Here is a 287727-nt window from a genome sequence, read left to right as displayed (position 1 = left end):
AAATATCAATGTGAATATCAAACGGGATTTCTTTGCTGTTCGATTTTCGTTTGACATTCATTTCTGGTTTACATATTGAATATAAAATGGATTTGCATATCAAACTGAATATCAAACAGGAGTTTAGTCTGTTCGATATTTGTTTGAAATTCGTTTCCGGGTCACATATTGAAGATATAATGGATTTGAATAGCAAAATTAATATCAAACAGGAGTGTAGTCTGTTTGAAATTCGTGTGACATTCCGGTTTATAATTTGAAAATAGAACGGATTTGAATATCAAACACAATATCACACTGGATTTTTTTTCTGTTCGATATTTGTTTGACATTGTTTTCAGGTTTATATATTGAATATAAAACGGATTTGAATATCAAACTGAATATGAAACAGGGGTTTGGTCTGTTTCATATTCGTTTAACATTCGTATCCGGTTTATATATAGAAAATAGAATGGATCTGAATATCAAACTGAATATCAGACAGGAGTTTGGTCTGTTCGATATTCGTTTGACATTCGTTTCCGCTTTATATATTGAATATAGAAAGTATTTGAATATCAAACTGAATATCAAACAGGATTTTTGTTCTGTTCGATATTCGTTTGACCTTCGTTTCCAGGATACATATTGAATATATAATGGATTTGAATATCAAACTGAATATCAAACAGGATTTGTTTGCTGTTTGATATTCGTTTGACATTCGTTTTCCGGTCATATATTGAATATAGAATGAATTTGAATATCAAAATGAATATCAAACAGGATTTTGTTGCTGTTCGATATTCGTGTGACATTCGTTTTCGGTTTATATATTGAATATAGAACGGATTTGAATATCAAACTGAATATCAAACAGGATTTTTGTTCTGTTCGATATTCGTTTGACCTTTGTTTCCAGGATACATATTGAATATAGAATGAATTTGAATATCAAAATGAATATCAAACAGGATTTTGTTGCTGTTCGATATTCGTGTGACATTCGTTTTCGGTTTATATATTGAATATAGAACGGATTTGAATATCAAACTGAATATCAAACTGGATTTTTTTTTCTGTTCGAGATTCTTTTGACATTCGTTTCTGGTTAACATATTGAATATAGAACGGATTTGAATATCAAACTGAAGACACGAGATCACAATTAATTTTCAAGTGGATTTCAATACACACAATTGAGCAGATTAAAAACATTTCATCGGCGCAAACTGAATAAAACTTCTCTGGCCTAAGGATAAGTACAAACAGGATTTTATATATAAATTGTAGCAAATTTTACTATCATTTTCTGAAATTAATACATATAACCCGGGGATAGGGTAAACATGACAAATGAACCGAGTCCTACATTTTAACCGTCTTCCACGGAACCAAATCACAATCAAATCACAGAATTGATTAATGAAAAAAATCTCATGTAATTTTAACCGGTTTTCTACCAATTAGAGGCAAAACTTCAGCAAATAAGTTTCCTGTAAAATATGAGAAAAATGTGGAAGGTACCTACTACCGAAGTTGGAACTATATATACAACGAAAACCAAGGGAGTAAATTGTGTTCTCGTACCTATTAGATCAGTAAATGTGCTCACTTTGAATAAAAACTATACTCATGTCAATATGCACCTTTTTTGACTTCAACTCAAAGTTTTATCATGATTATTTGAAAAATCTCTAAGTTATAGCAAATTTAGTATCAATGGTACATTGTATGACTCGCACGTCCAATGGTCGAAGGAAATAAGGCCCCTCTAAAATGTACATTTTTTTTAAATGCAAATTTTTTTGTGATTTTCTACATTGGTTGCATCATATTATGTGTATTTGATGCAATGAAGTTCAGTTTACTCAAGTTCCAGCTGCTTTAAGACCAAAAATTGGGGTTTTATACATGCGGCCATTGTCAATGCATTTTTAGACCATGTATAGGGGTACACATATGAAAACTCATTTTATGACGCTGACAATGACTTAAATCGATCAACTTCAAACATAAAGTGGTCTACTTATATCAAATGTACATTGAAAACAATAAGAAGTGGCTTCAAAGCTAAACCTGTCACTACAGATCAATTTAAACTAGACCTGTACAGAGCTTGTTCAAGTGCAATTGTGTCCAATACTCAAAGTTAGCCTTTATTTGGGTTTTGAATGCTAAAAAAACTGAAACAACTGTAAAATAATGTAAGGTTCTAAGTTTATCAGGTACATAAGCAGACAGTCAGCTGTATTTTTCCAGTTTTTCTACCAAAAAGAATCTTTTTTGAAACCTTACAGTATATGCGGTATTTATGAGACATCACAAGGTATATACATGTATTGACTTACACTAGATGCATGAATATCAATGGAATGAATATATGAGGTTTTGTTTACATTATTTATATTATTTACTAGCAAATACAAAAGATTCAGGCCAATAAAACACATATCTGTGATTTTATAGATCCTAAGACAAGGCTGTGAAACCCCCTGATTTTGCCGTATTTCATAATAATAATAATAATAAAATCTTCATTTCAAGAGGGTTACACAGTTAGTTTACAAGCTAATCTTCCCTGAGGCTCTCACACACAAAAACTATGTCTACAAAAAATTAAAAATAAACAACACAACACAAAAACATAAGCTGATTTGGCAGTTCCAAATCACTTTCAGACAATACAATATAGAACATTAAAAAAACAGTGTATGCAGCAACAATTTTCTCTTTTAAGATACTCTATTCAAAAGTGTTAAGGTACTTCTTTACATTGATTTTGAATGAGTTGCCAGTGGCTTGATTGTGTAAATGTTTAGGTAACTTATTCCACAAGACAGACCCAGAATATATGAATGAATGTCTGAAAAGTTCAGTTTTAATTTTTGGGATTATTAAATTTCCTTGTTCAGCATTTCTTAGTGAATAAGGTTTGTTTCTTGAAACATAGTTAAACTTTTCTGATAGGTAACTTGGTGCTTCCCCATGGAGAGATTTATAGATGAATAGGTATTTGTGATATTTAATCCTTGTTTCTACTTTCATGACTCCTATTTCGAACAAGGGTTCTGATGGAGAAAAATGTTCAGCATCTAGAATAAGGCGGATAGCCCGTTTTTGGAGTTTAAGAATTTTATCTAATCCTTCAGAGCCACAGCCACTCCATACAATACAACAGTAGTCAATAAGTGGACGAATGTACCCATTATAGAAAGTTGGTTTTTTTTTTTGGTTTCAATGTTCAGATATTTCTTAATCTTTGCTAGGAAATACAATCTTGATGAAATATTAGAGCATATATGACCAACATGACATTTCCAGCTTAGAGTATCATCAGTTTTTACATTGGTTAGGTTCATAAAAATTACACTAAATTGTCAGATTTCTGCCTAAACCTTGTTCATAAAGTTTGTTTTTTTGTTGATTTGATGTTCCTAGTGTAAAGTTAGACGAGAAAAACTCAAAGCTGTACAATATTTTCCCACACTAGTCATACTACAGTTGACTCTCGTTATCTCGAAATTGGAGGGACCAGGAGAAAAGTTCGACTCAACCGAAGTTCGACTTAACGAAATCAATGAAGTTCGAGCAGCAGAAAGGGGAGATAACCATTGACGAGAATGACAAAATAAGTACAACTGGATCCGGTTACATATTCTGTGTATACTGGGTTGTCGTAAATTATTTTTGTTATTGTTTGTACTTTGATGAATTCTTGTTTTTCTATGTTTCTATGTTGTTTGAATAATGTTGAATAAAATAGTTTTTTTATTGTCATAGTTATTTTTTTTCTAATGACGACTGAAAATTACGCTTTTTAAGTTCAAATTCAATGCGTAATTTTAAGTTGTCAGAAGAATATAAACTTGTTTCAAATGTGTTAAAGACTAAGATACTGCATAAAATAAAGATAATAAACGATTACAAAATTTATTACAATTTTAAATGATCAAGCACTATATGAACAATATCAATAACATTTGTGGATGAGAAAACAATTTCACAATTTAAAGTCACTACATAAAAGCACTATTCTGCAGACGTACTGGGTGTCATAAACTCTGAAATGTCACTTTGTTTTACACATAAACTTAGTAAATGTTCTTTCATTATGAAATTTGACACATCATTAAATTTCTTTGTTGCAACACTGGAGTTATTCAGAAATTCTAGTTGTGCGGTGATAATGTCTAATGCGGACATAACAGCGGCAACTGGTGGTCGTTTTGGTGCTGGTTCATCTTCTTCGTCGCTAGTGACTGATTCTGCGGCATTTCTAGATGAAATAATGTCTTCGATAATATCGTTGTCGGTCATCTGAGTTGATGTTGACACGTTGTCATCTACTGTTGCATAGGCGTCAAAGTTCACATCGGAGGAAAGGCCAATCCTGCGTAGTTGTGATAGTGGGATATCATCGTCGATTTCATAGATTTGATCTGGTGAATAATCTTTCAATATGTTTGCTAATTTTATTTTCCAATCATTAATTTCATCAGAATTTTCATCTACAGATTTTGATTCACCACAAACTTTCTTAAAGGTGATATTATGGCGTGACTTAAATCTCTCTAACCAACCTGATGAACATTCAAAGTCATTTTCTGAAATTCCCAAATTTGTAGCAAAACACCTAGCCTTTTCTCTTAATAAATCACCAGATATAGCAACATTTTGATTTCTTACAGTTTTAAACCATTTTAACAATGCTTCCTCAATTTCAGGAAATTTAGCAGTTCTACATTTTTTTCTCTGTGCACCCATCTCACCAGAAAGATATTTTGTTTTTATGTCTTCACTTTTTTTTAACCATGTCGAAAGAGTAGACATTGGAATGCCAAAATCAGCAGCAATTTGCTTTTTAGACTTACCACCACGTTCAACTGTCATAATTGCGTCATACTTGGTTTCATAAGACTTAGCATCTAACTTTCTTTTTATACCTTTACCTGCTACTGCCGAACCAGCTATCCCCCCGGGTTTTACCCCGGGTCCTTCACTGGTTTGATCAGCATTTGTAATATTGGCTATCCCCCCGAGACTAGGCCCGGGTCCTTCACCAAGATCACGTGTAACAGTATCATCAGAAGACATTCTGAAAGGCATACCAAAAGCCACATTGATACCATTTTTATATGAAATCTCATTAATTTTCTCAAATCAAGTAAAAACATTAAATCCTTTGCTTTCACAGAAACGCCGAAAATGTTCAAGATCCGCTTGGCCAATTGCTATTCATCCACAAGCGTATACGTTTGTTTAAAATTGTAATTAATAAAACATCAAGATTTTAATAACAACAATCTTATTTTAACGACCCATTGAGTTCGGATAATGGTAATTATTTTATACACACCCAAGCGTAGACATCTTGTCACAAACACAAATGCCGACAATGGTCTTTGATCATTAAATAAAAGAAATCTAATTGCATTAATAAAATATTTCATAGTTTTATTAATTATAGAAATACAGGTAACAAGTCATCAAATCAAAATCATCATCGAAAGGTGTAATAAACTAATTAATGGTGACACAGGGCCTCGACAGGTAAAATGATTTGACACTTTGACATGTAATTTACCCTAATTAGTTCGAGATAACCATTGACTTTTACAAGGAAATTCATTGAAGGGACTTAATTTTTACTTCGAGAAAACCGAAATTTCGACTCATCCAGTTTCGACTAAAAAGAAGTGAAATAATATAGACAAATAGGCATTTTTTTCCGGACTTCGACAAAATTTCGACTTAACCGAAATTTCGAGTCATCCGAGTTCGAGACAACGAGAGTCGACTGTATTTCATACCTAGCACCCTAGCAAAAGTACAATTTCAATGGAAAATACCAGATAGAAACCATATTTTTTATTTAAATTTCAGAAAAAGGAGAATAAAGGGCCAAAACCCCTTGTAAATTTAATCCTTGTCCTACATTTCTGCAGCAAATACAAAGCAATAATGTTTAGAACAGAAAAGAAAACAAATCATGAAGAAACACACTAAAATTAAAGGAACTATATTTGTATGCAACAAAAAAGTCAAGGGAAATTAATTATTATCTCATACCATCAGGTGGCTGATTTTCAAAATACTTTATTTAGCATGAAATTTTCGAACTAGAATGAATCGAAAAGGGTTTTTTTTATTATTTTTACCTTTTTCTACCTATTCTGTACATGCTTTCATGCTGTGGTAGTGTCTAAGTGCCTGATATTTTATAAAACATAGTATTTGGCTGTTAGTTTTGGAAAGGCACCCTTGATTTATACTAAAACTCAGTAGCATTTTTTCAATAAGTTACCATGGCTACTGGATTTTATAACAATAATCACTAAATTACTGATAAATGACTTGAACCTCCACACACCAAGGATTTTAAAATATGCACTTTTTTATGACAAAACACTAGAAATTTCTTTGCGGACTGCCTCAAAACAGTTTCATTTCAACAAAATTAAACCAAATTTCAGAAAAAATGACCATACTGTATTGCAGTACCTTATGGCAAGTTTTCAGGAACCCTACAAAATTGGATTTTCATCATAGAAACCACAATTACAATTGTTTGTGTAGGTTAAGGTGCACAGAGTAAGAAAAAGTAGTTTGTGTTAAGAAATTTAATTGTTTAGTGCAAAATAATTCTTAGAAACCAAATTTTCTGAAGTTTCATCATTTCAAATGTGACGTCATAGAAGATATTCTTGTATCTTCTTGCGATATGTGCTATTCTAACTTCTTTTAAGTAAAAAAAGTTAGTTCTTTAGCTTATGATAAATAAAATGGATACCCAAACCAAAGTTTTGCTGTGCAATTAAGTATTGCAATGCAGAAAAGAAAGTCAAAACAAGCCTTTTAGTACTTAGTCCTAAGTTTTGGTAAAACACTATGATTTTATATACTTTCATCCTCATATGTTATTTTTAGGGTATGAAAACCAATGATGAGATAAAAAGTCATCAAATAAATACTGTTTTCAGTGCCCAAAGTGTGAAAACAATCTGTGTCTTAATGCGTTTTCTCATTTTTGCCATGTTTACAGCCTTTTTCATTATATGAATGCATGTAGCAGAACACAAGACAGAATTATCCCCAATCTGGGGGAGCAGACCAAGTATTAGCAAGACAGAATTATCCCCAATCTGGGGGAGCAGACCAAGTATTAGCAAGGCAGAATTATTCCCAATCTGGGGGAGCAGACCAAGTATTAGCAAGGCAGAATTATTCCCAATCTGGGGGAGCAGACCAAGTATTAGCAAGGCAGAATTATTCCCAATCTGGGGGAGCAGACCAAGTATTAGCAAGGCAGAATTATTCCCAATCTGGGGGAGCAGACCAAGTATTAGCAAGGCAGAATTATTCCCAATCTGGGGGAGCAGACCAAGTATTAGCAAGGCAGAATTATTCCCAATCTGGGGGAGCAGACCAAGTATTAGCAAGGCAGAATTATCCCCAATCTGGGGGAGCAGACCAAGTATTACATTTGCTATAGAATCAATATCCTATGCTCAATTTTAATGAATCTGGTATTTTTAATTCCATACAAATATAGCTTTCCAAAAACACCAGACATACACCATTTAAAAAATCCCCTTCTCCTGAAGGCTAGTTTTCAGGAACCCTGCATCTGAAAAAATAGAATTTTAACCATAGAAACCACAATTTCTTGTGTAGGTTAAGGTGCGCAGAGTAAGACAATAAAGTTTGTGTTAAGAAATTTAATTATTTTGTGAAAATAAATCCTTAACAAACAAATTTTCTGAACTGCTATCATTTCCATCATTGTTGTATTAACGAATGTCAAACGAATATCGAACAGAAAAAAATCCTGTTTGATATTCAAATCCGTTCTATATTCAATATATAAACCGGAAACGAATGTCAAACGAATATCGAACAGAAAAAAAATCCTGTTTGATATTCATTTTGAAATTCAAATGCGTTCTATATTCAATATATAAACCGAAAACGAATGTCAAACAAATATCGAACAGAAAAAAATCCTGTTTGATATTCATTTTGAAATTCAAATGCGTTCTATATTCAATATATAAACCGAAAACGAATATAAAACAAATATCGAACAGAAAAAAATCCTATTTGATATTCAGTTTGATATTCAAATCCATTCTATATTCAATATATAAAGCGGAAACGAATGTCAAACGAATATCGAACAGAAAAAAAAAATCCTGTCTGATATTCATTTTGATATTCAAATCCATTCTGTATTCAATATATAAACCGGAGACGAATATCAAACGAATATCGAACAGAAAAAGATAACCGTTTGCTATTCATTTGATATTCATGTAGAGTTTATATTCTTAAAAGTAGCCAGAAATGAATATCAAACGGTAAAATTTTACCGTTTGATATTCAGTTTGATATTGAAAAGTTTGAATGTCGAATATCGAACATCGAATATGTAACGTACTTGATCTCGGTGAAATGTTAAAATGTTGGAATGGCCAGAAGACATCGATAATGCGAAGTGCAAATATATAAAAGTAATTTCGATAGTGGTTAACATCAATCGGCAGCAACAGTACATTTTATGTTCACAAAAGCGTACGGATATCTAAAATTTCAGCCCAACCATCATTTTTTTAGCTACTTTCTTGTAGTTTCCGTTGTTTCAGTCCAGGTTACTAATTAACTTTTGTTTCTACGTGTCTGTTGTTTTTCATATTCTTTGTGTCTATTTTGTAATCGTTTTTCCTGGATAATGTTCTAATCTTGATTTCTCTGACCATATAAGTGACTTCAAGATTTTAGAATAAAAATTATAACCAACGTGTTTTTTAGCACGAAACAGTGAGAAGCTATCTGCGGATTCTCAGCTCTTCTTTTTACGGCATAAGAAAGATATACAGTCTGTGAATAAATGTAAAGGGTATCCACGGTTAAAAGTAAAGTAGTCATCAAAAACTAGAACCAAACTAAATGCAAAGGATTATACAGACACTTCCAAGAAATCAGGTAAGACCTCATAGAACTAAAATGATTTACAATAAAATCAACCACACTGAAATTGTAAATAACATTTTTAAATGCGACTGGCTTTTTTCTTGTTTTTTTTTAAGTCTTGTGAAAACAAATTCACAACTTCCTTTCTTATGTTTACAATATCAAAGAATTTACAAAAACTTAAAGCATTACAAGATCCACTATTGAGGTAGACGTCTTTTGTTCTTCAAGATATCGAAAAATTCTGTTAAAAACGCTCAACCTTTCCACTGTTATTGTCGTCAAAATATAAACATAGCATTTTGGGTTTATTTTTATTTAAAAAAAACGACAATAGGTAAGCAAACATTTTCAATTAAGAAAATATTTTTAACACGCAAATATGACCAAGATGGGTGTTTTGCAAAACCAGAAGCTGCTAAATTTCCCGTGCATCTGCGTTCACCTTCATATTTTGTAAGGATATATGCTGCTTGATTTTATGTTAATTTATAATTCTGTGTTTTCGAACTTCGATTCCCTTCTGTAGTTTCAAGATTTTTCCTTGTACACTATGACATTGTCTTTTTATTGCACGAGCTGCCAGGAATGTATTTGAACTGGACAATTTGCCGGAATCGGTTTGCATGCTCTTCATGCCGTAACATGCTCCACTATTTCGTAACTTGATTTTTGCCTTCAGTTTCAGGACATGCCATTTGTCGACAAATGAAGGTCAAGCAATTTCATTTGGGTTACTATTCACTTACGTTTAGGTAAATGACAAATATTACAAATATTTTATTGATTGACCATTAATTTGAATATCAAAATATTTCATTGCCAACAAGGACAAGTTTGAATTTGAATGCGTTGTTTTAATACTATAAAAAATAATGCCCTTTTCGTCCTTTAGATAAGCGTATTTTTACGAAGGTTTTGCGTCAGTAAATTTGTGTTTAATTCGATATTCAATAGTCTTCTAAATTTCAAAGATGAGTTTCTTTATTTGATTAACTTTTAAATTGACAAAAAAAAAAATACGTTACTTTTAAGTTTAAGTCGTTACTATTTTTTTCAGTAAAGACTAAACAGAATCTGCAGTTATCATTTTTGCTCATATTGCATCATTTGTGAAATTATACAACTTTCAGTTACTATATCGGATCGTCCATTACCTTGTATTATTGTTTACCTTTCCACAGACATTTTATGTTAAATCGATTTTCATTGGTGCTTCGCACCCGGAGAAACAACCAATCCGAATTGGCTGGACGATATCCGCTAAATATGAATGAGTGGTGTCAGGGGTTTGAGGGAGCGAGGAAGGACTCAAAACTCTGACGTATGAGTTGTGATATGAAAACTCCATACGCAGGTGCTGAAGGGATGGAGCCACAGAGAAAAGGAAAGTTGACAATATGGAATAAAAAGTCATTGCGTTTGTTATATAATTTAGTCAATCAAAGTCGTAAAGTTTGGTCAGTAGTTTTCTTTTACCATCGATCTCTATAAGTAGGTCAAGCTATGAGGCTGACTTCGCAGTGTATGTAGTATCCTTCATCTCGCGTTTTTTGGGGTATATGCGATGTATAATAATCTCGAAACTAGGATTATTTAACGACAATACGTCATCTATATAGCGGAAACTGCGATCAAAGGATATGTCTAAACGATGTTCCTTCCTTTGGATCAGATCAGCTATAAAGCCAGCCTCATAAGAGTGAAGGAATATATCAACGAGTAGAGAAGCACACTTTGTTCCCATTGGAATGCCGACCGTTTGTTCAAAACTCATCCACCACACAGGACAAAGTATGTTGTCGATAAAATATGTGAATTCTCAGTATTTGTTTTCAAACAAACAGTGCATACTTACCCAGCTATTGCATTTTTCGGATTTTGTTTAACATGATATCTTCAACTTACTGGATGTTCGATCGTAGAATATAAAGAACCGAAACAGAAAACAGATGAACTGTTTCGAAAATATTGTTGCTTGTTTAAGACGAATGGGTCTCTACCAAGATCTTCAAATATTTGAAACATAACTTCCACAGTCAATAGACACCTATCAAAGGGAAATCAAGCGAACGTGAAATTAACATAATAGCAAGCACATTTTAAATGTGTAACCCGGTCTCCGCTAAACAAACTGGGAATATGGACCACGTGCACCGGTAGGGGAAGCATGCTCTACTTTTTCAGAAACATTCGCCGAATACCTCATAAAATATTTCCTCCGGTATAGACGAAAACTACGATAGAATGAAACAGTCGGTTCTCATGGTGCTGATGGATACGTCATAAAACGAGCCAAAGGTTTATGATGACGACTATTAAACCATTGTAGTGACGACCTCATTCTTGAAGTAATATAAACCTGTTCCAGAAGCTCAACTGCTTAAGATGTTTAGAACGTTACAAAAGTCTGCGTAACTTCGGCAAGCATAGGCATAACGTATGAGTGATACACGTATAAAAAGTGCAGATGTGGATGCTAAATGAGTGTTTCTACAAATGAAAAGAACGTTGACGATACCAAACGGTTTTCGTACTTTAATGTTACTACATGTAACATTAAATTCAAATCTTATAAATTTCATAAGATTTCATACATCCTGACCATGTCTTTGTATACAAGGATAAAGTTTGTTAAAATAAGATTAAAGTCTATTCAGATATCAGATATGTTTTTGATCGATAACCAAAGTGGGACAAAGTCACTTACAACATTAAAATTCAATAGGGCGTATGTAAAAGCGTCGTTCTAGAATGGCTTCAAATATTGTTTCTTTAATTTGCGGATTCAGTTTTCTTTTCTTACCCCCATGTTTACTCCAATGTTTTGGTGTTTTCTCATCGGATTATGTGAAATTTTCTTTCAATTTAGAGAACAGTAATACTAGTTTTAATTGCTTCCGAGGAGTACTAATTCAATCTCATGATTGTCCAGAAAATACTCCAAGTAAGTTTTTTTCTTCATATTCCATATACTACAGGCAGGTCCCTTCAACTATTGTTGACGTATTATTTTTTGCTGTTTCTCTTTTTTTGCGGATTTTATTTTAAATACCAATTTTGCGGATACTATTTTTGCGTTTGTCGGTTTACCGCGAAAGCAGCGAAAATTATTACATCGCGAAAACTTATACGACTACAGTATCTGAATCGGCCAAGTTATTAGAATTATCAGCAAGATAGTTAAATGCACTACACGTTTACATTTTGTGTTATACGCTTTGTTTTTCGGATAAAAGTAATTTTAAATTAAACGCAAAAAAAAAGTAAAAAGATTATTTCGTCTGTCGATTTGATCGACAAACTTAAGAACCTTAAAACATAGAATTTTGAATTTTTTGTTAAATTAATATCCTACTTTGGAGGCCGTTTAAAAATGCAAATTATATCTTTGTCGAAATACTACGTCAGAGGAAATAAACGAGAAAGTGTTCACAATGCCGACGGTATTTTGTTATATTTTTTCATTTTTCAAAGTTACCTCTCACCAGTGCAAATTTTTCCACCATACATTTCAGCGATAGATGGTACAATCATTGGAATTCATATTGCCTGTTGGGTTGTTATTTCAATAGCCACGACAGCTGTTTTTTACCTGTTCTTTATCCGTCCCTGCTGTCACGATGATGATGACGAGGAGGAACAATGCTGTGGATCATGTGGAATGTCAATTTCATTGTTCCTAGTACTCTACCCTTGTACTGGTATGTATAAATTTCACGGTTTCGACTAAAATGAGGTTTACGTGTCTCAAGGTAATGTTTATACTTATAGAGGTAACAAACCAAAAAGCACACACACAAAACAATTGTAATGAAAATTGATTTATTCAACAGGTCATAGTTTTCCTTTCCTCGTTTGTCTACCCCGGACTTGACTTTTATGAGCAACTCGGCAGGTGTTTCTAGAAAAGCAGTGGACGCTTACCCTACCGATGCACCTGGTCCATGCTCCCAGTTTTAAGTGGAGTCTGAGTTGCTCATTTGCTTTTGTTACTTTGTATGTATGATTCTAGTTACTTTATGTTCTTTTTTGTGTATGTTTGTTTTCCATGTCTGGTCTTTGTCCTTGGATTACATTCTTTTGATTACCGCTATAACCTTGGTTTCCTTGATTACTCTTTCATGTTGCAGAAAATGCATTCGTATAAACGGTCACTTTCGGTCTACTTATACCATACTTTTTATCACAACGGAAATCCTTTCTGAATTCAGATCTGTATTTTTTGAGAGTGTTCATTAGCTATTATGTCACAAAGGCCACCTGTAATATACTTTTTAAATGAAAGGGTTTAAGAAAATACTCTGATTTCTTATAATAAAAAAAGGAACAATACAGCATTTAAAGTTTATTGTGTTTTTATTTAACCCTAAGTGCTTAAGTGAAAAAAAGTTTTGGGCACAAATAAGCCTGCTTACTTAAATCGTCTTGTTTTTTTTTATGTTGCTACAAAATTGAAGTCATCACTACAAAAGTTTTATGGTCGTCATCATGAACTCGTGGATCGTTATGGTATATCAATCTGCACCATGAAAACTGATTTATTCAACGGTTCATAGTTTTCCTTTCCTCGTTTGTCTACCCCGGACTTGACTTTTATGAGCAACTCGGCGGGTGTTTCTAGAAAAGCAGAGGACGCTTACCCTACCGGTGCACCTGGTCCATGCTCCCAGTTTTAAGTGGAGTCTGAGTTGCTCATTTGCTTTTGTTACTTTGTATGTATGATTTTAGTTACTTTATGTTCTTTGTTGTGTATGTCTGTTTTCCATGTCTGGTCTTTGTCCTTGGATTGCATTCTTTCGATTATACAAATCGCAAACTTAAGAAATGTAATATTCAAAATAAAACATTAGGAAAATATCATTTTATTTTGAAAAAAGATACACAAATCAGACGTCTTTCATGGTATTTTAAAGGTCCTCTTGGCTTTGCCGGATGTATGGTGGCTGTTACTAATTACCCCAATAAGAATCTTGGACAAGGCTTTAACCTTTGTCTCACAGCTTCTCTTTATATCCTTTTTATGGTAGGTACAGTATGACAGCATATCAAATAAGATTTATTCTCAATAATTTGATCGTTTGTCTACTTATCGCACGGCAAGGTAATTGTGGTATATGATATAGTTATAATTACAACCCTTGATAAACTATCATTTTAACATAAGTATTGATAAAATCTAAAGAACTGCCTCGGCGGTGTAATGACTTGATATCATCTGCCTCCGGATTAAAACTGTTTCCGGTTGATATATCACACGCCCTATCCGTTATCGTATAGTCCGTCATGGCATCTTACTTTTCTTACGCAAATAAAAGAAATGTAGATGGCATCGGAACTGGCGACAACTCCAATTTATATAAAAAAAAATGAGAACAAACGTATATAATGCTGTAAGCCAGGAAGTGACACCAATATTCAGATAAAATTGGTGAGGAGCGATGATAATTTGAGAAGTTTTGAGGATATCACTGAGTTTGACGAAATTTTATATTATATATTCGTAATATTAATAATTAAATATTTAATTTCTTTGATTAAGTAGCCAGCGTCATTAACTCCCTCCGCTATTTAGGGTAATGGAATAGCTATATTGTCAAGACCTTAGCTTTTTATGCAAGTAATTATTTTATAACGAATAATCTATTTTTCTTATCTGACACAGCAATACAAATTGTGTTATCATACTGTTTATACAGTTATCTGCAGTTTAAATAATAAACAAGATAGCGATATTCTACATGTTGTTTCAATTGTTTATAATCAATATTTAATCTTAACTTAAAAAGCTCAACAAATACCACGCTCACAAAGATAAGCATAACAATCAACCCAGGCCTTTGTTGATAAAACACTTAGTTCATACTTGATTATGCATGTTATTACAGACCGTATTAGCTGTTTGTTTTTGTTGTTGTTGTGCAAAAGGTGACACTGAAAATCGAGAAGGCGAAACGGGTGGTATAGTCCGAATGAAAATATGGACAGCGTAGACACCTATGATGAAAATAGAGGTGGTGGCACCATAGCAATTCAACATGTTGAAGCACATCGTATGGCAATAACAGAAACCGGGGTTATTGTAGTTCAAAAATTACAAATGGCAAGAATATTTCATATCAGTTAACCGATTTAAACTACATTCGATACCTTACTTTTTACTAAGTATTTAATTAACATCAAGTAATTTACAATTTTTCCCCATGTGTATTGCACTTTTAATCGTAATCTTTCACTTTTACTTTTTACAGTTTAGAATCTTACCAGTGTGGTAATGTAGGTCAATGTTGACAATAATAATACTGAGTGATAAATATTCAAATCAAAATTTAGATTTTTAGTAGAAGGGCTTCATCGTGAGCGAGAATTCAATTTAATTACACTTAATAAAAACTATTTCGCATGATACTTTGTTTAATTCAAAAATATGACAGAGACCGTTGTCTTGAATTTCATTACCACCGATGTTTAGCTAAAATAAGGAAAATATATATATATATACATATGCTTGTAAACATAACATGGAGTGTATCTGATGAGTCAGCAGAGATCGTTGAATGATCATTTTTGAAAAAGAAATGATGATTCAAATATAAAAATCATTATTAATATATATATTTTTTAAACATATAAAAAGAAAATTGATTTTATTTTTTATTTTTATTGTTTGTCAGGACAATAGAAAAATGGACGACGTTATTCTTATAAATAAAGTATTGTAGTACGTTTTGATTGTCAGATATATTCAATATATTTTTGAGATAGTTTCAGTGTTCTTACCAATATATCCACATATAATTTGACCTAAACGTCTATGCTTGTTTCGATTTTTTTTCACTTTTTTTTTAAAATGTTTTAGGGAAAGCAGAAAAATATTTTAATTGAAGTATAACAAATGGAGAAGTTAATGTGTTATCTTTTCAATAAACTCTTCAAAACATTTCCTATTACTCGAAATAACATTTGGTCTCCCTGAAATTGCCATATTAGCAATTTTATCGTTAACACCAGGGGAAAAAGAGAATCAAAGACAGAGATATAAATATATTTCACGGTGACGTCTTTATATACTTTATGGATATTTATTTCCCCAAACCATGCACGTGTGTAGATATATTAGTATATGAAATATATATGCGCAGAGTACGCGATGACTAACAAATTTCAAATATTTGTCTGATTAATCGTCATTTAATTAATGTTGTACTAATAATTGACAAAGGTTTCGGTGACTAAAATTATATTGAAAGACCTTTCGTAAGTCTTTTAAATATAGCAGACTGTATTTTTTAAAATCAATCTACATGTACGGAATCTGTGTAAGAATTCATCTTGTCAATGAGTGTACTTTTACAAGAGTTATAACAATGACTATGATTATTGTCGCCATGATCTTTTATTGCTGACCATGCTAATGATGATGACGATGAAGGGTGAGAAGGAGAGAGGTTGATATAATAGAAGTCAGGAATTTCTGGTCTCTGCATGTCTTGTTTTTATCTTTAGTTTTATTTTTTTATGTTTCTCATGTATATAGGGGCAACTCAAGCTGCAATCTGCCCTGTGGTATGTGGGTTTCCTCGTCGTTCATTGAAGAACATTTAGTGGCCTTCGGCTGACCTTTTCATACCGGGATTGTTGTCTTTTTGACGTTTACACTATACCTATTCTCGGTGTTTTTGAGACTTTTGACGAATATCAATAAATACTCATTTACTGGTACTTGCATCATTACCATTTGTAGGAGATAAAAGTATAGAATGTACTGTATATTACAAAATAAAAGGAGATAACAGTAAATGACATTAAAATACCAAAGAAACTGCTGGATTTTCAATGTGGATTATCTCCTTAGAGCAGACAGATTGGACGGAATAATAACATTTCATCATATAAACCTCTAAAGCAAATTAATAACGAACAAAAATGCGTAGCAACTTTTTGGGGGTGTTTCACATATTACAGAATATGCATGGTTCTTACAAAGACTACCACTTAATTCGACCTTACAAAAACATTGTAAAGTAGATATAAAGAGAATAAATATGGTGAATATGTCGAAGAGGCAACGACTGCACCGGGATGAAAATGTTAGCTAAAGACCACCAATGGGTCTTTAAAGAACGACGAGGGAATCCTTACACTACTGGGTTAGTATAGTACAGAAACGAATGAAAAGGGTAGTGTAAAACTTGTCTTTGTTTATCATTGCACTTAAACAAAGTTTCAACACATAATAGTAATTTTATGATAAAAATTAAAAGAAGCGATACTATAACAAATAATCCAGAGAGAAAAAAAGAATGAGAAGAGAAGATTCCGAAGAGAAAACGTGAGAATATTGTTTGAAAATTATGGACGAATTTCTGAATTGAAACATTCTGAAGAAAAAAAACTTTTTTTATTTACACGTTAAGATCGCAAAAGTTGTATTTCAAAATAAGAGTAGATGTTATTTTGTATTAATTGTATGATTGATAATTTAATTTTTCACTTTGATTGATTGTTTTATAACCATAGCAATAAAAGACAAAGTATATAGCTTATAAATCGCTGCGAAAAGAATAACAAACAATAACAAACAAAGCAGACAAAACAAAACAATTTTTGTTTTATCGATAATTAAAAGTAGATAACTACCACAAACTTCCCTTGGATAAAGCATGTCTGTAATTTAACAAACTGTAAGTAAAGTGACGAATCAATGGATAGTATTTCCCAAGACAGGAACATACAGGCAAGTTTGGTCTTCTTATTAAAGTTAACTTCTGAATGCATACCTGCACATGAATAATTGATTCTTTGCTGTTCCCAAACTGAAGATCTACAATTTTGATTTCAACGATGATTTGCAGTCTTTAAGCCCGATTGCCTATCAATACAATATTGCTTGGTTGCAGTTATTGGTCGGAGTGTAGGATGGAATACCCATCTTACTACTATGTACAACTGTATTTTATATCTACCTAAAATCTTAAATATTAAAATTGATGTTAGGGGTTTTCAAAAAGCACTTATTTATACAATCTCTAGAATAAAAGGTTTCAACAGAAGTTAATATTGACATGACGAATAAACACATCGAATAAAATGTTAAAATCTTAAAAACAAACGAAAATTTTCATATTCAGTTTGATACTTTGATAGTTATTTGATGTAACATGTAGAACGCTTTTAAATTGGCAGAATGAATGACTACATGTACAACGAAGTTCAAAGATTTAGCGACACAGAATTAACAAAAAAACAGAAAAAATTATTTGTTTGTTTTATATTCCAAAAGACGAATGCTATATAAGCTCGGGAAATATTAAAAAGAGATGTTATGCACATTTGACCGTACTGTCGATATATTGAAGAAAGTTGGTAAAATAATTTGAAGATAAAATAATTTGAAGATATTGCAATAAGTCTTGTTTTTATATTTTCGGTATCGTTAAAATCCAAGACTCTCTCTAAAACAACGTTAGACGTTTTTAATTCGTGATATTACAACGAATAACCTGTGATCTAATTAGCTTTAGACATATAATTACAAAGAAAATAATACATTGAACAGATATACATAAATGTAAAGCATGTGTTATGTTACAACATAACCAATTTTACAGTGCTAAATAATTTATAAGTAAAAGGTTACCAGCAGGACTGAATTTCACATTTATAAGTTTTATAAATCTATATTTTTTATTTTCTAAAACAATACAATGTTTTCTTTATTCAAAACTTTTCCAAAATCTAATTATGCTACTACCATTTTACAAAAATGAGGTAACGACTCATTCCGTTCTGTCGCAAAGAAAAATATGCGTATGAATACTTTTTATCGCAAAAAGTCAAGTATTTATTGAATATCCTAAAAACATGTTAAAACATGCCTGGATAAATACATTAACTTATTAAGCCTTAATACGTAAGCTCAATGTGGACTTCTTCATAGTAGTCGCTCTTTACAAAAATAAATTTATGTGGTTAAACAAAAGCATGTCATTTTGATATATCTGGCGTATGAGTTTCCTACAGTCTTTCCAGGACCATATCTCTTAAGACACTAGTCCATTTAGATATCTGTATTTTTTAAATGATAACTAGCGTCATTCAAAGTCTTATGTGATATTTCAGCGTAATTACAGGTGTGTTTTTCGACATTAGTTTGGTATGGGTTCGGAAATAATATCAGCATGTTGCGGATTTTGTATTCTTTTTTACCACCATTATTTCTACAAGGTTATGGGGTTCTTACTTCTGATTTTCTTAAGCTCTCTTTAACTTTAAATGGAGATGACGATCGTAGAAATGTTTCATGTTACCGAGGAGTTCTTATCAAATCAAAAGAATTCCAGACGACACTCCAGGTAAGAATTATTAACTAGATTTCATGTTATACAATAGACTATCTTACCTCTGGTCAACCACAACTAATAAAAAGCTATGGTCTTTGCGAACACGAAGTCTTCGTAAAAGAATACTCAGTAAGTGCATTCATTGAATGGTGATCATCATGTTTATCATTTTTTTCTGTACTTTTGAACAGCAAGTAATAACTACACTGATTTCCTTGGACACCATAAATATCTGCGTAATAGACTCCTGAATCATAAATATAAGTAAAAGCGCCCAACATGATATAGTACTATTTTTTTTTTCAGATATCAGTCCTTGGTTAAAAAATTATTCAGTTTCTTCTAAAACAGTGAGTAATGATTGTTTTTGTTATTTGTTCTTTGACTACTGATTTACCGATTGTGACACTATAACATGCATGTGCTATTTAATCACCACCGGTATATGCACACCGCAATGGAAGAGGGAGTATTGGCGCGCTGCTGTAAAACCTCGTTTAAACTCTTGTACCAAGTCAGGACCATTGCGGTGTTAGCTACTCCGGTGGTATGATATCTTTTGTCAGATTTAATTTGTAATTGGCTTTGTTTATGGATTGAATTAGTGTTCGGTAATTTTGTTGTTACCCTTATTTTGGAAACATCCATTTATTTATTCCTGGTCTTTGTCCCTGGATTACATTCTTTTTATTACCGCTATAACCTTAGTTCCCTTGATTACTCTTTCATATAGATATGTGGCATAATGCTATGTAATTATACTAAAGAAACAACTACCGCTTTAACTAGTAATATAGTACATGTTTGATGAAGGGAATATTCTTCAAATATTTTTCACACAAGTGTTATTTGTGGTAATGTATTAGTGTGTAGTATTTATGTCGACACAAATATTAATGAATGATATTTTTCCTGATCGTGATTTAATTAATGCAAAAAAGCAAATGAATATCTTTACTTTGACAAATTTTGTAGCGCTAGATTCAACTGTTCTTGGACTTCAAATTACATGTGCCGTAATGTTACCAACAGCAACGTTGGCTGCTTTGTTTATTTTCTGTATTCTGCTATGCTGTGGAAATTGCAAAGACGTGAAACGCTGCAGATCATGCTGGATAACGTTAATGTTTTTCCTGATCCTATACCTATTAACTGGTATGTTAAACATATGCCTCGTCCGATCAGATTAAATGAACGTTTTACTGTAATCTTTGTTTACCCCCCTCCCCCCCCCGTTATCTTTATTTGAGAGTGTTAAAAAAAGGTCGACAAAGACTTTGTTTTTGAATTAAAAAGACATAACATTTCGGAGGTTCAAATCTGAGAAAATAGTTGAACAAGGCACCAAAAGGACCAGCGACAAGGAACTTGTCGCATAACACAAATCTGAAAAGTACAAGCTCCGTAAAAATTAATTGGAGGAATCTAACCAAGCCGGGGATTAATTCATGTGCCCTTTAAATGTCTGGGATTCCTTTTTTCTTGCAAGACAGCATGTTTCATAAATGAAAAAAAAATTACATGTCACATTGACGAACCAGTTACTCCACATTTGTAGTTCTGGTCGGAGTGACCAAAATAGAACACTTGACAGGTAACATATTTTGTCTGGGTTTTTTTGTAAGCCATCAAGCCCTGTTTAAAAATCTTTGAAATGTCCACAACCTACAACAAAGCATTAGGGCCGAGAGAAATAATCCATCGAACATACGCCGGAGCAGCTAGAACGCCATCACGCAAGACAGAACAGCGAGCAATAGGAAAACCAAAGCCGCTGCTTTTGACGTTATAGCCCAGATGAAAGCTTCAATATTTGTATTCCATCAATTTCAAAATAAATGTGACGGACGGTAGGAAGGAGACTTCAGTGTGTTTGCAGTGTCCTTCATTTCAAGCACTTAGAGCAGATGAGTTAAAGACAGTCAACAAATCTAGGATTAAAAAGAACATCAACTTTATTGCAAATAAAACAAATGTGAGAATGAACTTTTCATTTTGTAATGTGATGTTGGTAAAAAGAAGATCGATAGATGGAGACAGAATGCACAGTTGGTGCCTTACGGGATGTGTTCACCGAAGCACTAATTCAACTAATATTGATGCTCATCAAGTAACACAGTGTAAATCACAAGCATTGCATTATTTTTCACTAAAATTGGTTTGATAAAATGAAATTAATAATTCTGTTTGCTCGTTTTCTTTTATATTTAGTGATTTTCTATTAAATGCACTTCACTCACTCTTATGTCTTAGGGTTTATGAAAAGAACAGTACCATTAAAAAGTTCTTTTGAAAGTAACAGTCATTACCAATCTAACTAATGATGTCAATTAGCTAGCTGTTTTCTCATTATATATGCCTTAGAGATATTGAAATCTTCTCCTACTGATTTCTACATAATTCTGTAGAAAAACATAAGGCAAGGCATATTGAATCATTTTATTTTTTCAAATGCAAAAAGCTTATATGACAAATAACTTTTCAATTCGAGAAACCACAATATGTTTAAATACATCATTTTTGATTATTGATAATTTTTATGTTTTTATAAATATTGGAACTGTTATACAATAGATCGCTTAACACAAATAATACTTTAAAAATAGACTACACGATAAACCATTTGAATTTATGTAAAACAAAAAATAGTTCCTAAAAAAAATCTGATGGAACGAAACTGGGAAACACACTAAATATTAAAGTGGTAGAATCATCAAATTCCAATCATTATTCCAATCTTCATTGAAAGAAAAAAACACAACAGAACAGACCAATTATTTGAATGTCCATTAATGATACATTAATTATGCCCTTGTCACAAATAACGTATGGTGGATAATAAAAAAGAACAAATGATGTGAACAAATCCAACATAAGAACCTTTAGCTTACCTATAATAAAACTGCCTTGGTTGTCCACTACCTAATTCATAAACTTCTTTTTAATGTGATATTTTTCAGCAGTTTAAGGTCATGTTTAAGAGCCTTGTGCCAAATACTTGAAAAGTAACGTATTTCTGAAAGTAATATCAATTATGTGTGACGGCATATAATTCTAAGACTTGGAATTTAAGCAAATGCTCAGACTAATGTATTTGTTTTATTGTTTATTTTGTTTGGTTTTGTTTTCTGTAGTCGCTGGGACCAGGTTATGTTGATACAAAATGTACATACTTCTTGAAAGGGAAGAACTTCATAGTGCATTATACTATTTATTTCAAACTTACTATGAAATTCTAGAAGTACAATGATAATCTACCCTCAAGTCCTAACTATTCCAACTATTCCAACAGTCAAATAAATAAGTAGTAATCAAATTATTCTTAAGAGAGTGCTTAAATATATAGTCTTTAAATTTATTGTGATAATATGTACACAAATTGTCAGGATATTTGAGTGTTTTTTACGTAGATACACAAATCTTTAGTAAGTGAGAAATACTTTTTTTTAATTTGAACCTTGATAAATGGCTCAACCGTGATGTGCTGGGCCATGCTCCCAGTTTTAATGGAGTCAGTGTTCCTCATTTACTGTTGTTCCTTTTTGCTTGTTATTTTATGTTTTTGTTTTGTGTACCTATTTTCACTCTCTTGTCGTTATTCACGGAATACATTCTTTTGGTTTGATTGCCGTTCGAATCATGGTTCCCTTTATTTCCCGAGCCATCTTGGTTTTTACTTTTAGTCTTACATAAAAACTCCTCATACTTTAAGCAAGATGGTAAGAATGAAATTCAAAACAAAACACTAATGAATTGCTACATGAACAACGGATTATCAGCCAAAAGGAGTTAATGCACAATAGCAAATGAAATTGTTTACTTTGCAAAATTTTGTAGCGCTAGATTCTACCGTCCTTGGACTTCAAAAACATATTCCTGAGTGATATATACCAATAGCAACGATGGTTTGATTCTTTATTTTCTCTATTCTGCCATGCTTTGGAAATAACGCAGAAATCAATTGCTGCAGACCATGTTTGATGACATTCGTGTTTTTTTTTCCGATCCTCTACTCATTAACCAAAGTAATATATACATAATAATATATATAATATATAAGTAACAAAAGTAAACGAGCATATTGGACTCCACTAAAAAATATTGGGAGCATGGACCAGGTACAGAGGTAGGGTAAGTTTCCTGTGTTTTTCTAGAAACCCTTACCGAGTTGCTAATCAAAGTCCAGTACAGTGTAGACGAAAGTGAAAAGGAAAACTATGATACGTTGAACAAATCAGTTTTCATAGCGCAGATGGATACACCGTAACGATCCACGAGTTCATGATGACGACCATAAAACATGCTCCCAGTTTGAAGTGGAGTTGCTCATTTGCTTTTGTTACTTTATATGTATGATTTTAGTTACTTCATGTTCTTTGTTGTGTATGTCTGTTTTCCATGTCTGATCTTTGTCCCTGGATTACATTCTTTTGATTACCGCTATAACTTTGGTTCCCTTGATTACTCTTGAAAAAAAATCTTAGATCAAAATCTAAAATATATTTTTTAAACGCTTGTTGAAAAACGCGTACTGGACAAATACGTTGTCGATAAAAAAAATCCAGCCTTATGAAATATATATATATATATATATATATATATATATATATATATATATACGGGGCTGAAAAATTCCCAACGATGTTAGAACTTCGCAAATTTTTGGTCGTTCCCTCCGCGTGCCTCGAACTCGTACCGCTGTGACATCTATGACAACACCGCCTGCACTAAGTCCAGTGCCCTAGACCATTCGGCCAGCTAGGCTATATAAAAATATAGCTTTCGCTGGCCGGGTCATTCCTCCTCGTATGATTAATCTAGGGCTGTAACTTAGTACACGATGTATGGTAGTACGGGACAGTTCATCTAGGTGTTATTATGTAGGATAGAAGATCAAATTAATGATGCATGTCACATACTGATGCTGGCCGAGTGGTCTAGGGCGCTGGACTTAGTGCAGGCGGTGTTGCCATAGATGTCACAGCGGTACGAGTTCGAGTCCCGCGGAGGGAACGACCAAAAATTTGCTTCGCAAATTTGACAGTTCTAACATCGTTGGGAATTTTTCAGACCCTTCTATTAGTTTACGTTATCTTCTCACATTCTGAGACGTTGTATATATATATATATTGTATAACGTGTGTAGGGATTTGGAGTATTAAGAGTTGAAAAATAATAGGTTTAAATGCTACTGTATTCTGATAATACTCTTGAATTGAGGGTGTCCAGAAGATCTCTCAAATATTTCAGGATCCACATTTAATTGATACCACTACGGGAGTAATTGTCGTGGTAGGACTGGAGATCCTGTTTGACAGCTGTGAGTATAGAAGTTAATAGTTTTGACTGAGGTTTGGTGGTACTTTTGGTCAACATATTTAATACTAAATAAAGATTACGTAAAAGATTCATTAAATTTCATTCAGTGCTGTAGGAGGACGGGTAACAAAATGTCCACATATTTATAAAAGACAAAGTACATATCAATCATTGGTTGTAACGCATACAAAAATGTTATCATGAAAACACCAATGAAGAAAATTAAAGACAAAAAAGTTCATCCGTAGAGGTCATTTCCAGTAAATATTGAAGGTTTAACTTGTATTCAAGAAATCCAGTTTTAGCTAAAAATAATTATTGATAGAACTAATGTTACTTTAAATGAACGATCCGTTCTATTTCCATATCGTCCTAAACTAAGTTTCAGTATATGGACATCACCTGCGAGAAAAGGCATGATTTGAGATTTTTTTCTTTAATTCATTGAATGATATTCTTTTTTCTATTACATTTTTTCTTACGTTTAATATTTCAATGTTGAAATAACTAGATATTTTGGGCGCATATGTATAAAATGGTGTAACTTTCTTAAAATATTCCGTTCGTGATTCATGCATACCTTTTGACAAAGACTTTTGACTGGAAAGTTTAAGAATGTCAAACAGACATTACTTTCAAAATGAAAGTGTCAGTGAGAGAAAAGGATTAGCAGAAATTTATAGACCGCTTTGGATTTCACTATTTATTTTTATGTCAAGATACTAATGTTAAACTTTTGAGGGGAAAATATATTCTTTTTTACAACCAACGGCTTCCCTCTCAATATAAAATGAAAGGTTTGCTCTCCCTTTGTCATACTGAACTTTTAACTAATATTTCTCACTTTGTAAAAAAGGTATGCAAATTGTTGTAATTTTAATATCTGTATGTTTATATACTTAGTCTAGTTAATGAATTTTATTCTTTTGTTTACTCATGTAAATGAATTTTAATGATATATATTATGTCTCATGTTGCACATTTGTGTGTCTGATGACTTATCTAATTACACATTCGTAATTCGTAATATTCGGAATTCGGTATTAATTTCACTGAAAGAGAATCTACTAGAAAAAAATTTAATATATTTCAGATAATTAGGGATTGGAATTTTAGGATAAAACACTGTTTTCCCAGAATTTATATATGGGTAAAATCGGACCTTTCACTCACAAACCTGGCATAAAAAAGTCCTATATTATTTACATTCCTCAAACAAAATGGAATATTTTTTTTGCTTCAAAAAGTTGTAAAACCTTCAAGGATGGAATAATGGAGAATATTTTAATACTTTGATATTCCAACTGATGAAAATACATGTCAAAATCTTAAAAACTAAAGGACACTTTGATCAAGATAATAGTTACTGAATATCTAATATTCTTTTTAAAAGAGAAAGTTTTGTCCATCATGTTTTGCAATTTAAAGGCATATAATGCTTAAGTAAATTGGGATGACATATCCTTGGAATGTCTACATCGGGAAGCCATGCATGCATAACATAATTGTCACCTAAATACATACAATTCATATACAAATTCTTCAAGTTAAGATTCATATTTATTTAACCTACACTAACAGCATTTAATGGCATGGTCTGAAATTCAACAAGAGGGTAATTCATTGTTTAGTTTATATTTAATCTGATGTGGCCTGCATGTATTTGATAGACCATGTAAATAATCCCTACAATGTTCGTCTCCCTTGTAATACATGTATTTTGATGTATATTTTTTGACTGCTTCGTTTTATTGTAAACATGTATCCATTCTTGATTATTCTTGAAGATTTCATATTTTCCTAAAAACGTGGCTGCCTGGTAGCTAAAACTATTCTTACCATATCTTCTTGTCCTTGGTCTTGGGACATCAGCTGTGAGCTTATATCTAAAATTATACAAGTTTGGTTTAAAAAATAAAATATTGTGGAGAAACTGACGGCTGGATTTGTTTAGAATTTTGTATGTTTCTAATGCCATGGTTCTCAACCTCCTGATTTTTAAAGACGGTATAGCAGATTCAATTAAAAGGTTATCGTATGATGTGGTGTAATCGTCGAATATGAAACGAAGAGCTCTTTCTTGTATTTTCTCAATTTTTCTTGTGTTTTGTTCGGTACAGAAATGCCAAGTGAGAGGACAATAGCTAAGGTTCGAGAGAATGAATGAGTGATAAATGGTTAATTTTGATGTCTTGTTTAAGTGGTGTCCAATTCTTTTCAGTACATTTAGTTGTCTGGCTGCTTTTTTACATATATTGGTTATGTGTGTATTAAAATTAAGTTTATAATCTATGGTAACGCCTAGTAGTTTTACTTCATCATCACAGTTAATTTGTGTTCCATTTAGATTAAATACAATATTACCATTGTGAGTTTTAGTGCAAATAAATATTGCCTGAAACTTTTCAGGGTTTGCTTGCATTTCGTTTGTTGAGAACCATGACATTAGATTATTACTGTCTTCTTCTAGATATTTAATAACATTTGCCAAAATGGAGTCAGATTTAGAAAGAGTACTGTCGTCAGCATAATTATATAAGTCACAGTGGTTAACGAAAAGGAAGATATCATTTATAAATACGTTGAAAAGTACAGGGCCTAAAATGGAGCCTTGGGGGACGCCTTTAAAAATATTTAACACTTTACTTATATTTTGACCAACTTTGACACACTGCTTACGGTCTGAGAGGTAACTGTTCATCAGATATATAGCAGATTCACTGAGACCATAATGTCTGAGTTTAAGCAAGAGAAGATCATGGGATAAACAGTCAAAAGCCTTACTGAGGTCCATTAGTATGGCAGCAAGGTATCTATCACTATCCAGTGCTTTTTTCCAGTCCTCCAAGATGCGCAAAAGCGTTGACTGACAGCTATAGCCTGACCGAAAAGCTGCTAGATAGGGGTCGAAAAATTTCTGAAAATGTTCTGATAATTGACTTTCTATAGCTGTCTCAAAAATTTTAGATAAAACTGGGAGAACACTAACCGGTCTATAATTACCTTTTTCCAAAACACTGTTTTTTTTATGAATTGGTGCAACTTGTGCAATTTTAAGTTGATCTGGAAAAACTGAGTTGGACAGCGATAGATTTACAAGGTTTGTGAGAGGTTTTATAATTTCATGTTTAGAAAAATGTAAAATTTTAGGTGAGATACCATCTATACCTGTTGCCTTTTTGGCACTAATTTTGTTAATTCTTTTCAAAACAGATTTTTCAGTTACAGGTTCAAAAACAAGTTGATTAGATACAGATAGTTCACCATGCTTCTTATCTATAGCAACAATACTAGGATGGTTTTCATTTATTTCAGTGTTGTTATTAATACCTATATTTTTTGCTACATTTACAAAGTAGTTATTGAAGGTTTCACTCACTTCTTGCTGGTCGGTAATAATGTGACCATTCTCTTGTAAGACGGTATGTTTAGATGTTATACTGCCTTTGTTTGTAAAGGATAAACATGCTATCACAAGTATCCTTTGCGAAAACCTGATTGGTTCTCATTTAAAATTTGAAATTCCTCAGAAATGTTTGATAATCTATAATTTAAAATAGCTGTAAAACTTTTTCTAAACAGCTAATAAGCGTAATTGGTCGATAATTTTCTTGCCTGTTAGGTTCTTTGTTTTTAAAAATTGGTTTAATGATACCAACAGTCCAGTTTTCTAGAATACATCCAGAATCCAGTACAAGATTAAACAACTTAACATATATATCAATACAGTGTTCTAATGTGGATTTAATATATTCATTAAAATGTTTTTCATATCCACTGGCTTTATTGTTAAGTATTCGTTTTACTTTTCTTATCTCCGCTTCTGTTATATGTTGGTCAAGTTTTTCTCAAAACATTGCAAATGGCGGCACTCAACCGAAAACATGACATGGATGTCAATTTCAATATTCAAAGTATTTACAGGCTTCAGATAACAATATTCTTTCAAGATTGTTGTTTTGAATATACAATGCCAAAAAAAAATGGAATAAAGCAGATAACACCGTTTTGTACCTCAAAACGGCTCTATCTTTTGTCGAAGCGATGATAGTCGTGTTGTTTACGATTTGTACATGGAATTTACACTGTTGTAAAAACTGTCATCGCTGAGGTCGTAAAACGTTAATAACCAATCATAATGCACGAAAAAGGCATATGCTAATAAGATTGGAATTATTATCTTATATCAAGAACTTTGTATCGATTTACGCAGAACAAACCACGAATCGGTTTGTGTTATGTGTAACTTTATATAAGATAATATATTCAGATATTAGTTACATTCCTTATAATTTAACACTTTGGTAAAAAAATATCACTCAAATTTATAACAAAACACACACGCCACTTGACATGATTATTTCATTAATAAAAGTTGTCCTGTTAAAAGAGGCGTGATTTAAAGTTCGTGACCTTGCGTGTTCATCAGGTGAGAGAAAATTTTGTATTCAAGACAAAATAAAATGTCGGCATCTTTTCTAACAGAAAAAATGGTCATATTAAAGTATATGCTTTTAATATTCCAATATAAAACTGTGAGCAATGCTAATGAAATTGATACATCCACTCACCCTTTTGATAACATGCACCTTTTGACCTCCATATTGATTTGGATAAAATCAAACCTAGAGGCGATAAGAGCCTGAATCGCTCACCTTGGATAATGAGCCATAATCTTTATAAATAAATAAAAAAAAAAACATGTATTTTTTCTTGGATAAAAAGTTATCATGCTGCAAGCTTAAACCCCATGTCAGAATTTGGCTAAACACAATGGTCTTGAAGATATATGCATAAAACTGTTGTCTGACCCCTATGTCCTATTATTAGTAACAGTGGCCATGTTTTACGGCGTGTCAAAATCCCCGCATCACTTCTAGCCGAAATACTCTGAGGATCATTTATACCAAGTTAGGTTCTAATCAGTCCAAAAGTGTCAGAGGGAAGATTTTTTTAAGTAAAGATATCAAAATAGTCCCAAAAAGTTCAGCTGGAGGCTCTAGAGAGCCTGAATTACTCATCTGGTCAATAATAGTCATTTAGCCTTCTAAAGCTGGATTCTTGGCCCTATTCTCGTTTAATTAAAACATTGAACATTTTATCAGCTTACATTAAACATTATTTTGCTTTTGTTTTCTAATAAATATGCAAAAACTGATAAAAACCCTAATCAAAGACTGAAGTCTTCAAAGTCGCTTCCATCAAATACTCAATGCCACTGGTTTTGGCTTACTTCCAACCACCGAAATGGTACGAATGCTCTTAAATCGGGTGACTTCAGCTGAAATATTGGTTACCTTGAAATGATTGCGTACTCTTTCATAACCGTGATGACACGAATGTTTTCAATCATCCAGAACAAGATTAAACAACTGGCAATGGCTATATACAGATATCGGATCCTGATAATATATATGACCTTTATATAGTCAATTGTCACCAACGCCTGTGTTTGAATTGGAAACTTGGAAATATTACATAAATTCAAAACTAACCGATCATTTTATCTTTTAATGTAAACTTAAAACATGCATAGACATGCGTATGATATGTTTTGAAAGAGGTACGTTGTTGTGATCTTTGGGTCGCTTGTGATATTGGTCAGGGAAACAGTTTAGGAACCAGATTACGCAACTGGCAATGAGTAGTCATAGATATCGGGGCGTGTTAATGTGCACCCCTTGAGACGTTCACGTTTCCCATTTTAGCGTTCGTGCATCGTTTATCGTGCGTTTACATATCGTTTTGCATTCGTTTAAACGCACGATAGTAGCATTCGTTTAAACGCACGCTGGGATCTTTCTTTTAAACGCACGATGGGGTCGTTCGTTTAAACGCACGATAGAGGTGTTCGTTTATGTCTGTACTTTGATTATTTCCTTGATTTAATTGTTATTTTTATATTTTTTGCTATAATTTATTCATATAATTTCATTAATTTTATTTTCTATTTTTTTTTCTGTCGTCATTATATGTCAATATTATTATTTTTCGTCGTTCGTCTATAGTGCGTTTAAACGCACGCTGGGAGCGTTCATTTATCGTGCGTTTAAACGCACGCTGAGAGCGTTCGTTTATTGTGCGTTTGGTGAGCGTTTAGCGTGCGTTTGGTGAGCGTTTAGCGTGCGTTTGGGTATCATGCGTGCGGGAAACCTAAACGTTTCAAGGAGTGTATTGTCATGTATATAGTCTTGTAACGAGCCTGAATCAGAGACTGTGTAATGTTCAAAGTTAACCGAACACTTCATGTGAACTTCCCGTTCTCGTACAAACAAGAAACACCTAGAACACATGTGTATGATACTAAAGAGGTACATTTTTATCTCTTATGAAGCTAGAACTATGACGCAATGGCGGTACACGTGCAGCTTTACGTAGCGTATAACTACATTCTTATGCAAATCATATGCGAATATTAAGTACTGAAATTACGAATGCAAGATGTTGCTTACAATATTAGCCACTTAAAAAAATGACACTTTCAAGGGCTAGAACATATTTTTTCTGAAATTTGCACTAAAATGATATTGAAATACTGAACATTATGTCAATTTTCATTTATCATCAATGTGCTTTCCTTTTCTAAATAAAATACAAAAAAATGTAAAACAGAAAAAAAGAGCAATAACTCCAAAATCAGTAAATTTTCGCGGGAGATAAGTTTTCGAGCCAAAGAGACTAAGATATCTCAAATTTCTTCTATCTGTTATGGTCTTTGAGATATAAACAAAAATATATAGCGATACCCCTATATTCTATTTTAGTGACAGCAGAGAATCGTTGAAGTTTTCAACATATCATTCAGTCCAAAATGAACTTTTAAAATAAACTTCTCAATCACAGTAACATATAACTGAACTATCGTTATCGTGCACAAGAATCCTGTATATTTTAACCTTAAAGCAATCGCCATTTCTCAAGCTGATACTGTCATGGTTTTTTCACCCAATAATGTAAGAGTAGTTCATAGAACTTAATATTTTGAAGTAATATGCTGAGAACTACGTTTTGGATTGCAAGTGATGTTTTTTTTATATAATATAGAACAATTGAAAAATAGTTTTCATCTGTAATATCGAATTTGATGTTCGCAAAAGGTGCAAGGTAAAATGTGTAAACAAAACCACATGTCTGGAGAAAATCTACCCGTACATTGGGGAATAAAACCCTGCTAATCAGAACAGTTGAAATTAAAAATTTGGAAAGTTGGCTTTTTGTAGCAGTTAATGTCCAAATTGCAAAACATTTTCAAATTGGCCTTTATTTTGTAGCAAATTACAGTTTTAAAATATTACAAGTGAGGTTTTGATGTATGGCCAATTGTTAACATCAGTACAATCAATATGGTTGTGGTTAACTGAAAAAAATGCAACACAATGACACCTTATGTTCATAGATTTAAAAATTTTAGAAAATGTAAATGGATTTCTTAAACTGCAAAAAAAAATAGTATTAATAGTTTGCTGTCCTGTCATGTAATTCAGGACTGCCAAGCTAGAGCTTTGGCAAAAGTTTGGAAGATCAGAGACAAAAAAATATATATATCATAGGAAAATGCCACCTGATCAGCTCAATAATGTGGAAGTCGCATGCAGAATACAAGTGTAGTGTATGGTACAGAAGATAAGGAGAGATATCCAAATGTGGAGACTGACAAAATGACCGAAATTGAATGACTAAATTTACAGAGCCTTGATTGTAAATGAGCTCCCAGGCGCGTAGCTCCCCATACGCTAACACGCACGTGCGTGCACATAGGAGAAAAAATAGTCTTTTATCAATGTTTATTCTGTAACATTGCAATTCCATTCACCATATATGGCGCTAGATACTCAAATGCTCTGTAGCAGCTGCATCATCTAGCAAAGCTGTTGTCCCTGAGCCACCTTACCCAGTTATTTCAAGTCTTCAAGACTCGCAGTTTAAATTGACCGAGATTAAGATAAAATTACTAAAAACAGAATGGAAAGATGTGAACAATTTTGATTTCCCACCATGGTGGACTTCTTTAAATATTCACTGAGTTGATTTCCAATATAAAAGTAATTTAAAAATGTGTCATTTTAATGATGTTTTTTCCGCTTTGTACTAATGAGATATCTTTTTGTCTCGTCTGTCCGTCACACACATTTTGCTTCTCTGAAACGTCTAACAAACAAAATTGAATTGTATTTTTCAAAACGTGGTAAATCTAACACACACCAAGCTGGAGCTCTGAAAATCCAATACCCATGTGAATTACGGCCGCAGTCCAACAAATTAAACTAAAAAAGTAAATGACAAAAACATCCGTCTGTCTGTCTGTTTGTCCTAACCCGTCCGCATAACATTGTCCATCAACTATTCATTAATAAAGTAATAGATTGCTCGAATTTGTCTTGCTTTGTAAAGCGCCATACCAGAAATGGATCACATCACTTCAAATGTTATACCAGGCAATGGCAGATGTACTTCTACGAATAAATTCGCAAGATTCCACCAATAAAGCCATCATTTATAAGCTTTCAGAATTTAAGAAGGCTCAAGTTCAGAAAAATCGTCACGTTCCTATGAAAATAATTGAAACCTTGTTGCTTTGCGGAAAGCAAAACATTGCGATACGCGGACATACAACCGAGCTTAGTAATTTCATGGCCATCTTACATACTAAGTCATGCGGCGATGGTATTCTGACAGACCATTTAGAGGATAGTAGTAGTACGGCTAAGTACACATCATCTGATATCCAAAATTAACTTATTAACATTATTACAGATAAAATTCTCACATGGATAGTCGAAAGTTGCAACAAAAGTAAGTTTTTTACATTAATCGCAGATACATCTACCCGTGAACAGGTTTCAGTCTGTCTCCGCCACTTGGTAAGGGACGACATCGATCATAAAATATCGATCAAGAAAGATTTTCTTGACTTTTTAATGGCAAAGAGTACTAATGGTGAACATTTGGCCGAACTCTTGATCCAAACTCTTAACAATGCTGGTATGGATACTATGAAAATGAGAGCAGAGGGCTACGACAGCGCCGCGAACATGTCTGGAAAATTTAACGGGGATCAAGCTAGAATTCAGCAAACAGTTTCATGTGCTGTGTATGTCCTCTGTAAATCGCACTGCTTCAATCTGGCAATAGTCCACATTTGTAAAGATGCCTTAGTGAGACATGTTATGTCTATCGTTCAGAACATTGCATTAGCATTCCACTATTCTTCGAAGAAACTTCAATCATTTTACGAAGAACTGGATGTAGACGCCGTACAAAAAAACAACATGAACAAACGAACAAATTACGCACACTATGCGAAACACGTTGGACGAGTCGGGCCCACTTTATACTTTCAAGACATCATTCTCAGTGGACTTTCATGCACTGGAAAACCTACGAGGCCTAGGTGTTAAGGCAGGTCAATACTTGGCATTGATATAAAGGTTCGAATTTGTGATTGCTCTTGTTGTGTCGTAGCATATTTTGCAGAGCACCTTCTACTTTTCGAAATTTTTGCAAGGAGTAGAATGTGACTTGCTAGAGGCAACATAAGAGAGCAAAACCGTCATTGAGCTATTACGTGGAGAACATACGGATAACACAGGTTGGGACGCATTGTATCAGACAGCTCTGCATATGTCTGAACCGCTGGTCATATTTGAGGGTATGCCAAGGCGATGTGGACGGTAAACAAGGGCCAATCACCCTGCAAATACACCGAAACAGTACTGGAAAGTGTCCTTGTAACACTCATTTATCGATCATATGATCATGGAATTAGAGTCTCGTCATATCAAATCCGAAAATCGCTTTAACGATGCTCAATATCTTCTTCAACGATGTGTAAACAACCTTACAGCTGAGCAAATTATGAATTTTTCGAGACCTATCAAGTGGACCTTACTTGTGATTTAGATGAATTTAAGAAAGAGATCGCCCGTTGGCGTATGCGCCTGGTCAATAATGCCTCGGAACCAGATGCCCAATACACTTTATGAAACATTAGACACAGTTGATCCTGTCCTGTATACTTCCACTGAGACAATGTTTTGTATAATGCTTACAATGCCGGTAACAAGCGCTACAGTTGAAGGATCGTTTAGCGTACTTCGAAGACTGAAGACTTACATACGATCTACGATGAACAATAACAGTTTAGCAGCACTTGCGTTGATGCATATCCACTGCGAATTTCCAGTTAATTTAAACAGAGTGATGGAGAAGTTGATTTCTGCCGAGACACGGAGAACAGATTTTGGACACTTCTAAGAAACCAAGTAATGTATAAAAAATTAACAAAATTAGGGTATTTCTTATTAATCACGCTCAAACACTTCATTTGTACTTTGAGATACTCTTCTTCTTAGGGTCCTCAAGACTTTTAGAAACACCCTAAAGTAATCACATTTTCCGTCAATCTCACTGCCCATCGTATGATAACTCAAAAATAGAGAAATATCTTTTAAAAAAAAGGGTTATTCCAGCAGCAGTTTTTAGGTCCCAGGAAATGGCGAGAATGCAGGATTTTGCACCATTTACCCCCAGACCTCCTGCTGTAAGGCCACCTCTTTGAGGTGGGCCGGGTCGCTTCCAGACCCTTGCGTGCATAACATTTAAAGCCAGCTACGCTGGTTTTACAACTTGCAGAAAAAATAATTTTGTTTCATATGCTTTTAATATTCCAATATATAATAAATAATTATACACAATTTACAAAAGAAGAAATCATGACTTAGAAGTACATCATGTCAGAGACCAACAGAAGAGAAGTTGATATGCAGCACAAAATGTAAAAATATAGAAATTTTATATGAAATAAAATGAATCATTTGATATTGGTGAAGCTCATGAAAATGGTATGAAAGCTTAAACAAACCTAAAAGAAAGTTAAAAACAAACCAGAAAAAAACTGTGAGCAAAGACCACTTGAAGATACCCCTGCACAGCCCTCTCAGAAACAATATGGTCAAAATAGAAACAGTGGTCTAACAGGAAGTTGAAGACGCTGGAGTCTAATATTGAATCCCACAATATGACCTACCTATATAGAGCTTCTGTCAAGAAATAAAGTGACTGTATTCAATAGTTGCACAGAACACTGTAACAAATATTTTGTGAATGGATGGACACCATGATCAGTCAATACCTTCTGAAAAACAGGGTGTAAAATGGGAGGTTTAACCTTCTCAGGTAATTGAGTTTAATCCAAGAGAAGAATTAATTTCTAAACAAAATATGAAAAGAATGAAAAAGAAATGAACATAAATGCACCGTTACACTTAAACAAAACAAAAAAAACAACACTGAAACGAGTAGAACATTTGAGTAGAGGTACATACATTGTATAATTAACAAACTAATAATATTATCACAGATAAATGCCGAGACCACAAAGCATGACGAGAAAACAAGTGAAGAATAAACAGAAAATATTTTTATTAATACTATTTTGGCTTCTTAAGGTCAAAATTGATGAAACCAGAAAATTTTTATCCATGGTCTTGTTTTTTCTTTGTAAATTACAAGACAATCCTAACAAACTATCAACTTTGATCCCAATTTCTGAGGCAAAGGTAAGCTGTCTACTTTTAATTCTTTTTCAACAGACCGTGCTATAAACAGAATTTCTCGTCATGCTTTGGATGCCTGTAAACCACCATTTTAATCAGAGTAACAGAAAAAAAGTCACTGGATTAAAAAATAAAAAGCAAGGAAAACTAACTTTAACCTATCAAAAATTCAGGAGCTTATGATTACAAAGTCAGAATTATTTAATATTCATTTTTAAAACTGTGTAAAAAAATTTAGAATTATTCAAGCCAAAGTAATAATTAATAAAAACAAAAGCAGTCAACAAAACAATGAGAAATGATTCATGTGCTTTATATAGTTGTATCATTTAAATGGAAAAGTTTAATGTTTCTATAATTAAAATTTACTTCAAATGTAACCGATATAATTTGAAAAAAAAATGTGACTTTCCCTCCATTAATCTTCTATATCCATCAAATAGATTTATCAATGTCATTTTTCTCTTTGCTATATTCTTCTACAGTTCTATCATTATCTTCAATGCCTGGTAAACTGCCTTTAAAGGTACTGTGAGCAATTTCTTGTAATTCTTCAATTTGTTGTTGTTGATTGGTTTCTACCATTTCAAGTCTTTGTCTTAAAATTCTCAAATCACCTTGGTGTTTTCTTTCCTGAAAATAAACAATAAAATCTACCAAGTCAGATTACAACTAAAACAATGCTTCTGTGTACCATAGACGTACACAATGATCAACAGGTTTATGTTTTAATTTAAAAAATGTCTTATCATGCCCACCTTTTGATATTTTTCTTTAAGATTTGAAACAGTATTGGAAAAAAAGTACAAAATGATAAAGACCAGTACGCTGTACCACCCATCTTAAAACGATCAAGATATGAACAAATTTATTTTGAAGTCCTTTTTGTAATTTACATCTTTCTGCATTTTGATCACACTGACATGAGTAATTATCTAAAATTTTACCATATAGTAATGTCATAAGTAACTTGGAATGTGCCAAATAAACATAACGAAAATAGCCTATTAGTATTACTCTAATCTGGATAAAAACACTGATATTTTTCTGCAATTCGTAATTTCTTATTTTATCCAAATGACAATGGCACTTTACGTCTTAATTAGACATTCTTATCGAAATATTATAGGTGTAATGAAATGGTTAATACTTAACAGTTGTGCGATAGTACTTCAATACATAACCTCCTACAGACATCAGAACAATTGTTCATCTCTTACCAAAGTCGAATTACAAGAAAATATGCTTTCCTGATTCATTAATATATGTTCAGTGTGTGAATATAAGATTTTTTAAGAATTTCTGTCATTAAAAATTATTTCCAAAATTGACAGCCAAGTAAGTCAGGTAAGAAATTTCTAAGTAACATGTACCAGTAATATTGAATTGTCTTCTTTCACACATTGTACATGTTTGTCAAAGAGTTTGTCAAGCATCAAGCATAAAGCCAGTATAATAAGAGTTATTGGTTTTATACAGAATGCCAGATCATAATTTTACTCAAAGTCAAAAGTAACCTTCTTAATGGGAATCTCACTGGTCAATAAAGCAGCTGCTAAGAACTGAAGGATGAAGTTTGTCATATAGATTAGAAGCCTTCCTTAGAATGTAGACAAGGTAGGAACCATATGCAGAAAATAATAAACAAAGAAGTGAATATAAACTGTAGAAATAAACATGCTTGTTAAATTCAGTGAATACATCAACAGAAGCTGTCAGTAACAACATGGGATTTTTCTTGGACCTTTTAAACATATATATAAAAGATGCCTTATCTTTATATATGGTAAAACTTGCATGCTAAGATACTTTTTCTATCTTAGACTTATTTGATAAATCTAGTTTTTAAAACTAGAATCTTAGCTATAGATATTGTGTAAACAGTGTATACTCGTTGTACTGTTTTTGAACTTTTAATGATGCTAACATAAAATTGAATTACAAAGATTTCCTGACAGACATAGAATATCATATGACTTTTTTCATATCACATGCTACAACAACCCTCAGACATCCATATGAACAGGAGAGGTTTATATAGGTCTAAGTATTGTAATTGAATGTGAAATTGAAAAATCCATACTTTTCATATTCTGTGGATTTTATATTTCAACATGTGGCTAAATTTTAATGTAAATCATGTGATATCAATCACTTGACTTATGGATTTTTTTCAGGCCCATACATGTATTGATATCAGCTCACTGGGTTGTTGGTAAGCCTACAACACATATACAGAAGACCTGTATTTTCTCTAAACATATTATAAAAAATGGTGATAACTAGTTAAGAATCAACAATTTTTAAAAGCCAAACCTTACATCTGTTCAGTGACCGGTTTCATAAAAAATTTCAAATTGAGATTTTCCTCAATTGAAATTGAAGATTTGAGGAAATTCTCAACTTAAATTTATGAAACCCAGGGCTGGCATTATAATTCAGTTACAGAGCACATAATGAAGGATTCTGTTAACATCAGAAACTTGGTTGTTTTAAAATTAGTACAGTAGTTGAACCGATCCATGCAACAATTTGATGGATCAATGCCCATTGAGTGATTGATCGCTGACCAATGACCAGTGACTGATCTGATCGCAGTTTTGTTATGTAAAATGACGTAAGATCTGTTTTAAATAAAAGAAAAAAAAAATAAAAGCATAAATTGAGGTTTAAATCTATTACATTATACAAATATGTGTAAAATTGACAAAGAAAACAACAAAAACCGCAAATTACATTGACCACTCTGTGGTCATGTGATGCGATCACCAGTTAAATGGATCAGCTTGACGGATCGATGACTGGCTGGAAACTGATCGGTGATCGATGACCGATCACACTTTTTGTTGCACAGATCGGTTCAGATACTATATTAGTATATACTACATACATGTACAAGTCAAGAGATAATTTTCTAGGACCCTTGAAATGATTCGGATGTATAATCTACTATCAAGTTTCAGTTTATACTTTAAAAAAACAAAATTTGTTTGTTAAATCATGGATGTTAATACATAGGAAAAATATACATGTGCAACATGATGTTACTAATATAACATATATATAAAAGTCCAAGAAAAATCCAAATTCCTGAATAATTGTTTTAAACATATACACATACATTTCCTACCTTAGAAATAGTAAGTACTTATTTTTTCAACTACAAAAAGGATAATCAAATTAAGATTGGTCAGGTATATTTAATATACAATGTGACAACATCAGAAGATTATACTCTTTTGCTTTGTTTTTGCTCTGTTTCTATGTTTGCCAAAAAAACTCAGCCCCTACCAGTGCTTTTAACATAGTTCAGATCAATCAAAAAAGATTTATTCTGTTGAAAAACTGACTGTTCTACAAACAAAGCATAACAAGAAATTCAGTTTTGTTCAGAATTATCTCAGCTGGATTTTATGGAGTTAATAAATAACCATTTAGTGCAACTTTAATGGAATTATATGTACTTGGATTTCTAGTAATCAACAGTTGATGTGATATCATACATGTATCACCATTTCCTACCTCTGTTTTTATGTTACCTTAACTCCTAATGGATTATGTTTTGTGACTTTCTTTGTACTTAAAAAAAAATATGTTTGAATGAATTGATCACAATTCTTTAAGTTTAACATCCACAGCATTGGATCTATAAAGTTTTTATTGTGCATTTATTAAGTGGAATGATTTTACCTCTTCACTGTAACTATAATTAGGAAGGAATGTAGCATCTGTGGTCATATTGAAAGAGGTAAACATCATATCTCCAATTGGTACATTGTGAACGCCTCCACCAACCAAACACTTCCTAAATTCAGAGTGCCGCCTATGTAAATCTTTCCATTGCTTTTTTAATTTGTTGTAGTTTTCTTGAGGTACACATTTTCTGTAAAAGTAAGAAAACAGTAATATACATTTATGCATACTTGATGTGAGAAAAAATTGTAAACTAGCAGATAACCTCTTTTTTATTCTTGCATTGGAATTATTACTTGTGTATAACACGAAGAAGCTAACAAAAATTTAAGCTTTAATGAATTGAGCTTGTCCTGAATTTTTTAAGGAAAATTGAGAAAAACATGAAAGGTTTAAATCACAAGAGTTGTAGCTTACTCTAAAGCCTTCTTCTCAAGTTCTGACTGCTCATACTTGGCCTCTGTGAGTTGGAGTTTATCTTTTAAATTTTCAACTACATGATGGCTTTTTCCTCTCAACTGAAATTAATATGAAGGAATTAAAAAAAAAAAAGCATGAAAAAAAAACTCTCCCCGAAAAAAAGTAACTTTTACTGAAGTCAATTTAGTATTAAAAAAAGTTCAATCACACATTTTCACTTCCCTCTGAAAAATCAATAAGTCCATATGAAAGTTTGACCACTTATTGTTTTTACATTTATAATATTTTTACCCAAAATAAATGCACAGTACCTCTATATTAATTTTTAACACTTGTTTCGTCTTTGATATTAGACAAAAGAATAGCATTAAAATGACTTCCAATTATTTGACTTAAATACAATTACACCAAAGAGAATTTTTTTGACTTCTGTAAAAAGTTTTAAATAGGAAATGTCTTGATACTTGACAGATATATAGACTATTTACCTTTTTGTATAAAGTCAGAGCCTTCTGATATTTTTTCTGCACTTGATCTAACTTATCATGAAGTTCTCTCACCCTGTTATCCAACTCATTTTTTTCATCGTGATACGAGGACCGTTGTTGTGAGAGTATTATATCGTGATTGTCTTGTAACTTTTTTAGCTGGTCTTTAGCTAATCTTGTTTCTTCCTTTAACAATTCCACCTGATTTCTAAGTCTAATATTATCATCTGTCATATCATGTTCATTGTTCAGATATGAGCTAAGTTCATTTTCAAGTTTAGTAATTTTATTTTTCAAGTCTGAATTTTCAATTCTTTCTCTCTCCATTTGATCTGTTAATGAGTGTTGATGACTTACTTTTGATCTAAAAAATGAAGAAAAAAAATTATTGAAACACCAATGTACCTATTGTGATACTACTAATTATGTTAACTTTAATGGTTATTGAATTTCAGTAACTAAAGATTATTTTTTAATCCTTGTGGTATCACACTGATGTAATCAGAACTATGGTTGTAACAATTCATTGCAAAAGTCTGAGAGCACAACTGATTCACATGTTAAAAAATATCAAAATATTGGCAATTATGGCAGTTAAGTCAAATATGTTATACCTGAAGCTGATTTTAAAAATTCTGTAAGGACTAGAATCATGGGTAAAGATGGTCACAAGGCTAACTACAGGACAACTCAGACAATTAAAACTCAGGAGAACAACAACACTGAATTCATTAAGACTTATAAAATTCTTATCTGACATTTAAAGAACACCTTTCTCACATATGTATTAACATGTGACTACCAATACATGTAAACTCTTAATCAAATAAAAATAAGGATCCTTAATTTCATACAATCTTGATGGGAAAAAAAATTCTCAAAGAAAGTGGGTTACAATAAGGTTCTTATATTTTTTTCCAGTTTTATTGTATACCAATGACTTTATTCTAGTTTCACTTTCTCACTTTAGCACTATAACTTCTCTCTCAGCAACAGCTTTAGCTTCATTGGCAGCACTAATTCTGTCTTCCATCTTCTCTCTCTCCGCATGTCTGTGGGCTTCCTCATCTATTTTCCTTCGTTCTGTCTCTTGAAGTTTTGTTTCTAAAGCTAACCTGTTAGAAAATGTAGTGGTAAGTTGTTAATAGAAATTTAGCTACAGTACTTTCATCTTTTCCAAGAAAGTAAAATATCATATATCGTTCAGTTGTCAAGAAGATTTCAGAATATAACAAATGGGTGTTACAAGTATAATTTTTTTTTCTATTAAATAAAATCTATATAAATGCCAGATTAACCAAGTTATTATTTAATCATTATATTTCTTTTAACAAAAGATCTTGACTGTATGTAATCTTCATTAATCAGAGTTTAATTTGCTTAATCAGTTATTGAGCTGATAGAATAAGTTTTAAAAGACCTGGTATCATGTTTCAACCATGAACTTCATTCATATTTTTTAATTCAAAGGTTTATGATCTTACTTTTCATTTTCCAGTTTAGCATATTTTACAAACTCTTCTTCCCGAGTAGCTTGGACCCTCCTTACAGCTTCTCTTTCTTTCTCTTGTAAATTTCTTGATTGTTGTTCTGAGGTGTGCTTAGAAATTTCTATTTTAGTCTGTAAATCTGTAATAATAAAGACTTACTATTTACCCCTGACCAGAAAAAAAAACTTCTGAAAAGATAACTTTTGAATACTGATATACATAATAGAAAAATTTAACTTTATCTGTCATTTTGCTGGAAAGTTTTAAGGACTTAACAGATACTAATTCAAACTCAGAAAATATTTGGTTTTTTTTTAATATAAATATAAAAATGAACTGATACTGTAATGAAAGTCTTAAGGAACCAACTATAGTTGATATATGTAACTCTAACCTTGTTTTAGGGCTGCAACGATACACCTGAACCACAAATGATATGTATTGCGATATTGTAGACAAATGACGATATTATATTACATTACATATAGTGAACAAATACCCAGAAGGTGGTGGCTCAAGTTCCAAGTCAGTTTTAATTTTTTCAATTAAGGCCTCTTACGTAAATAAAATATAAATAACACAGTATGAGTTTCGCACACAAAGTAAAAACAAAGGTTATTTTTTTTTCAAATTTAATATTCAACATATCGATGTTAGAATAAATGATACAGCACATTTTTGTACATTCTCAAAAAAAAATTAATTTCGTCAGCATCTAAGCAGCCTCATTGTATCATGTATCGTATCGTTAGGCAAAACACCAGGATATATTGTGGTGTGGTATATCGTTGCGCTCTTACCTAATTTAAAGAATTAGTACACAAATCTCAATTACCAAGTACATAAGATAAATCAGGTTTCATTTTCTTTTTATCCTGAATCTCTCTTCAATTGAACTAATAAGTCTCATAAGAATTTTTTTCTTTCAAATTGAGAAAATCAAGAAAACTTAAATAAGAAGTAAATTTCTTACATGATAGTATATAGTTAATATATTTAATTTGAAAAATCATTATCATCTAAGTATATATTACCCTCAATAATATTAGCTAATTTATCCCTCTCTCTTTCAAGTTCTCCTCTTTGTTTTAGCATATCCATTTTTTGATTTGTAAGTTCAACTTTGCTTTTGTGTAAGGCTTCATCCACTTTATTTTTAAGAATGACATTGTCTTTTTCTAACTCATGTATTCTGCCAGTTAGTTTGTTGTGAGTATCACCAGTTCCTGCTAAATCCCTCTGTAGCTGTTCAACTTGTTTCCTTAATGATTCTCTTTCAGCCTACCAGCACATAGGAAATTAAAATTAGATTTCGAAATGAAAATTTCTTAAAACCCTCTTTTATCATTATTTCTTTCAATAAACGACTGATGTGATTATTTAAGGCTGGGCAACAGCAGGTCTCGTCAGAGAAACAGCAGTCATGGTAATTCACACTGGCAATTACTTGGAAGTACTAAAAATTTGCAGAAAAGTGGGAAATACTGGGGAAAATTTTGAATACAAAGAGAATGGATATAGTGAATATGTCAAAAAGACAACAGCTCAACAGGAATGAAAAATGAAGTACAATGAAAAGTTCAAATAACTTCAACTAAAATGGATTTAAATTTGTTGGTTTGTTATATTTTCATATATGAAATTTATACTGTACTAAATTCAAAAGATTAAAGTACTTTACTTCAACCCAAGCATGCTCACAGCCATACTGGTGAAAATTTTAGAATTCCCTTTGAAAAATATTTTTTTCCCTTTAACGACTTTAAAACAGAAACAAAGCCACTAAGTACAAGTTTATGTAAGAATCGGACAAATTGAAAAAATTAGAAACATGCATGCCAAAAACCCAACGATCTGACAATATAATTTCATTCAAGGATGCTTTTTCTATTTGAAAAGACCATTATTTGATCTCGGCATCACTGGATTTGCTCAGAAATTTTTCAATAGAATGTTAGAAAAATGAGGTATTCTACACAGTTGTCTGTCCTTGATATCATTTTTAGGGCATTTCAATGAAATTATAACTCAATTTACCAACATGATGTGGAAAATCTTCTTTGTTTTCCTTGATTCTGATGCTGCAAACAGTTCAATTAAACTTTCAAAATAGTGGGTTTTTTCAAACCAAGTTTCACCCACTACCTGATTCTTATAGAGACTCACACTTAAATAAGCATTGATACTACATCAACTCAATTTTAAGGAACGACTAATATGTCATTGAGAGAAAAAAAGAACTGTATTAAAGAATAAATAAGTAAGAACTGTGGTTTTGACATGTCTGTTGTGGTCTGGTTGTTTTTAAAATTAGTGACCCAATACACATTTTTTTTCTAAAAAATCAATATATCAAAAATGGTTTTATAATTTTAGTTTCAAGGTATGAATAATTTCAAATGAACATACCTCTAGAGATTTGATAGTTGCAGCATGTTCAGTGATCTGTTTTTGTTGAACTCTAGTCAAACTATCAGTTTCAAATCCTTGTTTTTCTCGGTGTGCTCTTATTTCTTCAAGTTCACCATTCAATGTTTTCAATTTCATATGAAGTTGGGCATTTTCCCTCTGCACAATTCTAACTCTCTCTGAATCATCACATGTCTCTTTCTTAATTTTTGCTATCGTTGCTTCTCTTTCTTTCCTTAAATTTGTAACCTAGACAAACAAAATAATAAAAACATTTTTTAAGAAATGTTTAAACTGTCTTTGGACAAAGAGTACTCTCCAACGTAAAATATGGAAGCAAACTATGTTGTAATGTTCCTGACAATATTGAATAAAAAAAACTAGAGCTCACAAAAATATCCCAATGCATTTGAATTTAAATCATGTTAACCCTTAGGTTGGATAATCTTCTGTTGCATTTCCCTGCTTTCAAGTACTTCTCTATCTAAGAATCAGGCAAAATGTGTATAAGGTGTGGCACATGAAGAGAAAAAACAGATTTTATTGCATAAACCAAGAATTTATACCTAATAACCTCCAGAAATAACCATCAAAGTGTTGGTAAAATTTCCCTTTTTAAGATATTAATAGGTCAAATTTAGTTGAAATGCACTATGGAAAAAATGGCAGGAAAATTTTCCCACACTTCTTCCTTAAATAAGCAGTCAAAAAATGTCTACATTGCAGATGCATCAGGATAATTTAAATAGCTTTTCAGTTGCTTTCTAGATGTATTGAATATATCTGAGGCAAAAAAGACCAAATTGAGATATATGATGTGCCAGCGTTGCCTGATTCTTACACAGAAAGGTACTAAATAACACATTGTATTCCTTAATATACATCTACATATGCTGACTATACTTCATATCAAATTTTATCGATATCTTTGAATGTTTTCAGGTTTCGTATTCAATTGTTGTTTACAGACATACTAGTTAATGAAAACTATATATTTGAGTTTCATTAAATGTAACAAGTGACAACTATTAAACATATTTTTCCTGTTTAAAAAATAATTAAAATTGCTTGAAAATAGAACTCTTATGTGATTACAGTAACAACTGAAATACTTTCTTTCCGTTCTACAGTTATCTTTTATACCTCTGCTTCCTGTTTCATTCTGCATTCTTCTAAGATTCTTTGACATTCTATCCTTTCATGTTCATATTCTGACTTCAGGAATGACAGTTCATATTTGAATTTGTTACAAGCTGTCCTTAATTCTTCTATTTCTTCCTCTTGTTTCATGTATCTTTCTTTGTACGTCTTTTCCACTTCCTCAACCACTTGCATGCGTATAATTTCAAGCCTCTGAGGTGTCACAACCTGGACAGAATTCAAATGAATGGATTAAATCATTTTGACCTTTGCATAGATATAATTCTGTTATTATATTGAACAAGAAAAAAAAACAGATCTAAAGAGTTCTTGTGTGTTAGTACCTATGAATTTAAAAACACCTGATGGAACCTACCCTATTGAACTACAAAAATGTATTTGCTTAACTATCATTATAGCATGGATATCCAGGACAGGTTCTTTTTTATTCTAATTGGAACCAGTCCCTGAACAGATTTAAAGAAATCAGACCTTCATCCTTCAAGTCCCCATCCTCAGTTAAATCACCAGTTGCATTCAAAAGAACAGTAGCACTTCGCATGCTGTAATTGTCAGTAAGCCCTTTCAACCATTTTCCTTTTTTTTTTCATTTGATTAAGTTATTGTGTAGTTAACTTTATTTTAAAACTTAACCATATGAATTTATGTACTTACATCTGTAAATATAATGCACCTGCTAGTTGACTAACACATTTATAAATAATAATATCTGTATATAGTAAATTACGTATGAATCAGAATGCAATGAGCAAAGCAGTAATGATTGCATCATAAAATCATGGTTCTTCTATGATATTAAAAAGTTATTAATTGTAGTTTCATTTAATTTTTTGGGTATCAATTTTCGTGGGTAGAGGAAAAAAAGACATTTTATTGGGTACTTGAATTTTTGGTTTGGGGGTCAATGATTTTTTTTCCTAAACTGACAGTTTCTGCTTTTCCAGTAAAACCATTGCCCAAGCAAAACCTTTTTTGCTGAATATTAAAACATATATTTTGTAAGCATTTAGTTTTCTGCAGTACATGTTCCACAACACTGACAATTGTGACAGAATTAATCTTAAATAATGAATGGAATTTACAATGTACATACACATGTATGACAATCCATAGTGAAATTATGACTCCCATTTTCATTTCCCTTTTCACAAGTAAATTTTAGTAACTAAAAGCCAAAATTCTTATGAAAGAAAGACTCAGATGCTAGGTCTAGCTTTAACAAAAATGGTAAAAACCTGAATTTATCAAATGACACTTTAACAACATCTATTTACTGTGGAGGGATAGAATCAGATGAGAATAACACGTCACTATAACTGACATTACACAAACTAGGGTAGCCCCAACTGGCCAAGGCTTATAAGCGCTAATAAACAATTGATTGTGGTTAAAAAAATTAAGGGTTGACAGGATGCCACCTACCTGATATGGTTTGTTCCACAATGACAAGTGTGCAATGCAGAAATTCATCCCAAGTTTTCCTGTCTGTATTTTTTTTTTATTCACAGAAAAAATTGTTTGTTGAATTTTAGATTTTGTGATTCCACACCAACCACAAAAATGACCAAAAAAAACCCTAATAATAATATTAAAACCACAATATACAAATCTTAAGCTAATGCTCAGTTAAATACCTTGCTTTTTGCCTCCTCTAATTCAGAATGTAGTTCTGCAAGTTCTTTTTTGCCTTGCTCATACATAGATTTGTACTTTTCCTGTACAATCCTACTCTCTTCAATTGTCTTTTTTATTTCATCTTCCAGTTTCCCATACTCATCTTGCAATCTTTAATTAGAAATGTTGACATAAATACAAATACATGTATGTACATAATGTATACAAAAGAGATAATTGCAAGTTTTCACTTCAATCTTTTTACTATTTTAAGTTAAACAAAATCTCGATGTTTGCTAAAAACTCGTTTAGCCATAAAAAAATATGTCTGTTTACACTTACAAAATGTACATTCTAAACAAAAATAAAGTAGGTACAATGTAGGTAGGCATTTTCATTTTATTTTTTCAGCACAAGTTTCACTATTACTTCACACTGTTCCTATGTATTTCATATTTATTGCAAAGCTATTAGGAACCACTGGCCATAAGTCCAGACTTGCTGTGAAATTTATTCTTTTTCAGTGCTATAATGCTGGTGAACATGGCCTGTAGGATTCTGACTTTTTGTTTAAGACTGATTAATTAAAACACTGGAATGACTGAGCTGAAATTTACCAATTTTTGTTTTAAATGGAAATTTCTTATTTTCTTTATTTTTACTTCCAGTATGCAGAGAAAAGGCTTGGGGTCAGGTGAAAAATAAGGTTGGATGGGTAACCATAAACAGACATGTATTTTTTTTGGCCTAATATATACTACTTTAGCAAGAGTCAGTAGGCTCCTATTAAAAGTACATGTATTTCTTGAGACCAAATAATGGTTGTTTTTAATTCACCTATGATGCTCTGTTTTCAGCTGCTCATAATTAGTTCTGTGCATTTGACTCCTCATTCTTTCATCTGCCAATAACTTCTGTAGTTCTGTTTCTGTTGCTATTTGTGGTAGCTGCTGGGCTAACCCAGGAAAGCTTCCAGACATTTTGTCAGGACTTTGAAGGAAGCTATTTCCAGTGGCCATATTGAAGCTGTAAGATAAATAAGATATAAAATGAATACTTAATCATACATACTTAATACATAATCATTCCTCTTCTTTAACAGGTAAACTGGTATTTCTGTAAAATAAAAACATTCTAAAGAATGCATTTACCTCGACATACATGTACAAATGCAGTTAAAACAAGTCAAGGGATCAAACCAATAGCATAAAACTGTATAGTACATTAGTAGAGAAGTACTGGAATTCATTATTTCTTTGATGGTGGCGTTCTTTATTTTAAACAGGGCCTAAATCTGTCTCCTACATACATTTAAAATGAGCTGTCTGCGACACCTCAATTAAAAAAGTAAGATTTTGAATGGGCTAAATTAAAACCCGATTTTAGTTTAACAAGGCCAACAAATAAAGCAGAAATTGGAAGTAAATGTAAAGTGTCATAGATAAATGGGGGAAGTGCGCACAAACAAAGAGAAGTTTTTGCTCAATTTCCATATAGTAATGATTAGGCCTATTCTTCCATATAGTAATGATTAGGCCTATTCATCTGTGTATGCATCCCTGTTTTGGCAAACACTCACCAATTTAAGAAAGATAAATCCAAAAGTACTGCTGCAGTATCAAACAATCAAATCTCTGCTCTTCTGGGTCCGAAAGAAATGAATATGAGTTATTAAATGTTTACACCAAACGTCAGAGTATGTACATGTACACAGTACAAGTTCAGACACATGCAGCCCGCTAAACCATATGTTGCTTTGCAAAAAGAATGGTTTTTAAACATGCAAATCAATGGATCATGACACTTTTATAAAGCTGTTTTGCAACTCACATATTGATGAGGCTTTAAGGGAAAGCTAATGAGAATTCTAAGGGTGTTCACATTTTTGAAACGCTGTTCGAACTTGACAACAAAAAATTTACGCTTGCGCAGGTGTATTTCCGGTATACAATACTAACGAAAACATGTTCGGGGACGACTTAAAATTCCGAAAAAGGGCTGATTGCATTAAAGATAATTAGTGGTGTTTCGACAAACCAATTACTTATTAATCATTTATAGATAATTTAATGGTTATCTTTTTATAAAGGTGTGAAAACACGCCAATAAGATATTATTGATTATTCCATAGACCTGTAATATAATTATTCTTAAACTCTAGGTCTAGTTTTTTTTTTTAATTAATTCTACGATAATGCGGTTTAAGATTTGTATTGTCGTCTTGCTAATCTAAAGGCATCAACACTAAATTTTATGAAATAAAAGAACTTTTTAAAACTACAGCCATCAAGACCAGGGTGTTTTAATATGACGCACATCTTTTATCATCATGTTCAAATTGAATATAATTATACTTTCTAAATTTTAATGTGAAAATAGACATTCTTATAAAGTACGATAGACGTCCGACTGACGCTCATGAATGCAGTGGTACATTCAAAGGCAATTTGATATAAATTGTGTTTGTTGTCGTTCTTTTTTTTATGTGGGCCTGTTACTATATACATGTATATACTTGTATATCTTTATTCCCATAAATCAATTGACATAGAGAACATAAAGGAAACAGCCGCCTCCCCCTACACACACACTTAAATAAATAAATAAACATATACACAACACAAAACAGATGGATATTTGGTTGACATCGAGTTCAAAAACTTGAATGTATTGCAATGATTCAAATAGTTTCATGGTAAAGTTTGTTTTGAAAAGAAGGAACACATCACCTAATTCCTGATTATAACGTTATACATAGTGTCTGTTTTCTCTTCTAATACTTTGCCTTCTATCAGTTTCAATAGGTAAAAATTGATATGTGGTTTTGAATCTGTAGAACTTTTTAACTTCGGAAAAGTTCAGAATATTAAAGAGTAATCAAGGGAACCAAGGTTATAGCGGTAGTCAAAAGAATGAAATCCAGGAACAAAGACCAGACATGGAAAACAGACATACACAACAAAGAACATAAAGTAACTAAAATCATACATATAAAGTAACAAAAGTGAATGAGCAACTCGGACTCCACTAAAAACTGAGAACATGGACCAGGTGCACCGGTAGGGTAAGCGTCCTCTGCTTTTCTAGAAACACCCGCCGAGTTGCTCATAAATAGTCAAGTCCGGGATAGACAAACGAGGGAAGGAAAACTATGACCCGTTGAATAAATCAGTTTTCATGGTGATGATGGATACACCGTGACGATCCACGAGTTCATGATGACGACCATAAAACTTCTGTAGTGATGACTTCAATCTTGTAGCAACATAACCCTGTTCCAGAAGCCTATTTGTTAGAGTTCTAGCGCGATACAAAAAGCCTGCGTAGTTTCGGCAAGCTCTGGCATAACGTATGAGTTGTGATATGAACACTCCATACGCAGGAGCCGAAGGGATGTTGCCACAGATGAAAGGAAAGTTGACAATTCTGAATGAAAAGTCATCACGTTTGTCGTAAAGTTTGGTCAATAGTTTTCCTTTACCATCGATTTCTAAGTGTAGGTCAAGATATGAGGCTGACTTCACAGTGTCTGTAGTATTCTTTATCTCAAGTTCTTTTGGGTAGATGCGTTGTATCAAATCCCCGAAATTAGGATTGTTTAAAGATCATATGTCATCTATATAGCGGAAACTGAGATTGAAGGATCTAGCCAAACGATATTCTTTCTTTCTGATCAGATCAGCTATAAAGTCAGCAAACTGAAAAGATAACGCTAGTGCGCTGTTTCAGGCATACACTTAGTGCGGACGTACATATTTCGATACATTTTTTGGCACGGGACATGAACCAAAAAAGAAACATTGTCACTCATATAAAACAGTAGAAAAAGAACCTAATAAAAAGGGATTGGGAAACTGCGTAAAGTTCTAAACAATCGTTGAACCAACTTCAGGGCAGATTTTTACTCTGTCACCAACACGCTAAAGCAATCAAGCAAACTAACAAATCTACTCCAATGTCAAGAAAACATGCAAATTTGGATTACACCGATAGAAAAAGAGCGGACATGGTGAAACGTAACAGATTCACCAGCGTATAACATAAATACAAAATAGTAAATACTTTCACAGATAATCAAACTGTCTCAAATAAGTGTAAATTCGCCTTCAGGTAAGCTCCGGAAGGCCCTGACAACAAAGTAACTAAATTTTGTTGGAAAGAATGTTCTTTAAAAACTATACTCCCATAAAAAAAAACTGGGTGGGCAATACCATTTTAACTAAGAACCTGAAAGTGCTAGTATATTTTTGTTTTGTAACGGTAAAAAAAATAGATGTTTGTGATATCGATACCCCTGGTACAAAAGCTTTTATGGAAGAAATTTATTGCGTTAATTAAAATCTGACACTTTATTTCAATACGAGCAAAAAGGACCAGTTGTGAAATATGAATACCATAAGAGGGTGCTACAGGAATATCACCATAAAGGGAAGTTAACAACAGGAAAATAAAAATCATCTCCTTGGTTATAAATTTCAGTTTGAAGGTTTCCATTTTCTCGTGTTATATATAAATCAAGGAAAGGTATACGATTATTATTATTGTTAGACTTAGTCAGCTTAAGTTCTTTTGGGCAGATTTTCGAAGTTAAGATTATTTACGGCCAAAATATCATCAAGGTATCTAAAGATATTTAATTCATGTAACAGATCATGTTTTGAAGGATCGTTAAAGAATTTAACCATGAAATGCGATTCAAAGCAATAGAGAAACAAATCGGCTATAAGAGGACATAGTACAATTGGTCCCTTATGGAACACCAATAACCTGTACATGTCCGTATAGAGTATTACTTATTGGAATAAATATATTATCAGTTAATATTTATCCCGTCTTCAATTACTGAAAAATGAATTGTAGCAGCTACAAGAAAGCAATTGAGAACCATATTTATTAAAGGATCATTTAATTAATTTTTACAATTTTTCTTTAATAAGTTTATGTGGCAACATTGTATAAAGGATAGAAAAGTCATAACTATCAACAGAATCATACTAATCTTGAAAGGTATGAAGTCGATCTAATACTTCAAATGAATTTTTAACACTGTAAAAATATTTTACATCGTTATTCCCATAGCATTTATTGCATTTTAATTAATAACAAAGTTTTTAATGATAGTTAAAGTAGAGATTAATAATTTAGAAATATTAGTAACAGAACATTTACTGGAAGTTAAAATAAAACGTAATTTGAACGGCTTTTTGTGAAGTTTTGGTATCCTGTATTAGGTCGGAAGGCTTGTTCCATTTCGCAGTAGCTGCATGTCAAATTTTGTATATTTATATACCATTATTAAAAACTTTGTTATAAATTATTCCCGTTTCGCTATAGTAAGATTTGGAGTGAACTAAGGTGAAATGGTTATTTCAATCATAATTAAATGTGAATTAGTTGGATTTCTGTCTAAGTACTTTTTATGAATGGCCTTTTTTATCATTTATTTCTGATTTTAATCACCTGTTTTTTTTATTTGATGGACACTATGAAAAATAATTGAAGGACTTAATTAAAAATGATATGATATGACTGACCACATTGTTAATACAAGCGGCCTATATAGTTACTCCACTATCTGTAGAATAAGTACTCGAGTAAGTTATTTCGTTACGAAGTACTAGGAATATGACTCATATTGGTTCAAGAGACAAAGTACATGTATTGGCGCAACACGTAAAACTGCTTTCCGGTAATAGTCTTTCAATAAAAAGAATGTGAAGTACATGTATGTTGCAAGTTTTGAAATATTAAGAAGTTAAATAACAATGTGGTGTCCACGAAAAAATGTCCATTTCATGTAATCCGAAATTCAACACAAATGATTTAAGATGTGTGTGTGTTTGGGGGGGGGTGTTACATTTGTAACAAAACAGATCAAGTCACTCATGACAAGTATAAAATTTAAATTATAACTATCCAGAGCGGTCATTTGAATTGGCGCCATTTGTTGTGTCTGTCCCAATATATAGGTTAATGTATTCAAAGGGCACATCCTACGATGCGGACGTGACCTATATATAGTGTATAAAACAAAGAATATGGTAAGTAAAAGAATGCAGACCGAGAGACTATTCATATCAGGGAATGTATATTAAGTCCATAATCATATAAAGCTTCCGGAATATCTACCATGATGCAAAGTATAATGCCAAACGAGTTACATATTCGGTATCATTGCTACCTTGTGTTAATGTTTTTTACGACCATTTACAACATTTACTCTTTGAATATCATATAAAATGTTGGATGAAATATTTTTAAAAATATTATTGATAAAGGAAACAAAATATTTTCTCTTTGTAATATGTATTTTTTCATTACATATTTTATTTTTTTCTATTTTTGAAATAAATATTTTATAACACATTAAAACAATAAAGATTGCACTGTACCAAAGAAGTTCGGCAGATTCAGACTTCCAATACATCGTTCAAACAAGAAAAGATATTAAAAAATATATTGTTCCATTTTGTTCAGCAACAGCAAATAACTCACTTGGGACTCCGCATTTAAATGCATAGAACATCGCTAGAATAAAGGCCGAGGCAGTAATCTATTCAATAAAACAGATACACCAAGGAAACCACACCGATACAGACCACAAATACATAACAGCTGAACTGCCTTCATTCTACAAATCCTATAAGACAGATGAAGAAATAAAGAATCATCTAGACTACCACACGTACAGACATTTAAATTGAAGGCCAATGGACACAGACACTTGCAATTGAAAGATTACTTGTAGTTGACGATGGCAAATACTTATACTTTCTACCACACGGAACCTTGCCAAACTTGTTCCTGCAGACCACAGAGGCTTTATTGCTCCCACTATCAAATATATAGCCCCACTTGTATATAACATACACAAAGATGATCATAGATTTTATGGTGTCTCGCAAATTAAATCGAATGTATCACTATTAACTGCTCCGCAATCACTTGACAAATGATGAATCTAATGAATAAACACATTAATAGTTCATGTTGAGGTATTTTTTCAGTGGTACGGGTAGCAATTCACTCCCGTTTTTTTTTACTTGGAAAAGTTCAAACATTTATTACTTGGGCTCATTTGGAACTTTAGGCACTATATTATTGCACCGTGTTACACAAAAGCTTGTTTAAACTACGGTATTCTGAAAAAAATACAATAACGGGTGATATAGATGACAGTCTGAAATTTCCTCTTTTATCTAATTTATAGTAATTGTCATCCCTAAAGGAAAATCTAAGCGCCTGAATTTATCAGATATGTTGGGTACATCATTATCTTAATTATGAATGCCTAAAATGAGTTTTACGATGTCAGTATGCTGTGAATGAGAATTCTGTTTGATATTGAGACCAGTTTTCAAAGTCTAGGGGTAATATTTTGAACATTTTTTGAAAATTTTTTCTTGAAAATTAGTTTTTTGTGGTTTATTTTTTTGGTTCAAAATTGAATTATCTATCGAATGAAACAAAATTTGAGACGTTTTAGTTGAGCAATAACTTGTAGAGTCGAATTTATATGACTTTTACGGAAAAACCGAAAATACCATTTTTTTTTTGCATTTTATTTTATAAATTCTTATTACGGAAATCGCCAAAATTCATCAAAAGAACCCCGGAATATATAATTGTGACAATACTAAATAGAAAATACCAAAATAAGCCATTTTTTTACTGAAGCATAAATACTCTAGGGGTTTTGACATGGGAAAATATGCCTATTGAGCGATTTTTCGGTGAGGTAGGGGTCCATTTTTTTTTCATTTCCCCCCGAAACCCTAAGAGTTACTGCTACTTTCCTGAAACCATTGTAAAGTTGAGACATTGGGCTACATAATGATACTTAAATGTGTTTAGTTTGTTTACACATGCTGTCCAAGAGTAATCAAGGGAACCAAGGTTATAGCGGTCATCAAAATAATGTAACCCAGTGACAAAGACCAGACATGGAAAACAGACATACACAACAAAGAACATGAAGTAACTAAAATCATTTACACAAAGTAACAAAAGCAAATGAGCAACTTGGACTCCACTAAAAACTAGGAGCAGGGACCAGGTGCACCGGTAGGGTAAGCGTCCTCTGCTTTTCTAGAAACACCCGCCGAGTTGCAAAGTAGTCGAAAGAGCAAAGGAAAACTATGACACGTTGAACAAATCAGTTTTCATAGCAGATGCATAGATACACCGTGACGATCCACGAGTTCATGATGACGACCATAAAACTTCTGTAGTGATGACTTCAATCTTGCAGCTTGCAATCAACATATGCTTTGACAGTACCATTCTGTTTAGGCATTGGGTGGTACATCATTATTCTCAACTTGGTCTTTTTAAACTTAGATATATTGAATACATCGAAGTATGAAGCAGTTATAGCTTAGATTTTTTGCCTGCTTGTAGGGGAAAAGTATGGAAAAACTTTCCTAACATTTTCCACGGTATATTTCAACTAAATTTGGCCTATCAATATCTTACTAAGGCAAACTTTACAAATCAACATTTTGATGGTTATTCCTCGAGGTTAAGAGGTATAAATATATGGCTAATTCAATAAAATCTCCGTGTTTTTTTCTTCATGTGTCACAACTTATTCAGTTTCGTCTGATTCTTAGAGGGAGAAGTAATCCGTGGGCTAGGAGGGACCATCGTGCACCCCACTCATCAACTTCATGGTGATGTTTAGGTACCTTTATATTTCCCATAACCGAATCAATTTGTCGCCAAATAATATTCTTTAATATACATAGCAGATGCATAGATACACCGTGACGATCCACGAGTTCATGATGACGACCATAAAACTTCTATAGTGATGACTTCAATCTTGTAGCAACATAACCCTGTTCTAGAAGCCTATTTGTTAGAATTCTTGCGCGATACAAAAAGTCTGCGTAGTTTCGGCAAGCTCTGGCATAATGTATGAGTTGTGATATGCACACTCCATACGCAGTTGCTGAAGGGATGTTGCCACAGATGTTATTCAATTCTGAATGAAAAGTCATCATCATAAAGTTTGGTCAATAGTTTTCATTTACCATCGATTTCTAAGTGTAGGTCAAGATATGAAGCTGACTTCACAGTGTCTGTAGTTTCCTTTATCTCAAGTACTTTTGGGTAGATGCGATGTATCAAATCCCCAAAATTACGATTGTTTAAAGATAATACTTCATCTATATAGCGGAAACTGAGATTAAAGAATCTAGCTAAACGGTATTCTTTCTTTCGGGCCATATCAGCTATAAAGCCTCATGAGAGAGAAAGGAATAGGTCAGCAAGTAGAGGAGCACAATTTGTTTCCATAGGAATGCTGTCCGTTTGTTGAAAAACGCGTCCACCACACTGGACAAATATGTTATCGATTAAAAATTCCAGCATTTTGTAAACATCATCTTCTGATTTGGAATTATTTCTTACAAAGTATGAAGAATCTCTACCAAAAACTACATATTTGTATTTAGGTGTACTATCTTTTTTGGAAAAACAACGATGTATTATGTTTTTAAGTCGGGATTTTAACTGAGTACTGAGTACGGGAATAGAAGTACAAAGTGTTGAAAAATCATAGGTTTTAATGCAATGATATTCTGATAATAGTCTCGAACTGATTGACTCCAAAAGATCTTTCGAATTTTTCGGGATCCGCATTGAATTAATACCACTACGGGAGTAATAAGTGTTGTGGTAGGACTGCAAACCCTCTTTGACAGCTGTGAGTATAGAAGTTAAAAGTTTTGAAAGAGGCTTGGTGGTACATTTTGCAGATCCAGCTATGCAACGTTGTTTGTATGGGTCTTGTGGAGTTTAGGAATCCAGTACATATACGGTAAATCACAATCATCGTCCTTGGTAGAGAGACCAAAGGAGGATAGCACAGATTTATGGTTTTCCACAATCTCTTCTTTGGAGAGTGTGGTAACAGTATAGGTCTTATCACTACTATTATTTTCTACGTCTATCTCTGATAATAAACATTGGATGTAAAACGTTTTGCGGACAAAAGCAATGTTGTTTCGGGCTTTGTCTGCTGGTACAACAACATATTTGTCATGTATAGTAGACAATGTTTTAGCTACATCGGGGTCTTTGAAAAGTATTGTAGCATTGGCACTCAGTGACCTATTTAAAACGTTCATTCGTTTCAAAATTAAAGATCTCATGGTCTTTATCCACTCTGATAGAGAATCAAACAACGTTGCATAGCTGGATCTGCAAAATGTACCACCAAGCCTCTTTCAAAACTTTTAACTTCTATACTCACAGCTGTCAAAGAGGGTCTGCAGTCCTACCATAACACTTATTACTCCCGTAGTGGTATTAATTCAATGCGGATCCCGAAAAATTCGAAAGATCTTTTGGAGTCAATCAGTTCGAGACTATTATCAGAATATCATTGCATTAAAACCTATGATTTTTCAACACTTTGTACTTCTATTCCCGTACTCAGTACTCAGTTAAAATCCCGACTTAAAAACATAATACATCGTTGTTTTTCCAAAAAAGATAGTACACCTAAATACAAATATGTAGTTTTTGGTAGAGATTCTTCATACTTTGTAAGAAATAATTCCAAATCAGAAGATGATGTTTACAAAATGCTGGAATTTTTAATCGATAACATATTTGTCCAGTGTGGTGGACGCGTTTTTCAACAAACGGACAGCATTCCTATGGAAACAAATTGTGCTCCTCTACTTGCTGACCTATTCCTTTCTCTCTCATGAGGCTTTATAGCTGATCTGGCCCGAAAGAAAGAATATCGTTTAGCTAGATTCTTTAATCTCAGTTTCCGCTATATAGATGAAGTATTATCTTTAAACAATCGTAATTTTGGGGATTTGATACATCGCATCTACCCAAAAGTACTTGAGATAAAGGAAACTACAGACACTGTGAAGTCAGCTTCATATCTTGACCTACACTTAGAAATCGATGGTAAAGGAAAACTATTGACCAAACTTTATGATGATGACTTTTCATTCAGAATTGAATAACATCTGTGGCAACATCCCTTCAGCAACTGCGTATGGAGTGTGCATATCACAACTCATACATTATGCCAGAGCTTGCCGAAACTACGCAGACTTTTTGTATCGAGCAAGAATTCTAACAAATAGGCTTCTAGAACAGGGTTATGTTGCTACAAGATTGAAGTCATCACTACAGAAGTTTTATGGTCGTCATCATGAACTCGTGGATCGTCACGGTGTATCTATGCATCTGCTATGTATATTAAAGAATATTGTTTGGCGACAAATTGATTCGGTTATGGGAAATATAAAGGTACCTAAACATCACCATGAAGTTGATGAGTGGGGGTGCACGATGGTCCCTCCTAGCCCACGGATTACTTCTCCCTCTAAGAATCAGACGAAACTGAATAAGTTGTGACACATGAAGAAAAAAACACGGAGATTTCATTGAATTAGCCATATATTTATACCTCTTAACCTCGAGGAATAACCATCAAAATGTTGATTTGTAAAGTTTGCCTTAGTAAGATATTGATAGGCCAAATTTAGTTGAAATATACCGTGGAAAATGTTAGGAAAGTTTTTCCATACTTTTCCCCTACAAGCAGGCAAAAAATCTAAGCTATAACTGCTTCATACTTCGATGTATTCAATATATCTAAGTTTAAAAAGACCAAGTTGAGAATAATGATGTACCACCCAATGCCTAAACAGAATGGTACTGTCAAAGCATATGTTGATTGCAAGCTGCAGATGACGGTCCAAGATTATGCAGACCAAGCATCATTTTGTATATTCTTATATGGAACCTGTTATTAATTAGGCAGTAATAATTTGTTTGAAAATCAATTGACTTTGTGCTATTCTTATTTCTGAAAGTGCTTCAATCTTATTTTTGTTAAAATTATATATTTTTTTATTTAATGTTATATGAAATAACTGCGATGTTGTTACAATAAAATGTATAACACAAATAGAGAAAATGTTTCATGAAGTTAAGAACATACTAATAAGAATAACAACACATCAGCAATTATTTTGTATCTATTCTTAAAAGAATTGTAACTTGAACACTAGACACTTTCAAAGAATAAAGTAAAAGGGGTGCAGGTACGTACACCTTCATTTAGCTTGATAAAACTTTGTCATAAACAACTGAAAAGGTCTAATATTAAAAGCAATACCAAATGATTCACATGTTTGAATATCTTTAATGGGCCACTTAATCCCCTGTCTTTATCGATTGATGTTTTAGTCACAGGGTGAAAAAAATTAAAATATTGGAGAAACGTGAATAAACCGAACCATAGGTCTAAGAATTGAACCAATCTAATAAAAAGTCGCATCGCTCTCAGTTTTCATCACGCGCGATTGTGCTTGAACCAACTTCATAAATTACAATTCTTTTCAACGTGAATTTTAAGACATCTGAACAAAAAATCTGCGATTAAAAGGTTTTAAAATCATAATGCATTTGTAATATTTTAAAGTTTTGAAATTCCCGCGTTTGTATATGGAATGAATCACATGACCTCATTTTTAGACCGGAAATGGATATGAAATCAGTCAAGATGGCGAATTTATTCTGTCAGAAATGTATTGGAATTTTGTAGTTTAGTTTTTGGTAAGATTGATGTACTGATAATCATAAATATATTATAAAACCCTCACCAAAATGAATAAAACCGGTTTAATGTTTTAGAAATTCGTTTATCAACATGAATACGCAATCAACATTCTTTTAACAGTCTTTTGGCCCCAATATTGCAATGCCAATAATAATATTTGTCAGACTTAACATAGGAGGCAGGAGCAGTGTTTAACCAATGACAAATTTAAGACTGTTGGAAACTAAGGCCATGCAAAGAAAATGGCTTGGTTCTCAGGCCACTTTAAAAAAAAATTAGCAGGAGATGGCTTTTTTTTTTGTTATCACAAGCAAATTTTTTTTTTTTTTTTTTTGAGAAATTGCATCAAATTAAACAATTCTGTCAACATACAGGGTATTGAAAAGTTAAATAAAATACTCTTTGACATTAAAACTTTACTGGAATATGAGATGTGGCAAGAAATAAAAGCCATATCTCTACCACCAGACAAACTTTCGGCCTCGTTCGGAGCGTACTCTTTACATTTCTGTCAAGCATGCAAATGATTCCATAACTAATTAAAAGTTGATTCTGGACTGGATATGAAAATTTCTAGAACGGATATAAAATTTCCGGATTTTACCACAATTAAAATTGCAGATGTGGGAGGGTTTACAGGAATGTGGTAGTGCCTGAGAATCTAACATATTTTTTTTTAGCCTTAAACAGTTCCAAAGAAACATAAGTTCATACCCTCAAATAGTATCAAAGCTCCTTTTCTTCAAAGGTCTGATCAAATCCTGTAGTCTGACTTTAATTGTTTTGTAGTGATGTCATGAAAGCAAATGAGTTGGAGAAAATTCATCTGTTTGAAACCTCATTTCCACAATCTTGTATTTTTTTTTTTACCTATACTGTATTAGATCATTATTTTTTTTTTTTTGCCTGAAGTCATTTTATCTGCTAACTAAAAACAGAGTATCAATAAAAATCTAATATCCTGTGAAAAAAAGAGAGTATATTTTATCAAAGTATTTCCGCCTTTTGAGACAACACAGAGTTATCACAATCTTCAATGTGTATGGTCAACCCAATCAGCAGCATGGCTACCACATAATTAGTAATTAATAATACATACAATGATGTTGTTAACATGTACATGAACCTAAACTCTGAGACTAATCATTTGGTTTAAGTAAAGGTGAACCTGTGCTGAAAAATATAAAATGTAAAAATGAAATTAAATGAAAATGTAGACCTACCATATTTGTTTTTGAAGAATGAACCTTGTAACCTTGAACAGACATATTTTTTTATTCTTGGTCTTCGCTCTCTTTTGGGGAGCATTCTAATATGTTGACTTCTAGAAGAACTCTGACCGACTTTAAATGCAAACTCAATAGTGCAAGTATTTTTTTCTTAATCACTTTTCTCAAGTGTAAATATTTACCAAGACATTTTAGATGCAAGCTAGATAATAAAATATTAGTTTTGTCTTTATTTACAGAATCTCGTGAGTCACATGGGCTCTTCTAATTGTAGGTTTCATGTTTCCTTTGTATGTTCTTATGGTTCATGTTTTTCAGCAATGGTTTAATAGGACTGAATTGTTTAAGTTTACAGGGTTTGGACTATAAAAATATAGATTTTTCAAAATTTCAGTCTCATTTAAATCATATGCAATATGTTTTTTTGAGTATTCCAGTTTAACACCACCTTGCTTGTCAAGCGTCATGAAGCATTTAAAAACTCTGCATTGTACTGTTGTAATCATGGTGAATACAGAATGTACTTTACATATAAATCAAGTGAATGGACAGTACTTGAAGGTGTTGAATTGCATGTACATACAGAATAGCAATTGTTTTGAGGTTTATGAAGAAAATATACATTTATTTATCATAGTGAGTCTGATAGGCAAGATGTTTAGTTCTAACAAAAGATTCAAAACTGGTATTATTCTGATTTTCAGCAACTTCACAGTCAATTTCTCATAATGTTGCCTTTAGAAATTGCCAATATTATCTAATATCACAGCAGTATCAGGCAGTAAGAACAATAGAAAGAAAAAAATGATAAAGATGCAGATAAATAAACATATCTTCCTATCAGTCACTTTAATAATTATGATTAATTACATTTTGTATACCCTGCTTTGTGACACAATATACAAATTCTCAATCAAATCTTTTTAATAAAAATCAACATGATGGTTTGGACTATTAACTACAGACAATATTTGATTATGGTATACATTGAGTAAAAAATTGGATTGTGGGTGTGTCTGTGATCTCTAGTTATTTGGGGGTTTTCCCCATGCCTAAAAATTTTAATTTGTACATACATGTATACTAAACATTTTGTTTGACAATATTATCTTTTTGAATTAATTCAGCAAAGCAGTAATTTATGTTTTAGAATTGATGTACGTTTGTGTAGGGTATACACATATATTTTAATAGGAAGGGTAAACATGTTCAGCAAAAAACTGTGTAAACCAAGCCCTGAATAATCCAGAAACCTGTTTAAACAAGAAGATTTTGAAAGTCCCTTTATATCAATTATAATATATTTTGAACCTTAGTAAACTGAATCTATTTGAATGTCCTAAAGGAGTTCGGTTTCACTTAACATTGTATATTAATATCATCATTAAATCTTTGCAAGTTGGAAATTTAATGAAATCAATTTGTTTTTATAAAACCATCTTCTATCAACAGATCATTCAAAGATATTGACAATCATGGCTTAATACATGCATGTTAGATGAACATTCAAGTTTCTACTATTAAATGATAATGTCATTGTATAAAATGTACACGTACCAGTATATGACTTATGCTGCATTTTTTTGTTGTTGTGAAAATCTAAATGATTTCAGTTTTTTTAATGGATTCCCCTTACAAATGTATTTTGTGTCTTTTCAGTTGAGGTGGTTAATACAAATTTATATTTATATTGTACATGTAATACATAATGTACATATGTTGTAGGTTCATCATGTGAAAGCAGCATTACCATGAAAAGTGTTGTGTTGTTTCTCTGCCTAGTTTGTTTCCATTTGCATTGCAGTAAGTAATTTATTTACTTGTACATACAAAGTTACCTTCATTTTTCCTATTTGTCAATACATGATCTAATTATGTATGTCAAAACAGTTCTTTTTTATCTCTTCCTGTAAAGACGGAGCTATATTTCAGTTTCAGTCCCATATATTGTCATTTCCTATATATCTTTACCTCCACAACTTGGAAGTCTTATGTATCAAGTGGCGTTGCACTGCTGTCTTCACATTTGTGCCTCTGCCCCAGTCCCCAGAAATGTTTTATTTTTTAAATTCTTCTTAAAAATATTTTTGATATGGTTTGCAGCTTAAGCATGGCCATGTGGGTGTATTTTGTCTCAGTTAAATATCTATTAAATTTCCAAAATCAGACTAATATTGGTCAAGTTAAAATGTTTTGGATATTTTTTTTCATATGAAACTTGGAACCCTTTATGGATATACTTTTTAGTTTGGGATATATTGTATGTGACTCTCTGTGTCAATTATTTCTGTTACTGGAGTATTGGGTTGTACATATTATATGGATACATATAATTTTTTTAGCATTTAGAGACTTTGTAGACAAATTACATGTATGAGAAAAAATTTGATCTTTTGACATTTTCTTTAGATTTAATTAATTGAATGAAGGTTATTTGCCATTGAGATATTTTTGTGATAGAGTAATCAAGGAAACCAAGATTCTTGCGGAAATAAAAAAAATGTAATCCAGAAACAAAAAATAGACATGAAAAAGCAGACACACACAACAAAGAACATCAATTAACCAAAATAATACATACAAAGTAACAAAAGAAAATATTAGCAACTCCAACCACACTAGAAACTCTGAACATGGACCTGGTGCTCCTGTAGGGTAAGCATCCTTTGCTTTTCTAGAAACACCTGCCGAGTTACTCTTAAAAAGTCCAGGATAAATGAAAGAGAAAAGGAAAACTATGACATGTTGAACAAATCAGTTTTCATGGTGCAGATGGATACACTGTAACAATCCTCTAGTTCGTTATGACGAGTCTATCAATTGCCATGTTCAAACATTCATAGAGGAGACCACAAAGGGTTTTTGTCATTTGTTGAAAACATAATCCATATTTTAATTCTCTAAATTCTAAATAGCACTGTATGAGAACTCAGGAAGAGACTTTTTTAAGTGTATTTTTTTTTAATTAAGTTCTCATACTACATGTAGCACTGTTAAGGCCATGCTTCATTAAGTCTTGTACAACTACATGTAGTTTCAGTAACATTGAAAGCTGAAGCAAATATTTTTGTGCCTATATTTGATCAGAGGATTACAACTGTTTTAATTATCAATTAAATATTTGTTTTGATTTTGATAAACAATGGATATTCACCCCATGAATTTGATCTAGCAAAACTACTTAGGCGTTTCCCCCATATAGCAAAATTATATCTACATGTATTTGAGATAGCACAGGGTTAAACATTATCACACTGCAAGTCACAGTGTTTTAGTATATTGATAACACAGTAAAGCATACATTTTGTAGCCCTTCAGTGACCAGGGTAGAACATTGAATTTGAATCAGCTTTTGAACATGTATTGTTTGCAATGTTTTTTTTTCATCCTATAATGTAACAAAGGTATAAACTGTAAAATCAAAAAAAGTGATAAAAATTAGCAGTCTCTCAGTAGTCCATGGTCATTAGATTTTGAGCTGGGCTACCAAACTTTTGGATAAAATTAAGTTGAAGATATGGAAAATATTAAACAAAAATATGGTCTGGGCTACCAGCTTGTGTTTCCAAATTTTTACCCTTGCCAAAACATCTGGTACTTTCCAGCATGAAAATCTTGGATACAGACTGTATTTGTGAGTTTAGAAACGTAGTTGTTCTTTAGTTTTTTCTTTTTACGTTATGAACAGACATCTTATTTGACCATTCCTGTATTCGGCTAATGATGTTATTAACAGACATATGGTGGTCTAATTACTCTCTCAATCAGTTGGTTCTAAGGAATACCACTAGGTCTATTGATTTATAATAAACATCAGAAATTAAAAACATATCAGAAATTGCTCTCCAGTGATCAGGCTAAGTACTTTGATAGATGAACTAATCACCCCCGAATGTGAGGATTTTACAATGAGTTTGAAGTGTCTATTTCACACAAGAAATGTTTTTATTTGGGTTTGAAATGGTTTTATAAAGTCTCAAGTGTTATCCAGAGTATCAGTTAAGGTTAAATAGTGAAAAATAAAGGTAAAAAGAATTTTGTTTTCATTGGAGAGGAATAGGTGTTTATATTAACACCTGTCCTTCAAAGGCTATTGGTTAAATGTTTTCTTATGCCCTTTTGAATGAAAGGTTCCTGTTTTCCATTAAACCATTTTATTGTTCAATTACAAGTTTTTTCAAGGTTTCAGATACAAGATGTTTTTACTGATGATATTTTGCATTGCTGTTTAAAGCCTGTGTTTGTTTATTTACTTTCTTGAGATATAATTTACACTGACACAGTTTTTCATATCACAGTACAAGTGTTTCACTTTTCTTCACTGTATGGGGAAGGATTATTGTTTTCATGTTTTTACTCTTAATATGCTACAGGTAGATTTTACTATGTAGTTTTATCATTTATTACACAACTTGACCTTTCAAGTTTGCATTTTTAAACCAGGGCATAGTGATATGTTTATTTTTCCAATGATCATTTCCTGTGAGTTTGTGACCTATTTCAATACCCCTCCATTATTTAAATATTGCTATCTTAGAGCTTTTGACCTTATTTTACAATGGCAATATTTATACATTACAATCATTTATCAGTGTCAGTGAATTGAATTTCATATTTCAAGTCACACTGTTAGATACAAATGTATGTATCCTGTCAAGGTATTAGGTTGAGGTTGTACATTGGAGTATTAAAATGAGCAAATGAGATCTCTATGCAACTTATAATATTATCCATTGATATATTTTAAGTCAGATTGTTGATAGCATCAGATGAAAAATAAAACATTTTTGTTTAGGGATATATTCTAATCAATAAATGGCTCATATCAATCTCTGTGCACACAAAGTGCTTATAGTACACGTTACTTTATTCATTGTTATGCAGACTTTACATAAAGAAATATTGAGAAAGGAATGTTTTTGAATACATGTACAAAAATGTACATGTAATAGCAATAATACCTGTACACTACCTTTTATGATAGTACTGCATTGTTTTTCTTGGATAGCAATTGACAAGTTGCATTTGAAAGTACAAAATTGAATATGTATAGGAGATGTTAAATGTAAGAATTCATCCACTGTCTCTTGTTGTTAATGGTTTATACTTTATAATGTTTGTAATTGTATCAATTATCAAATAATATCTGTGATTATGCAGGTGACCTTTTTTTATCTACATGTTGTTTTGCTTGAGTTCAGTAATTTTACAAAATATTTACAATAATGTAGGTCACACTCAGAGCAGGCTATTATCCCTATGTAAATGCAATCCTCATTCAATACCATATTAATAGTCACTAATCAGACTAAATATGATATACATGTACATGTACATGTAAATCCAAAAGAGGGTTTTGTTTATAATGAGAGCATTAGCATCATGTTTGTATCAGAAATCATTTGCTATGCTACAATTCACATTCTGCTGGTTTTGATGACATTGTCAGTATACTGAAATCAATGATTTATGAAAAAAATCTTTATTCTCTTCAAGCTTAATAAAATATAAAATTCATGATCTAAGTCCTTATTGTGTCTTCTAGTCCAGAAGCTACTATGTGAAAGAAAATGCTGCTTTGCAGTCTAAATTTGGTTTCTAGGCAAAATCAATAAACAAAATTGATAGATTGGGGTTAAAAGATGAGATGCTAATTTTACACCAGAATTTGATCAATAAAACCTGTTAAAGTATTTCAAGTAATTGAGAAGCTGTGATATTATTGTAGGAAGGTAAATGATGACACATGATGAGGTTGATTGTCTTACCCTGATAGGGTGGTATGCTGCATCTTGACATGGCATTTATAATTGTTTATATAATTCATTTGATAGAAGTGGGGTTGCAATATTTTGCTTACTGGATATGAAGTCTTAATTGTGTTAATTTAACCCCCATCTGTTTTGAGGAATATAAATTTATTAATGTGTCCATCCATTCATTTATAGTCCCACTTACACTAATATTAAAGTGAAAAGCAGCTGAATCAGATCATTTTAAAACTATGCTTTGGACCATGAAATACTGAAGATCATGTGTGGTTTGCAATGTATAATGCTCACAATTTTCAGATGTTATGGCCCTTTTCACTTCCAAAACTGTGTTGTTATGTTAGAGCATTGCTGACCTGTTACTTGTTCTGTGTGATCCTTTTTCAACTCATTAATTATACATTTGGTGCACAGAAATCTTTATGGAGTACATGTATGTCATCAATATTTATTTTGTGGATGTGGTGTTAAATGTTCACCTATCTTCTTATATTGCTTCTTTAATGCAAGTTTGCAGAAGTACGAAAGTGTGCATTTTTACATTTATCTAGGATAAAGTCTGCATAATGATAATCTAAATATATTCAACATACTGATAAGGCATTTGAAAGGATTAAAGATGTGTCTCTCCTTATTATTTTTTGCTATTTCATTGTAAAAGCATCTATCACTCAGAAGTTCTTTCAAAATCCTTATAAGATTTTCACATTATCAATGATATGTCTATAATCTGTATGTATTCTTTAATTATGATCTCCAACTATTTGGCTAGTCATTACACCCTTGTTCAGATCTTTATCATGATCAGATATTCCCCTAATTACAGTCTTATATTTATTTCTCTGTGCTAATGTTTTTCAGGTCATGTCTTATTATAATACATTGAAATGGTACATCTTTACAAATATCAGTGATAAATACCATACTGTCAGTGAATTGAAAGGAACATCTCTGATCTTCTCAGTTGTTTCAATTTGAATGAAATATATAAAATGTGAATATTTGTCATCAGCTGATAAATTGCTTCAAAGCCATGTAAATTTTGCCTTGTACAGCATCTTATCTTGACTAAAAGGAAGAAATAATGATGAATTATGACTCAGACAAATCTATTAAGCCCAGTGATTTGGAATAGAAGTTATTGGCTGCATTGACAGATATCAAAAGGGGTCATATTGACAAGATAATGATAGATATGACTTTGATTTGATCTCTTTCAGTCCCTGGTCATGGCCTCTGTCATAAATCTTACATGTATTAACAGATATTTCAATGAAACATACATGTGGTTCTGATTATTTAATGTAGTGATGAACATTGACTACCAAACATATTTCCCTAAATGGCAGTTTTTATTACTAGTATTTAATTTGTTTGGTCTAATTATGTTGATTTGTTTTTAATGACCTAATGCAACAAAAAAAAATTGAGTTAGAAAAATAATTTTAAAATTCTTAAAACTGTCTTTGATGTCATAAAATTCAAATAGCTTGCTTATAGTTACCATAGAAAATTTGACATTTCTTAGTATCTGAAAGTTATGTTGCACAGTGTTTTGGTTGTAAGGTCTGCAGTTAACATGTAGTTAGTTAGTATCTGAGCTCTCTTATCATATGTCTGAGCTATGTTCAAATTAATGAAGAGCAAGTGTCTCATAGATCAGCTGGACTTCTCTTAAAAGTCCCCTAGTAAGCAGAAAATGTCTAACTATCATAGTAACAGTATTCTCAATAATCATGCCATGTAAGGCACACAGATACATCCTGACACCTGTAGTATAGCATGGCCAATTGGAGATGTCATGGTTTTGTTGGATTCTACTCTTAATTAGTATAGATTTTTTTCACTTCATCAGCCGTGATCAGGTTCTTGCCACAGAAGACATAGCTAATGAGTTCATATTCCTTGGTAAAAATGGATCAGATCAAATTAAAATTTAATGAAAAGACATCAATAGAAAACAAGCTTTTTAAATATAGGATACAAGAAGATTCTTTCTCTCCTGAAAATTATTTAAATAATGTTTTTATGTTTTGTCAGAAAACTATTTCTTTGTTTTAATCAAAAACCCTGCATTTTGACAGATACATTATTGCACTAGGTCTCTAGGTCCCTCTGTACATCCTTATGTGGTATGCTAGCTAGATAACAATTGGACTGTGATATGTTTTTGGAGTCTGTGGGTTCAATTCTTGGTTGGATCACAGACTTGACTTTGTAATAACTGCTTCACCTCTGACACAGCATATATGATATATATTTGTAGTATGATTTGTAGGCTAGGAGTCAGAATAATGTGTGGGTTAATATACCTTCCAATGGACTATTGTTTTTGAACATCAAAATGTTGGACATCCCAGGGTTTGTCAGACGTTCTTGCCCTGAAATGCATGAAATACATGCCATAGAACTGCAATCCTTTTATTGACCTTATGCAAGAAATTTTGAATTTTTCTGGGTATGGCAGTTGATTGGGTAATAATTTTCATAAAAGGAAATAATCAATGAGTATGTACATGTATGTATTTGTCATAAATATTCCTATAGGTACTTATATTTCAAATATATAATGTTATGTGATCTGTGTTTTAAAGACTGCAAGGTTAGTTAGCTTGCAAATGGTTCAGTTCTTTTCATTCACTACTGAGAAAAATTACCTTATACTGTTTCTATATTGCCCAGAAATATCAGATTTTATATAGTTATGATAATAAATTTTGAAAATAGAACAAATGATTTTTTGCAATTTAAGACCAATATCAACACTTCTTTGTACTGTAAATAAAAAAAATAGAATAATCTCTATAAAACTTGACTCTTGGGAATTAAAAATATTAAAACCATTATTTCAATTTTGAATCATGAATGAAATTTAACAAGGCATATGAATCAGCTTTAAATGTTTCTTTGATAAATTAACAACACTTCAAGGTCTAAATGTTAGCTTTAAACCAACTTGGTGTGTCTTATGAATAAAACATTAGGTGTGTCCATATTTAACACAAACTTGAGTTTCTTAAAGTGCAAAATTGGTATTTGAGGTCAGTTATAAAGACTGCCTTAAACTTTAAACTTCAATTAAAAGCCTTTTACTTGAAATTCAGACATATTAATATCCAAGTCTAGGGTCTAATAGTGTTGGTCTCTTTATTGAATTGCTTTTCCTCAATAACAAGTAAAACTAAAATTCAGATATGCTGTTTCCAATCATTGAATAAAAGTCTTCCTGAATTCTATCTTGAATAATTAAGTTGGCCGATTAATTGTGTCCAAACTAATTTTCAGAGCCTACATGTATATATGCCGTATTATATAATACTATTAGTAAATTATAAGAACCAACCTATTCATCATGTTCCTAAACTGTTATCAAATCTTAGATTTCTTTTGTTCAAACTATACAATATAAAATTGTTACCTTTTGTATTGAGTTGATGGCAGATTCTGGAGCAGATTAAATACATTGTATACAATGTTTCAGTTAATCAACTCCTTCATAATTGCAACAGCAAGACATGGAAGTGTTGATATAGCCTGGTAAAGATGTTCAGATTATTGAGCTAATCAATTAATCAGGCTTAAGAAAAATCACCTGCATTGATAAAACAAGGCTAAAAGATTAAAGAGATTATTTTAACAAGCAATGTTTAATGAATGAAGTAATAGAGAGAAACAGACATGTACATGTAAGCATGCCAAATCCTTCAGGTCATATTGTATTCATTTATTGACTATTTATGATTTCATTGTGCATTCATGAGATTGACTTTAAGTTAAGATATAGGTATTATTAAAAATCAGGTAACATTTGTCAATTCTAAAAGACGTACATTTGTGTGAAGAATTCTGTCATGTTGACTATATGTTCATACATACATGTCAAGTGGTACATTTACCTTACATGTACATTCACTACACTTGACTAGAATTATAGTCTTTCTAACACTATAGAAATTGATATGGATATCAATGAAAAGGTATATGCTTTATTAGGTGGTTAACAGTTCCTGAAAATGATATATAATTGAATTCTGCATGTTTTTATGGAATACGTGTAGATTCATATTTACCATAGTGTACTATACTCAGTTTTTACACAACTTAATATGACATCTTAAATGCATGAACTGAGCAGTGTCGCACTATTGATGTTAACGTGTTCCAGTATTATAAAAAGAACACTCCCATACTTAGAGTTTTACATGCACCCAAGTGGTTTTGAGGTGTACCAGTATGATGAAATGGACACTCCTATACTAAGACTTTCAGATGTACTTACAGTATGTGGTTCAAAGGTGTATCGGTATGATGAAATGAACACTCCCTGATACCGAGAGTTATACATGCACCTTTAGTGGTACCAGTATAATGATATGGATACTGTCACACATAGGTTTTTAATGACCATGTGTTTATCACTGCTTGATTCTTATTGAGACATTTACTGAATGTATTTACCTGAAGTCTTTCCAACTCATTTATGTTAGTCAAAGGTATCTCATGAACAGTTTCTAGAAAAAAAAACATACCTAAACAATGTGTTCGAAATTCAAGTATTTTCTTTTGTTCATATTTAACAAATAAAGCTTATTAATACTTAGGGAAAATTAAAATAACATATTGCAGTATTGTTTTGTTAAAAAAATATCATTGATTTTAGAATTGAAGGTCTGTTATGTTAATTGCCATCTGCAATACACCAGATAGCCCTTGCAAACTATTAACTCTTGTACGTACATTCAGTTGTTGAATTTAGTGTTCTCCCCGAGGCCATTATAGCACTGTACTTTGCAGTGCAATGATTTCTTACTACTGCACTATAAGTAATTAATGTTAGTTAGATTGCACTATGTGGGCACTGTGCTACAATTTTGGAGTAAGGGCATTAGAGCTGTACAATGCCAGAAAGCACTGCTATTAAAAATTATGGGGAACACACTGTTGTTGTGTTAAATTAAGAATTATGTATCAACAAAAATGCATGTACATGTATGTGCACACTTCTTTTATATGAACCCAAGGAATGAAGTTGGTTGACGATGCTTACAAGTTACATGTTTCAAATGAATTTTAATAAAACCCAGTCATGTACATTTAGCTCACCTGGCTGAAGGCAATGTGATCTATTGCCATCACTTGGCATCCGTCATCATCGTTAACAATTTTTCAAAACTCTTCTCCTCTGACACTACTTGACAAATTGGAACCAAACTTAATATGAATGTTCCTTGGGGTATCCTGCATAGAACTGATGTGGGGATTTTTGATCAGTTGAAAAAGATGGCCACCATTACTAAAGATAGAACATAGAGGTCAGACAGTATTTTTTCACATACATCTCCTAAATTGTTTGGTTAAGGCAAATTCTGACATATTTAGTGTTCAGCATGATGAAATCTATCTGTGGTCCAGGCAGTTTTCATTTTAATTTATTATGTAAGGTCTCACTAACCACTTTTAATGTTTCCATTACTTTACATGTTAAACAAGTAGTTTTCAATGTTTCACTGTGAATTCCCAGGACAAATGACACCTTAAAGTTGCATACCATTGCGTAAGTAAGGCTTTCAAAATCATTATTCTAATGGTACAATGACCGTTGAAATTCTTCGCAAAAATTACTTGAAAAAAATTTACTGAAAATCAATATTTTTACCTTTTTTGCTAACTGACAGCATGAAGGTAAAGTACTCACACAAGTAAACAATATTCATACACTTTTGTAGTAAATTACAAATGTGATTTTAAAGTGCACATTCTCAGCTTTAGTTTGACTTCTTTTGATCAGAATACACCAAAATGATGCACTTAAGTTGCAATGCATATTTCTAGGTTCAGTGTGTTTTTGGTACAACATAGGGAGGTGGCCATTTGAAGCGGAAGTGGTTATTGAGACCTAAGCCAAGTTGGTGTTGTTGCCCTTTTTGGATGTTTTATTTGCCATTTTTTATGTTATTTCGTTCCAAAATCTTCTTCTCTGACACTACTTGACCAATTGGAACCAAACTTGGGAAGAATGTTCCTTAGGGTATCCTGCATAGGACTGATGTGGAGATTTTTTATCTGTCGAAAAAAGATGGCCGCCATTATTAAAAATAGAACATAGGGGTCAGATAGTAGTTTTTCGCATATTGTATCTCTTAAACTGTTAAGTTTAGCCAAATTCTTTCAAAAGGTGAAAAATGATGTGGTTTTTTTTGTTTTTGTTTTTTTTTTACAGTTTTTAGCCAATTTCTCCAAAATTTGATAGTTAGAAAGAAACCTTATATTGCTGAAATAATTTTTATGATAAGACCTACCAAAGTCTTCTTGAGTCAAAATTGTTCAACAACTCCTTGTTAAATTTATTGCCCTTTAAAGGCAAAAATTTAACTGAGTGAGCGATTCAGGATCCTGGGAGCTTCTTATTTGTAATTCTACAAAACGACTTCTTTAAATCTGATTTTTCATAGGCTAAATGCCAACTTACTCTAGTAGTACTTGCATTCAACATCTGTTTATATGACTACCAGTTGTTGTATTTTTGTAACTTTTAGAAATGACTTATTTAAAAGGAAGAACATCCTTTTTTGATTGCTATCACACTTACTACAATCTGCAAGATACACACTGTGGAACATCATTTGAAAATAACAGAAAGTTCTTATACACACAGAGAAATGAAATATTATCATAATTTCAAAATAATAAACAATAGACAATTGCTTTCTAGGGAAAATGCTGTTACTAGTCATATTAAGAACACATACATGTAGAGCTGATGTTATTTGATTGATATTCAGAATTATCATTATCCATTTATTGTTTCAGGTGAAGCAGAGAAAGAAAGACAAACATTCTACAAAGTAAAGTCAGATGCTGTTCTGCTATGTGGTGCTGATATCCCATCTGATAACAAGACTCAACTGACATACTTATACTCCTGGTCTTTCACCGGATCCAATGGAGATGTCTTCCTTCTCTCTGCTAAGGAAGAAGATAGCAATATAACTGTCACTTATCTTGTTGACTCACTGAAATCTAAATACAGTGTGACAGATGACTTCAGTTTGAAAGTTCAGAATGTTGATTTAAGAGACACAGGATTATATGAATGCTCAGTAGCAGCATTTAGGGATTCTCATTTGGTTGAGAAATATGAGAATACAACACATTTATTTGTTCAAGGTTTGTTTCAGTATCAATTGAAAGTAATACCATTTTAGATTAGGCTTGTTATGAAAGTCGTCTTGAAGTAGCTCCAAATTTACAAAAAAAACATATGTTTCAGAAGGGCCAAATTAAGTGAACATATATGTATCACTAAGTGAAGATAAGAGCAATAGAAATATGTTTTATGTAACATATTATTTGGAATGGCTAAGTAATATCTTTTCCCCTTGATGCAACAGGACCTAGTAATGGTCTCGGTCATAGTTATTGTTCCTGTTATAGAAATGTTGACAACCATACTTTGCCACTATTTCAATAATACTGACCTCCTTCAGGTCTCATGGTATCTTACTTGTCTTGAGTGCAGAAGGTTGTGCTTTTGATCCACTGTGCAAGTCATATAAAAGACATTAAAATTTTAGTCACTGCTTTTCTGCTAAGATCATAGCATTTTGGATATAGATAGAAGTCTGGTTGGCTCTGAGTCAGAATAATTTTTCCAAGTGGTGTGATATGCCAGTCTGAGGACTGTTGCTTCTGTGAGCTAGTGCAAAGCAGGGCGTGGTTCAGCTCCAGGGGCAACTTATGTCATGCCCAAAACTTGTTTGTATATATAGTGTGTTATTTTCTATGTAAAGACCATATGAGCAAATGAATGTTAATACCAAAAAAATGCTATCTATTCTTTAACAACTTGACAACAATTATTATCATGTTCACAAAGGCCATACTACACTTAAAAATCATCTCTTGATAGTTAACCTGACTTTAAGCAGTCTCTCGTCAGTTCTTGTTAAATTTTTGAAATTTATTGATCAGTAAGTCTGAACATAAATGAATTTTTACTTATACAGATGTCCCAAGTAAACCAGGCCGACCACAGATTGGGAACTTGAACACCAGGAATGTTACAGTATTTTGGTCTGCTAGTGTAGAAGATCATGATAGTCCTATTAATAGTTATTTAATTCAAGTTAGGTATGTGTTAAATCTATTTAAATATCAGTGAAGGAAAATAAGTATTAGCTAAATCTATTTCCCAGCCTGTACATGTATGTACAGTCAAACCTATATTAAGCAGTCACCTCTGGGGAATACTCAAAGTGACCTTTATAGAGAGGTGACCTTTGGAATGAGGTTACAAATTGTGATGTAGAAAGACTTTGAAGTCAGCATATAATCCCATATTCCATTAGATTGTACTACTTCTGATTGTCATAAAATTACATGTATTTATCTTTCATTTTCAGAGGTAGATTCATGTATTTAAAAATATTTTCATTCAAAATATCATTCAGATAAAAATATATGACAATGAAAAACAGAGTATTTCCTCATTTCTTGCTTTATGTTGTTTTCACGGTTAACACTATTTTCAATGTCCTCTATAATTCTGCTTTTTCCGTTTGGCAATTTTAGTAGTTTGTTTTTTTCTGACCTTAATTTCCTTTAAAATGGCAGGGGCACCTTTTCCACTATTTAATTTTTTTAATTGCTTCATTTCTTTCCATTTTACGTTTCTGAGACATTTCGTCGCAACTCAAACTTTCATAATTAAACTGAAGACTGAAGTTTTTACTACCAGTGAGTACATTTCACATCTTAACTATCGAATCTTTAATTTTGTTTTAATTGCAATACCGATTTAACCCCTTGGGCAACTTAATTATCTATATTTACATGTTTCATGTTACAAATATAAGTAAATCATGTGACACGGTACTGTTATCGGGTCAAGTGGTAAACTGAATGTTTAAAAAATTGCCGGTATAAGAAGTCAATTTCGCCTGAAAAATCGGTGATTGCTGGCCGCGTTAGGGAGGTGACCGCTGATTTGAGTTAAAATATATACAGAAAACAGTTAGGCAGGTTTTGAAAAGACTGTTAAGTGAAGGTGACCGGTGATTTTAGGTGACCAGCTGAGCAGGTTTGACTGTACAATGTATAGATATATGCTTTATCACATTAACTATTTCTAACCTGTAATAAGTTTTAGACACAGTCAACTAGTTGAATTAGGCTTTTTTCCCTCTCTTTTCTGATTATTCTGATCATGTTAACCATTTTTAGAAAAGATATGTCATATTTGTACAAGATATATGACAAGTTTTAGGACAACTTTTCCAGTGTAAAAATAACCCTGTGAGGAAATAAGAAGGTGATAGTTGAATCTAGAAACATTGGATTATGAACTGTTCCAGTTTACATGTGCTGATCATTTCCTCATTTTTAAAAATGCACTTTTTTCAGACAAGATGGTAAAAATTGGTTAATTGGTCATCAGGTTACCACTAATGTTAGAGCCAAAAATATTTCTGCAGTGGTAGAAAGTCTTCGTCCATACACCACATACCAGCTGAGAATTGTAGCAGTCAATAGTATAGGTCACAGTGACCATAGTGAATCTAGTGTCTTCTTTATAACTCATCCAGAAGGTATGATACAAACTTGTCTTACATTAAGGAAAAGGAGTATGTTGGGTTAAGGCAGAGTGGGCAAACATTTCTTATTGAGACAGTTACAGTGGACAAACATTTCCTTGGCAGTCAGCATAAAAAATCATGATAGTTTGAAAAATAGTTTTAAACATTCTATGTAAATTGCTTTGTTATGATTTTGAAATTTGTTCAGTCTTTATTGTTACTTAAAATAGGGAGGTTGGGATGTATCTGACAAATTACTTATATTCAGAAAATATTACAATGATTTTATTTAAAAGGTGGGTATAAGGATTGGTTTCTATTGCAATTATTTATAAATTGCAGGATGATATTATTGCAGATGTATCTTTGATTTTACTGAGTAGGACATTACGTATTGTAAACATGTATATTTTTCATTACAGAACCAGAGACTCCGCCACAGAACTTACTAGCCACAAGTAACAACAGTTCTGTGATTCACATTACCTGGGATGCTCCTCCTGCTGAAACTATTAATGGGAAACTTATCGGTTATAGAATTATGTACAGTGAGGCAGAAGTACGAGTGTGGAGTAATATTGACTTTGAGAGACCAAACTCAAAGGTGGGTGTAACTATATTTATAACAAATTTCTTCAATTTCTTTTGTGAAATTATAAACTTATTCATATTGTTTAACTAAAAAAATGCCTCCATGCACAAGAGTAACATTTTTTTTAATGTTCAGGTCGTTGTTATCATTTTAATTTTTATTGTCAAACTGATTTTAATGCTTTTCGGGAAGTCTGAAATCTGATCAGTTTTCATATTAAATATTTTTATAAAGTCTAAAACTCTCTCGAGAAGCATGTTTAACATCTTACAGATTTGAAAGAAATAATTTTTCATTTAGAGCAGTCAACTATTTGTACTGTTTGGAAAATTCAAATTAAAATTTCTTCACCTAGCATATACATTGTTGAGATTAAAGGATATAGAGTTGGTCTTTCCTGGATTAGATGACAATCACCTGAGGAACTTGTTGAGTTATGACTGAAATTATCCAGTATCTAATACCAGACCCTCTGAACTAACTTTACAGATTTGGTTTTCTACTTGCCTATTGTTAAGTTACAGTAACTTGACTATGAACCTATGGAGTTAACTAATGCTGAATTTTTAAACTAAATGGTGATTTTTTTTAATAGGAGTTAGACATTCCAGGTGTAAAACCATACACTGAATACCTGATTCAGGTTGCAGCACTGAACAGTGAAGGATGTGGTCCCTTTGCTCATACTGCTGTTGTTACTGCTGAAGGAAGTATGCATACTTTTATTTATCAACATCTTTATTGTCCTCCATTGGTCTTACACTTGATATTTACCATCTCAGGCTAGCGCTCTTGTACCAAACTTCCTTGATGAAACATGTCATCTACTGTATTACTCTTGTCATATCAATGTTTCTTTCCTTTTCTGTTTTGTACTCTCTGTTAATTATGGAGAGTTTTATGAGAATGTTGTACCAAAATTGTCCCCACTGCATGCATAGTAAGATTTTACTACCCATTATAAACAGGTATGTATAGCAATGTCTGTTAAAGGTTTGACAGTAGTGTTGTTACAATAACAGCAAAGAAATACTAAATCATCAAATTGAAGGACAAATTATAGACAGCAGAATACAAAGACATGGCCAAAACCTGAATACAGGTAACAGATGATGAATATACACTATATAGACAGCAGAATCCAAAGATATGGCCAAAACCTGAATACAGGTAACAGAGATGATGGATATACACTATATAGACATCAGAATCTGAAGACATGGCCAAAACCTGAATACAGGTAACAGAGATGATGGATATACACTATATAGACAGCAGAATCCAAAGACATGGTCAAAAACCTGAATACAGGTAACAAATGATGAATATACACTATATAGACAGCAGAATCCAAAGATATAGCCAAAACCTGAATACAGGTAACAGAGATGATGAATATACACTATATAGACAGCAGAATCCAAAGATATGGCCAAAACCTGAATACAGGTAACAGATGATGAATATACACTATATAGACAGCAGAATCCAAAGATATGGCCAAAACCTGAATACAGGTAACAGAGATGATGGTTATACACTATATAGACATCAGAATCCAAAGACATGGCCAAAACCTGGATACAGGTAACAGATGATGAATATACACTATATAGACAGCAGAATCCAAAGATATGGCCAAAAACCTGAATACAGGTAACAGAGATGATGGATATACACTGTATAGACATCAGAATCTGAAGACATGGCCAAAACCTGAATACAGGTAACAGAGATGATGGATATACACTACATAGACAGCAGAATCCAAAGACATGGCCAAAAACCTGAATACAGGTAACAGAGATGATGGATATACACTATATAGACAGCAGAATCTGAAGACATGGCCAGAACCTGAATACAGGTAACAGATGATGGATATACACTATATAGACAGCAGAATCCAAAGACATGGCCAAAACCTGAATACAGGTAACAGAGATGATGGACATACACTATATAGACAGCAGAATCTGAAGACATGGCCAGAATTTGAATACAGGTAACAGATGATGGATATACACTATATAGACAGCAGAATCCAAAGACATGGCCAAAACCTGAATACAGGTAACAGATGATGGATATACACTATATAGACAGCAGGATACAAATATGCATTTAAAAATAGGATAGGAAAACAAAACTGTACACAGAAATATAAAGTATTTGCAATATGAATAATTATTATATAGATAGCAGTGATTTACCAAATGTTCCCAGTGTAAAAAAGAAAGTGATAATTCACACTGTGAGATAAATTCAGTAATTTCACTCTCTCACTTTCTCCCGCCAAAACTTCACAACAGGAGTATCAATACGCATTCAAAAATATATGGAATTCTCAACTTTTTTCTTCAGAACCATCAAAGCCAAAGATTACTCATATTTCCAAGAATACTCCCACTACAGTAAAAGTTCATTGGGTGGAACCCAAAGAAATCAATGGAAAACTGCTAAGCTATGAGTTACAGTGGATAAATTCAGTAACTGGAAGAGTTAAAACAAAAGTTGTTAATGGGGTGCTGAGAAATAAAATATCTGAAAACATCACCAATTTAGGTAGGTGTTTTTTTAAATATAGCTAACATTTTTTTGTCAATGAATTTTTCTCAGAGATGATATTTGGTGAATATAGTTTCAGCTTAAAATAAATGCTCACAAAATTTGATTACATAAAAACTTTTGATGAGTTTTGTAAACTTTTATGGCATATTAAATGTATGTAATGACATTTCTATATTTTTCCAACAATAAAGAATAACAGTCAATAAAATTCTTTTATTAAATTGTAAAAAGTACATGTATCTGAAGTGCTTTCTGAATTTCTAAAGGAATCTTGTAGTCACATTTTTTTTTTCATAATACGTGTATTTTTTTTTTTTAAAAATGTATAATTACCATTATATTTATGTGGAATGAGAATAATTATTGAAAGTTTTTTTTACTAAAAATCCCAATAGACTAATTCAGTAATAAAGTTTTTACATCATATCAAACTGCTTTGGATTATTAAAAATAACTATTTTTACACATATTTGCAAGATGCTGGAAAAAGAAACTCAATGTGATATGTGTGATTTACCTTTAATTAAATTTAGACATTGAAATTTGTGGCTCTTAGGATTTCTAAAAGTCAAGAATTTTCAATTCCTGTTAATTGCGATTGTCCATGTCTGTTCAGGTTTTTAAGACACAACAACAACTCTTTTTGACATAAGCTTTTAATGACCCTTAAGATGTCCTGAAATATTGGAGATACCATATTTCTTTCTGTACTTTTTGTTAAGAGGGGTTCATTATTCCGAGTGTGCATTATCTTTCTGCCCTTCAGATCCTTACACTCAGTATGAAATCAGAGTCAGAGCAGTCACTGGTGGAGGTCAAGGTGAATTTAGTGACAGGTATCCTGCTATGACAGATGTCACCTGTAAGTACCAGTAGACAGTTATGTCTTATAAAAAAAAATAATAACTTCTGTTAAATTGATGACTCACCAAGTTATTTGTATTGTTGGTGTTGTGAATATAATCCAGTTAAAGTATTATCACTTGATTTGAGTCTGTAATAAATGAACAGACATGCAATAATATCTATCCAAATATGTATACACATATACAGATAAACAAAGTAAAGACCAAAATCAAGTTTAAAATCTTATGTTGGTTTACACTGGTGTCATTGCCACCAAGTTCAATATTTATTTATTTTTCAGCCCCTAGTGCCCCTACAATACTGAATGTGACAACTGTTGGGACTGATGCCATACTTATACAATGGCTGGGTCCAGAGAAGTTTTTTAGGGACATTGAGGAGTATATTATTGAAATTGTAGACACAGAATTCAACTACAAGAAGGTGGAAAAGATCCTTTCTTACAATATTGAGGTATATCAAAGAGAAAAAATACAGGAAGTGATCCCAATGGTATTTAAAAAGAGATATACAACAAATATGTAATAGTTCTGCACAGCCCTATGGTATTGGTATTTAAAAAAGAAATATACAATAAATATATCATAGTATTGCAGAAAAAAGTCTCCAAAGTAAAAATTTTCTAACCGTTGGAAACTACAGACCTGTGATTAAAGGTTTTTTTTTCATTTATTTAACTATAAATTGGAAATTCAGAAAAATAATTCAGTAAAAAAGTAAAGATAAGAATATAAGGTCAAATTACAGGACAAAAATGTCTTTATTTTATTTTTCATTTGTCATGACAATTGTGTATAAATTTCATTGTGTCCTTTTATTGTCATTATTCAGGTAAGGAATACAGATGATATGACCTACTACCAGACAGCGGTTGAAGATCTACCTTCCAATCGTCGTTATACAGTGAAAATGGCGGGACTGACACAAAGTCTATTTAATGCTTACCAGTATCTTGGCAACTACTCTAATGTGGAGTTTTTTGTCCTGCAAGGTGAGATTAAAGATTAAGTTTAAGAATCTGCCAGGTATATAATGAACCTATCTTACTATTTGGTGTAACAGGTGCTTGTTGTAGTTAACATTTGTACAAATATGACTAAGTACTCTTAGGGTTGCATATCTGTCCAAGATTCATATTTTCTAGGTGTATTAATTTAATTTTTGCATATGCTATGTACTAATGTAGCAGAATTTTTATTTTTCGTCATATTACCGTTTTTGATGTTAATCTTTTTTAACTTTCTCTGTCTACAAGATTCAGTTTAACAAAGTTTATTATTCCCAATTCAACAAAGTTGTAGAGATTTTTTATGACTGATTTGTCAGTCAGCCCCACTGTCATCATCACTCTATTGGTTTTATTCAAACCTTAAAGAAGAGCTTTAGTTTTTAGCATTTGGTTTTTTTTCCAGAACAAAATAGATGTGTTTAAAATGCAAGGGTATATATGCCTATTATTGAAGGAAAATCTTGCATGTTTTTTTTTGTCAGATTTTTGCAGTGAAGATGATTGTGTAAAATATTTCTTGTTTTTATTTGTGGAAAATATTTAGAAGTGCTTAGTTTTCCTCAAAATTGTGTTCAATCACAACACAATTTAAAGGAGATTAGTCATTACCATGGAAACATTTTTAAAGATTAGATAATTTACAGGTGGCTATGAAATGACTACAGAAGGTAATTTTTCTTAACCCAAATAATGTTATACTAAATTATATGGTTCCAAGGGATTCACAGAGTTTGGGTAAAAGGTGTAATAATTAAAGTTCTAATGTGTTTATATACCTTTTGATTCCATGGGTAATTTGATTGTGAAATGGTAACCTTAGAAAATGTTAAAATTTCTTCATTCTTCTTCTACAAGAATTTGAAAAATTAAAAGCTTTTTGATTCTGTTTATGAACTTTAATAAAATTTGATAAAAGAATGAAGTTGGACAGATTGTTCTCCATACAATATTAATCTAATTTTAACATCTAGCTGTAACTACAAGCTTATATATAAGATATTTCCATACAAAATAAATAAGTTATAACAACATATTTAAGCTGTTTTCACCTTTCAGGAGGAGTAACTCTAACCACTAGAGGTGATTATTATCCCCCCTAATGTTAATGTGTGCTTTATCACTTGGTTTCACCCCAGTTGCATGGTATATATCATGGTTAATTCTCTTGTATGGCTGTGAAATAAAGCACTTGCTAATCTTAATATTCATACTTCACCAACCTGTAACAGCCTAAGTGGGTAGCTAGATAGTTATATGTACAGAATTGTTATTGTATAGATAGCAATGTTTTTAATGCTTGTTGTGTACTGATGGTATGGTGAGGATATCTGATTACCTCCCCTTGTTCATATTTTATTTTTAACTTTTTTGTCATATTAGTGGTAGTTTCCTTTACCAAGTCAGCAGGTTTTTAGTCTATTCATATTTTTAAATCTGAAGTCTAGCAAAAAACTATTAATTCTTTTTACTTGATTTATTTGTAAAAAAACTGTTTCAAACATTGAGTTGTTCTCTTTACAGTAAATATATTATGTAAATATATGTATGTTTCTATTTCCTAAGTACAGCTTCCCAGAGCCTTTCTCCACCAACCTATTTACCATCTTTTCTCTTTGTCAGGATTAGGCTTATTGCTTTAAAACTTATGAAATTCTGCTGTTTCTTTTCCTTAAATGTTCTTGCTAGAAAGACACATGGTACATTAATTTTATATGAAATCATGATTTTTATTATATAAAGCTGCTAGTTCAAAATTAAAATAAAATTATGAAAGTAAAATAAGTCACTCTACAATGAATACAATAATTCCATTGATTGCTAGTAATGCACTACACTCCCCAACACTGGAACAAATCTTCTTTAATGAATATGGATGACCCTTTGTCTTGCTTGAATCATTGACCTACATGTATGTTGTAACATTTTGGCAACTTTTTTCCTCAATTTTATTTTTTTTAATTTGAAGAATGATAAAGATTGTTTTTGAAGTTTCATGTATTTTAACTTAGCAAATTAAATAAAATCTGTGGTATGTATTATATGTTTAACAGTTTTAAAAGTCGAATACATTTACATGTATAAAGGTATTGTTCTAAATATTGACCTTTTACTCTAGGTGGTAATGATAGTCTTCCCACTACACCAGATGCAGATTTACACTTCAACAATAATTCAAACTCATCTACTGTTATTGTAGCAGGTGACATACTGTTGTGTTTCTCTGTTATTCTTCCATCCACTTTTAGCGCTTACAGTTATACATCATGATTCATTAGAAAGTGGTCTTTCATATTAGCAGATTTTATTAGAATGAGTAACTCAGCCTATGATTTCATATAGTAATGAAGTAATTCTTGAAGATCATAAAAAGATGAATTTATCTTTCATCCTGCAATTGTAATTTGAATTAAAACAATATTCAGTGATGTAGATCTGTGGCCGGGCAGCATGTAGTTTTGTATCATTTATAGCCAATTTATTTGTTTATAGGTTTTAATGCATACTTATTTGTCTGCATCTTTTCAGTTGTGCATACTTTTTCCTGATAGATGGCTGTTAATTTTGTGATATTTTTGTTTTGTTTTAATATGTATCATTTAAAAGGTTTGACTGTCACATTTATTTGAAAAAAATCTTATTTCAGTTTGGGTTTTAAAATATTGGTGTTAAATGAATTTATTCTTTGTCATTTACAAAAGCTTGATTTTTGGGTGTTTGGTCATTTAGGATCAAAGTACTTTATGTCATTGGTCCATGTATTTCTGAACACTACACAAAAATATAGTCCAAATGTAATTCCTTTAATATCATTCAATACATCTTTTATGACCAGTAAACATGTTTCTGGTAATTAAATCAGCTAAATAATATTCTATTAATAAGATCTTTCGGTGACTTCAAATCAACTGAAGATTTGAGGGACTTGTTTTTGTACTTGAAAGATGTTTAGTAATAAATTTACATTTAGGGAATTTAGTTATTTCAGTAATGTGTCAAAAAACATTAAATGTGTGGAGCATTTTCAATTCAACACACTTATTAGTCAAAATCTTCCTCCTTTCATCAATACTTTATTATCAATAAACAGGATGTAAAGAGTAGTAATTTTAACCAAGAAAAATTGGCTTTGAAAATTCAAATTGATGAAAATTGTCTAATTTTGGAAATCTTGTGTTGATTGAGGAAATTATCTTTTTAAGCTGAAATTTGTTCAATTGAGAATAATTATTGTGTGGGATACATATTCTGTGAAAGTTTTTGAATGTAAATGCAAATTAACTTTTGAACAGGTTTAAATTTGCAAAATGGAAAAAAAAAACTTATAAATGTGTGTGAAGTTAGATATTGTTTGACTATTAATTACATTTTATACTTGAGAAATCAGTTGTAAACATTGACATTCAGTTCATAGATAAACAGTTCTTTATACATGTAATATGGGAAAGGCTACTGTATAATTGTAGTTTTATTTTACATCATGTAATCTTTGAAATTTTGTTCATGCTACAATTTTCACAAGAATCAAAAACAACCAGTACTAACAGCACTTTGACTAAGAATTTGTCATGGAGAAATTGTCTTTAAACTACTTGTACCTATTCACCTTATAAAATTCACAAGTTTCCAGAGATGTGTTCGTAATACACATGACATAGTTCAACTTAGTGTAATTAAATAAAGTAGCTTTGTCTTTTATCATTTTTGTTATGTTTTGGAATCTGGAACTGACTTGAGTTGTATTGGCTTGTGGGCATGTTTTTCTTTTATTGTTTTGTTTTGTTATTTTCGGTTGAAAAATTGTCTGATATTCTGATGTTATGTTTTTGGATTTCTTATAAATTAGGATTATTGCAGTCTTATTTAATTTATATAATTATAGGTTGGAATTAAAACTTCATTGATCTAGCTTATGGTGCATTGTGTATATAAAAGTGAAATGGTCATGCTAAATAACGGAACTAATTAATTTGAAAGAGTGATTATATAAGTCTTCGCCTAAACATTTGAAGTGCCAAAGGCTTTTGACATTGAGCCTTGCTAAAAAAATTATAGTTCAATTAAACCCCAATAATCAATCAATCAATTTTTCATTGTAAAGAGTTCCATCTTGCCACATGTTTCCTGGTTTTTACAATATTTATTTCACAATGTTATGCAACTGGTAATGATAAGAACTATGGTGAGTTGTCTAATGAAACATAAAGACTTACAGTTATTTATATAGCAATGACTTGCTTTAAAATTAATGTTAACTTCAACTCAAGATAATGGTCTAATACCTGTACATGTTTTTGTGTGCATTAACTGTTGCTTCATGTGCTTTCAATGTCAAACATGTGTCATAGTAATAGTTGTCACAACTTCAGAAATTTTATTATTGCATTTTTGTAATAATTTTATTGACTGGCATTATTGGAATGTCAAAAATGAAGTGTATTATGTGTACTCTAAGGGAACGATTGAACTATTATGAGGAGTCAAAATGAAGTTTCTGGTTTTTGGAGGTGTGATTTTACATATGTATTTTTCACTATTATAAATGTGCTTAATTGTTATTTTCATTCATTATGTTATTTTCAGTGTGTAGAAACAAATCTTAAAATATGTTTCTATTTGATCTAGGTCCTCATACAATAAATGTAGAAGAAGAAATTATGTCAGCCGGCATTGTAGTTGGTATTGTTTGTGGAATACTGGTTGTATTGTTTGCATCATTGCTATTTTTAGGATGCAGGTAAGTGAATGACAAACTGAATTCGTCAAAACTTCCCATTTATAGGGTCGTTTTCTTTTTTAAAAAGTCTTAAATAGATGAATGCTTTTATCATGAAGAATGTAAAATTTGAAAGGTTGTGTGTCTGTCTGTACATCACTCTGTCTATCTCACAATGGTTTCTAGATGATAAGTTGAGAGTGGATCATTTAATTTTTTTAACTTACAGTTATTAAGTATCATAAAATACAGCTTAAATTCAATTCTTAGCAAAATTCAAAATGTAGTATCCAAGTTAGGCCATTCTGAAAATTTTGCCACACCTCTTTTTTTCACCATTATGTGGCAGGGTATCACTTAATGTTCCATTAATGCCCTATTTTTTGTCAATTTTTTACAAATATTTTATATTAAAAATTGAATATTAACAAACCTATATAATTATTATACATGTTTTCAATTACATATACATTTATTTATTTAAACCGTGCTGAAGTTTTAACAATATTATTAAATTTCAGATCTCGGACGTCTGATCTGTAAATGTGAATTTTTTTTACTTTCAGATATCTCACATCTGACCTGTAAATGTATTTTTTTACTTTCACATCTCTGACCTGTAAATGTTTATTTTTTATTTTCAGATCTCTGACCTGTAGGAAATACTACCAAGCAGCTTACAACTATCTGGCTGTACCAACTAACTCAAATCATTTCCCACCAACCATAATTACTATTGCTGAACCTATAGGTATGAAACATATTTTATATTTCACATTCACATGTTATTGAATGGTATAAATTAATATTTATGTGAAAGTAGACTACAAAAATAGGTTTCCTACAGCAGATAGGTCCAAATATTACAATAATTAATTGTTGAGACATCTGGTAACAAATCTTGAAATATAGGAAAGTTGTGATAAATGATCCCTTCACATATTTTAGTACTAAATACAGCCCTATAGGTATATCATTCAACTTAGTAGAACTGATGCTGTGTAAGATTCCACTGCTAAAATTTCTCACAATAGGGTTTTGTAAGTCTTGTTTGTTCCATTTTTCTTATCGGAATTTCCTATTTAGAACATATTGTGATCCAATGACAAATCCACATTTTATTGTTTACTTCTAGGATCTCAAACTGCTGCATTACAAAGCAAAATACTCTATTGTTTTTTCTTAACACTTTTATCATGTAAATATTAAATATTTGTCCTTTTAGTTGGTATTTTTACACAGAAAGATGTTTTGCTTTTAATACTGAAACCAACACTATGTAAATGACAGTCTCTGTGCATTTGAATGATAGATTGCGACCCATTCTTGTAAAATTACTGAGACAAGTGACAATATTTACACACCCTATTTAGATAACGTACTAGATACCCTACTTTAATTTGAACTGTTTCATTTTATTTTGTTTTACAGAGGAGAAGACTTATCCAGAAGTAGCGGTTGATGATTTTATACTTCATGTGAAGAATCTTCATGCTGACACTGATGACAAATTCTCTCAGGAATTTAATGTAAGCTTTGATTGAAGTCTGATATTTCACTAGACCTAAAAAAATATACACATGTATTAAATTTCTTTTGGACATATTTTGGATCTGTTGAGGAGACTTGTAGTAAACTATTCAAGTTGATTTCTGGTAAATGTTAGATGAACAGAAATACTCTTGTGTGGTATGTTGAAATCTTCTTGTCTGTCCAGTATAGTCGTAATTATCTCAGCTCGCAATGGATGGATTGATTTCAAATTCTATTTGTGGCTTTATATAGATGGGTCATACATTAAGAGCAATTTTGAGTGCTTCCAATATTGACTTCCTGTACTATATGGGGTATCCCTAACAAAACAGTATGTGCAACTTAATGTTATAATGAATATGATTACTTGCAGATAATTCATTTTACTGGTAATAATTTTCAAGCATTTGTCAAATAAAAAAAAAATAGAAAAATCAATACTCAAGTGTAACATTTTGACAGTATATGTTCCATTATTTTGTATTTATAAAAATAGTAATCTTTAGTTCATATTACATTTGTAAAGTTTTCTTTTTTAGGATGTAAACAAAAATACAAGAACAGATTTAAAAGCAGAGGTTTCCAACTATCATGAAAACAAGGCTAAAAATAGATATGTTAATATCACTGCATGTAAGTTTTATAAACAGAAAAGAAAATGTCATGTTAAAAATGAATTTAAAATTTAAAAGCAGATATATACATAAGAATGAATGTACTAACAAATATAGTACTGTAATGATTTGCCACAATATAATTGTGCCTGTAAGTCTTGTTCTCTATTTATTTTTATTGGGAACTTACTGTAGAAAGCATTAAAAACTTAAAATCAATTTGTATTTAGATTAATACTTCCAAGCACATCAGTATGATACATAGTTATTAGAATTTGATATTTTGTGCTATAACTAAATTTTTCATAGTGTAGAAAAAGTTTGGCGTCATACTTTATATTCATATTGACACATAAGAGGTTTTGGTTGATAAGAATGTAGTATTTACTCTTTGAACAATCACTTCCTTTACTTATGAATGGGAGATAGGTACCCATTTTTGTGAATTCACAGGATCATGTGAGGATACAAATCCAATTGCCTAATTGTAAATATTGTTGTACAACCTGCAAACATTTTTTGTTTTTGGGGGGGAGGTGTTTATAGGTATTACCATGTCTGTTTGTTGTTTACTTATCTTGTAATCATGACTCTTCCTATACAACTCAAGGTAAGTTGATGAAACTTAATATGAATGTTAATTATCTGTAGTTGTGCATAAACAAATGTAATAATTGTCTGATACTACCATAGGTGGATAATTGAACTCAGAGGATTACATTTAAATCCATTTGATGGGAGGAGTATTCTCTTTGTGAGCTTACCCACAGTATTTCTAGTTTTAATTGGATATTTTCTTTAGATTTAATACCTGTATTTCTTTAAGGTTTTGATAACATATTAAATTGAAAGTGTACCTGAAAATGGATTCTTTTACAGTCTATTTATTCCAATCCAAGGAATTTTGTTGTGACTATACAGTATTTACAAACTTTTAATTGCATTTGAATTTTTGTAATTTATTAGGGATGATGTTTTTCTGCTTTTTTAGCGGAATTTCGCTATTTCAGATCCAGATTTTACCGTTACAATTCTTTTTTTTTTTACTGTATATTTACTTCAGATTTTGCCGCTTTGTTTGTAGACCTGATTTATTTAATTATGATGTTTTTTCAGTTGACCATTCCAGAGTGATGCTTTCTAAGGTTCCTACAGGGGAGAAAATTAGACAGTCAGATTATATCAATGCTAATTATGTTGACGTAAGTTCTGTCAGATTTGAATGATTTTTTGTGGCACTTTGGAATCCCTTATTGGAATCACCTTCTGCTCCCAATGGATGGATTGATTTCAAATTTATTATGTGGCTTTATTTAGATAGGGCATAGGGCATGCATTGCAAGTAATTTTATGTGCTGTCCGATATCAACTTCCTGTATGTGTGGGAGTATGTATAGAATGACAATGCATGCAAATTATGTTTATTTAGTATTTAGAAAATCTATTTCTTATGATACCTAAAATAACGAAGTTAAAATAGACAAGAAGTTTGTTAATTTGACCTAATATAATGACAACTTATGATGGACTTAGGTATCTCTCCTTTTAGCACTGTACAGAATATCTTCTATTTATATTTCAGGGCTATCACAAATCTAAAGCATATATAGCTACTCAGGGACCAATGCCTTTTACATTTGGAGATTTCTGGAGAATGGTTTGGGAACAAAAATCTGTTGTCATAGTGATGATAACAAAACTTATGGAAAGAGGCAGGGTATGTTAAGATATTAGTTGTTTTTGATATGATGGTATATATTGAGAGTATGATAAATTAGAAAATCTATAGCATTACTGCTGTTTCTGTTGCAGTTATAAATGTAATGAATGTCTTCAGTTTTTCTCAAGTTTGTTTACATACTATTTTGAACTACTTGACTGTGAGTTAAATTTGGCATGTGAAAAAGGTATTATAAGGGAAACTTATGAACCTAGAATCATCAATCATTTATATTTTCTGTAAAGAAGTCAAGTTTGAGCAGTGTCCTCAATGGTATTGATCTGTTAAATGTTTCTGTAGTTCTGTACCTGCCTGTCTCTCTGCATAATTTGGGGGTGGGGGTGGATATATTCATCAGATTCTGTAGGTTGGCAATGTACATATCATTTACTTCCTCTCTTTCTTACATGGAAAATATTTTCCACAGAAATAGCAGTTTTAGAATCCTGTTATATTACAGCAAGGGACATTTTGGTGTAAGGAGGTATCATGTGTTGTTTTAATTTTTATATTGGTGTATTTTAGAAAAAGTGTGATAAGTACTGGCCTGAGGAAGGGATGGAACAGCATGGGAACATTGCAGTTAAACATCTCAACACATTTTCTAGAGCTCATTATACAGTTAGAATGTTTTCTCTCAAAGATACAAAAGCTAAAAAGGTAATCCTTAAATAATAAAACATACATTCACATTCCATTCTCTAAAAACAAAATAATTTGTACGAACAAGAGTGAAGCTCATAAGAACACAAAAAACGAGCAGCTTAGGACAAAAACTAATTAGCAAAAAGACTCTCATACATGCATTAAAAACGTAGTGGGAGATTATGTGTACAGATTATGGTCTGTATATTGCTTTATATAGTACACCATACCTTGTTTATAGATTTCAGAGAATTGACCAGCTTGAATATCCTTAGATTAAATTCTTGATTGAGTCCATAGTTTGTAAGTCAGAAATTGAGTGTTATATACTTGGTCAATGCTTTGGAATATCCTTCATTCATTTTTTGACAATGTTATTATTTTTACAGCAATCTTCAGAGAGAATAGTTTATCAATTCCATTATACAGAATGGCCAGACCATGGTGTTCCAGATTTTACTTTGCCAGTTCTCAAATTTGTTCAGAAATCAGCATTTGCGAATCCTCCAGGGGCTGGCCCCATTGTGGTACATTGCAGGTGGAAAATCTTTGAATATTTTTCTTTTTATAAAATGCATGGTACAAGTTCATGTGTCAGTTCTCAGTAGAATACAGTAAAGTTAAAAAATAGTCATAGCATTAATTTATTATGTTTAATTCTGCTTTTGACAAAACTACAAATCATTACCTTGAAAATCAACAAAGTATGATTTCAAACTCCTAAGAATGAGTCAATTGAAAAAATATTAAGAAGGCAATGTAGTTCAATAACATGCTCTGTTAACTTGTTATATAGCATTTTTTTTTTATATTAACACAAGAGAATTTGATGGATATTTTTTTCACATTACCAGGGCTCTATGTGTTTTTTTTTGTAAATCACAGTTTTTGCCATTGCTTACTTCCAAATGTTGTTAAAATGTCAGATAAAAGACTGGTCTGTTAAACTGTGTTCTTATTTGAATTGTCTGTTTTCAGTGCTGGTGTAGGGAGAACTGGTACCTATATACTCATAGACACAATGATAGAACAAATAAAAGACAAAGGAACTGTTAACATACCACAGTTCTTACTGAAAATAAGACAACAGAGAAATTTTCTAGTTCAAACTGAGGTAAGCTTCAATAATCATCTGAAGGCAGTAGTTTATATGTTTAGTGGCTCATTCTAAAGTCTGATTATACCATTAACTTTATAATCCGTGTAAACTTTAAATTAACGATTATTGATCAGATACAATGACAACTTGATAACTTGTTAAAAGAGTGTCTTGCTACTCAGCAGGATGTTTCTTTCTTGAGATTCCACCTTAAGAAGTAAATCTTGCTAAGATACTTCAAAGTTAATCCAATTGATCCTATCTAATAGCTATTTGAACCATTGAAGTAAGTTTCACAACTTCTGACTGAGGAAAACTTTGTACCAACTAAAGTATGGTTCACATAGCTTTTGTAAATCATAAATGAAAATAAAACGAATGTTTTAGTTCAGTTTGAGGTAAGACTCAAATAGTTCTGTCTGAGGTAAGACTCAAATACTTTTTACTGATCTTAAAAGTATAAAACAGCATGAAAAGCTAAAAAAAACAGACTGATTGTTTGACCACTTTTCTTAATTCTGTACTGAAAAGAAGACAGCATGAAAATTCTTAACTTAAATCTTTACCTTAATGTTCTGGCATACTATTGGTTTGAATATCATCTTTACTGCATTTTTGACAGTATAGTATATTCCTGAAACAAATTGGTGCAAACCTTTATAGCGAATCACAGCTTTGTTAATAGGAGTATGTTATAAAAAAGAAAAAATTACGCAATTTGAGTATGTTTTTCATTTCAGCATGAATTATTCTACTTTCAAACACTTACAGCAGCTTCAAAGCTTTATGATCTTTAAGAGCTAAAACAGTTATATTGACCTTTCAATAGAAAGTGGTTGAGACAATTGAAAAAAAAAGTACAACCCAACTCCTATTGCACATTGAAGGAAGACATAATTATTTAGAACAAATTTGTAATGCCTACTCACACCACCCATATAAATAAATGAATTATCTTTTTGTATATATTACCCTGATGACTTGAATAACTTTTTTTTTGATTTACCAGTAGAAAAATACTTATTTTGAAAGTACAGTTATGTGTTGGTTACCAATTTTCGTTGTTTTTTTTGGTAATCTGAACCACAAAATTCCCAACCATTAAGGAGATTTCCCTTGATGTGTATACTGAAAACCTAAAGACCGTGAATTCAAGAATCCACAAATTTGTGTTTTTTTCCCAAATCCACAAAAATTGGTATCCACAAATTAAAGTACTTTCACAGTATATGTTTTTTTTCTCTCATGTTTGAGATATTATTGTATTGTAGGAACAATACATGTTGATACATGATGCCTTGGTGGAGTATTTACTAAGTCATGATACAGAAGTCCGAAATGGAGAGATCAACAGATATATCCAGAATCTTAACAGAATAGATGATTGTAATTCATCACTTCTACAGAAACAACATGAGGTACTCCAGGAATTTCTGACTTCTGTATGTCTTGTTTCTTTATGTTGCTGGAGACTATAAGGGCAACTATTTTGCTGTACCTGTGTGTAATGTTTTGGTGCCAGCTGCTGCCTGCGCTATGGTGTGAGGGTATCCTCATCATTTAATGAAGACCCATGGGTGGCCTTGAGCTGATCTTCTTCATCCCAGTGTGGTCGTTGTCTCTGACATATTCACCATATCCATTCTCGTTATATATGTCAAACTGTAGTCATCCTTTACATCCTGGTGTTGCTAAGACTTTTTGTTAAAACCCTGCTGTCAAATTTACAAAAAGTCATCAGTTTATAATTGATTGTGTGTTATGACATCACAATGCTATTTAATGCTGTTACATCATTTAACTTACAATCAACTTTTACACTTTTGACTTTTGTGAAACTGATGCTTGTAACTTTAATGCATACATATATGTATTCATAAAAAATAGAATGTGTTGTCAAAAAGCTTCATACCTGAAATTTTGAACAGTTCTTCATGTTCACTAAAAAGTTTCAAATGGTTAATCAATGGTCATAAAAAAACAAGCCTAGCAAGTTCTATGTATTAGAATTCAAATCAACCATACATTGTAGAAACTACAGGATTTTCGTTCTCTTAGTACATGTACATTGCTGGTAGATTTTTCAAATAATTGAAATAGAGATGTTTAGAGAAAGGTATTGTATCTGGTATGTTTATAATGTACCATTGCTTCTTGTGTCTTAGTATTTTACTGATATCAATTTATTCTGTTCATAGCTGGTGGTAGCCTATGTTCCTAAGGAGATTGACAAGTTTCCAGCTCTGGAGAAATTTAATGTGCCAAAGAATCGCTGTGAAGATCTCATACCCATGACTACAAAGAGAGTCCCCCTCCCTAACAAACCTGGGATACAAGGATCTGATTATATCAATGCATCTTTCCTGCAGGTAGGCTCAGATTTTATTGAGCAATCTTTGATTCAGTTAGAGAAGTCATTCTTATGTCTAGTAATACTCATCCATTTTTCCATTTTACATTGGCAAATTTTCCCTGCTTGAGTTATCAGAATTTTTTTTCTTGACTGGTCCACACTTCATTATTTGATTTTTAAAGGTATTTTCTCATGGTTAAAAGGCACACGAATTACATGGTTCAACACAGATTTTGATTGGCCATTTTCAATTTAGATGGGGGATTTGACACTTAGCCCGTTACGGCAGTTATTTTCAAATTTGTATGTGTCTTTATCTAGATGGGACATACATTTGAAGTTATTTGGGTGCTGTCCTATTTCAGTTTCCTGTGTGAGTTGGGTATCAATAGCATGAAAATGTCTGCAACTCATATTTAAATTGATATTTTCAGGGATATACAAAGACTAATGAGTTTATATTAACTCAGCATCCATTAGAATCTACAACTGAAGATTTCTGGAGAATGGTCTGGGATAAAAATAGTTCTGTTATAGTAATGTTGTCTGATGTGGAGGCAGATGATGATGAGGTTTGGAGCTAATGACTTTCAACCATCAGCAAATTGTTTAATATTTTATCGAAGTCCTGGCTTGATTATATAAAATGATAGAACCTTACAACTTTCTCTATTACAACATTGCCCATTTAATTCTGTACTTATAAGAGAAATATTCAATATAGCATCCTATTTACTAAACTTTGATTTATTCCCCACAAGCAAAAATATTTTGAAAAAATAACAATGGTAAATTTTACTCACTCTTTTGACTTTTAAAGGAGTTCATTAAATTTTGGCCTGAGGAAGACAGCCCTCTTCAAGTAGATACAGGAATATTTAAACTGACATTCCGAGAAGAGGAGACTGGTTATATGTATACAACTAGAGATTTCTTACTGGAATCTACACAGGTTTGTGTTACACAAGGGGCAAACAAAAACTTGGGTTTGTCACATTAGATAATAGAGGTGAACATTTTGTTTTTTTAATTTAAGGTGGCTTTCTAATATTCTAATGAATAATAGAAATTTTAATAATATTCTAACAAAAACTGGCTATATTCCATATAATAATCAGTGACCAGTGATAAATTGCCCAACATATCTAGAGCTGTTTATTATGTATTTGTGTCAATAATAATAAAAAAAATATCCTTCATGAGATGCTTTAATTTGAAAGTGCCTGTAAAAAGATGAAGCTGATATTGCCAAAGAGCTTGTTTTATATTTATAGCTAACTTCTAGTTATAATATTCAATTTTATCATAGTGTAATGATTTTATAACGTTTAAAAAAATACTGATTCATTACTCAAAGTAGAAATACTTAAACTTGTAGAACAATAGACTAAAGTGGCATTTAGCTAAATTTACCCTGAGAGTTAAGACTGTCTTTTCAATATTATCATTCAAACATTTGGAAATTTTATTTTTTTGCTTTACATGCTCTGTTAACTTGTAATTCTATTGTAGGATGATTATGTGTTGATGACCAAAATGATATCTTGTCCTAGCTGGCCAATGACTGACCAACCTCTCTCTAAGGTCTTTGATCTAATTGATGTTGTCAGAGATATTCACAGACAAAATGACATTGGCCCTGTCATAGTTGTCGATAGGTGAGTGTGGAAACAGTATTGATAATTGTGAAGTAAGACAACATGTAATATATACTGAAATTATAACAGCTATCCAATTCTATGGGGCTAATACTAGAAACAAAACACATACTTTAGCACTACTATTGAAACAATAAGCTGCATGTAATGGGGACAAAATGTCAGTTTGATGTTTAATGAGTAAACCTGTAAACAAGTAAAATATCCACAAGACCAAGTAGATTATTTCATATGACATATATACATCAAAATGTTTTCTTTTATCAAACATTAAACTGCAATCATTTATTAGTTCACCAAAATTTAACAACAGAATGAGCAGTTATTAGAAAATCTGGTAACTATTAAACAAAAAGTGAAAACTCAGCCTCATAAAACTTCCTGATTTGAGTTTTGGGGAAAAATACAGCAGGTAAAGATTTGATTGATAAGTTTCAAGAATTACTCAAAATATATATGAATCATTCCTATAATAATGTGTAAATATCCGTGACAAAATAGTCAATTGTTTCACATTAGGATTTAATCAACTCTAAGTTTTATTTCTTTCACAGAAAAAAATGGCACAAATGAAAATAAATAACTTAAAAGACTTGTTGTCTTAGAAACTGAACTTGTTGTTGTAGTCTGTATTAACTTATGGTATCATAGATATTATATGAAACCAGGACCTTTAGATGGTCTTATTTATCTTATTGATTTGGTATATTTTACTACTGGTGTAATACCAGAGTTCAAAAATAAAATAAGCTATACTAATCAAACTGTGATTTAATAAAATGACGACCAAATTTTATTTGATGTAGATATGGTGGATTCACTGGCTGTAAATTCTGTGCTCTATGGACGTCACTAGATCAGTTACAACATGATAAAACTATAGACATTTATCACTTATGTAAATTGTACCATAAAAAACGGCCAGGCATTATTGGTACTTTGGTAAGTAAACTTGAAAAAAATTGTCCTCAGTCTTGTTTTTTAAACTGCTGTTTATATATTTTTTTTTTAATTATTTGAATTGATGATAAAGTGTAGTTTAAGTAAATAATCTTAGATATGATACAAGATTTTTTTTTTAAATGAATGTACAACAAATTCTATGTGACATTGATTTGAGACTGAAAATCTTAAAATACATCATGTGAAATGTGTCATGGCACTGTTGAATACAGCTATAAAATTTCTTTCAAAATTATTTTGTGACCCATGTTTGGCATCTGTGTGTTTGTACTCACATTTATGCCAAATGTTAGTATCATGAATTTCTCTGACAATTTGAAAAATGAAAAAAATCCTGTAATCATTGTAAGATGTGAAATCCTTTTTTTTTTTCTAAGTTATGAGAAACAAATATTCAGTGATCAATTTCACAAAAAAAATTGTAAGCGTAAAATTTGTCAGAAGTTATGACGTCACAAGGAAATGTAGATTTCTAAAATGTTTTTGATTTTTTCCCTGTCATATTTGGAATAGATCTTGATATTGTTTGAATAAAGTACAACAATTATAAGCATGTTTTTTTTCCATTTTAGGAGGATTATCTCTTTTTGTATAGTGCTGTGGAAAGTTACTGCAATGATCAAAATGAAAAGGACTCAGCAGTGATGTCAAATCACTTAATTCTAAGATCTGTGAAGCGTAATGGGACAATGCCAAGAAGTCCATCAGTTCAGAACAAAGTTCCTAGAAGTCCATCTTTACCTAACAACCATCACACACGTAATAAAGCTGAAACCAATGTGTGACACAACTAAAAATCCAGAAAAAAAACACCATTAGTGAAAAACTGCCTAATTATTAACCTGAGAGATGGAAATATTTGCCATGTGTTCATTGATCTATAACTTCACAACGGAAAGAATGCAAAACAAAACATCAAGTGCTATTATTTTTTTTTTTTATAATATGACACAAATATTTGTAATGCCACAGTATTTAGAACTTTTATTGTCCATAGTAAATAATAGTGTCTCCTGGATACTTAGTAGTAATACACTGTATGCAGACAATTTGTGTATGTTGTTGGTGTAACAAACTTTTATACATGTATGTTAAGGTGGACTGAATTTACATTATCCAATCAGCTAATTTTTTAAAAAATTTTGTGTCCTTCTACAAAGTTTCATGAGTACTGTGTTCGTAAAATTATGAAATTTCATAAAACTAAATTCATTGTAAAACCAATTTCTGTGATGTTGTTAATGAAAAATGTAATTACTTTTAATTTGGATGTGACATATCATTATCAGCTAGAGTAACCATCTTTATTCAGATTTTTTTTTTATTTTATGATTTGCTTACCTTCAAGTGTCATGAAAATGGATGAATTTATTGAAAAATAGCCTTTTTTTATAGTGTATATTATTACCTTAACAAAAATAAATGGTCCTATTTTACTTACAGTACATACCTCAGTCAAATTTGACAACAAATACAACATTCCAAAATTCTATACAGTAAATCAAATAAAATAAATACTATGACTTACATAAGCCAATCATTCTACTTATTTGGCTTTTCAGTGACATTTTATTTTAGTCATTTTCAAAAGGATGTCGTTTTTGGCTATTCATTGACTGAACGAGGTCTGTGGAATGCATTTTTTTTGGCTCCCAGTTTTTATAATTGACAACAAAGCTGCTTTGAAGCTTCTTCATATATCTAAAAAAAATATTCAAACTTGTTTACACATGTGTGTGCAAAAACTATCTTGACACAAAAGGTATTGATATTATTATTATTTTACTTTACCTTATTGTGAGGTATTCTTAATACTGTTTTTCAGATATAACAAAAATTGAAAAAAAATATTCTGTGAATTTTCTTTATTGTTATTGATGTCTTATTGAAAAATCTAGACTTCAATTAGAGTTACTTTGGATGAGAAGAATATTCTTGGACTTGTGTCTTGTGTCTTGTGTTGCCTGAGCCTGATTGTTTTTTTTAACATTTTCAAATGTTTGAGTTTTGACATGCTGAGGGCATACATGTTTTTAGGTTGTAGAGAACATAATGTGATACTTTTATTGTAACATTTTACACACACAAGCATTCAGTGTTTTATGTTGTGTATTTTTGTTGTGTATTTTTGTATAAGAAATGATAGTCTATTGTTTTTTTTTTATACACATCAAATTATGTTTTTTGCACATGTTAATGTGTTTTAACTCCATTTTAATTTTGTAAATATGTAATAACTGTCCTCGTTTTGTGACATAAATACTCAGTTTTGGAAAGTAGCATTCAAAATCCTAATGAGAAGGTGATATCTTTATTGATTGATATTTTCTGTCTTGCTAGTATGGACCTTAAGTAAAGATTTGGCTATTTCATAGATTCATATTGGGGCCTTAGTTAATGTATTTCTTATTCAAATCATTCTTCATTCATGAACCAAAACCATAATGATACAATGTTCCATATATTGTTAGTAGAAGGAAGTTAGAAACATCTTATTTTATTAAAGGCTCTGTAAAAAGTTTGCAGCGAATATAATGTCTTGCCATCAAGGTGATGTTTTTTTATATATACATGTATGTACATGTAGGTTATTGTTTTGTGATATCATTTTATACCATTGAGCGGACATGGTGCTATGTTTTGTTATAACAGATCTTATGAAACCAGTTCATACCATAACCAAAATGCTGTTAGAATGCTACTGAATGAAATATCAAATTTATGTTATAGGTGTGAGCTTTTTTCAAGTAAAATACTAGTAAGTAAAAGCAAAAGACTTAAAAGTTACACCACAAGTAATTATTGCTTTTAGATGCATTTTTATACATAGTAAATTTCATAGGATATACATGTCCTATATTGTTACTGTTTATCCTCCTAATGTCAATAATTCTGTATGAAGTTAGTTAGCCTTTATTTTTTTTATGGCAAACTGATATATTTTCCGTTTGATGTTTAATTGCAATCTTGAGAAAAATAGCAAAATGGTCTCATGTCTGAAAAAGAGTATTTAGAATGTCGGGTATTTTTTAAAGAAAATGCTCTAGAAATTATGTGTAATTGATAAACATGCTGCTATGAAACATGAAGGCATAAAACTATTTTGAAAAATTTTTCTTCTTTATTTTTGTTGATACTGACTAATCAGACTAACACTGAAGACATTTAAGAATTCAAAAATTTTTGTTTGATGTGCTAGACTTCAATGATTAATAATTATTAGAATAATTTTACCTCCTTTTTCATTCCTTTATACTAAATATCTATGGGTTAGTTACTTTTGATTTTATTGATTTACAAATACAATAACTCAACCCCCCCTCCCCTCCATTTGAATTTATTTGCAAAACAGTTTAAAGAATTTGAATAGAAAAACCATAATTATCAAATAGTTTAAGTTTGACAATCATTCATATTGATTTTGTGTTATACTGTGTTAACTGTTTTGTTGCTTATCATAAATGTTCCATATTTCATTCAAAACCAACCTCAATCCATCTGGGGACATTCTGCTTAGTTTAACATGCTTTACAAGTACATTATGCTGTTTTTTGCCCAGAAATCCTAACCATCTTCCTTTCCTATTGTAGTTCATAACAGTAAAACTGTTTTTTTTCTCTTAAACTGATTTTGGTAGCTATACATTTTTTATATATCTTTTTGTCTTTTTAGGGGGAAATCATTTAACCTATTCTAGTCAAGATTTTTCTATGTTGAAATAAATTAAATGAACTATTGTTGATATAAGACAGTATTGATATTTTAGTCAAATGTATTACAGTTTTTATACTGGACGTCAATTGGATTAACACTCCCTATGATTTCCTAAAATATATTTACACAAATTTATGGGCTCTTACATGTGTTTTATTGAGTAATAAATCCATATACACAAAAGTATTTAAAATTTGAGTTATTCAAGTCTGGAGATATAATCTAGTATCCTATTGTTTATTTGTTTAATTGACCTATCACCAAGGTGATTTTAGGTCATTGGTAATTTGACTTGAAGCTAATTTTACCACCAAACTTTTAGTCTAGAAACCTTAAGCAGGTTATTGTTGGTACCAGTTGTCTGTTTATAATTTCAAAGTGGTGTGTAGTGACCCATTTTATAGCAAAGAAATTTAAAAAATTGTCAACGTTGTATTGCTTTTAAACAAACTGTCATATTACTATTGGATTATCCAGCGGGGAATTGTAAAATTTTTTAAGTTCAACAAATTTATTGCAAGTATTGAAAAACTCATAATGATTTGCAAGAAAGGCAACACTGACTCAAGAGCTGGTTCATTCAATAATGGGATTTAATTGACATCAACTATTATGTATTCAGATTCTGTGAAAATAAATGTCCAAAAATTCAGTTTAAAGTGTCTATTTTCAACCTTTTTGTACTTAATTAGATGAAAAGACTTTAAGTATTCTTAGTGCTTTGCTTTAATTACTTTTATCTTCATTTCATTAGCATAATAGAAGATTTTTTTTTCTGCAGATTCATTAGCTTTAGTTATGTTTTTATCAGCTGCTTTAATCAGTTTTAAGGAATAGATTGTCCAGTTTCACTCATTGTATATTTGACAAGTTTGTGAGGTTGTGTAGTTGTACATATTCTGTGTCGTGCTTTGTATGTGATCTGTAAAAATATTTTACAAGACAGCTGCTCGAAGATAATTTAATTGTCATAGTTAGAATTTTGTACTGGACATTTTTTGTCAATCATTTTGTAATTATAATTCATTTAATTGCATTACTATTTTGTGTATCTCCATAATTATTTAATGACTAGAATTTTTCTTGTGCAAATGTTTATACAAGCTTTAATGCAGCAAATATTGCTGATGATTCCAATTTTTTCATATAGATTAAAAAAATCTTTGGGAGGTAATTTATTTGAGCAGATGTTTTTGCATCTAAGTAAGGTTAAATAAAAGAACTGCATCTTATGCCTTACAATTTTGAAATTTGTTGGTAACCTGAATATAACTTTTAATAAGTTATTCTGTTTATTTTAAAGAAAGGAATTAGTTAGGTTTTTTACCCTATACTGTATTTATTCCTGCACTTTAAACAAAATTCATTTGTATGTGAATGAAGATTTGACTAGTGAATACTATTTAATATCATTGCTTTTTATGCTATTTTATAAAGTATGTTTTCAAAATTCTTTGTACTAGAATGGAAATTATAATTAGATACATGACATTTTGAGATTTTAATTTAATTTAAATTGTCATGAAAGTTTTTGGACATGTTTACAATAGTACTCTTGAATGCTTGTTTTTTTACAATACCTGATACAATCCTACTTCACTAATTCTACTTCCAATGTATCTGGTAGGTCATTTCTAACTAACCAATAATTTAGCAGGAAATTTGGTTCACTCTGTAAATCATATAATGGAATTTAAAAACAGTACAAAAACATTTTGTCGTAATCTTAATTACTAAATATGAATTAAAATCATTGCTACCAGAAAGTTTGGCTTTGGGCAAGCAATTTCTGTTTTCAGATAACCTCTTATGTTAACTGCTGTGTAATTTTACAGCAGTCAATGCATATGTGTCTACCTAAGCTTGAATAAAACCTATATTAAGATTGACTTTTTTATCTATACATATTGTGCCTTTTTTGAAAAAAGTTCAGCAGGCAAGGAAAAATCAAGTTAATTATGAATAGAAAATTAATCAAAAAAGAGTTAAAGTACTGATCGATGGAAGAATCTGTTAGTCCTACAGTGGTTCATAAAAGTTTGTACTGCTAAATACATTCAAAGCATGTTAGTTACAATCCAGCACAGAAAGAATGATTTATTTGAATTGATTGATTGCATGGCACTTCAAAAATTTTTGCCAGTTTTTTCCCTATATATCCTGTCAAATTATTTCCCAGTATACCTCACTGACTTACTTGACTTAGCTTTTTTTCGCTCCTGTGTGGAACATAGACCAGGAACATAGACCAATGACAGTACCTGTCCATCTCATTTTGTTTTAGTTGGTGTATAGTGTTCCAGCTGGGTCCACTTTCATTTATATCTCCTCCAGGTTAATTTTGGTCATCCCATTTTCATTTTCCTTCAGTTGTTAATTTTATGGCTTGACAAGTGATTTTATTATGTTCCTGCAAACGAAATTAGGGGTTGTACCGGTTTCACCCTGTCTGTCCATCTCACATTCTGTCCAAACTGTTTTCTAAGAAACTTGCAGCATTGTTATGAAGCTTTGTGGGATGTAATATAACCACATGTAGATGTGCATAATGTCAGAAATTTATGTTTGGACAAAAAATGTAGGAGGACTCATAGCTTTCAATTGATTTATTTTTGTCAAAATCTATTCAGCCAATACAAGATAAGTACAGACCCTGAACCGTTCAGCACAATGATTTGACGGATCGATAACTGATGACTGATCTGATTGCAGTTTTGTTATGGAAAATATGACGGATGATCTGTTAAAAATATAAAATATGTAAAATAAAAGTATTATTAGATGTTTAAATATACTTCATTATGTTACTATGTGTAAAATTGGCAAATAAAACAAAAGAATCTGTAAAATATATTGACTGCTCTGTGGTCACATGCTGTGGTTCACCAGTTTTATGTATCGGGTTGACAGATTGATGACTGACCAAAAACTGATCGGTGATCGATGACTGATCACAGTTTTTGTTGCATGGACCAGTTCAGGTACTGTAACCAACCCACCAATAATAACACCCCGTCACACCATAAGGCATGAGAAGGGAGAAATGATCGTTTACAATGTTAAGTAGCACTCCAGCTAAGAATCATGCAAAATGTGATTCGTGGGTGAAAAGTCTACTAATGTTTATTTTTGATATTTCGTTTGTATTGCCATAGTAATAAAAAAATTACATTCAGTTTTTCATATAACCTGTGTTCTTAGGGGATAAAAATTATATCAAATGCACTGTAGATTTCAAAAATAAGGGAGATTACTCTATAAATGACACTAAAATACAACAGAAATCCATTGGATTTTTAATGTTGATTATCTCCGAAGAACAGACAGATTGGAATGAATAATTACACATTTCATAATATAGACCCGTAAAATAACTGAATTACAAAAATAAAATTATAGAGCCTTTTGGGGGGGGGGTATCACATTTTTCAGATTTTGCATGATTATTACAAAGACAGCTACCTAAGTATTGCTTGTTAAGGATCACGAACAACAGTTAAAATGGAATATATTAACTTTATTTCCTTCATTACGAAGATTTACAGTGTTCAATCAAATAATGCAGCAACAATAACATATCAATTATATAAATACATCAACTTAATATTAGTTCATGAAGACAAGCTACACACAAAAAATATAACCAATTATGTGACCAGTTATACACACACACACACACACACACACACACACACACACACACACATATATATATTTGATATAGCAGTATCTGTTCATGAAGACCAGTGATCAATACGCTATAGTAAAGTAATTCCAGTATAGGTAAGCACCTACAGTTCATGATGACCAGTTATAAACACACCATCCAAGTTGTTCGTGAAGACAAAATGTACAATAAATCTAGATGTGCCCATGAAGACCGGAAGTATGACACACATTGAAAAAATATGAATTGTTCAAGAACATCATGTTCAAAATATATAATCCAACATGTACGTGCAACAACAAACAGATGGCTAATTATATAAGTATTATTATCAACCTATTCGTTCATGAAGACCGTATATAACAAAAAATATATTCAATATCATATCTAGTACAGATATATCACACACACACTCACGCACCATCCATCGATCACACACACCACCACGCACAACATCACAAACACACACCATCACCACCACACACACTATTCATAAGGACCAAAAATATTACTGCATGTATATACACTCACTGTGACGAGATACCATGCCTAAGCAAAATACAGACTATGAAGTATGAAAATCTAATCACGTTGACAAATGACGTAACACTTATGTCATACAAGTTCAGTTTAAAGATGACCTTCTAGGTTTAGTGTTCAATGATTCTAGCTATCCTTGAAAGTTTCGCACATCTTGTTAATGGATGTAATACAATTTCTCGTAAAGTAATTGCGATTTGTGTCATCTAGATCATATTTAGTGTCACAGGACAACATTGTTGCAGTGAATAGTTCAGGAGTCAAACAGTCGAGATGTAAACTGAAGTCTATTGGGTCAATGCTAATTAAGGATTCCCACAGCTGCTCCCTAACATCGCCAAGTCTGTCGCATGAGCACACAGTGTGGATTACAATGTTTGACAAGAAACGTCCACATTTTCTACACAGCAAAGGAATCTCTTCGACGGTGACTAGTGCGCATAAGTTCACTATGTACTTTGCTGATTTATAAACTTCAGGATTGTTTCTTGCAAAGAACCATGCTCTATATTGCATAATATGTTTATGTATAAGTCTGAACATTTCAAAATCAGAATCCGTTGACATACGCTGAAGCCATAGCTTTTCTTCAGTGTTAATTATAGAAGAGGTAACATTTTCTGTCCACATCGCCTTGCAAGGGAACTGTCCATCATTTAAAAATTCAGAAACGTAAGATATCAAATCATACTTCTGAACTATACGTATAATGTCCGGTACGAATGCGCATTGTTTTCGCACACAGTTGTTCTTGAACTCTAATAGTCGCAAAAGGAATATACGTTTTAACATCAAGGTATGGTCCATTCTACACAAGCGTCCAAGAAATAACAATCTGCATTTGTCTATATAACATTCAATCTTAAGCCACCCAAGCAAACTTAAGCATTTGTCTGAATGTGTTCTCTGAGGCAGACCTTGCAATGTCTTGTAACATATCAATGAGATCGTTCCAGCATCATTATATCATTTTGCGGTACCAAAGTTAACATCCAAAGAAAGCTTTTGTATAACACATGTGCAGTATGATTTTGGTACATGTCATTGGATTTAAAGACGATGGGTGGGTGCCCGATTTCAAAACGGTAAGCACTGACGCGCGAAGGGAACGACAAGCCCACCCATCAAGTACTTTTTTCGAGTGTATATATAAGAACATTGCCGACCCGCAATCCGTTACAAAAGTTCGTAGGTTTTCTGGTGCTCGTAATCAATGACCATACAAATATTGGCTCGTGATCTAACGATTCTTCGATTTTACTGTTCATGTCAGAAATATAATTTTCACATGCTTGTTCTATTTGCTTCCGGAATTCAAGTTTCGCCCTTTTGTAATTTCGGAAATGGATGTCATTAGTTTCATTGGTTTTGCCATTTGCAACCCAAAGCTGACGCTTACGTCTCATTTCTTCATGAAAGTACTTCACAGTTTTTGTGCAATACAGTTTTAAGTGATTTACATAATGTCTATGAGGTAGTATTTCCTCGTCGGCTTTCAGAATTTCAGTGTCTTGGACCGCCAATTTTGCAATAGAAATCACCTGGCAAGACTACCGTTCCTTTGTTTACATATACGTTGTATACATCAGCTAATACTTCTAATTCATTTAGAAACAAACCATTTCTTCGGGTGATGGCTGGAAGATACACCGAAAATAGATATATACTATTGCATTTTGGAATATTCAACTCGAGTCCTATTAGTCTTTTACTATGAATGTCTATAGCTAGAACGAATCTGTCTATACGTTTAGATACCATAAAAGCCACTCCGCCTTCTGTATTGATATTGAATATATTGGGCGAGTCTTCATCTGGTACCCCAAATTATCACATTTAAAAAAAATGTAAATGAAGTATGTATTTTCCTTTTCGTCATCGGCATTTCACATGCTAATTAATGACTCCAATTTACAAATTTCAAGTTCTAAATATGAAACTTCTTCTTTCTACGAAATGCTTTTATTCAATATATAGAATGTAAATGTATCTTGCAGTAGCGCAATATGTTAACTTACTCTTCAAAAATTCGCTAAAATCGACATTTTCTTAATAAATCGCCAACAAATCTTATAGAAAATTGCTTATATGCTACTTTAATATACCAAAACAGGTTTTTTCCATAAAAATACAGTTTTTTTTCTAGAAAAGCAGAGGACGCTTACCCTACCGGTGCACCTGGTCCATGCTCCCAGTTTTTAGTGGAGTCTGAGTTGCTCATTTGCTTTTGTTACTTTGTATGTATGATTTACTGAATGGTCTTTGTTGTGTATGTCTGTTATTCATGTCGGGTCTTTGTCCCTGGATTACATTCTTTTGATTACCGCTGTAACCTTGGTTCCCATGATTACTCTTTGACTCAGGTGACACAGTATGTATTTTCTACACTGAAGCCATTATTACATTTAAGAATGAAAAAAATGTAATAGTCTTCCCAGACTTTAATAATACATAACTGTTTTAATAGTTAAAACCCCTATTTGATTTTAGTAACCTTGTTTATATTAATTAAAAATGGGAATAGACTCACTTTCCAAATATCGGCAAAAATACCGCGGTGTAAAGAATGGGACAAATCAAATACGTAAAAATCCAAATAAATGGCCAGAACATGAAAACAGAAAACAAAGATAATGTACACAATATAGTGAACTTAATTAAATAGATATCAAATTTAAAAATGAAGATCAGGAAAACAAGACACAGCACGAACAGCAGAACCATCACTATATATGAACTCCTACAAAAAACCAGGAGGGACATCAGGTGATCCAGAAGGGTAAGCATGTGCTGCTCCACCAACGACACTTATCATACTGGAAGTGAGTGTAACCCGGTAATAACTTCGGCGATATCATTCAATTCAGCAAAGTAACATGGTGAAAGTAAAGTAAATAATTAAAAAAAAACAGTGCATAATTATTCTAAATAGACAAATAAATTAAGATAATAAAAATATCACCATGAAAACATGGGACAATATTTATCATACATGTAAAACGCCGGGATATTTGATCTTGAACTTGAAATAACAGCAATTAATCATGCGTCAAAAATAAGATAGTGTTAAGATCTTATTTGAAGACTTCAAAGAAAATGAAATGTATCTTTGGGTAATTTAAACGTCATCAAATTATGGTGGTGTGATTACTAGATGTAACTACTCTGAAAAAAATACCGTAGTGAATCATGTGACCTAGACATTGCTCCGATATATTATGTCGAAGGGCTACACCACTGCAGCTAGTAAGTGCTAAGTTCAGTAGGTTGTCAATCTATGGTATCTAATTGAAGATATCATCACGTTTGTCATAAAGTTTCGAATGAAAGGACCTGTAATATCTATGTACACGTGAAGATTGGTCTTGGGCAGAAGAAGATATATTAGTTGTTTTTTGAATTTTTAATTCATTTGGGTATATTAGATGATGTATGTAATCCTTGAAATTACTCGCTTGATTACTTAAATAGCACTCCAGGTAAGAATCATGCAAAATGTGATTAATGGGTAAAAAACCTACATATCATTATTTTTGAGTTGCCATAGTAAACAGAAATTAACATTATGTTTTCCATATAACCCGTGTTTTTAGGAGGTAAAAATTATATAAAATGCACCGTAGATTTCTAAATTAAGGGATATAACTCTGTAAATGACGCTAAAATAAATATAAATCTATTGGATTTTCAATGTTGGTGCAGATTTGAATGAGTAATTATCATTTCATAGTAAAGACCCATAAAACAAATTAGAACGGCTATCGTGTTAGTTCGTTCATCGGGATATTCCTTTTGTTTATTTTGTAATCTACCAGTAAATTCATGGCCCTGCGTTAGTTTTTATTGCACGATTTATTGTTTTGTGATATGAAGTTCTATATCAAATTCAAAACTTCCAAGTTAACATATTTGGCTACTGCAAGATACATTTTGTGTGAAAAGTCAAGATGAAGAAAAACGATCATTTCTTCGACTACCGTTTGTCAACAAAGGTATAGATGCAATTAATTTGGCTAACATCCTCCACCACAAAAACGTTACCAACAAAATTCCCCCATATTTCAAAGACAAATCCATACCAATTATTTCATATTCCTATACTTCACCCATTGCATCCAAAATTTTCAATTATAAAAGGCTATTGCAGAACCTCGAGATTGAGGACTTCAATGCTAAACCACCTGACTGTTCTTGCAAAACCTCTCCATTCAAATATGGTCCTTCTGGTCACGTCGTTACGGGAGATTTAACCATCATCGAAAACGAGTCTCTTCGTAATATCCTCTCTAAAGGTCCCAAGTACCGTGAACCACGCTCCATAAATTGGAATTATAACTTTAAAGTTCTTATGGATGCCGTCGAGGACTGTGCGAGAAAATGGATAAAACGAGAACAAGAAGACATTGATTCTCTGTCAGAGTGGTTAAAGGCCGTGAGGTCTTTAATTTTGAAACGAATGAAAGTTTTAAGTAGGTTAATGAGTGCCAAGCTACATCAGTTTTCAAAGACCCCGATGTAACAAAAACATTGTCTACTATACATGACAAATATGTTGTCGTACCAGCAGACAAAGCCCAAAACAACATTGTTTTTGTCTGCAGTAAGTTTTACACTAAATGTTTATTATCAGAGGTAGACGTAGAAAATAATAGCAGTGATAAGACCTATACTGCTACCACACTCTCCAAAGAAGAGATTGTGGAAAACCATAAATCTGTGCTAACCTCTTTTGGTCTCTCTACCAAGGACGATGATTGTGATTTACCATCTATATACTGGATTCCTAAACTCCATAAGAATCCATACAAACAACGTTTCATAGCTGGATCTGCAAAATGTACCACCAAACCTCTTTCAAAACTTTTAACTTCTATACTCACAACTGACAAAGAGGGTTTTCAGTCCTACCACAACACTTGTTACTCCCGTAGTGGTATTAATTCAACGTGGATCCTGAAAAATTCGAAAGATCTTTTGGAAACAATTAGTTCAAGACTATTATCTGAATATAATAGCAGTAAAACCTATGATTTTTCAACACTGTATACTTCTATTCCCCGTACTCAGTTAAAATCCCAACTTAAAAACATTATACATCGTTGTTTTTCCAAAAAAGATGGTTAGCCTAGATACAAATATATAGTTCTTGGTAGAGATTCCTCATACTTTGTAAGAAATAATTCAAAATTATCTTCCAAATATACAGAGGAAGATGTTTACAAAATGCTGGAATTTTTAATCGACAACATATTTGTCCAGTGTGGTGGACGTGTTTTTCAACAAACGGTCGGCATTCCAATGGGAACAAATTGTGCTCCTTTACTTGCTGACCAATTCCTTCACTCTTATGAGGCTGATTTTATAGCTGATCTAATCAGAAAGAAAGAATATCGTTTGGTTAGATCCTTCAATCTCAGTTTCCGCTATATATGGATGACGTATTATCTTTAAACAATCCTAATTTCGTGGATTCGTTACATCGCATCTACCCAAATGAATTTGAGGTAAAGGATACTACAGACACTGTTAAGTCAGTCTCTTATCTTGACCTACACTTAGAAATCGATGGTAAAGGAAAACTATTGACCAAACTTTACGACAAACGTGATGACTTTTCATTCAAAATTGCCAACTTTCCTTTCATCTGTGGCAACATCCCTTCAGCACCTGCGTATGGAGTGTTCATATCACAAGTCATACGTTATGCCAGAGCTTGCCGAAACTACTCACACTTTTTGTATGGCACTAGAACTCTAACAAATAGGCTTCTGGAACAGGGTTATGTTGCTACAAGATTGAAGTCATCACTACAAAAGTTTTATGGTCGTCAACATGAACTCGTGGATCGTTATGGTGTATCCATCTGCACCATGAAAACTGATTTATTCAACGGGTCATAGTTTTCCTTTCCTCGTTTGTCTACCCCAGACTTGACTTTTTATGAGCAACTCGGCGGGTGTTTCTAGAAAAGCAGAGGACGCTTACCCTACCGGTGCACCCGGTCCATGCTCCCAGTTTTTAGTGGAGTCCGAGTTGCTCATTTGCTTTTGTTACTTTGTATGTATGAGTTACTGTATGTTCTTCGTTGTGTATGTCTGTTTTCCACGTCGGGTCTTTGTCCCTAGATTACATTCTTTTGATTACCGCTATAACCTTGGTTCCCTTGATTATTCTTTCCAACAAATTATTGATAAATGCCACATGTTTTATGGTGATATTTTGTAGCCTTAATCTAGTTTTGTCGATTTCGGATGTTTGTCCACCATTTCCAAGTTGTCAGCTGCGTATTCAGCCTGATACTTGGTTTGAAATGAATGGTTACGCCCTAATGTCAATAGTGTTTGACAATGTTGGTCATTAATGTGTCACTGTGTCGTTTTTTTGCTTTTTTGTTTATTTTGAAGAAGTGTCATCGTTCTGTTACTGTGGAGTTTATTACTTTTGTTGTCCGAACTTTCCGAGCTTACTTGAACGTATGTTTACACTTATTTAAGACCTTTTGGTGATATCTGTAAGAATTTACTATTTTCGTAAAGGTTATACGATGTTGCATTTGTTGCGTTTCACCATATCTGTTCCCTTTTCTACTATATTCATCTTGGAACATTCTGCGTTGCTTAAAATATTTAACAAATACTTTATGCTATTTTCTGTTGTTTTGGTTGCGCTGCTCATGAGATTTCTAAGCTGTTTGTTTAAAATCACATGAATTTCTGCGTAGGATTTTAGTCTTAAAAGAATAGGCCTGCAGCAGCGCTAAGCTTGTCGTAAAAGGCGACTAAATAGTGCTCAGAACCCTAGCCGGGGGCTAGGGCGCTCTGCCCACAAAGCAACTGGGATGTGTGCCCCAGGTGGTGGAATGGGGTACCCCTGGCGTGTTACATGCTGGGGTTGTCAGGCTATAATACGGAAAACCTGACCGCAAACCATAGTGGTGCACCGTGTTGGGAAAGATGCCACGTTCCTCGAAAGTTAAAGAACCCTACTGTGGGATTCTCCCGGAGTAGGAACCGTAGGGCTCCGCCGCACGAGGCTAAATTGCCCGACCCTACCCACCTTTCCCTATTTCCAGCGGCAATCAACATTTGTCGACCCCATTGTCCTTGTGTCCCATCCCTTTTTCATTTCATCATCATTTCATGTTCATTTTATCATCAATTTCATGTTCATCGTCTGAATATAGCTGAAATATTGCTGCTCGGACGTTAAACCCCAACAAACAAACAAACAAACCATCTTCTCTTCCAATTGTAGTTCATAACAAAATAATTCTTTTCTTAAACTGACATTGGGAGCTATACCAAATTTTATGTATCTTTCTGATTGTTAGGGGTAAACATAATTTTTGTAATTCTAGACAAGATTTCTCTGTTAACATAACTTAAATGAACTAATGCTGATATCATTGCTAATATACGACAGTATTGATATTAAGTGTGTTTAAACCAATATTCCTGAATGTCACTTGCATTTAAACTCTTATATGATGTCTTGAAAATATATTTACATAAATTGATGAGCAATTACTTGTGTTTTATTGAGTACCAAATCCCCATACATATTTTTTTCTTAAGGCGATTTTATGTTTTTGCTGATTTTAGCATATTTTACTATCAAACTTTCAGCGGCCTATTGTTGTTGCCATTGTTTGTTTATTTTAAAAGTGATGTGAAATAATCAAGTTTTCAGCAGAGAAATTTGAAAAATTGAATGTTTATAATTCGCCAACTGTGTATCCTATGAACAAATGAACATATTACTAAAGGGTTCTCTGGGAAGACATTGTAAAATTTTATTAAGTTCAACACCTTTACTAAAAGTATTAATGTTATTTGATAAATCCATAATGATTTATAAGAAAGGCAACACTGACTCAAGAAGAGAATTTTTCAACATTCAAAAAATTGCTGGTTCATAACGATATTGAACTGACAGCGGTTATGGTGTCTTCAGGTTCTGTAAATGAACAAATAAATGCCCAAAGTATCATTTACAAGTATCTATTTTCAACCTTATTTTGGTAATTCCTGTACATAACTAAACATAATAACCTTTTAGTCTGCAAGCATTCTCAGTGTTTTGGTTTAATTCCCTTTATCTTTAGCATAATAGACTTTTTTTTCTACAGGTTCATGTTGCTAAATTTGGGTAAGTAATTCTGTTTGGCTTTTTACTCTATACCGTATTTTTCTTCTGCAGTTTGAAAACTTGTCAATCTCATTTGTATGTGAATAAAGATTTGACTAGTGACTACATTTTCTTGTTATCACTGTTTCAAATCAAAAAGATATATTGTTACCTATTTCCTAAAGGTTGTTTTTTTTAAATTCTTCGTACTAAAATGGCATACGACTCAAAAATGAACTATAATTTCTTACATGACATTTTGGGATTGTAAACTAATTTCAGTAATAAAAACGCAGGTGTCATGAACGTTTTGAGACATGTTTGCAATAGTATTCTTAAACGCTTGTTTTCTCCGCTTCCTGGAACAAACCTCTTTTCACTATTTCCAGTCTATCTGGTATGTCATTTATAACAAACAAATAATTTTGTAGGAAACTTGTAGGTCACTTAGTGTAAATCAAATAATGGAACATAGCCTTGGTAACATTTAAAAAAAAAACGTTTTGTCATAATCTAAACTACTTGATATGATTTGAAATTACCGTAAAACTTGGCATGGGTCATGCAATACTTTCAGACAATGTCCTTTGTTAACTGCTGTGTAATTTTACGTTGTCAATAAATATGTGCTTAATTAAGCTTACAAAAAACCCTTTTTTTATTAATGTTTCATGCCTTAGTGAAAATAAATTTACTATTGAACAATAGTGAAAGAAACTAGAAATTAGGGTTAAAAGGACACCTTTACAAGTTCATCATTAAGTTGGCTCATAAGAGTGAAGGAAATACAAATCCCTGTAGTTTTTGTCAGTTTGAATGTCGATTGTCCATTGAAACATGTCCTTCCCATTTTCGTTTTTTTTATGAATCGTTTTGTTTACAATATTTAAGAATAATTTGAAAGTGACTTTGGGTTATCACAGTTAGTAGAATACTCATTATTTGTTTACGAATGGGTAAATATTCTTTCATCAGCGATGGAAATGAATGTTAAATATAAAACACATCGATCACATATATTATAAATTTCGATATGCTGTACACTTGTTTCAAAGATTAACCTCTCACCAGCAGCATTAGAATGAAATAAATACGAAGATTTGTATCCAAAAATCATTGTATATAAGAAGCACTAAAAGTCAACTGATTAATAAGTCATCAATTGTCTTGTAAATGAACATGCTACATTAATACTACATTTAAGATGTCTTTAGTTGGCAATACATTCAAAAGATAAATAACACATAATGAGATAAAATATCAATTTTAGTTTTAGTTGCAGTAGTTTTATGGTAGCGTGATTGTCTCGAGGACATGATGTCATGGGTTGGAATCCCGGTCAACTGAAAAAAGACCTTAAAATCAAGCATGCGACATATTAGAAATAAAGTGATTATTGGTTGATTTTGAGTCTGCGTCTGGAGTTTATGTCTAAGTGGTGTGGCATGTATATTCAAAGTGCGACTATAATTCAATAGCAATAACAATAACTAAAATGATGTGTATGTATATATTGTGACCTAAGGAGTTGGGAGTTAGGATCATAGATGGAAAAAAGATTTCTCTGGTATCCGCACAATATTGCGATTAAAAAGATACGTATCTCCTTGATATTATACTGCAATAATCTATATTAAAAAAAGATATTTTGTGATATTAGTTAAAATAATATAATGTAGGTCCTTGGTATTGGAAGTGGACCGTCTTCACAGAAAGGCAAAAAAAATCTGTCCACGTGTTTTTAAGATGCCTAAACGGAGGGAATGAACAGTCAATTTCTATAATTCTAGATAAGGACACGTTATTTCTGACTGTCCATGTTGGTTCTCTAGATCACTCTTACATAGGTAAAGAGAGCTTGATAATTACCAACAGATAAAAATATTTCAGTTCATGACGCGCTAGTTTGCTGTGATGCAGTTTTGTTATTGTGATATAAAGAATAAATGTTATAGATACATAAATGTATCCAGAGAGTTTCACTTTCTGAACGATTGTTAAAACAAATTACAAATGTTGGTGTGTTTTTGTCTATTTCGAGTTCATTTCTTACATTTTTTATTTGAAATATGTATATTTGTTTGTGTTTAAAAACGGACAGACAAATAAAAAGTGGAATTAATCACCAATACAGCATATGTTACTACAGTATAAAACGACCTTTGCTGTCTTTATTTCTTAATCCTACTGTTTCAATAGTAATCAAACTGTGTAATTTTGATTTGCTATCATCAATCTACAAAACGTATAAGTTTTTTTAGTGTCCACAATTGGACCGATATTTATATATATATATATATCAAACCTCTAAGTATTTCAATTATGGGTATAAGGTCTTATGCAGTAATAACTTATGAAGTTCTTGGATCACGTTCGCTCTTGTTCGAATCTTGTTGTGTTATACAATTAATCGAATACAAATTAGTTTGAATATTTTGTTCATACCTGTTCCAATTGTTTACTGTTCGACCTTTGTAATTGTATCGAATCTCGCCATGCAAAGGCAAAGCATTTAATCAAAGTTCATTCTTAGTAGTCAAATGCAAAACTATTAATTGGGAACAACGGCCACAATGCACTAAAGCATTTAGATAGATAACTTTATTGCATGTTACACCCATAAGGGTCACGGCAATATATGTAGTACATACAAAGATATAGGGAACAACCCAATTAACAAAATATACATTATAACATTAATCACTTTACAGTTTTTACAATCGATATTCAGGCTCATCAATGTTGGGGATTACTAATTAAAGAAAATATGTTCTTCAGACAATGATATGATTTAACATTGACTTTTTTTATGTAAAATAATAACATAGTCGCCCGACCTTTTGTCAATGATACACATATCTATTAATAAGTATTTTATGGAAGCCCATTTTCGGAAAACCACGATTGTTCAAAATGAAAAGTAAGTTTACGAATTACAAAGTTCATTTTTTTTGTTTATATAATATACATATATAAGTAGATAAAAAGTGATTTATCGATTATTCAATTTGACAGAAAAAGGTTACCACCAAAGTATTTGACAGCTGTAGTCCAACCACAACTACTATGTAAGTCAATTATATAAAATCTTATTTCTTCCATTATATCTTTCATTTCATTGGTTTTGACATTTGTATTTCGATAAAACTGTAATAGCGCAGAATTTACATTCCCAATTTATCTATTTATTCATAACTATATGCTTTCCCTTTTAAACGTTCTTCACCAAATCCTACTTACCAGACATTTTCTCTTTCCTAAACGCCATTGACAGAACATGTTTTACCCTGAAATGCGATTTCTTTGTTTCTTATTTAATTTACTTGCACAAATTGCACATCAGAACGCCTTTTATGTCAAAACATTTATTGATTGATAGTAATTGAACTAAAAAAAGACAAAAACTAACAAAAAGCAACTTACACTTATATTTCGTATTGCGATTTTTTAAGGTTTTTGTCTATTCTTATAGATGTTAAGCCATTAAAACAGCCTATCTTAGAAGAAAAACAGTTCAGTACTTCCTTAATTATTAGTATCTGGACATTTACATGGTCATGGGACAAGACTTACAAACACAGTGTTATCTTTATTTGGACAAATTGATAATCGATTCGTGATGTCTATAAGTGATCCATGATATCTTACCTGATGAACATGATATATTTGGCCCAAGTGCTTTGCTATTTATTAACATTATTTTCATATTAAAAATAATCTATTGCTCACCGAATCGGTAATTATGTCATATGATATTTATATTCTTTTGATAAATATAAAAAGTCTCTAAATATAATAACAGGAAGTAAAAAATCTACACTAAATGAATATGACATAAACAGGAAAATAAATCTACTGTTGCAACTTGGTAAAATATTTTGTTATCCTCAACAAGGTATTGAAACTTTCAAAACTATTTGAAATTTGACTACTACAAAAACCAAACGCAGAATATCATATGTTTGTCACGAATTAAGAACTGTACCATTTCTACAATAGATATTAAAAAACGTGTTTGAACATTATAACTCCTTCAGTCTTTTCCCCTCAGAGACCTTCATTCATTATGAAACTTACATTGAAATCGACTGTACATACCGAAATGTGTAATCCGTAACCGTGCCCGTACCAACTTTTCCCCGTACCCAAATACTCTTTTGCCGATTTCTTCATTATTACGTGATATTTACAGCTGATAATGTGTACTTATAAAATGATATGATGGCTAGGAAAGAGTTAATAATTTTTAAATCATTTTAGAAAAATTGATTTTTATTCTATTTTCAGTTTCAAAATTCCCATACCCAAAACCAAAGTACCAAAATTCCCATACCCAAAATCAAAGTCCAGTATTTTTGTTATGTGTACAATACTATTATATATTTCAAATTAAAACAACATAATATTATTAAAATATTCAAGGGCAATAAATTAAGATTGCAACATATTCTATTTATGAGACTTTCTTTTTCATTGATAAGATCGTTTCCATTTTTTTTTTGTTGGTATGGGGATTTGTGCTACTGTACGGTATGGAATTTAAACTCCGATATTTCTTTTTTAAATCAATATCATTTTTTTTCAAAACTAATTCAAAGTCCTAAAGTGAAGATTTAACCTCTGATTGTTTTCAGAAAAAAAAACGTAAAATTCGGACTGGAAAGTGAGATACAGTCAATTAATATTTTGTACGGTAACTTCCGGTTACGCATTTCGAGACTTTTGAGAACATAAAATCGACTGAATTTGAAAATATCACAAAGTGTTTCAACTAATTTTACTTTCAATTGATTTAAAACATCACTCAGAACTTTAGGTCTAAGTTTCAGTATAATATTCCTAGTAATAATAGAAAAATCAGCGATATAGTGATTTGGGTACGGGGAATTTGGTACGGGTACGGGTTACACATTACGGGGTGTAACGAAATCGACAACGTGACATGGTTGTCAATTTTAATATTCGAAGAAAATAGGGAATGCTTTTTATCCTATTTCTTTTTTTTTAAATTGTTGCTCTTGATAAACGATGTTCCAAATGAGTGAAATATATAAAGCAAAATATCGCTGGCTCCATTTTAAATCGTAACGAAGGCAACCATGTTTAATTGCAAAAGCTACAACATGTATTTTTGGTGCATAACGTCTCGGCCATGGTCACCGCAGAAACTATGAAAGGTGAATAACTAATCATAGTACACGAAATGACATGCTTATGCTAATTGGAATGGAACTATTGACCTTCAATATCAGAATGAATTCATACCTCATCTTGTTTTGTGAAATAATCGTTAACAAGTCAACAAGAACGCAATAGAAACAATGTTAAAATAGAGATTTGTGAGTTTATCATGCGTCTCGGAATAGTGGTTGCAGTAGTAGCATATTTACATTGAAATTTTGCACTTAGTAATTACCTTTTGTTTCAGACCGCTGTGATATATTTTGAAGAAATACTTAAAAAATGAATTGGTTTGCACCAGTTCAAGCTATCTGTAAGTTAATATTTACTGAAGCTACATATACGGATTTCTTATAAATGAGTTATTCTGGAAGACATCGATAACCTTAGATACATATAGAACTGTTGAAATTATAATATTATATTTCCCTTCTATGTATTTGCTGTTTAAGCACAAAAACAAAATACCCCAAAAAATGTTAAAAACGTAAGTCATTTTGTATTCATTTAAATTTCAGCCTTTGTTTTGTCAAAACAACTTACTTCTTAGAATATACCGTAAAATATCTAAGTAGGAAAATAAAACAGTTTCAATTCCCCTAAACACTTTCATGTTTTATAATTGCCTGATATAAATTTGCACCTGCATTTTTTCACACAAAATAAACGAAAAATTGCAAACATGGGTTTTTAAATATAATATTACACATACTATATTCGCTGACAATAATTCTACGTAGCTGTTTTAATAGATGCTTTTGACAACATAGAGAGAAAAGCACAAGAGGAAATTAAAAATCATAACTATGAATCGGCAGTCGTCCAATATACAGAGTGCATCCAGAACACCCAGTTTTTTCATTTTATTCCACCGGAAAAAAGGTCAATAATTTATTTCCAAAGATCAGAGGCCTATTTCAAACTTCGGAAATATATTAAATGTGCAAATGATGCGAGGAGTTCAACCGTTCTTTGTAACAACTTTACAGAGGTAAATATAACAATTTAAATATAACGCTTTGCATTAAATACCACGATTGCAATTTCATATTCAATATTTGATCTTTCAATCGAAACATGAATGTGAAAAATGTTTTATCACCTGTTCTTTTAATATCATTCTGAAAATGTTCTTAAAGAGTACGACCAAACATTTACTTTTCACTGTTTTATTGTACAATAAAAGCTTCTAGACAGTCAATTTATCTATTCATATACTTATATATTTCATATTATGAGAATACGAGACTTTATCTTGACCACTCACAATTTTATATATCAAAATTTAAGGCACATTTCATGGAAGGATTAGCCAATAAAGAGATGAGTGATTTTCTTACCGCAGCTACTTGTTTTATATCAGCAGTGAATACTGGATTGTCGAATATGTTTGGGGCAGATGTTATGGCACCGTACTACGTTGAATTAATAAGAACACTCTGTATCTTAGATGGTGTGTTAAATGCTACATTTCACTTGAATTTTTAAACCTTTAAAATGCGTTCATGCATAGCTAATTGTAGACGATGAGGAAGTGTATATGGTACAAGAAAAGCATAACACAGTGAAAGAGTAATAAAGAGAACCAAGATTTTAGCGGAAATCAAAAGAATGCAATCTTGGGACAAAAATAGACACACACAACAAAGAAAATAAAAAAAAAACCAACAAAATAATACGTACAAAGCAACACAAGTAAATGAGCAATTCGGACTCCACTAAAACCTGGGAGTATGGACCAGGTGCACCGATGGGGTAATCGTCCTCTGCTTTTCTAGAAACACCCGCCGAGTTGCTCATAAAAAGTCAAGTCGGGTGTACACGAGAAGAAAGGAAAACTATTACACGTTGAACAAATCGGTTCTCATGGTGCAGATGGATAAACCGTAACGATCAACGAGTTCATGATGACGACCATAAAAATTCCAATCTCGTAGCAACACTACTCTGTTCCAGAAAAAAGCCTAATTGTATGAAGTCTAGCGCGATACAAAAAGTCTGCGTAGTTACGGCAACCTCTGGCATAACCTATGAGTTGTGATATGAAATCTCTATACGCAGGAGCTGAAGGGATGTTGCCACAGATGAAAGGAAAGTTGACAATACGGAATGAAAAGTTATCGCGTTTGTAGTATAGTTTGGTAATTAGTTTTATAGTGAGAAATGTTAATTTAATAATAACCTAAGATTCAATCATTTTAAAAGGAATTTACATAACTAATCACTTAATCCAACTTGATGATATAAATTTACTAGTACAGCACATAACAATACTCCTAAATCAAGTAAGTATTAAGTATTTATGTTGGTACGATTTCGTCAGCATAGTGCCTAGTTCAACAAGTCAACAGTGAAACAAATCGATACCCAATACGTATGAGTGACTTATGAATAGAAGATATTTAAACTTGCTTACTATAACATTTATTTAATAAAAATAGCAAAAAAAATACAATTCCTTATCAGATATTTTTAAACCCCCGCAACCACTAAAAATAAACTATTATTCGCCTGAACTTTATGTAAACAGTTCGATCATCTTTTTGGTCTTACTGTTTTGTCTGCGAGTTAAAGTAAAATAGGAACAGGACATTCATAATACATGAAAAAAAAAAAGATCCGACCAACATTACAGTAAAAAAAAACAAAAACAAATTAACTTGCAGAATGAAAATAAGAAATTAAGAATAGAACAGCAACCCGTACTCCACAAAAACCTGGAAGGACACCCAGGTGAGCCGAGTTGTTCATATGATGTCAAATCCGAGTACAAACAATTTGAATACTTTTTTTCGAACTATTAGTTATGATATTACTAACAAATGCAATATCAAAATGTAAGTTCAGCAATTTGTCTTGGAAGTCTTCAGTAAGGGTTGAACAAATGCTTTAATAAGAAATCAACATCAGTTTGGTTTGCTTACAAGCCGTTTTCATTAATGTATATACTGACGCAAACTGTACTAGTACTACGATTGCCGTAACTAAAATGAGCAACATTGTTACATTTCTTTCCTTTTTTTCATCAGAAATTCCAGACGAACTAGAAGAACTTATTACAGTACCTCAAAACAAAGACGTCATGAGTCAAATACTACACAAGCTTTCCCAGGATAATCAGTGGGGGTGTGTGGCGTATTTATATGGAACGGGAGACATTCTTGGTGCAGACTCTAAGATTGCTGGTAGCTTTAGTAATTTTTGCTGTCCGGATATCCCCGTCGCAAAGTTATTTAAAGAGACTAGCGGCCAAAAGCATAGGTGGAAATTTAAACTAGCTATTAAGTTATTCAAGAATGGTGCCTCATTTCAGGATTTTGAGAAAACATTAGACTTGCCAATACTCCACTTCGGGATAGCAGAGTCAAAGAAAACTGGTAAAGTTTGTGTAACAATGCATTATTTATAAGAAATTGGAATCCAGGGAAACATAGATAAGTTAGATAAGTTAGATAAGTTTTAAACGTTCCATGGCAACAGAAATTTCACATCCTTTCGAAATAGCACATGGACTTTAGAGTATTTTTTTTAAATAAACAAGATGTGCTTATCAGGTGCTTTTGGATTTTGAACTAGCTGAGAGGAAAAGCGAGTACTCTTTCGAGGTAGATAAAGCTTGTCTGTCTTTTGTCCTATTGGTTAGAGTGTTTGTATTCTGTGTCGATCTGAATAGTTAAATCCGAATTGAACAGATTTTTATAGTTCGTGTTATTGTTGTCTTTTCCCACAACTGTCTCAGGTTAGGATAAGGTTTAGTGCTCACAAAACATGTTAAAACCCACTTTATGTACCTGTCTCAAGCCAGGAACCTTTAGTACAGTGATTGTTGTTTTTATGCCCTTTGTTATTTGTTTTACTTTTTTTCTGTAGAGTAGGTCAATTTTGGTTTTTATAACAATAATATGAGTCCGAGTTGCTCATTTGCTTTTGTTACTTTGTATGTATGATTTTAGTAACTTTATGCGCTTTGTTGTGTATGCCAGTTTTCTATGTCTTTGTCCCTGATTAGATTCTTTTGATTACCGATTACCGCTAGAACCTTGGTTCCCTTGATTACTCTTTCAAATTATTTATTTTGGGGGCTTTTACAGCTTGCTCTATGGTGTGGGTTTTGCCAATCATAATATACCGTGTGGTGACCTGTAGAATTTTAATTGATCGTTACTTAACTTTTGATGGATGACTGTCTCATACTTGCATAAACAAGACTTTATGGATTATTCCATGTGTATGCATGCGTGCGTTATTCTTTTAAATCATATTGCATTAATTAATGGTACTATAGCCTCAACATTTTATGTATTTTTGCCTGTACAAGCACGTCATTTTTGTTGTTGTTTAGAAATCTGTTTTACTATATAATATGTTTTCGTTTATTGATATATTTTACCAATGTATTTACCCTGTCATATAACGACTTGTAAAACGACGAATAAGGACATATATACCTAGCTGGAAACTAACCAGAAGAACATGCATCAAATTAATTTTATACATCGAAAATAAACCAAAGCATCGATACGTCGCAATACACAGAAGTTTACTGTAACATATTAATATTCTTAGTGTACCAATATTCGCCATATTCACGGTGGAAATTAAGTACGAAAAAGTACAGTAAAATTGATTTTAACGCTTATTCGCGAAACTTCAGAATCTGCGAAAATAAGCAACCAGGAAAATTAATCGTTATGTATCTATATCATATTTATGTAAAATGCAATTTAATCTCTTTATTTGAATTGTAGAAGATGTTAGTTTTCTGAAATTTATTTTGTCTTTGGAATCCACTGATCAGTTTAAAAAGGATGCTGTTAACGAGGCAGGTGATACGGCTTTACAGGACGTCTTGAAGGATGTTAATTTCCGAGAGACAACAACTGGTGAAGCTGTAATTAGAATTTTAAAAAACCATGGATGTTGCCCCACGATACGTGATTTATCAGACATCAAACCGAAAGCACTAAATGGCGAAAATACTGGTATGTATCCAAGAATGGAACGGACAAAAGCTAAAACAAAAATCAATGTATTATCATACATTTGTTGAATGGTCATGAGGGGAAAAGTAAATCAATTACCTTGAGGTACCAACTATTGCATGAGACAACGCTGTAGGTAATAGCTAGTATCGAAGGATTATAAATTTACTACTAGTATTTTCCGAAGGAACAGTAGACCAGTATACTATTAACACTGATCCAAATCGATGCCTTCGTAGCAAGAAATGAATAGCGCGACCATGATTGTTCACTTGATTGTCATCTGATCACGCATTATTGGGGATTAACGTTGTTCACAGATAAGCCCCAAGAACATCTAAACTTCGATAAGCCAATGAAAATGGGAGGTAGAAAAATAACCGCGAAATTTGAGAACGTCACTTTTGCTCTGGTCAATTGTAAAAACCGTTGACCAGGTAAACAAAACCATCAAGGCCTTAAGTTATTAGTTATAATGTTACACTTTATTTATTTTATAAAATAGACAATGAAGTATGATAAATATGATATACAGACGATACACAAACAACCGAACACTGATAGTATAACTCGAGTAAGAATGATCTAAAAATATTATATTCAACACCAACACCATGTGTGTAATTTTTTATATCTCCTTTTTCTTCGTTTAGTCTAAAAGAAATATTTCTTTAAAGAAGGAATTCACGCTGTTTGGTTCCCTTTTCTTTTCTATTTCAAAATTCAAATATAAAAAAGAAATAACGAACAATTGCTGAAATAAATAATACAACGATGTCACCTTAAGTTAAAAAAAAACATTGAATGTTTAAATAACTTTGAAAGATGATTCTCCTGGTTCAACTTCCATTATCTTTCGACCATTTTAAGTGTCATTAAGTTGAAAATAGCAGTGCGTAATTCAAGGGGAACTACAACACTCATTTTGGCATTCACATGTACTACTTTTGTATTCGGCGTTTGAAAAAAGGAAAGGAAAGAGGGTAAAAAAACTAGCTTCAGCATCCTCTATTCAACTTTAATCCAGTCTTGATGCGACTTGAACGAAAAATTTTGTTGTTTGAAAACACAATGTTTTGACAATAAAATTATTGTTTATGCAACATTCGAGGAGAATAATACTATAGAAAAAAGAACCCCATCTGTAAACGCAATATTCTGAAGATAAACCATCCATCCGATTGATTCAGTTGCATTTAATTTATTGCTGCAAAGGTGACACCCCCCTACTGATACAAAAAAAAATGAAAGTTGCAAGTACTCCCTGAATGTTATTTTAGTAGTATACCTAGGCATGTAGGTGTCGTGTCTGAAAAGCACAATTTTTGTTGATTTGAATGACGGGTACCGAATATAAAATCGTTCCTTAATCATAAATGAAAGAACCGCACAATCAGGCCTCTTTTTAGATTTATCTGTTATTTTTGGTGTCAGGGTTCCATGCCAATAAAGTCTTGACAACATTTCCGGCTAAATTATGTTTAGGTCAAAAAGGTACTCTTAAAAAGGAATATTTGAAGTTCTAAATTAGTTTTTTTAGCATATGACACTACTAAATCGTTAGCTCCAACTACAAATGTAAGAGTTGTGTTAATCAGAATGAAACGGTGTTTATCGTTTTATGTTTAATTGTTGTAAAAAGAAAAAGGTCACTAGACATTTAAGTCTATAAATTGTCTGTATGAAGATCAATAACTAACTAATATTTCGACAAATAAAGACATTGGAAAAAGATCCAACCCTTCCTCGTTTCCATAGGTGTAACCGTTATACAAACTTAACAGTGTGTAATTAAATGATTGCAATTTGACCAGATTTCAGTATTATATTATAAAAAAAACTTGCCTTTGAGGCAACATCTGCGTTAAGTGCAAGTTAACGAATGTTTGCAGTAAGTTCTTTGTGTGTTTTGTTTTGTAGATTTGAATATAAGGAACCAAATAGAAAAGCTCCAGAAAGAAGGACGAACCGCTTTTCAACGGGATGATTTGTCGTCAGCACTTGACATTTATACAAATGGAATAAATCTTTGTTCTAAAGATCAAAGCTTCAGTACAAAATATGCAGTTTTTCTGTCTAACAGATCTAATATTCATGGAAGAGGGGGAAATCATGAACAAGCTCTAAAAGATGCTGAAATGGCTGTAGAGGCAAATCCTTATTATAGTAAGGTAATGCAGCTGTACTGAATTACCTACTTAAATTACTAAAAATTTAAACGATTAAAAACCTCAAACCGCACCTATAAGTATTGCCTATACTATTTTAACTATCACTTCCCAACAAGACAAGTATTATCTATTTGACAAATCACCTAATTTCCGTTGTTGATCAAATTTAATCACTTATATGTATATCATTTAGATGATGCTTGAATGTTAAGAATATATTGTTCTTATACAAATATTTACCTCTGTATTTATATTAAAGTGTAATTGATATACTAGTATACGTTTCCTTCTCCATTAGGCATACTTCCGGAAAGGAAAAGAATTACTCTTCATGAATAAAAATCAGGATGCATTCACAACTTTTTTGGAAGGGTTTTTGAAAAGTGAGAGCGATACAGACACTCGAAAGCAAAAGCTTGAACTATTAGTTGCTGCTGTCGATGCTTTCGAAAAAATTGACGGTAACGTATAGTTTTTTTTACCTTCCTGGTGTCCACTTACAACCCTTCCTAAATATTGTTTTTACTGCATTTTCAATATTTAACGAACACAAAAATTTCTTAACTTGGATTTTTTAACATTTACTAACTGTTTTTAATCGTAACTGCAGATACAGAAAAAAACAACACTTATGATGAGCTTTTTCGAGAAGATTTCAAGGAATATTGGGCGGATGTGTTGGAAAGATTATCAAATGATGGAAAATGGATGTCAATTCGACATCTAGTCATGGGACTTGAAGTAGAAGACTCAAATGTCCATCAAGGTATCATATTTTAATGGATACTATATTCGAGTAACAACTTGCACAACAAATAATTCGCATATGTTTAGTATTTTTTTTATTTTTGCTGTAAATCATAAAGTATCCTTCCATAATAACGTTCAACATAAAGGATAACACCCATCAGAATGAATTTAATCTTTAAAACAATAGCTGATGAAAAGCTGATGGATAAAATCTTAATTAAAATATAACAACACTGATGTCTAATCAAACAGTCTTAAGATAGTCGCATATTATCTTGTAATTCATTACCTCTGTAGGAACTGGAGTAGCATGGTCTGCAAAACCAAAACAAATGAGTTTTAAGACGGTCTTCCAGTTTATCAAAGAACATAACAATGACGTCACAAAGTGGCTGACACCGACCTTAACTGTTCTTGTCAGCGAAACAAATGACAACTTAAAAGAAAACAACGATTCTTGTATTCATTTTGCGGTTAGATATGCAATTTTGACAGGTAATTATTTCAAGTACTGTACAAGTGCTAGCAGCGTTTTAATGAAATATCATTCTTTATAGTTTTTTAGAGATAGATTTTTCCTACAAGCACCATATAATACATACCTGGAATATTTACTTTACGAGTCTACTTTATTTTCCGTATTGTTAAATTTTCATTTTTCAATGGTAAAATTCTGTTCTTGCGTTATCAGTTCTCAACGTGCACATTTTTTAGAACTTGCCGACGTTTTGCTTTAGAATAGGGTAATGCTTTCTTGAGATTCTGGTCATCATTTCAATAATTCTTATGTCACAACGACGATAAACTTGTCAAACTACAGATTGTGGTAAAAACGTTGAAGTTTTCATTGTCATTAATTCCATGGAAATGGTAGGAGTTACTTAAGTATTTTTTTAAGCTGAAGATTTTCCCAACCGGTATGCCTTTTTTTCTGGTTGCATTTCTTTGTCCTTGTTCATTGAATTTCTATTTTTCTGATTTTACACGAATAGGTGTTGCTCTATATCTTTATTTCTAATGCTACATAGTCCTATACGTGAATCTAGACATATTTTTTTTTCCATTTTACATTTGACTCTCGACCGATATTGACAAGATAACACGTGTTTTTACTTATATATGAATAGTTATGTCAATAGGTCAAGATAATTTGTTTACCTGCGAGAATCTTGAAGTAATATTAGCAATATATATATATACTGTCACGAGACAAATGTAATTGTCAGGCATACCTAGCATTGTAACTGGGGACTGACCTATGAAACGTATTATTTCTCCGAAGAATAGTTCCTTCGAACCTATAATGGAACAGTAATAGGGCAATCTTTAACAAATATGTTTGCCTGTAAATTATGTAAATGAAGGATAATTTTCCTCTCATTTACAGTATAAAATGTTTTGCGAGCCTTGTACTTATCGATGTTTTTAGGCAAACTTTCAAAAGATATGTCATCACTTCACTTTATGGTCGTCATCAAGAACGCTTGGATCGTCAGGGTATAGCCAGAACCATTTTTTAAAAATATGTTATAGTTTTCCTTTTTTTTCTCTTTCGACTACCCGGACGTGACATTTTATGAGCTAATCGGCGGATGTGTTTAGGAAAGCAAAGGAAACATAGCCAACTGGTATACTTGGTCCATGCTTCCATTTCTTTTTTATTTCTTTTTTATTTTTTTATATTTTATTTATTCATTTTTTTTAGTGGAGTCCAGGTTGCTCATTTACTTCAGTCTCATTGTGCGTATTATTTTGGTTATTTCTTTTTTTCTTTTTTGTATGTGTTTGTTTATTTTCCCTGTCTAGTCTTTGTCCTTAATATATATTCTATTTTTATTTTCACTCGAATCTTGATTCCCTTAAGGCCATAAAGGCCGGATAATAAAACTCCCAATTTGACCTTCCGGTTTACCAAGTAACAACATAAATATTTAGACTGAGAACCATGAATAGGTACTGCACAAATCAAACATATATAGTTACAATGTCAGGATGCGGCTTGCCCCAGAACGACATTTTACACAGGTACAACTAAGTTTACGTCTCTACATCAACATAAATCAAACTTAAAGTGAAAATGAAACAAGACATACAGACTTGGGAATGAAGTCGCAAAACTGTGGCGGGTTAAAATAATTTGGCGTGATCACAACCTCCCCCTTTTAAAACTGGCCACTGTGAAAAAAATATTACACAATTAAACACACCTACAATTCTGTTCAAAAAGGTCTGAGGTCCCTTGTTAAAACAGAATAAAGGAACTAATTATACGTTACACAAATGCACAAATAAACTACCAACTAGCAGATACTAGCTCCAGATCAGTTTAAACCTACAAAAAGTCGTTTCATCGTTTGTAATATCAAACCAAATTCTCCCCTTGTGGACTTGAGAATAATAATACATTATATGTCATACATTAAGGACACAACCTATGCCATGCCGAAAACTACTTAGTTATTTTATGTTCTTTGTTGTGTTTGTATGTTTCCCATGTATAGTCTTCGTCCCTGGATTACATTATTTGTATTACCGATATAACCTTGGTTCCCTTGATTATTCTTTTAAATAAAATGTGTAACTTCCTATGTTAAGACCATTTGAGCGAATCAATGTTTATACCAAAAATGCTTTCTTCTCAGGACTCTTTTTGCCACAGCAAAAATGGAAAGTAAACATTAGGAAATAAAAAAAAATCACCCATTTTGTCGTAAATTTAAGTTTACCATTATTGAAATGAATAATACGATAAAGAAAAAGCGGGCATTCTTTACCATCAATATTTTAGTCAGAGAAAGTTCTGCAAGGTGTATACCTTAATTATAGATATTGAAGTTGTCGTTATTAAGAGCCAAAATATCGCCATAATATCTGAAAGTGTTAATAATTTTTCTACCAAATGTTGCTTGAAAGGGTTGTTATAAAATCCATAAACTGTGGATATCCGTAACATTACATAAAAAGTATCCCAAAGTGAACGAAAATTTTGTCTAACAGCAGTGCTGTAACCATGTAAAAAGACGTCCAATTAACGCAATTTGTTTTCGTTACTAAAAATTCGAACAAATATATTTACATCCCGATTTATCAAAAGACCATATGATGAGATAAGTGAACAGATTCTTAAGATCACTTATGGGCATTTAATACCAAACACTTTAAATACTAAAAATACTTGATTCCACTATTTTCTGTAAGCTTTGTTAAAGAAATTTACTGTCAGATCTTATATCTTTGCAGATAGTCCTGTTACATCTATTACTGTCAAATATGGCCTTTTTGTCTTCAAATCCATATTTCCCAGACCTTCCGGGGCTTATTCTGGACCCACTTGGATCATGAGTTAACCCCAGACTATTGTTTTTGTTTTCTTATTATTATAAATTTGTTTTGCGTAATCCACTGAAAGAATCGAATTCAAGTTGCTATTATAGTTTACGTATGAATTATTCCGGTTACTTAAAACAGACAGTTTTAAGACTCAACACCTTTTCAACGTAACCGCTTGAGGGTATTGTGAGGATTCTGCTATGTGATTGTGTCCTGTTCTACTATAATACAAGTTTACGTTTTATTCGACTTTACTGATAATTTCATAGAATAAATACTTGAACAATGTTTAATTATTTGTATCCAATTATCATAAAACCCAATCAATGTCCAAACGATGGACTCAATCATTTCATATAACTTTCAGGTAGGAGGCATTTGTGTCGCACCTTATCTTAAGTAACTTGGTAATTTTTATTACTTGTTTTGTGTGTTTTGTTTATTAAGATATGAAATTATTCTTTTATTTCATACGTGAAGAAGACACAGAACTGTTGTTTACAATGTCTACTGGTGTTAAAACTTGGCTCAATAAAGATGGCGATTCTCCATACCATATAGTAGTAAAAAGCAAATTGAAATCTGACGGTCAACAACTAGAGAAAATTATTCGTGCTCTCATATCAAAAAATATTCCTGTGAAAATTACAGATAAGGTTAATAAGTTACCATCAGATTACATAGACAGCAGGCAACATCCTATAGTATATGAAATGCTTCAAGAATATGAACAAAGTAAGTAATATTTAAGGAAAGATTTGACGACAAATACAATTGAACACTCTTGCTAACATCAGGCAATTTGACAAAATATATGGTGAAATCCTGAAGCGATTGTCTTTGTGGCACACATAACATTTCATTTTTAATCTTTAAGGTCTTTTGAAGCGAAATGATTGTGGCTTTTTATGATACGTACCTTCTTTGTTTTTAATAATTTGAAAATAATGATTCTGTTCCAAAAATATACATAAGCTGTCATAAATTGAATCACAGAAATGTTCGATCATTCCTTATAAGGGCATATATGGGTTTACCCAGCTAATGGTTCTGTTAGCCTGTTTTACGAATGTATTTATCAGTGTTACGTTTCCTATATTTCACAGAGGAAAGAGAACTCAATATGATATTTCCGTTCGATCGATAATGTCGAGAAGGCTGACATTCTACGTTCAAACGGAAATTATAATCAAGCTATTAATGTATATCAATCGGTATCACGTTGGTTGCGCACGCAGGCAGATATTGATACAGTAAAACTCGCAATGGTTCACAGATATATATCGTATTGTTACTTAAAACTGGGAAATCTTGAAGAGGCCCGACACAATTCAATGGAAAGCATTAAATTTAATAAATATTGTTGGAAGGTAAGTGCGATTGCTTACACCACTGTTTTTGGGACAAAGTCGAAAAATTAAAGAAAAATGGATACCTTCGATATAGATACAAATTTGTAGTTTGATCGAAAAAATATAATTATCCTGATAAAGGTTAATATAGATTGCATATCAAAATATGTAGAACATTAAAACAATTAAGGAAGAAATTTTATATTTGTCTTCATATGATGTTACTAATTTGTCATCAGAAAATTTCGCACCTCCTTTATTTTGCATTTCCACCTGAATGAATTTTGGGGTTTCCTTACGCAAAACATGATATCCGCTGATCAAAAGGGCACATCTCCTAGTTTACATCTCCTCTAAACCGCAAGAGGTAATTCGTTGAAACTTGCCCACTATCATTATCAGATAAGATCATATTTTTAAGAGGGGGTTTTGAATTTCATTCTGAAAAAAATTTGGGGTTTCCTTATTTGGAGCGTTGACTTTGCAATTGTGGATCAAAAGAAAAGGAACCAAGGTTATAGCGGTAATCAAAAGAATGTAATTCAGGGACAAAGACCAGACATGGAAAACAGACGTACACAACAAAGAACATAAAGTAACTAAAATCATACATACAAAGTAACAAAAGTAAATGAGCAACTCGGGCTCCACTAAAAACTGGGAGCATCAGATAAAATTTAATGAAATTAGAAATAAGTCGAAAACATGAAAGCTGAAAAAAGTTGTCCACAAGGTACATTTTGTAGATATGAAAATATATAATGCCATTATCAGTGATATGAAAAGCATTGTAGGCTGTAACTTTTTTAGGCCCGTCTCATGGTAAGCGATGTCTTCATGGCGGAAGGTAACATTGATAAAGCATTTATTGCAACAAATGACGCATATAAAATAAATAGCGGAAGTGGTGGAAGTTTAATGGAAAGAGGAAACATTCTTCAAAAAGTTTATTTACGGTTTGTGGAATTGGATAGATACAAATGTAAGTTCCTTGTGTCACTTGTCAATAAACTGCTTTCGTTCTTATCTATATTTAGCCCGATGGTTTTACTTTTTCTTTTTTGGGGGGGTGGGGTGGGGCTTACAATACGAAGCGTTGGGGTACGGTAGTTGTCCATTGTCCTCGATAATGCGTAGACGCATCAGTCTAAAACGGGTTCAGCCGAATGCGTCTATTACTTGCAAGATTAATTTGTACGATATGAGTGTAGATCTGAAGGTTCATCTCCTTGTCGGTTCAATTACATGTGTAATTTGGATAGAAGTTAAATCATTACTATCTTTAACATTTAATAACACTAAAAGACTTTGTGAACAGGTTTCATTTGAAATCGTATTGCAGATTTCTACCATATTTTGTTGACTAACAAGTTTTAAGTGCTTGATACAGTGCCATTTCGTAGAAGTGTTGCAGAATTACTCTTGTTATTTTAACAATTCTGGTCAGAATATTTTTTCTTTTAAAAAGTTGTCTATTCAAGTTATTCAACAAAATAAATATGACAAATAGTCTGTCATTCATCAAAGCATGATGTTTAATGTGGGAATCATATGGGTAAAATGTATAATTAAATAATTAATGAGAAATTACAAGGTAAAAAATATATCGGCGGAATGACCGTAACGAAGAATGTGGGATGACCATAACAGGACAAGCCATTTACGAACGGGATGACCGTGACCGGTTTATTTGATATGAAATACGAAATATTGACCAAATTTTTTTAAGAGTAATCGAGGGAAAAAGATTCTAGTGTAAAATATATTGATATGGGTAAAATAGTTACTGAATTGATCATATAAATTAGGTGGTATCCACAAATAAAAATAGACTGGGAAAACAGAAGAAACTAAATCATTCTTATATTTGTTGAAGTTGATATTTGAGAGTTTTGTGCGTTTAAATTAATTACATAAAAAACATTCTTCCTTTTCTCTCTTTTGATCCCTGCATGTTAATCTCAGTATCTAATTAAGAGCAGTATTAAAGGTGCATATTATAATATTAATTAATAGTTATTTATGTTATGTAATAGGGAAGTCATGTAACAATAATATATGAAAAATGAATTAAACCGAAGCAAATATATCTACATGCAAATTTCATCTTGGGACGACCGGAACGGCCGTTACGGTTATCCGCTTTATCCTAATGCTTTGTTGTCTAGAAGAAGAATTGCAGCAGAACTTTGCTTCCTATTTCAGTAACACTTCGGGCGGCGTATGGGTACTATTACTATGAAGAATGCCATATAATATTAACATGCTCTTTTATGTAACTGCTTACAGTTTTAATATTTATTTTAAATACAGACGTTTAAACGTTATTGGAAACACACAAAAAATGTATGTCACCAACAGAAGGCTAAACAGAAGGAATATTACATATATTATATTACTCCAAATGCTCACTGGAACATGATATTTACGATTAAGTAATTTAAAACGTGAATAATATAAGGAACTGCATGAATGAATATGCAAGTTGTGATATGCAACCTGTGTATGGAGTGTTCATATCACAACTCATACGTTATGCCAGAGCTTGTCGGGACTACGCAGACTTTTTGCATCGCACTAGAATTCTAACTAGTAGGCCTCTGAAACAGGGTTATGTTACTACAAGATTGAAGTCATCACTACAGAAGTTTTATGGTCGTCATCATGAACTCGTGGGTCATTATGATGTATCCATCTGCGCCATGAAAACTGATTTGTTGAACGTGTCATAGTTTTTCTATCCTTTTTCGTCTACCCCGGACTTGACTTTTTATGAGCAACTCGGTGGGTGTTTCTAGAAAAACAGAGGACGCTTACCCTATATGTGCACCTGGTCTATGCTCCAAGTTTTTAATGGAGTCCGAGTTGCTTTTTGTTTTTTGTTTTTGTATGTATGATATAAGTTACTTCATGCTCTTTGTTGTGTATGTCTATTTTCCATGTCTGGTCTTTGTCTCTTGATTACATTCTTTTGATTAGCGCTGTAATCTTGGTTCCCTTGATTATTCTTCAAATCTTAGGCCATCCTGCCTAACCGTTATTTTGGCTCGGAGAAAATAAAACGACAGAATTTGACCGTACTGGGATGCAATTAAATGCTTCAATAAAACATAATTACAAAAAAGTAATATGTTCCACATAGATTAGACTTTGGTATTGACTTTTAACCTCGAATTTTAGAAATTTTAGAAGTAAAAGCAATCATATTGTTTTAAGGTGCGTTTTGTTTTTGTTTGTTTGTTTGTTTGTTTGTTTGTTTTTTTTAATGATCTAATTGCGAATTTGTGAACTCAGTGACAAATTCCATTGTGTTTTCTAAATGAAACATAATACCAAAGTACTTTCATTTTAACTTGTTCATATTCAATTGTCTTCTAAAAGTTGAGTTTTATGAATTGATCCACAATGAGGAAGGTTTAACAAATAAAGATTTGTAAGTCATTTCATTAATGTTCAAACTAATTACTTTGGCCAGAGAATCGTGTCACCTTGCTGTATTTAATCAACATGCACGAATCACGTGACACCTGAAAAGGATTAAAAAAAAATAATGAACAAAAACGTTGTTAAAACAGCTTTTGAATCCTTTTATATGATAAGTGTTTATAAGAATGCAATTAGTTCAAACCAATCAAATAAATAAGTTTTTTTTCAATCAGATAAAAACATTTGATGTTTGTATGATGAAGCAAGTTTTACTTTTTTTTTTCTTTTTTTTTGTTTTCTGTTTTTTTTTTTGTTTTTTTTTTTGTTTTTTGTTTTTTTTTTGTTTGTTTGTTTGTTTGTTTTGCATTTGTATATGTTGGAATGTTCAACTCTTAAAAATTTGTTTGAAAGACTGTCAAATTTGAGACAACCTCGACTATTTTTTTCAGTGTTACTACATCATGGTAAAAGTGGTCCAATATGGGGGAAACATTTAAGATCATATTTACAATTTAAAAATGACTGTAAATAATTCAACAGTAAGTTGCATTCATCAAAATCAGAAATCTGTTATATGAAAAAAAATTGGGATTGTATGCAATTATGAGTCAGTTGTTTGCAGCCATTTTATCTCATGTTCATAGTTGAAAAAAAATATGAAAACCAATCATTACACTTATTTCACAGCTAAGTTTAATATTTCTTTAGGGAGTGAAGACATCCGTAAGCACGTGTTTATTACGCAAGAAATGTGGATGAGGGTCATTTACAATTTTTACATCGAAAAAAAGACAAAGATGGTTGAATATCTGTATTTCTCTAGATATGTAGATGATAAATCAATACCTGATATGAGAGATATTGACATACAACCTCTTTGTAAAATTGAACTAATGGATAAATGTCCAAATCTGTTGGATTTCATTACAAAACTTATTGCGTTTGGAAGTGACTATAAGAGATTGTCAACTGTGGTTGGAGATACATATATACATGCAACTGTGAGATTGGCAATACCAACATGTAAGTATGTAAACTATTCAAAATTATTTGTCTGCCTAATTGTTTAAATTTTTGTATTGAACTAAACTACATGTATGTCAATTGTTGGTCAAGACTGCCTTGAAAAACAGGAACGAACAGACACTTCAGATACAATTACCATTGCACAATGTAACTCGGGTTCTATTCTCGTGCGTAAGAAATGAAACAAAACGAAAATTCGGTGTAAACTCTCTCTCTCTCTCCTTCGTGACTTTCTCAATACTTCCACATGTATATACATAAATATTCTAGGGCCTCATATATTGGACGTAGTGCTACAGAAAGCAAAACATGAAGATAAGGAAGATTTGAATTTGAGGGACAAATCCGGAAATACAGCGCTACATGTTGTTTGTAAAGACAAATGGGTATGTTATTATCATCATTGTCAGCATGTATTATGTATTTTGTGCATTTTTGTTTTGGAATTTATCCCGAATGCCATAGTGTATATAGTAAATTCGTTTAAGTATCGGCTTAAAATATAGCGGAATACTTACTTTGCATTATTTTCTATTGGTCGAGCAATTAGCATTTTGTTTTTAATTTCTGTAATAACTTTTGTTATATTTCGAAAATCTTGAGATCATAAGGAGTAAATCACATAATTGTTTTCTGTTTAGTTGAAATAACCTTTAAGGCACATGGTGTACAATTAAAAATAACTCGCTACGTGTCTGCACAACTCACACAAAAGCAACTCATTCGAAACTAATACAAGGTTAATGAGTTATACAATGTTTCAGAATGTGACGACTCTATTACTGCTCCATCGGATACAGGGAACATAATGTTAACTTATAGAGGGGTCTGAAAAATTCCCAACGATGTTAGAACTGTCAAATTTGTGAAGCTAGTTTTTGATCGTTCCCTCCGTGGGACTCGTACCGCTGTGACATCTATGGCATATCCGCCTACACTAAGTCCAGCGCCCTAGACCACTCGGCCAGCTATTTACAAAACACAGTATCGTAATGTCAAATAACGGTGAATTCCTTTAGTATCGTTCACGTCGCTTGCCGACTGTAACGTTACGGTAACGTTTTCCTCCAACAAGTCTGCACTTATCACAAGAGCGCTTGTGTTCATTTTCCATTCCGGTCATGTAGATTTACACATGATTTATTACGGTCCCTCGTTCCATAATTTGACAATTGTAGGGCACTGATTCCTCTCGTCAATAGGTCAGCGGAATTGTCCTTCGTTGACCAATATCTCCATTACGAATTCTCCGTCAATGTTTTGAACTCGTGATCTCGAACACTTTGTTTCGTAGAAATTTCTTGAGCTGTTTGTATATCGCTAACCATTGCAAACATATTTGACTGTCTGACCAACACGTGATTTTTCTGTAAGGTATTGCTGATTTAATGTGTGGTGCGATCCTCCCACTATTTACAGCGTCCATTCAATCAAGTCTTTAAAAGTGCTATTCGACTTTTATCTTGATTGTTGATCGTTGTTCACATAAACTGCTTATCCATATGCGCGTTGACTGGCATCGACGAAAACATGGAACACGGTGTTACTTTGGCTTGACGGTAGTGTGGAATATTGCCTTGATATTTCAGTATCAATAACTAGCTCCAAGTCGTTGGCTAATTGCATCCAATCTTCTTGTACATGAAACGGTAGTGGTTAGTCCCACTCATATTTACTTTCCATAGATCCTGCATACGTTTTCTTGATTTGATTGCCACTGGTCATAACATTCCTAACGGATAATATCGTCTAGACGAGTGTTCCGAACAGTACCACCTTAAATTTTTACGTTGTAAGTTTTCCATGTGGTTCACCCGGGTTTGCTAACCAAAAGAAACGAGTAGAGTCTCTATCTTTCTCCTGTGGGGCAACTTGCAAGAGCGCTTTCTCTGTTCTGATCCCATACTTTCCGATCCTTAATCTCATGATTATTTTCGTCAAATCCTTTAAGTCCGTTGGCTTTGACATTAAACATTCATTCGAGTTAGATAAGTCTTGGCGAGTTGTGCAACTGCAGTCAATTACTAATCGATATAGTTTCTGAGGCCATTTTTCACTGGGTGGTGCGTAATGTAATGAATAATACGTTTGTTGTCATCATTGTCTGCTTTTGGAACTTATTCTGAGAATGATGACTCTCTAGGTCGGTTCGATTCCTAAGTTAACCGCTTCTGTGTAAAGTTGGAACGCTTAGCCCCCTTTTCAAATAAAATCGTTGAATCTTCTCCTTAGTCGTTGTACATTACTCGATAGCTGTTCAATAGAATTCTGCAGCTTTGATCTGATGCGTACATTTCACTGGTCTTATGGTGCGTTTAAAATATGTTAGTAGAGGAGTTTTCGGTCAGGCCCGTTGTGGTCACCTTTCCCCCATAGATACTAGTATGGTAAATCAGTTTACACGATTAAATCGTTTCAGCGATTTACACGTGGACACTCGTTGCAAATATAGGTAATTAAAACACAACAGCTTTTGCTTTCCGATTGTCATCCTTGCTCGTCCGTTCCTCAGTCAATCGGAAATGGACCCAGAAACAATACATACAAGTACGTGTAGTAGTAGATTTTGTAATCTGACTTCTCCTTTGATGGGCAAATAATGTCTTCAATTTGAGAACATCACTTTTGAAGTAACGTAGACCTAGTTTCTGTAGCCAGTTATTGTAGAGTGATGGTAGTCTTGGACTTGACATATATTCATGTGTTCATTAATCTGATGGGCGAGTTTTCATGGCCATGTTTTCATATGTAGTTACATGTTCTGACGTGCGTCCATGCATCTCCGGGCGGGAATAGACTATTGCTGTCTCGTTTTATCTATTACACATGTATTCACGTCTAGATTATGCTCAGGCGTGGGCTTGTAACTAGATGCATGTAGGTTAAGTCTGGGGGCTTTGGGTCGACTTTTTGTGTAAATTTTACCTGATTCTCGTTATTTTGTAATGTATTGGTAAATTGACGAATTTCTTTTACTTAACAATTTAACACATATATGTATATATGCACTACTGAGCCCCTGCTTGAAGTCCTTTTCTTCTTATATCTGTTCCAATACCTTGACGTTCAAAGCTATGAGAGTTTTATGTTTCTTCGTCTCCGACTCCTCGAGAGCTTTTACATTGTACAGCGGTTAGTACTCCTGGTCACGGCATCACAAAATGTGAAGGAACTCAGTGATAATGCGTTATAGAGGTTTTAATGGTGTTTTTTATCGTTCGTCGTTAACAAGCCAATACATTCATAACGGCATACATAAATATGCAAGACGCATTGATAAAACTATTATGAAGTTCAAGGATACATTTAATCAACAACTTTTTGTGACTTCCGCCAACAATGACGTCACCGACAATCCGCCGTCACTAATGGATATGTACAACAAAGTAAACGTTTTACTGAGGGCCGCGAAAAGTTAAATTTTACACAAAATATAATAAAATAAAGAATCATAGTAGTCCATAATCGTACTAAGTAACGTCGTGTTGTAAAATATGATCAGAAATTGAAATAGGAAATATGAAATATCGTGAATAGAAATAAATCGCAAATTTAAAGTCACTCATGAAATAAAGAAAATTGAATGATTAACACGTAGTCTAAGTTATACTTGCATCACTCATATATGGATCATTCTCGACTGTCGGACAGTATGTTACTGGTCCACCTCTAAGAGGAAATTCTTGCTTCCTCTTTCGCATTTCATCGCGGACGAGTTTTTACACTGACATTCTGTTGCTCTGTTGTCGCACTGTTTTGTTCAGACGAGTTTGAGTATGAGTCACCCCCAATGGATATAAATTTGCGATTATTCTCGACATATCGACAGTGCTTAAACGGATTCGTGCCGATCTCATATATCCATCGTTTTCGCGCATAAGTTCAGTTATGATCCCGATTTCCCAGTTGAACGACATAACCGACACTAATATATTGTTGTGTCCTGTTGTTCTGTTAAATTCTCATAGAGACGTCAAGTACTCGGATCGCCAACGTTTTCGGAAATGTTCAATGGCGCTTCTCTTGTTTTAGCCATCATTACGGTGCTCATTTCTCCATTGCATATGTTTGCTCTGTAGGCCATGGAGCTTGCATCGCAAAATACATGTAAAACTATGTCGTTTGTTTTCTTGTCGACCAAATAATATCTCAACTTAATCTGTGTAGCCTTCTTCAAGTCTGATGCTAAACCGATCTAGGCGTTTCTAAACTTCTCTGGTACTGATTCATCACATTTAAGATTTTCTTTCCAAAGCTCCTTTATATGCAATTTCGCTCGTATGGTTACCGGACTTATTATTCCGGGCGGGTCATAAATTCTGGACGAAATTTTCACAATCTCTTTCGTTTTTGAAGCTGTTCCATAAAATCTCTAATTTGTTTGCTGTTTGATGTCCAAGATCGTAAATTAAATCGTGCATCTGCCATGATTTTCTCGATTCTCGGACGAAATACTTCTCGCTATCAGCCTCGTTTTGCACGCTGCCAAGTATGTTATCTACATACAGTTTTGATATTGTACAGGTCGTTAATTCTATGCATTTCAGTAAAGTGGCATTCAGAATGAAGGAGGAACTCGTTGCTCCAAACAAAACAGATTTACATCGGTATGTTTGCAAATGACTGTTTGGATCAGTAGGGTTTCCGGACCATAGAAATCGTATTGAGTCTCTGTCGTCTTCATGCAAGCCAACGTGAAGGAAGGCCTTCATAATATCGGTTATCATGGTTACTGGTTTCGCTCTAAATGCATCAAAATCTTTGTCAAGTCTTTGAGGTCCGGCGGTGTATCCGTTAGGCAATCGTTTAAGTTTGGTGCATTATTCGACTCGCCTCAACTGTTTTACAGGCGTCATACTAGAATATTTGTGTACCCGGTGACGCGGAATATATTGTATCTTCACTGATGTCATTTCATCTACCTTCTCGATAAAGCCTCGTCACTCATTCTTTTATAATGTCTCCATATTTATTGAGTAATTCCGGTGGCTTGCTAAGTCTCCTGATAACATTTGTTCGTTTCTTAGTAATAACAAAATTCATAGGCAACTCATCGTGATTTGGTTTCCGTGGCAACTTTGCGACATATTTGCAACGATATTTCCTGGTATGTTCGGATATAATAGTCATTGTTATCGTCGATCTCCTAACTGTTGCTTGTTATAGCCTCTAATTTCCAGGCCTTCTCCAGATTTGATTCTTCAGTTTTGTATGATATGAGTACGCTGAAAATGCTACTTGCGGTATCTCTCTTGCTATGCATATCATACACGGGACCTGACAGTAAATCTTCAACCTTACTGCTGTCAGGCCATCTCCTCGTACTACAAGGTCTTCTACGATGTCCCAGTAGTAGTCTGCGCCAATCAATAACGATATCTGGAATTCATCTTGGTGTGACACTGGACGAGCTAGTTTTAGACTTCTCATGTGGTTTTTAATTAGTGCAGTTATGATCGGTACTATCAGTGCTTTGATTTCAAGTTTTTGGCCCTTATCAATCTTCAGGTAGATTTTCGCATTATATATATCTAGGTATCTCACATCGGGTTCCTTGCTTCCAAATGTTGACAAGTGTAGAACCTCTGTTCCTTCTCTGTGAATAATTAGTTTGTTAGTCAAGTCTTCTGTTATGGATGATCTCTGGGCTACCTTTTCAAGAAGTATGTTCGTATCGACATATTGCTAGTTGGTCCCTACGGGTGCTACGATGGTCTTGATGGGTACGTGTGATCTTGATTCGGTCGACTGTGAGTATAGAATAGCGGCATCGTGTTCCAGTTTATCATTCACTAGGTTAACTGGTGTCTGATTTGAGGACGGTGTGTTGCTATGAGCTCCTCGTTGTTGTAAGTTTGCATTCGCTGTATTACTACCATTTTTGTTGTTTGCATCTTTTGTGGGTCAAGGTTGGTGTATTGCCAAAGACTAGAATGATGTTTCTGGTAGCAGTTTCTACATGTATGCCTTGACTAACATTCATTGATGCGGTGATTTCTGAAACAGTTAAAGCATAACTTCTCACGTTTCACGATGTTAATGCGTGCTGCTTGTTCTGTAACCCTGGTACAATACGTAGGTGAGTGTATCTCTTGGCAAAATATACATGGTCTGGTCTCAATGCTAGTATTCTGATACGATTTGTTTACATGACGTTGTGAATTTAACTTTGGTTATCAAGCCCCAACATAGAATAATGATGTACTTGGTAAGATTAATGTGGATTTGCTCTCTTGTTCTTAGTCCATAACATCTATCTCATCTAATATACTCTGACGTATATCTTAGTGCCCATGTTTTGAACTGTGTTTTCATGCGAGAAGCTTTCTGACTTCTCTTGGTAACCTGTTGAGTATAAACGGAACCAGTACTTTCCCGTATTTATCTTGTATTTGACCCATTGCTTCCAATCCGCGTACATATGCTTCCATCTGATTGTAGAAGTTACGTAAGGTAACAATTTGATTTCTTGGTGTCGGTTATTCAAGTAGAGCTGTGATAGAGGCATTAACAACTTTATCCTTCTGGCAAAACCTTTCTTGTAACAACTTTACGGCTTTCTCGTAATTTGCATTTGTGATCGCAAAACAAGTAAATAATCGTAAGGCATCTTTATCAAGAATGTTTGCCACTCCAAAATGTTACCTGAGAAGGTAGGGAGGGTAAGCATGGACAGACGATGGCCACTTGTGGATAAAAATGCGCTCTGTTGCGTGTGCGCGTCGAATATATGACTAGCGCGTGGTGGTTAACTCTCATTTGCGAGTGCGATTTACGGAACAAATGTGCTATGCGTGAAGACAAACGGTTGGATATCGGGGTTGAGTGTGTGAGTTACTGAAGGCTGTGTAGATTCATTTGGACGGGGATCAGGGTTTTGGAAGGTTTGGATGGAATAACGCATCTGTAGAATCTTTGAATCTGTGTCCACTGAATGTTCATCTACTTCGAACTGTTCGTTTTTCCATGTCTTCTGAATTAGGTAATAAAACCATCATGACCTTAACCATACCTTTAATCAACAACTTTTTGTGACTTCCGCTCTAACCGACGTCACCAACAAAGGATATGTACAATAAAGCGAACGTTATATTCCCGCGACAAAGGGACCTCATGGGTACGAAGTTACCATGATCGAGAGTGTCTGAACTTCGCAATTTACCGACATAAACATGGTCTTCAATGATGGGCAAAACCTATACCATTAAGCAAGCTGTAAAAAGCCCCAAAGTTAATGAAGTAAAAGTATTCATAAAAGACAGAAATCGGCCTAATCTATAGAAAGAAAACTTAAAACGAATAACAATGAACCATAAACTATCAAACAACAAGCTGTACAAAATCCAAAAGTAATTGATAATCACACATTGCTTCCTGAAACAAACACATTAATGAAAAACAGTCCAACCGGATTTAGTGAAATTATATCATAAAATGTCTTAGTAAAACATGGTCGTCATGCAAATGCCAAGATAAAAAGTAATGACTTTCGCATGCGCATTTTACGTGGGATTTGTTAATCTTGAAACTATTAAACACCAATCGACACACTAGAAAACATGGAATAGGGTATCAAATCAATTGATTATACAGAAATCCTTTTACTACCTGATACCTTATATGGCACACCTTCACTGTTGGAGAGTTCATGATCAGAGTCCTTTCCTCTAGTAAAATAAACTAAAATAGAAAGCATGTGCTTATGGTGCATTTTTAGACTGACCTGTGTTTATCCCAAGTAGGGCAACTATAGTCATCACGTGAATTTAACCACACAAATACACATGGTTGTATTTTGTTTATATTCAAATGCACATTTCTTCTACACTTTGTCACTACAAAATGGACATTTTAAAGTAGATCATACCTAATACTTTTAGTGGATAAATTTTCCTATTTTTTTCTGAAAGATGGTCTTGAACGAACATACTGTAAAATCGTAAGATAAAAAAACATAGGTCACCAAACTTAACTTCAAGATAATTGAGCTTAAACATAGGCAATTTTTTACAACATTTTATATAATTTTTTTATGTTTTTGCTAATAACAAATTCTTTAAAAAAACATTTGCATAATGAACAATTATCTGACATTTTTTCATATTTCAAAAAGAAAATTAGGGGTCACACTTTTTTCGTGTAATATTAAAAAAAACTTAAATTCCCATTACAATTCTTTTGAACACTTATGTCCCTTGAAAGAGGGTTTATAAAATCAATGTTTGTAATTATACCAAATATCGTTTCATGCCAAAACATCTTTTTGGATAATTTAAAGACAATTTTTCTTGCATTTTTTCATAAACTATTTGCTCATTGAAAATACGAGATGATAGAAGATGATAGAAATGAATGTTCCTTGTAATAGGTTTGATCTAAGCGTCCCATAAGTTTATATGACAGTAAAATTTGTCAGCCATATTTTTACTATAGAAATCAAACGACCATCTTTAACTTGAAAATATATCATAACTAATCATTCATATGAATAATACTGAATGAGCTATTATACCCCATGCACCCTACTCATGAATTTCAATATAATTTTCGGGTGCCTTTATACCTCTCATTTTTTACAAAATATTTTTTGTATTTTGCCACTTTTTATACCTTGTTGGTAAAAACATGCAAATTGTTTTTATTTTTTAAGCTTCTACTTACTACAGGACAAAATATGTATTATCAGGCAGCCACCAATTGTTTTACCTTTGTATTGGTACTAAGTGAGTAATCATACGTAGGGTTTTTGAGATAAAAATCTCTTTGACATAGTTTTCAAATGAAATTGAATCGTAAAATGGGAGGTCTAAAGGTACCTAAATATTACCATGAACTCGAAAAGTGGGTGTTCCCGGTTGACACTTTAAGTCCATGGGCTAAAGGTACTAAATACCAAAACAAGAAAAGTAGTTTTGTCTCATTAAATACGTTAATGACACACCAATATATTTGTCAATTTGTACAAAATTGGTTGTGATGAAGAAAATAAAGGAAAAAATAACATAAACAATGCTTTATAAGTTGTCTTTATTTTGACTATGTTTTAAACATGTATTAAACGTTCTAAAATTATATAATTTCGATTATCAATGATTATCAAACAGATAATCAAACAAACAACTTATATAAGAATGACGCAAAGATATTAATACAATTAATAATTTAATTTCAGACCAGACATTCCAAATATTATTTGCCATTGCGTGTTCTCGACAAAGGCAAATTTATTGAAAAGTTAGTAAAATTTGGTGGTATTAACCCTAAATTGAGGAACAATGAAGGAAAAACTGCAATATCTCTTTTGCCGAAAAACGATAAGACATCGAAAGATGTTTTGAGACAACTGATGCAAAGAATACCACATCAGGAAAACCCGGCAGGTATTGTTGTACATGTTATTCTCTTCGTCAACCGATATTCCAGTCAAACGCGTGACTGAAACGCTCGGTAGATTAATGTTGCTAATGGATGCTAAGAAAATGGACTCTTTATTGAATATGATAAATTTGACCATCTTTTTGGCTATGAAAGAGATCATCAAAAATTTATGAATAAAAGAAGTAATGAATATACGAGGAAATTGTGTATGTATTTTTTAATCATTCTTAGATGTATGTCTATAATCATCACATCATATAATATTGTGTTTATTCATTTTGCAATCGACTTCTCAAGCTTATACTTTTCACGCTTCTTTTTAAACTGATTTTGTGTTCGTTAATCATACCATTACATACAATACCTTTGTCTCACTCTTATGAATTATTGCTTTTATATGTTTGTTTTTCAAGTTATATGTACCAAACGTGCCGCAGAACAACCAACTGAAACCAAAAGACCTACTACGAATATAGCAATGACAAAAGAATCAGGTACAAGGCCGACGTCATCTGTAGACGAAAAGGAGGACGAAAAATGCAAAAAGTGTTCAGAGGTTTATCAGCGCTGCAAACAGATAATTGTAACCGAGAGTCGAGGAGCACTTGTCGATTTAGTAAAGATTTTTAAGTCAAAGCATAGAAGTGACCTTCATAAGGAAATTGTATCAAATTCCATTAGTTTGATCTCAGATCATTTTGGAAAAATGAACACGCTTGGTAAGAAAAAAATTACTAAAGCTTAACTTATGCATTGATGGTTTAAATATCTATTGTGACAGACTGAAAACTGCAGAACACCTTCAATATAAAAAATCGTTGAAACGAAAACGTACAAACTATTGTTTACGATCGATTTACAGAATAATAATAACAGTTTACATCGTTGAACATAACAACGTTTCACAGTTGATCATTTATTGTCTCGTCTGATATAAGGCCAGGGTTGTAGTCCATGGGCTGAGAGGGTCCACCGTGCATCCCCACTCATCAACTCATCAACTTCATTGTGATTTATTTGGAACATTATAACTCCCATTACCGAATACATTTTTCGCCAAAGAATATTCTCGGATTCTTTTTTCAGTTTATGCCTTTTGTATCCCACTGGGTCAAAAAGCCAAGATTTTTGTGACTAAATCGTTCGAGCGTCTAAGTCTTCCTGGTACAACATGTGTGAAGAAATTAAATACATGTAGGTATCAACACATGTAGCCCAATGCCTCAGTTTTACAATATTAAGAAAGTTGCGGTAATACTTGGGTTTTTGAGTAAAATAAAAAAAAATGTACATCTACTCCACCAACAAATCTCTAAAATTTACATATTTTTGTACGTCAAAAACCCAAGAGTATTCAAGCTTTAGTAAGGAATGGCTTATTTGGTACTTTCTGTTTGGTATTATCACAACTTCTAGGATTCTTTTGATTATATGTGGCGATTGTCGTCGTCAGGATTTATCCAAAAATGCATTTTCGATTTTTCCGTAAATAGTTGTATAAATTCGCAAGCGCAGGTTATAGCTTAACAAAAACGTCTCAAATTTAGAATCATTGGATAGATAATTTAAATTTTCTACATGAATAAATCAGTAGACAAATTTTTAATAAGGACTTTATTAAAACAAATATTAACCTTACCCCTAGAAAACTGGTCAAGGTATCAAAGATCAAATCATATAATTGTATTAAAACATACAAATGCTTATTTGAAAAAAAAAATGTCAATAAATGAAAGAAAATATGAAGTTCAGAAATCTCCATTTTATTGAAAAACTCATTATTGTCAAATTGAAGAGCAGATATGTTTGATTTAAGAAATAAATCACGGAAACTCCATTTTATCATTGTTTTACCACAGCCTGACCATTTATGCCGCATTATTTTACCCTGAGCGACAGCGAGGGGTAAAATATTGGTATAAATGGTGCGCCCGTAGTAAAACAAAAATAAAATAGAGTTTTCATGATTTATTTAGATTCTAATAGGACAATAACGGTACTTTTTCACATTTTTGTGATCTTTAACGGCAACCTTAGACCCGCCATATTTGTATATATTTGGCTATACACTTTACGCTAACTAAGTTGAAATGGTGGCTAGTGAAACTTTGCTTTGTTTTTTTTATAATGAAGGAAAGGGCAAATTAAGTAGATCGATGTTAGATATGACATATTTCTAAGGGTTACCGCAACCATCTTTGATGCCATTGTAGATCTGAGACATTGCTACATGTTGATACCAATGTATGTCAATTTACTTCGTTTTCTATAAGGAAGAGGTTTTAAAGAGTAATCAAGGGAACCAAGGTTATAGCTAGAAATACCTGCCGAGTTACTCACAAAAAATCAAGTCTGGGGTAGATAAACGAGGAAAGGAAAACTAGGACACGTTGAATGAATCAGTTTTCATGGTGATGATGGATACACCATAACGATCCATGAGTTCATGATGATGACGACCATAAAACTTCTGTAGTGATGACTTCAATCTTGTAGCAACATAACCCTGTTCCAGAAGCCTATTTGTTAGAGTTCTAGCACGATACAAAAAGTCTGTGTAGTTTCGGCAAGCTCTGGCATAACGTATGATTTGTGATATGAACACTCCATATGCAGGTGCTGAAGGGATGTTGCCACAGATGAAAGGAAAGTTGACCATTTTGAATGAAAAGTCATCACGTTTGTCGTAAAGTTTGGTCAATTGTTTTCCCTTTACCATCGATTTCTAAGTGTAGGTCAAGATATGAGGCTGACGTCACAGGGTCTGTAGTATCCTTTATCCCAAAGTTCTTTGGGGTAGATGCGATGTATCAAATCTCCGAAATTAGGATTGTTTAGAGATAATATGTAATCTATATAGCGGAAACTGAGATTAAGCCAAACGATATTTTTTTTCTTTCGGATCAGATCAGCTATAAAGTCAGCCGCATAAGAGTGAAGGAATAGGCCAGCAAGTAAAGGAGCTCAATTTGTTCCCAATCAAAAAACGTTAGCAATGGATTTTTTGGGATATTCAAATTATAACATGTAATCACCGATAATTGACATTTAAATGAGCAAATCGATATTCATGTCTATGACCAAACTAGCGTAACTTGTTAATATAAACAACTGATAAATTGAATAATTAAATTAGAACCCTAATAACATTTAATCTTATACGTGTTTTCTCATACAAAAATACTCATATACGCACATTTTCATGAATTGGGAATTGTAAAATAAATTACAAGGGACAAATTAGTAACTAATCACAGTAATTATTAACAAGCATTTACTATATATGTTTTTTTTTCTCCAACGGAGTGAGGCAAACAAAAAAGTGTCTTACCCTAAAATGCACAATCGATTGCCCAGAAATATTTGGAATAGAAAATCAAGAACCAATGAAAACCAAGAGTACAGACCATGTGACGAGGATTGCCAATCTGAAATAAATAAACGATAGATTACCCAAATACTCAGGAAAGAATGAGTCGGAAAAGAAGTAATTTTAAAAAATAAAAATTCATAAACTCATTCTGTCACATATATATCTTTCTTTATTCGTTGCAGATATACCTGCTGAACTATGCAAAATTGCAAACAAAGATTTCAAACGTTTCATTGATGACATGGCAAAACAAAAGAAATGGTTTCATGTGTTCACACTCATTAGTTCACATTCGAAAGTTCACGGCGAGAACCGTTTTACGGAATATGCAGATAAAATACCTTTTATAGATGTCATAACACATATGTCGGGGAAAATCCTTAATGGAAATGACATATCTTACAAGAAAAGAATGGTTGAAATTATTGGGTACCTTATAGAGAATCGGACACCGACGTGTTTTGAAAACGGTAGTAATGATAATTTCGTTTGAAAGTAACAAAAATGAAAGAACATTACAATTAAATGAAACTTAAGAGACACATTAGTTTTAGTAAAAGCTCTTTATGCTTAACATCTAAGGGATTTTTGTTTTGTTTCAAATTTACTTAATAAACAAGAGAAAGTTGAAATGATCATTCACAGAGCTTCCTTTTTGCACATTTTAAAATTTAAAAAAGAGCTTATTCTTTTAATCCAGAAACAACAAACATTTCAACCATGGTTTATATTGAAAACGAGTCTTTTGTCTAAAATAGGTAGTACAACATACTGAAAAGTCAACTATATTTCATGGACATAGAGATTTAATTAATTTGTTGTTTAAGTTTTAATCTGCAGCGAAAAGTATATGACGAACTCATTTTATAGCACACATGAACACCAACTTGCACCAAGCGCACATGACCGCGACCCTAAACCACGACTGTATTAGACTGACACATACAAAGTTAATTTTAAATTGTCCTAAACAAACCCATTGTGTTTTTAAATTGATATTCAAATGGTTCTTTAAAAAGGTCATTGATGTACAATATGAAATATGATATAAAATTAGTTTTGCACTAATTCGTTTATTTTTGTTACAATTCATTACTTCAAGAATGTTTAAGAATTAAGGCTAGATATAAATTACGACTGAAACTTCTTTAAACAATTCCTATAATGTGTCAAATAAAGTCAACTAATGTATGTTTGTTTTTTTCTAGACGAACAGGAGTGCATAAAGTTGTTAGTCGACAGAGAGCTGTTTGATGTTCTCAGTGATTTAATTTGTAATTTTAATTTTGATCCGAAGTATTTGACACTGCCGATGATGGATACTCCAATCCATGCTGCAGTGTTAATAGCATTACACCACGATCCAGGTGACTACAGTGTTGTTGTTACATAATTAAGAAGTCTAAAGCTCAGTGCTTTAAAGTCTAGAGTGAAATCGTCCAAGAAAAAAAGTTCACATCTTCGCAAATTATTCACTTTTTGGCATCAAATATCATCACCGATAAGTTCCAATAGTGATCTATGTGAGCATAAATCTCATATTTCGATTTTTGATATCTTACTCACTCTAATAAATCTATTACCATCCTCTTATTTAAATATGAAATGTATAAGTTAATCAATGTTTTTTTATTATCAAAATGCCCATACTCGTAGAATGTGTCTGCAGAGTATCACAATCTTAGTGTATTGACCACTTACATTTATGTCAAACTCAAATCAATACCTTGTAGTTGATTAATGGACCAGAGTTTTGATGGAGTTTATTTTTACAATATGCTGATAAACGTTGTTTTACACTTGTTTTGTTTGTTTAACACATTTAATGTGCATGAAATCGTGCTGTTTTGGCCACACCTTTCATCGGTATGTAAACATACTTGCGTTGTACGCATGAATTAAAACCCCGTGCAAGATGTTGCAAATGTAAAACGAATTGCGCAACTTTTCATGTGTATATGACACAAATATTTTTGTGATATTTTCAAAACATTAAGTTACTATTCATTACTAATAAAACTTAAAGCTAATTTAACCAAAAGTTGAAAATGCAATGTTGTTTGTTCAATAATTTTGAATTTTTATTTATGGGTTAGAACGTAACTTTTCAGACTATCACTTTAACAGTTATCATCATCGAAATTAAGACGAACTTTTAATCGATTTTTTAGGTAATACATCAATCCTGAAACATTGTTTTGAATTATTTAAAACGGATCAATCAAAGTATGGGTACCTGAATCCAAAACAAAAGGACAAAAGTGGCAACACCCTGTATCATTTAGTAGCAAAAGCACCTTTCAGTGAAGCAGCAAAACAAATAGCAGATTTGTTATATCAGTACCATATTCCTTGTAAAATTGTGGATAATAATGGAAAGTATCCTAACCATTACTTACAAATGGGCGACAAACGTATGAAAATATTTCAAAAAGCAATGGAATATGAAAGACAAAATGCTCTATACGCTGCTAAAAAAATAAATTCGGACAGCACAAAAAAATCGAAACCTGTGATGAACAAACCATTGAAGAAGACATCAACTATAACTGTAGACAGGAAACAGCAAAAGCAACACTTGATAGATAAACAAAAAAGTATTCAGACCGTGAACAGTGAGGAAAATTCTTTAGAAATGTCTGAGCAAGATTTGTTGAAAAAGATAACCGAATTAATCCAGGATATTGAAAGGAAGCCTAGAAACCAAGTTAAAGAAACTTTCAAAGGTGGTAGCAATTCGTCACAAGTTGAGGTGAGAAAAATGTATTTCAGAAAAGCGTATCATAATATTATAACTATAATGATATTTTCATAATTGGTTATTTTAATTTTTTTTAGGTAGGGCATCTTAGTGGGGCAACCAGCATTTCTGAAAATATTCCTAGATCAGTTCAGGATGAAGAAATTACTTTAGATGTAAGATTTTTTAACACAGAGTAAACACGGCTAAGTCTCTAGAATAACAGTTTTTTTTTTCATACATTTAACCCTTTACCTCAATAAGCATCGTTATCCAACCGTTGTTTTTTTTTTAAGAATATCGCAATTGTAATATAATAATAATTATTTAATTTTTAAATTCCAACGGTAAAATCGTTTTTTGTTGGAGAGAAAATAAGTCTATCCAAACAAACTCTGAAGAACTCACGTGGGTACCAATTGTCGTCGTTAAGGGAAAAGGTATCAGTTCGTAGATTCTTGAATTCATTTAATTCAAAATTATATCATACAAACGATTGGAAAATTTCCTTTTCAATGGGAACTAAATTTCGTGGTTAACCAAATCCAATTAAACCGTGAACATGAATATTCCCATAGTATTTACTATTATATTCAATTAAAACAGATTAAGATAAAGCAAATAATATTTCAAGATCATAGCAACAACTATCAGTGAAATATATCATTGTTAATTTCGTTTTGATTCTCGTTGCTGTGCTTTCGAATAACAATGTCTGTTAAAAATAAACTAAAAAACTGAACAAAGTTTGTTTGATGATTCCACTGTTTTCAGTATAGACACAATTTAAAAAAAAACAAGCCGCATAGGAATACTAAACTTTAAAACGAATACTATTAAACACAAGTCATTAATTGAATTTGTCAAAGTTGTTTTTACTGTCTTTACAGCTTTTCTTAAGAGAGTTGGAGCATTGTGAATGGGAAATAGAAATTACTCAAGAGGTTGTAAAAAAGCTTCAAAGTCATCACGTTATGCCATACATTAAGCAGAACATATTTAAAGTCATTCGAAAATTAGCGTCTGGAGAATACACTAATACTCTTTGCAAAAAGTTGCATACAAGTTCGGATACTATCGAACTGTTTGAGTCAAAGCTTGACAAGGGGTGTCGATTAATATGGGAAGTTGCCGTTGAATTCTCCCCTCGTCTCTCAAATCTGAAAAGTGGATTGCATTTGAAACTATATTCAGACGTGATAAGGGTATGGCGTGTGGTTTTAGCTCACAAAGATATTCATAATGAAGTAACAAATATTATAAATCAAATTGAACGATCTCATGAATTGAGTTCAATTTGTTTAGTAAAGAAAACATTGCAGTTATATAGCAGACAAGATAATACTGAATTCCGTTCACCGAGAATTTTCATAGAAGATGGTGCAAAATCGGCAATCGACACGATAGACGACAAAATACTCATGTGTCCTCCAGGTAGTACAAAAGAAAATGAGTTTAGCACTGTTAAGTTCTATTCATTTACCAAGGATTTCGCCAATAACATTTGGAACGGATTACAGGGAGAATTTCCTTTCCGAGAAACTGACATTGAGTACGAGATTGTACATCTTCCTTTTACGGCACCAATAGTTTTGATCGGCCGGAGTGGAACTGGAAAGACTACTTGTTGTTTGTATAGACTTTGGTATAAGTTTGTAGAAGATAGGTTCATATATGAAACTGATTTAGACGATATGTGTGAAGTGCGTAAGTTAGTTCATTTTCATCTTATTTTCACATATATTGTCCACTTGTAGGGTCAGTAATTTTAAATACATATATAAATATATACAATAAACCACATGTTTTTCACCGTTATAAGAGTCTAAATTTAATATTTAAAGTAAATTTCAGGAATTTTATTTTCATAGACTAAATACAATAATATAGCATCCACAGACCGATTGTTCCAAGAGAAGTCAGAAAGAATATGAGTATACCTGTTAAAATATGAGCATACTTCTAAATGAATGAAAAAGATAATGAAAAAAGCTTAAGTTTCTTCTTTTTAAACAAGGAAATGCGTTTCAATTATGTTTTATGCTACTGTTACTTTCAGCTTTCGATCTGAATAAAGATGGAACAGTGGATTATGTGGCAAAGGGAGTCCAAAATGTGACCAGATGTAATGTTCATTCCCATGAAACCGACAGAACACTGAAACTTGAGGAATTGAATAATGGAATCACTTTTGAGGAAAGCACTGATAAAACTTACTCGAATGAATCAAACAGCACACAAAGCAGGTCTTCTGGGGATGACGGAGAAACAGAAGATGAGTCTGCTTGTTATAATGACAGTAAAGCTTCAGAAAAGGCTTGTCTACCAGTGGATATATCAAATAATGAAAGTCAATATGAGCTTAAGAAAAACGAGGTACCATTGAGAAAAATGTTCATTACAAAAAACAGTGTTCTCTGCGAAGAAGTAAAGAAGCACTTTGTTAATTTTATGACAGCCAATGCGAAAATTACTCACTTAGTTGAATGGCAGAATAAAGAATTACCACACCGTATTCAAGATCTTCATCCGAATCAATATCCATTGTTCATAACGGCAAAACATTTTTTGATCATCCTTGATGCTTCTCTAGGACCGCCGTATTTTATTGATCGTCATAAAGTTGATGGGAGCCCAAAGGTCGATTTGGATGGTTGGACAGGTGACGAAGACTTGCTCGATTCCCTCTTTTTATTTGAGAACATAGACGACGAAGAAGATGGAAGTGACGAATCCGAAGATGAAGATAAAAGTCCAGATACTGACGAAAGAAAATTTCAGATAACAGAAAGCGCACGGAGACACAAATCAATGAAAGTAGACCATAGAAAGGAAGTTACTTACTCTCTTTTTGTTACTGATATATGGCCAAAACTTGTGGGAAAATTCAAAATATTGAAAAGGATGCAACCTCTTTTGGTTTGGACAGAAATCATGAGCATTATAAAAGGTTCATATGAAGCTATTGAATCAAAGGAAGGGATTTTAAGTGAGGCAGAATATCTTATGGTTGGTCGAAAGAAGGCACCGATTTTTAATGAATGTCGGCCTTTATTGTATAAAGTTTTTAAAAAGTATGAGTCATTTAAGCAAAACAACGGTTATTTTGACCAGATTGATTTTGTCCGGCATATCATTCATCGGTTGCCAGTGCAGGAGAATCATAGAGAAGATTTCATTTTGGACGAAATCTATGTAGATGAGGCACAAGACTTTACACAAGCTGAGCTGTACCTTCTTATCAAAATATGTAAACATCCATACTCAATGTTTATTACTGGCGACACTGCTCAGTGTATTATGAAAGGAATATCATTTAGGTTCAAAGATCTCGTTAGTTTATTCCACAAAGCTAGCAAAGAGACCGTGGTGAGAATAGTGATATTATAGAATATTGATATGTTAGCTATTTGAATAAAATTTAACTTTGTTTTGTAAAAAATCGTTGGTCTTTAAAATGAAGTTGATATTAAAGTTTTAGTTCCTGAACTTTATGATTTAAGTTTAAGAAAATGTTAGTACAGTTTATAATACGTTATAAACATGCAGTCAAGGAATAGTTGTGTTATAAACAAGCAGTGAAGAAATATGAAACCATAAGCCGTCGTATTATGAATACAGATTGATTTATCAATCGCAAACAAAAACTTAACGATAGATACAGTTTTATTTTCTATGGTTTTTCTTCTATCTGTTTGTTTTAACTTATAGATACAGAGCGGATTTTCAGCAAAACCAAAACAGATTTATCACTTACCACATAACTACAGATCTCATTCTGGGGTTACGACACTAGCCGCTAGCGTTTTGGAAATCCTATCACGCTACTTCCCAGATTCTTTCGACGATTTGGAAGCAGACCAAAGCTTTTTCAAAGGACCCAAGCCTGTTTTGCTAAACACAGGGGACAAACAACAGTTGCCTTTATTATTAAGTGACAGAGGACGAGAATCATCGGATATTGAATTCGGAGCACATCAAGCTATCTTGGTCACTGACGACAAAGCTAGAGAAGGTCTTCCCACTCAGTTAAAGTCTGCTTTGGTTCTTACACTATATGAAGCGAAAGGGTTAGAGTTTGATGATGTACTCCTATACAATATGTTTACAAACTCTCAAGTAAGTTCCAAGTAATACATCAGTAATATAAACATTGACAATATGTAATTGTGGATGAAATGTTTGTTGCTATTATATGAAACACCATTATTGAAGAAACAATCTCGTACAAAATGTTCCTAATATGATTTCTTCTTTGAACAAATGCTAGCTGATCAAAGGGTTAAATAATTACGAAGTAAGTCTTTTGCGGGACGCAACCTCATACGATCTACGAACGACGAAAATGTAGAAGTTATATCATACAATCCTTATATGTTATGCGTTATAATAAAATTCTACACTATGATTTTTCTTAAGCATAGATCGTGTGGGAATTTCTACCTCGGAATGCGTATTATCTTTAAAATAAACACCTTTTTTAGACAATTCTTCAATCATTACAACGAACAACTACACTCACTTGCTTACGTGTTATGGAAATACAACCACAGTAAATTGAAAATTGTATTATTAATGTTACTTGAGCATCTCTTATGACATTTTAAAGCAAATTCTTATTGTAAAATTAACAAAATTTTAACACGTTTATTACTTTCAGGCCAAACTGGATGATTGGCGTGTTATTACTTCATTTTTGATGAATGAAAAAAGTGATCAGATTTTGAGTAAGTATAAATATATTACCGGTATCATTATAACTGAACCGAAAACTGTACTAAACCAGCATTTTTTTCTAAAATTGGCGATAATTGCCCACTCAATTTAATCAAAATTATTTCTAAGCATTATTAAACAACAATGATTTTTACTTTTTTGTCTAATATTAATTAGAATTATTCTTAATGTCACTTTTCATTCACCTTGTATTGATTGAATGTGTAAATTACGAAGCCATATACCACGAAGTATTACTTTATTCTGAATCTGTGAAACACCAACTTCTAAATACACATTGTTTTAAAACTTTACTTGTCTTATAAATCCTATATGAAATGAAAAAGTTCAAATTGTAGGCAGTGGATACAAGATACATTCTAGACCAAACGAGTTTGACAAAAAACAGCACAACATTTTAAATCCTGAACTTAAACAACTTTACACAGCTATAACTCGAGCTAGGGTTAATGTATGGATTTTTGATTCTGATGAAGATGTTAGAAGGCCTATGTTTGAATATTTCAAAGCCCTTGATCTAGTAAATGAATACGTAGAAGGGACATGTGAGTATTAAAAAAATATTATTATTCTAATAGCTACTTCGGATTGAATACCCTGACATAGAGACAAAAAAGAACTTAAACGAGTTGTTATTTGCATATTATGTTTTCGATATCTACACTAACAAAATCAACAAAAACGAAGGCTGAGAAACTTTTCCAAAACAATGATGGAATGATATGAAGATAGACTAAACTAGATATTTTATGAACAGTATATTTTGCTTCTCGTGGTATCACTTAAATCACTAGTTTATGCGTAGTTTACCCACAAATTTGATCACCCCGACTTCGAACATGTTTAATTATGAGAAAAATAAAGGTTAGTCTAAATGATTTTTGCTTCCAATTATATCACTTATTTCTTCTTTGTTAAAATAATGTTTAAAACCGCTTCAACCAACGTTTTACTGAAATATTTCTGTGAAATTTTATCATAAAACTTGATACTCTATAATTTTAGGGAATAAGATTTTTCACATTTTGTACCAGTTTATTTTTTTTTCATTTTCTTGATGTGTTAACCTAAATTTTGTCAAGGTTTAAATGCTCAATACAAATTCCCATAGAATATATAAAATTTAAATACAACAGTTACGAATTTGCTGGAATCTGATAATCAAAAATGATCATTTAGGATTTGATAAGTTTTTTGGTTTTTAGAGGGTTTTGTTTTCTTTTTTTTATGTTGCTTTTATTTTGTCGTACTTTTGAGTATCGTTAGCAATCAGTGGACATAAATTTTCTCTCTATCGATAATTTCGTTTTTTCCATAAAGAAACCTATCTTGAATGCCGTTTTTATCCTATTTGAATTTAGTTTACTCATGAATAAAAGCAAGCAGCTAAGGAGCTATTTTTTTTTTTGAATATATGTGTGTGTGGTAAAGGTATGTTCAAAATAGCTGACATTTTGAAATTTCAATAGCGAGATATCAAAATATCGAACTTTTGAAAAAAAAACAGAATACAGGTAAAATACAGACGAGTTCATGAAATATTTATTAGATCAGTAATCCGGTAGCCAAATGCATAATTTGCATGCGATCAATCTGTGGTCACTACGCATCAACGCGGCACTTGAAGTGGTATTTTGAGGAGGATGTTTTTATTAAAGCATATTTTACTGTGAATTGAAATATATTCCAGATAAAAAAGAGTACTTTTCAGAACGTTTATTTAAAAAATTGTAGACTTTTCAACAGTGTCCAAAAAGTTGAGCCCGAAGAATTGTTTAAAGCATCCACCAATGATGAATCATTATAAATGTAACCGTCTGCAAACCAAGATTTCGGATTTTGCGCGACCACATTTGCGCCAGGTGAAAATTTCAATTACATGAACGATTTGTGTAGTGTATTATATGTTTGTACAAAGTGTATCTAAAAGACTTTATTGATGCAAGAGAATTCTTTCCCTTTTCCAGTGTCTTCCCAACTCTTAGATGACGAGCTTATAAGCCCTGGCTGATATAAGCTTGAATCCTCCGGCGTTATTAAAAGAGCAAAAATGTTTCTTTTTAATTACTAGCGACGCAAAATGAATGATATATACTATTATATGCAGTTTTAGAAACCTTGATAGTTGTTTGATAAATTATGATAAAAGCGAACTTCGTGCGCGACATTATAATTTTATGGATATATTTGGGCCGCAAAAAGATTGATTCGAATCTTTATATTCACCATTTATGATATCAATGTATGGTATTTTTGAGGACATTTCACATATAAGCCTTGCTACATATCAGAAATTATAAGAATATGGTGTGAGATTTTTGGTGTTATGTTATATTTAGTGCTTCTCGGTGTAAAGTAAATTATATCTTTCACACAGAGCATCTTTTTTCGGGCATCTTATCTACAGTATATTACAATGATCCAAAAACAGTTTTTATTTACAGAAGACCTTTGAATTATAATTGGTGAAATAATATGTTATAAAAATGTTTTTGAAATTTCAAATATTATGTTTTTAAGCCAAAAAAAAAATACTAAACAATTAAGTTCCGCCACCTCAAATTTTAATTCAAGCAAAGTATATTTTCACAAATTTGTGAAAATTCAAAAGACTAATTTATGTTTGTTTGAAAAACCTGAAAAATTCTGTATGACACCTATTTAATATTCACCAACAACGGTCACCTATTATTATATACCCCGAAGTATTGGGTTATATAGAAATCGAACCTTCCGTCCGTTTCTTTGTCTGTCATGTAACCACAACTCCTGCAAACCGTTAAACAAAGTTTGTCGTCGTCTTCCATGACAACAAACATGTCAATTGTACCTGACAACAAACGTCAGAGTCATAAGTTCTACTTTTTATTTTAAAAAAGGAAACCACTAAATATCGATGCAAAAGTTGTTTTTTAAATGCTCTTTGTTTTTCTACTCTCAATTGTATCTATATGTACTTAAATCACGTCCAACCTTTTTTCTGCAGCTGTATTTGCATGTGTATCAGAATCGCAAGACTGGAATGATAGAGGGGAAAATTTTATGAAAAGAAAAATGTACGACAAAGCTGTACAGTGTTTCTATAACAGTGGGGATGAACAACGCAGGTGGATAGCGGAAGCATACATGGCGTATGATTCGGCAAAGCAGGGATCGCAAGACCGTAGAAAGGGTTTTTTGTCAGCAGCACAACAATTTTTGATGGGGAAGCATTCAACTGATGCAGCAAAATGTCTGGTGCGCGCAAATGAGGTTGATCTTGCAGTGCAGATATATGATAAGAAACTGCAGGTATTATAGATCTGCGAAAAAAATAAAAATGAATAAAGTGCCATTGTACTTGCAAATAAGGCTTTTTCAATGATTCAATAAATCAAGAGAGACATGTTCCCATAAATTATCACTATTGAAGCTCTAGTAAGGTGTTTTTTTAAATACGTAACGAATCGATAATATATAAGGATTAGTGAGTGTTATTCTCAATGCCATCACGTATTTTTCACATTGTTTCCGAAATTTCTGTTTTAAGATGAAAAAAAAACGTACTAATACTGTTTCAATGTTTTACTTTAAAAAAAACATTTTATCGCAATTACATTATCATTCATACAATATTGTTTTAAAGGTTTTTTTTTCAAAGAGTCAAAAAACTACACATTGCATTGATTGGATTTCAAAGATTTCTACTAAGAGCAAATATGTCGACAATGCATTTTCAAAATACTATTTATAGTGATTTTTGTATGTTCAGTCAATCATATTCTTAAAAAAATACATTTATAGAACCAATAATGGCTTGTGTTGTAATTGGCTCTCCCTGTGTTTAAAATCAATGGTTAATTGTCCCAGGTCGCTGGTACTAACCATAAATCACTAATTTTGTATTCAATGTTCTGTGACTGCAAATTGACATTAAAGGATGTTATTAAGTGAATTCAAAGTCAAACGATCATGCAATTGCAATTGAAATGCAAACAGATAACAGATCTCTTTCTTTTAGTAAAGGTTGTTTTAAATGTGTTAAAAACAAATGTCTTTTGTCACTGAATGTACAACAGCAAATGGAGTGTTTGCGTCTATATGCATCAGGATGTAGCCTTTGATGAACAAATTTACAAAACCATTTGGAATCATTTGGGTTTATTTCAGTTTGAAAGAATTGGTAATTTGTACAATCAGATGAAAAGACCTATCGAGAGTCATCAATTTTACATGAAAGCTGGGCGCTTTGACAAAGCCATTGATGTATTGCTAGAAAGCAAACGATTCACAGAGGCTATTAAATGCATCCAGGATTACCAAAACTTATCTGAGGTGTGTTAGTTACCAGTGTTATACTTCAACATTCTTCGGTTTTTTAACGCACTAAATTGCAGCTCACAAACTAATAAAAAATTATGTTAAAAAGCGCTAGCAACATCATGTTTCAAGAAAAAAATTGTACTTGATATAACTTAAATATAAATTGTGAAAACACACATTTGTATACTGAATTATATACAAGACATTTTACAAAAATGGGTACTGAAATTTAAAAGAAATAGAATGTGCTATTACTGATAGATGCTTTTATGTGCTTACATTATATATCATGACTCGAAGTACTTGCTTCAATTATCCTAGGCTATTGTTTTGAAATAACGAATGAAAAAATTAAAAACCAATTGATTTAAAATTTTAAAATATATTCATATTTAATTGAAGCATAAACCTACATGTATTTGCAATGCAAACTCTACATACAATATCAGGATAAAAAATCTTTCTTTTAAGGAAACAAAACGACCTGTTCCTAAACAGCACAAATTGAGGGAAAACCAAACATTAGACCAAATAAGTAGTGATGCTGCGAAATATTATCACAAGCAAGGCGATAAAAAAATGATGTCACAGTTCTTAAATTGCATGGAAGATATTACATTACGTGTTGACTTTTTGATGGACAGGTTTAACGAGAACAATGATTATATTCACATTGCAGCAGATTTGTACAGAAAAGAAGGTAAACTAAATTACAATCAATGTTTGATTTCTATATTGCTTTCGCAATTCCATGTGACAAAAAATGCACCGAACTTATATTACCTAATAATCATGTAATGATAAACTCAAAGTAAATCAAATTCATTTAACGTTTCTGCTGTAAATATCATTCAGAATCGTTTTAATTGCTCAGTTTCCATGGAAACCGTTAATCGATGTATTTAATATTTTTTTCTGCATTAATATTGACACCTTTTATTTTTTGCACAGTTTTTTACAGAAGTATTACTGTTATTTAAAGGTAGTCTAGAAATACTTTTAACAAATGGTCATTTTGACTTTATAAACATGCAAAATTTAGTACATGAATGAATGAATAATAGGATAATTAATTGAAAAGAGTGAATAACCAAAATATGATCATGAGTGCCGAAGAACGCCTAGATTTAACGTGTGTGTTGAACTTATTCCGCGCACGAGTTCAATCGTACAGCGTTCTTGACATGAGTGATCATATTTTGTTTATTCACGATAACCAATTGATTATCCTATTTATTATATAGATTTCCTCGATTATGCGTTGCTATTTTCAACATAAATTTCTAGTTTTGTAACGTCGAATTGATTTCAAAGTTGTAACGTTTTGGCGGGAGAAAGTCCGAAAGTGAAATTATCGAATTTCACAGTGTAAATTATCGAAATTTATTTCACTGGGTACATTCGATAAAACACTGCTATCTATATAATGGTAATTTATTATGGTACAACCATTAAAAATAATATTATGTATATATGAAACTACCAACTACTACCGATCAAAATGTCCTATCATGCACTGACCTTTTATTCGGGATAATTTACCGAAAAAAGTGCCAAATATTTTCCAGCCTTTTCGTTTCAAGTAAATTCATAAGAGAGAGAAATTATCTAAGGTTTAATGAGTAGTTCAGCGCAAATTACCACTGAAAATACATCAAATAGTCTTACTTAAGAGTAACGTTTATATTTGATGTGGAAATGTTTGTCGTCTCTGATACATCCAAAGTCGACAAGTTTACATATTGTCTACTCGAGTGGAACGTTTCTAAAACATCCACCGTCTATCGCAAAGGGAATGTTCCTCTCCGTGTCCTTGCTATTGCAGGTCTTTGCAATTATTTAGAAACTTTCGCACGTACGGCTCAACACACAGTCTTGACTTCAAGAATTTGCATGTTCGACGTTTTGGCATATCGTTATTTTTATCGATTCAAGTATTCTCAACGTCTTCCCTTAATCGTCCTTTCACAGTATCAAGAGTGTGTCTTGTAGGTATGCTTGAATAAGGGTTAGTAAAATATCCAAGATTACATTTTTCTACGATGAGTTTATCAAAGTTTAAACTCTGTGTCCTTATAACTTATGGATACCCACAAAACACTTGTCTGCAAAATGTTTAGTTGTGCATTATCACAAGGCGACTGAACAATCAAATATCACTACACTAATTATGAATGGTGATATATTGGTGTAGCCTCTGAGCATGGTTACATCTTTTCATTTTGTATTTGATATTATACTCCAAAATTGTTGTCAGCCGACATAGTTTTGGGGAAAGCACAGCTGGAACTTGAGATCTGGCAAGAAAGTTATTAGCATGTAATGCTTTATCTTAATCTTCCATAGGAAAGCTAAAATACTGAAGCCACAATATCTCTAGCAAGAATTCATATTGATAGTGATACTGTCAGCTGATAGTACATTTATATTTTTAATGAATTTTACCTTTAAACTACTTTATAAGCCTTTCTGGCATAATTTATCATTCAAAAATCATTGCAGTACTTTACAAGTTCCTTTATAACTACTAATTTTAAGAATCAGATACGAAATCTCCAAATTTCATTCCATGGAAAATGTTTGTTCTCATAATTGGTTCATCTGAATATAGCTGAAATATTGCTGCTCGGACGTTAAACCCCAACAAACAAACAAACAACTCATAATTGGCCGCCATTGCAGATGTTGTTCAAGTTGCGAAATATCTCCTAATTTAGAGTATTTAAATACTGCCTAAGTATTTAGAAAATATTTTTTTGGTCATTAATGATCAGTTTTTCATTTTTTTTTTTTTTTGTAATAAGTTATCTCCATTGTACTATAAAGGAACTATTCATGAACTTTTTTCATTGTGGATGACTCCATACTTAAACTACTTTCGTTTTCGACATGACGTCATCCAAAAGCTATTTTTAGTTGAATCAATAAAGTATGGTGCGTTAAGGGAATCATTTAATTCAGAATTTTATTCTGAATCTTCTAGTATATCATGAGCCAGAATTTATTGTGTATTTATGAAGTTATATGTCCCAAAAGGTATCGTGAGCCAGCGTATGAGAATATCGGGCCCTATAATTACGGCTCAGGTGCACTCATGGCGTCATATCGTTTCAAGCGTTTCATGAACTGACGTTACAAGTCTTAGCAACGATATAACGTAAAAACCTAGGTACGATGCATTATGATACTGAACTTGAATATTTATTGACAGGGAAAAGCTAAAAATAATTACAGTTTTATTTTTTAACTCCGTATGAAATTATTCAACGGAATATAGTACAATTATACGGATAGCAATAGGAAAGATACAATTTTCACTTAATTTCTAACTTAATGAAGTAACGCATATATTACTTCAGGAACGATATCCCACCACACTGACTTTCTATAAACCGCAATATAAAGTATAGCTATTTTAATCAACATACGGCTCACAACGCATTTTTGGGGCAATATCAACCAGTACATTTATCTGTTGAAATATTATTATGGAAAGGCAGCATCCATCTTATTTAATTATTAAGTTCACGCAAGTTGATATATGTTTATGTTAATGTTATCGCTACACGAGGAAACTGGAAATTATTAACTGTAATAAACTATGAAAATTTACAACTTAGCTAGAATTTATCACCGACTTAGCAAAGAAATGCCACTATCAAATATAGCCAACTCTCAGCTAAAATCTAAGGTCTCACAAATCGCTCGCAAACATACACGACCACTCGCCCGCCTGTAAACAGGATAGCATCCCATTTCAGCAAGTATTGCTGGAATAAGTGCATTTCTTCTTACTCCGAGAACTTCGTATTGTTCTATATTGTGACCGTTCAATAATATCTTATTTCTTAACTCACCACACTCCTTAAAAACAAAATAGTAATAACAGTATTGTCAAATAGTTTTGGATAGGTTTCTCCGCTCTGTCACCTTCTTGAATTAGACTTCATTACGGTTTAGCAATGTGACGTTTACGTTTGTTAACGTTGTGTCCAACATCTTTGTAGTTAATATAGTGTCTATTTCATTATGCAATCCATTGAGAAGAGTTTCCTTCCGGTAATTTTCCGGTAATCGAGCAAGGAATCATGTACGCCATTTAAGCATCGAACGAATCGATCACATCTGGATAAATCGTTCGGAATCTGTGTTTCGTCATATTTACGTTTTATAATATTCAAACATTCGTTATTTTCGGTTGTGGATGTGTTTTCAATATTGTCATATTTGGAAAAACGGAATGAGCATGTAAAGACTGAGTGGTCAAAGATTTCATAGTTTGGATACAAGTCAATATTGTATGTTAGCAATGAATCGTTAATTAGTTACCACATCAGAATACCTGTATTATCTAGATATATTTGAGATAACAAATGCTCATAGAATTCTTTCGGAGTATTACCACGGCAAAGGCGTTATGTTTGTAAATAGCAAACACAGATGTAAATGACTAAGTTTGGGTCGTTTAGTCTTTTCAGATAAATCCACTTTATATCATTCCTTCTATTATCAAGTATATCTACATCAAATTTGTTCAAAACACCGTTTTTATAAAAAAAAAAAAAAACAAAAAAAAACACCTACTTCCCCTCTGAAAATTGTTTGATACCGCCGATTTCAGCTTATCTACCTATAAACCTCTTATATATTAGTTTGACTGTTTTTAAGATGAGATTCTCATAACTCTACAACATCAAGGTTCTTTAATTTTGCCTGTTTTATGCAAGCACAATTTTGTTTAAATCATTCGTTGATACATTACAGTCGAAGGCTTGGGCCGACATTTGTAGGATACTATAGATTTATAATAGATTTAAGTTGTCACTCTATTGGACGTTGGGCGAGAAAAATCACAATCAGAGGCAGATGGACGTTGGGAATTTTTCAGAACCTTGCATGTTTAGTAGAGAAGCCAATGAAACTGATTCTTATATCAATTTTCACTATGTAATATTTTGAAACAAAAATTTGCTAATTCTCTTCCTTGCACAGAGCCAATTTTCAATTAAGAAAAAACAATAAACAAAGTACCACATATTTATATGACCTCAAATTATCAAAAAAAAAAGCTTTCAAAATATAACTCCGTTCAAAGCATATCGATCTTTATGAAATTTGTTCCATAATATTATTTAAATTTAAACAATAAAAGTCAGACTGGGATTGATTTTTGGCTTAGAATTCAAATATAGCACTGAGGGGCCAAAAAGTGGGCAGAAACAAGCATTTTCCTGAATATCGAACATGACCATGCTTTTATAAAAATGTATTTCGTTGGAATTGCAACAAAATGTGACATAATATCACGGGAAGGATGGGATTTATTTTAATTGTTGAATCTGAAATTATTTAGGAATACGGGATAAACAGGGGTCACTTCGATTCTGGTCAAATTCTTTTCCTGCATCAAATGTCTCATTGCATTCTAAATTTAAGCTGTATCATACTTGAATGGTGTGCCTAAACTCGTCTTTACAGGTTAAGGTTCGATATCTGCGATCGTATGAAGCAGCGCCTGTGAAACGCGAATTTTATTATGGATGTTAAAGTATGTGATCCAAACTGCATTTTCAAATGCTTCAACATTTCGGTCGTGTAATTGTATGGTGATGTGTTTGTCCCCCAAAAAAGTATAGATATATGGATCTCCATGAAATTGTAAAACAAGTTGACCTACCACAAAAATCTTTTATTGAATTTAAAGGTGGTGACTCCGATTTGGTACAAACCTAAGGGTTCAACTGTGACCTATGACAAGAATTATTTTAAAACTTGAATAATAATTTTTTTCTTTTTTTTTTAGGTTTACCGTAAACGTAATATTGCTGGTCTTAATTAGCGCAAATTAATTAGGTTTCCACCTCTGTGCGGGTAATAAGCTGCGCCCTACGAAGCATTTTATTTCATGAAAATTCGCCAAGTGCTTTCTGTTCGAAATTTTATAGACAAGCACAAGCACTTTTTAAAAATACCGACACAAGAAGTGAGCCTGTCAGGTGATCTGGTTCAAATGTATTAGAAAGGAAATAATCATTGACTTATAATCAAGAAGTTAATAAAACATGAAATGTTTTCAATTGTATTTTTCTTTCAGGTAAAACAATAAAAGCAGCAAATCTTTATATGAATTATGGACATGCAGACAATGCTTTGACTGTGTTGAAAACTGAGAGATCTCCTTATGACTTTTGGTATTGTTCATTCCTCTCTATACAATTGAGAATAGAGGAAAACAAAGACGGCAGCATCAGATTTAAAACTCATGGCGATCACAAAAATCCACAAAAACAACTAGAAAGTATAATTCAGGGATTAAAACGAAGTGAACAAGTATCCGATAGAAAAAGCAAACAATCTCACCTCCTCGGTGAAGCGTTTTTACTACTTGGAAGAATAGCAAACAATCAAAATGATATTCAAAAAGCATTTAATAGTTTCGTGAAACAAAGTCCAGTGAATTACACTGGAAAGATAGAATGTTTAAATTGGATGGTTCACCAATCTGATTTTACGAATTCTTTAAATATTTCTAAGGTGGTTAAAGGCGTTGAAGATTTATTTCAACTGCTTAAAACAATGACACAAACGTCTAAAGAAGACAAAATCAAACAAAATCAAATAATCAGAGAGTTTGGTGTATCAATTGAAGCTGAGGCATGTAAATGTAATCCCTTTAAAAAACCCAGAATCATGCGTTTGCTCGGGGAAAAGGTTGTTATGAGTGTATCTACACCGATAGGAAATGTTCAAGACATCAAAGACCTTATTCTTGTAGATCTACTTGAGAAAGGGAAAACAATCTTTCAAATGGCTACTAGTAAACTTATGACGAAACATGAGGAAACTCCGTCAGACCAAACGAAATCATATATCAACATTTATCTCCATTATTTATTACAAATGGAAACCATGTATCAGGAAGCATTGAAAGACCTCGGTGGCATTTTACAAGATAAATCAAAAGAGATTTTAGAAAGCTTTGTTGAAGCAAAACACAAATTTATGTTCTGTAAAGGGTACTTTTCTGATTTTATAGACAACATAACTAGACGGGTATTACCTCTTGATTTCAACAGAAAAATTGTAGACTTGAGAAACCCGTTAAAGATTTTTCTTGTTGACAAGTTACACAATTCTAGAACTAATTTTACCGTTTTTGAACCTGTATGCCTTTTTGTGTCAGTACACACATTTAGACGATATTACGATGTTGGTATGGATTTTGAGAAAGAATTTTCTGCCATTAAAACTGCTTTCAATAACTTTTGTCAGCATCGGTTACATGGCAAATTTGAGTCCATGGTTAAAGAGTTCATACAAAGTATTTCGTTACTGACTATCCAAAAAGACCCTTTTGGTGCTTTAAAACATTTTTGTACTTTCATCACAGAGGCAAAAAGACAAGATCCAATTACTGTATATGATTCATCAGTGATTATGTTTTGGATGGAGTATTTTATGGTCCTGTCCTTTGCACTTCAATCCAAATACTTCTGTGAATGTTGTGGAAATGACAATCCATCTTTCACTTTACCCGCATCGTGGTTCAAAGGAACTATACAAACTGCCAACAAAATTTTCCACAAATCAAAGGGATCTGACCTTAACAAAATTGTTGCGTCTTGCAAATTAAAAAGAAATCAAACTTCCAAAGACATAGAAAAACTATCTATAAGAATTTTAGAAGCTGTCGTTGGTTTCAGGGGAAGACTAAGTTTCATTGATATCGTGGTTAACAAGTGTCAAAGGACACAACGAGAAGCACAGTCGGACAGTATTGCAGAATTAGAAATACGGCAAGCATTGACATTTTGTTTAATATGCATTTTAAATATGGGTAAATGGCTTCCTGTCGATTATGAAACAATTGTTTTAAGAAAAATTTCTTCATTGAAACAGCAAAATAAACTTTCAGATAATATCAGGATGGTATTAGATGATATTTGTAAAGCGAATGGAATTTCTGAGATTTATTCAGTTTTAGGAAATATGTGCAAAGAGTCGGACTTAAGAGTCGTCCAATGCATGTGGGATAACGAAAAGAAACAACTTAAAATATCTGACAAGTTCAAATGTATTTTGATGGATAAGTTTCATCTTCTGACTACAAAACCGGTTTTAATCAACCCGAATGCACAAGAAACAATACCTGATGTCCAAGAAAACATTGATGAGATTGATGAACCGGGGCAAAAGATCAACGAAAAAATTCCAGATTTCATTACCGATGAACCAAGAGGAAATATTGCAAAGAATGAATATACCCATGATTTTATTTCAAAACAAAAATATTTGGAAAAGAGGAAAAATGAAGATAGTCAAGACTTTATTTCCAATCAAACAAAAGTGGACAACACAAAAAAAGAAGATATTCGAGACCTTATTTTTGACGAAACAAAATTGGTTGAGAGAAAGACCGAAGATATTCAGGTTAAAGAGACAAAAAGTGTTGGTATTCAAGATTTTACTTCTAATCATCCTAAAACGGAAAATACTAATATAAAAAACAACATAAAATCATTGGAACAAAGACACGAAGAAATAATTATTCCTGAGTTATTAGGTGACTTTTATTTTTCGGAGCTCATTATAAATGAGAAAAGGTGCGACATCTGTAATGAATTGTTTGACATGTCAACTGTTGATGATGGGGATGACACCCTGACATCCCCGTATCTTCTGGAAAGTCCAAATACCCAAGTAACTACAAACCCATTCGAGAGAAGCTTCCAAAACTTGTCTTTGGATTCTATAGCAAGGTCACTTTCGTCTTCTTCGGCAGAAGTACGCGAGGCTATTGCAACAGACAGGAATGACAGTTCATCTGATGGAGCTGGTGAAAATTCACCTTTGTGCAATGGTTATAGCTTACAAAGATCAAACTCAATACTCTCTACGACCTCCAATCCGGAAAAAGAAAACGCAAACGACATCAAAGAGCGCAAACGTATTATGGACGATCATATGAAGTCAACCATCCACCGGAGTCGATTGAGATCGTTTAAAGACTTTCAAAAATTTTACCTGAAAAGAATAAGACCTGCAATAACACTTGCACAAAAGTTTATTGAAAAACATGGATTGTCTTCTCCAGCTGAAATGCAGAAGTTCAAAGGGGACGATATTAGAATAAATAAATTTCTAAAGACATTCAAAGGGTTGAAACAAAATTTAACCACTGTCATACAGGAAGAAAAAAAATGGGAAAATACAGAAATGTTATGCGACATGGTCAATACAGTTGAAAAACAGCAAAGAGACATTCACAGAAGTGTGAAGAACAGTCAAGTAAGTATACGTTATTGCAAGCTTTTCTAGTCTTTGTATGAATAAAGGAGAAAAAAAAACTTGAACAAGTCGGACAATATTCTGATAACACATTTGTATTTTTTGTTTGGTAGTCTGTATATTCTTATAAGGCGATTTTCGTTTGTTGATAATTTGACGCGAATCTATTTTCCTAAAAACTTGTCTAGAAATAGAATTCACATGTTATTGTTTTAATTTTTTTATCATTATTATTATTACTGCGACAAATTGTTTTCAGAAAACTAAGCAATGAGTATTTTTCTTTTTTCTACAAATTTGTACTTAAATTTGTACGGATGTTTACTTGAGTAATAGTTTCTATAAGTGCTGATCAATGTCTGTTTTACGGGTAAACTCGTGACAAATAACAAGGGAAAATAACTAACACGAGAATAGAAACGTTGAAGAAATACTGATTGTTGGGATTGAAACCGTGGGGTACTTCCTGTATTTTTAAGGTGTTTGAGTGTGTCGTTTTCCGTGTCCCATTGGTTTGAACTTGGGTACCTTTTAACAAAATCTGCCTAGACAGGGTCACTAGTTGTGGAATCAAATTCAAATGCTAAAAATCAAATTAAGCATAGTCGTTATCTAAAAAAAAGAATAGTACTTTCATAAGATTGAGTAGGAATTATACAATCTTGTCCGTTCTTATCGAAACGAGTATAACTTTTTTTCCTTTCTAGTAAAAAAACAGGGTATGTGCATCATTTTGCTTGTCCGATGCATTTTTCTGGATTTGTTTATATAACAGGTTATAATTTTGCAAGTAATATTGGCACACTTATACTGAAAGTAAAGTTCAGTACACCTCGTCCCTTGTGCGATTGTACTGGTTTTAAGTATAGTTAAACTGGGTTAGAGTATATCAGAAAATCTTAGTTTAAATTTCGGCATACTTTTATTATACTAAACAAAATTTAATGGCTCAATTGCTTGAGCGTCTAAGCCTTCCTTGGACAGCACGTGTAAACAAACTAAACAAAGTGAGGTATCAATGTCTCAAATTTACAATGCGGAACATAACAATAAATTAAATAAACACTAAATGCGTGTAACATCACCTAGTGATGGTAAAATTTACATTGAATATTTCGGATAACTGATATCCTTCTTCAGCATAAAACTAATAAAGTTCAACTTTGTTTTCCTACCAGAGTTCCAGAGGTGAACGATAAAGTTAGTAGCGCAGGGTTCTGGCGGTTAAACTTCTTTTAATTACTTTTACTTGAAGAGCTGAAATTTTTATATACAAACATTACAGACATAAAAATTTTAAGAGAAAACCTCCTAACAATCATAAAAACTATTACAATCATATCTTGACATTAATCCCCGACAAGTATACCTTCACATACCCTATTTGGAAATTTTAAGAATTTGCATATTTTTCTCAGATTGGCCCTTAGTCCTGAAAATGCAAATAATCGTCTTGTAATGTTTCCATTCAAGAAAAGCTAAATTATAATCTTAACCAGTAAGAGAATGTTAAGTGTACTCACCTTCGTGCTGTTTGATATGAATTGAAATTCGAATCTATAAAGCTCAGGTTGACAAGTTAGGGTGAGCAACATACCTCACTTGATAAATTTTAATCGGTTACACAAAACACTAGTGTGACTTGTGAACCATATTGATCCTCGAAGAAAAGATTTTAAATATTACCACATTTAAATTTCAGACGGAATCAGGCAGGGACGATAAAGATAACGACGAGCTGGTCTACACAGGAGTACATAGAGCGAAGAAGAAATTACGGAAAAAAAAGAAAAGATCTTCATGAATTTTCTGTCTATTATCATGTATTTTTAAATGACTGTTAACTTAGCAATTTTTTGACACCTAACTTCCTTAATACACGTATCTCGTTACATCCATTGACAATAAATCTGACTTTCATGTGCATTTTTGTACAAGACACGAATTTTTTTATTCTCAAGGGTAACATGTGAGCTTATTTTCACTCCAGATGATGACCAAAAAATATTTGACAAAAATCCATAGTGCCCCTTCCCAGAAAATGAAATGGACAGTGCTTTTCGAATAAACATTAGGTGTCATGGAAGCACTCATTTGTGATTTTCACACATAAAGCACTGTTTACTTTAAAATAATGCAACCAGTTACACCATATTACTTTTATTCAATCTCAGACAATAGAAGAAATGTAGATTATGTTTCAATATCACTTTGATGAAAATGATAGTCTTTTTATTAAAATATTTTCGTTAAATGTGTTATGAAAAATGCAAGTATTTGGTTTTTTTTTTATTTTCCTCGATATACTTTTTCTCAACAGTATAAATATTAGTGCCCGAAGTGTAGTAAGAACAGATAAATATATACATTCATCATTGCATCAATACATTGTTGATCTACTGTATATGATGTACTGATTTAGAAGTTCGCCTACCACCTCATAAGTGTTTATTCCTCTTTTCAGCCTCTATATAGATAGATACAAGGGGATATTTTCCTGAATGACATTTTGTTTTTGTTTTGTTTTTTTGCCCAGCTAGATGGATAATCATTTGAAATTATTGAGATAAAAAGATGATAGACGAAATATGTGTTTTAAATATTAATTTTAGTGATGATATTATAATTCTAGCGGAATGTAATACAAAAGACAAAAACCATTATTTTTTGTAGATTATAGTACTAACAAAATGTCTAATATCTAAGAGGTGAGAAAATTGAAATATTTGGTTCATATGCTAACCTCGACGTTTAGAAGATTTCCTATGCTCAATGCAGAAATAACAGTTATGTAATGATATCATTTTTTACTATCAATATGCATCCCATATTTATTATTCCTCATGTCCGTGTCATTTTCTCTATGTATTATTGACCTTGTGTAACACATTTATGTATGTGTATAAAATCTGAATGGACATCTTTGATATTGTACCACATTACGCGATACCACCAAAGGGAAGGTTTGAATTGTTCTTGGGCTTTGAATTAAACCATCTAGAAATAGCCAAAAAGCAGTATTAGTAATTGGTCACCACTTTTGAAATTGTCCAACAAGGTAGCCTACTACCAACAACGGGCCAAGATTGATAGTGTGACTTAATAATTAGTGATAGGGACAATGAATCGATCACACTAGTACCATATCTCTCAAGGAAGGCTGAGGTTGATTTTTTGGGGGTTGTGACTTAAAACATTAGGAATTAGGACCAAAGAGGATCAGAAAAAAAGCATTTTTCAGAATTCTTAAAATAATAATTAAAATGTGGTTGGGATGAAATTGAAGGGTCTGATTGATTTTAGAGGTTGTTACTGGAAGCAGATTTGATTGGGAGTCAGATGGAGTCCATTTAATTTTTATCATTTCTTTTATCGTGTCAAAATTCACAGCTAATACTTAAAAGGACTTGTTCAAACTTTCCCCATCAGTTCAGGGTTGGACCTTCAAAGTATTTTATTATTTCTTAACAGTCATATTTCCTGCAAATATTAGGTCTGGTTAATATAAAAACTCCACAGTTTACACCTCGGAATGACCACAAAGGTTAACATATAAACAGTTGGAACAGGTCTGAACACAACAATCTAGGTTGATACATCTTTTCATTTTGATTCAATTAAACATCCAATACAAAAAATCTAAATACATTCAGTAGATCTAAAAAAAATTTTTTTATGAAAAAAAAAAAACAGTTTAGTTTTAGACCCTTTAGGCCTAAGCAAACACTGATCTAAAAAAAAAATAGGCCTTAATTACTCAAATATCAGAATACAAAATCAGGTTCAGCATGTCAAAGAACTGCAAGAATTATGACTAAATCTCAATGAAATTGACAGAGAAAAATCAATTTATACAAAGTATTGGAAGTGTCCTGTTGTTGGCTCCATTTGAACCTTGATTCTTTGAAGACTATAATTCACTAAATAAATTCAATCCTTTTTTTGTGGTATAGAACCTTGTGTAACAATTTTTATAGATCCTCATATTTATATTCATGATACTGTATACACACTAGACAAATTTTTGTTCTTAACCCCACTTTTTTGAGGAAAAAGATGATAGCCTCAAAAATCTATCCAATGGTGGAATCTTGTGAAACAATGTCATTAGAATAATAGAAAATCATTACTAATATTTATTACTTCTAAACAAAAAAAAATGTAATTGTTTTTTTTTTTTTATTTTTTTTTTGTTTCTTTATACCCTTACTTCTTAAAAAAGATAAGATCAGAACCCTTTAAATCAAACCAAACCTTTCCTGTACAATGTCATATAAAAACTCTACATTTGTACTAAATTCCTTGTTTTGGGGTCCCTTTTCCTAAACAATCATGCCAAATACCTCAAAATCAACCTCAGCCTTCTATATTGTGATATGTTGTGAAATGCTGTAGTAAATTCAAATAAATGTTCATAAATTATTTCTAAAGTTATTGCAGAAAAACAAAACAAAAAACAGCTAACAACAACAAAAAAGTGAAAATTGAGAATGCAATTTGTAGACTTATACCTAGGAACAACACTACACAACATTACATGGATGCCCTTTTCAGAACAATTTAATGATCTTATGTTTTGAAAAAGTCATATACATGTAATGGAGTACATGAATTTCAAGTTTCATAATGATATTATACAGTATTTTCACAGAAAGAAGTATTTAAAGACAAATAAAAATATGACATATGAGAAGACACAAATCAAAAACATTAATGACAGTACTGATGCAGGGAACATGAACACATTTCAAAGATAGTTTAAGAATCAATTTGACCAGTCTTTCATCAATTTTCTCAACTGCCTCAATCCTGCCACAGGTGAGTGCTGAAAAATAAGAATTTCTTAGTATCATTACACATTGAAAAGAAACTTTTATCTTTAAGATGGTTAAACAATCTGTAAACCACATACTGTTAAACCTGACAAAAAAAAACTTTAGTTTGTGGGGTACTAATTTTTTCATGACTGTCATGATTTTGTCAAGCCACAGCTAAAAATTCCTACATGAAATGTAAAATATTTTGATCTAAAGAAATATACTAATTTAACTGAAACTAAATTAAGTCATATATTCAAATGTACAAGTAGTATCTACATTTCACATACAATGTTGAAATATTCTTTGTTTTTACTGAATGCATGCACATGCCATGATTTCTGATTTATATTGATAAAATAAAACATTACTGTCAAGGCAATACACATGTACTATTTATAAATGTCCATGTTTTTTTTTTTAATTTTGTTAATTTGTGGAATTTTGAATCAGGGAATTGTTTTAGTAAATATATACTGCCAAAAGCATCCCTAAACAATCATATAAAACTGAAAACCAGTGCATTCACTTAACAATGTGAAGTTGGAGACAAAATCACTTAAACTTTAGACTCCAAAGGTTATTCTAGTTGCCCTCCGAACTAAATGTTACATTGTCACTTATTCATCATTGAACGAGTCCCTCCTTTTCAAAATAAAGAAGACTATCAGTAACACAGTGATTGCCTGGACTATCATTAATTCTCATGCTACTGGTAATTTACAATTAACCCACTTCATTAGCTACCACAACAAATATATTTTAAGGGGAGAGTAGAGTCATAAGATGTAAATATATATTGAGCCAATCAAATTTGACCATAAAAACTGAACCCAGGCCACATATATATGACTGAACCCATTTAATCATATTCAGTATTCAGGAACTGATTTACCTCATTAAAGAATATTGAAAAAAATCACCAAACAACATAAATTCCATCAGGTAGTGTTTAAAACAATTTGAAGTGCCAAAACTGATATAAAGTGAATTGCTGTTTTTTTGTTTACACTTTTCTAATTGCTGGAGTTACTGGATCAAAGTAAGAAAGACAGAGAATTACCATTAAGTTATGTTTAGAAGCAGTTTACGATAATAATTGTCAACTTTAACACTAAAGTATATGTACCATTGGATAGATACAAATCAGAAAGCTATCTAGTAAACAAACCTGTTTGAAATGTTCTGTTATTGAATCATCTTCCTGAATTTCAAAGAATGACGGACAGATGACTTGTAAGATATGCTCCCATGGGTAACTGAACAATGACCTGTCATCAGTAGATCTGTTTATCTTTTGTGGTGAGTAGGATACATTGTCTGGCAGCATGTTGATCCATGGACACCAATATCTGTGTTCTTCAAATGGATTAAAACTGTCTTTCTTCACCTGCAAAATTTTATTTTTTTCTTAATAAATACTGTCAAATTAATAATAATGAATCAAACAACAAAAGACTTTTCGGTAATGTTCTAAATGGAAGAAATTCAAAATCAAATTTCTATTCAATAAACCACAAGTACAAAATAGAAATTTATATACTGTAAACCAACTAATATTCGCGTTAGTAAACTTTCGCATATTTTAGTCAATGGAATGATTTGCGGATACTAATTTTCGCGATATTGACATCACTGAAAATCAATATTCGCAGATCTGCGAAAATCTTGTCAAATAAATAACAAATAAAAATGAGTTATCTTTCTTTATCTTGTCATGCCTTCCTATGGATATCCCTCCTATATGACGGGGAACCGCCATTTATTGTATAGTTAACGTTATTGACAAAAGTTGATTTCCCAAAAGATTGGGATATTTGTGATTCAGAAAACCACTGGTCAAATGAAGAAACCATGCTTTGTTTTCTGGATAAGATCATTATTCTATATGTAATGAGGACTCGCGAGACTTGATCTACCTCTCTGACATCCTGCTTAAGCAATCTTTGATGTCTTTGTCGCCCATTGTGTCGACTCATTTCTAACGAAATTAGAAGTTACTGGAATAAAGGTGAAATTTATTCCAGGTGGATGTAAAATCGCAGTTTGTCTCCTGGTATACAAAACAGATTTCATCACTGAAACTGAAAGCCAGAAAATCTGTTAAAGAGTGTGATGATGACCTTAAACTTTCAAACATTAAACCTGTGAATGCCAGATGGATTATAAATGCGTGGGAGAAAATCAGGAAAGAAACCAACGTTATTCAAACTGGATGGCGCAGATCAGGGATGCTGCAATGAGAGTTGTGCTGATGTACTACAAACGTTTGAAACCCCTCTGATTTAGTGATTATAAACTGGATGTTTTAAAGTTTAAAAATGCTACAAAACATTATTTTATTGTGAATTAAAAATAAATATTTTATATACCTATCTTACATTTTTTCAGGTATTAAGACGAAAATTAAAATCAAAGGAAGATAACTGTGATCAACCGGAAGTTGAAAATTCGATAGTAGAACTGTACACAAGACAACCAACCTGATCAATTCAATTTCCCTGACTTGTTCGCGGATATAAATTTCATGATTTTTACAGGCTCGCGAAAACCACAAAAGTTTATATCACACAAAAATTTCTTGGTTTACAGTACATGAATATGATACACATGTATCTACATGCAGTGAATAGGTGCAGCAATGCACTGTTGCTTAATACATTTGTAAATTCAGTAAAGGACATGATTTTATGATGTTTATGATATTCAGGACATCTTATATGTTTTGTCATACCTATTATATTTCCAAATACAAATGCCAAACATAAACACAAAACTTTGCCAATAATGGAAACTACAAAAATATAAACAACATACAATAAAATTATGTAATAAGATTCTTAAGCATTTCATCACAATAATTTCATGAACTAAGTCATATAATACCACTTTGATTTTTTTTCTTCCAGCAGATTTAGAAATTGATGAAGACTGGTCGTGACTTTGCTGTCCAATACTAGTTTCAGTTGTTCCATCATTTCTAGCACCATTGTTAAATGTCCCCTGTTCTGTAGAGTTATCACTTGCACTACTCAGCTTATTTCCAACCTGATCATTGGAACTACTCCTCACAACAGTATCATCATCTCCATTGAAGTCTTGATCAGCAGTATCACAATTTCTACCTTGTTCTGTATCGCTCATTCTATTGAACTCAGAACTAATACTACTCTGACTGTTTTCACCATTGCTTGGAATAATATTGTCAGTAAATCCTTTATCCTCAACAATGTTAGCACTCAAACTTTTAGTAGAGTCTTTGATACCTTTCTCCATTTCATGACTGCACTCATCACTATCAACATGTGGAAGACTACAATCATTATTAGTTCCCATGTCCACAAGGGAAGGAGATGAAAAAGTGAAAACCTTTTCTACATCAGGTCGGCCCTGAATTGGCACATTTTCTTGAACATCCATAGCTTCTTTTTCTTTTATTTCCTTTTCACTATCAATTATTTGTTGTGAGAAATCTAAAGATTTTGGTTGAGCAAAATGAAAATCATCCAAATAAGACTCAATATTTTCCTGATTGTTTTGTTCTACTTTCAGAGTATTACTATCACAGTTTCTGTTTCCAGTGTCAGCAATGACCTTTTCTGTACAAGCATTATCATTTCTTGGTAATAAGTGAGGACTAGATTTATCTTCTAAGACTGGGATATCTGTTTCTATAGCACTGTGATTTTCATTTTGAGTTTGTGAGTTGCTTGGTATTTCAATGTCTGATTCTTCACTACTTTCATCAATATTGACGTCATTTCTCTTTTTGTAGTTCCAAAGACCAACTTTCCTACAGCAGAAATGGCAAGCCAACATTCCTGTTTTCTCATCACTGAAACAAAATATCAAGAAAAAAAAGAAAACATTACAGATTCAAATATAATGAAACTTATTTTAAACTTGACCTAAAATGATCAAAATCTTTATTATACCAGTAATGCTCTAAATATACACTAAATGTAATTTTCTGTGACAGATTCAACTTCTAAAAATTTCTCAATATAAATAATGATGGTTGAAAGAAACAGTATAAAAACTTAATGTCACTTTGCAGAATGTACCAGTAACAGCATATTTTTGGTCAGCCAAATTCTATCGGTTTGTAAACCTACAACACCTTTAGGTCACATTTGGGAATGACAAAAGTCATTAAAGTATTTACATTTTACTAAATACTCACACAACCTGACAGAACTGAGTTTCCATTGATTTACAGTTAATGCAACACACATTAGTGACAAGTTTCTTGAAACATGTGAAGGAGATTAAGAGTATCTATTATAACTACCATATATACTCGCCTATAAGTCAGGTTTTGGGGACTAAATTTTTTACTGCTGGGAAAAGTTCCCACTTACAGACGAAACCTAGCTAAAATAAAATTTTCAGCTTAAAAATGTCAGTAATTAGTACTATCTATCATATAGTTCAACTAATTCTGCTCAGTAAAATGTTCATATTATTTTTTATCCATCATCACAGAAATCATATTTCAAAATTATCAAATAATAGATTACGACCAAATATGTACTTACACAGATTTCCATCCAGTAACAGCTAAACAAAATGTTCCTAAATCTATGTTGTCAACGTGATGATATTCAAATGCTGCCTCTGCTATTGATTTCATCTCTTCTAAATGATTAGAGGATAACCCCTATAAAATATAAATTTATTGTTTGTATTTTAATCTTAAATATCCCAAATATTTCAGAAGAAGAATATTTGATTAACATGATCAATCAAGGCCACAAAGTACACTGCTAACAAGCACTAAGCTGCAAGCCATGTCAAAGTACTCTGATTTATTGGTAATCTGTACTTTTTCCCTTTGATCTTGAAGACTGATATTCTGTTAATCTCTTGTACATGACAAGGTATTTGAAAATAATCTGTTGATACGATAGGAGTGATTGTGACATCATCAGATCTTAAGATTTTTTAATGAAAACGACATCATGCACCAACAATGCGTAGACACACTTTTTTGGGTTACTATTACGCTCGCTCCCTTCGATCGTTTATGGTTGTATTTTCAACTTTGTTCTGTATACTTATGGCAAGAAAAAGCATCCATATCTGATTTGTACCAGCATTTGCAGGAGCTGAAAAACAGCATAATGGCAGCTCCATTTGCGTATACTTTATATATGCTATTGAGAGCCAGACCAGTCTGCGATAAAAGAAAGCATCGAAATGAATCTATTCGATAAAATGAATCAAATCGTTATAAAAACATAATTTAACTATACAAAAGGAACAGAATGAAGAGAAACTAAATGCAACAAAAGAAATCTTTGAAGACGTTTCACAAATATAAGAACAATAATGTTAACCAGTGCCGGACAATTCGTAGACATTTCAGACCATGACAACCAATAATTCCATTATCAGTAAAATGCTTTAGGACAAAATATATCATTACCTGAAAGGTTATAAGTATAAAATATCAAGAGCTGACAAAAATTATCAAAGTTGTTTTTAATTAATGTTTCTTCGGGAGCGTTAAATGGTTTCACCTTCATCATATTATTAAGAGTGCTAAAAACTAATTATGCATTAAAAATGACTAAAAATGCAATTTGATTACTGATAAACAAAACAACAGTTACTTTTGATTTTGATATTGACAATATCATGTGTAATATCTCAACTCGCATTCACATGCAAGTCCAGATATTCTACATGTTCAATATGAAAGATTGCCACATAATATCATCCTTATCAAAATCAGAAGTATTTATTAATCCATATGTATTATTCTGATACCTACTATAAATCGTGTGTCATTCTGATACCTACTAAATCGTGTGTCATTCTGATACCTACTAAATCATGTGTCATTGTCATTCTGATACCTACTAAATCGTGTGTCATTCTGATACCTACTAAATTGTGTGTCATTCTGATACCTACTAAATCATGTGTCATTCTGATACCTACTAAATCATGTGTCTAAGCATAGCAACATAACTAAATTCATATGTGACTTGTATTTCATAGAAAATCAAAAGGGTAAAAAAAGATAAATGTACATTGTATGCTATAAATACAATTAATCTTAAAATTAAAAAAAACTTGTATGTAAGGGTAACAACTGTTACATCATACAAGTATTCTATCAACAGTGTTTATAAGGTTTAACCGATCAACATTTCATAAAACTACTTTCAAATTATTAAATTTCAGACAAACATTATGGTTGTTATGGTTTCAGTCCCTTACCTTTTCACTAAATCCTTCCAGAGAAACATTTGGAAGAAGGTGTTGAACTCTTTGGAGACTACAAATATATTCCTTTATCAAGGAAACTACTTTCCCTTTGTCCTTTACAGGAATTCTTAGATAATTGTCTAAAAGTAAAACAAATTAAATGATTATTGCCATTCCAAAAATACAAAAAAAAATCAAAAGTAAAGACTGTATTTGAGATAGAGTTAAGAGTTATAAAAATGCATTTCATAATTTCTGCTAAAATAAACAAACAATAAAAAGTTCAAAAAATTAAACAGTAAAAACCTTTTGACATGTGCAGCATGATATGACAGCAACCAGTTAAACTCTGATCACTTGGGGAAAGTGTGGACACAACATAAGTTTTTGACACTTAAACATGATGACTTACAGTTCATTATGAACATAATAACTGCTTTTGATACAATACTTTAGAATTCAATTAAGTAAAACATACTTCTTTCAGGGGCTTTCATGGATCCCTTTGTATCTAATTAATGACAAATAATAGAGTATATTTGACAGTACACTTTAAAGCCTTAAAAACAGATACAATTTACAAAAAAAGATTACTAAAATAAGAAGAAAATTTTTAATTAATCTTCCAAAAAAGATATTTTTGACCCATATGACCTGTCATTACTCAAAAATGATGAGAAATATTCCAATACTGATTCAGGTATTTATTTCCACGAGATATCCAATGAAAAAAAACCTTCAAAATCAAACCAGAAATAAAAAAGTGTATTTTTATTGTGTATCCCTACTTTGGCCCCCAATAGACTGAAAATGCTAAATGCTGTTTAAATCTGTTAAATATTCTTAACAGAATTTTACAAGAAACAAATTAAAAACAGAATTGTCAAAATTAAATGAGAAATAAACTTTCTACTTCAACTTTAAATAAACACTTATTTTACCCCTTTTGGCCCCTTTTTAGTGGAATGGTGGAGGATGTCATTTTTAAAAGCAAGTTTCCCCTAGTAAACAAAATATCGATATCTGATCCACTACAACTGAAGTTATCGCACTGAAACGAAAAAATTAACAATGATGGCAACAGCATCATAATATGAGCATAATTTTTGCAGTCTAAAATGATAGAGAAAAGTCAATGTCAAGAATTAACATGGACAAAAATCTCATAATTTTTCTGTATTGTATTCTTAGTCGTAACTGTAGTCACCTTTATTTCAATCTCAAACCACAAGCTATAAATTGTTTGGGTAAATTTAAAAAAAAAAAAACAATGTTATACCAACAACAGAATAGGTATATAAATAATAATAGCACTTCTATGGTCTTCATGGTAAAACAGCATGCAGATAGCAGATAAAAACAGAATAAAAATAATTAAAGGTAGAGTGAGTATTGGTATACTGATTTTATAATGTGTAATTACTTAATGCTTTACTTTAACACCAGCCCTTTTCATGGAAAAATATTTTAAAACATTATTTTACTGCTCCTGATATTATTCACATCTAAACCTTTTTATAAGCCAACAGGAAAAATCTTTCTTCTAAGGATCTTTCTTCTAAATAATAGTACCTGGACTTGGGTATGCTGGCCAGAAACATGACTTTTGGTGTGCTGACTTTATACTTTTAATCAACTTCCTACAACTTTCTTGATCTGAAGTACAAAAATCAATACATATCAAATTAATCATATCTACGTAAGTGGCTTCTTGTTAACATGCTATCAGCATTTTTAAAGTAGAACAAGTCAAGACATAAGACTCTTGAGCAAAAAACAAGTGATACAGTGAATGTAACTATGGCAACAAATCATCTAAATAAAACAACTTTATGGAATTACTCTGTAAAGCCATGAAGAAAGGCATTTTCATAGACACCTCGACAAATTAATCAAATTTCCTTTTATTTTCACTTTTAAGATAAATCTTTAAGGGTTGAAATATCATATAATCCAATAGGAAAATAAAATGATCTTTGACTTATTCTTCACGAGGAAGAAATCATCACATTCAATGTTTCATTTTTGATGGTACGTTACCATGTTAAAGCATTGACTGTAGCACATTTTCAATGAAGCACACTATATGAAATGTAATTATAAGAAATGAATGTTTCATAGGTGTGTAAAAGTGTTAACCATAGCACATTTTCAATGAAATTTGTGTAAAGCTAATTATCCTATGAGTTAATGTATTTTAATGACATGCACAGTAAATGTATATGTTAGATGATATAATAATTACAGATTAAACTATCTGCATTCTTTGGAAGTTGTGCACACAGTACAGCTTGACATCCAACACATTTCAAGATATCTTTCTCTATATTTTTCCATCCATACTGAGCACATATCAATGGTGACAACTGCCTTGGTTTGGCAAACCAAGAAACCATCTACTATTGGTTAAGAATTGCTTCACTTATGAGAACAAATAATAAGCAAAAAATATGAAGGACAGGTGACAATGATTCTCAAAACTGCTTAGGTTACCATCTTTAAGGCAATTTTTTTTTAAATTAAATATTTTTCAAATGCAAACAAGAAATCTGTAAGCAAATGTCAACTAGTGACACCCCTGCACCCCAACATTTGTCATACAAACCTAGTCTTCAAACAGAGTTATTCTTGCCCAAAACAAAAATCAAAGTCTATGATATGGCACACCTATATGTAAAGAAAGCTTGTGTCAAAATTTCAAGTAGTTGTGAAATGTACGTAAAGAGAAAACTTGCAAAATATCTGACAGATAGAGAAGGGTAAAATTTACACCACATTACTTGAGATGGTCTATAATAAAAAAAAAATACTACATGTACATGAGCTATGCCTGGATGGTAATAGAAAGTAATCAAAGTGCTGTTTGCACTGGAGGTTTTTGATTCTAATGAAAACTGTAGCATGAACAAACTTTCAAAGATTACATGATGAAAAATAAAACTGTAATCATACATTTGTGTTTCCCATATTATTTAGAACTGGTTTATTTTTTCCAAGGTGTAGAAACTGACTGAATATAAAGCTTTACTACTGATTACGGAAGTATAAACCGTAATCAATAGCTAAACAGCATCCAACTTCAGACACATTCACAAATTTTGTTCCATTTTACCTTTTTCGCAAATTTTTAAACCTATCCAAACGTTAATTTGCCCAAAACTTCAAAATCTATTTTAAACAGAGTATTTATTCTACACAGTAATTTTACTCTATTAAAATCAATTTCAGCTTATGAACATAAGATTTTGAAAAACTAAACACTTATTACTTATAAACAATTTAAATTTTCCAGCCAATATTACTTTGTTAAAATCACTCCTCTTCACTTCCTGTTTATTCATCATAAAATATCAATGATAGGATGAAGATTTTGACTGACAAGTTAAGTGTGTCAAATGGAACATTCTTCACACACATTACATGTATGTTTCTTGTCACATCACTGCAAAAACTAAATTCCCTAACTTCTAATTTATTACTCAACATCTTTCAATGCAAAAAAGGAGTCCCTCAAACCTTCAATAGATTTGAAGAATAGATCTCAATTTTATTATGCAGAAATGATAGAATATTATTGAGCTAAACAATTGCCAGAAACATATTTACTGGTATTAAAAGATATATTGAATGATAATAAAATTAATTACATTTGGACTATAACTTTATGTGTAGTTCAGAAATAGTAGGGAAGTTCTAGGCATAAACCAGTGACATAAGGTATTCTGATCCTGAGGATAAACCCACCCCCAAAAAATAGAATGGAAAGTTTACTTAATCATACATATTTATGTGGCAGCCATTATTACACATGGATTTCCTATCAATTTTTACACTTACATCAACCTGGACAATTTAAATTCATGTTCTGAAAACTGGTTTTTAAAAAAAGGATACATTGAAAGATTGAACTCTTTCAAAGAAAGCCTCTTCATCTTGTGAGTCAACATGCTTTCTTTTTCTTTCTGTTGCACCACTGTCAAGAGAAATATCTTCTGTAGCTTGTGCTGGTCCCTCAGAAATAGACCTTTTCCTAAAAAACAAAATAGAAACTTAAACCCCTTCCTTTGGGATATAAGAATTTTTTAGATGTTATGTATATTTTATGGTAACACAAAAGGTATTGAATGGTTCACATTATTGTGATAAACTCTGAAAAGATTTGGTGTTGTGGTACTTTCATTACCATATGGAAACCTAAAAAGTTCTCATTTTCATAGTTCAATAACACTGTGACAAAATTCAGGATTTATGTTGTATCATCCAGAAAACTGACAGGAAAACAGACATGGGAATAACCTCACACCCTTAACTGTTATAAAGAGTGTAGAAAAACAAGAGTACAATTAGTCTAAAAAATCATACAGGCCAAAAAAGAATACTTGGTGTATCAACAAAAACATTATCAAAAATAACATTAAGAAAAAAATGCCATGATTTATATTTAAAATTTTGTAAATATGAAAATTACAAAAAAAAATTGCATTTAACACATTTTTTTACTTATTCTATTTTTATGTTAATTCTAAAATACAGAAGTAAACCACCTGTGTGTGATAATTAACTGAACAGGTTGGTCCATGTACCTGTTCAGTTGACAGTGTCCTCGCTAGAGCAAAATGGAGGGGCGCCGTGCCCTGCCACTATCAAGTCTGCACCCCTCAGTGCCCTATCAGCATATCTGAATGTCCCATTAAGATTACACACTTGTTAATTACCCCAAGCCAATTAGGAAGTGTCACCTTTACAATATCTTGTAGTAATTAACCCTGATGTAAATCTCAGGTAATTATCAGTGATTAGCGGTTTATCACCTTTGATGATTATGAGGATGTACCAAGCCGACTGGGGGGCTAAAACTACTGGTGAACGATGTCAAAGCCGAGAAAATTGTATATACAGTGGAAATGCCACGCTGACAGGAGAGTTCCACTTATTGGTCCGAGAAAGGGGAGATAATGTAATTTTCGTTTCGGATTTTGTTGTAAAGAAACCGGAAGTGAACATGATTGCTAAAAAAGCATAAAATACACACTTTTCACAGAGTTAATCGCTAAAATATTTAAAAATAAATGTTTTTCAAAGACTTAAGATATGTTTTAGAGCAAAAACTGAACCGAAAGGTGCAACAATTTGTCTGGACTATATATTCTGAAATATAAAATATCTTGTGTTACTTGTGGAATAGATGTAGGTACATGTACATGTATTATTATGTAGTGCTTTATAATTAGCTTTTGTAATAGATATTGCATAGTTCATAATAGTTATGTAGTGCTGTTTTTGTTTTTTTATGTCATACTGTCATAAATTTGAATAAATTATTCGTACACAATTTCATGGGGTTTTTTTTATGTATAAGCCATATATATCTATAAAAATGTTATAGCAATGAATGACTGAAGTCATATTGATAGGTTTCAAACATATAATAGAAATAAGAATAGTAAGCAGGTATATGCACAAGAAACAGCCATAAGTATACAAACTACAAACATATAAACAAGACAAAAATGAAGAAATATATCTCAGACTTGATACAACCATACACATTAAAACAATTGATCAAATCAACATTGTCCCTTTCTATTTGAAAAAGCATGCTACGCTTTAAAGTGCCCTCTTCCCTGCGCCCCTCTATTTACAGATCCTAGCTAGAACACTGGCTGATAAGTCATTTCCTGTCGTATATTGGATACAGGTGATGCTGGGGGATGGGAGTCATGTCAATTAGGAGCCAATAAGCAATTAATACCTGGCCAGGTATTTATCAGACTATGCTGCAAGCTGTCCTGTATGTAGGCCTTATCATAAGGATCATTTCAACAATTAAATGAATTTGGTTTAATCTAATGGTTTTGGAGATATGAGCAAAAACTACTGTCTGACGGTGACTCTGACCCCTATGTTCTATTTTTAGTAGCGGCAGCAATTTTTTTTTGACAGATCAAAAATCTCCACATCAGAGTTCTATGCGGGATACCCCAAGGAAAATTAATACCAAGTTTGGTTCCAATTGGCAAGTAGTGTCAGAGGAGAAGATTTTGGAAAGAAATAACATCAAAACAGCAACAAAATAAACATTGAAAAAGGGCAATAACTTCAACATGGCTTCACAGATCAAAATGAAAATTGCACCACAGATAAATCTCATCATGCTAAATATTTTTACCCTTGTTAGAATTTGGCGAAACCTGTGATTTTCAGGGGTCCCCAACAATTTTTGGAGGTCAGTGACCTGAAAACTCAGATACTAACATCCATATAATTATTGTCACCGGAGATCAATGAGATTAATTTCACCATGCAGGGTAAATCTCACACCCAGGTCAGTGATTCTCTATACACAATTAACAACCGGAATATACAAGGTCCCAGATGGGTCGGTGTAACACTCACATTTCACCATGAAAAATCCTACTAACATGGATTTAAAACTCCAACTTGAGTGTTAGAGAAACTAAAGTCGCTGAGTGTAGTGTACATACATGTAGTGTAAGAAATCATTGATCTTCACAGACACAAGTAAATTTTGACATTATTATAATAAATGTTTGTGTTTTGAGAAAGTCAAGACACACTTTCTCTGTTTCATCATCATAACTTTGTCTATACATATTTTTTTTAATTTAAAAAAAGGTAACTATAAATTCCTGAAAGACTGATCAAATCGACAAATCAAAATGAAAGTTGAAACAATATAAAACAAGGCATCATTATGACACAACTAATTGGGTGGTGAAAATACAGAATAACAGTTTACCTTTTACTCCCTTTGTCGGAAATCGACTTATATATGAAAGAAGAAAGTAAACTTCTCAGTTTTTTATCAGGTGTAACATCAGAAGTGTGACTTGTCGCCATCTTTGAACTCAATCCATAAAGGTTATAAAACTCAAAATTTTATTGGTCAAATTGTTCCAATCAATATCAACCTTAGAATTTTGTAGATTGTGTAAAAGAAGACACATATTCGGTCATGATTCCGTGTTTTCCGCGACATTTTTTTTATAGATCACAACGGTTTACTTTAGAAAGGATTTCTGTGAATTTCCTTGTTTTTCGAGCTGATAAGCAAGAAAAATTACAAACGATATCTATGGCTAACCGCATTGGAAGTTCGGAATATTTTCATATATATACATAAAGTAACTAGTATACTACTAACAAAGTAACAAAAGTAAATGAGCAACTCGAACTCCATTAAAAACTGGGAGCATTGACCAGGTGCACCAGTAGGGTAAGTGTCCTCTGCTATTTTAGAAACACTCGCCAATACGTCATCTATATAGCGGAACTTGAGATTAAAAGATCTAGCTAAACAATGTTCTTTCTTTCGGATCATACCAGATATAGTCAGCCACATAAGGGACCGGTAAAAAATTATCGCCACATAGGACCACTGCACACTTTTTTTATGTAATGCTTTTGTTGGGACACCACTTTTTTACTGATAATAGGACATGATTTTTTAACGATCAAATACTTTGAACAATTTTTTTTTTATTAACTAAAAAAAAAACGAACTATTACAACAAAAATATCTACAACATATAAATGCAGTAGAAAATACAACTATTTAACATAATTTATTGTAATTGGAATAACTATATCAGTGGCGAGTCCAGATAAAGGGGGAATTTTTTTTAACAGGATCACCGGTGAGGTGAAGCGTTCTGAATTGGCAAGGGGACATGGCCTCAAAGAAAATTTTGAAATATTAAACCTCAAATCCAACATTCTGAGGGTATCTTGAACAATTTTTCAACAATTTTTAAAAATTGCAATTGTCCAAGGGGGCCCAGGCCCCTCGCCCCCCTTGGATCCGCCACTGTATATGTATTAAAATAGAAATAGCTTTATGTAAATACCTCATTTGTAAGATCTTTAACACACTGTATGTGTTAATATAATATTTCCAAGTAAAAAATTTATAAGAAAACCATGATAGGACACCAACTTTTTTCTTACCAAATTGACATAGTGCATCTTTTTTCCAAGTCAGATAGCCATAGGGTATCTTTTTTCCAAGTCAGATAGCCATAGGGTTGCAACTTTTATTTAGGTTTTTTTTTTGCACCGGTCCTATGTGGCGATATATTTTGATCGGTCCCTAAGAGTGAAGGAATAGGTCAGCAAGTAGAGGAGCACAATTTGATCCCATTGGAATGCCGACCGTTTGTTAAAAAAAGTGTCCACCACACTTGATAAATACGTTGTCGATCAAAAATTCCAGTATTTCGAAAACATCTACTGTATATTTGGGAGATAATTTAGAATTAGTTTTTACTTAAATATGAGGAATCTCTACCAAGAACTATATATTTGTATCTAGGTGTACCATCTTAGCCTGAGAACTAATTCATAAAATCCAGTCAAGAGAATCCGGAAAAAAGTTTTAAAAAAGTAAAGTTAAAAAAAAAAGACTTCAAAAGCAATGAATAAAGCACAGAAAATGGTCAGAGAAATACAAATGGAGGAAATGAACATGTAAAGAAATAATGACCTGAAAAAATATGAGAAAGTATTATATGCTGGAAATTTCAGGAAAAATCCAGTTATAAATTTAGACTACTTACAGACTTTTAAAAAAAAACCTTCGATAGATAATGCTCAATTTAATATAACTGAAAACGGCAGAGCGGTATTTCCTGAAATCAACGAAAATTTGAATAGACCCATATCCAAAATTCCAAACAATCGAAAAATTAAAGTGCACGAGAAGTTTGAAGGTTTAAAATTAATGATGAAATAATAGATTAATACATTAAAAGAACAACATTTTAATTTAATTTTTAAATCAGGAAAGAAAGTATTGGGCATTATAAAAACAAATCATAAAAAAGAGCGGGAATATACTCACTGTTCATCCTTCGATATTTTGAAATTTATAAAAATAATAATAATAATAATAATTATAATAATAATAATAATAATAATAATAATAATAAGATAATATAAAAAATAAATAATAAATTAAAAAACTGTATCGTGCTTTAAAAGACAAATTTGAAAAGGCTTTTTTGACACTGCGTCAAGGGATGCTCTATACATGCTTTTAAAATGTCTTTATCCATGAATTTATGTTTGGGTCAAAATTGTAGAAATGATGGCTGTTGGTCTCATGGGTTGTCCGCAACTCATCCTCAACGACTTATATAGGATTGTTATAAAACTTGATGGAGTTTAAAAATTCCATATTGGGATCAGCATAATGTCAGAAATTTATGTTTGGGCAAAAATTGAAATGACGGCTGTTGAACTTAAGCGTTTTAAACAAATATTTGTCTGGTGTGTTGTCCGCACCTCCTTCTCCACGACTTTAAGGTTTGTAATGAAACTCAATAGTATATTAGATTACTATATGGATGTATGCATATAGACAGAAATTAATGTTTAAAGTAAATTTGCATTCATATTCTGTTATTGTGTTGTGAAAAAAATAGTACTGATTTCAGTTTGGAGCTGGGTGTTTTAGAAATGGCAACAAAAGTGTGCGGTCAAAAGTGCTTAGTCTATCCCCATAAAATGAGTCACGTGTCTTCACTGTTCCCCAGATGTACAGGGTTCAACAGGCTGCAGGGGTATTAGTACCGTTTGAGGCATGTCTAGTTTTGTATCAATTGCATTACATGTATTTATGGTATTCACATCGTGGTATTAAATGTATTATATGTATTACAAGTTGGATTTAGTAGTTTTTATTTTATCAACACATGGAAGATATTCTATAGATATTGATATTAATTCAAGAGTTACTAATTTTTTGTCAAAACTGGTTACAGGCAAGCAAACTAACTTCCCCTTTTACTATACACATTAGCTAGGAAGTTAGTCTGAAGAAATGCAGCCCAATTTAACTAGATTGCATATGCTAAGAAAATATTTGACGATCGTGGATTTTCATGTGTATGACAGTCAGGTATATAGCAACGACTAGTAGACCAATTTGTTCAATAGTGATATTCCAATGTAAATGAGTCACCTGAAGCTATTCACAATAGAATTTAAATTTTAAGAATATTTGAACATCCTAGATATTGCATATGACAAAACTTGACGCTGGACTATGGTTATCATTTTACATTTGAATGTATCACTCTCAAAGAGTTACGCTCAAAGAATATCAACGATTAAATGTAAAAATTACAATACGTTTAAGTATCATTATTTCCATATAAAAATAATCTGCTCTGAAATATTTGTGTGATTTCATATAAGAAATATAAGTAGTAGTGTTTGAACTCGATCCTGGCTAAATTGTATTTCCTGTGTTTGTATGTAGCTGTTGACGTGTGTTATTTTCATGCATTTTATTATTATTATTATTATTATTATTATTATTATTATTATTTATTGAATTTATCTGTACCAATGTGATATTGGCTGATCGAGAATAAATACATACATATCACAACAGTTTGCATCTAATTGATTGTTTGGTTGATGTATGTATACAATCTTCAAATGAACACATGATAAATATAAAAAAAAAGATGTTATGAATAATAAACTTGGGCTAGGAATGCAGGATAACGTACACATTTCTTTCCTTTTTGATTTTCGTTCAAGAATATTTTTTTGCCAAAATATATTCATTAGTTCGTCTAAGGGGAATAAATCTAATAAGATAACAAATATATTTTTGTTTGTTTGTTGGGGTTTAACGTCCGAGCAGAACAAATATATAATTACTGTTTAAAACATTGAGAGTACCTCTTTTATAAAACTTTGTGTACGGACTCGAAAACCCGTCTCAATCTTATTGCAATGACGATTTTGTTGTTATGCTGATAAAATGGTCAATCTGAATTAAGAATTGTTTGTTTACATCGAACAGCTGATTGTCGAAACCTCGTGGCAATAGCGTCACGTGACAAATGTCAACAATATCAATGACCTTTGAACTCTTGAAAATTTACCCGAGCGATTGTATTAATAGAGTTTCATTAATAAAGAAATCACGGGTATCATAAAAAATAAAACAACTAGAAATGCATTGTCAAAGATCTTTGGAAAAGTATAAAAAACGAAAAATTATTTTCCAAATGGGCGGAGTTAAGTTGGTCATGTGACTTATCGTCATGCATAGATTTTCACATCCGCCATCATTGTTGTTTTTGTTTTGAGGACAGATTGCAGACGAAGAAAAGTTTGTGGTTTACGCTTTATATTTTGAAAATGTCATCACCTAGCCCTGGAAAAAGACGCATGGACACTGATGTCGTGAAACTGTATCCTTTTACTGGGGTCGCATTTGTGGATTGTCGTATTTTTTGCTTCAATTTCCGCAGTCTGAAATCGCTAGCCACTGGGCTTTATCACCCAGGATATTTCATCACACGCCTTTTATAGTCACTCTTTGTGGAAATGAATATATATTGTATTCCTTTCCGAACAATATAATGTTTTTTGTGTTCTCAGTTTGTAATGAATTGTCTGGTATATAACAGATCGACCTGCTGTGGCATGCCCTCTTAAAAATATGGTAGTATACTTATGATCAGTTATACGTCATAAAACCCCAGGTAAAAACACCATTGTGTACAACTCCGTAAAACTTGTGATTAATCGAAACTCAACTAACTTCTTTGAAACCAGTGTTATATTTTTTAGATACTGAGTTTCTCTGCTTCACAGCCTTAAGAATTAAATGTAGAGCAGAGCTGTATTTATCTCCCTTACAAGTTAGTGTTGATCTGCTCCAGTTTGTTTCCATTTTTCTATCCTAGCTGCTACATGAATGTCTGATGATAGTTTTACTTGAACTACATGTACATCTGCTTCTTAAGATGTAATGTTGCTGTTCAATATGATCCAATGTTCCATTAGAAAACAAAAGTAAAATAGCTCATAATATTGTTACATATAATGTACATTTGTAAGTAAAGAAATTTTCTTAATTTTACATTTATTGGTTATTGGAATAATTCCTAAACTTTGGCAGAATTGAAAGTAAACATGAAGTAACAATACTTGGAGGACTGAATGAGTTTATTGTCAAATTCTATGGACCAAGTGGAAGTAAGTATAGTTTTCAAGAATCTGATTTTCTGAATATTGGCAGATAACCAATTGCGTGTAAAATTTGGTATCCAATCAATAAGTTTTTTTATATGTTATTTTAACATCTACAGTGTATATGTAAATGTACTTTACCAAAATTTAAGTTAATTTGAAAAAAAAAGATTTATACACAACTAGAATTTTAGAACATGGAAATAAATATTTTTTCATCTTTTAAGCCCCCTATGAAGGAGGAGTGTGGAAGGTTCGAGTCGACCTGCCAGAGAAGTATCCATTCAAATCTCCATCTATAGGTATGTATCATAGTACATCTTTCAAAACATGGCCAAGTGTTCAAACTGGCATTGTCTGAGGTTTGGTACCCTCAATATCTGATGCAAGACCATTAAATTTGTTTCAGCTTTTCCTGGACCTACCATATTTGTTGAGGACCTTTCACTTTTTTCGTGGACCTTTTATTAAAAAGTATTAAGAGTAAATTTGAACACCCACTTAACAGGTGTAGTAACTGAGCAAGGTATATTTGTATTATGTGTTTATGTCTTTATAGAATCAACACTATAGATTATATATAATGGAATGGATGATGTGTTAAGTAATAAATAGACTTGCCAACTTACAATGCAAGTTTTGTAGGATTGACATGGTGACTATACATGAGTTAAGATGCTGGGGTTATGAGAGAAACATTTTACAAATACATTCAACCATCAGTAATCATGCCTGACCAGTTTTTTTTATAATTCTTTGTCATTTATCAACAAATTTTTATGCTTTGGTGTGATTTTCTTCAAGACTATCCCCATATGGGTCCGGGTGACAAAAGAATAGGTCAGCAGCAGTGCTAAGCTTGTTGCAAAAGGGGACTAGAATAGTGCTTAGAACCCTGGCTGGGGCTAAGGCACTCAGCCCACAGAGCATCTGGGTTTTGTGCCCCAGGTGGTTGAATGGAATACTCCTGGCGTGCCAAATGCTGGGGTTATCAGGCCACAATATGGAAAACCTGACCACAAGCCACGGTGGTGCAACGTATTGGGAAAAACGCCACATTCCTCGCATGTAAAAGAACGCTGCTGTGGTATCCGATAGGAGTAGGAAACTGTGCTCCGTCTCAGAAGGCTAAATTGCTCAACCTTACCCCCTCTCCCTATTTCCACTGGCAATCAAAATAGTGTCCTATCCCATTTTTCATTTCATGTTCATTGTCCTGATATAGCTGAAATATTGCTGCTTGGGCATTAAACACCTACAATCAATCTTCAAGACTATGTAATGATAAACAAACACTTTGACACTTCTTAATCAAGACTTTTAATGTTTACTTCTAAAAATAGATCTACTTCATACAACAAGCTTTTAATATCATAAGGATATTAGGTAACACAAGTAAGGTGATACACACAATCTATGTTTTATCTGTGTAAGAGTCATGCAGAGGGAAATTAATTGAAAAACAAAATTTTTTGTTTTTTAATTTGACTGATTTTACTTGGTACTACATTATAAAACAGTTTTCAAATATGATTATAAACATCATATTTGAAGTTGGATTCATTCAATGATTTTTGATAAATTTTGTTAGCATTTTTCCATTTGATACATCATTATTAATACATTTATCAATATTGCATAACAACTTTTTTTTGTCTAATGTATTTTGGCACTATAATAGTCAATATTGTAAGAAATAATTCAGAAATAATTTAAAGTAATATCACCCAGATCTCATTAGGAATAACATTAGGACATGTACCTTAATTCCTATTCTAAACAATTCTGATGTTGATGTATTATCTGAGGATTTCTGTAGGCATAATGTTGGGGAATGGAGGGAGAACTTTAGCACTGTAAACCAAAAGCATTAGACCAAAACCCTGGAAGTCATACTTAATATTATGTCACATGCTGTATCAATCCAATATCTCTATGTCACCCTAAGGGTGGTCAGTCCGAGGTGTATTATTGGTCAAAGGTTGATACAGCAACCATAATCAAATTTCTATGTCATGTTCACTTTATTATATATTTCTTCTATACTTCAATCATGTTACTAGTAGAAATGCAATAATAGAATAATTTATAATGCACATTAAAGACATGTATATTTTAATCTACAAATATGATATTATGCTGCTGTATTGGCCAACTAACTCTGTATTGACCATTTCTAAGTGCAAATGTCTTTTAAAGGCTGTAAGACTTAATTTTATTTACATGATATCAGGTATGTATAATACATGTTTGTATATATTAAATGTAACTGGTGTAAGAAATGTGCGACATATGCAGTTGTGGAAAAATAATTCTTAACTTTGTATATTTTTAGGGTTTATGAACAGAATCTTTCATCCAAACATTGATGAAGTGTAGGTATTTTATCAGATATTATCACCTAATGGTATTTCAGAAATAGCTTCTATTTGGATTTTGCAAGTTATATGATTAAATTTATCTCAGATAGATATAGATATTGCTCATTGTTTTCAAGTGCATGTAGATTTTTATAATTGTCCATGTCAAATACAATGATTTGAGTATTTGTTGGTTGATCTTTAAAGAATTTTATAACAAGGTTCCCAACCAGAACAAGAAGGTTGGCATTGATTTTTGGGGTTTTGGTTCCATCCATTTTAAAATTAGGGGCCTGAAACAAACATTTCAAGGAATTTGACTATATACATGTATAACTTCAGTAAAAGCATAGGAATGTCCACAATATTGTCCTACGATATATAATATATACTCCAATGGTCAGACTTGGAAATTTATTTTGGGTGTAAAGACTTGAACTCAGAAATTAGGGGCCATAAAAGGGTTCAAGGAAAATACATTTTCCTGATGTCCAGACAATAACTTGACTTAAAGAATGAATCTCTTTGAAAAAGTATTACAAGGATGGTGCCTTACCCCTAAAAGAAGACTGGGATAGATTTTGGGGGTTAAGACTTGAAACTTGTAGGAATTAATGGCAAAAAAGAGGCGTGAAGCAAGCATATTCTTTATGTCCTTATGATAAATTGATTAAAATTGAATGGATCTCATATAAATTTTACTACAAGGTGCCATACCACAAAAGAAAGACTGGGATTTATTTTAGGGGTTGTGACTTGAGCTAAGTCAAAATAAGGGGCTACTGAGGAGCCAGAAACAAGTATTTTTTTTCTTATTTCTGGATGATAACTTCAGTGAAAGGAAATGGATCACTATGAAATCATAACACAAGATGCCATATCCCCACAGGAAGTTTTGGATTGATTTTTTTTAAGGTTTTGACTGGAACCATTAGGAATAAGGACCAAAAAGTGACCTTCTTTGGTTCTAGTCAAATTTTTATCCTGTGTCAAATGTCTAATTGTAATAAAAATTCAAAGCTGTGTCTAGTTTGAATGATGTGTCCATACTTGCCTCAACTGTTCATGGTTCAACATCTGTGGTGGTATCAAGCTGTGCCCTATGATACATTTTATTTGTCATTTATCTGATTTTGTGTGACTGTACACATGTGAAGAATATGTTGAATGTTAGTTGTTTTGAATTTTAATATCATCAGTTTTGTATTTCAGGTCTGGTTCTGTCTGTTTGGATGTTATTAATCAGGCATGGACTGCCTTGTATGGTATGTATTCTGGTAATCATCAGTCAAACTTGTTTCCTTACACCCACCCTAACTGGGGACTCAAAATATTATAGCACTCTATAAAACCAACTTAAAAAAATGTTTTATTTTCAAATTTTTGGTTATATGTTTTGGTAATGTTTCAACAAATAGTTGTATGAGGTTTTAGGACAATTTTTTAAAATAGGATTTTTTTAAAATTTGAATGAAAATAAATAGATTTTCACTATACAATAACTGATGTTTGAGGGCAAACAAAATCAAGGCTTCACTTAAGATTGTGACTTGATATTGGAGTGTGTCTATATAGTATTATCTTGCTGACATGAAAAGTCGTCCCTCATCATTTAGTGTTTATTCGAGACAGTCTAAGAAACATTCAACACAATCAATGAAAGCAATAGCATTATGAATGTACCAAAACAACTAAAATAAAGATAAGTTGTTGTCAATTTATGATACAATATTAACAAAAGGTTACAACTAATAATGTTTCAATGTATATGTATACAGTTATGTAAAATCCTAATCAAATTTTCAAATCGTTAATACTGATGTTAGCTGTAAAATTATTTTTTCCACTAAAACATGCAAGTGAAAGAATAAATTGAGTATACTCATTCTCCTTTTGGTTGCTAAAAGAACATAATACATGTATGTTTAAAATGTTTTTAGTGAAGCTGTGGAATAATGTCATATTGAACATATTTAGCAATATTCGAATTTACTCTTCAATATATTTCAGATTTATCAAACATCTTCGAGTCATTTTTACCTCAGTTGTTGACTTATCCCAACCCAATAGATCCTCTGAATGGTGATGCTGCCTCCATGTATCTTCACAAACCTGAAGACTACAAGAAAAAAGTTGCAGGTTTGCTATAAGTTTAAGATTTTGTTGCACATGATGTTATCACTGATTTTAATTTTCACAACCAAGGACATTTCTAGTATGGTGGAGTACTGAAGGTTACCATAAGAAATTTGAATAATCTGATAGAATACTTTTGTAAAATAAGCTTGCTTTAGACATTGTTGAACAGTCACCTGGCTATCTCGTACCCCTGATTACTACTCAACTCTAGATTTTCAGGTCTTAACACCAGAAAAAGGAAAAAGTAAAAGTGCCTAATCAATTTTTGGTTTACAGTAATTATAATATGTATGAATGTACAATGATGCTGTCTACATGTAGATATATTTCTTGCTTGTTTATGTTTCTTAACAGTATTAAAACAATGGGCTTTAAATTTATGTACCATAGGAAACTTCCAAATGTTTTTTTATACTCCCATTTGATATGTCCATGAATATGGTGATCTCCATGTCTGTCTGTCTGTCACACTTATAGTTTCAAAATGGTATTTAAAGAACTGCTTGACAAAATCTTTTCGAACTTGTTCACAATGTTGTGGACTATAGTTTGATTTATATGGTGTATATTGCATTTATTATTTAGGACTTGTGGTTCTTTTTTTCACTAATAAAATATGAAATGCTGAGGTAAAAGTAATCATTAGATTATGTTCTTATATTTATTATATAGATAGCAGTGTTTTATTGAATGTTTCCAGTGTAATGAATTTTGATAAGTCACACTGTGAAATAAATTCGGTAATTTTACTCTCTGACTTTCTCCTGCCAAAACATCACAATTTTGATATCAATCTGCCAATCACAGAATTTAAAATTCATGTTGAAAATATCGATAAATTATGAAGAAAATATATAATATATAGGATAATCAATTGGTTATCGTAATTAACCAAAATATGATCCCTTCTACCAAGAACACTTGGGAATTAACCCTTGAGCAGAACAGGTTTCTCACACTAGTTACATCTAGGGTTTTTGGCTTTCATGTTAATATTTTGGTTGTTAACTCTTTCCAATTAATTATCTTATTATTATTTATTTGCAGAATATGTGAAGAAATATGCAACAGAAGAAGCACTACGAGAACATGAACACCAGTCATCATCTAGTGAAAGTTCCATGAGTGATTTCTCTGAAGATGAAGCTCAAGATATGGAACTGTAACCATAGTTTAAATTTAATCCATCATCTCTTCATATTAGTATTATTGCATCAGTTCTAAATTTAGCACCAAGTATAATTGAAGGTGTCTTTTAATTAAACTGTACTGATGTTTCATGAATTAACACACAATTGTAATTAAGTGGATGTAAAAAGGATTTGAGTTACAGTATTATTAAATGTATTTTTGAAATCTCAGGATTTTATGGATGAAAAGCTGTATGCAGGTATAAGAATAAAGCATCTGTCTAAGAAGAGTTGTGAATTTGGAATGACATTGTATCATAATGATCTTGGTGCTTCATTTAGAACTTATTCAACCTGGGAGATTATGTATGGGGAAGATTGATGTCAAAATAATGATTACGCCTTCAAAATTATGTCTATAAGATCGATATAACTTTTAGTTTATAAAGATTTGGCACTAACTCAGCTACTTACATTGGTAGGTTTAGTAAAATGTAGAGAATAGATAATCAAATCTGTTTTGGAGGTTAATATGAAATACACCTATGGTATTTATTTGCCTAGAAAGTATTCATGGTGGATGGTATTTTCTTTTTTGTCTTTTTATTTTTATTCTGAAAGCAATACCTATGTGATGTTTTTTGTTTATTTGTTTATAAATGATGTAAAAATTATGTTTAAAAAAGAATACTGTAATACAGTGGCAGATCCAGTGGAGGGTTTTGGGGGATAGAACTTCAATTTTATTGAAAAATTTTGGAATTTTTCTTCAAAAAGGGGATAAATTTTGCAAATTCAATCCTGTAAACTGGAACCCCCTCTTTTTATATTAATTTATGGTTTGGAACACACCCTACCCCCTTTTTTTTAATAAATAGAGCTGGATTGGGAACCAGACACCACTTAAAAAAATTATGAATATTCCTGTTCTGTATTACATAAACAGCTTGTATAGAAAACTAGTACTCCAAAGAAAACCCAACCTTATATTAAACTTCCCATGTTGTAATGGAGGATTTATAACTTTTTAAGGTTGTATTTTAGTAATTATTATATATATATATCAGCTTTTTGATTCAAAAATGCCTCAAAACTGTTAAGTTTAAATTAGCCATTATTTTTTCCCTGTTCTTACACTTTCATCACCATCATCTGTGATAACAGCTTGTAGTGCTTTTAATTGTTGTCTGTATAGAATCATATTTACAAAACAGGTGTCAATTTTACAGAAAAAAAATGTTATAGAAACGTATTTTTGACAGAAGGTGATTTTGTACATCAGTATATATTAACTATATAAGATTTAAAGGGAAAAACTCTTTTCAATATAAATAAGCAGCAATATTTTCTTTAACTTCATTCTCTAAAATAAAATTTATATGATAATAAAAAATTTACGTGTGTTTAAAGAAAATGTTAAGCTTTGTATTAATTATTTTGATATGAATATTTTGAATATGGAAAGTAAACTGTTTTAACTCAATTTCTTTTGAATGAATATAAGAATGCTCCTACACTTTTTTATGGTTTTAGAGTTTGATGATCCCCAGGTTCATATCAGTGGTTAATCATTGTTTAATTCATTAGTAGGATTGTCCTGTTCTAATTTTTGTCAGAAATTAAACTTAACATTTGCTGGTAAAATCTGTTTTTATTTGTAATATCTTACTTGGAATTGGTTTTCTGCCCTGACTTGTAATTTGAGATGGTTTTTTTCTCCTTTACTTTTGTTTCTGTCTAGTTATAAATGGATGTTTACTCAGATGTAAGTAAAATAATATGAAATGGTTAAGTAACATGTAAAGTAATTCATCATCAGCTGCAGCAGGCTTGTGGTTGTGATATGAAGGATGGATTTTTAATTTAGGTGCATCTGATCATGCTCTTATATTAAGTTATAAAGATATCTTTTAAAAGGTCATCTCTTGAATCACATAAAGAGATGATGGCACCTGCTGAGAGAATAAATACTACTGAAGGAATGGGAAAGAAATGTTTAAAAAAAAACATGGGGTGATGTTACAGTGTTTTTGAAGTTGCATGCTAACCCCTCTTTATCCATTTAACTTATTCTGGAGAAAGCCTTTCGGTATTTACATCAATTATAAATTTTAATAATTTGAAAAATCAAGTTTTCCAATTGCTTTTATTGACATTTCAGAAACTTTGCCAAAAATTTGGCAACACTATTTTTCTTTTAGAAGGCAAATTTTAAAACAAGGACAGTCCTTTTCCATTCTAACATTGGAATGAATGAATGGGTAATTGTTTCAAGTTGGAAGCTTTTGTATTTATGAAATTTCATGTTTGCCCTCCTGTAACATTTTTTTCACGTAACACAATATCGTTGTTAGAAATTGATTGATTAGTTTTGATGTGCTGTATATTAAAATATGTTACTTTCTTTTCTTATAAAACTGGGATTGTTCTCTGATGAAATCACTTCTTTATGGCTACCTTTTGAAAATGAATATTTTCTATTCTAAATATATTTTGTTAATTTTTTTGAAATGTGGCTTTTACAAACATATCAATTTCTAATTCCTTATGAATAGATAAAAAAAAAACCTTATACTCTATGTAAAATGATATAGTACAACACCTGTAGCTTAGAGAGAGACCCATTTGCTATTTTTATCCAAGGTTATGCTATGACAATACATATAGCACATTTAAGTACCATTCTGTGTAAGAATCAGGCAATTGGTAGCACATCATTTTCCCCAATTTAGTCATTTTTGCCTAAAATATATTTAGTACACCTAGAAAACAACCAAAAAGGTATTTAAGTTTATCCTGAAGCCTCTGTGAGGTAGATATTTTTTGACTGCTTATATAGGGAAAGTTTTCCTGCCATTTTTCATAGTGCATTTCAACTAAATTTTACCTATCAGTGTCTTAAAAAGGCAAATTTGACAAACATTTAAATGGTTATTTCTGGTGGTTATCAGGTGTAATTAATATGTTAATGCAATAAAATCTCTGCATTTTTCCCTTCATGTGCCACAAGTTATATACATTTTGCCCGATTCTTAGATGGAGAAGTACTTAAGTCTTTGAAATCTTGCTAGAAATGCTCTGTACATAGAAGTTGTTGAATGTGCAGAAATACTATAACTGGTACTTATCTTTAAGATTTGGATTATTATCTTTTCAACCAATCTTTGATTTTGAAATTTTGTTTATATGCAATAGTGTGTACTTTGTTAGGTATGTTCTTTATGAGGTTTATTAAAAGCAATTAAATGTAAAAGGACCATTATAATGTATACCCAGTTCCAACCAATTATTTTTCATTTCTAAATTTTGCACAGATGCCTTTCATAAGTAGTCCCATTTCTTCTTACACATTCAAATACTTCAGATCTACATTGTTCAGTTTCTTTATAAATGAACATCAGCTTTTGTATATTAATTTATGGAATCTCTTTTTCTTTTCTTTTTTTACATTTTTTTCCATAGGAATAAACTTTATCATTTATTTCCACTATCAATCACAAAGATATATGATACAAGTTGTTAATCAAATTTCAGAAACAAATTGTTTAAAACATTTACGTTTAAATTAATTTTTTTCATGTTTTGCATACTTCTTCACTAATTTCGCTTTAGGCTAAAATAACAACTTGAATTAGACCTATGGAGTTCTCACATTATTTAATATTTTATCTGTCCACAAAAGGGTAATAAAAATGTGGTCATTATACAAAATCAAAAATCATGAGCATCTGTAAAAAAAGTATATATTTGCAGAGGTTAGATTTGTAGAAAAATGATGTTATGAAAAATCCTTATTGATAAAAAAGTTTTTGTTGTTTGAAAATTACAAAGTTGATAATTTGTGAATGGAAAAGATATTTTTTTTCATGTGGCTATAAAAGTTGCTTTACACAGAAAGTAATGCTATATTTTCATTATACATATTATATCTACTCCCATTGCTACTTGATTGCTATTCATTGACGCTTTGCTTTGCATCAGAATGGTGTGTATAATTGTATAATATTTTGTTAAGTCTTGTTTTTGAATGTAACGTTCCCTTGTTATTGATTTTTTTGTTGATATGATATCTTGGTGATATAAGAGTAGCCATAGTTAATGACTAACTGTTGTTTTGCATTATGTGATTTTGCAAATCCATTTTTTCTGGTACCACAATGAGAAGATTCATTTTAAAATACAATTTATATTTGGATCAGGATTTCAAAAACTTTTTACATAGAGCATGTATTTTTGTAATTTTGAAAAATTGAAAGACAATATCTAGTTCCAATTTAATACTGTAAATGTATTAATTTTCGCAGTGTACTAATTTTGGTGATTTTCGCGGTGGACAAGTGAGAAGTGGTACCCACAAAATTGATTTTCAACATTGTATCGCACTAATATAATTTTTCATTACCAGGAAAATTGATACCGGGGAACATGTCTACATGACAAAATCCCTGAAAATTAGCAACCGCGAAACTAATAAATTTACATTAGTTGTCTGTTTTTACTTACTTATGTTCAGTTTATATAATGCTGCAGGTTTTTTTTAATTGTAAATGATAAAATCTGTTTTAGTTGTCTATTTTGTATTTGCTCTTACAGAATTTTTGTCATCAGTTAAAATATATAAAATATCAAAAAAAAAGGTAAAAAGTTTGAAATACCATGATGATGTTTCAGCCGAAAGTGAATTTTTAAATAAATGGAATTTTTCATTCGGTACAAGTGTTTGCAAGAACCAGACAAAATGTGAAGTATCTGGAAACATGGATGTAAAAAAACACAGATCTGACAAAAACACGGAAGAAATTCTTCTCAACTTTAAATAACCATATTTGATCTCTGCATCACTGGATATTTTCAGAAATTTACCAATAGAATATTAAGGAAACTTGGAGTCATCTGCCTATGAAATTACAGATATAACTTTTTTAACAAAGTTGATACGGAAAATTGTTGCGTGTTTGTTGATAATGATGGTTCAAATAGTCAAATTACAAAGTTATTTCATACCATGTTTCACACACTGCCTGGTTCTTATGGAGACTGATATTCACATTGAAATACAATACCACAAAGAATGTAGTCATTTTACATATTATATGGTATTCAGATGATGGATTTTGCATATTTTATGATTGTACATATATATAAACATTTCCATTGACTAAGATATATGTCATTAGGTATCTGTGAGATGTAGAAATGTACAAGTGATTGGTTTTAGTCTAATATATCTTTACTGATATTATGTATATTTATTCTATGGAAGAAAAAAAGAAAAGAAATAAAAATCTTAAAATTGTAATTGTTTTTTTTTATGTTGGAATAAGAATAAGATAAGATAAACTTTATTTTGATTCGGCATGTCATAAATACAAGCACAAGCTCTAAGGAGCTTTTGACCAATTATAAAACAGTAACATAACATAAAGCAAGGCAAGGACACATACACACAAAGCAATACATATAATCAATCACAAAATATGCATAGTATGCAATTATTAAAACATAATAATATAGCAGAGAATTAAGCATCAAAGTATATAAATATGCAGAAACTAAATCTAATGCAGAAGTACTATTATTCAAGCAAAAGCCAAACAAAACATACAGCTAAAATAAGCATAATATCCAACAGAAAGTTACCTGCATGCAGAACAGCGACATTGCGAACCATTCCACAACTGAGTTAGGTTCTTGAAATGAGAAAAACTGTTTTCTGTCCTGAAATGGTTGGGAGGGCTGTTCCAGAGTGTTGCCGCAGCAAATATAAGATTTTTTACCGCATCCACTTGACTTTACCTGAGACGTATCTAATAAATTTACATACCTGAAGGAGTATTTAGAATTTTTTACATTTTCCAGATTTTTTAGACATACAGGGGCAATATTATTAACAATTTTAAAAGTTTCTAAAGCCATATTTCTTATCCGTCTGATCTGCAGTGAAGGCACTCTAGCTTTGATGAGGAGCTCCTGGTATGAGCTATTATAGTCCTCATATACGAAACGAACTGCTCTTTCTTGCACTTTTCCTATATTTTTTTAATTCTTTTCTGTACAAAAGTGCCAAGCCAAAGGGCAAAAATTGAAATTACTCAAAGTAAAAGTATGAAATATAGTTAATTTACTTAAATGATCCAAATAAGAGCCTAGTCTTTTTAATACATTTAGTTGCTGAGATGCCTTCCTGCAGATCACACTGATATGGTCGTCAAAATTTAATTGATAGTCAATCTCTGTTCCTAGTAGTTTCACCGTTTTTTTTGCAAGTGAGGACTGAATTTTGATGGAGGGATTTCTCTCAAATGTCTTTTTCCCCACTGCAAGAACTTGAAATATATCAGGATTTGCCTGCATTTTATTAAACCGAATCCAATCAATCAAAATTTGAGACTCAGATTCAAGAGTAGAGGTTAACTTATAAAAATCAGGGTTACAAAAAAAAAACCAAGGTATTATCGTCTGCATAATTATATAGGCTCTCTTTTTTTACCATGAGGAAAATGTCATTTATAAAAACGTAATACAACAATGGACTTCAGATGGAACCATAAGGTATACCTTTTTTTGAATGTCAGCCAACCCGCTCAGAACATTATTAACTTTAATTTGCTGTTTTCTGTTTGATAGATAAGATTTAAGGAGGGAGACTGAATTTATGGAAACACCGTATGCTGATAATTTATCGAGTAGAATTTCATGGGGAAGGCAATCAAAGGCCTTGGAAAGATCAATCAAAACTGCTGCTACATATTGGTTCATCTGAGCTCCGTTTTCAATTTTTTTTTAATTTCAGAATTTTGGTTTTTCAGTTATTGAGCTCGAGTTGATTTTCTGTTCAGGACATTAACTGATCCTAACTCAAAAACCACTACACCAATTTCAGTAAAATGTTTATTCAATATACTGATCAGATGAAAGCTCCCTTCCAATTTCTGTGATTTTACGATTTTGAGTTCATGGACTTGTTCATAAACTAAAGGCTCCTAAGAGCCTGAACCGCTCACCTGGCTTGATAAGTGAAATTCTATTTTTGTAAAAGGGGCCTGGTTTTTTTTCTTGGATAAAAATTCCTAATGATCATACCCAAGGAACAATCAAACTAAATAATTTTTTATTGAATTCTGTCCAGTAGTTTCTGTGGAGATATTTTTGAAAGTAATAACATTAAAAATAGCAAAAAGAAGTTGTAATAGGGCAATAACTCCCAATATGGCTTTAAAGATTTACATGAAAATTTGACCACAGATAAATCTCAAAACCCTGAACACTTTTACCTCACATCAGAATTTTGCTAAACCTGACAGTTTTGTAGATATAAATGTGAGAACTCTCCCCCAATGCTAATGTTCTATTTTAATTTGTGCTGCCATTTTTTTTGTTTCTAACGGATTACGAATCCCCACATCAGTTCTATGCAGAATACTCTAAGGAATATTCATACCAAGTTTGGTTCTAATTGGTAAAGTAGTGTCAGAGGAGAAGATTTTTGAAAAAAAACGGATGCCAAGTGAGCTAAAAACAGGGAAATTTGCAGTATTCAAACTATTACTCAATAATGGTTGCACCTATTTTCATGAAACCTTGTTAGTGAATTGTTTCATTTGATTGATGTGAGCTCCCTTTGGATTTTTATAAATTTCTGACCTTTCATTTTTGAGTTATGGGACTGAACTCATACAAATATTTTGTTTGCACTTGAGCTCAAAAGCACCTCCACCAAATGCCATGACATTGTGAGTTTTTTATTCATTTTTTTTATTTAGGCTTTTGATATTATTTTATCATACTCTACAGGGACAAATTCTGAGATTTATAGAAAACACTATGTCCTTCTGTCTGTTTGTCTGTTCATGTTATCTTATTAAGTATTTAAGTTATTTGACCGGTTCCATTCTGGTTAAAATATTATCCTGTGTTAAACATTTAATCACAATCAAAATTGAGAGCTGTATCAAGTGTGAATTTTGTGTCCATATTTGCCCCATTAGTTCAGGGTTTCACATCTGTGCATGTTTCTAGCTGTGCTTCGCAAAGCATTTTATTGGAGTTTGTGTAGGGATCTTGGGTACAAATTTTATCCATTTTACTTAAATATAAGCATGAGAGCACATACAAATAAAATTTTAAATAATTTCAATTTCAAAGGGAGATAACTCACAATACGAACTGGTCATAGAGATATTCATGACAGTAGTTTTTGACTTAAATTTTATCAAAATTCCTTGGAAAATGTACAGTGCTTAAAAAAAAATTAAGAAATTTAAATTTCAAAGGAAGAAACCTTTGTTCTAAATTTATCCATATCTATTGAGAAATGGATGGATTAGAGCACTTAGGGTGCACTATGTAACTACATTTAGGTACACTGTTTCGTTCACAAAATTGACCCAGTCTAATTTTGTAAAACTTTAAGTTGAAATGGGATGGATATATTGATTAAATGTAGTTAATCATTTATACACAGACAAATGTGACGTATGTGGTAGTAAACAACAAATATAAATGTCTACTGACAGTGGTTAAGGAGACACTTATTTAACACCGATGCATTGTTTTATTTGGAAAAAACAAAGACGATATGACCATGCAATTAAAACCCGTAACATGTATGTATATGGCTAATAAATGATAAATCCTAGTACATTACAATGATAAACAGTCATTAAAGTGTAAATCCTATAACCATTTTAAATGGTATAAATACAATAAATAAAAATATCATAGTATAAAATAAAATAAAATGTATATAAATGTAAAATATTATATTTTCAACAAGAGGCTCCCAAGAGCCTGAATCGATCACCTGGCTGAATTTTGCTTTCAAGGGCAATAAATTTAAAAAGAAGTCCAACTATTTTGACTCAAAAAGACTTTAGTAGGACTTATCATAAGGATCATTTCAGCGTTTGAAAGTTTCTATCTATCTATCATAGTTTTCAAGATATTGGCAGAAAACTGTTTTAAAAAAAAAAAGAAGGCATTTTTCTCCTTTCAAGGGCAATAACTCTTACAAGGAGTCGTCTGACAACTTTTATCCCTGAAGACTTTTGTAGTCCTAATAATAAGGATCATTTCAGCCATTGAAAGAATTCGGCTAAACCTAATGATTTCGAGATGTATGCAAAAAACTACTGTCTGACCCCAATGTTCTATTTTTAGTTATGGCAGACATGTTTTCAAAAATCCCCACATCAGTTCTATACAGGATACCTTAGGACACATTCTTACCAAGTTTGGTTCCTATTGGTCAAGTAGTGTCAGAGGAGGAGAGCTTTGAAAAATTGTTAAAGACGATCAATGACAATGAATGCCAAGTGATGGCAATAGCTCACACGGTCTTTGACTAGGTGATTTAAATATATGTTCAATAATACAGAAAATGTTTTAACCCTTACCATGCGGTAACCGTATATATACGGTCATGGGCTGTTTTCCAATTTTTGGGTTCTTGCAATTTTATTTTTAGCTTTGGAAACCACAATTTGATTTCATATGCAAGCAGAGTGAATGTGCTTTAAAATGAGGCAATATTATACAGTTCTAGCAAAAATAAGGACTTGACTGTATGCCACAAAAAATTGTGATTTTTTTAGGGGTAGGGCTCAATTCTCAAAATCTAACGACAGCAGAATGGATCCATAGTGCTTCCTTTCACCTGGTTTCTATAGAATAATGATGTCCCTCACTACTCCCACAATGTCAACCCCATATACTATCCACAATCTAAAGCCAAATATTGCAAAAACTCCTCATTTTTTCTCATGAGTGACCCCTGAACTTCCACTTACAACTGTAATGAACAATATTTGGCTTAATTTACCATCAGAGGGAACAAGCTTTTGAAAAATTGCACTTTGGACACTGCAAAACATTAGAAGTAAATGTGCAATATCCATAAAGAATCATGGTTTTAAGTATAACAAGTTAGAGAAACAGGATCTTACCAGGATAACAGTTGATTTTCCTATTTTTAGTTTGGACAATAAAATCTTAGGCCGTAGCTGTAAAGTAATGACATTAATAGGATTCTTTATTTTAAATCATAAAAAGTCCTAATTTGTACTGCTGTAAATAAATTATATAAACTGGAAAACAAGTCAAAAATTTAACTTAAAATGCTGTGAGTAAATCTCATAAGTATTTCCTGCCATCACCATATTTTTATACTGACTTGAGTTATTCAAGCTTAAACATTTTTATGTTTTGGTGAAAAACTGTTCAAAAAAGAATCAAGTTATATATGGTATGAATATTAAAAATCCAATAATTTTAACTTCAGTTCAAAGGTCAAGGTCATACATTGTCTCGTAGTGATTCACCAACAAACCCAAGATGGAAACCCTACATCAAACGACAAAATAAAATGTGTCCCAGAGAGGAAATTTGCCAAATATGGTATACATATGTTGAAAGACCTTGAGGTCAAGGGTTAAGGTCATAAAAGGTCATGAATGTACATGACATGTAGTCTCATAGTGATAAGCCTATGTGCCAGATATGGTATGCCTATATTAAAGAAGAAAGAAGTTATGGCCCAGGAAAGATTCTGCACAGCAAGCCAGACATACCCCCCACCTGATCATATCATCATTAGGATTACATTATTGTAAACAGAGTCAGAATCATAACTGTCCTTTTATACTCTTCTTTCTGAATTCAAGTAGACTATTTGTCACAGCATCAAGATTGTCTAGCATCATTAGATGGCCACATCTTTGAATAATATCCACTTGGTGTAGATTTGGCAATTTTTTTTCAATAAGTTAACACTGGATACATGTATAACCTATAAATGCAAAAGTAAAAGCATTTTTAAACAGAAAAAAATGTAAATGACTGTAACTTTCTCATGCATGCTACAATATTAGACTTGTTTGCTACAATATAATTACAATTAGGGTTTTAAACCTTAGTTTGTACAAACTCAGTTATCAAATGATTATTTTTTTTTATTTTCCAAAATTGACCTAATCTTTTTTCAATTGACAATGTGGAAATCTTATACCATAACTAAAGTAAAGAAACATGTCTACATAATACCAGATCATCTTCTCCCCAGACTAGATGTGAAGGGATTGTGATTCTGTGTGCTATCTTCTCTAACAGCTCAAAATTTTCTATTGTTGCTAAAGCTTTAAATTCTGAAATAAAAGAAACAATTAATCAATATTACAGTATTGTCAGGAAAGTCTATTACCAGTACAGTATTTGTCAGAAATGTCTATAATAGTATTTGTCCCAAGAGTCTATTACTGTGTTGTAATGAAAGTTTATTATAGCAATTGTCATGAAAGTTTATGACAGTATCTGTCAGAAAAGTCTACAAAAGTTCTTGTCAAAAAAGTTTATTACAGTATTTGTCAGAAAAGTCTATTACAGTATTGTCAGAAAAGTTTATTACAGTATTTGTCAATGTCTATTACAGTACCTTTAAGAAAAGTCTATTATAGTATTTGTTACAAGAGTCTATTGTCATGAAAGTCTATTACAGTACTTGTCAGAAAAGTCTATCACAGACTCTTTGTCATGAAAGTCTATTACAGTATTTGCCAGTATTTGTCAGAAAAGTCTATAACAGTACTGTCAAAAAAGTCTATTACAGTACTCGTCAGAAAAGCCTATTACCATATTTGTCAGGAAAGTCTTTTATAGTACTTGTCAGAAAGGTCTACTACAGTACTTGACAGGAAAGTCTATTACAGTATTGTCAAGAAAGCTTTATTTCAGTATTGTCAGGAAAGTCCATTACAGCATTGTCAAGAAAATCCAATACAGTATTGTCAGGAAAGTTTATTACAGTATTGTCAAAAAAGTCTATTACAGTATTGTCAAGAAAGTCTATTACAGTATTGTCAGGAAAATCTATTACAGTATTGTCAGGAATGTCTATTACAGTACTTGGCAGAAAAATCTATTACAGTATTGTCAGGAATGTCTACTACAGTATTGTCAAGAATGTCTATTACAGTACTTGGCAGGAAAATCTATTACAGTATTGTCAGGAAAGTCCATTACAGTATTGTCAGGAATGTCTATTACAGAAAGTCTGTGATAACACTGTGATAGTGGTCATTTAAATTGATTAAATACTATTTTTAAATTTTGGTAATCAGGTGTTTATTGTTTATTGAAGGGAGCCTGACAGTCATTAATGCATTGCAAACTCATGACTGGACATAGACAAAAAGAATTTATAAGCAGATATGTTACAAGCATGTAAAATGACTTCACCTTTTTATCCGGAAATATATGCAATATGCTTCCAAAAACAAATATGGTAGACAATATTCCTTCAGGCTAATTTTGTCAAGTTTGCCAATACATGTGTATATGCCTCATTTTGCAGTTTTGTTTGAATATTATGCATTGCATGGCAATAGACAAACCTTCTCTTCTCTTTGAAGAAGCAAAAAAAAAAACAAACATAAATAAATTCCCATGATTAGTCCCTGAAATATGTCTTTTGGATAGTTTCAGTCATGAAATATACAGCTGTGAAATTGACTTGACATCCATAAAAGCAAAACAAAAATTGTTTTACAATGCAGAAAAGTTTAAGGCATTTGTAATCAGTAAATAAAGAAAAAAAATGTACATCATAAAAAAAAACGATAAATAGACTGACCTCTTCTGAAATATTTGTTGTATGGTTTCAACCAATCTAATCCTTCTTGAATAATCTGGGAAAAAAACAAAATAAACATTGTTCTGTCTTGTTACTACATTGGCATCAAATTCAAGTTATAGAAGTTAAACTTCAACCTGAGAATTAGTTCATTTACACATAAGTTAATACTTTTACACTTCTAATATTTGGTCATTAATATTAGGTATTTTTATAAGTAAAACTGAATCACATGGATTTGAGGTCACGAGTAAGATACATTTAATGAACAAAAATTGTACTAAAATTCAGTTTTAACGACTTTTACATTTTTTTCTAGCCTTGGAAAGTAAATTGTAAACGACTGTTAAAACAGCATTTTAGTACAATTTTTCTTCATTAAATGGATGTTACTCATGACCTCAAATCCATGTAAACTGAACAGGTGTCAGAAACCTAACATGAACTGCATTTCATCCACAGTTTTAGGGAGGAGAGGACATTGTTGTAAAGCATCATCAGACCCAGTTTCCAACATCAACTCTGCAATATGTCTGACCTGTTTAGAAACATCTGTTTCTATAGGAGTTCTCACTAGATAAACAACATTAAATGTACATTATTCTATAATTGTATTTAGATCGATAAAATTCAAATATGTACAAGTGATAATAAAAATGTGTTTAAATTTTTCATTACATGTAACTATTGTACATGTAGTAATTTTTTGTTGTAATTTTCCTGTGATTATTGTAAAGCAACTCACTTCTGCTTATTTCACAACCCAAAAAATAACAATGATGAGACTATTTGCAATGAATAAGTACATTTCTTTTACTATCAATTAGGCAATAATCAGAATACAAGTTAGGAAATATATAGTAGGAAATTTGAACTGATATTATAAAACATAGATGTAAACTACCCAGTAGTCTACAGTAAATATTACTGAGAAAGTGCTAAGAATCTATCATGGTTTGTAAACTACCCGGTAGTCTACAGTAAATATTACTGTGAAAGTGCTAAGAATCTATCATGGTTTGTAAACTACCCAGTAGTCTACAGTAAATATTACTGTGAAAGTGCTAAGAATCTATCATGGTTTGTAAACTACCCAGTAGTCTACAGTAAATATCACTGTGAAAGTGCTAAGAATCTATCAAGGTTTGTAAACTACCTGGTAAATATTACTGTGAAAGTGCTAAGAATCTATCGAGGTTAATAAACTACCCAGTAGTCTACAGTAAATATTACTGTGAAAGTGCTAAGAATCTATCATGGTTTGTAAACTACGCAGTAGTCTACAGTAAATATTACTGTGAAAGTGCTAAGAATCTATCAAGGTTTGTAAACTACGCAGTAGTCTACAGTAAATATTACTGTGAAAGTGCTAAGAATCTATCAAGGTTTGTAAACTACCCAGTAGTCTACAGTAAATATTACTGAGAAAGTGCTAAGAATCTATCAAGGTTTGTAAACTACCCAGTAGTCTACAGTAAATATTACTGTGAAAGTGCTAAGAATCTATCATGGTTTGTAAACTACCCAGTAGTCTACAGTAAATATTACTGTGAAAGTGCTAAGAATCTATCATGGTTTGTAAACTACCCAGTAGTCTACAGTAAATATTACTGTGAAAGTGCTAAGAATCTATCATGGTTTGTAAACTACCTGGTAAATATTACTGTGAAAGTGCTCAGAATCTATCAAGGTTAATAAACTACCCAGTAGTCTACAGTAAATATTACTGAGAAAGTGCTAAGAATCTATCATGGTTTGTAAACTACCCAGTAGTCTACAGTAAATATTACTGTGAAAGTGCTAAGAATCTATCAAGGTTTGTAAACTACCCAGTAGTCTACAGTAAATATTACTGAGAAAGCGGTAAGAATCTATCATGGTTTGTAAACTACCCGACAGTCTACAGTAACTATTAGTGAGAAAGTGCTAAGAAACTATCATGGTTTGTAAACTACCTGGTACTGTAGACAGTATACAGTTATTAAATGGGTTGGATGCAATAGACCAGAACACTTGATCATTCTCAGTACCAAAGAACAAATGTTCTGGTCTATTGCATCCAACCCATTTAATAACTGTTTTATTACCTAATTTGTCTATGAGATATAATAAAGAATGGAAATGGGGAATATGTCAAAGAGACAACCATTCGACCAGGAATAGGAAATTGACCACTCCATGTTTACGAATTGGCAGACGAGAGTAACATCTACGTTTATACACACAAGTTTTTTGTGTGTAAATTCCAATTCAATGGAGCGCATAAAATAAGTTCAACCAATCAAAAGGCTTAGATAAAGGTCATTATGGGGTCAGTGCAATAGACTCCTCAAGGAGACTATTGCACCGTGCAATAGTACATCGACAGTGCAATAAATCGCCCTGTCCCGAATAAATTCTGAAAATTGGGAAAAATATGTGTATATTTAATAAACAAAATAAAACCTTATAATTAAGTAATAATAAATATTACAGTGAAAGAACTAAGAATCTATCACGGTTTGTAAACTACCCGACAGTCTACAGTAAATATTACTGTGAAAGTGCTAAGAATCTATCATGGTTTGTAAACTACCTGGTACTCAACAGTAACTATTACAGAAATAAATAGAAAAATCAAAATATTTTCTATTTATGCAATATTTTTATCACTATTGCATTGGAAGAACCTACATGTCAACATGATGTCAAGGAAATAATGTACATATATTTTGTTATGAAATATGCATTTGCCTTGTCTGTGCATTTTTCGGAAGAAAATCCCAAACTCCATAAGAAGAATGTACCCCAAAAACCATATTTCCATTTATTTCAGGTGAAAAGAAGAAATATATTGAGGATTATGTACCGTATACAAATGTTCAAGAAAGTTTCAGTCAATTATTCTTTAAAATAATGAAAATATTGACATTTGTGCGTCCTAGATCTAGACTTTGGAAGAATCTTAAGTGCCAAATAGAATTTTTACACTTCATTTTGGAATTTGATCTCTTGGTATGACCAGATCCTGAAACCCATGCAAATTATCACGCCACAAACAATACATCTACCACAGTTTGTGTATGGTTTGTCATTCTTATTGTATAGAATAAATCAGTAGTTGATGATTATTAATTTTTAATTATCATAATTACAAGATGAATGATTGACCATTGAGTTAAAATGACTAGTGTTAATCTGTAATTCGCCTGACATCCTTGATGTTTACATAAACAATAACAGATGGGTCATCAATTTCTGCCCTAAGAAGAAAAACCAGTCAATGGTATCAAAAGAACATTTCATAATTCTACCTTATACTTACTTGCAGGACATATCATGGTGACTCTTTCCACTAAATGTGGGTATTCAGCAGAAAATATACCTGCTAAAGACCCTCCTAGAGATGTCCCTACAATATGAATGGTGCTGTCTGATAGACCTAGTGCATCTACTATCTGGAATAAATTAAAGCCAAGCATTCTAATATTACATACTGTCTACTACATTGTCCAATACTTAAGCACAACCATCTGTTAAAACAGCATTATCGACTTCATTAAACTAACTCTAGCTAAAAATTGTCAAAAACAATATTTTATTCATTAGGTCAAAATTGGTCATTGATGAACCAGGTTCTTTACTTCTAAAGTTCAAAGGGTATTGGAAAAAATCATCAAATAAAACAGAACTTGATCATTTGCAGATATATTTCTTTACCAGAAAAAAGAAGGATTTCAAACCACTTACAAAATTGTACCACTAAAATTTCATAAGAAAGAGCAAAGTCTTGTAAATCTGTCAGAACAAACTAACTACTATAATTGTGAAAGAAGTTATTTTGAGTCTAAATTGTTGTTGCTGAAATACAAAATCCCAAAAATTTGAATAATGAGAATCTTCTAAGTAATAGTTTTCAAAAATCTAATGTTATTTAAATCAATGTTAAATCAAAAGTAACCACTGAAACTTATATCAAATAGAAAAAGACTTAGAAAAGAAAAATTAAAAGAGAAGCAACTAGACATCATTGAATGATGATAGAATCCAGACATTGTGTCCCTTCTCCCTCGTGGTAAGAAAGTTGTACCTCAGCCATGAATGAAATCATTAAGTTGACCTTGGTCAAAGTTCAAGGTAAAGGTCACCAACCATGAAAAAAACGTCACATCGTCCTCAGCAGATCTACCCCCATGTCAAATATCAAAAAGCATACACTAAAGACAAAAAAAAAAATACAGCCAATGCATGATTTGTTACAGACTGATCAAGAGGGTGTCCACCACTTTTTGTGATGGGGCCCAAACAAACAACAAGAATTAATGAAATAAACATAGATTACTTATAATAAAAAAGAAACTTTGACTAAATACACTGCTCATTATAAAAACTGGGATAATTTAGCCAAACTTCATTACACTGTTATAATACATAATACAATTTTCTCTTTTACTAATGTAGGAGGTTGAAATACCCATCCATATAGTTTGTATCTATACCTGTTTGACTCTTTGAACATGCGACTTAAAAGATAAATCTTCATTATCAGGTGGAGCATCACTGTCACCAAACCCAGGTAAATCTAAAGCTATCACATGCACATCGCTTGGTAATTTCTGAAAAATACGGCATTAATGGAATGTTAAGTGATACCCAGCCATGTAATGGTAAAAAAAGGGGGGGATGGCAAAATGTTCAAAAAGGTCTTACTCAAATACTGCACTTTGGATTTTGCTGAAAATTACGATTAACCTATATTTAGTGGTACTAAATAATTGTGCAAAGTTAAAAAAAAAAACAAAACAAAAGAATCATTGATCCATTCTCAAGTTATCATCTGGAAACCATTGCGAGACAGAAGGACTAATGCAAGGAAGGATGGGTTTACACACAACTTTTCGGAGGGTATCACATAATACCTCACCACTTCATGTGGCAAGGTATGAAAATAACAGAAATGTCAGTTTTACATCTGTAAACAGAAACACAAATTTTTCTCTTTTATTCTTACCTTGTTTCTAAAACTTTAAATCATTGAGGAAATTTAAAAAAAAAAACAAAAAAAAACAACCATTTATGGGCAAACAACACTCTACCGAAACTCTGGAAGCACTGATAAAGTCATCATCCATTTTTCATGTCATGTCAGGGATAAGAAAAACTTACTATGATGAATTTCATGGTTAAAAATAGACACATAATGAAAGTAATTTTAGTGCAATAATGATGACATTTTATGTCATAGAACAGTTATTGGAAGTTGACTAGATATTGTTCTCGGATAAATTTTCTAGTAAACTCATATGCTCATTAAATGTTTATTCTGATGTTATCAAAGTTAATTCGATGTATAAATAATGCAATCATAAACCTACTCCAATAAGAGGTGCCCAAATGAATTTATTAGTTGCAAATCCATGTATTAATAGTATACTAGACTGTCCTTTTTTCTTTATCCCTCTTTCACCATAGACTATGTTTAGGTCTCCAATACTGACTCTCTTCACTCTCATACCACTGGCAAAGACAGCAAATCTAAGATTAATACAAAACGAACTGAGCATGATACTAGCTAATACAACTCATCTGTAACAAAAACAAAACTACATTTACTTGAGCATGAAAAATTGGCATGTAATTGGATAGTAGTAAAATGATAGCTTGTCTTTTCTCTCTTCATTCTCATACATGCACCACTAGATAAGATGGCAAATTGATAACGAAGCAATTAACTATGCAACAAAGAATAGAGAATGAAAAAAAAAAACAGATTGTGCTGAAAATCACACTTGACCTGCAATGCTTGTGACTAAATGATTACATATATTGTGCATGTCATTAAAATAGGCTAATCTCATTGGATTTGGAGCTCTATAAAAGATGTTTCATGAGTTGATGAAAGTTATTTCCAGGTATTAATATAGGCCACACCCATAATTACCAGACTACTTTTTTCGCTTGCTGTGCATATAGTCACAGAAACAGTTTTGCCATCATGGACAAATTGATACAGATTAAATGTAATTATAAAAATATGTGAAGTTTGAAAAAATCACTTGACTTGTTCTAGGGTTTACATAGTTAGGCAACCCATCATAAGATAGATCTAACAGACAGACAGATGGACACGAACCTTTCAATTAAAAGTAGTAAATAAAACATAGCTACTAGTCTAGATGTGGAAGGGTATAAAAATAAATTGATACAAAAGGGAACTAAATTACTAGTGAATGAAACTTACACAAGTTGAAATCCTTGAATTATATAAAAGGAAGCAAGGATATATAGGGAAAATGTCCACAGACAAAAATCCTGATAGTAAAATTCAGGCACTAAAATAATATCACTTTTGACAGTAATTATGGGCCAGTTTCACTAACAGAAATCTGATTTTTGAAATTCTACTTCCATTTGAGAAATCAGAATTCAAATTTATACTAATAGGAATTTTAGTACTAGTAAAATACAGTTTGTACAGTCACATTTATTTCATTTTTTGAAAGTAATAACAGTTTTTTTACTATCATCATGTTAAAAGTAAGAGTCACATTACTAAAAAAAAATACTCACTTCATGAACCATTTGACTAACATCACTGGCTTTTTGAGATAGATGAGTAACATTGCTGCAGTCAAAAGAGTTGCCATCATTCCCAAGGGATATACCAAATATTCTCTATATGACATAGTATGGCTATCAGTTAAAAAAAACAATAAATAAACAAAACATAAGAAAAGTGTGCATAGTCAATGTCAGTTAAACTTATAGAAGACTTTTTGGTGATCTCTAAACGTATTTGTTATTTTGTATTTAGGATATACATTAGTGGAATTGTTACGTTTCACCATATCCATTCTTCTCCTATTGTTGATGATTTGATAAACAATTATTTCAACCCCTCTATTCCATAGTTAGAATCATTTCTTATGAATTTACACTAAAACAAGAGGCTCCCAGGAGCCTGAATCACTCACTTTGTTAAATTTTTGCCTTTCAACTCTAACATGGGGTACTGACTCCATGAAGAGTGAGCACTCCATAGTTTTGTAACCTATGCAATATTTTGTTGTGTGTGTGTTTTTCTTATGGTGATTCACTGATAAAAAAATTAAGAGCCATGCATACATGTATACATCAAATGAAAGCTAATAAAAAGGCCTTTTCAATGTATGAACTTTTAAGAGAAAAAAATATTAACACAAGAATAAATGTCACCATGGAAACCGCATAGAAATCATGTAAAAATACATAAAAACTGACCAAAACATGCCCACTTTAAGCTTCAAAATGACAGATTTCCCGCGAAAAATACAAACATTTCTTTTCTGATTTTCTTGCTTTGGACAATGAGCTTTTTTAATAATCACACTTCCTATGGGCATCGCCTATTCGATTTTAAGCTATTTTAATTCCAATTCCACTCACCAGTTTGAACAGAGTAAAAATTTCACCTATTATCCTTTTCTCATGTTGGATAGTCAGCCATTGAAAATAGTTCCTTACAACAATGAAAATAAATGTAACATAGCAAAACACTTGCCTTTGTTTACTTTTTCAGAAAAAAAAACAACAAATAAAATATTATCTTTATATATAATCACCATAGCAACCATCAATTTTCAATTATTTATTTTTTCATCCCTAGCCAAAATTGCGAAACTAAATGAAACTGTGGAATGCTAGCAGAATTTTGTAGAACTTTTCATCAACTGAAAGTTTCATTCTATCTATTATAGTTTTCAAGATATTGGCTGAAAACTAATGAAAACATAATATTTTGCCTTTCAAGGGTAATAAGTCTTACATCTGACAACTTTGATCCTTGGAGACTTTTGCAGGCCTCATAATAAGAATCGTTTCAACAACTGAAAGTCTCCTTCGATCTATCATAGTTTTCAAGATACTAACTGAAAACTTTTACCAATATGTACCCCATGTCAGAATATGGATAAACCTAACTGTTTTGGAGATATATGCAAAAATCTGCTGTCTGACCCATAAGTTCTATTTTTAGTAATGGTGGCCATGTTTTTTAACTGATGAAAAATCCAAACGATCATTTTTGTGCAGAATATTCTAAGGAACAATCATTTTAAGTTTCATGCAAATCTATTCAGTAGTTGCAGAGGAGAAGATGTTTGAAGAAATTGTTAACGATGATGACAACGACAACGGATGCCAAGTGATGGCAATAGCTCACATGGCCTACAGCCAGGTGAGCTAAAAACTAAACTTAAAATTTTACAGTTTGTTTTTATAGTTTCCTTATGACAATACCCAGTTTTAATTCTGTCATCTTCAATTTGTTCACAGAAAAACAATCACTGATTTTTTTTTTCAATTGTCTGTTGAATTATTTCCTACAATTTGCAATAGCGACTGCATATGGAGTTTTTATATCACAGCAGAGCTCATACATTAAGTAAGATAGTTTCCATTTTACCTGTTATCTGGGATATGACATCATATGAGTGACTACTCAGGTGTACAAGAAAAGCAAATGCTCATAATATGGGTAGACCTGAGCCCATACTTCAAGTTTTTCATATATATAGATTTATTCTTTAGTTTCTGGGTGCATTCTTTTATTGAACTTGTGTAACTCATGGGGTTTTACTGGTCTAGTGATTGCCAACAGACCATGAATATCTTGCTCCTTGTTCTATCATCAGATCATGGTTTGAACACTCAAAATTTGACTGTAAGACAGGATTTCACTCAAATTAGGCTGAGAAAAAAATATGTCTGTTTAAGGTTACATAACATGTAAAAAAAATGGTAGGTACATGTAGGTAAAATTATTTTATTTTTTAAAATTGTATTACTTAGACCCATGCAGTCATGCCGGTCATAGGATGATTTCTTGACTTCAAATTACGGAGCTCAACTAAAAAGTCATAATTTTGATGCTATTTCATAAAATAAAAAAAATCAATCAAAAGTGCTTGGATAGGCAGGAAAAATAGTCAATAGCCAGACCTGAAACAGACAAGTTTTTTCTCTTGCCTTACAAGTTACACTGTTACAGACAGTCCCCCCCTTTTAGAAGTTCTGGATCTGTCACTATCCTTACTAAATCTCATTATGAAATGCAGTAAACCGCTCTAAAACAATCGCTCACTATCCTAAGAAACTTCCTTCTAAACTCCTTCTGATTGTGAATCTGCAAATTATTATAGAGTTTCACACAGAACTTTCAATTTCATAACGATAAATTGCGATGTATCAGTATTCCGTATGAGTCTATGACTGTATCTACAGAAAAAAAATTAAACTGGTAAGAAAAATTATTAAATTAACTTACTCTCATTAATGCGCAAACCAAAAGACCTAAGCCAATTAGACTTGTACCAGGATTTAATGTACATCCTCAGTGCAGGGGTCAACGGCATCATCAACCTTGACCGGAAATGATCAAACGCTCACAAAATCATACAATGGCGGTCCACTACCGATTGAAATCCGCGTACATCTTATACTAACCACAGGTCTAAGAAAAAAGTATTGGTAGGGTTGTACGAGTGGCTAGGCATTTTTTTTCTGTGTAGATCTATTGACATTGTCCACCAACTTGCACATTAACCCACGACCATACAAATACTTCTAAGAGACCTGTGTATGAATTACAGGTCGATGGTATGAACTTCTGGCACATCCAACAGGAATTATTTTTATAATATTTAAGATCAAATAAAGTTATACTGCTGTTTCCTGTTTGATTTCATTTTATTAACCCCCTGGACTTTGTGGAAACCAGAAATTGACTGCCATCTGTAAAATGCCCGGTTGTTTGGTGGTACTTTTTTGTTTATAATTATTAACTTGAAAATAAATCAGTCGGGGAGGGGTCAATGTATGAATCGGTCGGGTAACAGGAAACAGAGGCATAATTTCATTTGGCCCAATATGCAATATATATGTGGTTGAAATTTCAGTTATCCAAAGAAAAGTTCATATTACCATTAGGTGTGACCATTTGATTCTGAGAGGGTGGCATTTTGGTCAGGAGAGAATGTTTATATTCATAAATTTTCCAATCAGAAAATTTATTTTCAAATGCTTTACAGCTAGACTCTTAATTTTCATTATAATGCACAGTAGAATTGGTGCTAGAATTTTTTTCTAGGTAGTTGAGGCCAGAATATTTATTTCCAAATTTTTCCAGGCCAAGTTATTTATTTACAAAAACAGCTAGTAATCCCTTACAGGTACCTAGCAAATCACCTCCCATATATTACATAGACCTATATGTAAGTACAATTTGACACAAAAATCAAAACTTTTACAGTCTACTTGTAAGTTTGTATACTACTAAGTTAACTTAATTAAGCTAACCCTGTAATTGGACATCCAAGACATACCTGTCTACCCTGGGGAATGAGCATGTGGGAGATCTTCCCCATGTCAGCTATTTTATGTGGGGGATTTTGCCAGACAAACTTTTTTGTGCTTAAACAATTAGATATTTAAAAAAAAACTAACATAAAACAAAGAAGTAGAAATTGTAACAATAATTTCATTCAAAGGATTTTTCATGAACTGCAGATGCACACATCAGGGAATCAAGGGGGAATGTATGGGCACTTGTTCATATTCAAGTGGTCCTCTGTATGGGATTTTTTTTCTTTTCATTGGCATCTAAATAATGCACGAGAAATCTACTATGTTGAAATTTTCATAGTTTCCCATGCTGCAGAAAACTCTTTGTGGGAGACAGAGCTTAAATGTGGGAGTCTCCCTCAAAATGTGGGAGGGTTAACAAGTATGCCAAGATGGAATGAGGATGATGGGGGTATACTACTCCAAATTTCATAATGTACACATAGTAGATGAATTAATATTTACTCTGATCTAGGTTGAATTGAATTGATTTATGGTATGGTGAAAAGAATACTTTTTTTTTCACAAGTCTCCATAAGTGTTGGGACATCTCAATTTATATTCCAACCAAACCAACTTCTCAATCAAACATGCCGAAATTGGTTTGTTTTCATGGTTCAGTGATGCAGTACTATCAAAAGTTGTGAATAATTGTCTTATATTACCATTGTATACTCATATGTTAGCCATTTTCTTCAAAACACAATTCAGATTATGTTAGTAAGCATAGCTAACTATATACTATGACCTGATACTGTTGGGTTCACTTAAGGCAGTTCATGAACTAACGCAAGGAATATTAAAAATATATATATTTTATTTTATTTTTCTTATCAAAAATACAATTTGCAGTAATCATTAATATTAATCAGACAGTAGTCAACAAGATTAATCTAATACATGTAATACTATTAAAATAAAATTCATGGAAAGCAGCTTGCTATGAATGCAAACCCTGAACAATTAGGGCAAGTATGGACATGCTTAATACAGTAATGGATTTGGATTGTGATTACCGGTAAATGTTTTACACAGAATGAAAGTGGGTTGAGAAATTAAAAAAAAATATACAATACTCATGAGTACCTTTTATGATTTAATATTACAAGAATAATCATGGTAACTTGAGCATATCAACAAACCTATAAAATTCATTTTTTTAAATCGAACAAAGATTAATTTGGATCCTTGAACTAATTTGAAAAAAATGTCAAAAATAAGAAAAAATCCAATATACATATCAAGGGACCTCTAGTATTTGTTTGGCTGGATCTAACTAGGTTACATTTTTGAACTTTTGGATCCTGATGTGAAACATGTTAAAAAAAAAACAAGACCTAAAATTAACAATTTCATTCACAAAGAGATAAAGAATATTACAGAATCCGAAAATTTTTTTTATCCAAATTTAGTTCAACTTGAAAAGAGAGCAAAAAATACATAAATACCTTGTTAGATTCAGAATATCAATGAACCACAAGAAATACACTTTAATAGAAATCAAATATAAAGTTTAATTTTGGACCCTTTGAAGCTCCTTCAGGATGGATTTGAAAATAGGGACAATATCTAAACTACTCAATACATAGACTCGGCATATAGAAGAACCCCAAGAATTCAATTTTAGCTGAATTCAAACAAAGTTATAATACAAAATTTTGAATTACGAATACACTGTAAGATTCTAACAGCATATCAAAGAACCCCTAGAGTTCTTTTTTTATGAAAAAGAGTTCAATTTAATGACTGAAACACAAAGAAAAAAAATTCAAACACTGACCAACAAATACAGAGCCAATTATATTTCATGCTAAATAAAACCTTTAAAAGGATATGCTATTCTATAACTTCACTCTAATATTCCAACTTTTACAGTTAAATAAAATTAACGACACATATTCTGGTAATCAATAAACATATTACAACTTCACAAGACAGCTTAAGGAGGTAGACCTAGGGAAAGGGACACAACTCTTAAAAATCATTGGAACGTTTGTATTCAGCATTTTACATCAATCTTATTTAAGCATCTAATTAACTTGGATTCATTTTATTCTGCTTCAAATGAAAGTTTGAGAGGCTTTGGTGAAATTGAATATAATACAAACATATCACTGACTTCATGATTTATGTCCCTTACCCTAGGTCTAACTCCTTAAAGCTTCTTCAGAACAAGACACACATAAATACAAAAGAAAAGCTACAATTATATGCATTAGTTTGTTACTCCTGTATACAAAATGTTTTGTTTATGATGCAACCTTGTTTTAAAAAAAGAAGAAATCCATCATGCTAAGGACCAATGTAAGTGTTGAGAAAATGCAAGAATTTTTACAAAGTGGGGAAAAAATGAGTGATCTTTCAAGACATTAGTTGTCAAATGAAGTTTAAACTGAATCACGTTTAAGAATGACTGTATCGTTTAGTTTGACAGGAAATGAAGGTCTGCTCTTGCTATGTTACAGTGTTGTTAACTGAAGTTTGAAATTCTCTCTGACAAGAGACTTTAAATATAAATGACAATAAATAAAACATTTAATTTGCTTCATTATGTTCCTATCTTAAAAAAAAGAAGGTTTTTTTTTCAAAAATAGCTATTATAGCTATTAAAAAGTTCCTATTATTTTATTGATGGTAATTTAAAAATATACTTTGTATTGTGAAAAAGTAGACTGCAATTCAACCTTTCATAAATAAAAACAAATATAAATAGACTTATGCTTTACTGCCATAAAAATGTGTAAAACTTTAATATTAAGTGAACAAATAAAATCATTATGTAACATGCATATACAAATAATACAGTATGATAAGAAGAGTTTTAACAGATCACAAAAATATACTGACAAAAATAACCTTAAATATATTACATTACATTTAACAATTTTCAAACAGATCACAAATATATACTGACAAATATAACCTTAAATATGTTACATTACATTTAACAGTACTGTTCAACTACAAAGTCAAACTAAAACCATGTCCATTGTTTTGTAGGAAAGTTTGATTCGAAAAATTTCATGTTGACTTAGGTGTTTTTGTTTTTGTTTTTTTCATACAAAAATTGAGAAAAAAAAAAACACCAATTCAGAGCTCATGTGAAATAAATGTGGGTTCTATCAAATAATAAACTTTTAATAATATGCACAAAGTACAATTCACATATAAATTGAATTAATTCCATGAATCATGGGTACAATTAACATCATATAAAAAAACAGACTATGTAGTCTCCTGGAAGCTAAATTAAACGCCTTAAAGTAGATTGTGCAGTCCATAAGGAAACACATGTTCAAAACATTGACCATCAAAAAGGTCTGTCATTTGTGGGAAGTTAAAAATGTTCATGTATATTTGACCAGCTTTGAATTATCTTCAAAACAGATGTTTATAAAATAAAGTAAAAAAATTATATAAATACTAATAAAACATGAATGAAGTTATATTTATACACAAAAACAATACTAATACGCATTAAAAGATAATGAAATAGTAACAGAATTGAACCATTATTAAAAACACAATGAATAGAGGTAGAAATATGTATTTGTACAGGTGTATAACTTAAGACTTCTACAGTGAATCCTGTCTAAACAGAACCATGAATAAATTGGAAACTTGTCTAATTCTTCTTCGATTTTTGTCTATTTCAATGCACTTTGAACAGGTCTAAAATGAACACATGTCTTGATTTTAAAAATAAACCTTCAATCTAAAAAATGGTTTGGTTAAGATAGGTTTAACTGTATATGAGTACAAGCAATGTATGAATTTGATGGAGTCATGTACAACCATTTATTGCCGCTGGTATATCTTTATACATCAAGAATAATCATTATTTGAATAATCAATACTACTGATTAATAATACTGTTAATTATAAAGATAAAAAATCAGTCTTAATTCTTCAATAAAAATTGTTTGTTAAAATCATTTCTCAAGGTAATCTTTGAAGGTTTAACAATAAATATTAAATTTCAAAGTATGATTTTTTTATATAAATACAACATATAATACTACCAGTTATCTATATCACAGCCATTGCATTTAAGAACACTAGTGAGACTAGACATACCACAACAGTCGTTAAAAAGACAGTACTTATCTTCTCTCTAAAGCACCATATTTTACGGGATTCAAGTGTCATTTTTGTGAATTGAGAAAAATAAAATTATACAACACTTAAAATCACTCAGTTTATTACAGTAATTCCTACAAAGTTGCAAATACTTTCATGTATAAAACTATTGCATTAATGTCTTAATTTTTTTTTCATTTAAAGAAGAAGTGTCATAGAAGTTAACAATTTTGACATAACAGCCTGAGTATGTTTCTTAAATTTGTCAGTTCATCTATGTAAGGATAATTGCTATATATTTTTTGGTCTTTGAAGAAATTACCTCAATCATGTGGGCACAGTAAATAACTTGTGTACAGAGTTTTTAAGGGAGCACCCCATACATTGACGTTATTTCAATAAAATGAAAAAATGATACAATAATTCCTTATAAATTAATTTTTTATTTAAAAAACCCAAGTAAATCAACCGACAATGTTATGTGTATGATAAACTAAAAACTGTAGACCAATCAGAAGTGGTGTCACATCCAATAAAGTATCCAATATACTGAAGGTAAATGATTTTAGAATTTCTCTTACAAATAAATGTATCCACAATTTGGTATCTTGGATATCCTTTACTAGTCCTTTTGGTCATAAGAGGCCATTATAACTGTCCTTCGATATTTTTCTTTCTGAAATCTAGTAGACTTTTTGTCTTAGCACCAGGCCTGTCAAGGTTTATAGCATGGCCACATCTAGGTATAATGTCCACTTGTTGTAGATTAGGCAATTTCCCTTTCAATATTTCAGCACCTGATACATGAATCACCTGTAAACATACAACATAACATTTACGTGTTTGTTTGAAATTCAAGGTTTTTTTTTTTAAATTACTTGAGAGATATAACCAGGACCTAATCTAGCATCAATGACAAGGAGAAGTTTAAGTATTCTGTTTGAAAAATAACAACATTAACATTTTTGTCTATGTGATTTATTACAAAAACTTCAAAGACAAATGGGAAAAGTGATCACAAACAAGGAGAAGTCTTTGCTCATTACTCCCTCTACATTAGGCCCTGATTACATAACATATTATTTATCATAATATTCTGAAAATAATCCATTCATTTTAATTTAAATTTAAAAATACCGCATTTTATATTCAATTAAATATTTCATGTATCAGAGATAGAATAAGCCTGGGAAACAAATAAACAAAAAACAAAAAACAAAAATCATGGAAAGCAACTGAAAGAATAAACATTAAAGATACATAATGTCAGCTATTAAAATTTTATCCATCAAATGGACCATCTACACCAGTAATGATCTCATTTCTGTTAGTACTAATTAAATGTATGAAATGAAAATCACATTCAATTTTCACTTTTCAAAATGCACATAAAAATAAACAATATCATCATATAAAATCTATTTTAATTAAAAGTAACCTTGACCTTTACACTTGGAATAAATAGGCATTATTTCTCATTCATTACATTCAAGATCGGGAGTTACTTATACACCTATATATCTGTACAAGATTGGTGTTCTAGGATTCCACTTTCCTGTCATCGGGGACAGTTGTAATTTTCAAGCGGGAAAGTTGTAAGTCATATTCTACTTTCCCTTTGGAAATTTAGAAGAACAAAAATGAAATATCTGAAAGTATTTCTTAAGTTTGGAAAGCCGACTTCAATTTTGGGAAATTTAACTTTCATTTTAAGTTTTTCCTTTGAAACTTAGATTTCTAAAAAAAATCCTATAACACTGCAAGATCTATCAAAACATATCACAGAAAACCCTCTAATCTGGAATGATGGACAGATTTCAAAAATATAGAAAGATAGTAGAGGTTAGCTCAAACCTGATCATCTTCTCCCCATACTAAATGTGTGGGGACTATAATTTTGTGTGCTATCTTCTCTAACAGCTGGCTATTCTCCAACATTGCTAGAGCTTTAAATACTGTAATAAAAGAAACTAAATGAAAGACATAGCAAGAACCTTAAATGCTCTGATGAGAAAAACAAAATCAAAAGCATTGAAGACCTGAAAATAAAGTCCACAAAAGACTTTTACAAATATTTCATCGAAAACTAAAAGGCAAAAGATATCTTGGTAACAGGAATTTACAAATACACATTAATCTGAAATTCAAAGTTACAGATTCCCTTTCCATTTGGACTTCCATAGAAAAGTTTCAATTTACTCTTTGAAAAGGCTAATAAGCATATGCTTGAGTATGTTAAACAAAAGTTCCACATGGATGTAGCTTGATTAACATGCAGAGGTCAAACCAAGACCAGATGAGACAAATATAGACACAAAATTCAAGCTTGATAGAATTCTGAATTTTGATTTCAATTACATTTTTGAAAAATGTAAGATTTTGACCAGGATGGAGGGAAAAGATATCAAACAAAAACAAAAACTTACATCTATAGTAATATTTGTTGTATGGTTTCCTCATGTCTAATGCTCCTTGTATAATCTGAAAAAAAGAGGAATGAAATAAATACTCGCATTTATCTGGGTTGCTCTTTAATTGATACAAGTGGTGATATTTTGACCTTAAGAAGTGATTTTTTTCTTATATATGTACCTCAAACATTTCAGCAAAAGCAACTACAAGTTGTACCCATTGTCATGCTATGTATATATATAAGTATACCCCCAATGGTACAGGAAGTTGATATTGAACAACATTCAGAATAGCTTACAGTATATGCCTATCTATATAAAACTCACACCAAATTTTAAATCAATCCATCAATTTGGAGTGGAGATTTTCCTATAATTGCATATATGAAAAGTGTGAAGTCCCAATAAACAGAAAGTTGATATCTGATAGCACTCAAAATTGCTAACAATGAGTGGCACATCTATATAAAGCCACACACCAAATTTGAAACCAATCCATCTATGGGAGCCAAGATAATTGCGATGATATTAAAATGGACGAATGGAATGACAAGGTGATTACAATATACCACCACTCGTTGAGTGGGGGTACAACAGGAAGCTTGACATCACTGCACCATGTGTAAATTCAGCACCATGACTTTGAACTTCAAATAATCAGTTTAAAGTGGATTGACTTTGAAAAATCAATATTTACAAACAATTAGCATGATCCCAGTTTTGTCAAAATCCATTGCAGAATCATTACTTCAGAGTGTTGAAAATGTTAAAGAACATCTAAGTCCTATTGTGATCTTGATCTTTGACCAGTAAATGTAATTTTCATTGGTAACTTTGATGACAAAACTAAAAGAATAAATAAAACTGTTATCAAATACTTACTTGTTTTGGTAAAAACACAGGTTTATGATATTGGGCAAAATCTAATAATAACTGCATTTCATCTGCAGTTTTAGGAATGAGAGGACATCTATGTAAAGCATCATCAGTTCCAGTTTCCAACATGGACTCAACAATATGCCTGATCTGTTTGGAAACATCTGTTTCTATTGGAGTTCTCACTACAAAAATTAAAATTGGAGTATTTAAGTAGCTGTCTTTGTAAGAACCATGCAAAATCTGAAAAATGTGATACATCCCAAAAAAAGGCTACATGTTTTTATTTTTGTAATTAAGTTGTTTTATGGGTCTATATCATGAGAGGTGTAATTATTCATTCCAATCTGTCTGCTCTTGGGAGATAATCAACATTAAAAATTGATTAGATTCTGTTTTATTTGAGTGTCATTTACCTTAATTTTGAAATATACAGTGCATTATATATAATTTTTATCTCCTAAGAACACATGTTATATGAAAAACCAAATAATAATTTCTGTTTACAATGGCAATTCAAACAAAATATCAAAAATGAAAATACACATATGTAGGCTTCTCAGCCATGAATCACATTTTGCATGATTGTTAGCTGGTGTGCTACTTAATATCTCTACAATTTCATTTTACCCCTTCAATGTGACTATTGTTTACATACAGATGTAACAACACTGTAATTTCAGAGATAAGAGCATTACATTAGAACCTTTCTCCATCCCCTGTGATTGGAACTGAACCAAGATCATAAGAAAATGTCACAAAATATCAATCAGGAATGCCTACAAAGAAATCAAGGACTCCTACTCATAAAATTTGTACCCATATCAAGTTCTATTATACATGTAGTTTTTACTTGATATGAAAATTCACTTGTTCAAATGTAGGAATCAATATCTTTTCCTTTTATCTGTTTTTGCTTTTTGAATCCATGTTTTTAACAATCTATGAAGGTGTTCAGTTTACACAGCTTCAAAATACATGTACATTGAAAATAACAGACTTCTGACAATGTTTGGTCAGTTTACACAGCTTCAAAATATGTTGAAAATAACAGACTTCTGACAATGTTTGGTCAGTTTACACAGCTTCAAAATACATTGAAAACAACAGAGACTTCTGAAAAAGTTTGGTAAAGACAGGTTATCTTATAAGCTTTAATAAATTTTGTCAGCAAGTTTAACATTTTAAACAGTCCAAAGGACTACCACTTAATGATTTTCTTAAATATATCACATAAAATATGAAGGTCTGTGACCTGGAAACTTGGTCCCTCATAATCCTACCAATATTATAACCTTCAATTCTACAGACTCACTTGCAGGACACATCATGGTGACTCTGTCTACTAAATGAGGGTACTCTGCAGAAAATACACCAGCTAAAGCCCCTCCCATTGACATCCCTACAATGTGAATTGGGTCACTTGACAAACCTATAGCATCCACTATCTGAAATGAATAACAAAATACATGTACTATGAGTTCACTGAATTAAAGTAAAGGACATGTCCTTTTAATTTTGGTTATACCTAAAACAAATTAAGAAAGATTTTATATCAAATAAATTCAGTCCTACTGTTCAAGCAACTGTGGTTTCAACTTTGTTGTGCATGATGTTTGATGGGTTAAACTCTACTGAGAATACAGGAGGCTCTTTCATTGAAATGTCATGTTATGAGTATTGAAGGTCATTAGGACTGACCTTCCATACAACTAACATGAACTGGACTTATATTTCTCAACATAGAATTCTACATTGGCTTTTTTTAAACAATGTTTCAACTTTTAAGACTAATCTGGAAGAGTCTATCTTCATTTTGTGGAATACTTTCATTGCAGTAAATTTAAGATGCAGTAAAACTAACTTTCGGTTTCAATAAACATGATTGAATTCATACAATGCACATTTACTTGACCACAATTAAGTATAAATGTACTTGTATGATAATAAAGCAAAAATTTAATATGAAAATGTCATTGACTACAGATTGATTGATCTATAATGTATCATTTACTTCTTGAGTGAGCTAAGTTATTTCTAAGACTTCTTAATCGTTGTGAAAACCTGAAAGTTGAATATTGAAACCTATAACAAGCAATATAACCTCATGTCCGGAAACTAGATACAGGATTCCAAACTGTAGTACATGTACATAGCATGTTTGTTTAAATATTTCTGGAATTTTCCTATTACTTATCATTTTCATATTAATCAAATCTAACAATAAACCAAATAGATAGTTAGTATCTCTACCTGTTTCACTCTTTGAACTTGTGACATAAAAGATAAATCTTCATTATCAGGTGGAACATCACTGCCACCATGTCCAGGTAAATCTAAAGCTATCACATGTTTGTGGCTTGGTAATTTCTGAAAAATGATGTATTCAAAAGATGGATATTTGCATAATACTATTGACTTTACCTGAAAAATAGGAACATGGACTAGATATATTTAGGTAAGCTTCTTCACCTTTTCTATGAGCTTACATGAAGTTGCTAATCATGCTCATGTCGTGTCTGGTAAAATATAGAAGAGGAAAATTACCAGTTAAACCATAAGTTGAACTGATGTACATCTGTACAGTTCTATTTGTCTTACAACTGTTCAAACATATTCATAGCTATAAAAATGTTATATTTTAATCCAGAAAGAACAATATGTGTACATTTTCAAAAAATTATTTCCCTTCAATTCATCTAGGTTTTTAATTGACTTGACATTACAGAAACTTTTCAAATAAACCTGTTCCTGTATGCAGTGTATGAAACCCTCTATTTCTCAATCTCCCTGAATCAATGAGTAATTTCCAGTTTCAATTCGCCAAAATTTAATTTCACAAGCCAGGTTGGTCCAATTCAGTTCTTTAACACTGTGCAATAAGTGTCAGGTTGGCAGAAATGTTTAGGGATTTTCAAGATAAATAAAACTGTATTGTCAAGTGTCATTTGAATACTAGTCAGAAAATCATTACTTGCTATCTTGGCAAGTGCTCCATAATTAGCACTAGCCAAATGCATTTTTAATTGCCTTTGGCCAGTTGGCTAGTGAAGTTTTCAAACACCTGCATGAAATAGAAAAGAGTATCACTGATTAAAAAAAATAATAATAATTTATAAATTATACATGTACTTTCTTTAACTCCTTAACGAAATATCAAATTGGTAAAAAAGTAATTTTAATTGTGTGATCATACGGTCATTCAACAAAGTTTTGACAAGTATATGACCTCATAGAAATTTTGTAGTGTACTCATGCAATATCATTTTTACTATAAAGGGCAATTCTGTATACCACATACCCCAACAAGAGGAGCCCACATAAATTTGTCAGCTGAAAATCCATGTAATAAAAGTATACTGGACTGTCCCTTTTTCTTTATCCCTCTTTCACCATAGACTATATTAAGGTCCCCAATATTAATTCTCTTTATCCTCATACCACTGGCTAAGACTGCAAATCTATAACAAAATGAAATATAATTATGTGTTTTTAAAACAAAACTTATCTACTTACATGTATGCTCTATATCAAAAATATTACTTAAAATCAAACATTCTTTAATCAAGATTTCATTCTTCTTTACAAATGTAACTTAAATTAATATATTTGCTGATACATGTAGCAAAGCACAGTATTGAGCAAATCATTATGTTACATCATGGTAAAATGACTTCAATTCATTATTTGAAGTACATGTAACTTACTTCATGTACCATTGTAGAATCATTACTGGCTTTCTGAGATAGATTAGTAATGTTGCTGCTGTCAAAGATGTTGCCATCATTCCCAAGGAATACACCAAATATTCTATGTACGGCATGGTATGATGCCAGCTGAAATTTTGTTTCCAGATAATATTAGTTTTGAAGTTGCATGTACAATTTACATATGTGTGTATGTAGGTGTGGGTGTGTTTACATCATTTAAATGTCAATTTCCGATTTTTAATTAAAACTCTTATGAACATATATACAGATCAATAAAAAAATCGAATAATTCATACCATTATACAAAATGTATGGCTGTCTGGCCTGGGGAAATAATAATGTGAGCAATTTAAACATAATGGTGAAGTAATGTGTAAGGAGCCTAATTTTTGTTATATTGTAATGCATTACTTTAGAAAATTGACCAGTAATGTTTCATTACTTTCAATTACACTTGATAAATGTTCTGCAATAAATAATAGCTCCTTGAAGTGTACTGTTTTGAATCCATAATGTAATGACAAATTTAATTGCATTTACAATGGTAAGTAATGTTTAATGTAATGCAAAACATAATCAAATAAAGTAATAGTAATGTGCACATAGATAAACATTGGTAATGTAATGCATTAAGTTGCCATGTACATGTAATTGAACCGGGCCCGATAGCTGTATAAATCTGGTACAAAATTATAAAATGCAAATTAAATTATATATCAGTGATCAATGGAAATAATTATAAGAGGTCCTGTCAGCCCTATTTAGAAGGGTGCCATGCCCTTCCGCCCTTTTAGCTTGACCCAAAGCACCCTTGTGCCTTTTCATGTTTCAGTATCATTTTGCTCAATAGAAGAGCCATACATCTGACGAAAGGTATTAATTGCTGTCTAAACAGGTAAGAGAAAGTTTTTGTGACTGAGAAATAATCATCAAGAAGCAATCAGCTGATCATGGTTATCTGATGATGATTGACAAACTTGTAGAAAGTGGATCCTAATCATTCTAATTGGATCTATCGCAATTTTATGGACAGCCAAGCATTTGTTTAATAATGATTAATTTCCACTGCACTATTAATTTGACAAATACTGTCAATTTAACGGGTCTAAATTGTGTTGAACCACGTGTGTAAACAATTATGAAATTACACATGTATGTTTTTTTTTTTAAATTGTCAGTCACATCTCTTATAATTTTCAATTCATTTTGTATTTTCACAATATGGTACAATTGTACATTTGCCAAAAATGTGTTTCCAATAGTCTGACTTCTTATATATGTATACAAATGTATATAAACCTGTATATAAAGTTCAAGGTCAAAACATAGATTCAGAAGCTGAATCATGTACGCTGTGGGTGACTGTATCTTTATCAAAGGCACACATAAGCAAACAATAAGGAATCTGAATGAAAACGAGAAAAGGGGTGTTTTTATCAAAAATTATAAATGATTTAACTGTGGAAAACAATTAAAAAAAGTCAACATATAGTAGTAAGATGTATTGATGTATAGCATGTAGTGCTGTACCAGTATGACCAAGACATAAAAATCATTTATTTTTTCTCATTTATTCCATCTGGAGAAGTTGTTAGTAATTTTTTCATCCAAAAGCTTTCCGGTGACACTCTTTTTACTCTTTATCCAAAATATTCAATGTAAGAGTAATCAAGGGAACCAAGGTTATAGCGGTAATCAAAAGAATGTAATCCAGGGACAAAGACCAGATATGGAAAACAGACACACACACAACAAACACAAAGCAACCAAAACCATACATACAAAGCAACAAAAGCAAATGAGCAACTCAGACTCCACTAAAAACTGGGAGCATGGACCAGGTGCATTAGTAGGGTAAGCGTCCTCTGCTTTTCTAGATATATATATAACGAGAAAAAATAATTCATTTTTAGGTCTTGGTCTAAGGCTGGTACAGCACTACATGCTATACATCAATACATCGTACTACTATATTTGGACATTTATTTTTTTTTAAATTGTTTTCCACACTTAATTTTTACTTTTAATTTTGATAAAAAGACCCTCTTTGTTATTTTCATTCAGGCTCCTTATCAGTTGCTTATGTGAGCCTTTGATAAAGGTACAATCACCCACAGCGTACGCGATTCAGCTTCTGAATTTGTTTTGATCTTGAACTTTGTGAGTTTTATGCTCGTGAAGTTTTGTGAGTTTTATGCTCATATAGTTTTATGCTGAAGAAGGATATCAGTTATCCAAAATATTCAATTTAAATGTTATGTTTTGCATCATTTTAACGATCTATCACCCCGTAAGAGTGATTGTTGACTATTATTTAGACGATTAAATATATATATATATATATATATATGTTAGAACTGTCAAATTTGCGATGCAAATTTTTACTCGTTCCCTCCGCAGGATTTGAACTCTATGGCAACACCGCCTGCACAAAGTCCAGTGCCCCCGGGCTTGACATTAAAATTTTAACCAACTTGTCCCTTTGGGAAAGTGCATGACAGATTTTACTTGCCCAAACTCCAAAACCACTTGCCCAACATTTTCCTGACAGAAAATTGTATTTGTCCCAATACCATGCCATTTGTGTAATAAAATAGTTTGGATAACAGACAAAGAATGTTATTTGTCAATGTTTTCTTACATGTAGTTACTCTATATCCTTTCATGAACTGGTGTACCTTTTTTGGAATTGCAAATAAATGGTGTGTGGTGACCGTGTTATGATTTATTTTCATTAATTTAATGTTTTGGGATATAGTGAAATAACAAAATATTTTTTCCAGGATGCAAGGAAACCACACTTTCGTTTGTTTTCATATTCCTTTTGCGGTTTTGCCGACTTTTCTGGAACCCCATTAAAAAAATTTCCTAGTGACAATTGTGTGGCCATTTTCGACCACTACTTTGTTAGCACTGACAAAATATAAGATGTACCCTGTTTTGACAGATGTCAAACTCTAAAAATGTGTTATTTACCAATCTGGTGCCGTTTTCCTGTGTAAATTTCAAGACACGATTCATTTTTTGGCACTTATTTGATATTTTATGAGATGAATTGGGGGAGTTTTATGTTTAAAGTAATAATATTTTTCAGTATTATTAAGTTTTTCATTGAAAAAATACGCTTTTAAGCTTTATTATAACCAAAATTTACTTCGAATGTCACCGTCAAACACTCAACAGAGATCGAAATGGAAACACTATCTGATTGGTTGTTTTTTATAGCGGAGCTTTCCGATTGGTAGTTTTTTATATAACACATGTACCTGTGAAAGGGGAAATCCAGATTAGATCGAAAATAGCAGTGCAAGTTGCCAAAGAATCCTGACGAATAAATCGTTAATAACAAGAAATTTTCTGAAGATATTTCGAGATAAATATGATTATTTTAAACTTTTTAAATTCAAACACCTGGATTTTTTTTACTTGCCCGATCGGGCTGGCACAGATTGACTTTCCTTTGTCCGAACAGGATTTTTACTTGTCTCAAGTAATCGGACAACCGTTAGTGTCGACCACTCGGCCAGCAATATAAAAGTATAGCTTTCTCTGGTCTAGGGCGCTGGACTAATGTACAATATAACACAATATGGTACAGTTATGAAGTATTAATCAATGATAAATATCTATTTTAAAATTTTCTTATCATCTTTTCACATTATATTTGTCATTTGTTAATACCACATGTTTATCGTCTCAACCGCTATCTTACTGTGCCAAGACCAACTCCCCGTATTGTCAGCGGAGGTCAATGGGATTGACTTCACCATGCTGGGTGAATTTTCCACCCAGGTCAGGGATTCTCTGTATACAGTTAACAACGGGACTATATGATGTCCCAGCTGGGTGGGTGTAACACTCATATTTCACCAGAAAAAATCAAACTGACACAGTGCTTTGATTAAACAAGGCATTCTGTGCCGATCCTGAAACGGTTTGATTGATAAAATTACAAATAATTGGAACAACTTTTCCCTTGTATATGACAATTGGTGGATTATATGCCAGTTGAGATATAATATATCAATTAGTTCTTCCTGACCTGATGTTATCATATTGAGTAATTGACTATATTAGTCACCACACTGTTTATAGCTTAATTATTTTTCCTAAAAGCCTATCACTTGGAGAACTGATGAATAATTCAACATTTTCTTTTCTCCTCGTTACACACAACCTACCGTTAAACCTTAATTTCAAATATTTGTTTAGGAGAAATGTATAAACAAACTAGAAGGGGATATCATAGGGAAAGGGGAAAGAAACAGAGAAATATTCCGCAAGAAAATGGCGATTATTTCCTCTCGGAAAAGCTTTGGGTTCTTTAAAAATGCCCGATAAATATATACAGTAACGCTGTGTTCTCGCTAACGAGATGTTCATTTCATTGGCTGTAAACTTAGCCGAAACATAACGAATATTGTAATTAGCCACGTGCATAACAGCTTTGGGTTTTTTTTAGGTTAAACCTCTAGATTCGGCATCCTTTATATAATAATTTACAAATAATATTCAAACCGTAGACATTTATTTGAAAATTTAAACAAAGCAAGTACTTATATCCAGGGGGTCATTTTTTTCTGTAAGTGGAAAAGGGGTTCAGTTTTTTTATAACTTCAAAGAGGGGTGGTCATTTTTTTGCACATGGATTTCAAGGGGGGTCCAAATTTTTAGTTAAACAGAGCATTACACCAGTCAAATTAAAACATATTTTACCACCATTAAACATTTTATTTCATTGTCACATGCATGATCACACATCAACATAAACATCAGGACCTAAAACATTTAGTTATTAAATCAAATCAGTCCGACCTATCTGCTGACGATTCAATTTCCTTACTAATATCTTGAATCTCAATAGCTGTGTCTGATTCTGCTTGATTTTGATCAGACTTTTCCAAAGTATCAAGTTTTGGAATTGAAGACTTGATTTTTTTATTGTAAGAATTCTTTAACATCTCAACTGCTTTTGCTTCAAAGAGTAGTGAAGGGAACTACGGTTATAACGGTAATAAGAAGAATGTTATCCAGGGACAAAGGCCAGACATGGAAAACAGACGTACAAAGAACATGAAATTTGTTAAAATCAAATATACAAATTAACAAAAGCAAATGAGCAACTATGACTCCACTATAAACTTGGAGCATGGACCAGGTGCGCCAGTAGGGTAAGCGTCCTCTGCTATTCTAGATACACCGAGTTGCTCATAAAAAGTCAAGTCCGGGGTAGACGAAAGAGGAAAGGAAAACCATGACACGTTGAACAATTCAGTTTTCATGGCGCAGATGGATACACCATAGCGATCCACGATTTCATGATGACGACCATAATATAAAACTTCTATAAGGATGACTTCAATCTTGTAGCAACACAACCCTGTTCCAGAAGTTTATTTGTTAGAATTCTAGCGCGATACAAAAACTCTGCGTAGTTTCGGCAAGCACTGGCATAATGTAGGAGTTGTTACATGTATATGAAAACTCCATACGTATGTTTAATAGAGGGGGTATCACATTTTAAAAAAAATGTTTTTAAGGGGGATAAGAAAATATCATGGCGGTCAAGAAAATTTTATATGATTTCAAAATGACCAGTCCCCCCTCCCAGGTAAATAATGATAAATTTCTATATCCATTTGAATCGTAAGTGGAAAAAGGGGCTATATAGTCAAATTTTGTGTCCTGGATCTTTTTATGTAATATTCAAACCAGAACCTTATTTTTCGCCTATTGCATCTTTGTATTTATATAAAGTCATATATCATTGTCCTGCCTTTCTATTTCAAATGTGATCACTCATAAAAATCAACATGGTTACACGGAGGCGTATTCTGGTGAGGGAGTGCGCCCCCTAAAATTTGCAAAGCATGGGTTGTCATGGGTAGATTTAGGCGGTTTCAAGTTGACTTAAAATTTCTCGTTAATTTTACCACAAAAGATATCTACATTGCACCCACTCTATACTGTTTGAAAAATTTAACCTCAAAATTTGTGTCACCTCGCTCCGCTCGGCAGAATTTTTGCAGTGCGCCCCTATCTAAATCCTGGATCCGTCCCTGTTACTCCTACAACGAAAGAGGTTGGAATTCCGTTCCTCTATACCCCAGGATGGCACCATGTCAGAAAATAGCTTGCCAGACAACTTTTAGCATTGCTGGAGTACAATATGGTTTGCTACATAAGCATTGTATTGTTTTTTTTATATATTTCTTTATTGCTTTTATGGAGAATATTAAAACAGTTTCAAAACAGGCAACTTGTTTCATGCTAGATGGTTAAAGCAAAATATGATGAAAGCTATTTACAGGTTAGTGAAAAGGGACAGCTCCAGACACTTTGAAAAGGAGGGTGCAAGCCAAAGTGATGGTGATGGTGATGCTAACACATTATTTTCCATGTTTTGTCAATTTTACACATGAAAATGACAAATTTTCTGGTAAAAAGGAGATGTGCGAACCCCCTCTGATCAATGAACAGGTATTACCAGCACAGTTGACTAATAATTATCATTCGATAAGATGTCCTATTAAACAGGTGCATCATGAGCTTATGGTATGATTATCCTCACCTCAACATCTCTCTTAACTTGTGAACAATAAAAAAAATTAAAATTTACCAGTCTTGTAGAGTTTATACAAGGAAACCATGAATTCAGATCAATTCAATGTAAATTATAGGTGCAAGTACATGGCATGATTATGATTAGCTCAAAATTCAACAATAAATCCTTCTTTTTCAAATTGTTTAATGTCTGTGAATGTTTATATTTTATTCTATTTACCCATGGAACATGTTTTTTTTTTCATTGATTGGTTGTGGTTTCAATGCATATTGCAATTCTTTCTTGCATTTCAGGACAAGAATGTTTTACTGTATGAAATGATCCTGCTTTATACTACTCTACTATTATGACATTTTGAGGCGGTTTCATAGTGCTACCTCACAGAATCAACAGTTGCTTAGCCAAATAGTTGTTACACAAAATTACTTGTTCGAGAAGTAGTGAAAGATTTAGCACTCACTAGTCATAAGTAGAAAACTTAAATACATGTACCATTTATGTTTGCCAATGAGATAGTCATTCAAAAAACAAAGCAAGTAATGATTAAGCTTCTACAAGTGAAATCACCACATGGATATCAATAATGGGCAAACCACATACCATTAAGCAATCTATAAAAAGGCCCAAAAACAAATAAAGTAAAACTATTTACAAAAGACCATAATCAACCTAATCTACAGAAAACAAAGAAGTAATCTTTTAGCTCAGTTGATAGAGTGACAGCTTGCAGTGCAACGGATTCTAGGTTGTATTCCAGGATGGTACTGTCAAGAAGTATACATGGCTGTTATTGTATACATGTATGAAAGTGACTTTTATTTTTGAAGCACAACACATTTAAACCTTGTACATTTGCATAAGAAATATGATTTTGAAAATATTTATTTTCAAACTTCAGCTTCATATCAGCTTTCATTATAGTGCAAGCAGAGATTTGAACAGCATTGAAGATCATCTAATTTATACATGTATGAATTCTTTTCAGTCATATATATGCCATGGATGACCTGGAAGTATAAAAATCAGTAATAAATATACATAACACTCATATTCAAAGTTATTGTGATTCATGAATCCTGTATTGAAGTAGACCTCTATTTAAGTAAACCCTACATTATATGGCTCATTGGATGTTTTTTTTCTTCAAACAAAACATCCCATTATGCTAAAATATTATGTCTATGTTACAACCTTCATTAAGTGTCATGGGAACTGTAGTGCTACATTTTAAGCGATAAACACATATGGGATCTATCTACATTACACATGTAGAAATAATACAAATACATTTCTAAAATAAATTGACTAATGAGGGTTTCTAGTGAACAATCAAAAGACTTTGAAAGTGGGGGTCCAAGCTATTAATTTCCTCATTTTTGCAAAAATTTTCCACATTACTTCCAACATTTCCCAACAAAAGAGGTGGTTCCTACCTTTGGAACACCCCAAATCAATATTAATTTTTTTTAGAAAAAAGGCATAAAAATATTGTATACAGAACCTCAAATACCTACACAATCTATTATCATACTTCATTTGAACAGAGCTTCCTGCTATGTATGACTTGTCTGGTAACTTGTATCATTGGTAGGTGAACATGACGGCTGCATCCAAAATTTTCTGGAAAATATCAAAACATATTTCCTTTCAATATGGAAAGAGATACTGAAAATCAACATGGATAGACTTTTATCATACTGTGATGACTATGGTATAATTGTACATGTCCATGACAACATACTGTGCAAAAGAAATCTGATGTCTGCTAAAACTAGTTCCTTATCCTTAGTTACTGATATACAATGTAAGTCAACAGCTTGTATTTATGGATCTATTAAAAAAGTAAAAAAAAATAGCACAATAAACTTCTTAAAAAATTGAAAATTTTGTCATATACAAGGTCATACAAATGTATATGTTAATGTTTAGATTAATTTCCAAACCATACAATTCATGTAGTTTACTTCAAGTTATGTATGAAATGTTCTCATATGACTTACATGTACAATACATTGGAACATTAAATATTGCTTTTGATTGCTCTTGCTCAACTGTTCAGCAATACTTGTTTCACTGGAGTTTCCTTGACCCTGTACAAGAATTTATTTTTGTTCTCAAAAATGAAATATGGGGTACTGTATACACAAATAACATTCTTGTAAGGTTTTGTATGTGTTACCTTCATCATGTTCAACAAGTTTGTATCATAGACTGTTTCATTTAAATGAAAATCAACAGTCATTGACTCAACGACAACTCTTCATGTCTTTATAAAAATGTTTGTATGGACTATGGAACATGTATACAGTACACATGTAAGGCTTAAGAAAGTTTCTTGTGTACCATATCTCCTGTAATTTGAACTGCACTCATTTACTTAGACTACAGCACATGATTTAGACAAATTATAATTAACAAATACATGGTATATGATAAACACTTAAGTTATTTATCATAATTCTTCATTATTGTAACTGTGTTCGAGCTAAATAAAATATTTGTGTTTTCATCATGGCGGCACTGTAAACAATAATGAATGCATATCATTAATGTTCGTTCGTTTTGCTAATCAATTTTTTGATATATAAAAATATAAAAACAATATAGCAAACAATTGAAATAAAAACAAACTGCCATGTTCGAAATGAAAAAAATATACTCAAATAAAACATTAATTTAGCGACAAATGTGCCGAAGTTCATAAGCAAGCTGCTGATAAAAAAACACAATGGAGAAAATTTTAAATAGTTTGGTGTTTTTGTAGAAGGTTTGGAATTATCTCAAACTACGATTTTTAGGTTCATTTGTATTCACCTTAATGTGTCACTTACCTTTTGGTGGAATATATGTCCATATGTGAGTACACGAAACTCAAATTCAGACGCCAATAAACAAACCCAAATTAAACAACTTTTACGGCGAACTGCATATACTTGTAAATATGGTTTGCATTAACAACGATCAAATTACAAATAGCTGACCTCTAACCTCGTATCAGTACCTGTTTATTTCTATGCAATTACCCTCATGTGCAGTGGTTCATTCACAATATATTGAAGTTGCCTATTTATTTTTAAATGCATAATAAACCATTTCATGTTAAGCTAGAAATGAAACCCTACGATATTATAAATAGTCATAAATCATAGAATTGAAATATAAAGAGGAATGCCGAGTACCAATTGGAGTCCGTCTGTGCGAGACCCGACAGTGTAGTCAAGGACGTTAAAAACCCCCTTAGTAGTACCAATTGGAGTAGCTGTTCTCAGATATTTCATGCACACCCTGGTGGATAAAAGGGGAAGTGTTTCCGATAAAGAAAAGAGGTTTAGGGTTCATATTTTGGCTTTCTTTTACAAAGGGGTAGCATAACCCCGAAACCAACCTGACGTATCAGCAATTGTATAGTGTATTTTACTACGGTTACCGCCTCATGACATCGGAAGCCCGGAGATGACAAATAAAAATGAAACTTTATAACTAGGTATCCAGAAACTAAGCGCTTTTCCGTGACGCATAGGTGTCTATGGAATAACTTGTAGCACTTGAGCTATTTAGCTTACCAACTGAGAAATGTAGCTAGATGAGAGGATCATGTATCTAAGGATATGATTTATTTCGATGATTGTGGCTTAAGTTTCGACCTGAAAATTTAAAATCTCAAATAGTAGTTTGTAGTTCAATTATGCACTGAGTAGAAAAAATTTGTGTATACATTCATATAGGTGTTCCATGATAAACCGATATCGAAACTGAATATAACGCAAACTGGCGCACTGTGACGATGCATCATGAATTTGTGTGTTAATGTTTTTTTTTGTCCTCGGTAATCAGAATGGGGAATTTAAAAATAAAACAAAGAGTTCAATATTAACCGTTTTTAACAATAGGCTTGTGTTGAGATACGTTTGAGTTCGATCCCCGTACTGTTCTTGTATCCCATATTTTTGCAATTTGATGATTATTTGAGGTTTAAAAATGCAAACGATCGGCATAAATTGATTCAGTTCATGACTACATGAGTACTTTGATTATCAATTAAGATCAAAGATCGGAATTGTTATTGCAGTCGTCATGCAGAGTCTATAGATTTATAAAGCCTGTTACTATCTCTTACTAACATGAAACTTGTTCCATTGATAAACCCCGCTAAGGTTGAAATGCAAACACTTTATAAATAGATAGATTTATTTCGATCAAATATCAACATTACATTTATAAATAAACACATACAATTATTATGACATTTACATTATATAAGCTGAATACATAAGACTTACAAGCAGAGCTTACTATCCTTAAATATAAATTAACCACAAAAAATTGTCCTGAAAACAGGTTGTGTTGAAACTAACATTTTGACCCAAAGTTAATATTTAACCGAGGATATCACAGGCTTATTTCCAATGTGGTCCCCAGATATTTTATAAAACAGAAATGAACAGCAACCGGCTCCAGACTTAAGCAGTGAAATTCTTAATCTGGTTTACCAGATGTATAGAATATAAGATATAAAGTATATTACCTTTACTATATAGTATATTTATCATGAAAAGAATCTTTCATTGTTTCAAGAGAAAAAATATTATAATGTATCTTATGAGCATGATTAAGTCTCATTTGTCTAACTCTGTTGGATACATTCAAAAATCTAACATTGTTAAATACAGTAGAATCAATTATATATCTATAGTCTAAATAAAGGAAGTTAAGTAAAATCTTAAAATTTTGTTTTGCATAACTTGTAATCTGCTTTCAGGGGATGATACAGGATATCAGATGGGGGAGGGGGTTGGTGGGCGCAAAAAGAATTAAAGAAAATTTTGTGGGTAAAATTTGTGAAAAATTAAGATTTTATGCCAAAATGTTTTTTTTTCAATTCTAGTGGGCGCACGTCCGGCACGCCCGTCCTTGGATTCGCGTCTAGCCTTGTAAGGTTCTGTTGACACCATTAAACCAAGATGAACAATCATAGTCAAAATGGCACTGGATTAAGGTCATACTCAGAGTTTTTCTTGAGTTATCAGATACGAATTTTGCATTTCTAAACAAAAATTTTAATCTTGCATTTGCTTTTTGCAGAAAACTATTTACTATGATGTCTCCAGATAGGAACTGATCAATTTGAAGGCCCAAATATTTAACACTATTTTGAGATAAAATAGTATGATTGTTGCATATAACACTAAACTGTTTAATTTTTTTTTCTTTTAGTACCAAATAGAATGCACTCCGTTTTACCCAAATGGAGGCTTAATTTATTATCTACAAGCCATTTACTACAAGATTGAAGTTTTTTACTTAATTTTAAAGATATAGTGTTCAAGTTCTTATCAGAAAATGAAGTTGCATTATCATCTGCATACAGCATCAGCTTGCACTCATACCCTACACTGGCAGACATGTCATTTCCATAACATAAGAATAGTAAAGGCCCAATATACTTCCCTGTTGGACCCCACATTTGACATTAAGAAAATCAGATTCAGTGCGATTAGCACTTGCTCTCTGCTGTCGATGTGATAAATAAGATTCAAACTATTTAATTGAAAGAACTCACTTGATTCGATTTTTTTTTTACATTATATCTGATGATCTACAGTGTCAAATGCCTTTTGTAGGTCGAGCATAATCATGCAAGTGTAGAGTCCTCGTGCAGTCTGTGTCTTAATGTGGTTTAATAAATGAATCAAACAAGTACCTGTTGAGTATTTAGATATAAATCCAGATTGTAATTTATACAGTAAATTATTCTTATTCAAATAGTGTTCAAAATGATTATACAGAGCTCTTTCTAATATTTTAGAAATAATAACAAGTATGCTTACGGGCCTGTAGTTACCGACATCTAGACGGCTATTCTTTTTAAATATTGGACAGACCCTAGCTTGCTTCATTTTATTAGGCACTATACCATTATTGATGGATAGATTAATGAAATAAGTTATAGGTTTTACAAGAAATTGTGTCCCATCTTTAAGAAATTTAGAAGGTATACCGTCTAAATCTGTACTTTTGCTTTTTATTTAATTTTTCGAGTTCTTTTAGAACAAATTCCTCTTTTACAGATGAAAGTTGTAAAAATAAATTTTGAAAAAAGAACACTTTTCTATACAGTTTTTTGAAAATATTTGAACAAGTGTCATGTAGATACTCAGCTTGAGGTAGTTTTGCAACCAAGGACTCAACAACACCAGTGAAAATGTGTTAAAATGATTGACTATCTTTTCTGCATCATGAGTAATTTCTTTATCAATTTCTAATACAATATTGGTTGATTCTTTCTGTTTATTACTATTGCCTAAATTCTTGAATTGTTGCCAAAGTTTCTTTTGGATTGTTACTATTTTCTTCAATTTTGTTTTCAATATAACTTTCTTTGGCATTTAAAAAAATTATTTGTACTTTATTTCTAAGTAAACAGTAAGCCGTATAGGATTTTCTTTCTCCGAGCTTATTGTATTTTTGTCTCCTTAACAGATAAATCTAAAATATCAAGTTTAATCCAATGTAATTTACTCCAGCAATCAACTTTTACTCTGAACTAATTATGCTGATTAATTTGGTTTGCATTAAGTAAACAACGACCCAATTTAAATAGTTGGTTTTATCAGTACCAATCCGAATAAACCAGCCGACCAGTTGTCTATACACGTTAGATGCATAATCAGCCATTTGATGTTTAGCTAGGAAGGGAAAGCCTATCGAGATTATAAATAGTCGTCAATCCTAGAAAAAGTAAAAGTAAAGTGAGATGCTGAGTACCAATCGAAAGAGCTGTCTTCGCATTTCATGCATGGGCGGTTCCAAATATTTACAAAAAGCGGTGAAGTGATTCCGTACCAGACTATTATTTACTCATAATTTTATAATATATTGTTTAGCTAAATTTTACACAAAAGGGTGACCAACCCCCCTGGTGTATCCGCTACAGTTTCGGGTTTTTCAGAACGCCAGCATTGATAACAAATGGAACTTTTCTTTCATTTCACGGTTATACCGAAAGGTTACGTTCTTAAAAATGCGTGGATTTAGACTAATTGTTGAAATCATATTCTAAGACTTTGGCGTTCATGTTAACATACGTGTCAGTGCCGATATTGCTCCAGGAACTAAGCATTTTTACTCGTAGCACTTGAGCTTTAACTTATCAACTGGGAAATACTTGTAGCAAGATGAGATGTATATGTATCAAAGGACAGGATTGATTTCAACGATTGAGGTTCAGGTTTGAGTGATTTTACAGTTTCGACATGGAGTTCGCGTACTTGAATTTCGACTTGAAAATTTAGAAACTGGAAAAGGCCAACTTGTAATTTGTAGTTCAATTATGCAGGGTGTCGAAGAATTTTTGTTCATTTGTCACAATGTTCCATGTAAACCGACAACGAACAAGAACATTACACTGGTGCATTGCTACAATGCCACGTGCATTTAATGTGATATTTTAAAAATAATTTGAATGTGTTCAATGTTAACAATTTGTAACAAGCTTATGTTAGAAATCGACTCAGTTCTTTCCTTTTTCTTATCCCATTTTTAACGACTATTTTACAATCGAAATAGATTCAGTACATGCGTACTTTGATTTTATTCTATACACAACACCTGTCTGGAGATGAGCTGTCCGAAAAATGATAATGGACGGAAAGCTATTTTTTATGGTTAACAGAGTTACACGAAGAAAAGCTCAATTAAAATTAAATGACCGGGGTGTATGTGTGTGTGTTGGGGTGGCGGGTGGCACGAAGGTTGAACGCAAGTCATAATCAATTACTGCATATAAGGAAAATCAATGTGACTTGATATATATAGATGTCCAAAGCTATGATTGTGTTATGAATAATAATAATAATAATAATAATAATAATAATAATCTTCTATTCGTAAGCAATACAACTTATAGAATATAAATATTACAAATGTTCAATTACATCAGTGAAATATATATAATACATTTAAACAATCAGTCAAATAATCATATAAGTAAGTATACCCATGTAACAGTAACAGTACAGCAGAGTAGGATAAAATATAACGCACATTAAGCATTTATAAATGAATTTAATTACGTGCCTTCTCGGCCAGGAATAGATACTTCCCTAAATTGTTAAGTTCCTTTACATTATAAACAGATAGCAGTTGTACGAGTTAAAAGGTTTTCTCCAATAATGGTTTGATAAATTTCTTTCGGAGTTCATTATACTTTTCACATACTCAAATAAAATGATATTCATCTTCAATTACATGTTTATCACACATGTTACAAAGTCTCAGATGTCTCTCAATATTATAAAATCTACCAGTTTCTATATTCAAACAATGAGCAGATATGCGGTATTTACAAATAAATGGTTTATAAATATAATTTACAGCATGATCTAAATAAAATTGTAACATCTTTGGGTCAAATACATATCTATAGAACATACATTTTGACGAATCTTCAATAAATGAGTTCATTTCACTATGAAAACTACCCTTTACTCTATCTTTAAATCCAATTAAAAACAAATCCACATTTTTAACACCCTGACGTAACCATACATCCTGGAACCCATACATGCATAATATGTCTCTTAGTCGACAGGCCCAGTTAAATTTGCCGTTTGGTTTTTTAATACATCTCTCAAACATTTCTTCATAACAACATTTAAGAATACAGTTATCAGTACATATTAACTTAAACCAGTATTTTAACATTCGACAATATCTTTCTATCAACATAGGGTATCGTCCCAACTCACAATAAACCACATAATTAACAGCAGAGGCTTTCACCTTTAAAATATGCTTTAAGAATTTCATTTGAACTTGTTCGATATCATCACATTTGTGATTTCCACAAACTTCACATACTTGCTACATACGTGTCAAACAATGACAACAAAATTAAAACAGTCATCCTGCAATTAACTATACAAACTAAATAATGCTTGACGACCTTGGTTTGCTAATGATTTTTGGGTATATGTAAAATTATCATTATATCTAAATAAAATACCCAGATACACAAATTCATCACACATATCAATTGAATTTCCATTTAAATACCACCTCTCATTTGCTTTAACTTGACCTCTGTTTCTGAATAGAACAATTTTTGTTTTTAAACAATTGATAAATAAGTTGTACTTATTAGAATAGTCATTTAAACAATTAATCATCTTTTGCAAATCTTCAGTATTTTCACTGAACAATACTGTGTCATCTGCATACATAAGTAAATACTAAATTTTTAACTCATAAGGTTGACATCCTTAACTAATAAGTTCTATTTCCATGTCATTTACGTACTATAAATATAAAAATGGGTATAATGATTCCCCCTGCATTAAACCAACATTACTATTTAAGAAAATTGAGAAACAACCATCAAATTTTACACATTTCAGTTTTGAATACATAGACTTTAATACATTTAATAATTTACCAGTTACACCTAGTCTTATAAGTCGTAACCATAATTTCACATGTGTGACACTCTCAAAAGCATTTTTATAGTCATGAAAGAACAACAAAACCTTTTACCAGATCTCAAAGATTTTGAAATTAAAGAATTGAGAGCGAAGATGGCGTCAATGGTACCATAACCGGGTCAAAAGACAAACTAGGCATCTGTAAGTACATCATGGTTTCTACTCCATTTTGTAAGTCGAGCGTTGATGAGAGTTGTAAACATCTTTCCAATATGGGACACAAGAGATATTCCTCGAAAGTTACCAAGCTCATTTACGTAAGCTTTTCTTAATTCATGGATAATAATAGTTTTTACCCACAATTTAGGAAAGTCACCATTACTAAGAATACATTTAAATATTTTACACAGCACAGGTTTAATGGAATTTTTACTCATAATAATGTACTCGTTCATCATATTATCGAATCCTGTAGATTTGTCTCGTTTTAACTTCTTAATACCATCATCAAGTTCTTTTTCCATAAATGGAGAATCAAGCTCATCGAACACAGTATCTGTATTTTCGCCTGGTAAATCCTGCGGATGTAGATCAGAGTTTGAAGTTAATTTCTTAAAATGTTCTTCAAACTGTTCTAAAGTTATATTATGATGTATATCCTTTTTATGTGTTTTAAATTTCCTATATAATTGTTTCGGATTATTCCTTCTTAACGAAGACATCATGTTACCTCTTTGATTCTTATATTGTCTCTTCAGTTTATTTTCCAGCCACTTAAATCTCTGTTTTGCTAAATTTGAACTGAGTCTGTTTTCATTGGACAGGTACTTATTAAAAGTTCCAAGTGCCTGTTGGTAAGCATTGTAACAAATATATGCTAAGCTCAAACATTTTTTCACCAATCAAACTTGTCAAGTCTACCGAGAAAGAAAATAATTCACTTCTTGGTAAGTTGTGGGTCCAAAACTTCTCAAGGGGGTCACCAAAAGTATTTATCGAAATAAACTTGACTTAGACGAAGTAATTTCGTACACTGGTGTGCTCATCGCGAATACTTATTTTCTTTCTACTTTTTATGATAATACTTGTACTCAATACTAATTTAAAAACTTCTTGAAATATTTTTCAAAGATTTTTTTTCGTATACTATTAGTCAGAAAAAAAAACCTTAGTTTGGAAAATAACCCGAAATTATAGATTTAGTACAAAATGGGTGCAAGGAAAGCAGACATGAACGCTGGTCTTATGTGAGGGACGATGTACTCAAAAACAAAAACAAAACCTAAATGTGGTTAACTGGCATCTTACTACACACATGTGTTTGTGGTTTAACAAATTAAAGTGGATAGATATTTATGTTGAGTGATATGACTCATCGTAGTATGCTATTTCAACGCAAAACCCATAGGAAGTTTCAACTTTGAACCCAACATTGAAATGTCATTCGATGTAATGCGATGTATAACGGTTGATATACCCATCAACATCCCACTTATAACTACGAATGGATTAAGATTTTATGACGGAAATAGCAAATTCATATTGTAATAACATCGTTGGTTGTTATCAAATTATCATTCACATCCGACCTACATTCCAGCATGGAACTATTGTTTTTGTTTGTGTTATTCTCAATGATTATGGTAGGTGTTTAGTTTATTCCCGAAAGAACAAAGTTTAAAGCATTGTTTGTATATTTACCGTTCTATGAATACATCGGAATAGATCAAGGCCGGTGAAGCATTATCTATTAGATTATCACTAGTATATCGATTGTATTCAAAACGATAGATCGAGATTTACGATTACTGTATGACTTTTGCATTTAGTCAAAATCGACCCACTACTAAATACAATGCCTAGTTGAGACATCTGTTTTCATCGATGGCATTAACATTAAAGATGGTAATTTTGAACTCTACTTGGTTAGGTCAAAGGAAACAATACAGTAAACTTTTAAAGCGAGACAAATACCTTAAAATTTCATAATTTAAAAGTAGTTAACATTTTCCTTCTTATAGTGTAAAAAACTGAAAGTGAAACTTAAAAGTAGTTAATATTTTCCTTCTTATGGTGTAGGAAACTGAAAGTGGTGGCAAAGTCTGGCTAAAACTGATCAGTTTTAGTAATAGTCGAGGGAAAGGTGCAAACAACCATTACTGCGATGGGAAATACTTCTTCAGAGGTTCTGATTGTGATCATAGATTCATTCTATGTTTGGATACAATAAATGGGTAACAATTAAGAAGTGTAGATTTTTCCATTTTTATTAAACTCTCAGTATTGGGCAGAGTTATTCGGTGTTAGGATTAACTCATTCGACAGGAGTACGTCAATCGACGGCATCGAATCAAACACATATGTGTACCCTCTATTCCGACTTTTTTTTTTGCAAGATTTCATTTTGTAAGTGATTTGTTTAGGTGTGTGTGTCTTATTTTTTTTAATTGAAGTTTTTACATTTAGTATGTGCTCGTCTGTTTCTCGTTTTGATGTTTTTGACCATGCAGGTTTGTATTCTGGTGTCTCTGAATTACCTTTCTGGTGTGGTATTTCGGAATTTTTTGCCGCTCTATTGACGTTATTGTTTGGAACAATAGTATATCAAAATTTCAAACCCAAAATTAAAACATTTAGCCGCTTTTCTTTGAAGACAACTTTACAAGCATATTACATGAATTTACAAATGGCCGTTTCCTCTTTAGTATTTGGCTCAAGTACTTTCCCAACTGACCTTCCTTCCGTTGAAGACACACTGAGTTCATAAAAAAAAAGAATCATATTAAAACGGAAATTAATACAGAGTTTAAGCTAATAGTTTGTTAAATTTTTAAAAAGTTATCGCTAATTACATATGCATACGCAATTTTTTTTTAACAATAGTTCTGGAATTTTCACTTTTAGCTTGTCCCCTGTTAAAATATTTGTTAAACGTCATCCTCTTGTCGTTTTTACTCAAATGTAGACCTGTTTTATCAGTATTTTAGCAATGTGTGATGCATTTGATTCAAGTGAATAAATGTAATATTTTGTAGACCACAAAATACAGACACGTGTGGGTATGGACGGGTATCAACATCCCCTATCCACAACAGAAATTCTTTTACATTTGGGAACCGAATCGGATCAACTGCCAATCCAATGACATTTTCTTTTAGTAAATGGACGGTAAGAAATAACCAATGTTATTCATTTGATTACCGCTAGAACCTTGGTTTCCTTGATTACTCTCTCAATTCTACACCATCATTTTTACATGTTTTGTAAATTAGACAGACTGGGTGTCGTTTTATAGCTATACCTCAAAAAGCTTGTTTATTCAAGACGTTTTATACCTTTCAGAAAAAAATAACTAAAAATACTACTGAAACTAGAACATATTGATAGCAACCATGATGCGTTGAAGATATGGCGTGTTTAATCGTCTGTACACAAGCCTTATTCAGAGCATGCATGGAGACACTGTTTATCAATATGAAACTTCATATAGCAGCAACCACTCCTTATTCATAAACATAATTGCATTATCTAATTACCTTTAAAACAGGGATCTTGCAAACTGAAGATCGATATTTACGACCACGATGACAATGACGATGACTACGTAGACTTCATGGCGACATACTTCTTCAAATACATCCCAGATTTCAATGAAACGACAGCCATAGCTGTGACGAGAAACATGAAACACAGAGTCAGGTAACAGAATCATATTATATATTTTCAGAGGAATTACTTTACATCTACTATCACTTCCACTGAAACCACACAGACGTTCTACTTGTTATACAGGACCATATCTTAAGTCATAAATTTTCATTTTCAAGTACGAATTCTAGATTTTGTGCTCTTGCAAAAGTTTCATAGAACATATGATGTCAGTGGCGGACCCAGAAAGGGTGCAGGGGTATGTCACCTCTATTTTATAGGAAAATTATTCGTCATTTTCATGTGTAAAATTAACAAAAAAATGCAATTTATGTCCAAGGACACCATTTTTTCTGAGGAAGCCGACTGCCACTCATCCTTTCAAAGTGTCTGGGTCCGCCTCTGAATGTTAATTTTCAAAAACATTACCTAAAATAGTCATATTTGATAGAAGCAAAAATAAATCGTTGCATTTGCTTTTATAAACAACAAAAACATTGATTTCAAGTATGTACTAATATTTAAAAAAATCAAAGATAAAATAATAAAATCTTGAAAATATTCATATATTTAAATTGGGCTACAATAATATAGCTCCTTTGAAACACTCTGCTTTTTTTTTGCTTCCTAATTCGATATTTTTGGTTTTGAGTGCTTGTTGTATACAATATATTTTCAAGTCTGTAAGAGCTGTCCCTGAACTGTCATCAATAATCAATATTTCTAAACAATGTTTTTGTTTTCAGCATGTCACTTCAGTTAAAAGTTTTCTGTGATTCAAACTATTACGGACCAAGATGTGACATTATCTGCGAACCATCTGAAAAATACACGTGCGACAAAATGGGCACCAAAGTTTGTCTTGCTGGTAAGTCACGATATTATTAGCATTTTCTTCGCATCATTACTTCTGTATAATATATAATTTCTTTTATGAAGATCCTTTTTGTCTTAATTTTACTTTTCACCCGAGAGGGGTAAAATCCTAAACTTGCTGTTGACGCACATTTTATCATTCCAAATTAATAAGACTGCATTCTTTTCAATTTAGGTTGGACTGGACGTGATTGTAATGTAAAGAAGGACGCCTGTTCGAGTGGCCCGTGTTTAAATGATGGTACATGTCATAACAGTTTGGGGTCTTACCTATGTGTCTGTAAACCGGGCTTTAACGGTAGGTTTATAAATTAAAAAAAAACGATACATTTTACCCAAGTATTTACGTACCGGTAATAAATGTATAAGTTTGATCGAAAAGTGTTAATTGACATTACAAAATATCAGCGGACCTTTTCACAAAAAATCGTAAGAGTAAAATTAGTCGTAAGTTATGACGTCACAATACTTTTATTTACTATGAAGTCATAACTTACGACTAATTTTACACTTACGATTTTTTTAAAAGGACAACTAGCGTGGAATTCACAATAAGTCGAAAGTGTGAAATTGATCGTAAATTATGACGTCACAATGCTTTTTTTCTGTTATGACGTCACAATGCTTTTTTCTGTTATGACGTCATAACTTACGATCAACTTTACTCTTACGACTTTTTGTGAATTCGACATCAGGTCCACTCAAAGCAATGCATTCGATAAGATTGTTACAACTGCCAAATCCCACCTATCAAGCTATTTGGTTTGTATTTGTTCATGCAACACTGTCATGAACTCAAACAGAGCCCTTTATTTTAATGGCCAGTTTATTAGTTAATTGCTTACCATAATTATCATACTCAAATGGTAAGAAAAATAATATACACACCTTGAACTTTAACAGGGAAGTTATATTACTTTTATTTCAAGGAATTTATCCAACTCTTACAAGTAGTAAAATGATCCCCCTTGAAAAGTTATTATCTTCAAGTGATAATTATTACATCCGATGGAACAATTAAAACAAAGAAGCATGGATAATATGTGTTTGTAAAGTCTGATCATATGGAGGCTTTTCCCGACCACCTCAAGCAGATTTATAAGCACAGAATTACTTGCTACACCTGTATATTACTGATTTTCCATCGACTCATAGCTAGAAATTGCGACGACTATTATACCTGTTTTCAATACGAGGCACAAATTAAAGCTTAGAATTAAGGCAAGAGATTAAGGGCGTCTCTCAAAAAAAAATGCAAGACCGTCTCCATGACTTGATGTTAACCGGTATGAGCTACCCGTTTATATCATGACATACGACATCCATCATTGATAAATTGCCTTCCTCTTTCACTTAACTACATTCAGTGGATGTCCAACAAAAAGCAGGAACTGACCACCCTTAAATCCAACGTTGTCTATGTGCTGTTCACTCTTCTGTGTGTATTATGATATCTATGTTGTGCGATTTGTTTCTTGTCGATTGTCCTGTTGGTACATGTGTACTTATCTTTGTTTTGTAAATAAATTATTTGAAAGAAAAGTGGTCGTATTGCCTCTTTTAGACACTTCAAACAGTAACATATATAAGTCTATATACCAATAACAAACAGTGTGTTTAAAACATTTCAATTTCTTATTCATTTTTCGTTCCAGGTAACAATTGCGAACAAGACATTGACGAGTGTGCTAGTCTGCCGTGCAGTAATAATGGCACTTGCATTGACCTAATTAACACATACCAATGCACTTGTCCTTATGGATATTCGGGTCTAGATTGCAGCACTGTGTATGATTTATGCCTTCAAAACCCATGCTTGAACAATAGCACGTGTAAGATGGACCCAAATGACGTTAAGTTCAAATGCACATGTGTAGAGGGTTGGACTGGGTCTTTGTGTACAACGGACATAGATGAATGTCTAAATGATGTTTGTTCAAATAACGGTACATGTGAAAACACTCCCGGTGGTTTCCAGTGTTTTTGTACTGACGGTTGGCATGGAGATACGTGTCAGACTGATGTCAATGAATGTCTTACGACTGACTGTTTTGGTAATAATTCAACCTGTATAAATACGAATGGTTCATTTTATTGTTCCTGTCAGAGTGGCTTTACCGGTAAGCATATTCAACATTTTTTTTATTCGTCGTAGCTTAGGTCATTTCTGTTATTGCTTAAATTTAAAGATTTTCACCATATGATGCAAATATCTGTAAGGTTTTTGGTGATACACTTGTTTTGGTTATGGTTGTACATTCCTCGCCCAAATACTAGTAGTATATATTATACAATTTAAGGCGTTAAGACAAGTTTAGAAGAATTAGGTAACCAACAGTGCGTTTTTGCAATTAAGATTTGATATGCAAAATAAACATGCAGTCAAATAGCCAACCTTGTTCATTGCAATTCTGTCTTTTACTTGTTCTTCTAATAGGTCTTCTGTGTGACATTGACATAGATGAGTGTTCCAGTTCTCCTTGTTTAAACGGAGGGATTTGTCATGACAAGGTTGATGGATTCAGCTGCGAATGTGCGATAGGTTACTCCGGTGAGCTCTGTAAAACAGAAATAGACGAATGTGCAGGTAATCCTTGTCAAAACGACGGCTCATGCTTTGATTTAGTTGGTTCTTTTATGTGTTTATGTTCAGTAGGTTGGTCTGGAAATGAATGTGATATTGACATTGATGAATGTCATAGCAACCCATGCCATAACCAAGGAAGCTGTGTTAATACAAACGGTAGTTTTTATTGTACATGTCCTAAAGGATGGAGCGGGGATTTTTGTCATGAAGATGTTGATGAATGCACAATTGACATTTGCAAAAATGGCGCTTCTTGTCAGAACGAATATGGCGGGTTTATTTGCACATGTGATGCAGGATACGGTGGTAAAACTTGCACCGAGGACGTTGACGAATGTCTTCTTTCACCATGCATAAATGGATCTACGTGTTTAAATACTATTGGAAGTTTTAAATGTCTTTGTGTAGAGGGACTGGCGGGATCAGACTGTTCCGTAAACATCAACGACTGTTCTCCATCACCATGCTACAACAATGCAACATGTGTGGATGAAATTGGATATTACCGTTGTATATGTCCAGGCCAGTATGAAGGCCCAAATTGCAGTGTCCCTATAAACTTTTGTTTTGGAGTAAATTGTTCTGACAATGGAGAGTGTATAGAAACTAATACCGGATACTCTTGTAAATGCCGTTCAGGTTTTTCAGGAGAAGATTGCGAGGACCGTTTATGGATTGCCAAGACAATGATGTGTGATGGTATGGATAGACGGTCTGCTTGATCTCATATGCTTGACCCTCACTTTTACTATTTTGAATGATCGCTTTTTGTTTTGACACAAATTTTCTCTTTCTCAAGAGGACATGCTTGTCATTTCTACTCTGAAAGTGTAATTAAATTAAGAGGATGGTACTTCGTAACATCCTTTCGCTTGAGAGCTGTTTTTCGAGAACATATTGCTATCATATAACACTATTTCTTTTTCTCATCTGTTTTGAGATTGGTGTCGAATTTCCTTTAAGACGTGTCTGTTCACAAGGCCTTTTTCTTGGCTCAGAAGATGCACTTTTCAACTTTGCTATGTTTCAGTATTTCTTTCTTTCTCAATCTACTAGCTGTATGTTATTTTATCGTATTGAATGTACAGTATATATCAGACAAAATAATCAAAAAGGCTTCCACTTGTTTGTGCATGTATTTAAATATAAATATTTGACATAGCAGGAGGTCTGTTGTTTGAATGTCAACACTTCGTGAATTAAGCTTGTATGACTCCATTTATCACCCCTTTTTAGCTCTGGTAAATTTGTGTTTTTATTTGTCACGAGTGATCATTAACATTTGAGTCAAGCATCCCTGGCTATGTAACAGTTGATAAGTTCAATTCTCAGGTTTCATTTACGTTTAGATTATATGACATTTGATTTCACCATGTACAACAACTCTAAAAAAAAGACCTAATGGTTTCTTCAACTTTTTAAAATTATTCGTGATGATTATTATTACGACCACAAAGAAATGCGGTCGTATTATGGTGCCATGCTGTCGTCATCGTCGTCTGTAGAATTACTGTCGGGACGATAACTCTAGTATAAGAATATAAAACTTTATGAAATTATACCACAAAGTGCATACCACAAAAAGGAAGACTGTGTTGATTTTAGCGGTTGTTACTTAATCCGAATAGGAACAAAGAACCAAAAAGGGACCACTTCGATTCTTCTAAAACTCTTATCATGTGTCAAATATTTAAGCATTATAAAAAGATACAGAGCTTTGTCTAGCATGAATGGAGTGCCCATACTTGTCTTAAGTGTTTGTTTACCTATGTGTTCATGTCAAACAGCGCCCTGCAAAGCATTGTATAATGAAAGAGCAATTAGGCTTGATTTTACTTGATTTTGATTAAGCAGTAGGTAAATCTTGATCCTTTCAATAAGAACTGATCAAATGTATGATTTTCCTTTTTTTTTCAGATCAACGAGACAAACTGAATCTGTATATAGACGGAAAAATAACCGATGCAGACCGAGAGAACTTGATGACTGATATTAAGGATGTGATATATAAGTATATGGAATCACGTGTTAAAGACGTCAGTATTGATTACTCTACTGATTGGCTGGAAGATAACTCAGGGTAATAGTTTAGGTTACAGACCACCAATTCAACCAATGAGCATTTGGAACGTACCTAAAAATAGTCCTACACAGAAATTACCCCCTGTTCCTCATTGTGCTGTGAAAAAGTTCTCATTTTATTTAGAAAAATTAACAGTTTCTGAAAGGAAAAATATTTCTGTTCATTTTATAGGTGCATTTTGCTTCTGGTGATGTGAAGTATAATCGCCATAATGATTTCTAATTATACCCCTATCTTGTAAAAACACTGGGATTTCCCATGCTATTTATAGACCCTCCACTTCCGGTGACCAGTACTGCTCTTTAAGTCTGCTAACTGAGGATTGTCAGCTGACATATGTAACATCATGCTGATGTATAGTCCTCTCTGCAGGTTAAAGTTAAGATAAAGTCCAGAGAAGCCATTGAATATTGTGAAATTAGCATAGAAGCCTATGGGAAGTGGAATTAGTGGTTTCTAGCCTTTATATGCACGTCACTTTTCTGGCGTACTTTTTTTCGGTTACAGCGTAAAACGCTTTGAGGGAGTTTATTCTATTTTTTTATTTTTTTAATCAAATTTATATATTTATCTATATGGAATGAACCTTCCTTTTAATTTTGTATACGTCTGTCTGTCTGGGCGAGACGTATTATGGTTTCCTGGTGTCCGTCCGTCCGTCGTTCACAATTTGCACAATAACTCAATAATGCCGCTCCATTTTTTTGTGAATTTTAGGTGAATTGTTTTTTTCCATTGATGTCAACTCCCTTTTGATTTTCACAAATTTCCGCTTTTCATTTTTGAATTATAGGACTTTTTTCGTGATATTTTGTTTTCGGATTTTAATTAAAAGTCCTAGTAGCAATGTCAATGAAACTTTAATGATTTGTTTATTAATATCAATGTAAGCCCCCTTTCGATATTTATTAGTAATTTTCCGATTTTACGATTTAGAGTTATGAAACTTTGTTCATAATAAAAGGGATGATTTCACAGTTTTCGGACTATTATGTTTATTTCATTGAGGAACCATATCCTTAATTTTTTGTTGTTGTTGTACATATAATTAAACTTGAAGAAGTGTGACTTTATCACACGCACGTCTGAATCACAACTATGTGTTTTAATAAAGGGGCGTAACTCTAAATCAGCTGGTCGTTATCGTGAAATGTTCTGATAATGACCGGTTTTCTGGTCTGTCTTTTTTATGGTATTGACTGGTGGAGATTCTACTGTAGAATTAAAAATGACACATGACCACCTTTTATCCAATTAGAAGATAGGACTTTTCACCGATATGAAATAATACTCAGGAGGATTTCTGATGACCCGAAAATGCTGCAAGCAATTTTCATGAAACTTTGATGAATAGTTTATTTCTACTAGCGTAAGCTCCCATTTGATGTTTTGTTATTTTGGATTTTACATTTTTGAGTTTTGGAACAATATATGGGGTAATTCCCCGTTTTGGGGTTTATTAAAAATTAAAAAAAAAACGCTTCCACCAGATGCCACGACATCGTGATTGTTTATTCTTTTGACTCTAGGCTTTTGGTTATAATTTATCATACCCTACTGAACAATTCTGTGAAGTATAGAATCATGGAAGTATAATATCTTGACATTAAACTAGATATCATACTTCCATGATAAAATGCACTTTGTCCGGCCTTCTGTTTGTCTGTTTATGTTATCTTTATAAGTATTTATCATTTTAATGCCTTCATTCCAGACGTGTACAATATAATCCTGTGTTATTATTTAATCTCAATCAAAATTGAGGGCTGTATCAAGGTCGAATTTTGTGTCCATATTTGTCCCATCTGTTCAGGGTTCGACCTCTCTGGGCGTATCTAGCTGCGTTCTGCGAAACATTTTATTAGCATGTTGAATATAGCCCTTTTTCATCACTTTATATTGGAGAGGTTACTTTAATTGTGTAATCTGTAACTCAAAATTTCTTATACCAGTATTATTAAAACTTTCCACAGTGTTTGTATATATATATTGAAGATGTGCATCACGTATTATGGAGAAATTTGACAAATGTTTTCCTACATTTTTAGAATTTTGAAATGAGCAATTTTTTGTCCTCTTGGGTACCTACTAAGTGCAATCTGTAACTCAAATATTACCGAAACTTTTCATAGTGTTTGTATACATTTTGAAGATGTGCACCTCCAATTTTGGGTACACTTGTTAAACTTTAAAATAGTGTTTATATACATATTGATGATACGTGTGTGAGGGTGACATGGGTCCAGGACCTTGTTTTGGTACCGAAAATGAAAAAAAAATGGAAAAGACGGTAAGTTAATGAAATATTTCTCTATTTGATGCTTAGGCGGTTATATGACGATGGCCGACCTTTTTGCTTAATGATACAGAATACTTGTACTTATCTAGGTCACAGATTGTGGTTGTCTTTTGTTGAAAAAAATAATGTTAATTTCATGGACAATTTGTGCTTCAGTTAGGAAATAATGACCTGAACCCTATTTTTCTTTAAACTTTTTTTTCAAAATCCCATGTTCCGTCCCTGTACCTTTCTCGTTTTTTTTTATTTACAGCAATATGATATCGAATGTGACGCTTACATTGGAATTAAATGGCATGAAACTTTGTGGGATCGATAATATCAAAGAACTGAAAGAATTGTTGCTACAGGAACAACAAGAACTATCACATAAAATATTTCATGGGGATGTAACCGCATACAGACGACCAGAGGCTGTCGTAGAAAGGCAGAAAATGACAAAACAGGTGACAGAAATCATAATGTTTGTTCTTTTTAACAACATGAATAATTAAAGTTAGCGAATGCAATAAAAACTAGTCCCAAGAGAAAGAGTAATCAACGGAACCAATGTTATAGCGGTTATCAAAAGAATGCAATCCAGGGACAAAGACCAGACATGGAAAACAGACATACACAACAAGGAACAATAAGTAACTAAAATCTTACATACAGAGTAACAAAAGTAAATGAGCAACTCGGACTCCACTAAAAACTGGGAGCATGGACCAGGTGCACCGGTAGGGTAAGCGTCCTCTGCTTTTCTAGAAACACCCGCCAAGTTGCTCATAAAAAGTCAAGTCCGGGGTAGACAAACGAGGAAAGGAAAACTATGAACCGTTGAATAATCAGTTTTCATGGTGCAGATGGATACACCATAACGATCCACGAGTCCATGATGACGACCATAAAACTTCTAGAATATATAGGAACTTCTATCTATCCGTGCATTACACTCGATTTTTCTTCACGGAAAGAACAGATATCAACAAAAATCATTAGCTTTCTTCGACAGTTGATGATAGTTTAGTTAACAATAATTTTATTTGTAAACTTCACTAAAAGGGATAGTATTACCTAATTATGAAGTATTCTCCAAACAGTAGTATACAATACATAAATCAGAACATTAAGGGCATGGATTAAATCATTATGAGTATTAAAAAGGAGTTTTGCGTTAGATTAAACAGGACAATGAAATAAAAACAGACACAAAAACAAAAACAAATGCGAAGAAAAAACAACAATACAATGAAAAAAAGTTTCAGAAATATATGTAGAAAACTGGAGAGAAAAATAAAGGAGACGGATGGATGCGTAGTTCTTGTTGGCGTTGATTTTACATTCATAATTTCAGATCAGAAATCTTTTTGATCTTTTCATAAATACGACGACATTATCAAAATTAAGTATATTTTCTTTGTACGTTAGATCAGTACTACCTCTTATAAGTCCTTAAAGGAATTAAGCGCAAACTCTCGAATGGTGTAATGCGATGCTAGATCAGTTCATTTTTAAGTAAAACTTTATTTTCTTCCACGCAGTCATGGTTGGAAAATAACTGGTACCTTGTTATGGTAGCTGTTGGTCTGCTAATACTGGTGACCGTGGTTGTTTCTGTTCTTCATTGCAAAAAAAGGTAACAGATTGAGTAAAACCGACATATAAGATAAGATTATTCACCAGTCATGGACCCTCTCGGGTAGAAAAAAATAGTACAATGATTTTAGAAAAATGGCATACCAACGAAAGAGGCACACTGACAAGGAAATACTGAATTATACTTTCATACACATGGTACACCGACCATTTTTATCATGAGGCGGGAAGGGGTGGCTGGTATTTGATATTAGATAATAAACGTTTTCGCGTACGTGCAAAATTTTTTATATCTATTTCAGCAGCAACTGTTTGAAAATCTGCCTTGCTAAGTAATAGGGAAACCAAAGAATCATTATTTTATTCTTTTCAATGGATGAGTAATTTGTTTCCCCAAAAATGGGAACATGTTTTAATTTTTCAAAAAGATCGATCCCATCACCTCCCCAACATCGGAAATAAAATGGTCGATGCTTTATGTCTTTTAGGCGTTATCCTCATGATGTTTTGAATGATGTAATAGTTTTAAATTTGATCTGTGCCATTGAGTCACTGAAGCAGTGTACAATGATCCTAACAAACCAAAACAATTTAAAATGTCTGGTATGACGTGTAGTGACAGATTATGGTATACTATTTGCCAGACTTTATTGGAAGTTAATGTACAGCAGAAATTAGTCTTCAATGTGGTTTAATTTTGTAGACGTAAACAAAGGTCATTGAGTAATGGAAGTATTACCAACAACGTAAGATGGCACCCGGATCTAGGAGCTATGAATACTTTACCATCATTGTCATTTGACAACGACCTGTACCAGACAGCCTTATCAAACAATCAGACGACATTCTCGTCACAGCAGACGACCGAATATGAAAACTTTTCTGAAGAACAACCTATTCGTGGGCCTCTCGCGTTTGACAATAATACTTACCAAAAAGCCATTCCAAATGAACAATTAAGCTTTCTTAACAGTAATGATTTTATATTAGATGATAATTTGCATTAAATCATTTTTGTATATATATGGTGCACCAGACAATCATCTATACTTTTTGTGAAAATAAATCAACAATTTAAACTGTTACGCTCTGTTAGAATGTGTTTATGCTCATATCATTGTGTATACAAATCACTGGTTTCATGGATAATAAAAATTAACAATACAAGACTGAAATTTACACCACTTTCCTAGAATGCGTAGGTTTTCTCTTGATGGCACCCGGATCTAGGAGCTATGAATACTTGACCATCATTGTCATTCGACAACGACCTGTACCAGACAGCCTTATCAAACAATCAGACGACTTTCTCGTCACAGCAGACGACCGAATATGAAAACTTTTCTGAAGAACAGCCTATTCGTGGGCCTCTCGCGTTTGACAATAATACTTACCAAAAAGCCATTCCAAATGAACAATTAAGCTTTCTTAACTGTAATGATTTTATATTGGATGATAATTTGCATTAAATCATTTTTGTATATATGGTGCACCAGACAATCATCTACACTTTTTGTGAAAATAAATCAACAATTTAAACTGTTACGCTCTGTTAGAATGTGTTTACGCTCATATCATTGTGTATACAAATCACTGGTTTCATGGATAATAAAAATTAACAAGACTGAAATTTACACCACTTTCCTAGAATGCGTAGGTTTTCTCTTGGCTTACCATTTCAATATTTTTTATTTTGTGCACTACTTGTATATGATGAACTTTTGTAATGAGATCTTCCTATGTATTTCATTCTAATGCTGCTAGAGAGGTCACTCCTTGAAACATGCGTACAGCATATCAAAATTTGCAATATAAATATGGTTCTATTTTTATTTTTACAAGCCTGTAAAGACTAAGACGTCCGAACACGGCTCCAGGATATCAGAGTGTTGTAAAAAGTACTGACTTTATTATAATGTCTAGTTTGGCTTAAGAAATTCGTTACGGTGTACCATCTGCGCTATGAAAACTGATTTGTTCAACGTGTCAAAGTTTTCCTTTCCTCTTTCGTCTACCCTGGACTTGACTTTTTATGAGGAACTCGGCGGGCGAGAAAAGCAGCGGACGCTTACCCTATCGGTGCACCTGGTCCATGCTCCTAGTTTATAGTGGAGTCCGAGTTGCTCATTTGCCTTTATAACTTTGTATGTATGGTTTTAGTTACTTTATGTTCTTTGTTGTGTATGCCGGTTTTCTATGTCTTGTCTTTGTTCCTGGTACAAAATTCTTTTGATTACCGTTAGAACCTTGGTTCCCTTGATTACTCTTGTTCAATAATCGGTCCTGTTGTTTCAATTTGTTTAAGGAAAATATGGAAAATGATATAATGTTCGGTTTAAGCTTCCTTTCCAAACGACAGTTTCCGTTCTCGTGAAAATGTGCGAACGTTAGAGTAAGCCCGTGGAAAAAAAAATTTCGGTCTGCGAATTTAATACATTTTCTAAGTCGAAGAAAATCCTTCATGTAAGGGTCTGAAGCTTCTGTGGATTCGATATTATCATCATTAATAAATAACAATGATTTTGATCTGTCCTTTAAATATACATTTACAACATCTTTGAATTCTTGAAGGCAAATCGGGTCCGATTCGTTAACGAAGGCTTTAGATAAAATAAATATAATGTTTTGAGATTGTGACAATTTGACAGATATGATTTCGCTTCTAACTGTTACCGGAAGATTATCTAGTATTGTGTCATAAACTCGTAAACCATTCCGCATAAGCTCACCTCGAAGCTCATTAAGACTTAGTACCCATTGGCGTACGTCTAATTCTTCGACATCGTACGAAATGTATACATCATAGACAATTCTATTCTTAGTTTTACTTGCCTGTCGTAGACAACGGAAAATTATTACCAATTCATACTGGAATATCATTACAGTGGCGAAAGTTTGTGGCTGTCAGTGTTGCTACAACTGCAAGCAATGTGACCAGCCAATTCAAACGAAATTCAGAGGTATTGCATTCAAGACGTGTAATGGTAACAACTTCAACAGGAACTACCATATCTCTAAATTTGCAATATATACGGATTTAAATCTTTGCTTACATTATAGACTTTCCGCTAATCAGATATCCACAGGTTAGCACAAGTGCATATAATTGGCGTCTCTCCTAGAATTAGAATATTGGGATTAAGCGCTATTGACCATTGTCTCAAGATCTCCAAATTCGTTTTCAGACAGATCTAGTACCGATACTCGATGCATAAAACTTTGCAGAAAGAATCTTTTCATGCCAGTATTGGAAAAATAAAGCTCTAACTTGTGACCGGAAACTTTCGGCATAAATTCTACATTTTCGAATCGATCTATATCTTGGTTTAAACAACCTACAACTACCCTGCCCCTGCTTGGTTGGTCAAAACAGTGACATTTATTAGGACAGTTTTTATCTAGGCTATATATAAGTTTGTCTCTTTATGTCCAGTTCAAAAATATTTTGGCATTTATTCCAGGGTTTGGTCCGTCAGAAGGACAAATGAAATTTGGAAAATTCAGAAAAATAAAGTTATAATCAGGTTTCCAGGTACATGTATGTGAAAATTTCAACACAGGTTCTAATCGGCAATCACAATAATATGACAAATGAAATTGGGAAAATTCGGGAAAATAAAGTTATAATCGGGTTTCCAGGTATCTGAAAATTTCAACACAGGTTCCAATCGGCAATCACAATAATATGTATTATTCCCAAATTAAAAAAATAGTATTGCGCTTAATTCTAAAAAGCTTTGGAAATTCTTTGACGGAAAACCCAATATGTGCATAATCCGGAAAATGCATTGGCGGGTTGAGGTCAACTCTAACTGAACCAGAACCGTACAAAAGACTCGTGTTTACCTTGCAATGCAAGACGTTCCCATTTTCTTGGAAAAGATTATATTAATAGTTCACTTCGCAATAGAGTTATTCCATAACTAAATTTGTCACATCAATTGTTTGCAGCTTGTTGCCAGAAAGATCATATTTCAAAATGTTCCCAGCCTCAAGAGCAAATGCGTGTGGATCCATAGTATATATGGGATTGTTTGCTAAATTAACTTCCCTCAAGTTAGTCATGTTCACAAAGGTAGTGTCACTTAGATGTTTTAGCTGATTAGCCTTGAAGTTAAATATTTCTAAGCTCTTTAGGCAAGTTATTTTATTAATATCACTTATTTTGTTTGACTCCAAATTCAATACCTGAATGTTCGGATAGCTACAAATATCAGTCGGTATTGCTCTGAGGCATCCGTGTATGTGTATGAGTTGAGTTGGCAAGCTCTCGCTAAATCCCGTCATAGAAACTATTTCGACATCAGACAAAATATCTACGTATTCAATATACAGCCTTTGCTCAGAGTTATGTTCTAGAACTTAAATTAATTTATCGAGTTCCCATGAAGATCTTGAATTGCATGCACAACAAATATCAAAGGTATTTTGTGTTATGCACACAAATTCATTGCACAATAAGTTATCATCTCCTTCCCATTCTGTCGGAGTCCATGGTGAATTATTCGCCTCGATCATTGTCACTGCAAAACATGCAAACATTGCAACATATAAATTCTTTCCCATTGTTTGAGGCAAAGTAGCTTGGAATAGAATAAGTTTTCCACTTTCTTAACGGACCCGAGTAACAATCAAAGTTAATGAATGGTCCGTTTGTGTAATACTTTACTATCTGTATTAGAGAACCAACTGCGTCTATATGTTATCAGCGATAGCCATATAAAGTCCACTGCCACAAAAGGGACTTCTTTGAATGATTTTAATTATATGAATAAAGGCACCAATAAATTTTAGTTCATTTGTCAAATTCGGTAGTAAATTGATTCACTGCTTCGAATATTAGTTGTGTTGACATCCAAGAAAAAATTATCATCAATATGGCAAACTTCTTCAGACTGTATCTAGTCCAATTCTTTAGATACTAGGATTCTGTCAGGTTTAAATGTGGGGAGATTCTCAGACTGGTGTAAATAAAAGGTCAAAGCAAACCCGAGAAGTATGCAAAAATCAAATCTTCATGGGGTAGATATGAAGGCTAAAAACCACTAATTCCACTTTCCATAGGCTTCTATGCTAATTTCACAATATTCAATGGCTTCTCTGGACTTTACCTTAACTTTAACCTGCAGAGGACTATATATCAGCATGATTCTACATATGTCAGCTCACAATCCTCAGAATGGCATGTGGGGTTAGCAGACTTGCAGTGCAGTACTGGTCACCGGAAGTGAAGTGTCTATAAATAGCATGGGAAATCCCAGTGTTTTCACAAGATAGGGGTATATTTAAAAATCATTATGGAGATTAGGCTTCACATCACAAGAAGCAAAATGCACCTATAAAATGTACAGAAATGTTTTTCCTTTCAGAAACTCTTTAAATTTTTTAAATAAGATGAGAACTTTTTTCACAGCACTATGAGGAACAGGGGTAATTTCTGCGTAGGACTATTTTTGCGTACGTTCCAAATGCTCATTGGTTGAATTGGTGGTCTGTAACCTAAAGAGTCACTTTTTGTCTTAGAAAAAATAAATAACTATACAGGTATCTTCCTACACACATACTGAATGCATTTGCAAAGTTTCAGTGAAATGTGACAAGCACTTTTTTAAATATTTGATTTTTAAATATAGGGTAACCAAGTTGTGCGAGCAAAAAAGTGACAATATTCTACCATACTTAAATGCATTAAATATTTGCAAAGAACTTTTTCTGACTTTTCAAATAAAAAATATCAATCACAACTTGTTTTTTAACAATATTAATGAAGAAATAGTTTTAAAAGTAATCATTTTCTGAGAAATTGGTCTATTTTTAAAAATTTATTTCTGACATGCCTCCCCCTTTTTCTTGATCACATGTCAAAAATCCTAAATCTTTAAATTTTCACAAAAGGTGATATATTTGGCTTTAAATTTGTAAATACAGTGTTTTCACATTAAAACATGACCAGTAAAGGGCACCTAAAGCAAAAAAAGTACTCAATAATGGATTTTCCATGTTGCCAAAGGGGAATGCTGATATGGCCTTAACCGCAGTAATGAAAGTGAGTTTTTCCTCATTTCTAACCTAATTTTTGCTCAAATCTACACAAAACTTGATTTCAAGTGCTTATTACCATCATATTTAGGTAAATATAGCCCTCAAAGTTTAATATTTGATATTTTTACTAAATTTTCTACACTTTTTACAAGATAGGACATAAAAATCAGCCAAAAAGACCAATTTTCCATAATTTGGACCTATAACTTAAAAAAATGCATATTTTGAAGGATTTTTGTAGTGTATTCCTCTCATGGCAAAGTTAACAAGATCTTCAAGTAGTTTAAAGCTATTTCAAGAAACTTTTCATTTTGCCATGGCTTAAGCTTAAGGCTAAAAACCACTAATTCCACTTTCCATAGGCTTCTATGCTAATTTCACAATATTCAATGGCTTCTCTGGACTTTACCTTAACTTTAACCTGCAGAGGACTATATATCAGCATGATTCTACATATGTCAGCTCACAATCCTCAGAATGGCATGTGGGGTTAGCAGACTTGCAGTGCAGTACTGGTCACCGGAAGTGAAGTGTCTATAAATAGCATGGGAAATCCCAGTGTTTTCACAAGATAGGGGTATATTTAAAAATCATTATGGAGATTAGGCTTCACATCACAAGAAGCAAAATGCACCTATAAAATGTACAGAAATGTTTTTCCTTTCAGAAACTCTTTAAATTTTTTAAATAAGATGAGAACTTTTTTCACAGCACTATGAGGAACAGGGGTAATTTCTGCGTAGGACTATTTTTGCGTACGTTCCAAATGCTCATTGGTTGAATTGGTGGTCTGTAACCTAAAGAGTCACTTTTTGTCTTAGAAAAAATAAATAACTATACAGGTATCTTCCTACACACATACTGAATGCATTTGCAAAGTTTCAGTGAAATGTGACAAGCACTTTTTTAAATATTTGATTTTTAAATATAGGGTAACCAAGTTGTGCGAGCAAAAAAGTGACAATATTCTACCATACTTAAATGCATTAAATATTTGCAAAGAACTTTTTCTGACTTTTCAAATAAAAAATATCAATCACAACTTGTTTTTTAACAATATTAATGAAGAAATAGTTTTAAAAGTAATCATTTTCTGAGAAATTGGTCTATTTTTAAAAATTTATTTCTGACATGCCTCCCCCTTTTTCTTGATCACATGTCAAAAATCCTAAATCTTTAAATTTTCACAAAAGGTGATATATTTGGCTTTAAATTTGTAAATACAGTGTTTTCACATTAAAACATGACCAGTAAAGGGCACCTAAAGCAAAAAAAGTACTCAATAATGGATTTTCCATGTTGCCAAAGGGGAATGCTGATATGGCCTTAACCGCAGTAATGAAAGTGAGTTTTTCCTCATTTCTAACCTAATTTTTGCTCAAATCTACACAAAACTTGATTTCAAGTGCTTATTACCATCATATTTAGGTAAATATAGCCCTCAAAGTTTAATATTTGATATTTTTACTAAATTTTCTACACTTTTTACAAGATAGGACATAAAAATCAGCCAAAAAGACCAATTTTCCATAATTTGGACCTATAACTTAAAAAAATGCATATTTTGAAGGATTTTTGTAGTGTATTCCTCTCATGGCAAAGTTAACAAGATCTTCAAGTAGTTTAAAGCTATTTCAAGAAACTTTTCATTTTGCCATGGCTTAAGCTTAAGGCTAAAAACCACTAATTCCACTTTCCATAGGCTTCTATGCTAATTTCACAATATTCAATGGCTTCTCTGGACTTTACCTTAACTTTAACCTGCAGAGGACTATATATCAGCATGATTCTACATATGTCAGCTCACAATCCTCAGAATGGCATGTGGGGTTAGCAGACTTGCAGTGCAGTACTGGTCACCGGAAGTGAAGTGTCTATAAATAGCATGGGAAATCCCAGTGTTTTCACAAGATAGGGGTATATTTAAAAATCATTATGGAGATTAGGCTTCACATCACAAGAAGCAAAATGCACCTATAAAATGTACAGAAATGTTTTTCCTTTCAGAAACTCTTTAAATTTTTTAAATAAGATGAGAACTTTTTTCACAGCACTATGAGGAACAGGGGTAATTTCTGCGTAGGACTATTTTTGCGTACGTTCCAAATGCTCATTGGTTGAATTGGTGGTCTGTAACCTAAAGAGTCACTTTTTGTCTTAGAAAAAATAAATAACTATACAGGTATCTTCCTACACACATACTGAATGCATTTGCAAAGTTTCAGTGAAATGTGACAAGCACTTTTTTAAATATTTGATTTTTAAATATAGGGTAACCAAGTTGTGCGAGCAAAAAAGTGACAATATTCTACCATACTTAAATGCATTAAATATTTGCAAAGAACTTTTTCTGACTTTTCAAATAAAAAATATCAATCACAACTTGTTTTTTAACAATATTAATGAAGAAATAGTTTTAAAAGTAATCATTTTCTGAGAAATTGGTCTATTTTTAAAAATTTATTTCTGACATGCCTCCCCCTTTTTCTTGATCACATGTCAAAAATCCTAAATCTTTAAATTTTCACAAAAGGTGATATATTTGGCTTTAAATTTGTAAATACAGTGTTTTCACATTAAAACATGACCAGTAAAGGGCACCTAAAGCAAAAAAAGTACTCAATAATGGATTTTCCATGTTGCCAAAGGGGAATGCTGATATGGCCTTAACCGCAGTAATGAAAGTGAGTTTTTCCTCATTTCTAACCTAATTTTTGCTCAAATCTACACAAAACTTGATTTCAAGTGCTTATTACCATCATATTTAGGTAAATATAGCCCTCAAAGTTTAATATTTGATATTTTTACTAAATTTTCTACACTTTTTACAAGATAGGACATAAAAATCAGCCAAAAAGACCAATTTTCCATAATTTGGACCTATAACTTAAAAAAATGCATATTTTGAAGGATTTTTGTAGTGTATTCCTCTCATGGCAAAGTTAACAAGATCTTCAAGTAGTTTAAAGCTATTTCAAGAAACTTTTCATTTTGCCATGGCTTAAGCTTAAGGCTAAAAACCACTAATTCCACTTTCCATAGGCTTCTATGCTAATTTCACAATATTCAATGGCTTCTCTGGACTTTACCTTAACTTTAACCTGCAGAGGACTATATATCAGCATGATTCTACATATGTCAGCTCACAATCCTCAGAATGGCATGTGGGGTTAGCAGACTTGCAGTGCAGTACTGGTCACCGGAAGTGAAGTGTCTATAAATAGCATGGGAAATCCCAGTGTTTTCACAAGATAGGGGTATATTTAAAAATCATTATGGAGATTAGGCTTCACATCACAAGAAGCAAAATGCACCTATAAAATGTACAGAAATGTTTTTCCTTTCAGAAACTCTTTAAATTTTTTAAATAAGATGAGAACTTTTTTCACAGCACTATGAGGAACAGGGGTAATTTCTGCGTAGGACTATTTTTGCGTACGTTCCAAATGCTCATTGGTTGAATTGGTGGTCTGTAACCTAAAGAGTCACTTTTTGTCTTAGAAAAAATAAATAACTATACAGGTATCTTCCTACACACATACTGAATGCATTTGCAAAGTTTCAGTGAAATGTGACAAGCACTTTTTTAAATATTTGATTTTTAAATATAGGGTAACCAAGTTGTGCGAGCAAAAAAGTGACAATATTCTACCATACTTAAATGCATTAAATATTTGCAAAGAACTTTTTCTGACTTTTCAAATAAAAAATATCAATCACAACTTGTTTTTTAACAATATTAATGAAGAAATAGTTTTAAAAGTAATCATTTTCTGAGAAATTGGTCTATTTTTAAAAATTTATTTCTGACATGCCTCCCCCTTTTTCTTGATCACATGTCAAAAATCCTAAATCTTTAAATTTTCACAAAAGGTGATATATTTGGCTTTAAATTTGTAAATACAGTGTTTTCACATTAAAACATGACCAGTAAAGGGCACCTAAAGCAAAAAAAGTACTCAATAATGGATTTTCCATGTTGCCAAAGGGGAATGCTGATATGGCCTTAACCGCAGTAATGAAAGTGAGTTTTTCCTCATTTCTAACCTAATTTTTGCTCAAATCTACACAAAACTTGATTTCAAGTGCTTATTACCATCATATTTAGGTAAATATAGCCCTCAAAGTTTAATATTTGATATTTTTACTAAATTTTCTACACTTTTTACAAGATAGGACATAAAAATCAGCCAAAAAGACCAATTTTCCATAATTTGGACCTATAACTTAAAAAAATGCATATTTTGAAGGATTTTTGTAGTGTATTCCTCTCATGGCAAAGTTAACAAGATCTTCAAGTAGTTTAAAGCTATTTCAAGAAACTTTTCATTTTGCCATGGCTTAAGCTTAAGGCTAAAAACCACTAATTCCACTTTCCATAGGCTTCTATGCTAATTTCACAATATTCAATGGCTTCTCTGGACTTTACCTTAACTTTAACCTGCAGAGGACTATATATCAGCATGATTCTACATATGTCAGCTCACAATCCTCAGAATGGCATGTGGGGTTAGCAGACTTGCAGTGCAGTACTGGTCACCGGAAGTGAAGTGTCTATAAATAGCATGGGAAATCCCAGTGTTTTCACAAGATAGGGGTATATTTAAAAATCATTATGGAGATTAGGCTTCACATCACAAGAAGCAAAATGCACCTATAAAATGTACAGAAATGTTTTTCCTTTCAGAAACTCTTTAAATTTTTTAAATAAGATGAGAACTTTTTTCACAGCACTATGAGGAACAGGGGTAATTTCTGCGTAGGACTATTTTTGCGTACGTTCCAAATGCTCATTGGTTGAATTGGTGGTCTGTAACCTAAAGAGTCACTTTTTGTCTTAGAAAAAATAAATAACTATACAGGTATCTTCCTACACACATACTGAATGCATTTGCAAAGTTTCAGTGAAATGTGACAAGCACTTTTTTAAATATTTGATTTTTAAATATAGGGTAACCAAGTTGTGCGAGCAAAAAAGTGACAATATTCTACCATACTTAAATGCATTAAATATTTGCAAAGAACTTTTTCTGACTTTTCAAATAAAAAATATCAATCACAACTTGTTTTTTAACAATATTAATGAAGAAATAGTTTTAAAAGTAATCATTTTCTGAGAAATTGGTCTATTTTTAAAAATTTATTTCTGACATGCCTCCCCCTTTTTCTTGATCACATGTCAAAAATCCTAAATCTTTAAATTTTCACAAAAGGTGATATATTTGGCTTTAAATTTGTAAATACAGTGTTTTCACATTAAAACATGACCAGTAAAGGGCACCTAAAGCAAAAAAAGTACTCAATAATGGATTTTCCATGTTGCCAAAGGGGAATGCTGATATGGCCTTAACCGCAGTAATGAAAGTGAGTTTTTCCTCATTTCTAACCTAATTTTTGCTCAAATCTACACAAAACTTGATTTCAAGTGCTTATTACCATCATATTTAGGTAAATATAGCCCTCAAAGTTTAATATTTGATATTTTTACTAAATTTTCTACACTTTTTACAAGATAGGACATAAAAATCAGCCAAAAAGACCAATTTTCCATAATTTGGACCTATAACTTAAAAAAATGCATATTTTGAAGGATTTTTGTAGTGTATTCCTCTCATGGCAAAGTTAACAAGATCTTCAAGTAGTTTAAAGCTATTTCAAGAAACTTTTCATTTTGCCATGGCTTAAGCTTAAGGCTAAAAACCACTAATTCCACTTTCCATAGGCTTCTATGCTAATTTCACAATATTCAATGGCTTCTCTGGACTTTACCTTAACTTTAACCTGCAGAGGACTATATATCAGCATGATTCTACATATGTCAGCTCACAATCCTCAGAATGGCATGTGGGGTTAGCAGACTTGCAGTGCAGTACTGGTCACCGGAAGTGAAGTGTCTATAAATAGCATGGGAAATCCCAGTGTTTTCACAAGATAGGGGTATATTTAAAAATCATTATGGAGATTAGGCTTCACATCACAAGAAGCAAAATGCACCTATAAAATGTACAGAAATGTTTTTCCTTTCAGAAACTCTTTAAATTTTTTAAATAAGATGAGAACTTTTTTCACAGCACTATGAGGAACAGGGGTAATTTCTGCGTAGGACTATTTTTGCGTACGTTCCAAATGCTCATTGGTTGAATTGGTGGTCTGTAACCTAAAGAGTCACTTTTTGTCTTAGAAAAAATAAATAACTATACAGGTATCTTCCTACACACATACTGAATGCATTTGCAAAGTTTCAGTGAAATGTGACAAGCACTTTTTTAAATATTTGATTTTTAAATATAGGGTAACCAAGTTGTGCGAGCAAAAAAGTGACAATATTCTACCATACTTAAATGCATTAAATATTTGCAAAGAACTTTTTCTGACTTTTCAAATAAAAAATATCAATCACAACTTGTTTTTTAACAATATTAATGAAGAAATAGTTTTAAAAGTAATCATTTTCTGAGAAATTGGTCTATTTTTAAAAATTTATTTCTGACATGCCTCCCCCTTTTTCTTGATCACATGTCAAAAATCCTAAATCTTTAAATTTTCACAAAAGGTGATATATTTGGCTTTAAATTTGTAAATACAGTGTTTTCACATTAAAACATGACCAGTAAAGGGCACCTAAAGCAAAAAAAGTACTCAATAATGGATTTTCCATGTTGCCAAAGGGGAATGCTGATATGGCCTTAACCGCAGTAATGAAAGTGAGTTTTTCCTCATTTCTAACCTAATTTTTGCTCAAATCTACACAAAACTTGATTTCAAGTGCTTATTACCATCATATTTAGGTAAATATAGCCCTCAAAGTTTAATATTTGATATTTTTACTAAATTTTCTACACTTTTTACAAGATAGGACATAAAAATCAGCCAAAAAGACCAATTTTCCATAATTTGGACCTATAACTTAAAAAAATGCATATTTTGAAGGATTTTTGTAGTGTATTCCTCTCATGGCAAAGTTAACAAGATCTTCAAGTAGTTTAAAGCTATTTCAAGAAACTTTTCATTTTGCCATGGCTTAAGCTTAAGGCTAAAAACCACTAATTCCACTTTCCATAGGCTTCTATGCTAATTTCACAATATTCAATGGCTTCTCTGGACTTTACCTTAACTTTAACCTGCAGAGGACTATATATCAGCATGATTCTACATATGTCAGCTCACAATCCTCAGAATGGCATGTGGGGTTAGCAGACTTGCAGTGCAGTACTGGTCACCGGAAGTGAAGTGTCTATAAATAGCATGGGAAATCCCAGTGTTTTCACAAGATAGGGGTATATTTAAAAATCATTATGGAGATTAGGCTTCACATCACAAGAAGCAAAATGCACCTATAAAATGTACAGAAATGTTTTTCCTTTCAGAAACTCTTTAAATTTTTTAAATAAGATGAGAACTTTTTTCACAGCACTATGAGGAACAGGGGTAATTTCTGCGTAGGACTATTTTTGCGTACGTTCCAAATGCTCATTGGTTGAATTGGTGGTCTGTAACCTAAAGAGTCACTTTTTGTCTTAGAAAAAATAAATAACTATACAGGTATCTTCCTACACACATACTGAATGCATTTGCAAAGTTTCAGTGAAATGTGACAAGCACTTTTTTAAATATTTGATTTTTAAATATAGGGTAACCAAGTTGTGCGAGCAAAAAAGTGACAATATTCTACCATACTTAAATGCATTAAATATTTGCAAAGAACTTTTTCTGACTTTTCAAATAAAAAATATCAATCACAACTTGTTTTTTAACAATATTAATGAAGAAATAGTTTTAAAAGTAATCATTTTCTGAGAAATTGGTCTATTTTTAAAAATTTATTTCTGACATGCCTCCCCCTTTTTCTTGATCACATGTCAAAAATCCTAAATCTTTAAATTTTCACAAAAGGTGATATATTTGGCTTTAAATTTGTAAATACAGTGTTTTCACATTAAAACATGACCAGTAAAGGGCACCTAAAGCAAAAAAAGTACTCAATAATGGATTTTCCATGTTGCCAAAGGGGAATGCTGATATGGCCTTAACCGCAGTAATGAAAGTGAGTTTTTCCTCATTTCTAACCTAATTTTTGCTCAAATCTACACAAAACTTGATTTCAAGTGCTTATTACCATCATATTTAGGTAAATATAGCCCTCAAAGTTTAATATTTGATATTTTTACTAAATTTTCTACACTTTTTACAAGATAGGACATAAAAATCAGCCAAAAAGACCAATTTTCCATAATTTGGACCTATAACTTAAAAAAATGCATATTTTGAAGGATTTTTGTAGTGTATTCCTCTCATGGCAAAGTTAACAAGATCTTCAAGTAGTTTAAAGCTATTTCAAGAAACTTTTCATTTTGCCATGGCTTAAGCTTAAGGCTAAAAACCACTAATTCCACTTTCCATAGGCTTCTATGCTAATTTCACAATATTCAATGGCTTCTCTGGACTTTACCTTAACTTTAACCTGCAGAGGACTATATATCAGCATGATTCTACATATGTCAGCTCACAATCCTCAGAATGGCATGTGGGGTTAGCAGACTTGCAGTGCAGTACTGGTCACCGGAAGTGAAGTGTCTATAAATAGCATGGGAAATCCCAGTGTTTTCACAAGATAGGGGTATATTTAAAAATCATTATGGAGATTAGGCTTCACATCACAAGAAGCAAAATGCACCTATAAAATGTACAGAAATGTTTTTCCTTTCAGAAACTCTTTAAATTTTTTAAATAAGATGAGAACTTTTTTCACAGCACTATGAGGAACAGGGGTAATTTCTGCGTAGGACTATTTTTGCGTACGTTCCAAATGCTCATTGGTTGAATTGGTGGTCTGTAACCTAAAGAGTCACTTTTTGTCTTAGAAAAAATAAATAACTATACAGGTATCTTCCTACACACATACTGAATGCATTTGCAAAGTTTCAGTGAAATGTGACAAGCACTTTTTTAAATATTTGATTTTTAAATATAGGGTAACCAAGTTGTGCGAGCAAAAAAGTGACAATATTCTACCATACTTAAATGCATTAAATATTTGCAAAGAACTTTTTCTGACTTTTCAAATAAAAAATATCAATCACAACTTGTTTTTTAACAATATTAATGAAGAAATAGTTTTAAAAGTAATCATTTTCTGAGAAATTGGTCTATTTTTAAAAATTTATTTCTGACATGCCTCCCCCTTTTTCTTGATCACATGTCAAAAATCCTAAATCTTTAAATTTTCACAAAAGGTGATATATTTGGCTTTAAATTTGTAAATACAGTGTTTTCACATTAAAACATGACCAGTAAAGGGCACCTAAAGCAAAAAAAGTACTCAATAATGGATTTTCCATGTTGCCAAAGGGGAATGCTGATATGGCCTTAACCGCAGTAATGAAAGTGAGTTTTTCCTCATTTCTAACCTAATTTTTGCTCAAATCTACACAAAACTTGATTTCAAGTGCTTATTACCATCATATTTAGGTAAATATAGCCCTCAAAGTTTAATATTTGATATTTTTACTAAATTTTCTACACTTTTTACAAGATAGGACATAAAAATCAGCCAAAAAGACCAATTTTCCATAATTTGGACCTATAACTTAAAAAAATGCATATTTTGAAGGATTTTTGTAGTGTATTCCTCTCATGGCAAAGTTAACAAGATCTTCAAGTAGTTTAAAGCTATTTCAAGAAACTTTTCATTTTGCCATGGCTTAAGCTTAAGGCTAAAAACCACTAATTCCACTTTCCATAGGCTTCTATGCTAATTTCACAATATTCAATGGCTTCTCTGGACTTTACCTTAACTTTAACCTGCAGAGGACTATATATCAGCATGATTCTACATATGTCAGCTCACAATCCTCAGAATGGCATGTGGGGTTAGCAGACTTGCAGTGCAGTACTGGTCACCGGAAGTGAAGTGTCTATAAATAGCATGGGAAATCCCAGTGTTTTCACAAGATAGGGGTATATTTAAAAATCATTATGGAGATTAGGCTTCACATCACAAGAAGCAAAATGCACCTATAAAATGTACAGAAATGTTTTTCCTTTCAGAAACTCTTTAAATTTTTTAAATAAGATGAGAACTTTTTTCACAGCACTATGAGGAACAGGGGTAATTTCTGCGTAGGACTATTTTTGCGTACGTTCCAAATGCTCATTGGTTGAATTGGTGGTCTGTAACCTAAAGAGTCACTTTTTGTCTTAGAAAAAATAAATAACTATACAGGTATCTTCCTACACACATACTGAATGCATTTGCAAAGTTTCAGTGAAATGTGACAAGCACTTTTTTAAATATTTGATTTTTAAATATAGGGTAACCAAGTTGTGCGAGCAAAAAAGTGACAATATTCTACCATACTTAAATGCATTAAATATTTGCAAAGAACTTTTTCTGACTTTTCAAATAAAAAATATCAATCACAACTTGTTTTTTAACAATATTAATGAAGAAATAGTTTTAAAAGTAATCATTTTCTGAGAAATTGGTCTATTTTTAAAAATTTATTTCTGACATGCCTCCCCCTTTTTCTTGATCACATGTCAAAAATCCTAAATCTTTAAATTTTCACAAAAGGTGATATATTTGGCTTTAAATTTGTAAATACAGTGTTTTCACATTAAAACATGACCAGTAAAGGGCACCTAAAGCAAAAAAAGTACTCAATAATGGATTTTCCATGTTGCCAAAGGGGAATGCTGATATGGCCTTAACCGCAGTAATGAAAGTGAGTTTTTCCTCATTTCTAACCTAATTTTTGCTCAAATCTACACAAAACTTGATTTCAAGTGCTTATTACCATCATATTTAGGTAAATATAGCCCTCAAAGTTTAATATTTGATATTTTTACTAAATTTTCTACACTTTTTACAAGATAGGACATAAAAATCAGCCAAAAAGACCAATTTTCCATAATTTGGACCTATAACTTAAAAAAATGCATATTTTGAAGGATTTTTGTAGTGTATTCCTCTCATGGCAAAGTTAACAAGATCTTCAAGTAGTTTAAAGCTATTTCAAGAAACTTTTCATTTTGCCATGGCTTAAGCTTAAGGCTAAAAACCACTAATTCCACTTTCCATAGGCTTCTATGCTAATTTCACAATATTCAATGGCTTCTCTGGACTTTACCTTAACTTTAACCTGCAGAGGACTATATATCAGCATGATTCTACATATGTCAGCTCACAATCCTCAGAATGGCATGTGGGGTTAGCAGACTTGCAGTGCAGTACTGGTCACCGGAAGTGAAGTGTCTATAAATAGCATGGGAAATCCCAGTGTTTTCACAAGATAGGGGTATATTTAAAAATCATTATGGAGATTAGGCTTCACATCACAAGAAGCAAAATGCACCTATAAAATGTACAGAAATGTTTTTCCTTTCAGAAACTCTTTAAATTTTTTAAATAAGATGAGAACTTTTTTCACAGCACTATGAGGAACAGGGGTAATTTCTGCGTAGGACTATTTTTGCGTACGTTCCAAATGCTCATTGGTTGAATTGGTGGTCTGTAACCTAAAGAGTCACTTTTTGTCTTAGAAAAAATAAATAACTATACAGGTATCTTCCTACACACATACTGAATGCATTTGCAAAGTTTCAGTGAAATGTGACAAGCACTTTTTTAAATATTTGATTTTTAAATATAGGGTAACCAAGTTGTGCGAGCAAAAAAGTGACAATATTCTACCATACTTAAATGCATTAAATATTTGCAAAGAACTTTTTCTGACTTTTCAAATAAAAAATATCAATCACAACTTGTTTTTTAACAATATTAATGAAGAAATAGTTTTAAAAGTAATCATTTTCTGAGAAATTGGTCTATTTTTAAAAATTTATTTCTGACATGCCTCCCCCTTTTTCTTGATCACATGTCAAAAATCCTAAATCTTTAAATTTTCACAAAAGGTGATATATTTGGCTTTAAATTTGTAAATACAGTGTTTTCACATTAAAACATGACCAGTAAAGGGCACCTAAAGCAAAAAAAGTACTCAATAATGGATTTTCCATGTTGCCAAAGGGGAATGCTGATATGGCCTTAACCGCAGTAATGAAAGTGAGTTTTTCCTCATTTCTAACCTAATTTTTGCTCAAATCTACACAAAACTTGATTTCAAGTGCTTATTACCATCATATTTAGGTAAATATAGCCCTCAAAGTTTAATATTTGATATTTTTACTAAATTTTCTACACTTTTTACAAGATAGGACATAAAAATCAGCCAAAAAGACCAATTTTCCATAATTTGGACCTATAACTTAAAAAAATGCATATTTTGAAGGATTTTTGTAGTGTATTCCTCTCATGGCAAAGTTAACAAGATCTTCAAGTAGTTTAAAGCTATTTCAAGAAACTTTTCATTTTGCCATGGCTTAAGCTTAAGGCTAAAAACCACTAATTCCACTTTCCATAGGCTTCTATGCTAATTTCACAATATTCAATGGCTTCTCTGGACTTTACCTTAACTTTAACCTGCAGAGGACTATATATCAGCATGATTCTACATATGTCAGCTCACAATCCTCAGAATGGCATGTGGGGTTAGCAGACTTGCAGTGCAGTACTGGTCACCGGAAGTGAAGTGTCTATAAATAGCATGGGAAATCCCAGTGTTTTCACAAGATAGGGGTATATTTAAAAATCATTATGGAGATTAGGCTTCACATCACAAGAAGCAAAATGCACCTATAAAATGTACAGAAATGTTTTTCCTTTCAGAAACTCTTTAAATTTTTTAAATAAGATGAGAACTTTTTTCACAGCACTATGAGGAACAGGGGTAATTTCTGCGTAGGACTATTTTTGCGTACGTTCCAAATGCTCATTGGTTGAATTGGTGGTCTGTAACCTAAAGAGTCACTTTTTGTCTTAGAAAAAATAAATAACTATACAGGTATCTTCCTACACACATACTGAATGCATTTGCAAAGTTTCAGTGAAATGTGACAAGCACTTTTTTAAATATTTGATTTTTAAATATAGGGTAACCAAGTTGTGCGAGCAAAAAAGTGACAATATTCTACCATACTTAAATGCATTAAATATTTGCAAAGAACTTTTTCTGACTTTTCAAATAAAAAATATCAATCACAACTTGTTTTTTAACAATATTAATGAAGAAATAGTTTTAAAAGTAATCATTTTCTGAGAAATTGGTCTATTTTTAAAAATTTATTTCTGACATGCCTCCCCCTTTTTCTTGATCACATGTCAAAAATCCTAAATCTTTAAATTTTCACAAAAGGTGATATATTTGGCTTTAAATTTGTAAATACAGTGTTTTCACATTAAAACATGACCAGTAAAGGGCACCTAAAGCAAAAAAAGTACTCAATAATGGATTTTCCATGTTGCCAAAGGGGAATGCTGATATGGCCTTAACCGCAGTAATGAAAGTGAGTTTTTCCTCATTTCTAACCTAATTTTTGCTCAAATCTACACAAAACTTGATTTCAAGTGCTTATTACCATCATATTTAGGTAAATATAGCCCTCAAAGTTTAATATTTGATATTTTTACTAAATTTTCTACACTTTTTACAAGATAGGACATAAAAATCAGCCAAAAAGACCAATTTTCCATAATTTGGACCTATAACTTAAAAAAATGCATATTTTGAAGGATTTTTGTAGTGTATTCCTCTCATGGCAAAGTTAACAAGATCTTCAAGTAGTTTAAAGCTATTTCAAGAAACTTTTCATTTTGCCATGGCTTAAGCTTAAGGCTAAAAACCACTAATTCCACTTTCCATAGGCTTCTATGCTAATTTCACAATATTCAATGGCTTCTCTGGACTTTACCTTAACTTTAACCTGCAGAGGACTATATATCAGCATGATTCTACATATGTCAGCTCACAATCCTCAGAATGGCATGTGGGGTTAGCAGACTTGCAGTGCAGTACTGGTCACCGGAAGTGAAGTGTCTATAAATAGCATGGGAAATCCCAGTGTTTTCACAAGATAGGGGTATATTTAAAAATCATTATGGAGATTAGGCTTCACATCACAAGAAGCAAAATGCACCTATAAAATGTACAGAAATGTTTTTCCTTTCAGAAACTCTTTAAATTTTTTAAATAAGATGAGAACTTTTTTCACAGCACTATGAGGAACAGGGGTAATTTCTGCGTAGGACTATTTTTGCGTACGTTCCAAATGCTCATTGGTTGAATTGGTGGTCTGTAACCTAAAGAGTCACTTTTTGTCTTAGAAAAAATAAATAACTATACAGGTATCTTCCTACACACATACTGAATGCATTTGCAAAGTTTCAGTGAAATGTGACAAGCACTTTTTTAAATATTTGATTTTTAAATATAGGGTAACCAAGTTGTGCGAGCAAAAAAGTGACAATATTCTACCATACTTAAATGCATTAAATATTTGCAAAGAACTTTTTCTGACTTTTCAAATAAAAAATATCAATCACAACTTGTTTTTTAACAATATTAATGAAGAAATAGTTTTAAAAGTAATCATTTTCTGAGAAATTGGTCTATTTTTAAAAATTTATTTCTGACATGCCTCCCCCTTTTTCTTGATCACATGTCAAAAATCCTAAATCTTTAAATTTTCACAAAAGGTGATATATTTGGCTTTAAATTTGTAAATACAGTGTTTTCACATTAAAACATGACCAGTAAAGGGCACCTAAAGCAAAAAAAGTACTCAATAATGGATTTTCCATGTTGCCAAAGGGGAATGCTGATATGGCCTTAACCGCAGTAATGAAAGTGAGTTTTTCCTCATTTCTAACCTAATTTTTGCTCAAATCTACACAAAACTTGATTTCAAGTGCTTATTACCATCATATTTAGGTAAATATAGCCCTCAAAGTTTAATATTTGATATTTTTACTAAATTTTCTACACTTTTTACAAGATAGGACATAAAAATCAGCCAAAAAGACCAATTTTCCATAATTTGGACCTATAACTTAAAAAAATGCATATTTTGAAGGATTTTTGTAGTGTATTCCTCTCATGGCAAAGTTAACAAGATCTTCAAGTAGTTTAAAGCTATTTCAAGAAACTTTTCATTTTGCCATGGCTTAAGCTTAAGGCTAAAAACCACTAATTCCACTTTCCATAGGCTTCTATGCTAATTTCACAATATTCAATGGCTTCTCTGGACTTTACCTTAACTTTAACCTGCAGAGGACTATATATCAGCATGATTCTACATATGTCAGCTCACAATCCTCAGAATGGCATGTGGGGTTAGCAGACTTGCAGTGCAGTACTGGTCACCGGAAGTGAAGTGTCTATAAATAGCATGGGAAATCCCAGTGTTTTCACAAGATAGGGGTATATTTAAAAATCATTATGGAGATTAGGCTTCACATCACAAGAAGCAAAATGCACCTATAAAATGTACAGAAATGTTTTTCCTTTCAGAAACTCTTTAAATTTTTTAAATAAGATGAGAACTTTTTTCACAGCACTATGAGGAACAGGGGTAATTTCTGCGTAGGACTATTTTTGCGTACGTTCCAAATGCTCATTGGTTGAATTGGTGGTCTGTAACCTGAACATGTTTATCTGTTGTCTACGGAAACGACGAATCGAATCGATAAAATATATTAAAGGGACAAACATTATATTTTGAGGAAGGATTAGAAGAATAATAAGTAATTTGACTAAAACCTTTTTGAAAATAAATATTGATCTTTAAGATGAGATAATAGAATATTGAGATTCTTCCAATTCACTTTGATCCGAACATTTTGCTTTTTCACGTAAAAAAATTCTTAAAAAAAGATTCCATGTATACAAAAAGTAAATTCTTCCAAGCCCTCCCTCAGTATCAAGTGGTCGTCAAATAATTATCTTTTCCTAAACTCGATCAACTCAAAGGCCAAGAATATTATGACAATAAAACGCACTAGCACGTCCAGTAAAGGAAAGGAAGCTATGGCAAGCCGTTGTGCAATTTATTCCCCATTTATTGATATCAATAAATATTTAATAACATGTTAATAAATATTTATCAACATGTGCATAAATGATTTATTAATATCAATAAATAGATGAATTATTAACGTGTTGATAAATATTTATTAATGTGTTGATAAATCATTTATTAATATCAATAAATAGAACGAATTATTAACATGATATTAAATCTTGTTCCTGAAGACTTGCATGCCGGGTAATATCCAATGTTATTGTCATTTCGGTACTTATCGCTTTCGGCTCATGACAACGGTAAACGAGATACCTGTTACACACACTATATTTCGTTACCAAACGGGTCTATGTGTGTATTCTGCTATATTATTCAGTATGAAATTGAAACAGCTTACTTCAAGACACGCAAAGGGGTGACCGTCCATTTTTTTTATTTATTATTTTGTTGTTGTTGTTTTTTTTTCTTCAAAATTTACGACCCGATTAGTTTCCAACGAAATATGTTAGGTCTCAATTAATCTAAGAACAATTATACCCCCACAACACACACATGCACGCAATATATTTTATATATTTATTTATTTTTGTTATATTTTTTCTTAAATAAAAAAAAATGTCAATGCCGCGTAAAAAATATATTATGGTACATTTCATGTGTGTAGGGCATCATATACATGTGACAGGTTTTGTTGAATAAATTCGCTATTTATTGTGGAAATTGGCAAATAAAAATAAATACTGAGAAGACAAAAGTTCTAATATTTTCTTGTGTATGAATTCCACAAAACATGATTTTTGTATGAACAAGAATGAATAAGAACTATCTTTGTATATATTTTCCAGAAGTGGTTCCCTTCTGAAAACACGAAAGTATTTATATGACCAAGGTATAAAAGCTATGTGACCTAACATACTAGCACATGACAATACACCTGGCTACCCGTGAAACCTAATTACACCTTAAAACACGTGGAGTAGATATGTATGTAAAAGTCGAAGAGCTTTTATCATTTTGTTTCATTTACTTCATGCTTTACTTTAATAGTGGTTATTATCAAATATATGTTCTTATATAATTATTCTGTTATTAAATCAGATGTAGATTTTGTTTTAGCCACCTGTCCACATGATTGCATGCACTTTTCTTAACCGTGTCCTTTTCCATATTTATGCAAATTTTAAGTGGCTGTTTTCATACTTGAATTAGGTTCCACTATATAGATAGGTCACTGCAGATAACTTTATGACAATTGGTGGAAATAAAGCTATATTGAGACACTTAAACAAGCAAATCCAACAATTTTTTCTTGTAAACAGTAGATATTTATCAAAACCTTATATTGCATGTATGGAGATCCATAAAAATAAGATAGATATTCTTTTCTATTTTGTTATGAAAATATGTAGCCATGGTAACATAATAAAAATATACATCAGTTTTCATAACAAATTTTGGGTGCCTTCCCAAAACTAATTGTAAAAAAACAGGTTTTCTAAAATATCAGGCACTTAAAAACTTGCCAGAAATAGTAAGTTGGCATGGTATTATTGTAAAAAAAAACCCAAATAAATAGTGTACCTTTTTCTGCTCATTTGTTCATGATTTTAATTCTTAAAGCTCGTGTATTGCTTTTTTGAAAAACAGCCTGTTGGTGCAGGGTAGAGAATCCAATCCGGTGAGGACCTGAATCTTTCTGGATAGCTTTAAGCATGCATTTTACACGTCTTCACCTCACAGGTATTGCATCTATTTATGTACGATTGTTCTAAGTTAACTTCTCACAATCAATATTTCCACCAAGTATCACCTCTTGTTTTTAAGTTTTACAAAATCAGACCGAGTCAGTTTTGTGTAAGAAACGGTTCACCTAAATCCCATTTATACAATGCAACCTTAAGGAGAAGGATTTGTTTTTACATAGAAATATTTTGTATTTCTTGGAAAGTTCTGTATATGAGGATTACAGAAATACCAAATTTATTTATATTGAAGAATAGATATCAAGATCAAGTTCTAAGTATAATTTTCGGAGTGATGTAGTTTGTCTTAGAATAGATATAATACGTGTTTAAACACTTTCTAGAAAGTTGCGATCTTGTAAAGTACAATTGTCCCAAACAGAGTCGGCTTACTGTTCAGTAGGTTGATTAAAGATAAACAAATGGTCAATAATGATTGTCTATTTTGGCCATTTGTGTGTTCTTATAATGCATGGCTAATGTTCCTGTACTAGACACCATTGTTGAAATTATATTCTAAGCTTTATCGTTTATGGAAATGTTAATGTACCCGTCTTTGGAACTATGTATCCAGAAACTAAGCGATTTTTACGTGACACATAGATATCTATGGAATAACGTGTAGCACTTGAGCAACTGAGAAATGCAGTTAGTTGAGACTATCGTGTATCTAAGGATATTTGTTTCAAAAATTGTGACTTAAATTGAATTTTTTTTTTAAAAAATGTCCTTCGTTATCAGAAGGTGAATTTAAAAATAAAACAAAGAGTTCAGTATTAACCATTTGTAACAATAACCCATACTTTAAAAAGAAAATGGCATTATCTTTGGACTCCTTTTTAATTGAATGATATGTAATAGTGTCCACTTGAACCGACCAGACAGGTGTTTAAAGCATGCACATTGGCCTCCAGCCTGTTTTTAATGAAAACACGGCTTTTGCCCTTTTTCAGAATATTAATGACAAAAATACATACAAACAAGATTTATTTACAATTCATAAAAGATACATTCGAATTCTTCTTTTAAAACTTATAGTTACATTTGATACATGTACATACTTTATCTTGTATGCTCCTTATTACTCAATTATCATCAACTTCAATGTTATTTTTAACTCGTGGAAACAACAATTTTGTTCATATTTCGATATTCATTAACATTCCATAATTCAATTATTTATTGATATCAATAAATGATTTAATAACATGTTAGTAAATATTTATTAACATGTTAATAAATTGAACATTTTTTTGATATCAATAATTAATTATCAACATGTAGATACATATTAATTAACATGTTGGTAAGTCATTTATTGATATTAATATATATTTATTAACAGGTTAATACATATGTAAGATTTATTGATATCAACAAATAATCCTTAATATCAGTAATTCGTTTATTAATATCAATAAATGAATTATTGATATCAATAAATAATTCATTGATATCAATAAATAATTCATTGACATCAATAAATGGGGAATAAATTCCACAGCGGCTTGCCATAGGAAGCGGGTAGATAGGACTATGAAGTATAGTATACACAATTGCTTTGGACAAGATAGAAGTGGTTTTACAAGTGCTTATCAATTCAAAGGGTCTTAAGTGTTTTACTTCGCAATGTACGTATGTCTTGAAATGCATTAATGACAATCTGTTGAACCTGCTGTTGAACTGAACTGCATGAGTTTGTTTACCTACTAATATTCTGAGCTATTCAAGTTTTGAAATGTTTGTTTTCAAATTGGCTTGAGTTTCGGTCATACACTTTTTTTCTCTCCTGAGAATTCTCTGCTTCTTTCAGTCTAAAATTACTTATATATGTACTATATATGTACTGAAGTAACTACCGCCCGAAGAACGCTATATCGTAACAATAATCAGGGAGTGTAATATAATGTATATATTTAATGCACAATTTCTGACAGAATTTACTTAAAATGACATTGTAAAGCAGGCAGTTTTAATTTTCGAGTAATCTGATATATATTGTATACTGTTTTGAGTATTTGTTCTTTGAAGTTCTGGATCGTGGTTTAGTACTACCACTGTACACCATGTCAGAAGCTACCGGTTACTTGATAGTGTGATGGTTTAGTATGGCATATATTGTACTGTTCACGTTGATTGTAGACATCACTATTACAACAAGAGGCTCCCAGGAGCCTGAATTGCTCACCTAGTTAAAGTTTGTCTTTCAAGGGTAATAAATTTAACAAGATGTCCAACAATTTTGACTCAAGAAGACTTTGGTAGGACTTTTCATAAGGATCATTTCAGCAACTGAAAGTTTCTTTCTATCAATTATAAGTTTCAAAGATATTGGCTGAAAACTGTAAAAAAAAATAATTTTTCATCTTTCAAGGGCAGTAACTCTTAAATGGAGTCGCCTGACAACTTTGATCCCCAAAGACTTTTAAAGGCCTTATAATAAGGATCATTTCGGCAATTGAAAGAGTTTGGCTAAACCTAACGGTTTTGAGATATATGCAAAAAACTACTGTCTGACCCCTATGTTCTATTTTTAGTAATGGCGGCCATGTTTTTCTACAAATAAAAAATTCCCACAACAGTTCTATGCAGGATATCCCAAGGAACATTCATACCAAGATTGGTTCCAATTGGTGAAGTAGTTACAGAGAAGATTTTTAAAAGAAATAACATTAAAATAGCAAAAATCGTTAATAAAGGGCAATAACACTAACATGGCTTAACAGATAAACACCAAAATTTGACCAGAGATAGATCTGATCATGCTGAACACTTTTACCAATCTCAGGATTTAGCTAAACCCCTCGGTTTAGGAGATATATATGTGAAAATCTACTGTCTGACCCCTATGTTCTATTTTTAGTAACGACAGCCATGTTTTTCAACAAATCAAAAGTCCTGACATTAGTTCTATGCAGGATATCCCAAGGAACATTCATACCAAGTTTGGTTTCAATTGGTCAAGTAGTGTCAGAGGAGAAGATTTTTGAAAGAAATAACATTAAAAATAATAAATATCGTTGAAAAAGGGCAACAACACCAACATGGCTTGACGGATTAAAACCAAAACTTGACCAGAGATAGACCACATCATGCTGAACACTTTGACCCATCCAATTAGCTAAACCTAACGGTTTTTGAGATATATGTGAAAAACTACTGTCTGACCCCTATGTTCTATTTTTAGTAA

At 32.1% G+C, this 287727-nt stretch overlaps 8 protein-coding genes, 2 long non-coding RNA genes and 1 pseudogene across 25 annotated transcripts; 5 read left to right on the top strand and 6 right to left on the bottom strand.

Annotated features, from left to right (window-relative positions):
• Positions 1-11649: 11649 nt before the first annotated feature.
• LOC148627399 (uncharacterized) lies at positions 11650-18842 on the top strand. The gene is made up of 4 exons (XM_088572431.1): positions 11650-11902; positions 12474-12659; positions 13872-13981; positions 14844-18842. The coding sequence occupies exons 1-4, from the start codon at positions 11710-11712 to the stop codon at positions 14946-14948; spliced, it is 594 nt and encodes a 197-aa protein (XP_088428557.1). The 5' UTR covers positions 11650-11709; the 3' UTR covers positions 14949-18842.
• A 16416-nt stretch (positions 18843-35258) lies between these two features.
• On the bottom strand, positions 35259-49399 carry LOC148627398 (centrosomal protein of 83 kDa-like). Of its 3 annotated transcripts, XM_088572419.1 has the most exons (13): positions 49027-49167; positions 48285-48473; positions 47468-47618; positions 45816-46040; positions 44673-44921; positions 43298-43544; positions 42258-42402; positions 41739-41888; positions 40774-41137; positions 40283-40383; positions 39863-40055; positions 39303-39332; positions 35259-36805 (listed from the first exon to the last, which is right to left on the bottom strand). In XM_088572419.1, exons 2-12 carry the CDS (start codon positions 48464-48466, stop codon positions 39321-39323), a joined length of 2019 nt encoding a protein of 672 aa, XP_088428545.1. In that variant the 5' UTR covers positions 48467-48473; positions 49027-49167; the 3' UTR covers positions 35259-36805; positions 39303-39320. The 3 variants fall into 3 exon arrangements, with proteins under 3 accessions (XP_088428545.1, XP_088428535.1, XP_088428524.1); XM_088572409.1 differs by lacking the exons at positions 39303-39332; positions 49027-49167 and adding an exon at positions 49278-49399; XM_088572398.1 differs by lacking the exon at positions 39303-39332 and having other exon boundaries at positions 49027-49373.
• Positions 49400-59958: 10559 nt separating this feature from the next.
• LOC148627397 (putative receptor-type tyrosine-protein phosphatase mosPTP-1) lies at positions 59959-102561 on the top strand. Of its 6 annotated transcripts, XM_088572341.1 has the most exons (30): positions 59962-60041; positions 63000-63077; positions 73856-74212; positions 75052-75175; positions 76448-76632; positions 77043-77224; positions 77808-77922; positions 79577-79777; positions 80550-80645; positions 80931-81103; positions 81482-81641; positions 82304-82327; positions 82716-82739; positions 83776-83859; positions 86283-86394; positions 87018-87124; positions 87805-87902; positions 88446-88539; positions 89637-89722; positions 90103-90237; positions 90766-90900; positions 91275-91423; positions 91864-91999; positions 93256-93402; positions 94183-94353; positions 94772-94909; positions 95158-95289; positions 95850-95995; positions 96802-96937; positions 97531-102561. In XM_088572341.1, exons 2-30 carry the CDS (start codon positions 63026-63028, stop codon positions 97741-97743), a joined length of 3912 nt encoding a protein of 1303 aa, XP_088428467.1. In that variant the 5' UTR covers positions 59962-60041; positions 63000-63025; the 3' UTR covers positions 97744-102561. The 6 variants fall into 6 exon arrangements, with proteins under 6 accessions (XP_088428511.1, XP_088428475.1, XP_088428467.1 ...); XM_088572349.1 differs by lacking the exon at positions 82304-82327 and having other exon boundaries at positions 59961-60041; XM_088572368.1 differs by lacking the exon at positions 83776-83859.
• Positions 102562-112662: 10101 nt separating this feature from the next.
• Positions 112663-117187, bottom strand: LOC148627396 (uncharacterized). The gene is made up of 4 exons (XR_015920646.1): positions 117105-117187; positions 116247-116293; positions 115154-115242; positions 112663-114349 (listed from the first exon to the last, which is right to left on the bottom strand). It is a non-coding gene; the product is annotated as an uncharacterized LOC148627396 (long non-coding RNA).
• LOC148627395 (TPR and ankyrin repeat-containing protein 1-like) lies at positions 115878-171315 on the top strand. 4 transcript variants are annotated; one of them, XM_088572288.1, is made up of 29 exons: positions 115878-115926; positions 118435-118500; positions 118940-119178; positions 119478-119640; positions 121217-121564; positions 122936-123169; positions 125090-125340; positions 125639-125801; positions 125951-126106; positions 126388-126585; positions 129901-130155; positions 134907-135221; positions 135495-135610; positions 144397-144604; positions 145016-145321; positions 148158-148445; positions 149184-149342; positions 150147-150727; positions 150814-150891; positions 151606-152422; positions 152775-154084; positions 154427-154834; positions 155376-155442; positions 155791-155997; positions 158439-158743; positions 159602-159766; positions 160226-160454; positions 165849-169042; positions 170745-171315. In XM_088572288.1, exons 2-29 carry the CDS (start codon positions 118470-118472, stop codon positions 170844-170846), a joined length of 10893 nt encoding a protein of 3630 aa, XP_088428414.1. In that variant the 5' UTR covers positions 115878-115926; positions 118435-118469; the 3' UTR covers positions 170847-171315. The 4 variants fall into 4 exon arrangements, with proteins under 4 accessions (XP_088428414.1, XP_088428423.1, XP_088428430.1 ...); XM_088572297.1 differs by lacking the exon at positions 115878-115926 and adding an exon at positions 116485-116518; XM_088572304.1 differs by lacking the exon at positions 115878-115926 and adding an exon at positions 116866-116901.
• Positions 171316-173575: 2260 nt separating this feature from the next.
• On the bottom strand, positions 173576-186986 carry LOC148627394 (uncharacterized). The gene is made up of 9 exons (XM_088572321.1): positions 186836-186986; positions 183970-184105; positions 182321-182471; positions 181648-181731; positions 180088-180215; positions 178398-178519; positions 176746-177694; positions 175031-175249; positions 173576-173867 (listed from the first exon to the last, which is right to left on the bottom strand). The coding sequence occupies exons 1-9, from the start codon at positions 186934-186936 to the stop codon at positions 173808-173810; spliced, it is 1950 nt and encodes a 649-aa protein (XP_088428447.1). The 5' UTR covers positions 186937-186986; the 3' UTR covers positions 173576-173807.
• Positions 186987-191151: 4165 nt separating this feature from the next.
• On the top strand, positions 191152-203018 carry LOC148627393 (ubiquitin-conjugating enzyme E2 H). The gene is made up of 7 exons (XM_088572261.1): positions 191152-191306; positions 192020-192096; positions 192318-192392; positions 194426-194465; positions 195663-195715; positions 196461-196589; positions 197637-203018. Exons 1-7 carry the CDS (start codon positions 191254-191256, stop codon positions 197753-197755), a joined length of 546 nt encoding a protein of 181 aa, XP_088428387.1. The 5' UTR covers positions 191152-191253; the 3' UTR covers positions 197756-203018.
• LOC148627392 (monoacylglycerol lipase abhd6-A-like) lies at positions 202999-219872 on the bottom strand (annotated as a pseudogene). The gene is made up of 9 exons (XR_015920637.1): positions 219628-219872; positions 216894-217016; positions 215699-215858; positions 214823-214939; positions 213649-213781; positions 210762-210917; positions 210345-210431; positions 208760-208860; positions 202999-208505 (listed from the first exon to the last, which is right to left on the bottom strand). The product of XR_015920637.1 is annotated as a monoacylglycerol lipase abhd6-A-like (transcript).
• Positions 219873-223409: 3537 nt separating this feature from the next.
• LOC148627391 (monoacylglycerol lipase abhd6-B-like) lies at positions 223410-236097 on the bottom strand. Its single transcript, XM_088572251.1, has 9 exons — positions 235962-236097; positions 231778-231906; positions 231372-231531; positions 230324-230440; positions 229386-229518; positions 228077-228255; positions 227210-227264; positions 226638-226738; positions 223410-225596 (listed from the first exon to the last, which is right to left on the bottom strand). Exons 2-9 carry the CDS (start codon positions 231891-231893, stop codon positions 225432-225434), a joined length of 1026 nt encoding a protein of 341 aa, XP_088428377.1. The 5' UTR covers positions 231894-231906; positions 235962-236097; the 3' UTR covers positions 223410-225431.
• Positions 236098-239094: 2997 nt separating this feature from the next.
• On the bottom strand, positions 239095-241308 carry LOC148627390 (uncharacterized). 3 transcript variants are annotated; one of them, XR_015919313.1, is made up of 3 exons: positions 241177-241308; positions 239860-239965; positions 239095-239352 (listed from the first exon to the last, which is right to left on the bottom strand). It is a non-coding gene; the product is annotated as an uncharacterized LOC148627390 (long non-coding RNA). The 3 variants fall into 3 exon arrangements; XR_015919314.1 differs by lacking the exon at positions 241177-241308 and adding an exon at positions 240525-240937; XR_015919315.1 differs by lacking the exon at positions 241177-241308 and adding an exon at positions 240689-240937.
• A 7884-nt stretch (positions 241309-249192) lies between these two features.
• On the top strand, positions 249193-262465 carry LOC148627389 (uncharacterized). 3 transcript variants are annotated; one of them, XM_088572231.1, is made up of 12 exons: positions 249193-249407; positions 249844-249998; positions 250800-250932; positions 251312-251463; positions 252159-252280; positions 252464-252586; positions 253944-254408; positions 254726-254875; positions 256793-256955; positions 259511-259703; positions 260781-260875; positions 261539-262465. In XM_088572231.1, the coding sequence occupies exons 1-12, from the start codon at positions 249366-249368 to the stop codon at positions 261840-261842; spliced, it is 2097 nt and encodes a 698-aa protein (XP_088428357.1). In that variant the 5' UTR covers positions 249193-249365; the 3' UTR covers positions 261843-262465. The 3 variants fall into 3 exon arrangements, with proteins under 3 accessions (XP_088428357.1, XP_088428348.1, XP_088428366.1); XM_088572222.1 differs by having other exon boundaries at positions 249225-249407; positions 254726-255574; positions 261539-262002; XM_088572240.1 differs by lacking the exon at positions 254726-254875 and having other exon boundaries at positions 249225-249407.
• The last annotated feature ends 25262 nt before the right edge of the window (positions 262466-287727 follow it).

This window comes from Perna viridis, chromosome 1 (genome assembly GCF_037379345.1).
Source record: "Perna viridis isolate PV_CMFRI_1.1 ecotype Kerala chromosome 1, ASM3737934v1, whole genome shotgun sequence".
Classification (NCBI taxonomy): Eukaryota; Metazoa; Mollusca; class Bivalvia; order Mytilida; family Mytilidae; genus Perna; species Perna viridis.
This window is presented reverse-complemented; position numbering and strand designations above follow the sequence as displayed.

What these genes read in the sequence shown, in the direction of transcription:
- LOC148627389 (XM_088572222.1), top strand. Translation starts at nt 249,366, where the DNA reads ATGGAACTATTGTTTTTGTTTGTGTTATTCTCAATGATTATG. An exon ending in TGTTATTCTCAATGATTATG is followed by an intron (nt 249,408 to 249,843) that starts GTAGGTGTTTAG and finishes CTTATGGTGTAG; the next exon opens with GAAACTGAAAGTGGTGGCAA. An exon ending in TTTCTTTTAGTAAATGGACG is followed by an intron (nt 250,933 to 251,311) that starts GTAAGAAATAAC and finishes CCTTTAAAACAG; the next exon opens with GGATCTTGCAAACTGAAGAT.
- LOC148627398 (XM_088572409.1), bottom strand. Translation starts at nt 48,466, where the DNA reads ATGGCCACTGGAAATAGCTTCCTTCAAAGTCCTGACAAAATGTCTGGA. An exon ending in CTGAAAACAGAGCATCATAG is followed by an intron (nt 47,619 to 48,284) that starts GTGAATTAAAAA and finishes TTCTAATTAAAG; the next exon opens with ATTGCAAGATGAGTATGGGA. An exon ending in AGAGAAGTTATAGTGCTAAA is followed by an intron (nt 41,138 to 41,738) that starts GTGAGAAAGTGA and finishes TTCATTTTTTAG; the next exon opens with ATCAAAAGTAAGTCATCAAC.
- LOC148627393 (XM_088572261.1), top strand. Translation starts at nt 191,254, where the DNA reads ATGTCATCACCTAGCCCTGGAAAAAGACGCATGGACACTGATGTCGTG. An exon ending in ATTCAAATCTCCATCTATAG is followed by an intron (nt 192,393 to 194,425) that starts GTATGTATCATA and finishes GTATATTTTTAG; the next exon opens with GGTTTATGAACAGAATCTTT. An exon ending in CATCCAAACATTGATGAAGT is followed by an intron (nt 194,466 to 195,662) that starts GTAGGTATTTTA and finishes TTTGTATTTCAG; the next exon opens with GTCTGGTTCTGTCTGTTTGG.
- LOC148627397 (XM_088572341.1), top strand. Translation starts at nt 63,026, where the DNA reads ATGAAAAGTGTTGTGTTGTTTCTCTGCCTAGTTTGTTTCCATTTGCAT. An exon ending in CTTTATAACTCATCCAGAAG is followed by an intron (nt 76,633 to 77,042) that starts GTATGATACAAA and finishes TTTTCATTACAG; the next exon opens with AACCAGAGACTCCGCCACAG. An exon ending in ATTTTCTAGTTCAAACTGAG is followed by an intron (nt 92,000 to 93,255) that starts GTAAGCTTCAAT and finishes ATTGTATTGTAG; the next exon opens with GAACAATACATGTTGATACA.
- LOC148627391 (XM_088572251.1), bottom strand. Translation starts at nt 231,893, where the DNA reads ATGCCGTACATAGAATATTTGGTGTATTCCTTGGGAATGATGGCAACA. An exon ending in AAGTTCAAAGAGTGAAACAG is followed by an intron (nt 229,519 to 230,323) that starts GTAGAGATACTA and finishes TATTCATTTCAG; the next exon opens with ATAGTGGATGCTATAGGTTT. An exon ending in CAACAAATATTACTATAGAT is followed by an intron (nt 226,739 to 227,209) that starts GTAAGTTTTTGT and finishes CTTTTATTACAG; the next exon opens with TATTTAAAGCTCTAGCAATG.
- LOC148627394 (XM_088572321.1), bottom strand. Translation starts at nt 186,936, where the DNA reads ATGGCGACAAGTCACACTTCTGATGTTACACCTGATAAAAAACTGAGA. An exon ending in AAAGAGTTCAATCTTTCAAT is followed by an intron (nt 182,472 to 183,969) that starts GTATCCTTTTTT and finishes AACCAATAGTAG; the next exon opens with ATGGTTTCTTGGTTTGCCAA. An exon ending in GTTACTGGATGGAAATCTGT is followed by an intron (nt 177,695 to 178,397) that starts GTAAGTACATAT and finishes ATTTTGTTTCAG; the next exon opens with TGATGAGAAAACAGGAATGT.
- LOC148627395 (XM_088572288.1), top strand. Translation starts at nt 118,470, where the DNA reads ATGAATTGGTTTGCACCAGTTCAAGCTATCT. An exon ending in GAGATTGGCAATACCAACAT is followed by an intron (nt 135,222 to 135,494) that starts GTAAGTATGTAA and finishes TAAATATTCTAG; the next exon opens with GGCCTCATATATTGGACGTA. An exon ending in AGATTTGTACAGAAAAGAAG is followed by an intron (nt 160,455 to 165,848) that starts GTAAACTAAATT and finishes TTTTTCTTTCAG; the next exon opens with GTAAAACAATAAAAGCAGCA.
- LOC148627399 (XM_088572431.1), top strand. Translation starts at nt 11,710, where the DNA reads ATGGCTTCAAATATTGTTTCTTTAATTTGCGGATTCAGTTTTCTTTTC. An exon ending in TTGTCCAGAAAATACTCCAA is followed by an intron (nt 11,903 to 12,473) that starts GTAAGTTTTTTT and finishes CATACATTTCAG; the next exon opens with CGATAGATGGTACAATCATT. An exon ending in CTCTTTATATCCTTTTTATG is followed by an intron (nt 13,982 to 14,843) that starts GTAGGTACAGTA and finishes ATGTTATTACAG; the next exon opens with ACCGTATTAGCTGTTTGTTT.